At 30.1% G+C, this 267,916-nt stretch overlaps 3 protein-coding genes and 1 long non-coding RNA gene across 9 annotated transcripts; all 4 read left to right on the forward strand.

Moving 5' to 3' along the window:
• The first annotated feature begins 38,311 nt into the window (after positions 1-38,311).
• On the forward strand, positions 38,312-116,209 carry LOC147803291 (protein crooked neck-like). Of its 3 annotated transcripts, XM_087150760.1 has the most exons (13): positions 38,312-38,558; positions 43,228-43,317; positions 47,797-47,859; positions 50,305-50,396; positions 52,966-53,049; positions 57,427-57,668; positions 63,872-64,050; positions 70,387-70,548; positions 76,973-77,101; positions 82,437-82,652; positions 88,346-88,492; positions 110,416-110,508; positions 115,956-116,209. In XM_087150760.1, exons 1-13 carry the CDS (start codon positions 38,508-38,510, stop codon positions 116,094-116,096), a joined length of 1,689 nt encoding a protein of 562 aa, XP_087006886.1. In that variant the 5' UTR covers positions 38,312-38,507; the 3' UTR covers positions 116,097-116,209. The 3 variants fall into 3 exon arrangements, with proteins under 3 accessions (XP_087006886.1, XP_087006888.1, XP_087006887.1); XM_087150762.1 differs by lacking the exon at positions 70,387-70,548 and having other exon boundaries at positions 38,360-38,558; XM_087150761.1 differs by lacking the exons at positions 110,416-110,508; positions 115,956-116,209 and adding an exon at positions 98,697-99,413 and having other exon boundaries at positions 38,360-38,558.
• A 3,189-nt stretch (positions 116,210-119,398) lies between these two features.
• On the forward strand, positions 119,399-145,388 carry LOC107442365 (diphthine--ammonia ligase). Of its 4 annotated transcripts, none has more exons than XM_087150763.1 (9): positions 119,399-119,649; positions 124,760-124,848; positions 126,042-126,226; positions 130,003-130,076; positions 131,644-131,762; positions 135,229-135,293; positions 135,375-135,466; positions 139,707-139,801; positions 145,257-145,388. In XM_087150763.1, exons 1-8 carry the CDS (start codon positions 119,627-119,629, stop codon positions 139,798-139,800), a joined length of 741 nt encoding a protein of 246 aa, XP_087006889.1. In that variant the 5' UTR covers positions 119,399-119,626; the 3' UTR covers position 139,801; positions 145,257-145,388. The 4 variants fall into 4 exon arrangements, with proteins under 4 accessions (XP_087006889.1, XP_042906925.3, XP_087006890.1 ...); XM_087150764.1 differs by having other exon boundaries at positions 119,559-119,782; XM_087150765.1 differs by having other exon boundaries at positions 119,559-119,674.
• Positions 145,389-148,394: 3,006 nt separating this feature from the next.
• LOC139426678 (uncharacterized) lies at positions 148,395-149,452 on the forward strand. The gene is made up of 2 exons (XR_011637903.2): positions 148,395-148,534; positions 149,298-149,452. It is a non-coding gene; the product is annotated as an uncharacterized LOC139426678 (long non-coding RNA).
• A 2,897-nt stretch (positions 149,453-152,349) lies between these two features.
• Positions 152,350-153,012, forward strand: LOC139426909 (histone-lysine N-methyltransferase SETMAR-like). Its single transcript, XM_071187046.2, has one exon. The coding sequence runs from the start codon at positions 152,350-152,352 to the stop codon at positions 153,010-153,012; it is 663 nt and encodes a 220-aa protein (XP_071043147.2).
• The last annotated feature ends 114,904 nt before the right edge of the window (positions 153,013-267,916 follow it).

Consider the following 267,916-nt stretch of genomic DNA (forward strand, 5'->3'; position numbering starts at 1 on the left):
AAATTTCGTCTTGTCCTGCCGTGGATTGATCGTAACGACACGTTTCCCAGTAGAACACCGAAGCCAAGCATCACTCACTGCGGTCAGTAAGCGGGTTGGCGATCACTTTGATCAGCCTGTGTAGTGACTGAGGGTTCGCGGTTGGCCTCGTTAGGCTGTTCTACTTACTTCGCTTATTATTTATTATCTACTTACTTTATAAACTATTTATTAAAGTTCCAGACTTTGTGCGCAGATCGTCTGGCTACCAAAGCAAGGGAGCCATCTCCTCAGCAGAGGATCAAAACTTCAGATCATCCTCAGGCAGGGCCGGATTAACCTATAGGCACACTAGGCACGTGCCTAGGGCCTACGAAATTCAGGGGCCTACGAAACACTTGGGAGAAAAAAATTTCTTGACAAAAATAATTTAGCTTTAAAAACAACAAGTGTATTTTGCACAAAATTATGAAGATACAAATAAAAATATAATATTTTTCGATAATAAATTATTTTGCAGAATCTTATGATCTAATATATTACTTTTTTTGCGATTTTTGGATTCAACGAAATCTTGTATTATGCTGTCGAATTCCAAACTACGCAAAATGTCGTATTCAATAGACATAAGTGCGTGCGATGCCAAACGATCTTGATTCATTGTTGAACGCAAATAATTTTTATCAATTTTAACCTGGAGAAAGATCTTTCTCCTTCTGCTTTTGATCCAAGAATCGACAAATATATTCTTAATGCAATACGAACGTTAGGAAAAGTATTCACTAGTTTATCTTTAACATAGTTATCGATCGAACTAATCATAATGGTATTATCGATATCGACTGCAATATCGGCAGTATGTCGGTATTGCAGATAAAGTTCGATAAACAAATTTGTAAATTAAAATCCATATTAATAAAAATGTAAAAAAAAAATATGCAAGAAAATTTTAGCATATATTTTGAAAAGAGGGGAGGAGTGGGGGAAGGAGGGGAGGGCCCAAAAACGGCTATGCCTAGGGCCTACGAAAGGTATAATCCGGCTCTGTCCTCAGGGGACGTTTCCCAGACTGTCTGGCCCATTGTGCAGCTCTAGTGTGACGTCAATAAAGTAACTTAAATTATGTTGAATAGAATTTAGTTAAGCTGGTGGTGGATATTGTTGATTTCGCTCCACTAACCGATTCATCAAGAGAGCAATGTTCCCCAACTTTTTTATCACCGCGGACCTATCAACATTTGATAATTCTACCTCGGGGGCGTTGATTGTTTATATTTTAGATTATTTTGATTTATTAATTTTAATTTAATTGTATTTAATCACGCCTTTTTGATCATTACTTGAATCCACTATCTTTTATTAGACGGTGGAAGCAGCTTCGAAAGGATGTCGTGTGGTGTACAGTCAGCAAAAAAAAAAAGATATCACCCTGAATAACTTTTGTTATAATGATCGGATTTTCACGATCTAAGTGTCAATCTTAATGTTTCCCGGGGGTGACCTCAAATATGCTAATTAATTAGTGCTAACTATTAATTAAGTTACGAAATCTGACACAAAAACGTACTTTCTCTGAATAAACATGTATTTTTTTTTACATATTTGGATTCCTAACCTTCAAAATATAGGGGGTAGCTGCAATCTGGGAAATGTGGTCCCCATAGTTTGGTCAGGAGAGCGATCCAAAGTTCGTACCCCTTAATGTTAATTTCGCTTTTTGCGTTTTCAGTCATATTTTCAAAACTAATGAAGCAATTCAAAAAAAATTGCACCCACTCATAAAACTCATTTACCCAAAGATAATTTCATGAAAAAAATAACTTTTAATAATTATTAATTATTTTTTATTATTTAATTAAATTGAGGATGAAAAAATTTTGAATTATAAGGTATGAATTTTTTTATACCATAATAATCTACATATTTTTCAATAGAAAAATCTAAAGTTTCAACTGTTTTTATTTATTAGAAGCTGAAAAAAATTAAAATTAATTATTTTTAAAAAAATAATTTGGCGACAATAAAAAAATGATTAAATGGGGCGATTAATATTAAAATGTGATAAACTTGCGAGGAACTTGACTTGCGCGCGTAGTGTAAAATTTCATTCATATTTTTTTCGCTAATAATCGTTTGCTAATCTTTTTATTTTTATTTCCTTCAAACTATAAAATACGATGTTTCTTTTTAGTCATTTAATAATGTATTTGTAATTTAGTAAAGAAATTATGAATAAAACATTTTGAATAAAAAACACTTTATTCAACGAATGTCTAGTTTTATAAAGGCGTGCTTCTGATAGAATATGATTATGCACCAGATTGTGCTTACTTAATGTGATTATTTTTTAATTTTTGATTTTCTTTTTCAATAACTGATACAATTTCAATAATATACACACGTATGCATAGATTTGGAATAATATATTTATCAATTTCTTGAATATATATTTTATAATTATTAATACGAATGCGTAGTCAACATTTTTAATCATCTTAAAACTTCCTCCGGTGGCTGAGCGGTAGCGCTTCGCCCTGTCGTTCCTCGGGCCGGGCAAGGCTGACTCAGCCTTTCATCCCTTCAGTGGGTCGATAAATAAGTACCAAGCATGATTGGGAACTAAACACTGGGGGTTCCGCGTTCGGCTGACCACCTGACCGGAACATCTGCTCCTGCACCCCAGAGCCCTAGATCCAGAAAACTGAGATGGGCATAGTAGGCCTTGGCCCTCCATGGGCTGTCGTGCAGCTGAGTTTAGAGTAGAGTTTTTTAAAACTTCTTTACATCTTATATATCGCCTTATTCTTAAAATAAATTTGTAAATTACCTGTCTATGCGTGTTTCGCAGAATTATTTTTCTAACTTTTTTATTGAATTTTAATGCAATTTTTTTTAAAATTCTATTATGTATATTTTTTTCCAATAATATACTAATCAATTGTTCAAGTACTTTAATTTATGTTTTTCTTTAAAATAAAATTACTTTTTAAATTATTGTTAAGTTCTTATTGAAAGAAAACTTAAAATTATTACCAGCTATCTGAGAATTAAATCTTGTTAAGAAATTAAAAATATTCTACTGATCACACTCAATATCATTCGAAGCAGAACAGCTGACTATTTACTAAAAATACTATTGTTTACGAAAAATGAAGATAAATTATTAATTTTATTTTTTTTATTACTTCTTATTTATTCGAGTAATGAAAAGTAAATGCGTATGTGCGCACAGGGGAAAAATTTAACAGATTGTTTTGTTTTTTAAATGAACAAAAAACTATGGGCATGCAATTTTAATTCAACATTCAAAGTTAATCTTGTGCGCTAACCCTTTTAAGTTACCCTTTTGTCTTAAAAAGTTGAAAATATTTTCTTTAAAAGTTGTTTGTATAATTTCTCAACTTTTGCACAGTTCAAAAAAATATTGCTATATCAGGAAAATGTTCGATATGCCTTGTTTTGTTAAACAACTACTAAAATAAAAAATTGCAAAAAGATTTGAAAAATGTGCTATTTTTAGAATCATCATCTCAAAAATTGTTCTTTTACTCCATTTGACTTTTTTCTTCTTAAATAACTTATAATCATAGTTTTAACACACGTTTTGAAGAAATTATGTATACAAATTTCTCCTAATTTTTCGTAATAAAAAAACAAGAATATTAATGATTTATTTATACAGTGAAACCTGCCAAGTTGACCACACTTGTAAGTTTTACACCTGAATAAGTTGACCTCAATTATCAAGAACGGAAATTTTCCTACATAATAAAGAAGCAAAACCTTTGTAACTTGACCACCTGTCTATCTTGTATGTTGACCACTGAAATAAGTTAATTTTGTCTAGGAGTATTATGAAATTCTATTCTAAAACCCTCATAAATTGACCAGAAAACAAAAATTCAGAAAATTTTCTGTCATTTCGCAATGTATGTTAATATTTCACTTGTTTGGTGAAATAGTGTAAAAAGCTAATCTAAACCTTTTTGTGAGTTGACCATCTGGGGAAACTGTAGGGAGTCAGCTTTTGACCATTTCTTTCATTCATTCATTGAAAACAGGTGTGTTAGTTGAAAAGTTGCTCTTCCAGTTGCAATAGTGAGCAAATAGGCTTGTATGCGTAGTAATAACAGAATAAATTTTAAAGTGTTAAAATAATTTTGTTTTGTTAAAGTTTTCAATGTTTTCGTGTTCTCATATTTTAAGAAATTATTTTTATTAAACACTTCACATGCATAACTAACAAAATAATTTTTTTTTAAAAGTTAGTTAAATATTAAAATTATTTCTGTGTAACAAATTGAAGTTCGTTTAGGTTTAAACACATTTCTTGAGATATTAATTTGGCCATTTGCTAAATCAAATTTTTAAGTCAAGTAAAAAAAAAATTTTAATGTATAGCAACATGTAGGAAACGAAAAAGTAAACAATGTCCCACCCCTTCTATAAGTTGACCACTTGTCTACGTTGGCCACTAAAACAATGCACATGAAGTGGTCAACTTACCCAAGTTTTACTGTAATTGTTTCATTGAACCAGAGTAGTTAATTGTTTTCGTAATAATCGGCCTTACAACTATTTAACTTAGATTCTTTGGACTAGGCGTCACTTCATGCATGTCTTTCGAGATTGAAATTTCAAAGATAAAATGTAAAAATTACAAGAATGCGTAAGCTGGTTTCAACTAACAAAAAAAGGGACAAAATCGTTGGCAAAAGAAGTTATCTCATGAAAAGAGTGTCAGAGTTGAAAAATTATTGTAAAAACTGTAACAATTGTTACTCTTGTTTAAATAAGGGTATTATAAACCTAATTTACGTTTAATCATGTTTTTTTAAAGAACTAACGAAAGGAGTGTGTAAATAACATCAACTCTTTTTACTGCAAACTAAGTTTACTTAATATCATTTGCAAATATTTAGAAGTACAAATTCTTGGCTTGCTCCTTAAAATAAAGTTTTATTTTAATCGTAGTTGAAGAAGTACGGATATAGTTAAGGGAGGTATGCGACATTCGGAAAAAAAAAAGTCGTGTGATAGAGATAGTTTTAAACAGAACGAATTAGTTCTTTTAATTGAAATGCTGACAATATCATTACAGCATTTTGGTTAACAAGTGCCATGAAAAAAGGTTCTGAACTTATGATATGGATTTTAATATATTTTCCTATTTACATACCTCCTTGATCTCCGCACCGTTTTAATATTCTGTAAAGCATAAAATGAAATAATGTTGAATAAAAAAATAGATTTCAAATGAAATATTTTATTTTCCTTAATACAGGGTATCTGTTACATTTTAGATTTTCAAATTCATAACTTTTCATGTCTAATTCCAAGAATTTTCATGATTTAACGAAGTTACTATTTTCTCCGATAAAAACAGAATAATAAATTCAAAAAGCATTATAATCACATTATATAAAATAGGTATAACCAAAACACTGCAGTAAGAACGCACTTTAATACAAAACCCCTCTATTTAAGCTTTTAGCTCAATTTCCGCTTTTGGTTTCATATTTTGTAATGTGGCAATCTTTTTCGAAAATATTTTAAATAATTCTTTAAAAATTTCACGTTCATGTAATAAGTTCATTTGAATTTGCAGCTCGCTTTATAGATTTCGTTTCATGTTTTATTCTGTTTCTTCTTTATACTTAATTTTCTGATTTCGCTTGATATTTTTACTTATTGTGTTCCATTATGTTTGTAATTTTTTTGTAAAATTTTTTTGAGTGCTTCTCAAACTATTGCATTGATATATTTTTCTTTGGCTATATTGATACAATAATAGAAAGTACTATTTTTTTGCTGATATAATCGTGTAAGCTGATGAAAAGATTATATCTTTTATTTTCCGGATATTTTTAGAATTTTTTTTCCGGTTTCCTGCTGTTTTATTTTTTATTATTATTTTTCTTCCCCCCTTTTTTATTGTTCCGTAATTTTTCCCAAGTTTTTTCTACATTTTGAACTTATTTACTTATTTTATGAGTTCTATTTACTTGCAGCTTATGCGCAATAAATAAAACTTATTATTTTTCGTAATTTTCTTCGTGTTTTTTTTTGTTTTTATTTATTATGATATATATATATATATATATATATATATATATATATATATATCATATGGGCTGAAGAAAAGATTATATCTTTTTTTTCCGGCTTTTTTTCCGGTTTTTTAATTAACATTTCACTTTTTTTTTTTTTTTAAATAAAATATTGTTTGTTGTTTTTTTTTTTTTTTTTTTTTTTACTTATTATTTCCCACCCCCTTTTTTTCATATGTCTATAATTTTTCTTTGTTTTATTCTTCATTTTGAACTTATATATATATATATATATATATATATATATATATATATATATATATATATATATATATATATATATATATATATATATATATATATATATATATATATATCAAAATGCTTTTAAAATGCCTTATAACATTTATTAAGTTTTACAATTTTATCGAAAGTAAATACCGTGATTTCTATAAAATTTTGCGATTATGCATCAGAATAGCTATCTTTTTTCAGCTCCACCTTTGCTTGATCACTTTTTTTTCCTTTCCTAAGAAACTCGAAGTGCGGGGCAAAAGCATTTAACCCTACAACTCTTCATAAATTTATGATAACTTATGAAAATTTGGTTTTAATTCAAAACTGTCATACAAATTACATTAAAACAGCTTTACAAAAATAAATAATGTCAGATAAAAATTCAAGGATTCTATAATCTTGGAGAATCAAAAATAATTTATTAATTTATTTAAATTTCCTTTTTAAAAGAGATTAAAAAAAAAAAAAAAAGCCCAGAAAGCAACGTGAAAAATTCTTTTGGTTGCTTAGCAACGAGAAGCACTATCTTTTCCCATCTTGTCATTCATTCAGTTTCTTTATGGTTGTTATAAATTATTTCCCCTTCTATGGCGAGGTAATTTGGCATATTTTTAAACCATCGCCAGATATATAAATCCCTATTGCGACCTAATTTACAACCCATTTTTTTCGAAATTTTGTCTATTTCAAGGGTCAGGATTCCAAATATGTAAAAAAAAAATACATGTTTATTCAGAGAAAGTACGTTTTTGTGTCTGATTTCGTAACTTAATTAATAGTTAGCACTAATTAATTAGCATATTTGAGGTCACCCCCGGGAACCATTAAGATTGACACTTAGATCGTGAAAATCCGATTATTAGAACAAAAGTTATTCAGGGTGATATCTTTTTTTTTTTGCGGACTGTACATAAGAATAAACATTATTAAAAAAATAATAATAATAAATTAGAAAATGACATTTTTAAACACCATAATTAAATGGAGATTTATGCCGATCACTGGTCTAGTGGTTACCGTACTGGATTGTTGGGTCAGTGGTTGTGGGTTTGAATCCCACCGTCGGCATGAATGCAACTTTCTCCGTGTATCCCAGAAAGCATGTAACCTTACGACAACCTTGAGTTTTAACTTTACTTTCATTGTTAATAAAAGGTTTGCGGTAAAAACCTTTTTTCAATGACGTAAAAATATTGCAATTTCCAACCTTTCCTCCTTAAAGGAAAACTAAATGATTTTTAAATCTTTTCTTAAAAATATTGTTACTTAGGTTAAAAAACAAGCAAATTGTAAACCATATTTTTTGCATTTTTGTTTGCTGTCATGATTATATTAGCAGAAATATTAAGCGAAAAACTTTTTCAAAGGAAACGAAATAAAGCAAATATAAACCTTTACAGCGAAAATATTAATAAATAATAAGAAAATATTTTGCAAAGGGCCTCATTTAAAGGAAAGCAAATAAACGAGCATAAGACCATGATTTTGGATTGTTTTTTTTAAAGTCTGCAAACAATACGAAAACTTTCTTTGAAAAGTTTCTCGACACAAGTATAAGTAATAGTTTTTTTTTTAGAAACTTTTCATTCGAACAATCTCATTAAAATAATAAATAAAATTTGAATCTGGAGTTTAAAATTGACTCTTCAATATTTTTTTACATATTTTTTTTCCTTCTCGAATTCGGCTTTAGGGGTCCTATGCGTTGCGGTTCCTTTAAAATGTGGGGCCTTCTCTCGTTCATTTTACCTTATTGCAAACCTAATTATGGTATAGCAATAAAATATTCCCGCGAAGAGAATTTTATTTAAAATATTTATGTGCAGAAAAAATTCGCCCAACAGTCTATTGTGAGCTAGAGGGTCATCGATATAAGACTCCACGATTAATGACTAACGAGGAGTGATGGTGAAAATAAAATCAGCATTGTGCACCTACCGCCTTTATTTCCCTGACAAGCTGCTACCCTCTCTACAGCTGGGGGGATTCAAAACCTAGACCCACAGTTTTTTTCTCCATATCTTTGGAGTGAATTTAAGAACATTTTGTTCACAGAACTCGATGTATAGTGTACAAAATAAAAGACAGACCACCCTGAATAGATTTTGATCTAATGATTGAAATTTCAAGTTTTATAAATCAATCTTAATATACCAAACAATCGTACCAAAGGGAATTTTTATACACTACATAGGGGTCACATAAAGAGCCAAAATAGATTTTGTTAATTAACCGGAAGGAAGTTTTTTAAGCTATATATTCGTGGAAGCAACGTGTGAGTCGAGGTGTGGTTGTTAGCGCCATGGGTAAAGAAGTTTGTAGACTCGGTGGTCAGAGGCTCGGTCCTGGTCACGGATTAATTTTTAAATTTTTTTTCTATTTACTTTATTTTATTTTTTAAAATTTATTTTTCGATATTTCAACGTGAATGAAGTGTTATATATATAAAAATAATTATTTTTCGTTGGGAAAGAGGGAATAATAGCTGAAAAACGGATAAATTTCGATTCCGGAGCTACGCACACGACTCACTCCGTAACTCCCTTTAATATTATTTTATAATTTTCAAACTCTGCCAGAAATTAGAGTTTTATATACCAAACAATCGTACCAAAGGAAACTTTTATACACTAATTAGGGGGCACATAATGGGCCAAAATAGATTTTGATAATTAACCGGAAGGAAGTTTTTTAAGCTATATATTCGTAGAAGCAACGTGTGAGTCGTGGTGTTGTTGTTAGCGCCCTGGGTAAAGAAGTTTGTAGACTCGGTGGTCAGGGGTTCGATCCTGGTCACGGATGAATTTTAAATTTTTTTTTCTATTTACTTTATTTTATCTTTTAAAATTTATTTTTCGATATTTCAACGTGAATAAGTGTTACATATATAAAAATAATTATTTTTCGTTGGGAAAGAGGGAATAATAGCTGAAAAACGGATAAATTTCGACTCCGGAGCTACGCACACGACTCACTCCGTAACTCCCTTTAATATTATTTTATAATTTTCAAACTCTGCCAGAAATTAGAGTTTTATATACCAAACAATCGTACCAAAGGAAACTTTTATACACTAATTAGGGGGCACATAATGGGCCAAAATAGATTTTGTTAATTAACCGGAAGGAAGTTCTTTAAACTATATATTCGTGGAAGCAACGTCTGAGTCGTGGTGTGGTTGTTAGCGCCCTGGGTAAAGAAGTTTGTAGACTCGGTGGTCAGGGGTTCGATCCTGGTCACGGGTAAATTTTTAATTTTTTTTTCTATTTACTTTATTTTATTTTTAAAATTAATTTTTCGATATTTCAACGTGAATAAAGTGTTATATATATAAAAATAATTATTTTTCGTTAGGAAAGTGGGAATAATAGCTGAAAAACGGATAAATTTCGACTCCGGAGCTACGCACACGACTCACTCCGTAACTCCCTTTAATATTATTTTATAATTTTCAAACTCTGCCAGAAATTAGAGTTTTATATACCAAACAATCGTACCAAAGGAAATTTTTATACACTAATTAGGGGGCGCATAATGGGCCAAAATAGATTTTGTTAATTAACCGGAAGGAAGTTTTTTAAGCTATATATTCGTGGAAGCAACGTGTGAGTCGTGGTGTTGTTGTTAGCGCCCTGTGTAAAGAAGTTTGTAGACTCGTTGGTCATGGGTTCAGTCCTGGTCGCGGATAAATTTTAAATTTTTTTTTCTATTTACTTTATTTTATATTTAAAATTAATTTTTCGATATTTCAACGTGAATAAAGTGTTATATATATAAAAATAATTATTTTTCGTTGGGAAGGTGGGGATAATAGCTGAAAATCGGATAAATTTCGACTCCGGAGCAACGCACACGACACACTCCGTAACTCCCTTTAATATTATTTTATAATTTTCAAACTCTGCCAGAAATTAGAGTTTTATATACAAAACAATCGTACCAAAGGAAACTTTTATACACTAATTAGGGGGCACATAATGGGCCAAAATAGATTTTGTTAATTAACCGGAAGGAAGTTTTCTAAGCTATATATTCGTGGAAGCAACGTGTGAGTCGTGGTGTTGTTGTTAGCGCCCTGTGTAAAGAAGTTTGTAGACTCGTTGGTCATGGGTTCAGTCCTGGTCGCGGATAAATTTTAAATTTTTCTTTCTATTTACTTTATTTTATCTTTTAAAATTTATTTTTCGATATTTCAACGTGAATAAGTGTTACAAATAAAAAATAATTATTTTTCGTTGGAAAAGAGGGAATAATAGCTGAAAAACGGATAAATTTCGATTCCGGAGCTACGCACACGACTCACTCCGTAACTCCCTTTAATATTATTTTATAATTTTCAAACTCTGCCAGAAATTAGAGTTTTATATACCAAACAATCGTACCAAAGGAAACTTTTATACACTAATTAGGGGGCACATAATGGGCCAAAATAGATTTTGTTAATTAACCGGAAGGAAGTTCTTTAAACTATATATTCGTGGAAGCAACGTCTGAGTTGTGGTGTGGTTGTTAGCGCCCTGGGTAAAGAAGTTTGTAGACTCGGTGGTCAGGGGTTCGATCCTGGTCACGGGTAAATTTTTAATTTTTTTTTCTATTTACTTTATTTTATTTTTAAAATTAATTTTTCGATATTTCAACGTGAATAAAGTGTTATATATATAAAAATAATTATTTTTCGTTGGGAAAGTGGGGATAATGGCAGAAAATCGGATAAATTTCGACTCCGGAGCAACGCACACGACACACTCCGTAACTCCCTTTAATATTATTTTATAATTTTCAAACTCTGCCAGAAATTAGAGTTTTATATACCAAACAATCGTACCAAAGGAAACTTTTATACACTAATTAGGGGGCGCATAATGGGCCAAAATAGATTTTGTTAATTCACCGGAAGGAAGTTTTTTAAGCTATATATTCGTGTAAGCAACGTTGATTCGTGGTGTTGTTGTTAGCGCCCTGGGTAAAGAAGTTTGTAGACTCTTTGGTCATGGGTTCAGTCCTGGTCGCGGATAATTTTTAAATTTTTTTTTTCTATTTACTTTATTTTATCTTCTAAAATTTATTTTTCGATATTTCAACGTGAATAAGTGTTACATATATAAAAATTATTATTTTTCGTTGGGAAAGGGGGAATAATAGCTGAAAAACGGATAAATTTCGACTCCGGAGCTACGCACACGACTCACTCCGTAACTCCCTTTAATATTATTTTATAATTTTCAAACTCTGCCAGAAATTAGAGTTTTATATACCAAACAATCGTACCAAAGGAAACTTTTATACACTAATTAGGGGGCGCATAATGGGCCAAAATAGATTTTGTTAATTAACCGGAAGGAATTTTTATAAGCTATGTATTCGTGGAAGCAACGTGTGAGTCCTGGTGTTGTTGTTAGCGCCCTGGGTAAAGAAGTTTGTAGACTCGTTGGTCATGGGCTCAGTCCTGGTCCCGGATAAATTTAAAATTTTTTTTTCTATTTACTTTATTTTATCTTTTAAAATTTATTTTTCGATATTTCAACGTGAATAAGTGTTACATATATAAAAATAATTATTTTTCGTTAAGAAAGAGGGAATAATAGCTGAAAAACGGATAAATTTCGACTCCGGAGCTACGCACACGACTCACTCCGTAACTCCCTTTAATATTATTTTATAATTTTCAAACTCTGCCAGAAATTAGAGTTTTATATACCAAACAATCATACCAAAGGAAACTTTTATACACTAATTAGGGGGCACATAATGGGCCAAAAGAGATTTTGTTAATTATCCGGAAGGAAGTACTTTAAGGTATATATTCGCGGAAGCAACGTGTGAGTCGTGGTGTTGTTGTTAGCGCCCTGGGTAAAGAAGTTTGTAGACTTGGTGGTCAGGGGTTCGATCCTGGTCACGGATAAATTTTAAATTTTTTTTTCTATTTACTTTATTTTATCTTTTAAAATTTATTTTTCGATATTTCAACGTGAATAAGTGTTACATATATAAAAATAATTATTTTTCGTTGGGAAAGTGGGAATAATAGCTGAAAAACGGATAAATTTCGACTCCGGAGCTACGCACACGACTCACTTCGTAACTCCCTTTAATATTATTTTATAAATTTCAAACTCTGCCAGAAATTAGAGTTTTATATACCAAACAATCGTACCAAAGGAAACTTTTATACACTAATTAGGGGGCACATAATGGGCCAAAAGAGATTTTGTTAATTATCCGGAAGGAAGTACTTTAAGCTATATATTCGTGGAAGCAACGTCTGAGTCGTGGTGTGGTTGTTAGCGCCCTGGGTAAAGAAGTTTGTAGACACGGTGGTCAGGGGTTCGATCCTGGTTACGGATAAATTTAAAAATTTTTTTTCTATTTACTTTATTTTATCTTTTAAAATTTATTTTTCGATATTTCAACGTGAATAAGTGTTACATATATAAAAATAATTATTTTTCGTTGGGAAAGAGGGAATAATAGCTGAAAAACGGATAAATTTCGACCCTGGAGCTACGCACACGACTCACTCCGTAACTCCCTTTAATATTATTTTATAATTTTCAAACTCTGCCAGAAATTAGAGTTTTATATACCAAACAATCATACCAAAGGAAACTTTTGTACACTAATTAGGGGGCACATAATGGACTAAAATAGATTTTGTTAATTAAACGGTAGGAAGTTCTTTAAGCTATATATTCGTGGAAGCAACGTCTGAGTCGTGGTGTGGTTGTTAGCGCCCTGGGTAAAGAAGTTTGTAGACTCGGTGGTCAGGGGTTAGATCCTGGTCACGGATAAATTTTTAATTTTTTTTTCTATTTACTTTATTTTATCTTTTAAAATTTATTTTTCGATATTTCAACGTGAATAAGTGTTACAAATAAAAAATAATTATTTTTCGTTGGAAAAGAGGGAATAATAGCTGAAAAACGGATAAATTTCGATTCCGGAGCTACGCACACGACTCACTCCGTAACTCCCTTTAATATTATTTTATAATTTTCAAACTCTTCCAGAAATTAGAGTTTTATATACCAAACAATCGTACCAAAGGAAACTTTTATACACTAATTAGGGGGCACATAATGGGCCAAAATAGATTTTGTTAATTAACCGGAAGGAAGTTCTTTAAGCTATATATTCGTGGAAGCAACGTCTGAGTCGTGGTGTGGTTGTTAGCGCCCTGGGTAAAGAAGTTTGTAGACTCGGTGGTCAGGGGTTCGATCCTGGTCACGGATAAATTTTTAATTTCTTTTTCTATTTACTCTATTTTATATTTAAAATTAATTTTTCGATATTTCAACGTGAATAAAGTGTTATATATATAAAAATAATTATTTTTCGTTGGGAAAGTGGGAATAATAGCTGAAAATCGGATAAATTTCGATTCCGGAGCAACGCACACGACGCACTCCGTAACTCCCTTTAATATTATTTTATAATTTTCAAACTCTGCCAGAAATTAGAGTTTTATATAACAAACAATCGTACCAAAGGAAACTTTTATACACTAATTAGGGGGCACATAATGGGCCAAAATAGATTTTGTTAATTAACCGGAAGGAAGTTTTTTGAGCTATATATTCGTGGAAGCAACGTGTGAGTCGTGGTGTTGTTGTTAGCGCCGTGGGTAAAGAAGTTTGTAGACTCGTTGGTCAAGGGTTCAGTCCTGGTCGCGGATAAATTTAAAATTTTTTTTTCTATTTACTTTATTTTATCTTTTAAAATTTATTTTTCGATATTTCAACGTGAATAAGTGTTACATATATAAAAATAATTATTTTTCGTTGGGAAAGAGGGAAAAATAGCTGAAAAACGGATAAATTTCGACTCCGGAGCTACGCACACGACTCACTCCATAACTCCCTGTAATATTATTCTATAATTTTCAAACTCTGCCAGAAATTAGAGTTTTATATACCAAACAATCGTACCAAAGGAAACTTTTATACACTAATTAGGGGGCACATAATGGGCCAAAATAGATTTTGTTAATTAACCGGAAGGAAGTTCTTTAAGCTATATATTCGTGTAAGCAACGTGTGAGTCGTGGTGTGGTTGTTAGAGCCATGGGTAAAGAAGTTTGTAGACTTGGTGGTCAGGGGCTCGGTCCTGGTCACGGATAAATTTTTAATTTTTTTTACTATTTACTTTATTTTATTTTTAAAATTTATTTTTCGATATTTCAACGTGAATAAGTGTTACATATATAAAAATAATTATTTTTCGTTGGGAAAGAGGGAATAATAGCTGAAAAAGGGATAAATTTCGACTCCGGAGCTACGCACACGACTCACTCCGTAACTCCATTTAATATTATTTTATAATTTTCAAACTCTGCCAGAAATTAGAGTTTTATATACAAAACAATCGTACCAAAGGAAACTTTTATACACTTATTAGGGGGCACATAATGGGCCAAAATAGATTTTGTTAATTCACCGGAAGGAAGTTTTTTAAGCTATATATTCGTGTAAGCAACGTGTGAGTCGTGGTGTTGTTGTTAGCGCCCTGGGTAAAGAAGTTTGTAGACTCTTTGGTCATGGGTTCAGTCCTGGTCGCGGATAAATTTTAAATTTTTTTTTTCTATTTACTTTATTTTATCTTCTAAAATTTATTTTTCGATATTTCAACGTGAATAAGTGTTACATATATAAAAATTATTATTTTTCGTTGGGAAAGAGGGAATAATAGCTGAAAAACGGATAAATTTCGACTCCGGAGCTACGCACACGACTCACTCCGTAACTCCCTTTAATATTATTTTATAATTTTCAAACTCTGCCAGAAATTAGAGTTTTATATACCAAACAATCGTACCAAAGGAAACTTTTATACACTAATTAGGGGGCGCATAATGGGCCAAAATAGATTTTGTTAATTAACCGGAAGGAATTTTTATAAGCTATGTATTCGTGGAAGCAACGTGTGAGTCCTGGTGTTGTTGTTAGCGCCCTGGGTAAAGAAGTTTGTAGACTCGTTGGTCATGGGCTCAGTCCTGGTCCCGGATAAATTTTAAATTTTTTTTTCTATTTACTTTATTTTATCTTTTAAAATTTATTTTTCGATATTTCAACGTGAATAAGTGTTACATATATAAAAATAATTATTTTTCGTTAAGAAAGAGGGAATAATAGCTGAAAAACGGATAAATTTCGACTCCGGAGCTACGCACACGACTCACTCCGTAACTCCCTTTAATATTATTTTATAAATTTCAAACTCTGCCAGAAATTAGAGTTTTATATACCAAACAATCGTACCAAAGGAAACTTTTATACACTAATTAGGGGGCACATAATGGGCCAAAAGAGATTTTGTTAATTATCCGGAAGGAAGTACTTTAAGGTATATATTCGTGGAAGCAACGTGTGAGTCGTGGTGTTGTTGTTAGCGCCCTGGGTAAAGAAGTTTGTAGACTTGGTGGTCAGGGGTTCGATCCTGGTCACGGATAAATTTTAAATTTTTTTTTCTATTTACTTTATTTTATCTTTTAAAATTTATTTTTCGATATTTCAACGTGAATAAGTGTTACATATATAAAAATAATTATTTTTCGTTGGGAAAGTGGGAATAATAGCTGAAAAAGGGATAAATTTCGACTCCGGAGCTACGCACACGATTCACTCCGTAACTCCTTTTAAAATTATTTTATAATTTTCAAACTCTGCCAGAAATTAGAGTTTTATATACCAAACAATCGTACCAAAGGAAACTTTTATACACTAATTAGGGGGCACATAATGGGCCAAAATAGATTTTGTTAATTAACCGGAAGGAAGTTCTTTAAGCTATATATTCGTGGAAGCAACGTGTGAGTCGTGGTGTTGTTGTTAGCGCCCTGGGTAAAGAAGTTTGTAGACTCGGTGGTCAGGGGTTCGATCCTGGTCACGGGTAAATTTTTAATTTTTTTTTTCTATTTACTTTATTTTATTTTTAAAATTAATTTTTTGATATTTCAACGTGAATAAAGTGTTATATATATAAAAATAATTATTTTTCGTTGGGAAAGTGGGAATAATAGCTGAAAAACGGATAAATTTCGACTCCGGAGCTACGCACACGACTCACTTCGTAACTCCCTTTAATATTATTTTATAAATTTCAAACTCTGCCAGAAATTAGAGTTTTATATACCAAACAATCGTACCAAAGGAAACTTTTATACACTAATTAGGGGGCACATAATGGGCCAAAATAGATTTTGTTAATTAACCGGAAGGAAGTTCTTTAAGCTATATATTCGTGGAAGCAACGTCTGAGTCGTGGTGTGGTTGTTAGCGCCCTGGGTAAAGAAGTTTGTAGACTCGGTGGTCAGGGGTTCGATCCTGGTCACGGGTAAATTTTTAATTTTTTCTTCTATTTACTTTATTTTATATTTAAAATTAATTTTTCGATATTTCAACGTGAATAAAGTGTTATATATATAAAAATAATTATTTTTCGTTGGGAAAGTGGGAATAATAGCTGAAAAACGGATAAATTTCGACTCCGGAGCTACGCACACGACTCACTCCGTAACTCCCTTTAATATTATTTTATAAATTTCAAACTCTGCCAGAAATTAGAGTTTTATATACCAAACAATCGTACCAAAGGAAACTTTTATACACTAATTAGGGGGCACATAATGGGCCAAAAGAGATTTTGTTAATTATCCGGAAGGAAGTACTTTAAGGTATATATTCGTGGAAGCAACGTGTGAGTCCTGGTGTTGTTGTTAGCGCCCTGGGTAAAGAAGTTTGTAGACTCGTTGGTCATGGGCTCAGTCCTGGTCCCGGATAAATTTTAAATTTTTTTTTCTATTTACTTTTTTTTATCTTTTAAAATTTATTTTTCGATATTTCAACGTGAATAAGTGTTACATATATAAAAATAATTATTTTTCGTTAAGAAAGAGGGAATAATAGCTGAAAAACGGATAAATTTCGACTCCGGAGCTACGCACACGACTCACTCCGTAACTCCCTTTAATATTATTTTATAAATTTCAAACTCTGCCAGAAATTAGAGTTTTATATACCAAACAATCGTACCAAAGGAAACTTTTATACACTAATTAGGGGGCACATAATGGGCCAAAAGAGATTTTGTTAATTATCCGGAAGGAAGTACTTTAAGGTATATATTCGTGGAAGCAACGTGTGAGTCCTGGTGTTGTTGTTAGCGCCCTGGGTAAAGAAGTTTGTAGACTCGTTGGTCATGGGCTCAGTCCTGGTCCCGGATAAATTTTAAATTTTTTTTTCTATTTACTTTTTTTTATCTTTTAAAATTTATTTTTCGATATTTCAACGTGAATAAGTGTTACATATATAAAAATAATTATTTTTCGTTAAGAAAGAGGGAATAATAGCTGAAAAACGGATAAATTTCGACTCCGGAGCTACGCACACGACTCACTCCGTAACTCCCTTTAATATTATTTTATAAATTTCAAACTCTGCCAGAAATTAGAGTTTTATATACCAAACAATCGTACCAAAGGAAACTTTTATACACTAATTAGGGGGCACATAATGGGCCAAAAGAGATTTTGTTAATTATCCGGAAGGAAGTACTTTAAGGTATATATTCGTGGAAGCAACGTGTGAGTCGTGGTGTTGTTGTTAGCGCCCTGGGTAAAGAAGTTTGTAGACTTGGTGGTCAGGGGTTCGATCCTGGTCACGGATAAATTTTAAATTTTTTTTTCTATTTACTTTATTTTATCTTTTAAAATTTATTTTTCGATATTTCAACGTGAATAAGTGTTACATATATAAAAATAATTATTTTTCGTTGGGAAAGTGGGAATAATAGCTGAAAAAGGGATAAATTTCGACTCCGGAGCTACGCACACGATTCACTCCGTAACTCCTTTTAAAATTATTTTATAATTTTCAAACTCTGCCAGAAATTAGAGTTTTATATACCAAACAATCGTACCAAAGGAAACTTTTATACACTAATTAGGGGGCACATAATGGGCCAAAATAGATTTTGTTAATTAACCGGAAGGAAGTTCTTTAAGCTATATATTCGTGGAAGCAACGTGTGAGTCGTGGTGTTGTTGTTAGCGCCCTGGGTAAAGAAGTTTGTAGACTCGGTGGTCAGGGGTTCGATCCTGGTCACGGGTAAATTTTTAATTTTTTTTTTCTATTTACTTTATTTTATTTTTAAAATTAATTTTTTGATATTTCAACGTGAATAAAGTGTTATATATATAAAAATAATTATTTTTCGTTGGGAAAGTGGGAATAATAGCTGAAAAACGGATAAATTTCGACTCCGGAGCTACGCACAGGACTCACTTCGTAACTCCCTTTAATATTATTTTATAAATTTCAAACTCTGCCAGAAATTAGAGTTTTATATACCAAACAATCGTACCAAAGGAAACTTTTATACACTAATTAGGGGGCACATAATGGGCCAAAAGAGATTTTGTTAATTATCCGGAAGGAAGTACTTTAAGCTATATATTCGTGGAAGCAACGTCTGAGTCGTGGTGTGGTTGTTAGCGCCCTGGGTAAAGAAGTTTGTAGACACGGTGGTCAGGGGTTCGATCCTGGTTACGGATAAATTTAAAAATTTTTTTTCTATTTACTTTATTTTATCTTTTAAAATTTATTTTTCGATATTTCAACGTGAATAAGTGTTACATATATAAAAATAATTATTTTTCGTTGGGAAAGAGGGAATAATAGCTGAAAAACGGATAAATTTCGACCCTGGAGCTACGCACACGACTCACTCCGTAACTCCCTTTAATATTATTTTATAATTTTCAAACTCTGCCAGAAATTAGAGTTTTATATACCAAACAATCGTACCAAAGGAAACTTTTATACACTAATTAGGGGGCGCATAATGGGCCAAAATAGATTTTGTTAATTAACCGGAAGGAATTTTTATAAGCTATGTATTCGTGGAAGCAACGTGTGAGTCCTGGTGTTGTTGTTAGCGCCCTGGGTAAAGAAGTTTGTAGACTCGTTGGTCATGGGCTCAGTCCTGGTCCCGGATAAATTTTAAATTTTTTTTTCTATTTACTTTATTTTATCTTTTAAAATTTATTTTTCGATATTTCAACGTGAATAAGTGTTACATATATAAAAATAATTATTTTTCGTTAAGAAAGAGGGAATAATAGCTGAAAAACGGATAAATTTCGACTCCGGAGCTACGCACACGACTCACTCCGTAACTCCCTTTAATATTATTTTATAAATTTCAAACTCTGCCAGAAATTAGAGTTTTATATACCAAACAATCGTACCAAAGGAAACTTTTATACACTAATTAGGGGGCACATAATGGGCCAAAAGAGATTTTGTTAATTATCCGGAAGGAAGTACTTTAAGGTATATATTCGTGGAAGCAACGTGTGAGTCGTGGTGTTGTTGTTAGCGCCCTGGGTAAAGAAGTTTGTAGACTTGGTGGTCAGGGGTTCGATCCTGGTCACGGATAAATTTTAAATTTTTTTTTCTATTTACTTTATTTTATCTTTTAAAATTTATTTTTCGATATTTCAACGTGAATAAGTGTTACATATATAAAAATAATTATTTTTCGTTGGGAAAGTGGGAATAATAGCTGAAAAAGGGATAAATTTCGACTCCGGAGCTACGCACACGATTCACTCCGTAACTCCTTTTAAAATTATTTTATAATTTTCAAACTCTGCCAGAAATTAGAGTTTTATATACCAAACAATCGTACCAAAGGAAACTTTTATACACTAATTAGGGGGCACATAATGGGCCAAAATAGATTTTGTTAATTAACCGGAAGGAAGTTCTTTAAGCTATATATTCGTGGAAGCAACGTGTGAGTCGTGGTGTTGTTGTTAGCGCCCTGGGTAAAGAAGTTTGTAGACTCGGTGGTCAGGGGTTCGATCCTGGTCACGGGTAAATTTTTAATTTTTTTTTTCTATTTACTTTATTTTATTTTTAAAATTAATTTTTTGATATTTCAACGTGAATAAAGTGTTATATATATAAAAATAATTATTTTTCGTTGGGAAAGTGGGAATAATAGCTGAAAAACGGATAAATTTCGACTCCGGAGCTACGCACACGACTCACTTCGTAACTCCCTTTAATATTATTTTATAAATTTCAAACTCTGCCAGAAATTAGAGTTTTATATACCAAACAATCGTACCAAAGGAAACTTTTATACACTAATTAGGGGGCACATAATGGGCCAAAATAGATTTTGTTAATTAACCGGAAGGAAGTTCTTTAAGCTATATATTCGTGGAAGCAACGTCTGAGTCGTGGTGTGGTTGTTAGCGCCCTGGGTAAAGAAGTTTGTAGACTCGGTGGTCAGGGGTTCGATCCTGGTCACGGGTAAATTTTTAATTTTTTCTTCTATTTACTTTATTTTATATTTAAAATTAATTTTTCGATATTTCAACGTGAATAAAGTGTTATATATATAAAAATAATTATTTTTCGTTGGGAAAGTGGGAATAATAGCTGAAAAACGGATAAATTTCGACTCCGGAGCTACGCACACGACTCACTCCGTAACTCCCTTTAATATTATTTTATAAATTTCAAACTCTGCCAGAAATTAGAGTTTTATATACCAAACAATCGTACCAAAGGAAACTTTTATACACTAATTAGGGGGCACATAATGGGCCAAAAGAGATTTTGTTAATTATCCGGAAGGAAGTACTTTAAGGTATATATTCGTGGAAGCAACGTGTGAGTCCTGGTGTTGTTGTTAGCGCCCTGGGTAAAGAAGTTTGTAGACTCGTTGGTCATGGGCTCAGTCCTGGTCCCGGATAAATTTTAAATTTTTTTTTCTATTTACTTTTTTTTATCTTTTAAAATTTATTTTTCGATATTTCAACGTGAATAAGTGTTACATATATAAAAATAATTATTTTTCGTTAAGAAAGAGGGAATAATAGCTGAAAAACGGATAAATTTCGACTCCGGAGCTACGCACACGACTCACTCCGTAACTCCCTTTAATATTATTTTATAAATTTCAAACTCTGCCAGAAATTAGAGTTTTATATACCAAACAATCGTACCAAAGGAAACTTTTATACACTAATTAGGGGGCACATAATGGGCCAAAAGAGATTTTGTTAATTATCCGGAAGGAAGTACTTTAAGGTATATATTCGTGGAAGCAACGTGTGAGTCCTGGTGTTGTTGTTAGCGCCCTGGGTAAAGAAGTTTGTAGACTCGTTGGTCATGGGCTCAGTCCTGGTCCCGGATAAATTTTAAATTTTTTTTTCTATTTACTTTTTTTTATCTTTTAAAATTTATTTTTCGATATTTCAACGTGAATAAGTGTTACATATATAAAAATAATTATTTTTCGTTAAGAAAGAGGGAATAATAGCTGAAAAACGGATAAATTTCGACTCCGGAGCTACGCACACGACTCACTCCGTAACTCCCTTTAATATTATTTTATAAATTTCAAACTCTGCCAGAAATTAGAGTTTTATATACCAAACAATCGTACCAAAGGAAACTTTTATACACTAATTAGGGGGCACATAATGGGCCAAAAGAGATTTTGTTAATTATCCGGAAGGAAGTACTTTAAGGTATATATTCGTGGAAGCAACGTGTGAGTCGTGGTGTTGTTGTTAGCGCCCTGGGTAAAGAAGTTTGTAGACTTGGTGGTCAGGGGTTCGATCATGGTCACGGATAAATTTTAAATTTTTTTTTCTATTTACTTTATTTTATCTTTTAAAATTTATTTTTCGATATTTCAACGTGAATAAGTGTTACATATATAAAAATAATTATTTTTCGTTGGGAAAGTGGGAATAATAGCTGAAAAAGGGATAAATTTCGACTCCGGAGCTACGCACACGATTCACTCCGTAACTCCTTTTAAAATTATTTTATAATTTTCAAACTCTGCCAGAAATTAGAGTTTTATATACCAAACAATCGTACCAAAGGAAACTTTTATACACTAATTAGGGGGCACATAATGGGCCAAAATAGATTTTGTTAATTAACCGGAAGGAAGTTCTTTAAGCTATATATTCGTGGAAGCAACGTGTGAGTCGTGGTGTTGTTGTTAGCGCCCTGGGTAAAGAAGTTTGTAGACTCGGTGGTCAGGGGTTCGATCCTGGTCACGGGTAAATTTTTAATTTTTTTTTTCTATTTACTTTATTTTATTTTTAAAATTAATTTTTTGATATTTCAACGTGAATAAAGTGTTATATATATAAAAATAATTATTTTTCGTTGGGAAAGTGGGAATAATAGCTGAAAAACGGATAAATTTCGACTCCGGAGCTACGCACAGGACTCACTTCGTAACTCCCTTTAATATTATTTTATAAATTTCAAACTCTGCCAGAAATTAGAGTTTTATATACCAAACAATCGTACCAAAGGAAACTTTTATACACTAATTAGGGGGCACATAATGGGCCAAAAGAGATTTTGTTAATTATCCGGAAGGAAGTACTTTAAGCTATATATTCGTGGAAGCAACGTCTGAGTCGTGGTGTGGTTGTTAGCGCCCTGGGTAAAGAAGTTTGTAGGCACGGTGGTCAGGGGTTCGATCCTGGTTACGGATAAATTTAAAAATTTTTTTTCTATTTACTTTATTTTATCTTTTAAAATTTATTTTTCGATATTTCAACGTGAATAAGTGTTACATATATAAAAATAATTATTTTTCGTTGGGAAAGAGGGAATAATAGCTGAAAAACGGATAAATTTCGACCCTGGAGCTACGCACACGACTCACTCCGTAACTCCCTTTAATATTATTTTATAATTTTCAAACTCTTCCAGAAATTAGAGTTTTATATACCAAACAATCGTACCAAAGGAAACTTTTATACACTAATTAGGGGGCACATAATGGACTAAAATAGATTTTGTTAATTAAACGGTAGGAAGTTCTTTAAGCTATATATTCGTGGAAGCAACGTCTGAGTCGTGGTGTGGTTGTTAGCGCCCTGGGTAAAGAAGTTTGTAGACTCGGTGGTCAGGGGTTAGATCCTGGTCACGGATAAATTTTTAATTTTTTTTTCTATTTACTTTATTTTATCTTTTAAAATTTATTTTTCGATATTTCAACGTGAATAAGTGTTACAAATAAAAAATAATTATTTTTCGTTGGAAAAGAGGGAATAATAGCTGAAAAACGGATAAATTTCGATTCCGGAGCTACGCACACGACTCACTCCGTAACTCCCTTTAATATTATTTTATAATTTTCAAACTCTTCCAGAAATTAGAGTTTTATATACCAAACAATCGTACCAAAGGAAACTTTTATACACTAATTAGGGGGCACATAATGGGCCAAAATAGATTTTGTTAATTAACCGGAAGGAAGTTCTTTAAGCTATATATTCGTGGAAGCAACGTCTGAGTCGTGGTGTGGTTGTTAGCGCCCTGGGTAAAGAAGTTTGTAGACTCGGTGGTCAGGGGTTCGATCCTGGTCACGGATAAATTTTTAATTTCTTTTTCTATTTACTCTATTTTATATTTAAAATTAATTTTTCGATATTTCAACGTGATTAAAGTGTTATATATATAAAAATAATTATTTTTCGTTGGGAAAGTGGGAATAATAGCTGAAAATCGGATAAATTTCGATTCCGGAGCAACGCACACGACGCACTCCGTAACTCCCTTTAATATTATTTTATAATTTTCAAACTCTGCCAGAAATTAGAGTTTTATATAACAAACAATCGTACCAAAGGAAACTTTTATACACTAATTAGGGGGCACATAATGGGCCAAAATAGATTTTGTTAATTAACCGGAAGGAAGTTTTTTGAGCTATATATTCGTGGAAGCAACGTGTGAGTCGTGGTGTTGTTGTTAGCGCCCTGGGTAAAGAAGTTTGTAGACTCGTTGGTCAAGGGTTCAGTCCTGGTCGCGGATAAATTTAAAATTTTATTTTCTATTTACTTTATTTTATCTTTTAAAATTTATTTTTCGATATTTCAACGTGAATAAGTGTTACATATATAAAAATAATTATTTTTCGTTGGGAAAGAGGGAAAAATAGCTGAAAAACGGATAAATTTCGACTCCGGAGCTACGCACACGACTCACTCCATAACTCCCTGTAATATTAATCTATAATTTTCAAACTCTGCCAGAAATTAGAGTTTTATATACCAAACAATCGTACCAAAGGAAACTTTTATACACTTATTAGATGGCACATAATGGGCCAAAATAGATTTTGTTAATTAACCGGAAGGAAGTTCTTTAAGCTATATATTCGTGGAAGCAACGTCTGAGTCGTGGTGTGGTTGTTAGCGCCCTGGGTAAAGAAGTTTGTAGACTCGGTGGTCAGGGGTTCGATCCTGGTCACGGATAAATTTTAAATTTTTTTTTCTATTTACTTTATTTTATATTTAAAATTAATTTTTCGATATTTCAACGTGAATAAAGTGTTACATATATAAAAATAATTATTTTTCGTTTTGAAAGTGGGAATAATAGCTGAAAAACGGATAAAATCGACTCCGGAGCTACGCACACGACTCACTCCATAACTCCCTGTAATATTAATCTATAACTTTCAAACTCTGCCTGAAATTAGAGTTTTATATACCAAACAATCGTACCCAAGGAAATTTTTATACACTAATTAGGGGGTACATAATGGGCCGAAATAGGTTTTGTTAATTAACCGGAAGGAAGTTCTTTAAGCTAAATATTCGTGAAAGCAACGTGTGAGTCGTGGTGTGGTTGTTAGCACCTTGGGTAAAAACGATTGTAGACTCGGTGGACAGGGGTTCGGTCCTGGTCACGGATTAATTTTTAATATTTTTTTTCTATTTACTTCATGTTATTTTTTTAAATTTATTTTTTTAAATTTATTTTTCGATATTTCAACGTGAATAAAGTGTTATATATATAAAAATAATTTTTTTTTCGTGCGGAAAGACGGAATAATAGCTGAAAAACGGATAAGTTTCGACTCCAGAGCTACGCACACGACTCACTCCGTAACTCTCCTTAATATTAACTTATAATTTTCAAACTCTGCCAGAAATTAGAGTTTTATATTCCAAACAATCGTACCAAAGGAAGTTTTTATACACTAATTAGGGGGCACATAATAGGCCAAAATAGATTTAGTTAATTAACCGGAAGGAAGTTCTTTAAGCTATATATTCGTGGAACCAACGTGTGAGTCGTGGTGTGGTTGTTAGCGCCATGGGTAAAGAAGTTTGTGGACTCGGTGGTCATGGGTTCAGTCCTGGTCGCGGATTAATTTTTAATTTCTTTTTCTATTTACTTTACTTTATTTTTTAAAATTTATTTTTCGATATTTCAACGTGAATAAGTGTTATTACTTACTTACTTACTTATCCTCTACGTGCCTTGGGCACTTAAGGCCTCCAGCATATCCCTCCAACGCCTCCTGTCTTTAGCAATAGATCTTGCTTCCTCCCAGCCAGATATTCCACATTCTTTTAATTCGTCCAAAAACATGCGCTGGGTGGTAAGTCTGGGTCTTCCTCTTGTTCTCTTACCATCAGGGGCCCATGTAAGCGCAACAGATGAAATTTTTTCTTTGGGCATTCTAAGGATATGTCCGAGCCAGCTCCATCTTCGTTTTTTAATTTCATCTTCGATTGTTTTTATTTTAGCTTTCTTTAATAGATTTTGATTTGATACTTTGTAAGGCCAGAAAATTTTAAAAATAAATCTTAAACATTTGTTTTGAAAGGTTTCTAATTTTTGTATTTCGATCTTAGTCTGTTTCCAGGTTTCTGCGCCATATAATAGTACTGCTCTAACAATAGCGAATAAGTGTTATATATATATAAAAATAATTATTTTTCTTTGGAAAAGAGGGAATAATAGCTGAAAAACGGATAAATTTCGACTCCGGAGCTGCGCACGCGACTCACTCCGTAACTCCCTTTAATATTAACTTATAATTTTCAATCTCTGCCAGAAATTAGAGTTTTATATACCAAAGAATCGTAACAAGGAAAATTTTTATACACTAATTAGGGGGCACATAATGGTCCAAAATAGATTTTGTTAATTAACGGGAAGGAAGTTCTTTAAGCTATAGATTCGTGAAAGACACGTGTGAGTCGTGGTGTGGTTGTTAGCGCCATGGGTAAAAACGATTGTAGACTCGGTGGACAGGGGTTCGGTCGTGGTCACGGATTAATTTTTAATTTTTTTTTCTTTTTACTTTATTTTATTTTTTTAAATTTATTTTTCGATATTTCAACGTGAATAAAGTGTTATATATATAAAAATAATTATTTTTCGTTGGGAAAGAGGGAATAATAGCATAAAAACGGATAAATTTCGACTCCGGAGCAACGCACACGACACACTCCGTAACTCCCTTTAATATTATTTCATAATTTTCAAACTCTGCCAGAAATTTGGCTTTTATATACCAAACAATCATACCAAAGCAAAAATTTTATACACTTATTAGGGGGCACATAATGGGCCAAAATAGATTTTGTTAATTAACCGGAAGAAAGTTCTTTAAGCTAAATATTCGTGGAAGCAACGTGTGAGTCATGGTGTGGTTGTTAGGGCCATGGGTGAAGGAGTTTGTAGATTCAGGGGTTCGGTCCTGGACGCGGATTAATTTTTAAATTTTTTTTCTATTTACTTTATTTTATTTTTAAGCAATATAAAATTAATTACAAGATTTTTGTTACTGGCTATCGAAATGGGCTACAGGTAGGGTAAAGCAGAACTCTCTACCTATGGGAACACTTCTCCTGCTTTCACCATTAGTGTGTGGAGAATGGTAGGAGAACCAAGTAAGTTAGTTTCTGTCTTGATTTTAAAGCAGATTAAAAAATTTTAAGTTGAGAAATTATATGGAACTGAAAACTACATTGAAAATTGGAAATCGAAATAGGCTAAAGGTAGCGTAGAGCAGAACGATTTACCTATGGCAACACTTCACTTGCCTTCACCATTATCATGGGGAGAGTCATAGGAGACGGAAGTTCGCCAATTTCTCTCCTGATTTTCAAATAGATTAAAAACTTTCAAGTTAGGAAACTATTCAGAACTGAAAACTACATAGAACATAGCTCTAAAAGAGAGCGTTTTAAAAATTTCAAAAAATATTTGGGACAATTAGGTACGTTGTTGTTCATTTACGTCGCACTAAAGCTGCACAATGGGCTATTGGCGACGGTCTGGGAAACATCCCTGAGGATGATCCGAAGACATGCCATGACAATTTCGATCCTCTGCAGAGGGGATGGCACCCCCGCTTCGGTAGCCCGACCACCTGCACGCGAAGTCGAGCACTTTACGGTAGAACAGTTTAACGAGGACCAATATCGCCAGGGCTCGAAAAACCACCCGTCCTCAGTGGTCAAAAATTCCCAGCGGACAACAAATCTCTCGAATCCGACGTCTGCGCGGACGGCCATTTTCCCGTTGATGTTCGTTATACATTTTCAATTTTTGTTATCTTACAATCTTTTTTGAAGGAGTAGATAATTTTTTTTTACTCAAAAATGGGTGTCATTAAAATTTAAGATACGTAACATCATTAAACACCAGAAAACTTCAGCCCTCCGAGACCAAGCTATTTATAAAGACCTAATGCATCAAAATGACACACAATACAACAACATATTGCGCATGGTGGATTTGATAAACAAGAAATGTTAAACGCAATTATGAAAATCTTCCTAAATGGAAAACCCCTTTCAGATTTCTGTGCAGAAACCTCTGTAAATCATTGGCACTGTGGAACTGGCAAACGTCATATTTGATTCATTTAAAAAAAGCAGTACCCTCGGATAAATTGATATTCCAGATAACTTGGCCTTTGTAATTTAAATTATTTCATAAAAGAAATAAATTATTTCATAAAAGAAATAAATTATTTCATAAAAGAAATACTAGGTTACTATTAGTAACCTAGTATTTCTTTTATTACAGTATAATGTAATCCTAGTAACTACTAATTCATTGTGCAATTTATATAAATGCTTGTAATAAATAAGAGAAAATCATATTTTTATTTATTTAAAAGCTACGGGTTAGTTTCAAAGGAGGACGGGTACATTGTTGGACAATCCGTCCTCGGGGACGGGTAAAAATTTTTGAGTTTTATCGAGCCCTGAATACCGCACACCCTCGGTCCCTACGCAGACTGATCCAAGTGGTCACCCACCCGCAGCCAGTGATGCTTGACTTCGGTGATCTGCTGGGAACCGTGTCTTAACGATCAGTTAACCCTTACTTAGAATAGGATTTTGTGTAAAACAGAATAATTTATAAATTGTGTTAGAACACATTGCTAGAGATATCAGTAAGTAGTAAAAATCAAGACAGAAAAACTTCATGTGTTTCTAAATTTGAATGCTTACAACTTCCCACTGGAAAGATATGTTGGAATCTTTTTTCTGTTCATATGCCACTCTTGTCAATATAAACTCATGTTTGTGAAAATTGCAACACCATGAAGGACTTACGCGAGTGAACTGAAATTTTCAGGAAATGCAAAGTAGAGCATGATATGCAAATGATTAGAATTTCAGAACCGTGGCACATGCGTATGCTGAGCACCGCCCTCTGAATAGCGGATGGATCCGAATAAATAAACGGCTGTAGCGAGGCGTGTATGGTTATCTGCTAGTGGTAAACGTTAGCTCAGTCATTGCTTATGCCTCTTCGGCGAAAGAGAGCGAGATTTTAACAACTTACGGAGTTTGAACGGGGGAGAATCATCGGCCTTCGTGAAGCTGGATTGTCTTATCGTGCAGTAGTCACTTGCGTGCAGCGTAACAGCAGCACAGTGATGCGTATTTGGAAGCAGTGGACGGACAACTCGGAAATTCAGGAGTGAATCCCGAAATGTCACGTCAGCTCGCGATGATAGACACCTGGTCCGCCTGGCATTGACGGACCGTACGGCTCCCTCTTGACAACTGGCAACACAGTGGTCGATAGCTACAGGTGTTTCATTGTGTGCTTCATCAATTCGTAGACGTCTGCTGCAGCGTGGACTGGAATGCTGGAAATGATATTTATCTCTAACTAACTGATTCATCTAAATTGATTGGTCATAATTTGAATAGTCATAAGCTGAATCAAGTAAAATGATATGATTGAGGAAGGGGTTGGAGAGAATCCATTTTCAAGAGATAAAATATATATACAAAAAATAAATATAACACAAGATAATTTACATAGCACGTGAAAATCAATAAAAGTATAAGCAGTATAAAAATCAAAGGTTAATCTATATACAAATTTACTTACAGTATAGTACAAGGGATAGTCTAGGTTACGAATTATATTGTGATCCTCTGTTATTACAGTGACCCGGCCGTCCCGGCAAAACACCGCTCGTGCCGGGTTGCTCACTATTCTAAAAGTTTACAGTTCTCTGGCTCCCCTGGATCGGACCCTGCAAGCAAGCTGCAGCGTGGACTCCTTTATACAGGATCCCCCTCACGCTAAACCATCGCCGCCTGCGGCTACAATGGGCCAATCAACATAGGGACTGGCGTGCTGATTGGCAGCGTGCCGTGTTTTCTGACTAATAGGCTTTAATTTGTGGTACCATGATAGCCGCATTCGTGTCAAACGCTATGCCAGTGAACACCACCTTCCGGAGTGCATTATTGAACGCCGCAGTGGACAAACACCCGGAGTTATGGTCTGGGGTGCCATAGCATATCATGGACGATCTTAATTGCTACGAATTGTGGGTAATCTGAGCAGCAACCGGCACACAAGTGAAGTTCTACAGCCCCAAGCTGTTCCCTTCCTTCAAGCATCGCCAGGCGCTGTATTTCAACAGGACAATGCCCCCCATATTGCTAGGACTGTTCAATCTTTCCTTGCATCGCGGGAGGTATATGCCATATAGCTTCTTCTTTGGCCTGCGCATTCCCCGGATATGTCGCCGATTGAACATGTGTGAGATAACGTTGGTCGGAGTCTCGCTCGTGATCCTCGCCCTGTTGCTTCTACAGACGAACTTTGGGTACGCATACAGACAATATGGAATGCTCTTCCTCAGACAGACATTCAAAATTGACTCCATGCCACGTCGTGTAGCTGCACTTATGGGTGCTGCGGCGCGTAGTGGCTACACAAAATACTGATTTCAATCTCTTGTTATCGTTTGTTTGCTTTGAAAGTTTAATCATTTATTTGTACCACTACTACTCAACTGTGTATTAAATTTCATTCAATCATGACGATTCCTTCATGGTGTTGCAATTTTCACAAACATGAGTTTGTTTTGTTTATCTCTTGGCCAGTGCTTTTCACACTTTCTGCCAAGGAATCCACAGTTTAGTTGCCTTAACGCTTGAGGGAAAGTTAAACTATAGTTCGTTCACCAGGAGCTGGCACTTGGCTCCACCTCCTCGGACGCAGAGTTCATTTAAGCGCGGGAGTAAGAATCTCCGCGCTTGAAATTGATACAACCCTAAATGCGCGCCAAACACAAACAGTGACTTTTTTTTAAGTCACTTACTTCGCTTTATCATCTGCTATTATACCTTTCATTACTCTAGCTAATTATATATATTTTAAATCTAAAAACTACTGTTACCCCAGCAAAATGCCTCAAAAAGGACAAACTATTCACTAAAAAGAGAAATATCACAAAAAACTGGTGCGAAATATAATCAAATTTATGAAATATTCAATGTTAAAAAAAATAAGATAAAGTTTGCAAAATAAATATTTTTGCCATACGATCGTCAAATAGCAACCTTGTACAGGATTGCTCACAACCTTTTCCCAAGTAGATCACCCAAGTCAAGCATCATTAGCCAAGGTCAGTGTGCGGGTGGGTGACCACTTGGATCAGTCTGCGTATGGTCCGAGGGTGTGCAGTATCGGTCCTCCTTAAACTGTTCAACCGTAAAGTGCTCGACTTAGCGTGCAGGTTGTCGGGCTACCGAAGCGAGGGTACCATCTCCTTCGCATTCGATCAAAATTGTGATGGTATGTCTTCGGATCATCCTCAGGCATGTTTCCCAGACCGTCGCCAATAGCCCATTGTGCAGCTCCAGTGCGACGTAAATGACAAAGCCTTTTATTAATTGTCCAAGATTATCATTAATTTTTGGAATGCTTTTAAAATAAACACAATAAAAAAACACTGGTACAAAAAAAGTTTCTTTTCTGCTTGCACAAAATATATTTTTTTCCTTCGACTAGCACTGAACTTTCGTTCTCCACCTTGGAAGATGCCGGAAGTGTTGCTCATTTAACGTAACCGGGTGGGCACCTGTGAACTTAAATCACAGAGGTGAGCAAAATTACCCACGCCACACAGTTTATAGGGTAGGCCAAATTCACACAACAGAGAACAACACACAGAGAGAAACATCGTTGCCCTAAGCGAGATTCGAACTTGCAACCATTAGCTTCAAATTCAGGTACGCTGACCACTCAGTCACCTTGCTGACGTGAAACAAAATATAAAAATGGGGTTTCATGTAGAAGAAGCTCATCAGTTAACAAAATAGCAACAAAAAAAAAAATACCTATATAGAAAATTTTCTCGAAAAATTAGAGCAATTTTTACTTGGGGATCTGTGAAACACAGTTAAAACAACCGTGATGGCTCAGGGCATAGAGCGTTCGCCTTCCAATGAGGTAAACCGGGTTCGAATCTATACGAATTCCGCATCCGGCTTGCACTGACCACAGTGCTGAAGTGAAATATCCTCAGTGGTAGACAGATCATGGGTTAGAGTCTCGCAGTCAGGCTAACCGTGGAAGGTTCTCGTGGTATCCCTCTCCATGTAACGTAAATACGGGTAAGTTCCATCAAAACGTTATCCACAAAGGCAAATTATTCCTACTACTTGATTCAAGAGTTCCCTTGTCTTCCGGATTGGGTTCAAAATGACAAGGCTACGGTGTTGAACATTAGTAGTCGTAAACACGAAAATTGGGTCGGTTGTTCAACAACGGTTACATATATATAAACACATTTAAAAAAAAGAAGGAAAGAAAAACTGCTTTTATTTCAATTATTCTTAAATCTTATTTTTAAATGGTTTCAAGTTTTCATGTCTCCACTAAGTAGTACAGGGTGTGTGGCCAAATCTTTCAACAAAAAATAAGCACCTTTTAAGTACTTTTTAAGCACTCAAAAAAATTTTTATAAAGCACTATATACATCAATAAAATGCAAAATAATTTTCAAGGACTTTACATGATCATGATAAAATAACTAGTATCTGCAAGAGCTAGTATCTGTAACAAAGAACTCTTCTGGATTATATTAGTCATAACAAAATGATCAAGAGATTTTTCGGTTCGATATCAGTTGGTGGAAAAAGAAGCCTGAAATTAGGAATATCTTGCAAAATGCAGAGAGTGCAAGAATCTCAAAGAACCCAGCTCAGTAGACGCACACATGGACTCGCAAGTATTTCATCAAACATGTAAAATTGGCACTTTTATACGCTGTGGACTGACAGTACTTTGAAATAGATTGTGCTTGAATGAATTGTAAAAACGTTGAATAGAACAATGTGAAAATCACGCTTTTGCATAATACTTGGCGAAAATCAACATGGTAAAGAAAAAATATTATTTTCGAAAAGGAAAAATGAAGCACTTTTTAAAAACACTCAATGAAAAAAACACCTTTAAGGGCTTTTAAAAAACGAAAATCGAAAATAAGCACTTTTTAAAAAATGCTACGGCACCATGGATAATGAAAATTGTTGAAATTTCAATGAAAAAAAAAAGAGGATTAACTTCATAAAAAAGCAACATAGAATTTTGAAGAAAATATAAAGACTTCAGTATTTAAAATCAAATCAACTTTCCCCATAATTTACAGGCTTTCCTCCCTCCCAAACATTCATAATAACACTGACCTGCACAGTCACCCTGTAAAATAGGTTATAATTTAAATAGATTATAGATATTTGCAATGATGATACATGTTTGTAATAATGATAGATATTTTGTAATGATGACTTTTATGTTGAAAATAATATTGTTCTTAAAATGTATTACATATTTTATTTACAACGTATCATTATAATTTTCAGTAAAAATATGCTTGTAAAAATAGACATGTACAGATAGTGACATGTAAAAATAGTATACATCATGAAGTAGTGTACATAAATGTACATGTAAAAATAGACATGTTTCCTGTACATATTATACACAGTACATTAAAAGGAGAAAAAAACACAATCACTGTACTCTTGCATGAGCTGTATTGGGTTAAGTATACGAGTTACAATTGATGAAAAAAAACTTAGAGAAAAAAGGAACAGCTGATCAAACTTATAACAAATAATGAACTAGTTTATTATAGCTGAAATATCATCCGTACATATCTATTACATAAATAATTATTAGATATAGAGGGTTGCTGTAGAAAAAAAATGGACGAAGATATTATACCCATAGGAAAAATTTGCTTGATCACATCTCTGTTCTTACGTTCTAATTGAACAGTGATGTGACCGTCTAAAAAATTGCGCATTTTAGTATTTAAAACAGAAACACCTATAGGTGTGACATCATTAAAAACAACAAAACGTCTACTGGTATCCAAGCCAAGCTGTGTCATGTTTTAAATTAATATTTGGACTACACCCCTTAAACAGATCTTTAAACGTCGCGGCAATAGTTGACTTATCCAGCATCATAATCCCCGCGACCCACCTTTGTTTAATTTTACCAAATTGAAAGCTGTGAAATATATGTATGAATAAAATTAACCCATACATAATGTGCATTAATTTACATAGAGCATAAATTTCATAGTGATGATCCTCGGGTATTCTTAATATTCGGGGTGACCTGGGGAAATTCACGATCACTCTGTTTCTGGGGTAAATAATGATCACCTAAGTTTTATTTTAAAAGAATTATTATTTTTTAAATTTGAGACATGGACAAGAACGCTTGTACCCTTTACTAAAGTATAACTACATTTACTTAATAATAGTTTTTGTTTAATCTAACAAAATAAGTATTCTTTAAACTGCTTTCTGTATTTTCCATATCAAAGATGGGTTTCAAATAATGCACATTTCTGCAAAGATCCCTCTCCTTCTCTTAATAATAAATATTTTGAGTTACTTTATTTTTCTTTGATAAAAAAAATAGTGTAAGCTTTTGTTTAATTGTTTCACATCTACTGTAAACATTATTATTGATTGTAGGAAAATATATCAAATGTTGCCCCCTACAGATGGGGTAATTATTGATCACTGGGGTAATTCCTGATCATTGTCATTTCTTCTTATAAACAGTATGAAAAAATAGCTAATTGTCTTTTCCTAAGTAGCAATTCATATTTATTAAGTGGAACAACTATAAAACATATTTTAACTGTAATCACAAAATTTGTTTTTAACTCTATACAAGACAAATGTGTTCTGATTTGCACCATTTCTGGTTTGTCTTACCTTCCTTAATTTTACGTGTGTACATTGTTAGAATAATTGTTAAGTTTATAAATTAACCTAATATAAATATGGTGAGAAATTATAAGCCTGAAAAGGATACTAAGCTTCTAGAAAGGAAAATCAGTGAATTTCTTTTAATGATTGAAAATGAAAATTTCAGTGTGAGAGCTGTTGACATACCTTACTTAACTTTACACTCTCACTAAATGAAGTTAAAAAGTCCAGCAAAAGTAACCCATGTGGGAACTCTCTCTTATATTCCAGTAGAACTTGAGAATGAGTTGGCTGCTTGCCTAAAATGTATGGCACAATGCAAAGATTTTTTGAAAATTTAAAGTGTTAATCTTTATTCTTGCTTTTAAATAAATCGTTTCATTAGCTGCTTAAACATGTATTTTTGGTTTATTTGTTTGATCTTGATGTCTTATTTGTAAATTACCAATGTATAATTATTTTTAAACAGCCCCTTTACTATAAAAACTGGTGATCAGTAATTACCCCAGAAGTGAGGAATTACCTCAGAAATGATCAAGAGAAGGGGTAATTCCTGATCACTAAAAATTTAAAATCTTTAAATTCTAATTAGATTTTCAAACAAAAGAAGGTAACATAGGACTCATCTCATAAACCCTCAAACTTCCAGTAAATATCAAAATTCTATCTAGAATATTTTTTTCACAAAATACATGTTTGGATTTTTTGATCAGGAATTACCCCAGATCACCCTACTAAAAAAAAATTCTGCACAAAAAAAAAAAAAACATTTTTCGAAAAATTATGCAGAAAGGAAAACCAAAAATTTTTCCCTCCAAAGCAAAAATCTTTCTACAAAAATTCTGTAACGTTCTGCGACAATGTCGCAGTAATTCTACCTAAGAAGCAAAAATACCATTAATATGTTTTCCACTTTTAACTTGATGACCAGATTTTACTTTATAAAAAAATCAAGGTGAACAAGATTTTGGAATATATAACATTTGGAAGTTTGGTGGAAATGAACTACACATGAATTAATTATGTTCAATCATTTTAATTCGGACATTGAATAAAACTGTAAATTCAAGCTACAAAGGGCTTCCGCAGATGATCAAACTACAACAAGCAATAGTAATAGCACGAGTAAACAATATTTTCAATAAGTATTACATTTAAAAATGATTAAGTAAAAAACTGAGTATGAAGTATTAATAAGATAATATCTTTTTAATCTGAGGCACAGGAAAAAAACAGATAAAAAAATAAGCACTGGATATGCATGTTTGAGAAATAGATAATAACTAGAATATGAATTATAATAAAAACCACAATCTTTTGAATAAAATCATACAGGAATCGTTGGAGTTTACTATTTTTATAACATCATCAGCGAAAATAAGATCTTTTCACGTCTTCATAACTGATCCGGAGTAATAGATCAGGGACTAATATAGGGGATAAGGACATTTAACTTTCCCGGGGAGGTTTTAGAAAAGCAACACGCTTTTGACAGACCGGTTTTACGCACAAAAAGTGGCGTTCGCGTCGTCGTAGTGATTATTTTCTGAAATCCCCGCCGTACCTTTGCATTGCGCGTAATCAGTGTTGATCATTAAAAAGCAATTTAATTTAAATTCTAAAACTTTTTCATTTCCATAAACCAGTATATTATTTTGTATATTGCTTAAAGATGTCTATTCATTACTCATAATTTATTTGTTTGTTTATTGAAGCTTTAAAAGCAGAGATCATTCAGATTACGTTGTTGTTGTTGTTAATTTACGTCGCACTAGAGCTGCACAATGGGCTATTGGCGACGGTCTGGGAAACATCCCGGAGGATGATCCGAAGACATGCCATCACAATTTTGATCCTCTGCGGAGGGGATGGCACCCCCGCTTCGGTAGCCCGACGACCTGCTCGCGAAGTCGAGCACTTTAAGGTAGCACAGTTTAACGAGAACCAATACCGCACACCCTCGATCCCTACGCAGACTGATCCAAGTGGTCACCCACCCGCACACTAACCGCAGCCAGTGATGCTTGACTTCGGTGATCTGCTGGGAACCGTGTCTTAACAATCAGTCCACTGCGGGACCATTCAGATTACGAGCAATTATATACTATAGTTTCGGTTCTGTTTAGTTTTGGTTTTCAGAACTTAGATTAATTAAAACCGAAGGAAGGATATTTACTTATCCAACCATAGTTATTAGTTTGAAGCGTCTGGTTCTATTACAACTGAAGTATAGATGCTTATATTAGCATTTTTTTTATATTTAAAAATATGATTTAACAGAAGGAGTTCGAAACTAAAATCCTTTGAATTTTATAAGTTTACTATTATTGTTTTAAAATCGTAATAATTAAAAATGCACATCAATGACACATTTTTTTAAAGCCATGCAACCGTAAATTTGTTAAATTTTCCGATGAGAATTAAAAATAAAAATCTTTTTCATGAAAATAATTATTCGTAGTATTTATTATGAACTCGATTGTATTATCTATTAATTTCCGATCTTTATTAATGCCTTTGCACAAATAATTATTCAAATTATTATAATATATATATATATATATATATATATATATATATATCAGTATCAAAATCTCCCAATTCATTACTTAATGTCCGCGTAAGACTATGTACCTAGCTAATTAATTGCCCACAATCAAATGCTCTTCATTTTATTTTGATTTACAAGGAATATAGATAAAATAATTCATAATTTATGTAAATATTTAAACATTGCTGCCTTTATGAATGTTTTTCTTAAGAAAACAATCATATTTTGCGTTACACGTAAAGGGAAACCACGAAAATATCTTTCAGATTGCTTGACGCTTAAGGAGTTCCAGCGAAATGCTCAGTAATCGTAATGAATTTTTTTTATATAATAAATAATTTTTTTAGCGTCTTTGACAGACAGTCAATTATTTCGGTGAATATAGCGAGATGCTCTTCATATTTTTTTGTAATTTTTAACTCATTCCAAAAACGTGCAATTTAAATAACGTGCAATTTAAATATCGGCGTAAAACAATGTTTATAAAAGTTATAAAAATAATTTATTTTAACCAAGATTAAGTTGAAATTAAAATAATAAAGTTTTGCGTTACACGCAAAGGAAAACATAGAAAATGTTTTTCAGATTGCTTGGCGGTAATAGGATTTCAACTAAATGTTCATCTTTATCTCAATGAAATTATTTCTTTATAAGCAGCCATCTTTTATTATTTATCAGGCCTAGCCGTTGTGGTTCAGAAGATCAGGAGTCTCCTTGAAGTCAGGCTAACCGTGGGATGTTTTCCTCAAAATGTAACGTAAATGCGGGCTAGTTCCATCAAGAAGTCCAATATGGAGGCAAATTTCTCTCAATACTTTATAAAGGACTCTCCCTGTCTTTTGGATATGATTTAAAATTGAATTTACGGAGTTAAACATGAGTAGGCGTAAGCACATAATTAGGTCGGCTGTTCGACGACGGTTATAAAATTATGAAACAGATAAGGTATCAACTTGCTGAATATAAATGAAAAGCTCTTCTTTTTAACTCAACCAGTAAAACAAAATAAGCCACAATTTAAGCATCGTCACTAACAATCCAATTTGATTGCCAACAAAGCAAGAAGCTTATTCTGATAGTTTCTTTGGTAGGGGTTAGTAAGTGAGGTCTAAATTTCAAAACGGGTAGAAATAGTCAAGCAAAAGTATTTTGAAAATGAGCATAGATGGTCTTTAGTCTAAATTCACTTTATTAGTTCTGCCAATATAAGTTAAAGTTATATACAAATTCGTTTTTGTTTATTAATTTCGATCAATTTTAAAGAGCAAACATGGCAAGCACATCAACGTCAAAGCCTCAGAAAATACCTAAAGTTGCAAAGGTAAGATGGCTAGTTGATTATGCATGTGTTAAAAAACAATGGAAAATAAAGTCCATTATTTGAAAAATGTTTTATTATTGTATCGGGAATATTTTTGTATCAAGGTCTACGTCTAATTGTCTGCCATAGTCATTTATGTTGCTTCAGCTGCGTCGAAAATATATGTGAAAATATTTTAAGCAAGACAAAAGTAGTAACAAAATAAAAGAAAAAACCCCATCTTAGAATGTTAGATAGAGGGGATATTTCCGAATCGTAATCTGCCACTCCAACTACATTCGCCAAGGTGCCAAATTGATTTCAAACGGGAAATTTTTTTAAAGAAAAACTTGTAGAGTAGCTATGAGTTATACCCTTTCAAGCTGTTATCTTTATATGATGCTTTATTCAGTTTCTCACAGGCCCTTGTCAAGACGGGACGATTATTCTGCCTCACATCACGATATGGAAATAATCTTTACAGAGCAACCGCGCACCTGGAAAGTCATGAATTTTGGTATTGAACAAAATTTGTCATGAAATGTCATGATTTTAACTATTTTGTTTAAAAATGTCATGGATTTAGGTCACCGAAAAATTTTATTTTTAAAATGGAATCCCCCCCCCCATTTCATGGTGTTCCAAATAGCTGAATTTGTAACAATATCTCCACTCAGAATCATATTTATTAAAATATAAAATGTTTTTACCATCATTTCTAGAGCAAAGTGTCTTTTAAACTTCTGTGATTTCTGAATAATTATTATTATTTTTTTTTTTATCAATTTAAAATTCTAGCTGAAGCAAACCAGTCATTGGCAAATTTTTTTAAATTCCGAAATAAGAACAGAAAAATCAGGAGTATTTCTTTCCTTTCTGATGAACAAGAAAAGCATCTTTAGAATATTATTCTGTAGAAAAAAATTATTTGCTCAGCTGTATTTTTTTCAGCTATTTTACTCTGTTTTTTAAGTTTAAAATCAATAAATATGAAGTTGCAGAGTGTAACAGTTTTGGTTATACCTATCACTTCAATTAATGTTATTATAATGCTTTTTTTAATTTATTATTCTGTTTTTGTTAGAGAAAATAGTAACTTCGTTAAGTCATGAAAAGTTGTTGGAATTAGTCCTGGAAAGTCATGAATATCTAAAGTATAGCAGATACCCTTCCTTTAGATAGGTACATTATTTACCTTGTACTGGAGCTGCACAGCGAGCTATTGGCAACGCTTGAGAAGCATTCCTGAGGATGAGCTGCAGACTTACCATCACAGTTTTGATTCTTGGTTTTGGTAGTCCGACAATCTACACAATGTTGAGCGCTTTACGGTAGAACAGTTTTACATGGACTCGCATTAAAAAATTATTAACGTTAGAAATTCGCGCATTCTATAAACCAATTTTAAAATTCGGGAATCTCTTGCATTTTGAAAAAAATTTCTCATTGCACCAATTAGAATGAAATCCGTTTCACTTTTCTTCCTGGATCTTTCATTATTTTCAACATCTGCCCCATTATCTAGCTTCCCTATTTACCAGTATTGTTCAGAACCCTTAAGAACAACAGAACACCATCCCTCGGAACCACGGAGCCTCTTTCAGAACGCATTTCTCTGCAACCACGTGTTTACCGTAGGTAAGGTTTCTCCATGTAAGAAGTTCAAATTTTTTGCACATTAATGTAAGATGGACAGATACCTTGTAAAGGCAATACCTTCTACTCCGAAACGGACAAATGAAAATGAAACAAATGTGGGTAGAAACGATCAAAACGAAACAAACGCACATTTGAGCAACATAATGAGAATAGCTGATGAAAAAGCAGATGTAGAACATTTTCCATATGATGATGCAAAAAAAAATATTCAATGCTTTAAAAATTAGAAGATACTAAAAATGTATTATAATTAAAGAAATTATTTTTTTTCAAGTCTGTGTGTTTTTTTTTTTTTTTTTTTTTTTAATTTTAATTTTTAGATATCTCACTTAACTTTTTGAAATCTCACCCTGTTTTTGAGAAAGGGTGAGAAATTCTCACCCATTTTTTCTCTGCGATGAAAACACTGAATATTCATAATTTTTTTTAATGTGTAAAATTCCAACATAACAAAATAATTCCGGTTAATTTTGAAATTCATATTATTGGTATAACCAAGGGTTTGTCTAGGTTTTTTTTGAGAGGTACCCTATTTTGTGAAAATTTGGACTTAATTTGTGAAAATTAAAAATTATTTTAAAAAATCATAAAAATATTGTTAAGTACTAAAATATTTTAAAAAATTGACACTTCAAATAAAATCTATTATGATGAAGTTTAAAAGTTACTATTTCTTCCTAAAAAAGGGCATTGTTCACAAATATTTGCCAGGGGTCTATCTAGGTATTTTTTAGAGGTACATGTTTTGTGAAAATTTAGACATAATTTGTGAAAATTTAAAATTTTGTTGAAAAATCACAAAAATATGATTAAGAAAGAAAATATATTTTTAAAAATTGGCACTTCAAATAAAAATCATTTATGATAGGTAAATTTCAGTAAATTTTTCCCCATATAAAGAAAGATAATTTCACTATTGTAAAATTGTGGGCTTAAAATTGCATACAATTTTAAAATTCCATAAAAATCATTGTCCATAGTTAAATTTCAACTTGAATTTAATAAAAACATTCATTTAGCAATACTAGCACTAAAAGATATTTTCATTATGACAACATTTTTGACTAGCTCATAACAGAAAAAAAGTTTCACAGAGACAAAAAAAGATTCATAAAAAATAAAGCACTGTTAGAATAAATTTACAATAGTGTTTAAGATAATATTTGAAAGTTTAAAATAATGTTTGAATTTTGATTTTCTATGAAGTTTACAAAGGGAGACCCTTGCTGTTTCATTTTAAAAAATCAGCTAAAAAAAAAGCTCAACTTTGATATGGCGTTAGTGAGCGGTTAGGTTCACCATATTGCTGTATCTGACCAAACATGTGCTACCTTTTCGTAAAAGACATCTGGCAAAACAGCTCCTCTTTTCCCTAGATTGCATGAGGACTTGCTTTATTAAAAGTATTTTGTGAAACTACCATTTTTCTACGCAGTTGAATTTGTGAACATACCGCTAAACGGTAGTAAATATACCCTGGACAGACCCCTGATATTAAAATAGGAAATATCGTGAGACTGGTACACACTGACCACGAGAAGAATTCGAGGTTCCATCTGGTGAAGGCCGGTGATAACTTTATATAAATTAGAGCTTCACAGTTGCATATGATGATCAGGGATCTGTTTAGAAGAAATTTGGGTCCACTAATGGACCCCCTTCGTAAAATATCTTTTCATCGAAATGGATCCTTCACAAAATATTTTAACTTAAAAACTGACCCTTCGCAAAATAATTTATCTTTTAATCGGACCCTTCACAAATTTGTTTATCTTCATTATTGGTTTGTTAAAACTTCTGTCGATTTTTTTGAAACAAATATTATAAATTTAAGAATTGTTTAGGTGTACTTAATGCGTTTCACATTAAAAGTGATACATTACTAAGTTGTGTTATTTAAAATGTTTCAATTGAAATTATTAAAAATGTGAGTGATTTTGTTTCCATTATTCATCCGAAATGAGTATTCTGCGTTCAGCAGTATAGGATAAATACCAAATATTTGTTTGTTGCATCTCTAATTTAGTTGCAGCATTTGCTGTTTATTTTTCAAAATTTAATTTTTTTTAAATTATAATTTTACAGTATTGAGCATAATCTTATATCCATTTACAATTTAAAAACTCCTTGTAAAGGATTTTTGCAATAACCGTACCTTATTTGCACAAATTCTCAAAAACAGGACCCTGGTTGAAAGAATCTGACTTAACGCTTATTTTATATTCAGAAATTACGAGTAATTTTTTCGCAATTTTACAAAGACCAGACCTTTCACAAAATGTCTGGACAGACCCCTGATGATGATTTACACATATTTAACATTGAAAAAATCGTTTGATATCATTGATCGACAAAAAGCTAAGCTGCTTAATGATGTATATAATTTTTGTTTTTTATCTTAGAAACCAAACCATTCCCTTCGTTTGGTTTTCATTTTTGAAATATCTTTGCAGTTACGTAGAAGAATTTAATTTACTTAGTATTTAGTTACTTTGTAAAAAAAAAAAAATTGCATTTAAATTTCATCTATTTTAAAAAGCTAAAACTAAGAGTATTTTTCCTTTTTATTTAGTTTAAGGCAGTTAAAATAGAATTGATAAAACCAACTATTTTTTATTTCAGTTTTTTATTGATATTAAATAATAAAAATAAATATTTTTTTTTATATATTATTTTAAACTCTACAGGGGTCTGTCTCGGTTTTTCTGAAAGCTACCTATTTTGTGAAAATTAAAAATTATCACGAAAATATGGTATAAATATGGATTTATCATTTCGTATGGGATACAAAAATAAAATTTAAGGAAAAGGTATTTTGTGAAATTACCATTTTTCCTAAAGTTTGAATTTATGAAAGTACCGCTAAATGGTATTAAATTTGGCCTTTACAGACCCCTGCTCTAGCATGATTGATCTAATATGATTTACAACAATAGTAATTTTAATTACTGTTGTTGTAAATCATATTACTTATTGTATTTATAAGGGTCTTTGAAGGTTTTGCTTATTAATTTTTTTGGTTTTGTTATAGGTTAAAAACAAGACACCTGCAGAAATACAAATAACTGCCGAACAACTATTGAGGGAAGCAAAAGAGAGAGACTTGGAAATTTTGCCACCAGTACGTTTATTTTTGCTAAAAAATTTAGCATTGTGTATATTTTAAGTTTTTTTTTTCTTCATACAAATGATTATATTTTATAACATCTGGTTTTTTTTACGCAATGTGTTTTTTGATTGTCTCAATTGTTTAAAACTAATTCTAGCAGATTTTTTAGATCATGGTGCTTAGCATTTTTAAAAAATGCTTAAAGGTGCTTATTTTCCATTTTCATTATTTAAAAGTCCTTAAAGGTGCTTTTTTTCATTGGATGTTTTTAAAAAGTGCCTAATTTTTGCTTTTCAAAAATGAAAATTTTCTTCTTGTAGATTTTCGCCGCTGATTATGCAAAAGCGTGCTTTTTACATTGTTCTATTCAACGTTTTCACAATTCATTTAACCACAATCCATTTCGACGATAATATGGATTTGGCGTACCATGAATCCATAGCATATGAAAGTTAAAGCGCCAATCATTTTAGAAAAAGTTGCGAGTTTGTATATACGTCTACTGAGCTGGGTTCGGTGAGATTATTGCCTTCTCATGTGCAACTTTGCTGCATTTTGCAAGATATTCTCAATTTCAGACTTCATTTTCCACCCTCTGATATCAAACCGAAAAATCTCTCGATCGTTTTATAACAGCTAATATAATCAGGAAAAGAGATCTTTGTCAGAAATTAGTTACTTTCAGTCTTTGAAAATTGATTAACATTTTGTTAATGTATATAGTGCTTAAAAATATTTTTGAGTGCTTAAAAAGTACTTAAGAGGTGCTATTTTTATGTCGAAAGATTTGACTATGCACCTTGTAGATGAGGGTAGTATAGCCATTAAAAACTTGAGTTTTGTTCAATAGATATTTATGTAGGATAAAAACATCAGCAAGTTAATGTAAGATGAAGGAAATACATGTAGACGTAATGGATAATGATGAATCCCTAATTCTCTTTTCCAAGTATGTAAGAACTTAATCTTGTACTTTGTAAGATTGATGATAACTGTTTTCAGGAGATGATGTGAAGTATTCGGTTGCATAAAATGAAGCATTAGGGGAATAATTGTTAATGAATTAAATTCTATGTTTGTTGTTAAGTAGCGGTTATTTGGAGTTATTCTATTGTTATTTTGTTGAAGTTTTAAGTTTTGTGGAATTTGGATTTTTACATTTATGTTTTCCTTGCCTCTGACTATTAAACTCTCAAGCATCAAAGTTTTAAATGGCACAAAAATCTGCACACCTGGAAAGCCATGAGGAATCATGGAAAGTCATGAATTTCAGTATTGAGCAAAATTTTTCTTGATTTTAATTATTTTTTTTAAAAAAAATCATGGAAAGTCATGGATTTTGGTTGCCGAAAAATCTAATTTTTAAAATGGAATTTACCCCCCCCATTTTCATGGTGTTCCGAATATCTGAGTTTGAAACAAAATTAAAACTCACAGTCATATTTTATTAAAGTAAAAAATATTTTTATCATGTTCATTAAAAATTATTTTGTTCTTTCAAAAATTGAAAGAAAAAACATTTCTAGAGCGAATTATCTTTTAAACTTTTGTGATTTTAGAATTTTTGTTATTTAATATTTTCAGCTATTTTATTGCTTCAACTCTTTTTTTACTCTGTTTTTTAAATTTAAAATAAATATGAAGAGTCAGAGTTTCAGTTTTGGTTTTACCTGTCATTATAATTAATGCTATTGTAATGCTTTTTAAAATTTATTGTTGTGTTTTTGTCGGAAAAAATAGTAATTTTGTTAAGTCATGGAAAATTTTGGAATTAGTCATGAATTTGAAAATCTAAAATGTAGCAGATACATTGAATATATATAAAACTTGTACAAATAAGATAAGGAGAAAAAAAAAGAAAGGGACATTTCTAAAATAACAAAAGAATAAATAATTTTAACTGTCAGAACAAAATGTTATATTAATCTGATACTGTATATTAGGAATATTATTTCTGATTAGAAATTAAAGTTAATTTTGAATTAATTAATTTTTAGGATTTTTCTCTCTTTTACATAATGCCTATCACAATTAATTTATTTGTAAGCATGTATCATTTGCATTTGTAAGCATGTATCTACATTTGTTTAAATATTTTTTTTTCTTCAATTATTTATTTTCACATTCATGATGTATGCCTGATCAGTGAAATTAGTCATACAACATTTCTTGATTTATGTAATTTAATTTATGTTACTTATAAGTAAGAAATGTTGCATCTTTCATTTTTATGATTCAAGCATTATGTTCAATCCCAACTTGCTGTTATTATTATCACTATTACAGTCAACTTCACAGAACTGGAACTTCACTATATCCGTACTGCAAACAATTTTAACTAATGGTTTCAAACTCCCCCTTTTCATTACAGATTATTTAAATAAATGACCAATAAAATGAATTATTAAAATGACTGAAATATAATACGTAGCAACAAAAATGTGTTAACTTTTATTTTTTATTTCTATTCGTCAAACGTACAAAAAAAAAAAGCAAAGAAAAAGATGTAATCTTTAGCTGATGCGTAATACTCCACATCAGATATGGAAACACTTCCCGACTCTCCGATAATTTTTCCTGAATTTATATTATTCCGCTTTTTAAACCTGTCTACCCAGGCATTCGAGCACATGAAAGTAGTGAAATCAAATAGCTCAAAAAATTCATCTGCTTTGACTTGAATCATTTGTCCAGATACTAGAAGATTGCGGCTTCTTTGAAAGCTGAACCAATTCAATAATAAAGCAAACAGGAAAAAAATGCTTGTTGCTACATTCCATGCTATAGATGGTTTTAAAAATCGGTATATGTATTTATTTTGAAGTAGAATTTTTAAATTATTAGAAAAAAATGAAGAAAATAAATCAGTCAAAGACAGAAAAAAGTTCTTCATATCCAACTACCTCTCTTTTTTTTTTGTTTCACTATATCCACAAAAAATAACACTATACATGTATAGCAAGGCGAACATTTCGTTCACTATATCCGGGAGTTCACTACAGGGTTGTAAAAAACCCGGGTTTTTGTAGAAAAACCCAACCCGGGTGGGTTTTATTGGGCTTTTCTGGGTTTTTCATGTTTTTATGAGAGGGTTTTCAGGGGTCTGTTTAGAAGAAATTTGGGTCCGTTAACGGACCCTTCACAAAATATCTTTTCATAAAAACGGACCCTTCACAAAATATTTTAACTTAAAAACGGACCCTTCACAAAATGATTTTTCTTTTAATCGGACCCTTCACAAATTTGTTTATCTTCATTATTGTTTTGTTAATCGAATAAACCCTTCCCAGGGCAGAAAACAAGAAAGAGGGATGTAAACGAATTAAGTATTGTCTTCGGCAGACGATTCTTCCATTATTCGTCCGAAATGAATATTCTGCGTTCAGCAGTATAGGCTAAATACCAAATATTTGTATGTTACATCTCTAATTTAGAAGCAGCAATTGTTGTTTATTTTTTAAAATTTAATTTTTTTAATTATAATTTTACAGTGTTGAGCATAATCTTGTATATCTTTACAATTTAAAAACTTCTTGAAAAAGTCTTTTTTTGCAATAACGGACCCTATTTGCACAAATTCACAAAAGCGGACCCTGGTTGAAAGAATGTGAGTAATTTTTTCTCAATTTCACGAAAAACGGACCTTTCACAAAATGTCTGGACAGACCCCTGGTTTTCAAAAGAGAGGGCAGGGATAAGTACCTTATTTTAAAAAAAAATTATTTTAATATTAATAATTAAGTTTAATTTATAAATTGATTTCATATAGATAATTAATACAAATAAATTGATGTGAAAGTCTGAAAAAAGTTTCTTCATATATCATGATACAAAATGTTATATGTACTCACATACGTCACACATTTGAAACTTATTTTAACACAGGATTACTTTTTATTTATATTTTAATCTTAAAAAATGTTAGGGGAAATTTTTTTATTTGCATAGAAAGCGAATCAATGGCCATACAGTCAAATCTAGCCAGCAAGGTGACTCTCCAGTCTCCAACACAATTAGTTTCTTCACTGTAGGTTAATTTTTTTTACGCTAGATTACATATATATTTCAATAGAATAGCTCTTTCATATAACAGGGGATGAAAAAAGAAATCAATCTTACAAAAACCCAGTAAAACCCACTTGGGTGAGTTTTACCGGGTTTTTCAGAGTGGGTTATACCCAGTAAAACCCGGGCGGGTTTTATTGGGCAGGCGGGTTTTTTGCAACCCTGGATAAACCGTGTTCACTTTATTGGGGTTTGACTGTATTATATTTTTGGCCTATTATTGAAAAAGAGGCCGTGTATCTCTAAGATGAAATTTTATTTTTCATTAACTTTGAAAAATTTGTTTTTTTGGATAATGTTATAGCTATTTTAAAATCTTTATTTTCATGGAATCCTAAATTTTATAGTTTTATATTGTCTTTTGTTTATTAAAACACACAATTTTTTTAAATTGATTTATTTATTAAATAATTTTGATTTCTATAGCCTCCTAAGCAAAAGATATCTGATCCTGAAGAGCTTGCTGAATATCAACTTAGAAAACGAAAGGTAAAATATGATATATCCTTCTTTAAAAAATATCACATTGTTATGTTATATTTGTAGTGGATTATTAACTTGTTGGAACAGTACTTGTTGGAGAAGGTTGTCATTGCATGTTTTCGACCTCGGGAGCTATTTGTATATAATGTGTCTTATATACAAGTAGCTCCCGACTGGTAGCTTTAAGCCTGTGGGTAGAGTATATATCTACAATGTCAACCTTCATCTATGAAAAGGTACCCCGACATAGAATCAAGTTAACATGTCTTATATACTAGTGAACTGGAATTATAATTTTGTAGTGGTAGACACACTACAAGCTCACCTAGCTCCAGCTCAATCGGTACCAGCTTGTCTAGAGGGCCTGTGCATAATTCAAACCACATTACTACAATCATGATTGCAAAATTGATTACAAAATTGATTACCATTGATTACAAAATTGTGGAGCCTCATCCTTCTGGCCCACAACAGCCTGTTGTGAGAATTAATCTGTTCAACTCCATGATAATGATTAACACCAGTTTTATCCATGGAATGCCATGTGTATCACACTTTAACAGCAGTTTTGTAGGGTTGCAGAATATATCTGATGGTGTAAACGAGGTTCAGAGAAAATTGAGCAGCCCCGGAAATTTTTTTTGTCCAATTAAAAAAAAAGAAAAGAATGCTTTTAAAAAAAAATTTTCTTAAAAAAAATTTCTACAAAATTTTAGATTAAAAGCACATACTTTTATTGATATATTTTTGTACAAAGTTTATTTTAACTCCTTAGACACATCAGTTTACTGTCTAAAAAGAATATTTACTTTTTTGTTCAATATAACACAAATAATTTTATAGCTTAATTTGTTAGATTACTTGTTTTAATTCCTTAAATTTATGAGTAGGACTTTAAATTAACTAAAATTTGTTAAAAACCAATTCCTATCTGTTTAAAGCCAAACATAAAACTAATAAAGAAAAATTTTAATAGAAATAATTTTCCTGTATATTTAGACATAAGCTTTTAATACGAATAAATATATATTAGTAAATTTTTAAATTATTAAAATTTTGCTAGTTTTCGACAGTTTGTAAAACACAGGGGTTTCGTCTAAACAGTAGCCTCCCTCAAATAAGAATATGTTTGGTAATTTATTTATATTGATTAGTTTTGTACCAATTATTGTTTTTAATTTGACAGTTTTATTAACTTAGTAACACACATTCTTAAAATCAGCTAAATGTTACTACTGGACTGAGCAGGCAGACAGTAGTAATATTATATAGTAGTTTGAAATATTTTATTGAAATTGCTATTATAATTTTAATATAGTAAAAAAAATGATTTTTAAAATTTTTTTCCCGACCCTCTGAATCGAACTTGGCACTTTTGTATCTGTTATGAAAACAAAACATCGAAATCCAACCAGTGACCATCGTACTTCAAACCAACAACAGGTTTTAACAGTTATACTGAACAGTATTACTGTAGAATGTGATAAATATTTTTACTGTTACAGAATATTTATAAATAAAATAAGCAAGGTTGGCAAGATTTTGCCGCAGGTGGAAAAAACCATGGTAAATACCGGTAAACACTGTCCTGGCAAAAACAGGTTTTTGCCAAGCAAATTGGCAAAAAGTGGCAAAAACCTATATTTTCCAAAATGAGAGGACAAAAACACATTTTTGGTACAAAATTATTCCTAAAATTTAAATATATACTATAAATATGAATAATTACAAAAAAATTAACAAAATTATTATTCCATAATTAAATCATAATGTAATAATATATCATTTTAGTAGTTTAAAACATTATTGATTGGAAAATTTGCAATTATTCTCTTTTTTCCAGTGAAATGAACTTATTTTAAATTAATATAACTATAATTTAAAGCACAAAATCTATCAAGATGTGTAGTTAATTATTGTACAAATAATAATTTTTTATAATATAATAATAATATTATACAAATAATAATATTTATTTATTTGTAAAAAAACATTTAAGGATTCTAAAATGAAAAGAGGTCAAAAACTTTAATGTTTTAAAAATTATTGCCTTTATATTAATTATTAATATGTTAAAAATAATTTTTTCATGTAATGTATCAAAATTATTATTCCTTATGATTGATTTAAATTTATTTAAAGTGTTTTGTAATAATATTTACTAATCAACAATTTAGATAATTTGGTTTTTGCCGGTTTTTACCAGTTTTTGCCGGTTTTACCAGGTTTTTGCCACTGTCCTGGCAAAAACCCCTTTTTGGCGGAAAAAACTCCAACCCTGAAAATAAGTATAATATAGTTGTGCCATGTACTGATTTCTGATTGGACAAGCTTTATATTTTTTTTTAGCTTTACATTTACATTTTGAATTTTTCCCTTTATCTTTGAATTGCACTTACATAAAATTTAAATAACTTTTAAAATTCTTATTTTAAGTTTTTTCTTTTGTAGGCATTTGAAGATAATATAAGAAAGAATCGTTCAAATATCAGCAATTGGATAAAGTATGCCAACTGGGAAGAAAGTCAAAAAGAGATCAACAGGTATCTTTGATTTTTTATTCTTTCTAAACAGTTCTTTTGATTTAACAGTTCATTCGTTATGAAATTTACCAATGAATCAATAAAATAAAAAGAAATTAAGTCACTATTCGTTTCCAGTCTACAGATCGAGTAAACCAATCTAATTTGTTGATATTCTGATTTTTGAACAAAACTTTTAAAAGATTAAGTTGCTTAGACTGTCACATTAAAGATAGTTTTCATATTGAGGTATTTCAAATTAAATGATATACGTAAAAAAAAAGGAAATCTAGGTCAATTGTCATATTGCTGTCTTCTATGTTGAAATGAAAATAAGTATATCATATTGAAGATAAATAGATACAATATATTAAGAAAAATAAAGAAACAAGCTCCCCTTTTATTGAATCTGGGTACTAATTAAATCTAGTTGAGCGAGTAATCGAGTAAACCAATCTAATTTATTGATATTCTGATTTTCGAACAAAACTTTTAAAAGATTAAGTTGCTTAGACTGTCACATTAAAGATAGTTTTCATATTGAGGCATTTCAAATTAAATGGTATACATAAAAAAAAGGAAATCTAGGTCAATTGTCATATTATTGCTGTCTTCTATGCTAAAATGAAAATAATTATGTCAATGATCATATTGAAGATAAATATATGTAGAAAAATAAAGAAAGCAGTTCCCTGTTTATTGAATCTGGGTAGTAATTAAATCTAGTTGAGCTCTAGTTGAAACAGAATGATGAAATTGGGGAATATGATTTTATTTTAGTGTTTGTGCAATTGCGAGTATAGTTTTCATATTGAGGCATTTCAAATTAAGTGGTATAGGTAAAAAAAGGAAATATAGGCCAGTTTTCATATTATTTCAGATTATATCTTGAATAATCAAAATGGATAATAATTACAAGAATTAGGCATGCAATTAAATATAAAGAGTATACCATATAATAAATGGTAAGAACAGTGCACGAAATAAAAAAGATATCTTCCGGAATAGCTTCCGTTCTAATGATTGCAGTGTTTTCATCATAGAAAAAAAATGGGTGAGAATTTCTCACCCTTTCTCAAAAACAGGGTGACATTTCAAAAAGTTAAGTGAGATTTCTAAAAACTTAAAAAACACAAAAACTCTTGAAAAAAAAATTTCTTTAATTATAATACATTTTTAACGTCTTCTATTTTTTTAAAGCATTGAATATTTTTGGTGCATCATCACAGAAGATTTTGCCTTTACAAGGTATTTCTCCATCTTACATAAGTGCATAAAAAATTTGAATGTCTTACATGAAGAAACCTTACCTGCGGTAAACACGTGGTTACAGAGAAATGTGTTTTGAAAGGCGTTCCTTGGTTCAGAGGGGTTGTGTTCTGTTGTTCGAAAAGGTTTTAAACAATACTGGTAAATAGTGAAGCTAGATAATGGGGCAGATGTTGAAAATAATGAAAGATTCAGGAAGAAAAGCGAAACGGATTTTATTCTAAATGGCGTAATTCGAAGCTTCTTCCAAAATGTGAGAAGTTCGCGAATTTTCGAATTGATTTATAAAATGCGCAAATTTCTCGCGGTAATCATTTTTTAATGCGAGAAAAGAAAAAAATATGCGAGATTTTCGCGTTGTAGTGAAAACACTGGATTGGGTTTTCACAAACTGTGGTGTCACCAAGGGTGCCACTCTTCAGTCCTGGGGACTGAAATCAGTCTTGAAAGAAAATCAGTAGATGAAGTTTCATAAATTAATATCTCTTTTCAATTTGTTTTTAATATTAAAATTTATGTATTTCCTTAAAAATGTAACAAATTTTTGCTGTTAATTAAAAATAAAAATTGCGTTTTAATGTAAACATTGGTAATCTTTATAATTACTGTGAAATGATCAAGTAATGATGTAGCTCATTAATGAAAAAATGAGATTGAACTTCAACGGTTGCTTGCTTAAACAAAATTTGTACCATTATTGTATCTAAATTTTTTTGTATTTATTTTTCCCAAGCATTTTTTATTGCTGACCCAAGTTAAATTGAGATTATTATTTTTTAACAAAAGTAGAAATTATAGAGATTGGACAAAAATTAAATAATGATGAAGTGAAAAAATAAATAGAGATATGTATAGCTTAGAAAAAATTAGTTGTTTATTATTCAGTAGTTGATGTAAAAAGCTGTACGAGGTTAGCTGTTATTTTTATCTAGTTTGCTTTGAAAAATAAATTAATGAAATGGAAGGAAAAAAACTTGATAATTATAATATATAAGTTCTTATTATAGAAAGATGCATTCTTTAGTCGCTGAACTGTAAATGTCTGAAAATTCTGGTAAATAATTCCAGATTGTGTTCATTTATCAAAAAAATAAGTTCCGTCTTGAAATATATTTAGAGTGGCGCCCATGGGTGTCACCAATGTGGGGCTAGTAATCATCCACAATGTCAACTTTCATCTATGAAAAGATATTCCACTATAGAATCGAGTTAACATGTTTTATATACTAGGGAATCGGAATTGTATTTTTGTAGCGGTAGATACACTTCAATTCTATTATATTTTTAGCTCTATGCCTTAATTTTATAATTTTTTTTTCAGGGCTCGTTCTGTTTACGAAAGAGCTTTGGCAGTTGAACACAGAAATGTTACCTTATGGCTGAAATATGCTGAAATGGAAATGAAGTAAGTTATAATTTTAAAATAAAAAAATTTTATCATATATTTTATCCTAAAAAGTTTGGAAAAAAGACATTTTAGAGTATTTTTTAAGAAAATGGAAAGAAGCTTTTAAAAAATATAGGGTGGCCACCCACCTGGAAAACCTGAAATTATCAGGGAATTTTTTTATACTGGAAAAATCAGGGAAATTTTGACAGAATCCTGGAAAAATCAGGGATTTTTTAAAGAAAAGCTGGAATTTTTTCTTTGATTTGTCTTAATTTTACGAATTTAAATTATTTACTAATTTTCTTAATTAAAATTATTTTACCAACCGTTATACCCACTTTTAGAGGAAAATTTATTGCCAAAACAGTTGAAAAACCATCAACTTATCAATATTTTGCTTGCATCAAAATTTGATTCATTGATGGTCTCCCATGGTTTTTTAAAGAATAGAGAACCTTTCCAAGTCACCTCATTCCCGTAAGGTGACCTGAGACCACTCTATCCTGTGAGCAGGGCTGATTGTGCTCCGGAAAAATCCGGATTTCCGGAATTTTCGCTAACAGTGTTCCGGAAGTTTCCGAAGATCGAAGGTCCAGACGTTTCGAAAAATCATTGATCACAGAAGTTTCTGGAAATCAAATTTTCAAAGGTGGAACTTAAAAACACAATTTATTTTATTTGTTTGTAAGGAAGGGGATACTTCATAAGCTTATATTCGTGATTAATATTAATTTTTTATAATCATAAACTCATGAAAGAAAGACATATTTCTAAATTTTAATTACTTCTCCAGGTCATCATAGGTATGTGTAAATGGTATAGGTATGCGTAAAATTTTAATTATATTTTAAGCAAACTGAGAAATAATGAGAAAAAGGAAAAAAACCTTGTTTAAATTTTTCATTTTTTTTATTTTTTATTTCTTTATTTTTTTTTTAACTTAAGAAATTTTCCAGAATTTTGACTGGGGCTCACAATCACCTGTGATTGTGATCACAATTGCTGTGAATCAAAGATGATAAAATAACATTAAAAAAATAATATTTTAAATAAAATACTTTATAATATTGACACTTTTCTTGTACCCATCCTAAACTTTATGAGGGGAAAAAAGCACATTGACCTGGAAAGTTTAGGATTTTTACCTTGAAAACCTGGAAAAATCAGGGAAATTTGAGCGGCCACCCTGAAATAGAAAGTAGATATTATTACCACTTCACCTCGTTTATATTTTTGTTTTATTCACAAAAATAGTTTTTGTCTTTTTTTCTTCCTTTTCACAATTTTTGTTTTGTTTTGAAATGTTGAAAATTATCAAAGGGAACAATTTTCTATCATGCATTTTTCCATACCTATATAAAAAACTAGAGAAAATAAACATTCAATGACTTTATTCATCATTCTAAACTTTTTTTTAAACGTATTCTAATGTTACTAATAAAAACAATGTACAACCTTTATTTGCGTAAAGTGCCACTTTCACATCAGTTAGACTAAAGAAGGGCAGCATTCATACTTAGACATGCTGACTCAAATGTGGTCATAATCGAACATTTTTAAATAAATAAAAAATATATTCTTCGCACTAAATTTCTTTTATCAGTAAACTTAGTAATACATTTTTAGAAAAGTAATACTTATTTTAAAAAATCATTCAAAAATGAAAAAAAAGATTTTTTTTAAATATCTTTTTATTAAAAAAAATTTAAAAAATATGTATATCTAGTACAGAACCCGTTATCCGGAAATCAGAAAACCGGAACAAAATTCGATACATTTTCCCGCCATTTTTTTAAAAAAAATGTTTTTTTCTTCATAAGATTTTAGGATTTTTCTTTCTTTTTTGAAAGATGCTTACCTTACCATCATTTTGGAAATAATCATTAGTGTATTACTTCATCGTTTTTTCTTCTTTTTAAGATTATTTCCAAATAGTTTTTTTTTTTTTTTAGTTGGGTTTAACAATAAAAAAACGGCTTTTTGTAGCGATTCAGAAAACCGGAAAAATCAGTTATCCGGAATAGAGATGGTCCCGATCGTTCCGGATAATCGGTTCCCTACTGTATAAGCATTATAGGAATTTTTTTTCTTTATCATACTAAAGTTCATTTATAAACAAACAAAACATCGAACGGAAGGAAAAAAACTAAATTGCTTATAGAATGAAAGAATAAAAATAAAATTAAATACATATTTTAGTGAGTAATATAAATTTAAATTAAATATTTTAATTAGTGGAAATTTATAGGGTTTAAACAAGAACTAAAATTAAAATGAAACGGTTATAGTACAAAATGAGTACCAAGCATGCTTGTGAACTAAACACTTTGGATTTCGCGTTCAGGTGACCACCTAACCGGAGCACCTGCTTCTACACCCCAGATCCCAAGATCAAGAAAACTGAGATGAGCATAGTAGGCCATGGCCCTCTATGGGCTGTTGTGCCACTGAGTTTAGTTTTTATACATAAAGACTAGCATTAAATCCTTTGATTGTTAAATGCTGTTTATTTAGGGATTCATTCATTTCCACTAGTTATATTTAAGTTTTGTCCATTATGTATAATCTTACTAATGGTCACTTTCATATGTTAAGTAATATTTATGTTTTTGTGCATTGTAATTCAATCTTATGTAGTTAAAATCTTATATTGCTAACCTTTTGTTAAGCAATAAAAAAAAAATTTTATTATTAAATGTCAGATATTGTGCATGATATATCAATGCTCTTGTTAAAAGTTTGAGAAACTGGTTATAAGTCTTTATTATATAATATTAAATTTCAGACTTTTAAATATAAATATGGAAATATGAATATGGTGTTAAAATTTGTGGGCGGTAAATTAGTAACACATAGCTGCCAACTCTACTGGATCTTGCAAGTTTCTCCTGGTCTACTGGTTTAATTAAAATTCTCCTGGTTTTTGTACATTTTAGAAAATTCCCTAAAATTGAGTCAGTTTCTTTAAAAAAATCACTATTGAAATAAAATTTTTGTACAGATTATTGTTTACTTGCTAGAATATTTAAATAAGTATTACTAATACATAAAGAAGCAATCCATGTTAATAGTAATCAGTTCAAAACTTTTTTTATTCTAAAATGTTCAGTTTATTTTTATTTAGATTAAATTGATTAAAAAATCTTTTAACCATCTTCTATGAATTAAATGCCTATTAATATTCGAAATTATGAGTAAACATAATACATAACATTTCTGTCATGTTTTGTTTAATGTCCATCATAAGTGGAAAATATTGCAGTTTTTCTATTTTGATGACTACAGGGTGCGTTCTGAAAGTAATGTGCATTTTCTGGGAAAAATAGATTTATTGATCCTATTTGTACAAATGGTTAAAATTCTTCAAAATAGTTCCCCTGTGCATCAATACACTTGCGGAGACGATTCTGCCACTCTGGAACTCCTCGACAGGAATGCCTCTCAGGAACATTGTAACATGAGCTTGGATGTTCTTAACCGACTCCCAGTGCGTTCCTTCAGCTCTCGTTTCAGTCGGGGGAGCAAGAAAAAGTCACACGGTGCCTAGTCAGGGCTATAGGGAGGCTGGGGCACCAACTCATCAATTCCAGCAATTCTTCACTGCGCAAAACTCGAACTTCTTTTTGCTCCTCCGTCAACACCTTCGGCACAAGCTTTGCACAGACCCTTCGCATTTGCAAATCCTCCGTCACAATCCCATTTACCACACATTTTGACAAGTTTAGGATGCAAGCGATTACCTGAATGTTTAACCGACTGTCTGATTTCATAACTTCACGCTCATGCTGGACATTTTCATCGGGTTGGGCTGTTGTTGGGCGTCCAGAACAAGGCTCGTCGATGACCTTCTCCCGACCCTTCTTGGAGGCCTTGTGCCACCTTCCACACTGAGATCTCGGAATGCATTCCTCCTTAAAGTCGTCTTGAAGTATGTGATGATTTTCCGTCGCATTATTTCCAAGTTGCACACAAAACTTTATCGTGTACCACGGTTCCAGCAAACGAACACTCTATCACGCCGTGACTCAATCGAAAAAAGACTTTGCGTGAAGACACGTCCTACCTCTCCCATTGCTCGGAACAATTTGAGACTAGGCTTGTTTGGAAGGACAAAACCCCCACCACATTTTTTGCCCAATCTGGGTGCGCTGCTATCAATAGTCACAATAAAATCATGTGCATTACTTTCAGAACGCACCCTGTATAAATTTCCCTGTGTTTTCCTCGTGCAATTTATATTATTCCATGAAATCTACTTGAGTTTTTCTTATCCGTGTTGGCAGCTATGGTAACACTAAATATTAATGATAAAAATTGCAAAAATTTTTGTTTGCTCTTCCTTTTTTGTAATCTTGCTTTTCCTGCTTTGTAATTGTTAGTTACCGTTTCTAGGCATCGCCAAGTAAATCATGCTCGCAATATTTTTGACCGTGCGGTCACTATTCTTCCCCGAGTGAGCCAGTTCTGGTACAAATACATCTACATGGAACAAATGCTGGACAAAGTTGCAAGTGCCAGGCAAGTGTTTGAGAGATGGATGGTGTTGCAGCCAGACGAGCAAGCCTGGCTCATCTACATCAAGTTTGAATTGAGGTTCAAAGAAATTGAACGTGCTCGAGAGATTTACAAACGCTATATCCTTTTATTTTATTTAATCAGACATCTACAAAGAATTTTTTTGTTTTTAATTTTGAACCTTTTTTTTCCCAGCAAAACAATGAAATTCTTTTAATTGCTCAACATGCTAACTATAAAAATTAAGTTTTTTTAAAAAAAGAAGAAATTTTTTTTTTTAGTTGGTAGGGGTACTTATTGACCAGCATCACCCGGACCTTCTTCATTATTCTGTGTTTGGATACTGAAGAGTGTCCAAACAATTTTACATCTGTTTATTTTACTTTTCGCGTTGTTTAGCTTTATTTATTAAATTGTTGATTTCAATATTTTTGAAGTGAGCTGGATAGTTTAATTTGTCGTATTTCTTAACTGATTTTTCGGACACTTCATATGATACATCAATATTTTAAATATGGCACTCAAGCTGTTTTGAGCATTGATGTTCAAAACTAATCACTATTAATCTAAGAGCCATAAGTAAAAAGCGAAATTTCAAGAAAATAATTATAATTAATTTCTAATTTGATTCTCAGTAATTTGAAACTGTACAAATAGGCATGACTTGACAAATAACAATATATAAAATAATCTTTATTGTTTATAACCTAGATTTTTAATAAGAAAAAATAAATTTAACTTATGTTCTGAGAAGATTTCTTTTATTATTTCTTTTATATTTATATTTCTGTTCTGTTATATTTCTGTTCTGTATATTTCTGTTCTGTTATTTCTGTTTAATAATGATTGAAAAGTTAAGTGATATTATAATAAATTTGATAGCTCTAAAACACTGTGAATGAAGGGCTTGAGACCAGAATGACAGGGAAATGGTTAAGGGGAAAAATTAGACTTATAAGTGAAATGTAGTTTTAGATGGAAAATGCCACAATTTCTTTGGGGGCAATAAGATGTACTGTTATAACTTGCACACTTGTATTGAAACTTTAAAACCTATGTGGAAACAAAACTAAAGGTTAGTTCACTTTTAAAAAAGGGTTGCCACTCTTCAGGGAAAACCTGGAAAATACAATTAATTTTGTTTCTTATTTTCATCTTTTAAAAAATTGTGACCACTCAAAGTGTAACCTGTAGGATATTTAAGGATGATATTTCCATACCCTCCAACTGCTACGGAATTTCCGTAGTTTCAGAAATCTTCTTTTCAGACGGTAGCAAAATTAATGTCTTAATATTTAAAAAAAAAATAATTTTAGCATAACTTGTTCACTATTACTTATAAAAGTGCAGGCCATATGGCTAGATTCTTAAGTTCTGATAAAAGTTTTATGAGAGATCCATTTGCTTTAAAAATTTTTACTTTGGTTCGCTACCACTAGAAAGAATTATTTTCAAAATCCTCATAAGTTGGAGGGTATGTATTTCAGTTATACTCAGGGGTCTGACTAGGTTTTTTTTAAGAGCTGCCTATTTTGTGAAAATTTAGACATAATTTGTGAAAATTGAAAATTATATTAAAAAAACAACACAAAAATATTGTAAAGTAAGAAAATATTTTCAAATATTGTCACTACAAATAAAAACCATTTATAACTGCTAAAATTTTATATATTTTCCCCCATATATTATGAAACTCTATAATATTATATATAAAACTATATAATATTATATATGAAACTATTTTGCTGTTGTAAAATTTTGAGCTTAAAAATTTTATCCAAATTTAAAAATCATTGTCTATAGTTAAATTTCAATTTGAATAAAATATAATCATGCGTTTAACAGTACTAGCACTTAAAGTTATTTTCATTATGAGAAAATTTTTGACTAGGTTATACAGAAAAAAGTTTCAAAGAGGAAAAAAAAAACATTTCATAGAAAAGGTCTTTTAGAATTAATTTAGAATAATGTTTGAGATAATATTTCGAATTTCGACTTCCTGTGAAGTTCGCAGAGGGAGAGCATCGTCGTTTCATTTTTGAAAAATCATGGGGAAAGAAAAGTGTTGTTACAAACAGGGTGGGAAGTGAATTCTTCTATTACGTCATAATAGCAATCCGCCAGAAGGCAGGCCTGAAAGCGAGACGGGAAAGAGAAAATACTGGTAGAACTATTTCAATATTAGATAATATTCAAGAGAATTTTATCTAGTCTTAACAATAAACAATCACTGTAATTAATTTTTTCTGGGCGAAGAAGCAATTCAATATAAAAATTGTATCCGTTAAAAACCATTGGTAGTTATAGATTTTTATGATTCCCGAAAAAAAATTAAAAAATTACATTTATCTGTTACTAGTTTTTACTCTTTTCCGTCTTGGTATATATGGGCTTTCAGCCGTGCCAGAGGGTTCCATTGCCAGTCGAGGTGCAAAATTAACCCAGGATTTATCGTTTTTTTAGAGGGACACAAAAACAATATTTTAAGAGGCACACAGGAGAATCTTAAAACTTGCTTTTTTAAAAGTATCTTGTGAAATTACCATTGCATTTGTGAAAGTACTGCGAAACAGTAGTAAATATGCCCTAGACAGATCCCTGATGTATGTATATTCAGCTGTACCCTTTTTCCTCTAAGTTTTTCCCTCCATTAAAATTACTATAGTTATCCCCAATTATAGCTGATGCAAGAACACAGTAACAGGATTGCCACAGGCGACTGAAATGTAACTATTTACAACTATTTTCAGCATGAGGCGACTATGACAACATTTTTTGCCTGAAAAGGCTAAAAAAAAAAGCAATTATTTTCAGGAAAAGGAGACTTTCCTGTACTCCTAGCGATGTTTTTTTAGCATAAATTGGAATGTTTTTTTAGAATAAATTGGGTTGAAAACTTGCAGCTCGCGAAATCTTCTGAACACACTGAATTTCCTTTCTTAAAAGATAAAAAATGTAAAGTAAAATTAAATTTAAAAATATTAAATAAATAATTAAAACATTAAAGAATGAAAAATTTTAGATTGCAAATTTGAGTCATCACTTTTTAATGCATTCAATTTGCACAAATTTTGTCGTAAGTTTATTTTGTTTCTCAATCGCCTTTTCAACGGTTATTGCTACAAAATTCTGCGCAATTTTAAGAAGCCCAATTTTTAATATGATATTACGATGCATGATTTTTGAATTTGAGTAATCACTTTTCACACTATATATACAGTGAAACCTCCAGTTATGGACACTCCTGCAAAACGGACACCTCTCAATACGGACATATTTTTAATTCCCCGGGAATCTTCTATGAATAAACCATTACGTACATTCTCCCCAAAGCGGACACTCCCGTAACCGGACGCGGACAGTCATTTTGAACCTGAAACCTTGTTTTTTATCTCTACAAACCGGACACTACTTTTTCTAAATAAATTGCAAGCTAAAAAAATTCAACTTTTCACCATTTTTAAAGCATGTAAATAAAACTTTTTGCCTTATCCATAACTAAAAATATTGTTAAGCTATTTCACCACCGAAAAATCAATCTTTCTCCTGTCACCTTGCCTTATCTTTGTAAAGGAAGGAGAGAAAATGGTACTGCACTCCTGAAATAATTCTGACATCGGCATCTTTTGATCTTTTCATCTGGACCACACAGGTTATGAGACCTCTCAAGTTGAAATGACTTCTCTCAATGCTTCTTCCCCATTGAAAATTTCTTTAATTTTCTTATCAATTTGAAGACTGTATTTAACACAACTGGGGTAAAAAAAGAGAACAGAAGTATAATCTTTGAGGTGTTTATATAAATGAAACATTTATTCAGACACTTGATAGCAGACCAATTGTGAATAATCATCTCCATAGGTCCTCACGACTTACAGGTATGCATTACCTTTTTTTTCTGTGAATCGTGGGGGGTTTATTTTCCAAGAAGGTATTAACCATGTTCCCTATCAAATGATAAGTAGGTGTAAGGGGATGTGAACCTAATAATTGAAACGGACTGAGGACAGTACGCTCCTATTTGGTATCATATGTCTAACTTGAGTATCTATGCTAATAGGAAAATTATATTTATTTATCTGTAGCTACATCCAGAATTATGTATTTATATCAAACTTCTTTATATATTCTTTTTTATCATTCTTATTGTTTAAATAAATATTCTTGTAGATATTTACAGTATCCTTGTAGATATTATTTAATTATTTCTATATCTTTGAGAATATTCTAAAAACAATTTACGGTGTTAAATTTCGTTATTAGGGTACCCTTCCCGTAAACGGACAACTCTCATAAACGGACAAAGTTTTTGGTCCCATGAATGTCCGCTTAACGGAGGTTTCACTGTATATGCTAAATCAATTATTGATAAAAGAGAAAGTTTCTTAAAATTAGTGTGTTTTGTTTTAATGAAAAAGTATTTTTGAATAAATTCTAGTAATTAAAAGTATTTAATTTTCTGCAAATATAATTTTTTTTTATGTAAAAATTTATTGCTAGAATACTACCATTTCTATAAAAATTATCATATTTGCCACCAGCTTGACTAAATGGATCATGGTATATGAAAATTAAGTCATTTAATAAAATTTTTCTCTTATTTTTGCTGAATTTTTGTTCTTATTTAGGCAACTATTTTGTTCATTTTTTTTCTGTGACTACCCTGCAGTAATAGCTGTTTCTTCATAATATATTGTGTATAACATGTACGGAGAAAACACAGGAAATTTTATTTTCTTCCTGATTTGAGTGGCAACTCTGAAAAATGACATATTTTTACAAAAAGTTTGACTTATCACCTCAAGTCTTTCATATGTTCATGTAATCAATTCTTTGATAACTGTGCAAAATTTATGCCGTTTAAATAATTTTAACTTTAAAATTAATGATTTGGTGAAGAAAAAAAAACATTGTAATAAATTTAAAAAGCAGTATAGTTTATTAATATCTTCTGGATCAGCCTTCAAAATATTAAAAATTGTCGGCTAAATTTTGCATTTGTCCACTGGGCCTATCCTTTTTTATTCTTATTTTTTTAAAAAAAGAGTAAGACTATAATACAAGTGTTATTGTAAGAATTTATTTTAAAAACAGGATTGTTCTGTTTATTAGTCTGTCAGTAGTTGCCACTAATTGCTACAAACTACTTTTTCTTTATATCACATTACTCGCTATTCTACTTTTTTTAACAGGGTGCGTAGTGTTTTTAAAAAGTGCTTAAAGGTGCTTATTTTTGATTTTCGTTTTTTAAAAGTCCTTAAAGGTGCTTTTTTTCATTGGGAGTTTTTGAAAAGTGCTTAATTCTCCCTCTTTCAGAATAATATTTTTCGTTTACTATGTTGATTTTCACTTCGAATTATGCGAAAAGACACAGTTTCCGTTGTTCTATTCAGCATTTTCACAATTAATTCAACCTTAATTTATTTCGGTGTATTGCCAGTCCGTAGCGTAAGAAAACGCCATTCGTTTTACATGATTTGAAATTTCATAATTTTTGACAATTGTCAAAAACAATGCCAAAAGGTTCTTTGACATGACAGTTAAAACAAGATAAAACAGTCAATTGTCAAAAACTTTTCCACTCTGCGGAATTATATTTTTTTAAAGTGCTTAAAAATATTTTTTGAGTGCTTATTTTTTGTTGAATAATTTGGCTACGCACCCTGTTTAAAAAGTACTACACCAGGGGTGGCGAACCTTTATGCACCAACGTGCCATTTTTTCTAAAAAAAAAATTTTAATGTGGTCATAGACGTGCCGGCAAATAATTTTGACTTCTCGATTATTGAAAAAATAATAATACAAAATAGTATCAACTCAAAACTATTTATAATCAAGAAAAAAAAAACACATTTTGCAATGTCTCAGTTATACGCGTTGTTCAACTTAAAGTAACAACTTAGAGTGTGACTTCTGTTGTTGCAGATTAGATGACAAATAACTTACATTTGGATGTAAAATGTTAGTTTAAGCAGGACTGTTATTTTATTATTATTATTTTTTTGCTAGTTATTTATTCTTAGCTTGTTTTTTATTATTATTTTTCTTTTGGCATTAATTGTTAATTTTTTTGTTAATAATTGTTTTTTTCTTGTTTGTTTTTTGCGAATTCTAATTTAATTGTCAATATGCATCATAGTAAACTTTATGATCAGTGGCGTGCTCAAAATATTGTGTCTCGTGCCATTGGTTCGCCATCCCTGTACTACACAAATCTACTAACCACGAAAAAAAGTTGCAGGCTAGCTCCGACCACTGGTTTTCAGAATATCTCTTTCTAAAATATTTGATGCTATATGTCAGTCCTTAACTTTATTTTCACTTGTAATTTGTCATCCTGATGTGAAGAATTGGATAAGGTTTGCCAAATTTGAAGAGACGAACGGATTTATCCTCAGAGCGAGAACTGTTTATGAACGATCTGTGGACTTTTATGGAGAAGAATTCATGGATGAGAAACTCTTTGTTGCTTTTGCTAAATTTGAAGAAAACCAAAGGGAGGTAAAGGCATGACTTTTTATTTAAGATATTTAAAAAAATTATTTGCATTTTAAGAGGCAAAGGTTATTGTGCTCTCAGGTTATCTGCACACCTGGAAAGTCATGAATTTAGGTATTGAACAAAATTTGTCATGAAATGTCATGATTTTAACTATTTTTTAAAAAAATAATGAAAAGTCATGAATTTAGGTCTCCGAAAAATCTAATTTTTAAAATGGAATCCCCTCCCCTTCCCCAATTTCATGATGTTCCGAATATCTGAATGTGTAACAAAATCCCCACTCACAGTCATATTTGATTAAAATATAAAATGTTTTTATCGTGTTCTTTAAAAAATTATGGTGTTCTTTCAAAAAATGAAAGAAAAAAAACATAATTTCTAGAGCGAATTATCTTTTAAATGTCTGTGATTTCTGAATTTTTGTAATTATTTTTTATTTTATCAATTTAAAATTTTAGCTGAAGGCAAGCCAGTCATTGGCAAGTTTTTCTATTCCGAAATGAGAGCAGAAAAATCTGGAGTATTATTTTCCTTTCCGATGAACAAGAAAAGTATCTTTAGAATGTAATTCTGCAGAAAAAAAAGGAGAAAAAAATTATTCGCTTTTGTATTTTTTTCAGCTATTTTATTGCTTCAATTCTTTCTTTGCTCTGTTTTTTTTGTATTTAAAATCTGTAAATATGAAGATGCAGAGTATAAGTTTTGATTATACCTATCATTTCAATGAATTATTTTGTAAAGCTTTTTTAAATTTATTGTTGTGTTTTTGTTGGAGAAAATAGTAACTTCATTAAGTCATGAAAAATTCTTGGAATGAGTCATGAAATGTCATGAATTTGAAAATCTAAAATGTAGCAGATACCCTGGCTTTGAAAAAATTCGGCATTTTACCCTAACCGCGTTCCGGAAATCCTAGGTCCAGAAATTTCAAGAAATCATCAATCACATTTATGTATAAAAATTCTTGTATATTTTATTTAAAAATATTAGAACTGGAATTTATACTTCACATCTTTCATTTGTAAATATTTTTTTCTATTAGAATAATAAATGTGATTAGAGATAAAAGTAAACTTATACATAATTATTCATTTAAATTATGCTGCATATAATTTATTTAGAATTTCATGTTTTAAAAGTAGCAATGCTCTAAATTTATAAAGACAATAATTTTTTTTTAAATGCGTCATTAATGATTTTACTCAAGAAATTTTTAGGATTTTTGAGTTGGATTCACAATCACCCCTAAAGCAGTTAAATAGATACTATGTGATTTTTCAAAATGTTTACTTGCTTCAGTAATTTTAGATGAAAGTAGTTAAAAAAAAAAAAGATTAGTAATAAAAAAAAATGGTTGTTGTGAAACAAAAGTGATAAAGAAGAAAGATTTTAGTTTAAAAAAAAGTGAACTTATGTTCAAACTTATTAATATTTTAAAATATGCTGACAGATCTGCATCGTCATGACTTGCCTGGTTAAAGTACATTAAAAACTCTGTAGAATGTGGCCAGTTCTATATTATCTCAATGTTTGAACATCTTCCTGATATAATCATAGCAGGTCACAAATGTAAAGAAACACATTTATAGTTTGTCTGGAGTAAGAACTCCCCATGCCATTTTATTTTATAACCGACATTGAACAGCCGACTCAATTTTTGGGCTTACGACCACTCATGTTCAACGCTGTAGCCTTGTAATTTTGAACCCAATCCGGAAGACAAGGGAACTCCTGGATCAAGTATTGGGAGAAATTTGCCTTCGTGGAGGACTTTTTGATTGAACTAACCCTCATTTGCGTTACATGGAGAGGAAGACCACGAGAACCTCCCACGATTAGCCTGACGGCAAAGGGACTCTAACCCGTGATCCGTCTACCACTGAGGATATTTCATGTCAGCACTGTGGTCGTGGTCGGTGCAAGCCGGATGAGGGATTAGTATCGAGTGGGATTTGAACCCGGTTCACTGCGTTGGACGGCAATCGCTCTATCCCCTCAGCCATCACGGCGCTCCCCATGCCATTTGTCTGGATCCGTGGCCGTAAGGTGGTGTAACTACTTCAAGTGGGTGTGTGGGGTCACTGTTTAGGAGAGGTTTTGGCTTGGGTCGGCAAGAGAAAGGGAATATTTTTCTTCAGGTCTACTATGTTAGTTCTTGAGGGAAAAGTAGCTACCTTCCCTGAAATGCGCTTTTCTTGTTTCCATAGCAGCAGACGGCCTCAGACTTAGTGGAAGGGGGAGTTCTTACCGTAGACAAACTATAATAAGGAAAATATATAAAGGAGAAACTTCTTCTCCCTTGGATTTCAGTTAGTCATCTGGCACAGATTCAACACATACATGCAGTCAAACTCCGCTATAGTGAACACGGTTTATAGTGAACTCCCGGATATAGTGAACGAAATGTTAGGTCCTGTGCATTGCTATACACGTATAATGTTATTTTTTGTGGATATAGTGAACCAAAAAAGTGAGGAAGTTGGATATAATGAACTTTTATCTGTCTTCAACTGATTTTTTTCTTCATTTTTTTGTAAAAAGTTTGAAATTTTTACTTTAAAATAAATACATATACCGATTTTTAAAACCATCTATAGAGTGGAATTTAGCGATAAGCTTCTTTTATCTCACTTTCCCATCTCTAAACAAACCAAGCAGATATTTCCAACCCTGGAAGATAGTGCACCTGTAAGGTGTCAGTGGAATCAATATGGATTTTCTGTCAGGATTGCTCATCAGCTAAAGATTACTAATTTTTATTTTTTTTGTAAGTAAGACGAAGAGTAATAAAAAATAACACATTTTTCATTACTAAATAATATTTTTCAGTCATTTATTTAAATAATGTGTAAAGGGAGGAGTTTGGGAGCCATTAGTTAAATTGCCTGCGGAACGGATATAGTGAACCAAAATTTCGGTCCCTTGAAGATTCACTATAGCGGGGTTTGACTGTATTTACGTTTCAATTATACACATTGAGTTCTGTGTAAAAGGGAAACTACTCTTGACAAACTTAGTTATAACATGTTTTCAAAAATGTGCCTTATTAAACGTGTTATTTTTTAATATTCCAATTTGATTATAAAGTTTTACTTTATAGTTACTTCAATGATGATGATGATGAAAGTAAAGATTATCATTATGATTTAAGCATCAATATTTTGTTTATACATTATTGGTATTTCTTTTCAATACTAACTATTTAGTTGCTTATGAATGTGATATGAATAAATTCTAATGAGATTATGATTTATTACAAACTTAATGGTCTTCCTATATCATTTAAAAGTGTAAAAACTCTTATATGAGTTATTTTTTAAAAATTTATTTTAGTCTTGATTCTCATTATTCTAATTACGACTATTAATTTTAAGTTTTCACACAAGTAAAAGTGAAGTTAAAAACTTATCTTGCTACTCCATCGGGGTTCATCTGGGATGAACAGGGGTGATTGTACTCCGGAAAAAATCCTGATTTTTCGCTAACCGCGATCCGAAAGTTTCAGGGAATCCAAAGTCCAGAAGTTTCAAGAAATCATCGATCACATTTATATATAAAATTCTGGTATATTTTATTTAAAAATATTCGAACTAGCATTTATACTTGGCATCTCTTTCATTTGTAAATATTTTTTCTGGTAGAATAATAAATGTGATTAGAGATAAATGTTAACTTACGCATAATTATTCATTTTTAATTATAATTCATTGGTAATGTCATGTTTTGAAAATTTCAATGTTTTAAATTTATAAGGATATTAATTTTTTGAATGATTTTACTAAAGAAATGTTCAAGATTTTTAAGTTGGGCCCACAATCACCCCTGAATGAACGACTTTCTAGAAAACAAATTATATTAAAACATCCAAAAATCGAATGATTAAAAATTGAAAACTATTTTAATTCAACATTAATGGACAAATCTATGACTACACATTAAAGAAATAAGGGCAATAACTGCAAAAACAAGAGACAGGACTATAGAGCCATAGATCATACTAAAAGAGAAAACGTGAATATTAATATACCTAAAGCATGATAAAGTTTCAAATGTTCATTTGTTTTTGACAACTGAAATAATGCAAATGAATAATTAAAATAAATAAAAATTAAGAAATTTTTTATAGTTGAATTCATATAGAATCATAGCTGCCAACTCTACTGGATTTTCCAGTAGACTACTGGTTTTTGCCAGTTTCTCCTGGTCTACTGGTTTAATTAAAATTCTCCTGGTCTACTGGTTTAATTAAAATTCTCCTAGTTTTTGTAGATTTTAGAAAATTCCCTAAAATTTGGTAAATTGCCTAAGAAAATCCCTATTGAAATAGAATTTTTGTACTGATTATTGCTTGAATATTTTAATAAGCTTAACTAATACATAATGAAGCGAACCTCAATTGTAGAAATCAGTTCAAAACTTTTTTTTATTCAGAACTCTCTTTTTAAATTAATTTTAAAAAAATCTTCTAGCTTTGATGAATTACATGCCTGTTAATATTCGAACTTATGATTAAACACAATACATAACATTTCAAGTATGTTTAATGTCAATCATAACTGGAAAATATTGAAGTTTTTCTATTTCGATAACAATAAAAATCACTAAAATACCCTATGTGTAAAGTATTTAGTACATTATGCAGCAATTATCATGAAATTTATATTGTTTCATAAAATCTACTGGATGTTTTTCTGGCAGCTATGTAGAATTATAAATAAGAAAATTGTATAAAATAATTAAATGGTAATGAGGAACTTTTATGAAGCAAAAAAAAAAACTTATGGACATTTTCTTGTTAGACATGAAAAATTTGAATGTTTTTTAATCACTTATATAGAATTATACTACACTCATGTCCATAAATTAAGGATAATGAAGTTCAGGCACAGAAAGCGACAGAAGCCAAACAAATTTGACTTATTTGTAAAGTCTATTTGTAAACTGTAAAGAGCAAAAAAGATGCTATATGTTTGACATAATTAATAAAAATTGCAATTTTTACTCCCTGGAGCAAATTTACGAAAAACAGTATAACATGGTTAGTATGATGGTTAATGCGGAGTATGTCTCCCGGACGATGCAATACAGGCTGTACAACGCCTAGGCATGCTGAGTATCAAATTATCAATCTGATCTTGGGGAATATTACACCACTCATCAAGCAATGCCCTCCAAAGGTCCGGTAGACAGGCGGGAGGGTGTTGACGGGTAATTCATCGGCCAAGCATATCCCACACATGCTCTATTGGATTCAAGTCGTGTGAGTATGCTGGCCAATCCATACGGATGATATCCTCCGATTGAAGGCATTCATCTACAATGTTTGCACGGTGAGGACGAGCGTTGTCGTCCATAAACAGAAATTCAGCACCTATGCCGCCCCGAAACAACTGTACATGTTGTTCCAGAATGACATCGCTATAGATGTAGCCCGTCATCGTTGCACTCTGAACATGCAGGTCAATTCTGGAACCAAGACTAATTCTTCCCCAAATGACCCATCCTGCACCACCGTAACGGTGTTTCCTTGGTGGTAACGGGTACCTGGCTCCCTCCATATGAAAGTCCGGTGAGAATCAGACTGCAAACTAAACCTGCCCTCGTTCGAAAACATCACACAAGACCACTGTTGCGGTGTCCACAATGCATGCTCTCTACAGCAGGCGACAGTGAGTTGCGGTAAGTGGAACACATCTGACAGGCCTATGAGTATATACACCAATGTGCCCTAAGCGTCTGTACACGGTCTGCCTTGAAACTGTCGTACTGGTAGCTGAAGAGAGCTGACGAGACAGGTCTTATGCTGTGCTCAGTCTGTTTCTTTTGGCAGTAACTGCCAAATACCGGTCTTCATTCGGTGTTGTAACTCGGGGGCGACCTGTGCTGTAACGTCTACTCACATTACCATCATCTTGGAATCGTTGCCAAAGCCTGGAGATGACCCTCTGGGTGATTCCAAGTTCTTCGGATACTTCCAGCTGGGTACATCCACATTCCAGTCGTCCGATGATTCTGCCACATAAAAAATCACCCAAATGCTTCCTTTGTGCCATAACTATACGGTTATTGCACTGAAAGGCTTTTAAAGCGCTTGTGAACAATTTTACTTCTTTGCCACCATTCCTTATATACCCCTCTCTTACACTCTCGTCATTGTGCCATACTACCAGCGTCATCTAGTGGTTTCCTGTAATTTGCATATTCTTCTTCAGGATGTGTGTGATAATTCTACAAGTGAAATTTTAATTTTAGAGTTTGATTTCTGTGTGATTCTGAATTATCCTTAATTTATGGACATGAGTGTAGTTTATAATTTATTTCTTTTATTTTGTACAGCATGATCGTGTTAGGGTTATTTACAAGTATGCCCTTGATAACATACCAAAGGAGAAAGCCCAAGAACTGTTTAAGAACTACACCATCCATGAGAAGAAATATGGTGACCGGGCTGGCATTGAAAATGTCATTGTCAGTAGAAGGAAATATCAATATGAGGAGGTAATTAATTTGTTTTGCAGGATGCTTAGCGTTTTTAAAAGGTGCTTATTTTCAATATTCGTTTTCTAAAAGCCATTAATAGAGATAGAAAATTTTATTTTTCTTGTTAATTTCGTCGTTGGTGACGTATTGTCACTGCAAGCAAATAAAACCATCAATTGTCACAAACTTGCCACCCCTATCTAATTATGATATTTTTTTAAAGTGCTTAAAAATATTTTTTGAGTGCTTGAAAAGTGCTTATTTTTTGTTTGAAAATTTCGCTCATACTCTGTTTTAAATATTTACGTTATAATAAAGGTAATAAAATGCCAATTTTATTCATAATAGCAATTAATTTGATTTTTTCCTCATATATTGACTGAAAAGGAATTTTTTTTTAATAAGCAGAAATCTATGTGTATAATATATATATATATATATATATATATATATATATATATATACACACACAGTCAAACCTCGATATCTCGAACTTGAAGGGAGAGGAGAAAAATTCGAGGTATCGACATTGCATGTTATCGATGGAAGAATAAAGAAAAATGCTCTTTACATACCTTATTTACTATTCCATATTTATTCTAAAAACACTTTTTACACTTTCATTTAAAAAAAGATCCAATTATTGTTTGCTTTAGAGATGTGTCAGAAAGTTAGTCTATAACACTTTCTAAGCGGACTATAGCTTTAAATGTTTCCTCTGACATATTCAGCTGCCTCTCAATAAATCTCCTTACGGTGTCCACTGCAGAAAGTGCTTGTTTCAGAAAATCTTCGATATCCTCATCCTCTTCTGATAGTTCACAAGAAGCTTTCGTTTGAGAGATAATATCATTGTCATCCCACTGACCACACATTGTTACTGCATCATCTACGTTTACAAAGTCATGAAATTCCATGTCATCAAGCTTCATGAGTCCGGTCAATCTGTCCCAATCATTTTCGTTGTAGTTTTCAGTAGAATTAATGATATTGATTGTTTGACTACTTTTGTGATCTTTAATGAATCCAGACTTCTTGAAGCCATTCATTATTGTAGAGGAAGACACATCATTCCATGCCTTGTCAGCCATTCTTAAATTATTATTTTTTAAATATTTTTTTAATTTTAGAAAAAAAATCTGCACTTTCTATGGGAGGGGAAAAAATTCAAGTTATCGAGGGATTAGAAAAAAAAATTCTTGAAATCAAGTTTTTTTTAACATTGAGTGTATAGAAATTTGAAGGGAATTTTTATTTCAAAACAAAAATTCAAGTTATCGAGGGATTAGAAAAAAAATTTCGTGAAATCAAGTTTTTGTTTAACATTGAGTGTATAGGAAATTTGAAGGGAATTTTTTTTTCCTTCGAGATATCGAAAAATTCGTGAAATCGAGGTTCGACTATATATATATATACAGTGAAACCTCCGTTAAACGGACGTTCATGGGACCAAAAAATTTGTCCGTTTATGAGAGTTGTCCGTTTACGGGAAGGGCACCGTAAATTGTTTTTAGAATATTCTCAAAGATGTAGAAATAATTAAATAATATCTACAAGGATACTGTAAATATCTACAAGAATATTTATTTAAACAATAAGAAAGATAAAAAAGAATATATAAAGAAGTTTGATATAAATTCATAATTCTGGATGTAGCTACAGATTAATAAATATAATTTTCCTATTAGCACAGATGCTCAAGTTAGACATATGATACCAAATAGGAGCGTACTGTCCTCTGTCAGTTTCAATTATTAGGTTCACATCCCCTTACACCTACTTATCATTTGATAGGGAACATGGTTAATACCTTCTTGGAAAATAAACCTCCCATGATTCACAGAAAAAAAAGTAATGCATACCTGTAAGTCATGGGGACCTATGGAGATGATTATTCACAATTGATCAGCTATCAAGTGTCTGAATAAATGTTACATTTATATAAACACCCCAAAGATTATACTTCTGTTCTCTTTTTTTCACCCCAGTTGTGTTAAATACAGTCTTCAAATTGATAAGAAAATTAAAGAAATTTTCTATGACGAAGAAGCATTGAGAGAAGTCATTTCAACTTGAGGGGTCTCATAACCTGTGTGGTCCAGATGAAAAGATGCCGATGTCAGAATTATTTCAGGAGTGCAGTACCATTTTCTCTCCTTTCTTTACAAAGATAAGGCAAGGTGACAGGAGAAAGATTGATTTCTTGGTGGTGAAATAGCTTAACAATATTTTTAGTTATGGATAAGACAAAAAGTTTTATTTACATGCTTTAAAAATGGCGAAAAGTTGCATTTTTTTAGCTTGCAATTTATTTAGAAAAAGTAGTAGTAGTAGTATAGTTTGGAGAGATAAAAAACAACGTTTCAGGATCGAAATGACTGTCCGCGTCCGGTTACGGGAGTGTCCGCTTTGCGGAGAATGTACGTAATGGTTTATTCATAGAAGATTTCCGGGGAATTAAAAATATGTCCGTATTGAGAGGCGTCCGTTTTGCAGGAGTGTCCATAACAGGAGGTTTCACTGTATATATATATATATATATATATATATATATATATATATATATATATATATATATATATATATATATATATATATATATATATATATATATATATAAAACATGTTAAATAATAGCTAAGTAGAATTAAAGGGATCTTAAAACGAAACCTAAAAAGACTTATATTTTAAATGTAGAATAGCCCTTTTAACAGATGAGAACATTGAATAATCTCTTACACACGATAAACTAAGCACTTCGCTTATATATTATCGTTAATTAGTTAGAAATGTAATCTCTTATTTATAAAATGAATCCATACTGTACAGTGAAATGTATGTATGAAGACGAAACCTTATTCAAATGAATAAATTTTTCGATATATCGTCATTCGGTCTTATGATTACTTTTTGCGGTGTCAATCCTAACAAAGGAGTCTGCATATTATGGATCACATCACATGACATGGCAACTACGCTGTGTGTGGAAAAAGTGTGCGCTTGTTTTTTTAAAATACATCTTCTTACAATTGTAAGTAGTAAGACTTGTCTTTTTTCATAATAAATGCCCAATAAAAATTGTTACTCAATCATCATTACAGAAAGTGCATTGAAATTAACTGCAAATAAAAATCTGATGGATTGAAATAGAAATTGAATAATTTCCGATATTATGATTCTTAACAATAAACTTGCCACAAAAGTGTACCATACATATAGGTAGCGTTTTTAAAACGTGCTTAAAGGTATTATTTTGATTAACGTTTTTTTTTAAGCCTTTAAAGGTGCTTTTTTTAAATTAAAAAATGTATGCTTTTTTGTAATTTTCTCTGCAATATTTATCAGAAACTAGTTATTCTATCGTGATTATGTCATAGCTGCCAACTGTACAGATTTTATCGGAACTGTTCCGATTTTTATGCCTTGTTCCGATAATACGATTTTGGGTCAAAATGTTCCGATTTTTCATCATAGCATAATTTTTTCTTTTACTCTCTAAAGCGATCCATGTCCGATTGGCGAAATCCAATCACGTCGCATTATCACTTAGCTCCGCCTCTAGCTCCATTCGTATATTTGATGACGTATATACGGGTCGCTTCACAGACACCAAGAGGAAATTTTAGCTTCCTGACTCCTTGTCTTTTACTTGCAACCGTACCATTATTGAATGTTTACTCGGAATGCATCTCTTCGATTTGAGTTAAGCTTTGACTGTTTTTCCACGTGGTAATCTGAAAAAATGTCACAAATTCGGCGAAGTCAGTGTTTTCGCGACAATTATAGTGAAGAATTTTATTTCATCAAAAAATCAAGAAAGGGGACATCGTACGCATTATGTATTGCTTGCAATACAGGCATTAGTATAGCACATGGTGGAAAGTATGATATAATTTCACACGGGAAAACAATCAAGCATGCTACCGCTTATACAAATATGAAAAAGTTGGCAAAAATTTCCGATTTTGTGTCGTCGACTATTGATCTACAATAAATTAGAACCGAACTATTGTTCACAGGATTTCTCCTTGAACACAATATGCCGTTAGCTGCTCGGACCATGCATCAAAGTTGTTTTGGGCGATGTTTCCAATTTCTCCGGAGGTAAAAAAATACTCGTGTGGGAGAACGAAAACTAGTTGTTTGGTTCAAGAAATCGCAAATAACACTTCTGAGCAAATTATAAAGAAGCTGAAGACTAATGTGTTTAACATAGCGACAGATGGAAGCAATGACTCGTCGGACAATCAAATGTATCCAATTGTGGTCACATTTTTCGATGATGTGTTGGAGTTATTGAGCTGCACTCTTATATCTTTGCCAGTTTTAAATGATTCGAGTACAGGTCATAATATTGCCAATCTAATTTGTGCCTTTTTTTCTGAACACAGCATACCATGGGAAAATTTTTTTATCGTTTTCTTGTGATAATGCAAAGAATATGATGGGGAAAAACAAAGGAGTTGGTGCATATCTCAAGGAAAATCCTTCTAATCTGTTAGTTTTTGGCTGCCTTTGTCATTTGATCAACCTGGCGGCTGAAAAAGGAGCAAAGATTTTGCCCATTTCATTTGATGACCTACTTATAGATATTTAATATTATTTTCATAGAAGTGGGAAACGAAAATTAGAATTTAAAAAATTTAAAATGTTTGACAAAGAAGGTGGTAAAAAAATTCTAAAACATTGTGCGACAAGATGGTTATCCCTTGGTAAATGTATCACTCGCTTACTTGAACAATGGAGAAGTCTTCTCTTGTATTTCAAAGAAGTGTGTTCTGAGAGCAAAGTAACTACAGATTTCTCACCAAAAATCTCGGCGTATGTAGTACCAAAATTACAGAAGCAACAAACAAATGAAGATGTCCAAACAGAAGGTGAGGGGTCTAAAATAAAAAATACTAAGCGCAAGGTTTCCGATACTGCCCCAGTCTGTTCAAAAAAGATGAAATCTAAACAGAAAATGAAGTCAAATGATGGGTTTAAGCAAGGTTTTAAAACAAATTTCTCAAGAGAACTTAAAGAAATTTTTAGGTAGAGATGAAAGAATTTTTCTCGTCCTTAGTTCTAATTTGCATCATTCTTTAGGTTTCTTTCTAAAAAATGTCATTATCGTTTTCTCTAACAAAGAGAGAACCGAGTTTTTTTCTCATGTGAGAAAATACTTCTGTGCATCTTGTGATTATATAATTGCTGATTTCCCTCATAATTCGCCATTATTAGTACATGCTGGAGTTGCTGATATGTCTAAAATAACTGAGAAGACATTTTTATCTGTGAAATATTTTATTGACTTATATCCCTCTATGCTACTTAAAGAAAATCATGAATCGTATTTTGATGCAGTTGATACTCTCGAGTCAGAATTTTTGTCTTATCAGCTTGAAAAATTTCCTGAATCTATTATAAATAATGAAAGAGCTGATAAGCAGTGGGCAAAACTCTCTAAAGAGAAAGGTCTTCTAGGAAAACCAAAATATGCGAGATTATCATGGGTAATGTTAGGAATTTTAACATTTCCTCACAGTAATGCAGCCTGTGAAAGACTTTTTAGTCTAGTGCGAAAAAATAAGACTGAGTTTAGGGGTTGCATGAATGTGTCTACTTTGCAGGCAATTTTAATTGCCAAGTCCTAAATGATTCAGCCTTGTTATAGACAAGTGTTTGATGAAAAGTTTTTAAAATCAGCCAAATCTGCTACCACTGTAGCACTTAACAAGAATAATTGATTATTTTTTTATATGTGTTTATTGTCACATATGTTTGAGTAATAATAAAATATTTTGTTTTTAAATATGTTTTAAATTACTAAAATCAGCTATCATTTCTGTTTAATTAGTTTGTTGAATAAGAATAATAATCAGAAATCTTGTCAGTTGATATGTATTATAATCAATAATAATTGTTACATTAAATCTTATACAGTTACAATTATACAAACATTTAGTGTAAAGAAGTAAACTTTAATGTCGCGACCGTGTGACATGTTCCTATTTTTTTCCGTGGCAGGTATGTTATGTAAAATTTTTGAATTTTATTGATTTTATGTTTATTAAATTAAGAACTTAAAACGATAGAAAAGAATAGTTTTTATTACTGTACAGATCCTAATTATGATTTATTGTTTTTGGAAAGTGATTCGAATTACTTTTTGAGTGCTTAAAAAGATCTTAAAAGGTGTTTATTTTTTGTTGAAAAATCTGGCTAAGCACCCTGACATATATATATATATATATATATATACGTATGTATACATATATATGTATGTATACATATGTTAATGTGTAAAAATTAACACTTGAAAGTTCTTAGGCGTTAAAATAGGTTACTAAGCTCTCACATGGTTTAACATAGCAAAAATAAATAAACACTGATTTTTTTCCCCTCCTCTACAGCTTTGTGTGTTATTTTTGTTCTTTATGTGAGATTTTTTCTGTTCTAGGAAGTGAAAGCCAATTCTTTAAATTATGATAGCTGGTTTGATTATCTGCGCCTGATGGAGAGTGAAGGAAATATTGAAGCAACAAGAGAGCTTTATGAACGAGCCATTGCTAATGTACCCCTAAAAAAGGTCTCTTTATTTTGCATAAAAATTATTCAGTTTTCATGTCTAACATGTTGTTTCATTTCTATTCAAAAGAGAGTTTACCTCATTTTAGGTCTTTTGTGTGTATTGTTGTTACTTATTCAGGGTGCGTACAGACTCCTTATACTCCTTAGAAACTCCTTGGAAATAAAAAAATCTCCAAGGAGTGCTTGGAACTACTTAGATTTCTAAAATAGTCTTTAGAAACTCCATAGATTATTGCGTTTCATAAATGAACTTACTAAGTACGCTGATGAATTTGTGGTCCCAGCAGGGAAATTAAATTATATGACTTAGCTGTCAAAATCTAATAGTTTAAAAAAACTTTTAAGAAAAAATAAAACTGAATTGCGAGAGTTAGAAGAAAAAAAATAACAGCAGATAATTTTAATTTGACATGTTACAAGCAAACTTAATTAATAATTTACTGGGATTTTTTTATATTTTTTATATGAAATGCCTTAGATTTTCTTATGTATTCAAATTTAAAAAAATAGGATTGGTAGGTTTTTATGTTAATCTTTAACATCTGTACTATAACAAGATTTATTGAAATATTTGAAACTGGAAAATGTATTTATGTGTAAAAGTGATAACTTTATTTATTTTCCTTGGTGAAGTTTGACAAAATCAAAATTTATTTCAAAAAGGCTAGAAAAAAATATGCAAATTATACATTTTTGCGAGTTTCTTATAATAACTGCTTTTTAAGTAAAAAGAAACTGTCTAGTTATCTTCTACACAAAGTTTTTCAATTTTTGATAAGTCCTTAAAATTTTGTACTCCTTGGATACTCCTTTGATTTCTTCTTCTGATCCTGTGACTTATTCCACTTGGCCCATAACAAGGCTAGACCAAGTCCAGAAGACCGTTCACCGACAGAAAATCATATACCATCTCCGGACCCTCCAAGATAAGATTCTTCTCTAGCCCCATACAGGACAGCAAATGATCAGGTGTAGCCTGGTGCACATTACATTTTAGGCATACAAGGAATGACCCTCAACAAATGTTAGTCAGCTAATTAGTCTTGTGATAGCTGTCTGCAGTTTCCTATCACCTTTTAGCTCCAGGGCAGCCCCAGGACTATTTTGTTGATACCAATCATGACTTGCTGGAATCCTCCAAGTCCTGTTATTGTCGGCCTTTACTTTTGTATAGATTTCATTATACAGGCTAATAAAATCAGACGCTTTATAAAATCAAATCGGCTAGAACCGAATTGTTACAATATTAATGCATGTTAAAAACATTCTTTAATAAAATCAAAGTCGCCGCTTTTTAAAATCAAAATTTTGACTACATAATAAATCAAAAGTGCAATATTTAAGCTTTTTTTGTTCTTATTTATAAATTTTTATTTTTTCGAAGTTTAAAGTTTTTTTAGAAGAAGCAACAGTTACTCACAAACCTGTGAAACAGGTGTGGTTACCACTTTCCTGCGATATACATAGTGTAAGAGTTAAGAAAAAATGTGGGTGGTAGGCGGCGAGTTCATAGAAATCAATTTATCAATGTTAATTCCTTGACTTGAAGGAAGTTTGGAGAAACCTATCTTACTCAACAGGGGGTCTTATCTTACTTTTTATTGAATGAACCATGGAAGGGAGAGAAGTTTCTTTTGTTATCTATCTTAACAGAGAACATGAATAGATTTCCAAAAACTGTCTGTGCGCATGTTCCATATTATTTAAGCCATTTGAGTAAATTATAGTTAGAGCACATATCATTTTTAAGTTCATTTGGTGTTAAATTTTATCAGCATGCCGAAAAGGAAGGATTTGAGTCTTAAAGATAAATTCGAAGTGTTGCAAAACTATTATAAGCTTCTTAAATGTAGTCAACATGAAGCTTCAATTGAGATGGGGCTGATAACTGTTTCGAAGAAATGCTCAGCAATGAAGAAAATGAAATGGGCGAGAATTTTTCACGTTACCTAGCTATTGATGATAACCTGCAAACATCAGGAGAAAAATCTGATTCTGAAATTGTTACAGACATCAAAAATTGCAAAGTTATTTCCAATCAAGAAATGGAGGAATCAGACTCAGAAGATGAAATAAACTCATCAGTGCCATCTTCAATGGAAGTCAGAAAAGGATTTCCATTGAATTGCGGCAAGCTTTAGAACAAAGGGGAGGAATATCGAAAACTATAAAAACTTCTATAAACTCTCAAATGATGTTGAAAAGTTAATTTTAAATACTGCAACTCAAGCAGCCATTGATCAGTTTTTTGCAAAAATTTTGTAAATTTAATCTTATGTAGGGTTTTACTTTATTAAAATAATTAAATTGGTTAAAATAAAGCATTAATGTTGTCATTATTTCAGCTTTTAAAGTGTGTGCATTTAGAATACATCGTAAAAATTAGATTTTCTTTTCAAATGTTGAATCGCCTCTTAATAAAATCAGTCGCTTAGTAAAATCAAAAGAGCATAAAATGAAAGTGATTTTAATAAACGGTGGGCACTGTATGTTAAAAGGCCACTACTATCTATAGGATCATTAGCGCCCTCCTTGGCCAGATCATTAAAGTAAAGGTTTACGTGGGAGGGGATCCACTGTAGATGCATGTCATTGTGAGAAGAGTAAGTCTTCAAATTGTTAATGATATTCAGGCCAATTATGTCACTGATGTTTCGCCAATTGCTCAGATGTTGTATTGACCTCTTACTATCCGTGAAAACCCAGATATTCTCTGTTCTCTCAAAGGAAATTTTTTGTTTGTTTTTTATACCCTCTCAAAATCCCTCCTCAAAAAAAAAAAAAAAAAGCAGGTAGGCATAGTTGCCAAGCCTACTGGATTTTCCAATAGACTACTGGGTTTTTCCAGTTTCTCCTGGTCTACGGGTTTAGTTAAAATTCTCCTGGTTTTTGTGCATTTTAGAAAATTCCCTAAAGAAAAAACATATAAATACAATTTTTATACAGATTGTTGCTTGCTTACTTAAATGAGCATTACTAATACATAATAAACAGAGCCTCGTTTATCGAAATAAGTTAAAAACTTTTTTGTTATAAAATGTTCAGTTTATTTTTATTCAGAACTCTATTTTTTAATTAATTTACAGAAATCTTTTAACAATTTTAGCTGAATTAAGTGCTTATTAATGTTCGAAATTATGATTAAACACAATACATAACATTTTAATGTCAATCATAACTGGAAGAAATTGCAGTCTTTCCATTTTGATTACTATAAAAATCACTAAAATTCCCTGTGTGTAAAGTATTTAGTACGTTATGCAACAATTATCATGAAATTTATATTGTTTCGTAAAATCTACTGGATTTTTTCCTATCCATGTTGGCAGCTATGGGTAGGCCTTTTTATTTAATTTTTTTTTGTATAAATTTACCTTAAAAAATATATATTAGATGTTTTGATAATTTCACATTGAGTATTTAATAACATAGTGCATAGCGTTTTTAAAAAGTGCTTAAAGGTGCTTATTTTCAATTTTCTTTCTTTAAAGGCCCTTAAAGATGCTTTTTTTCAGTGGGTTTTTTTTAAAAAGTGCTTGATAATCCCTTTTCGACAATTAGAATTTTTTTCTTTATCCTGTTTAGTTTCACCACGTATTATGCAAAGCAAACTTTTTATTCAACATTTTCCCAATTCATTCAACCAAAATCTACTTCGGCGTATTGTTGGTCCGTATCATATGAAAGCGTCAATCGTTTTACATGTTTGATGAAATTTTTGCGGGTTCGCATGCGTGTCTACTGAGCTGGGTTCAGTGAGATTCTTGCACTCTCATTTGCAACTCTGCTGTATTTTGCAAGATATTCTCAATTTCAGACTTCATTTTTACCTTTGAAATCTAACCGAAAATCTCTCGATCTTTTTAGGGTAGCCAATGTAATTAAGAAAAAGAGCTTGTTGTCAGAAACTAGTTATTTTACCATAATCATGTAAAGTCTTTGAAATTTATTTTCCATTTTCTTAAGGTATATAATGCTTAAGTACTTAAATGGTGCTCATTTTTTGTCGAAAGATTTGGCTACGCACCCTGAATAACCATTTTGAAAATAGGAGTAATAACTATCAAAAAAGTAATCCAAACGCGTATGGGAAATAACTTCCAATTCAGAAATCCTAAATTTATAATTTGATTACATCTGTAGAACACCTGTTTTGTTATAAATATCGAGATTTTAAAATTAGTGTAGAAATAGATAATTGTAATTACTGCTGAAAAGAAATTATAAAATGACATTGATTTATAATGGGATAGTAGCAATTATAATTTAAAATGATTATTCAAAATCTAAAATTCTTGTGTAGTGTTATCTTATTAATAATATTGTTATTTGAAAAACCGTTTATAAAAGACCGTAAAAACGAAAAATAACAGAGTCAAAATAAATCTGGCTAAAAAGGGATAAGTACAATAGTAATTTGCGTTTCCCAATAAACTCGTAATTAAAACTCTAATAACTCGGAAATTTGAAATCTCCATAGAAATATCCCATAAAAGCGATAAAAAACTACTGATAAAATTATTGTAAAACACCCAAAATTAGGATGGAATCGTGAAACAAATGCTTCATAAACTCCCTAAAGTTATCACAATCGATAACTCTTATTAAAAAATTGCATGTTTCATTATCGTTATATCAAAAATGCCGGAGATTGTTAAACCTAAATCTGTATATTAAATTGAGAAAATTTATTCTGCTAATAATATTTTTCTTAAGATTAAACTCATTTTCCTAATAAAAACAAATCAACCTTGAATATTATGAATGTATTAAGAGCAATGCCCTTTCTCATTTGTTGGAGCTATAGGACAAAACTGTCACCATTGACACAAGGCGACAAAACGTAAAAAATAGCATTTAGAAAATTGTTTGTCAGTCACCACTTTTTTCACGATTACAGACATAATCAAAATTATGGATGTTTGTAATCATGATTACAAGTAATTGAGTATTGTAATAATGATTACAGTTGGAATCAAAATGTATAATCAAGATTACAAGTAATTGATTCCATAGCAGTAATTATCTGTAATCAATTACAGTTGTAATCGATTACTGTAGTCGACTGCCAACTCGGCCATGTGCATTTTATTGGTAATATATTTTTAAATGAATATGAAGTTATTAAGAATATTTTATGATAATCTAAAAATTATTTTATTTCAGGCTTGTTTCTTTACTTTTTTTTTTTTTCATTTTTGAAATGAACCTTGTAATGTTTATCATATTTGAAAAAAGTCCTAAAAAATGCATAGCATTATTAATATGAAGTTGTTTTTTTTTTTCCAATTGTTTAAGATTTAAAAGAAACAAAAAATTCTTGAATATTTCAGGAGAAGAGATTCTGGAGACGTTACATTTATTTGTGGATCAACTATGCTCTTTATGAGGAATTGGAAGTGAATGAAGAAGAAAGCAGAACGAGAGAAGTGTATCAGGCTTGCCTCAAACTCATCCCCCACAAAACATTCACATTTGCTAAAATATGGCTGTTAGCTGCACACTATGAGATAAGACAGAAGAATCTAATGGCTGCAAGGAAACTTTTGGTAAAAAATTTATTTATTTATTTTGTACAAAAATACAGTATGACCTCGCTACAACACTATTTTGGGGACAAAGTAAATATATTGTAGAGGGATATATTATTGTATCGAGGGCCCGCACACTTTGGGGACGCAATAATATTTTTTTAAAAAATTTTAATGTTATATTTGTATTAACTGTAAATCTATTTATATTGCAGTGTAACGTCCCATATCCGGACATCCCTTTCCTGGAAGGGTCGATTTCCCGGATGCTTTTTAACAATCAAAATAAACAAACATTTCTTCATCACCCCCTCTGTTTTAAAAATAAAAAAAAAAACAACAACAAAGAAACAGAAGTCTTTTGACACGTTTTTTCCTTTTCTAGCTTCTAATGATTTTTGCATTGAACCCATAAATGGAGAAAGGGGAGAAAAGATCTATCAAGACTATGGAGTGACTGTTATTGACGCTCCTCCTATGGAATGCAGGAAAGGAGGGAGATTTGTTTTCAAAAGAGCACAACTGAGTCCCCTCCCCCTTTCTTTCCTATGCAGGTGGCTACCTAGCAAAAGAGGCATTTCCTGGAACCTTTTTATTATAGTAATGGGGAAAGAAGAAATACTGTGAAAAAGGGTAAATGCAGCAAATGTTTACATGGAGGGAGAGTCACTTTCAGTCAAACAAAAAAATGAGAACTCAATCAGCATGCCATGCCTTTTTGCTAGATTGATAGCCAATGATAAGGGAGAAAACTAGAATTTATCACTTTCCTGCCTTCAACTGGAATGACAAATAAGGAGGAAATGAATTTTTCTCCTCCACCTAACCACCTAAATAAACCTTGCTTGAATTGTTCTAGTTCAAAATTGCGGAGAAAGCAATTAATGTTTTCATAACTGTCAGAATTTTTTTCGTTTTCTATATTTTAAGTAATAATTATTTTTTTTCTAAAAGTTTGTTTTTGATTGATTAGATATCATTCTAATAGTAAAACATTATTGCCCAAAAAATAATGTTTATTTATTTTTTGCTTTTTAGATTAAGCTTTAAGCTTTGTTTACCTTGGGGGTCTATTGTACGGAAAAATCTAATAACCGGACTTGAGGAAGTCCCACTGATTCCGGGTACGCGACTTTCCACTGTATATAAAAATTTTATTTGCAGAGGGATTATTATGGTTAAATATGAAATCAGATACGAATTCTTAAGAGCAAGAATCTGAGAAACTGTCACACTTGACATTATGGGATGATTCATGCAGGGTGGCCACCCACCTGGAAAACCTGGAGTTATCAGGGAATTTCTTTTATACTGGAAAAAACCTGGAAAAATCAGGGAAATTTGGATAAAAACCTGGAAATTTTAAAGAAAAGCTGGAAATTTTTTCTTATATATTTTTTTTAATTTCACTAATTTAAATTATTTGCTAATTTTCTTAATTTAAATTGTTTCATCCATTATACCCACATTTTTTAGACGGAAATGTATCTCCAAACAGTTAAAATATCATCAACTTACTTTGCTTTCATCAAAATTTGCTCCATTATAACCGTGTTAAACTAGAATACAACATAAAATTCTCCCATGGTTGCTAAGCAAATGTCTTTGATCTCTATGCGGACTATGGGACTGTGCAATTTAGGAAAGGCAAAGATTATGGTGGATGTGGAAGATGGGGTTAGGATTCGGTTTTTAAATTCTGTCCGTGTTCACACAATGATGTATATTATCAATATTCAAGTTTGTTCACAATTATGAGTGGTAATTTTTTTCTATTTTGACAAAATGTTTTTGTATTTTTAACTTTATTAAATTCTCTGAAAATTAGTTGGTTATAATTTAATAATAATAGATTTTATATTGCACTCTTTTTCTGAAAGCTTTTGAACTCCCATTCAAAGAAATCTGTAAATTATTTTTTCTCTGCAAACCAACCAATCACGCATTTCCTCCCATCACTAACAGCAATGTTTGTGGATATATTGTTACAATTCTTGCATTAATGCTAATTTTTTCTATTTCATTTTAACCTTTTATAGTATATTTTTATTTTGAAAAAAGTTTTTTTTTAGAACTAACTATATATTAATATTAAATTTTAATTTTGTTGGTAAATATTAGTTTTTTGATTCAAAATTCGAATTGTATAGTTATCACAATATCGAAAGTTCGTAAATGTTGCTTGCATTCCAGATATGATATTTCAAAACTATTCCTCTTTTTACCTAAAAAAGCTGACAATGACTAAGGAATATATAGGAAACATATTAAATGATGTATATACATAAAATATAATTTTTTTTATTCATATGTGTTTAGTCAGGAGAAGGAAAATGAAACTTAGTGTTTTACTTCTGCACTGAACAAGATTCCAGTTGTTCAAACAAAAACAATTAACCATGCTAAACTAAAAAACTGTGTGTTTAGATTGGAATTCTTTAAATGTTTTAATTTCAAAAAAGAAAAAAAGTATAAATTTTAAGGAATTTTATCTATTTTTTTTCTTCTTTTATAGAGTATAGAACTAAAAATGAGACAATTTTACATTTCTGACATTTATTTTTTTATACTGAATCTCTTAAAATAAAAATGCTATTTCAAAATACCATTATTTAAAAATTTGACTTGAGATATTGGTTTAAGGAAAATATGATCTGTGAATTTTATAAAAAGCACTGGTAAGATGAAATACAGTATAATGCAGTATACAGTACAGCTTTATATTGAAATGTAATTACAGTGATTCACAAAAGTGTTGATACACTTATGACTTTCAATGAAATATGACTATCCATTAATTAAAATGAATGTTTCAGAATGTTTATTTAATGATAAAAAATGTGTTCTAATCTTCACAAAACTGAAATATTTTAAATGACAATATGAAATATTTTAAAAACAAAGGAAAAGTTTATTTTTAAGGAATCAATCATCAAAAAGTGACAAAAATTTTATCCCACAAAAGTCATCATACACTTTTAAAGAAAAAACTCAGTCTATTGGTGAATCTAATTTTTCGTTAAATTAACATTTAGTGGAGTTTTGTTTAGCATCTACAATAGCTTTTAAAGGTTGAAAGTACATGTAACTAGTTTTTTTTTTTTTTTTTGTCAGGTGAAATTCGTGCAGAATATTTTTTTAACATTTTTACAGAAACTTTTACAACACTCAATTGCAAATTTATGATTTTTTCCTCAAAATTTATAATTTTAATCTCTGATATGAAGTCCTTCTTTTAAGCATTTTATCACATATTGCACAGTTCAATTGAATACAGTAAACTAATTTAACATATTCATTACTGATTTACCTCTTATGAAGACAAATAATCAAATTTGGTCTATTTTATTACGACCACAAGTCATTTTTAAATGATAAAATAAAATATTAAGGAGTTAGCTAGCAAAAATTAAAATATAATTTTGCTATTATAGGTTTGATACTAAATTGCTAATAAAGAAATAAAAAATTAAATGAGAAATAATTAAATAAAAAAAGCAATTGACGATAATTTTAATTTTGAGATCCAAAACATTTAAATGTACGATGACTTTTGTGGGGTAACATTTTTGTTACTATTTGATTAAAAAATTAACTTTTGCTTTGTTTTTAAAATATTCCATGCAGTTTTGCTAAGAATAGACTATACATCTTATTATCAAATACCCATTGTGAAATATTCATTTTAATTATTGAATTTTTATTTCCTATTTCAATATAAGTTATAAGTGAGTGAGCACTTTTGGGAGCCACTGTAATTATTAAAAATTATTGATATATAATCACCTGAAATGGTTTTCTTTTCCTTAATGAAAATATATTAAACAATACTTATCCAAGGTTTTATTGGTTATTCTGATTTTGTCATTTTGTAGGTATACTTTGAGCAAATACTACTTAAAACAACACATTAAATTCAATAAAAACAATTAAAATTATTCAATAAAAACAATATATTCTGCAAGCTAAACATATTATTTTCTCCACGTCTTAATTTTTTAAAAATTAAGGTTGTACCAGAACATTAAAAAATAATAAAAAAATATCTTGTAAAAAAAAAAAATTTTTTCTTTCAAGATATGTTTTAAAAAATGACATTTTGAATAAGATATTTTATAATACAGACACTTTTCTTCTACACATCCTAAACTTTATAAGAGAAAAGGAAAAAAACACAAACCTGGAAATTTTAAGATTTTTACCTGAAAAATCAGGGAAATTTGAAATCTGTTTTGAGTGGACACCCTGTTCATACCGTCTCAGAATTTCTTCAAAAAATTACTAAATGTTACTCATCTTGTCAAAAAAGAAAATCTAAAATTTTTTGCCCCAAAGTTCAGTTGTTCATTATTTATAAACCCCAAAGTTCAGAGAGTTGCAGGAAAATTTCAGCATTTTTGCACTACATGGAAATTACAGTGAACCACAGCTCTTAGCGCAAACAAAGTGCCTCCAAGTAATTTAAATATCTGAAAAGTAAGGATGTTAAACTTTGTAAAATGGGTGAAAAGTTTATGGCAAGTTGTTGCCCCATTGTCACTGAAGATCGTAAAAAGACGCATTTTTGCCGGTTTTTGCAATTTTTAATGATTGACTATAACTTGCGCCTTCTAGTTGCCTCGATAAATGATGTGTCATTTAAAAGATATACAAAAAAACTTTAAAAAATTATTTATATAATTGAGGCATATTTAATACGCTCTTAATTATCTGAAGTTGAAACTTGAAAATTTTCAAATTATAGAGGGAGGGATAAGATAAGGGGGGCAATTTTAAGAACAGAAGGTCTTGGGGTGGTTTATGTACATCAAGGATGGGGTATTAAAATCTGAATACAAAAGCCATTCACTGTGTGTAAAGAAATAAGTACATAATCAGCAGTGAGACTTTTCTTGTCAGAAAAGACCAAAATAATAAATGACAAAATATGATAAAATAAGACTTTTTACATTATTTGAAAACCAATAATAAATGGAGAAAATGGGGTTGAAATTTGGAGAAAAAAATCGTTTTACAGGGGTTTATTGCTTCAGAGAATATCGCAATATTGAGAGATAGATAACATTAATTCATATGCAAGTTCGTCGGGACCACAAAACATTATTGTAATAGAGGAAGTTATTGTTGTATTGGATATCGTTGTAGCGAGAGTTCGCTGTGTTATTCGGGAAACTTTAAGAATCTAACTAATGAAACTAACTATTCAGAAATTCTCAATTTGTTTGTGTTGCAACTGTTTTTCCATTTGGATACATAAAACTCATCTGGAAGAATCTAAATGTAACCTTTTTAATAATATTTAAAAAGAAAAGAAAACAACATGTGTTTTTTTTTCTTAAGTAATAACTTGATTTGTGAGTTTTTTAGCTTGCAATGATCAAAATGTGTATGAAAGAATGTAAAGAAAAAGTTATTAAAAATGGATATTAATAATTTTTTTAACTAATAGATATTTAAAAAAAATGTTTAAAGCAATAACCTGATTAATTGCTTTTTGAGAGAAAAAAATTAAATAAACTTCATGCAATATTAAAAATATGTTCATTAAATTTCTCGAATGTTTTTTTACTTGCAGATTACAGTCATATTTAGGTTTCCTAAAAATTTTTTATAGATACCCTGTTTTTTTTTTCTTGAAAAATTGAGGGGTTGAATGACACAAAAAAACATGACTTTTGTTTAAATAATCTATATATTTTCTATTTTGTTAGGGTGCAGCTATTGGTATGTGTCCAAAAGATAAACTTTTTCGGGGTTATATTGATTTAGAAATTCAATTGAGAGAATTCGATAGATGTCGCATCCTCTACCAAAAGTTTTTGGAGTTTGAACCTGAGAATTGCACTACATGGATGAAAGTATGCTATATTACAATATAATATTATCTACTCATGCATTTTTTTTTTAAAAGCTTTATTTTTCTTATTTTGTGTATAGAAATTTTGAAAATGGTAAACAAAAAATGAACTTTTGTTTATTGATGTGTCTATAAATTTTGTTTATATGCATTTTTAAATTATTTAAATTATTTTTTTTCAATTTAAAATAGAATTTTTATATTTAACAAATTGTGTTGATCTTGTACATGTCACTCTTCAGTCCTGGGAACTGAAATCAGTCTTAAGAAAAATCTGGACTAATAAATTCTATCAATTTGATTAAATTTTCTTTCTTTTTTCATTAGGAATTTAAAAAAAATTTTGATCAGAATAAAAAGTATTATATCTTAATGAAAACATATGATATGGTAATGATGTCAGGACTTACATTTATCTTATTTTTGTGAGCTTCACTAAATCTTATTATTAAAGTCGTGACAAATAGGATTGATTGAACTTCATCTACTTGCGTAATTAAATTTGTACTATTACTGAATCTAAATCTGCTCAAGTTTGCTTCCCCTACCCTAACAGATTGTCATGTTGGCCAAAGTTAAATAGAGATTATTTTTTTAAAAAAGAAAGAAATTATAGTGCTAGAACAAAATATAAGTAACAATGAAGTGAAAAATGGAGATATGAATGGTTTCAGGTTGTTCAGTAATAGCTATAAAAAAACTATACAAGGTTAGCTGTTATTTTCATTTTGTTTGCTAATATAACATAAAATAAAGAAAAACCTTTTTTAGAAAAAATAATCAAATGATTGATTTAATATGTAGGCTATTATCAAAGAAAGATAAATTTTGGTATCAGTGAGCTATAAATTTCTAAAAGTTTGGTAAACAATGCTAGACAGTATTATTTGGTCAAAAGTCTTGAAATTGTTTTAGAGTGGCACCCCTGATCATGTACAGTCCGCAAAAAAAAAAACGAATCACCCTGAATAACTTTCGTTCTAATGATCGGATTTTCACGAACTAAGTGTCAATCTTAATGGTTCTTGGGGGTGACCTCAAATATGCTAATTAATTAGTGCTAACTATTAATTAAGTTACGAAAACAGACACAAAAACGTACTTTCTCTGAATAAACATGCATTTTTTTTTACTTATTTGGATTTCTTATCTTCAAAATATAGGGGGTAGCCGCAATCTGGGAAATGTGGTCCCCATAGTTTGGTCAGGAGAGCGATTCAAAGTTCGTACCCCTTAATGTTAATTTCGCTTTTTGCGTTTTCAGTCATATTTTCAAAACTAATGAAGCAATTCAAAAAAAATTGCACCCACTCATGAAACTCATTTACCCAAAGATAATTTCATGCAAAAAATAATTTTTAATAATTATTTATTACTTTTTATTATTTAATTAAAGTGAGGATGATAAAATATTGAATTATAAGGTATGAATTTTTTTATACCATATTAATCTACATATTTTTCAATTGAAAAATCTAAAGTTTCAACTGTTTTTATTTATTTGAAGCTGAGAAAAATTAAAATTAATTATTTTTAAAAAAATAATTTGGCGACAATAAAGAAGTAACTAATTGGGGCGATTAATATTAAAATGTGATAAACTTGGGAGGAACTTGACTTCACGCGCGTAGCGTAAAATTTCATACATATTTTTTTCGCTAATAATCGTTTGCTAATCTTTTTATTTTTATTTCTGTCACACTATAAAATACGATGTTTCTTTTTTAGTCATTTAATAATTTATTTGCAATTTAGTAAAGAATTTTGAATAAAAAAACACTTTATTCAACAAATGTCTAGTTTTAAAAAAGCGTGCTTCTGATAGAATACACCAGATTGTGCTTATTTAATGTTATTATTTTTTATTTCTTTTATTTTGTTTTTCAATAACTGATACAATTTCAATAATATACATACGTATGCATAGATTTGGAATAATATATTTATCAATTTCTTGAATATATATTTTATAAATATTAATAAAAATACGTAGTCAACATTTTTAAACATCTCTCACAACATCGCAAATTTCTGAACATCTTATAGGGTAAACTAAACAATGAAGGAACACTTAAGCTTAGCTTGCCTTTAAAAAAAATTCATGAAATTTTCAAAATTTGTAATTTTAGCTAAATGATGGTGTCGACATATTTGTTATTAAATGCAAATTATGTAAAAAAAAGTTAGATAACTTATATAATATTGTTTTAAGCTTTTGGTGGTTTAAATAATAAGTAGTAAGATGACCAAGTGAAGGAACAGTTCTTACCAGTGAATAAACACTAAATTTTCCAGAGAATGAACACTTAATTTTGAGAATGTTTGATGCTCGTTAGGAATCCATAGGCCACACAAATGTCTAAAAACAAGATTTTTCTTGGAATTACGACATATAACCATAGTTAATGTGGAAAAGTTTACTTTTTTTTCAGTCATGGAATGGAAAGTAAAATATGTTTGAATACATAATTTTAAAAAAATGTTTTTCATTTTTTTCTCACAGTTTAATAGTCCGTTCTAAATTATGAATGTTTATCATTGTGTAATCCGATGATGTTTTTATTATTATTATAATTCGATCATTTTTTTGTTTACTCTTGTCCCCATATTTTTTAAGCTTTTTTTAAAATCTTTTTAAGTATTTTTTTTCTCTTCGTCATGAGTAATTTTTTTCTTTTGATTTAACCTTCCTCTTTTTTCCAAATTTTTGGCCAATGTAAATGTATTTTCGAAATTTCTTTTGATTTTCCAGTTCCATTTCCAGAATTCCTCACTGGATAATAAATGAGAAAAAGGAGTTTCGAAGTTTGAGTAAAACCCATCTCTCATTGACTTATATCTAGTAATTACTTATGAAACCAATTGTTTTTGCAACTAACAATGCCTCAAGAGGACTTATCTCAAAATCTGTTTTCAAGATACTTTCATTATTAATGTTAGTTGTCTCAGCTTCAGAGACAAAATTTGATTATACAATTGTTCTTTTTGAAATAAATTCTTCAATATTGAGAAAAGCACAGGCTTTGGATATTTGGGAGATTAAACTTTTCTGTCAATGTTCCTTTAAAAATTTGCAACATAACTTGTGAGATTTCCTTCTCAAGCTTCTGAAGAAATAGCGCATCGTTACTCTCAAAGCATGTGTTTTGTTGATAAGTTGTCTTGCTCATTAACTCTTGGTGTCTGTTTTGCATGCATTTGTTACAGTCAACGTTTTCTACATCGAATGGAAAAATATCGCATTTCATAAAAGCATTTTAACTTCATCAGTTGATGCCTCAAATCTTATTTAAAAATGGATGTAAAATTTTCTAGACATATTGTTTTACAATTCTTTTGTTTTCATGATCTAACGAGAGATTTCCATGAATTAGGTAGAAAACTAAACCAGAAAATTTGTTTTGAGGAACAAAACTTGCTCAGTATCAAATTGATATGAGATTTATACCTATCCAGAAGAAGCAAAATATGGAATTTGATTGCATTTTTAATTAGCCATGGGTAGAAACATTTGCAATACATTTGTAAAATGTTGCTGCGGTCATCGTTTCATTTCATGAATAGCTTTTTCCAATGAAATATGTAGCAGGGACTGATTCTGTAATATCTCAACGAATTCTTCTGTAAGGAAAAACTACCAATGGAGGTACTTTTTCTTTCCTAGGAACTTTAAAATATAAATCCTTATAATTTTTAAGGCAGAAGATTTTTCCCGTTTAAGGGCAGTATTCAACTCTTGTTTCATTCGCATTGTAAATGCAATCACTTTATAAAAGGATGCCAGGACTACTTCCCTCCTAAAGATTCTTCTGAAGTTCTTAAAACCAGTATTTCGAATATTATTCTCTAAGGGAAGTTTTGCCTTTTGAAATTATCTTCGCATTGCACTGAGTTATTGGTGGATGTCGCCTTAAAAAAAACTTCATCCATTTTTCACCTAGATAATTGTCTTTAAATGGATTTTTCCTACCAGTTCCCGTTAGGACATTAAAGACGACAATAATATAATAATTTAGCTAATTATTGGCACAAAATCCTGCCAGGAAATTTTCCATTCAAGCTTCTATTATTATATTTAGTTAATAAACATAGTTTATTAAGGTGTCTAAGGTATGATGTAATAAATAATCACTACATTTATAAAGATAAATAATAAATTAATTATTATTATAATTCTTTAAATAAATTGAGCAATTAAATTTGCATATTTAAATGAAATTGTTAAAGGAACTATTCATACAACATTTAACTGAATTTTAGGAGTCCTCTATGCCGCTGAACTACTAATTATCCATGTAAAATCATATTTCACGCATACTATTCATTCACTGGGAAATCTATTCTCAGTGAAGGAACATGCCTGTTCCTTCACTGGTTAGAAGTTGTTTCTTTTTTTTTTTAAACATAATTTTGATTTATAATATGACAAAAGGTACAAGAAAATTAAAATTTTTCTTTTATTTTCATTAACTTGAAAAAATCCCAGTAAAGGAACACTTGTTTATTCATTGGTTTTTCATCGTTCGGTAATCCAGTTAATAAACATCCCCTAATCTCAGTACTTGCTTATGTTATGATGCTTAAAATAAATAAAACGTAACTTCAATGACCATATTTTGAATTCTTTTTTTCACAATGAGAAGAAAAAGCATTATTATATGCAATTAATTGTAGTTTAAACGGATAACAACAAACACTGACCTTATAATTTTGTCAAAGAAACAAGGCGTTGAACAGATACTGACTAATTCAAAACTTTTTCTAGAGAAGACTCAAAGACCAGGTAACTAAATGCATTGTTAGATGACTTCCTATTGTTAGGTAGTAAGCTACTGTTACCAATCAATCTAACTTGAAACGTATAAAATCTTATTTCTAAGAAATATCTATGAAATGCTCTTTCATTTGTTGGTTTACCCTATATCATCCTAATCTTAAAAGAAATTTCCGGAAGTGTGTCGCAGAACTATTTTACCAACTATTTAATTAAATTTTAACATTTTGAAATTCTTATTCTTTACCATTTTACGTTTATTATTTCTTCATTAATATACTTATAATTTTTTTAGAACTTTAATTTAGATTTTCTTTAATTTAGGTTTCCTTTTCAAATTATAGTCAAGTTTTTTTTAAAGAATTATTGTCTGCTAGCTAAGAATAAAACCTTGTTAAGAAATTAAAAACATTCAGCTGTTTAAAATTATTTAATGCAAAACAGCTGATTATTTACTTAGCATACTATTTTTTTTGAAAAAAGAATATAAATTATTGATTGTCTTTTTTTTTTTTGTTTTTTTTTGTTTCTTGTGACTTCAACTTAGATTATCTAAAATAGTGTTGATGTTTTATAAGTCACTACAAAGAGGATAAAGATACCGAACATAAAAAGCTGTGGAATACGTAGCCAATTTTTTTAGTGTCTTAAAATATCTCAGTATCTTAAATTTCGTTCTACTATCTTAGTTGTGAAATTCAAGTTTTAATTATCTGACCACGTGTGATTCACTAATTATTTCATTATATCTTTTACTCTTTATGATACCAAGTAGATTTTTTTTCTGATAATATACTAAACTATTTAGTTTAATTTTTTACTTTAGCATGATTTCCAACATATTATTGTAGTATAATTTGTTATCAGGAAAATGCCTTATTTTGTTAAGCAGGAAATACTAAAAATTAAAATTTGTAAGGATTCCGAAGCTGTGCCAATTTTAGAGTCATCTGATTTTTAAAAAAAATGCTATAAAAAATACACAATTTCCGAACTTATTTTAATAAAAAAAAATTTAAAAGAAAACCTGGCAAGTAGGCTAACATACTTTTTACAGAAACTGTGAAAACTAATTTTTCCTATATTTCGTCAAAAGAGGATAAGAATGATATTGCTCCAAGGGACCTACTCAATAATTTCGCTATTTCCAGAATGAAATCTGTTTGATCGAAACATATTATTCCTTGAAAATTAAAACGAGGGAAAAATTGACTTTTATTATTTATCTAAGCTTATTCCATTTATTTAATGATAGCGGTATTAAGGTTAAGGATATGTGTCGGAAGCTCCGTTTATTATTATACTACAAATGTATTAAATCATGTAGCTTGAATAATTTATTTTAAGTAAATTATTTAATAATTTTAAGCAAATAAGGGTGTAAAAATAAACTCAATTGAAATACTCCGAAAGTATACCCTGAAATATATGTAGAATGAACTTTGGAATCAATATATAAAAAATACCTTTCCAAACAATTTCGAGTAGGACAGAAACGCTAACTTGTTTAAAAAAGTTGTCCTTGTAACTATTTAATTTCGATTCCTGGAACTAGGGGACATTCCATTTTCACATTCGACTTTTGAAATTTCAATTGTAAACGGAATTTTTTATGACCTTAAATTAAAATGTTAAGGCTTGCAGCAAAAAAAAAAAATTTTTTTTACTGCATTAATTTTTGTACAAAGTAGCGAATTATTATTTTTTCAATCTAAGAACCTGTGCCTATAACATATGTAAAACTTATTTTAATATCGAGTGAAATAATTTAATATGTTGTGTAACTAAATGGATAATCCCAAGAAACTGAGTCGAAAGTATGAAAACTTCATAGATTTAAAAAAGTAATAGATGATAATAAAAATAGACATGTTTTGAGCGTCCAATAATAAAAGTCACAAGTTATCCAAGCCTGACAAGTCTTGAGAATGGGCGATTATATTTGAAATCTCGAAACATGTCGACTTTTACTTCCCTCTTCATATGTTTTGAAGCCAGTTGAGTTTTTATCGTCAATTATACTGTTTTACATTTGGGTCTTGATCATTATTTTGATAAGGATTTTACACTCGTTAAAGTAAACATATGCATTTTAATATTTTATCAGGATTCATATGGTCTTTAAAAACGTAAGAACATCAATATTATAAAAGTTATATTTAACTTAAAAATTAACATTTTGACACCAGATATTTTGAGTTAATGAATTCAAATATTTTATCACTTAAGTTTTTGTGCCCCCATTTCAGTATCTTAAGGATCTTACGAGCTCTGTTTAAAAAGAGATCATCAGATATATATAAGAAAACAAAAATAACCATAGTAGCAGTATTTGGTGGTAAATGTAGCTTATCGTAATTGAAGAATATGCTGTGCAACATTTTATGGTGAATTTGCGAACGTATAAGTTTCAGAATGTATCGAAACATGAGGATGCTATTTGCTAATCATCTTTATCCAAAGAAAACGATGTAACCTAAATATCTAGTAGAATGAAGCGATTTTTTAAACAATGAATCCTACAATATGCAGCATATTATTTCAATATCTTATTCTTAAACATGACATATTTCAATCTTTTTAAAATGCCACTAAACATTCAGCAATTCCTTGAGTTATAGAAAAAAGAAATATCGTAAATTATAGAAAACCTTGTGAATGTGCATTAGAATTATTATACAATCTACATTTTATTTTTCAAACACTTTTTTTTTCTTCAAACTTTCTTGCCTAGAAGACTCGATTAAAGCTGTAAAAATGATTATCCCTAAAATTTTGTATATAGCTATAATAAGTTATGCTCATTTGATTTTAGCATAAAATCCTCGAATAAATATAGTAAAAACAGTGTAATCTAAATAATATCAGATAAAAAGTTCATGTATTTAAATTCTAAAAACTATCATAAATAATTTATAAATCGATTCAAATTTACTTTTCAAAGGAGATTAAAATAATATTTTCTTTGCTTTTTGGACAGAAATCCCCTAAAAAAATTGTTTATGGCCTGGAAACTTCGAGATATTTTCTATTAACAATAAATTAAACCCCTCCGAGCAATCACTGAACATTATTTCATTTTTTTTACTATCAGAACTTGGTTGCGTAGCAACCTAGTAAAATTAAGCACTCCTCTTTTGAATTAGTCAATGGGTTATCTTAAAATATTTATTTGCGCAGGCGACTTTTTTTGGCGGTTTTCTGGACTATCGCCAAATATATAAACCTTTATTGCGGCCCAATTTACCACCCAATTTTTTTCAAGGGTCTAGATTCCAAATATGTAAAAAAAATTATATGTTTATTCAGAGATATGTTTTTTTGTGTCTGATTTCGTAACTTAATTAATAGTTAGCACTAATTAATTAACATATTTGAGGTCACCCCCAGGAACCATTAAGATTGACACTTAGTTCGTGAAAATCCGATCATTAGATCGAAAGTTATTCAGGGTGATTCGTTTTTTTTTTTTGCGGACTGTACTAACCAAATATTATATGGTGAGTTCCATTGGCACTTCAAATCATTAAAGCAGTAACGTATGCTCGTTTGTACAAACTTTTACTTGTTGTGGAATATATTTTCTGGTTTCTTATCAACTGAATTATTATTATTTTTTTTTTTGTAGCTTTTCCATTTAGATAAAAATTTGTATAGAATATGCATTGGAAATAAAGAATTCGATTGATGTAATTTAAACCAAACTGTCAGAATGTTTCCTATTTTTTCAACAAAAAAAATATCTGGTGTCAAATACAGTCGGATCTCTATTTAACGAAGTCGCTAAATCCCGATAATAAGTTCGTTATATGGAAAATTCGTTAAATAGAAAATCACCTTTTAAAATACTTAAGCGACACAAAGCAGGTTTTAAATTCATAAACACCGGGCATAATTTAAATAACAGTTCATGCACTTTTATCTTGTAAACTAGTATCTACTATTTATTTTATAAATCTTAACCATAAGAAGAATTTGCATGGAAAGCAAGAATAGAGCTAAACATTATCCAGTGTTACACCATTATGCTACATACATTTTTTACTTTAAAAAAAGCTAAACTTATGTGTAAAATTATAGCTGTATTTATTACAAAAGTAATTTTAAACGTTCCACCTGTGTTCTTAAGTTTAATTGCAACTGATAAAATCCGTTAACTTGGACTGACTTTTTTGTTTGAAATGCAAAGAAAAAGGGAAAAGGATTTTACTGCTTTCTATAAAATAGCTTTTAGAGAAAGCAGTAAATCATTGCATAAAGCAGTGGCTTTGAAAATCAATTCAAGGTCATTTCTCCCCATAAAATGCATTAACAAGTTTGAAGTATTTTGAGGAATAGGGAAAGTGGATCTCAATGAAAAGTTCGTTAATTATAATATTCACTCGCTATTTGGAATTTATTTTACGAAGAAATTTCTCAAATGTTCTTGGCTCCTCGAAAAAAATCGAAAATTAGAGAAATTCGCAAAATGGAAGTTCGTTAAATATGAGTCCGACTGTATCATTATTTACTCTGGGAATCATGTTTTTTTTTTCTCAATCTTTCATGCCATAACCTTTTTTCCCACATAGAATTACTTAAAATATCGATAGAAATTAATATTGTTATTAATTATTACTATTGGGAAAACTATGAACTGAATTGTTAGAAAAATAGATAGTTCTTTACATTTTAAAAGCTGTTTGAAGCGTCATTTGTTGTCTCCGTATCTCCCATCAATCAACCAACATTTGAAACCCCATATCAGAGTTACCAGTAGATTTTTCTGTGCCCTGGAGATGATTTTTTTTCAGCATAAATTGGGCTGCTTCTGAACACACTGAATTTTTTTTACCTTGAAAATAAAAAAATTTTGGAAATTTTGAATTGCAAATTTTAGTCAGGACTTATTAATTCATTTAATTCCATTGTAATTCTATTTTGTTCTTCAATCGCCCTTTCAATGGTTATTGCTATGAAATTCCTCAGGAATTTTTAATACGATATGATGTGTGAATTTCGAATTTGAGTGAACTTTTTCACTATATATATTTGCTAAATCAATTATTGATAAAAGGGAAAATTTTGTAGAAATTTTTATTTTTATGAAAAAGTTTTATTTTTGACTGAATTCTGGTAATTAAAAGTATTTAATTTTCTGCAAATACAAAAAAAAAATTTTACATGAAAATTTAGTGCTAGAACACTAACATTTATTTAAAAAAAATTATTGTACTTGCCACCAACTTGGCTAAATGGAGCATGGTTATATGATAATTAAGTCATTTAATAAATTTGTGGTCATATTTTTGATGAATTTTTGTTCTTACTTAGGCAACTGTATTCGTAGTTTTCGTTAAATATTTTCATGCTTTAGGCTACTAAAAGCAACTATTTTTTTTTCTGTGGCAACTTTGCATATTAATGATATAAATCTGTTCTTTAATTGAAGTTTGCTGAACTGGAGACAATACTGGGAGATTATGAGAGGGCGAGAGCAATATTTGAGATAGCCATCAATCAACCAAGGCTAGATATGCCAGAGGTCATCTGGAAAGCTTATATTGATTTCGAGATAGAGCAAGAGCAGTTCCAACTGGCAAGGCAGCTCTATGAGAGGCTGTTGGAAAGAACACAACACGTTAAGGTAAATCCTTTTTACATTCTTGATAAGTGAGTCTCATTTCTTTTTTTTACATAATTCAGTAGAGTTTACTATTAGCAAGGGTGATTGTATACTCCTGGGGTATCCCAAAATTCCTTGTTTTTCGTATTGCAGGGTTGCCACAGACGACTAAAATGTGACTATTTTCGACCTGAGGCAATTTCGGCAACTTTTTTTGCCTGAAAAGTCTAAAAAAGCAACTATTTTCGAGAAAAGTAGACTTTTCTGTGCTTCTATCGATGTTTTTTTAAGAATAAATTAGGTTGACAACCTATGGCCCCAGGTAGCTTCTAAACATAATGCAATTTTTTTTTTCTTAAAAAATAAAAAAAAATTTGAATTGCAAATTTGAGTCATCATGAGCTCAATTTGCACAGACTCTATTGTGGATCTATTTTGTTTCTCAATAGCGTTTTCAACAGTTATTGCTATGAAATTCTGCATGATTTTAAAGAACCCTATGTTTAATACGATATTATGATGCATGAATTTTGAATATTAGTAATAACTTTTCAGTATATATATATTTGCTAAATCAATTATTGATAAAAGGGAAAAATTTTTAGAAAGAGTATGTTGTTTTTAAAACGAAATTTTTTTTTTCTGAATTAATTTTAGTATTTAAAAGTATTCAATTTTCTGCAAATATACTAATGTTTTTATGTAAAAATTTAGTGCTAGAACATTAACCTTTATTTAAAAAATATCATATTGACCATCAACTTGACTAAATGGATCATGGTATATTACAATGAAGCCATTTAATAACATTTCAGTAATATTATTGAAAATTTTTTGTTCTTATTTAGGTAACTATTTTCATGCTCTAGGTTAACTGGAGCAACTATTTTGTTCATTTTTTTCCGTGGCAACCTGGTACTGTTCTTCCGTGTTCACAAACTAGAAGCAGTGCATGCTAGTTTTGCGAGAATATGAAAATTCGCCATATCTCAAGGCCATTGGTTCGTGGACTTCGCGATTCAAAAACTTATAGTCCGACAGAATTTTGAAGATCTTGCTAAATCTTGTTAACGAGACGTTCATATGCCACCAATTACGTAAAGAATTGCGTACTTGGTAATTGTTTTGGTTTTGATGGTTTTTGCAATTTTGATTATTTGGAACTGTGCCGGAATCTATGCTAATGTCACAAATCTTATTCCCGCGATATTGATATCAAACATTAATTTCGTATTTACCTGATTTAAAAAAATTACAAATTGTGATTTCTATTCACGTGATTTGGAAATCAAATATCGTGACTTGAATAGGCTCGTGGCTCACTTTTTTTAAAACCCAGTATTGCGATTCATACTCATGCAAAATTAAAAAATAATGCTGCGACTCATATTCAAACATTTGTAAAATGAAACATCTATTTTTGAATTTTTATACGTGATTTAAAAACTATGCATTGCGATTCATATTCGCATGATCTAAAAATTAAGCACATTTGACTCTTATTTCAAAATATCAAAATTTGTTGAAGTGCACTATTGCAATTCTTGTAAAAAGTAAATTTTCACTTGAATTAGTTACTCTAAAGTTATTAGTAAAAGAATACACAATATTAAATTCTAAATTGATAAAACTATCTTTGAAAGAAACGCGCTTAAAAGCAGCAGAATTTTCAAAAGAAAGAATAATTGAAGCAATGAAGAAATCAATGGAAATAAAAATATGACCACCGAAGCAGTCGGGGGTACCGGCCTTGGTAGCCATGAAACAAAACCTTTTCTATTGAGCGAAGACAAATGCCAAAATTAACTCTCTCAGTACCCCGAAGGTTTTGTAGAAGTCCAAGAAAAAACACTTGAAATGCATAAAACCAAATCAGGAAAGAAATTTCAACAAAATCTTGAGAAAATAAACACTCACATTAAACCGGTCAAACAGCGATTTCACAAACAAACTAAATGCAAAGGAAACTCTAAAGCAAAAGAAAACAATGCCCTCTATTAAAATGCGTAGAATGAAAAAAAGGAATAGTAAAAGCCGTTGCGTAACAAATTAGTATAATGCTTAACTGGTTGTTAAGATTTGATTTTCGCCCTGTTAAAAGAAATAATAAACTAGTGTTCTTCAATCATTCACCCCCTGAAGACGTCGACTTCGGTGGTCATATTTTTATTTTTATTTCCATTAATTTCTTTATTGCTTCAATTACTTTAAAGGTGTGATATATTTTGCATAAATAGGTAATTTAATTATAAATGCAAAAAGTTATGGTAAATATGAAGTCTATGAATTGATTTTTCCACATAAAAGTTTCAGTGTTTTTCACTTAGTGCCACAATCACCCCTGTATTAGAAAATTCAAAGAAAAACTTTGCAAAAAACAGTGCACAAGAAACATTAATAGCATTACTGTTGCTCCATATTTGCTATACTTTAGTAAAAAGTTCTAAACTTCATTCACTTCCTCTGTTTCTTTAACCAAAGTTTCCAATTTCAGAGTTTTTAGTCACTTAAAATCGTTTTACCTTCTTTGAATTTTTATTCTTGATTTACTAGGAGTTAAAGTTATTAAACCTAAGCTGCTTTTTCTGTTGTTTTTTTATTTACTAATCGTCATCTAAAACTTATAATTTGAATGCAGTCAAGTATGTGTAAATTCCACATATGTGAACAAAATCCACATCTTTATTAGTTAAGGCGTGTGATTAGGACTTCCACAAATGAAGATTTTAAAATCGAACAAAAGTTTTCTTGGAGTCCCGCTAATTAAAATTTTATTATTTACACAAAATCTCGTTATCATTCCACCCTTACCGGCACCTTCTCTTTTCCTTCTTAAGTTCTCAATCAGGCACATTAATGACTCTTTTTTACGTAGATTTGCTAGAAAAAACGCCACTCCGGATGAACATCTGGAACTCGAGCTTAAACAAATAAATTTCCATAATAACTTTAGCTTGAAATAATCAGCTACTAAGGCAAACACGCAATGCCTTTGCATGTGAATGATTATGAATTTGAAGCTGTTGATGAATTTAAATATCTTGGAACTACTGTGACCTGCAAAAATGACATAAATACTGAAATCGATAGCTGTTTAGCAATGGCAAACAAGTGCTACTTTGGTTTAAAAAGCCAACTAAAAAGTAAATTTCTTAAGCGAAAGACAAAAATTAACTAATACAAAACACTCCTACAGCCTGTGATCCTATATGGTAGTGAGAGCTGGACTCTTAATAAAATAGAGAACAAATTACTAAGTTTTGAGAGAGGGATGCTTAGAAGAATTTTTGGTGCAGTCTATGAGAATAACATATGACGCACCCTTTGCAATCATGAGTTAAAATAGTATAAACAACCAGACATGGTTCATTTTATTAAAGTTAATCCCACTGATGGCTGGGACACCTTTATAAATCTGAAGACCAAAACCCCTCAAAAAAGTAACTTTTTTTAAACCAGAAGGTACAAGAAAAAAGGATCTTCCAACCGACTAGGTGGCTGGAAGCAGTTGAGAGGGACCTAAAAATAATAAGAATAACTAACTGGAAGACCATGGCACAGAATAAGATCAAGATGGCAAAAACTTAATTGGGACGGCCTTGGCCTGTCAGAGACTGTGGTGCTCAAGAAGAAGAAGGCAAACACAAATGTATTCTAAGGCGAACATAAAAGTAAAAAACTATGTATGAATATTGGCACTACTCTGCGGAATAAGTTAGATATTCATAAGTTGATGCAGAATTTTGATCCTAAGGAAGATGAAATCAGTCTTTATTTAGTAATTTTTGAGCGTCAAGCAAAACGAGCAGAAATACCAAAAGAAGAGTGGGTTACTCATTTATTATCTTTTCTTTCACCTGACATAACAAAATTAATAGCAAGAGAATCTGAAGAACAAACGTACAACTATGATCATGTTAAGGAAATTTTAATGAAGAGGTTTAAGCTAAGTCCAGAAAAATTTAGGATCAAATTTATTCAGCACCAAAAGAAGTTCGATAATAGTTGGAAAGATTTCGTTTTTGAATTAAGGAACTATTTAAACGAATGGGTTCAAGGATTGGAAGTAAAAGATTTTGAAACCTTGCTGGATCTAATGGTTACTGATCAAACTAAACGAAGAGTTCCCAATGAAGTGCGTGATCATTTTATAGACACTTGGTCAAAAATAACTTCATCTACAAAGCTGGCAGAAATACTTGACGAGTACGAGAATGTACGTGGAAGTCGCAAACGATTGACTTGCAGGTAAATTCTGAAAATCGGAGATTCAATTGGCGAGAAGAAAATGCCACACGGAAAAATTCACAGGGAGCTACTTCAAAGAATAGTCGAAATGAAGAAAATAAAAGAAAATATGAGTACAAGCAAGCAAATTATGATCAATTTGATAGACGTACGCCTTTAAAATGTTACGAATGTGGATCTACTAATCACTTACGACCTCAGTGCCCGAAGCTTAAGTGCCAAAAGCCACCCGCTCAAGTTAATCAAATCGGAGCAGGACACGAAGAAGACAAATTACTAACTCCGTACACTCTTATGGCGAAAGTAAATGGAATTAGGATGCCAGTTCTTCGAGATTCAGGTGCAACTATTGATATCATATGCAGAAAATATGTGACTCCAGATATGTTTACTGGCGAAACTGTGTGGGTACAACAACCATTAGATGAAGGCCCAACTTGTTTACCATTAGCAAAAGTTTCGTTATCTGGTCAGTTTGGCAACATTGTAACCAAAGCGGCTGTGGTTAGAAGTGAGTTGGATAAAGGTCGATATCTCCTTGGGAATAGAACAGCGGCTAGATTGCCAAATCTGCAAATGACGGCAATGCAAATTTCAGAGTTAAACGCAGTTAGTACCAGATCGCAAGCTCGTTTAAAAGCAGAAAATGAAGAATATGAGCAACAAAATTCGAACGATACCGAAAACTCTTCCGAACAAGATAATAAAAATCAAGAAATTATTTTAGATGAAAAAGATGACGAGCCAGTTTTAGAAACGGATGCCGTCAGTTCAGAAATGGAAGAGATATTACCAACACTAAATGCCAACTTTGATGAACTTTCTTTAATACAGGTAGATCACGATGAATTCGTTAAAGCTCAACAGGAAAGTGCCGAGTTAAAATCAGTTTTTAAAACTGTGGAAGAAGTTATTCAGAATCAAAACAGTAAGCATCGCTATCTGGTTGAAAGAAAACTTCTTTTTAAATGCCAAGAAGGACGATTAGGAGAAGAAAAAAAACTTTTAGTTATACCTGAGAAATTTAGAAGCCGAATTTTAAAGTTATGTCATGAAAGTACTTCCGGACACCTTGGTGTAACCAAATCCAAAGATAGATTGGCGCGATATTATTTTTGGCCAAAATGCTATAAAGAGATGGAAGAATTCGTACGAACCTGCGATAGTTGTCAAAAAGCGGGGAAACCAAATGATAAAAAAAAGGCTCCTTTAAAAATTGTATCGGTCATACAGGAAATATTCTCAAAACTAAACGTTGATGCAGTTGGTCCTCTTCCCACCACGCCAAGTGGAAAAAGATACTTGATTACAGCCATTTGTATGTCGTCAAAATATCCAGAAGCAATCCCAGTGAATGATATAGGATCTGTGTCGGTGACTGATGCCCTACTTAATATTTTTTGTAGAACTGGTTTCCCACGAGAAGTCCAATGTGATCAAGGAACTTCTTTTATGAGCATGCTAACAACTGAGTTTTTTGATCAATTTGGCATAAAGGTTCGGCATAGTTCCGTTCATCACCCACAGTCGAATCCCGTAGAAAGATTTCATAGAACTATCAAGCGGATTTTACGGGTACTTTGTTTGGAGTCTAGTTCTGACTGGGAGAAGTTTTTACCATTTGCCCTTTTGGCTTTGAGAACTATAACACATGAAAGTACAGGATTTTCGCCAGCAGAGTTAGTACACGGAAAAAAATTGCGTACTCCTGAAACTTTGTTGTATGAACAGTGGACCAAAAGAGAAATAGACGAATCTCCTGCGACGGAATACGTTTTTCACCTAATAAACCGTTTAAAAAGATGCCAAGAAATTGCAGTTAACAAGATGGAAGATGCAGCGTTAAAAAGGAAATCGTATTACGATAAAAATAGTATTAGGAGAGAGTTTAGTGCCGGAGATTTGGTTCTTGTTTTGGCTACATCTAGAGCTAATAAATTGTCTGCTCAATGGATTGGGCCGGGGAAGATAGAAAGCAAAATGTCTGAAACTAATTATTTAGTGAATATTCCAGGAAAAAGAGAGAGTTCACAGATTTATCACGTAAATATGCTTAAACCATATTATAAACGGCCTGCAATAATTAATTTTCTATCATGTGCAGAAAACGATTCTTCATCTTTAGAACAAGATATTGACTTTCCACAAGTGTATATTTCACCAGATGAATTTGATGTATCTGAAATGATTAAAGACAGTCACCTAGATAATCGCCTTAACGGACATGAAATCAACCAATTGAGGAATATTTTAAGAAGATATTCGAAAAGTTTTTCAAATAACCCAGGAAAAACTAACTTAATTGAGCATGACATTCAACTTAGTACAAATAAGCCAATTATTTCCAAGCCTTACCGAACTTCACCCAGACAAACAGAAATTTTAAAAACTGAAGTACAGAAAATGTTGGACTTAAAAATTATTGATTTAGGTGAGAGTGATTATACTTCTCCTATGATCCTAGTAGAAGCACCAAATAAAGATCCAAGGGCCTTGGATCAATGGACGGTAATCAATGCAGGGCGCATTGATTACCGTCGTCTCAACGAAATAACGGTAACACAATATTTCCCACTTCCGAACATAGAAGACCGAGTTGAAGAGGTAGCCAAGGCAAAATTTATCAGTATTTTAGATTTCGCCGAGGGATATTGGCAAATTAAACTTAGTCCAAACGCTCAAAGATTAGCTACTTTTGTTACCAGTTTCGGAACTTATAGGCCATTACGACTTCCATTTGGGTTGAAGAATGCCCCCTATTTTTTTAGCAAATTAATGGCACGACTACTAAAGGGTTTAGAAGAATTTGCAGTGCCATACCTTGATGATATAGCAATTTTCTCAGATACCTGGGATCTTCATTTAGAACATCTTAATTGTGTATTGCAGCGTATCAAAGAAGCAGAACTTACAATGAAACCTTCAAAATGCCGTTTTGTGCAAGATCATGTTCTTTATCTAGGACATATTGTCGGACAAGGCTATAGAAAACCCTCTGATATAAAAACACGAGCAGTTGCCGAATTTCCTGTACCTAAGACCAAAACTGAGATCAGAGCATTTTTAGGACTAGCGGGCTATTACAGTCGATATATACCAATGTTCTCTGTTCTGGTTGCACCATTAACAGACTCTTTAAAAGGCAAAACAAAAAAGGGAGAAATTACCTGGACGATCGAATGCGAAGAAGCCTTTAAGAAACTAAAACAAAAATTAACGAGCCAACCTATACTCTTCTCTCCCAACTATGAAAAGGAATTTATCTTGCAAACAGATGCTTCGGAAATTGGTATGGGTGTGGTATTAACACAACTAGATAATGAAGGCCATGAACACCCCATAATATATCTGAGTAAAAAGTTTAATGAGTCCGAAAAAAAATATTGTACTACGGAAAAAGAATGCGCCAGTATAATTTTTGCCATCAAAAAATTACGACACTATTTAGATGGGCAAAAGTTTACTATTCAGACTGATCATCACCCGCTAACCTGGCTTAAAACAAATGCTAGTTCAAATGCCAAACTTATGCGTTGGGCTTTAGCATCATTACAACCGTTTAATTTTAAAATTGTGCATAGAGCTGGTACTAAGAACAAGAATGCAGATTGTCTCAGTAGAGTATCTTTAAGTTCTTGATTTGAATTAGACAAAAGTTAATTGAGGGGGAGGAATATGTAAATAATGTTTGTTTTTCTTATTGATATATTAGTCTTAAACAGATTGATATATTAGTCTAATACAGATTAGTCTTATTTCCTTATTCATATGTATGATTTATTTATTTTAAAAAACTAACTCGTAAAGAAAGTAGTTGCTATTAAAGTTTGAATTAAAGCTCTAATTAAGGTGAAAATATAAAATAAAAATGCATTGATGTTTTTGAAATTGAACCAGTTAAATTTAATTTAAGAAAGTGTTTAAAAATGATTATATTGAAAATGAAACATAGGTGTTAAGCGAATTTGTTTGTAGAGAAAAGTGCTAGTGTTCTTAAATATGTTATTTTTTTATGCATATAAATATTAACAAGATTGAGTAGAATCTAATTATGTGAAGCTTAAAAATCTTAAGTATATTGTTTGGATTAAAAAAAATAAATAGTTATACCAAGATAAAAAAAAAATAAGCACTTTGAAAAAAAATCTGGTTAGCTTCAGTTTTTAGATATTGTTGTATATATGTAAATAGTTATGTTAATTTGTATTTATTTTGTGTGAAGTTAAATTATAATATTTATTTACATTCTAATTTTATTTCGAATATTTTACTTTGATATCAAAATTGAGTTACAAGTAAATTGTCTATTAATGTTTACTGCAAGAGTCTAAAAATGATTTAGAAATTTTAAGTTTTAAAGTTAATTATTGTACATCACTTCTAATGTAAAAATTGTATCTTGCATTTAATTTGACAATTAGAAAATTTAAATTTAAAAGTGAAATGTTTTGATTATAACATATTGCATTGGTTTCAACCTAAAGTTTTAGAGGACACAAAAAAGTTCATAATAAACTTTTCCCCTGTTTTCTATGGAAAAGTTCTTCCAAGGGGAGAGGAGTTGTAAAGTTTAAAAATATTAAAGAATTTATAAAAGCAGACGATTGTAAAGTCTAAAAATATTAAAGAAATAATGGGTTTGCAAAATCATAATTAAAATAAAGTAAACGCATAAAGAGATAAACTTAAAATAAAAGCAGACGATTAAATTAGAAGTCAATATTTAGAACGACAGAGTTGTTGATTCTTTTTTTAGATTAGTTTTATTGTGGAATTTGAGTTTCCTTATATCCCGTTACGGGTTTTCCAGTTGTTTATGATGTTTTCACTATCCCGTTACGGGTATTGCATATTTCTTATTGTTTGTGTTTGTTAATAAAAGTTTTTATTTAAAAGAAAAACTGAATAGTTCTTGATATAGCTTATGATACGTTACAGCCCCATGTGAAACAGAAACTTTAGTGGCCGAGGTAACATTGTCTTCTTATCTGGTCAAAAGAAATGTTCTTGATGCTGAAATTCTCTGGAGTCTGAAGTGCATCACTAGTAATTATTCATGTAACTCCAGTGAAGGGATTAATAAATTGTTCTCCAAAATGTTTGCTAATAGCTGTATAGCGAGACAATTTTTTGTAGTGCCACAAAGTGAGCCTATTTGGGCTCCTTTGGATTGGCACTATACTTCAAAGGGATTCTTATAAATGAGCTGAAGAATGTTGATTGCTACACTGTACTCTTTGATGAGACGTTAAATCAGTCTCTACAATCTAAGCAGATGGACATTATGGTAAGGAATTGATAATAAAGTTTGCACTAAGTATCTTACCTCCCAATTTATGGGTCATGGAACTGCAGAAAATATTTTGTCCTCTTTTTACAAATGCATAGATGATGGTTAAAAGCTCTCTAAAATACTTCAATTATCCATGGATGGACCCTATGTCAGTTGGAAATTCTATTAGAAGCTTCAGTGGGAATTAAAAGAGAAATATTCCCACCAGGTCATATTCATTGGCAGTTGTGGATTACACATAACGAATAATGCTTTTAAACATGGTGAAAATGGGATATGTTCCTTCTAATTTTTATTTTCAGAAAGAATTGTTGCTGCATAACATTTAGAGAAGGTTGTGTAAATTAGGGATGAATAATTTCAGAAATGATGTTTAATAGAGGAGAGGAGGGGGGTTATGGAATAGTCATGGAATATGAAATATCTAAGATTTAGCTCTGTCTTTCATGCAGCCTTCACATGGAAATATACAGGATTAAAGGATTTCATCATTAACACCTCATTACCATTTGTTATAGATTGTGCTGAAAATGATTTTGTGAATTAATATGTAAAACCAGTAGGGTTGTTTTTAAAAAAATATAAATTTAAGTCCATAATACATATACTCTCTTCTCTCTATTTAGGCAAACCATTTAGGTATTATATTTGAAATTAATTATTGCCACAACAGGCAGTGTTGCTTCTAGTAAAATAGAAGAGAATAGTTTTTAAAATTGGTCTTAAATTAAGGTCCTTGGAAATTTTGTTGAGGTCCTTGAAAAGTCCTGGAAAGTCCTTGAATTTCAATCTCATTATAGAGTGGGAACCCTGTACAATGATTTTAATTAAAATTATCATTGTTGTATTTAAACTTATAGTCAACTATCGTGACATACATATTTATTAGTAGTTATTCATATGTTTCATGACTCTTAATTTTTAGAGTCATATTTTAGAATATATTCAGGGTATCCACGCACCTGGAAAGTCATGAAAAATCATGATTTTCGTTATTGAACAAAATTTGTCATGAAATGTCATGATTTTAACTATTTTTTTAAAAAAATTCATGAAAAGTTATGAATTTAGAAATCAAAAAATCTAATTTTTAAAATGAAATTTACCCTCCCCTGTAATTTCATGGTGTTTTGAATATCTGAATTTGTAACAAAATCCCCACTCACAGTCATAAATTATGAACAAAATTTGTCATGAAATGTCATGATTTTAACTATTTTTTTAAAAAAATTCATGAAAAGTTATGAATTTAGAAATCAAAAAATCTAATTTTTAAAATGAAATTTACCCTCCCCTGTAATTTCATGGTGTTTTGAATATCTGAATTTGTAACAAAATCCCCACTCACAGTCATATTTTATTAAAATATAAAATATTTTTATCATTTTCTTTAAACTTTAAAAATTATGGTGTTCTTTAAAAAAAAATGAAAGAAAAGGCATTATTTTTAGAGCGAATTATCTTTTAAACTTCTGTAATTTCAGAATTTTTGTTATTATTAATTTTTTTATTTTACCAATTTAAAATTCTAGCTGAAGCAAGCCAGTCATTGGCAAATTATTTTATAATCCGAAATGAGAACAGAAAAATCAGGAGTATTTCTTTCCTTTCCGATGAACAAGAAAAGTATCTTTGGGATGTAATTCTTCTGAAGAAAAGAAAAGAAAAATATTTGCTTATGCATTTTATTCGGCTATTTTATTGCTTCAGCTCTTTACCCTGTTTTTTTTTTAAATTTAAAATCAATAAATATGAAGATGCCGAGTGTAACAGTTTTGGTTATACCTATCATTCCAATGAATGTTATGATGATTTTTTAAATTTATTGTTGTGTTTTTTGTCAGAGAAAATAGTAACTTCGTTAAGTCATTAAAAATTCTGGAAATTAGTCATGAAAATTCATGAATTTGAAAATCTAAAATGTAGCTGGTACCCTGTATATTTTTCTAATTTTTAGAATTAATTTGATTGAATTAATTTATTATTTATTTTTAAATCATGAAGGAGGAATATGGAGACGAGAGGTCCAAACAAACTGTAGAAAAGCAAATGCCGAAAAGAGTCAAGAAGCGAAGAAAAGTTCAAACAGATGATGGGGTATGATGCTTCATTTTTTTTTTTTTTTTTTTTTACGCAATTACTTAAAAACATTCTGTGATTATTTTCTAAAAATGATTAAAAATTAGTGGAAGTACTCTCTTCTTGAAACAGGAAATAAACTAGAAAATGTTTGGAGAATTTTTAAAAAGAATGCTGGAGTTATCGCAGGGTTGCCACAGGCAACTAAAATGCAACTATTTTCGGCCTGAGGCGACTTTGGCAACTTTTCTTGCATGGAAAGGCTAAAAAAGCAACTACTTTCTAGAAAAGGAGACTTTTTTGCACTCATAGCAATGTTTTTTATTATTATTGGGGTTGAGAAACTGCAGCCCGCAAGAGCTTCTGAGCACATTGAATTTTTTCTTGAAAAATAAGAAATTTTAAATCATTGAACTGATGAATTTCAAGTTTGAGTCATAACTTTTTAATTCGCTCAATTTGAAACAGTTATTACTGCGAAGCTCTGCTTGATTTAAAAAAATTAAAAAATAAATACATTTTATACGATATTACGATACATGAATTTCGAAATTGAATAATCACTTTTCACATTATATATATATATATTTGCTAAATCATTGATAAAATGGAAAATTTTTTAGAAAAAGTATTTTTTGAATGAATTCTAGTAATTAAAAGTATTTAATTTTCTGCAAATAAATAATTTTTTATCTAAAAATTCAGTGCTAGAACACTAACGTTTATATAAAACTTATCATATTTGCCTCCAACTTTACTAAATTGATCATCGTATATGATTATTAAGTAATTTATAAAATTTTAGTCTTATTAATGAAAATGTTTTGTTCTTATTTAGGCAACTATTTTCATGCTTTAGGCTACTAAAAGCTATTATTTTGTTAATTTTTTCTGTGGCAACCCTGTATCAGGGTAACTCACAATTAACATGTTGTTGATTGGCGACTCGTCTTTTCATGCCCAAATGTTAATCACTGATGAGTGAACTGGTTATTCTAACGGCACTTGCGGTGTAGAGTTTTCAACATTGATCAACGACGTTTGGCATGAAATCAATAATTAGAATGTTTTACTTTACTTCGATATTCTTACAAAATAGAATCGGGTCATGTGACATAAAATTGGAGTGTTAACTCCAATTTTATTTACCATATGCATAGCTGCCAACTGTACTGGATTTTCCAGTAGACTACTGGATATTTCCAGTTTCTCCTGGTCTACTGGTTTAAATAAAATTCTCCTAGTTTTTGTACATTTTAAAAAAACTCCCTAAAATTGAGTAAGTTTCCTAAAAAAAAAAATTCTTATTGAAATAGAATTTTTGTACAGATTATTACTTGCTTGCTTAAATATTTAAATAAGTATTACTAATACATAAGCAAAATATCATTGATGGAAATCAGTTCATAACTTTTTTGTTATCAAATGTGCAGTTTATTTTTTATTCGAAACTCCCTTTTTAAATTAATTTTAAAAAAATCTTTTAACAGGGTGCATAGCGTTTTTTTAAAAGCCCTTAAAGGTGCTTTTTTCATTAGGTGTTTTTAAAAAGTGCTTAATTTTCCATTTTGCAAAATGAGATTTTTCTTTACCGTGTTGATTTTTGCTACGAATTATGTAAAAAGACACAGTTCACATTGTTCTATTCAACGTTTTCACAATTCATTCAACCCCAATCTGTTTCGGCATATTGTCGTAGCGTATGAAAACGCCATTCATTTTGCATGATTCAAAATTTCATGATTTTTGACAATTGTCATAAACAATGCGAAAAGTTTTTTTTTTTTTTTTTTTTTTTTTTTTTTTTTTTTTTTTACATGACGGTTAAAACAAGATTAAACTGTCAATTGTCACAAACTTTCCAATCCTGCCTAATTATATTTTTTTAAAGTGCTTAAAATTATTTTATGAGTGCTTGAAAAGTGCTTAAAAGCTGCTTATTCTTTGTTGTATAATTTGGCTATGCACCCTGTTTAACTATCTGTGATGAATTGAATGCCTTCTAATTTTTGAAATTATGAATATACATATAATGCCTAACATTTCAAGTATGTTTAATGTCAATCATAACTGGAAAATATTGCAATTTTTCTATTTTGATGACTTTATAAATCCCTAAAAATCCCTATGTGTTAAATATTTAGTGCATTATGCAATAATTATCATGAAATTTATATTATTTTGTAAATTCTACTGGATTCTTTCATATCCATGTTGGCAGCTGTGCATATAGCTAAAACTGAGCAATGTGTATAGCCTTTTCATCTTTTATGTATACTTAGGTAGTGGCATTTCTCATGAGGACTGTTTTAATGATAAATTTTTGATACTAAATTTTACAACATTTTTTTTTATTTGCATAAAATTTATCAAAACATTTAATAAAAACTTTAATTTTTTAAAGAATTAATTCGTATTATTAAGATCAGAACTTCATTAATTTATTTAAATTTACGTCACCTGTTGTTTATTGTAAAATTGTTTTTACAATTAATATAAATGTGTTGTACACCTTAATAAAACTCATAGAATAACTTTGAAATTTAGTAAAAATTTCTTCAAAATCTTGACTTCAAAATCTGTCCACAGATTTATCATGTCTGTAGACACATTCACTGCCTGAAAAATATTAATAACATTGAATTATCTTTCAATAATGCATTTGCTAGGAAATGTATTGAAAAAACTTGACTGATAAAAGAAAATTATATTTATTAAATGCCTAAACCCATCATGTTTGGCAATGAATTATTCCAAATTTCATTTTTTACAGTTCTCTTATGAAGGAGCCATTTTGTTAACTAAGATGTTTTGTGTTTCACTCAGCAAAAATCGTGATTTTTGATTTAAATCAGATTTCTTTTATAACATATACCAACAAAAGCAACTGATAAAATGTATTCGTAATACTGATTATTTTTTTTAAAAATTTTATTGCTAAAATAATTCATATTTCTTACTTGAATAGTCGAATTATTATTTATAAATCAATCACTGTAATTTAAATCAAAACTAATTATTTTTGTTGGGACAATTTTTCAATTCCGAAAAAGAATAAATTAGCATATCACTGCTGGAAAAAAAAAACTATTATTTTATGTTACGTTAGGTAGAACAAGTCTTTCTCCATTCTTGAAACACTAACTGTATTTAATAAATTTTTAAATCGTTTTTATTTAAATGAATTTAAATTTAAATGGGTATAATTGAGATTTGTTCATTACAAAGATACTACCACAAATGCAACTTTCAAATTATAGTGAACAATTATTATTTAAAACCTTTTAACTGTAAAGTTACTTTAATGATTTGTGTACATAAATTGTCAGTTTTTTTATTGCAAAAATCAAATATTAAGTACAAAATAAAGTATAGTTGTTAGTTAAAATTGATATTTTGAATTACGTGCGTAAAAATTTTAAGGTTTTGTAGCTGCTGCATATTCGCTAAAGGCAGTTGCCACTCAGCATGGCAGTAGTAAATTTCGTTTCTAGTGGAGCATTATTTTCTAAAAATTAAAAAAAAAATTATTTAGTTATCTTCTAAAAAACTAAATCGTCTATGTAACGTTTCAAAGAACTGGATGCCATTTTGCATATTGTTCTAAATTGCATTTAAATTAACTTATTCCGAGATAGATTTGGGTCTGACATAGAGATGAAGCTGCAATAAGTTTCTCCTGATATATATTCTGCTATAATAATATATACAATGCACTAAAATAAAAATAATTCCCAGAGTAATACAGAGCGTGACATTTTGGATCACCAGTGCTGCGCCCGAAATTATTTCGGACATGACAGTTGAAAGTTGCCTCTCTTAGTTTCTGTAGTGTATCTACCACTACAAAAATACAATTCCAATTTTCTAGTATATAAGAAGTATTAATTTGATTCTATGTTGGGGTTTCATAACACGAATGAAGTTTGACATTGTCGATATCTACTCTCCCCACACTAGTGACCTTCGGTCGTGATGTGAACACGCCTAGTTTGACAGAAACTTCCACTACAAAATCAACACGCCTATCTTAACATTAGCGTCCACTTCAATCTGAACAGGCTTACTTCAATTCTACAATGAGCAATTGACTCGTGACTGCAACATTATCCTCCTCACGCTGTTGCTTCTCAACCTCTATCACACACAACGTATACACTCGACTACTAAAGGCAACACGGGAGCGACCATGACCGTGAATTTAATACAGCTCTCCTGGTTTCTCACAAAACAGCAATGAATCAACTAGTGGTCTCCCATTCATCGAATTCTATCACAGATAAAATTCAGGTGGGGGGTACTGTAGTGTATCTACCACTACAAAAATACAATTCCAATTCACTAGTATATTGTTGTTGTTTCTAATGCTACTTGCCACACGTGCAAGCCTGCTTCGTGAAACTGAGCAAATTTAATGCAAAGTGTGCGTTTCTTGTTTTTCAGTGACGCCATCTATGGCCAAGAATTTGATGATCACACACAGCGTATATAAAACATGTTATCTCGATTCTATGTCGGGGGTACCTTTTCATAGATGAATGTTGACATTGTCAATATCTACTCTCCCCACCGTTTTTCTCCTCTTTTTTTTAGTCTTTTGTTGAAATATAATAATTTACATACATTCCTCTTTAATTATTTCTTCTTATAAAACCTTCATTATTGATAAAATCAAGACTTAAAGAAAAATCTAAAAATATATTTATTATCTTTTATAAAAAGTATTTGAGACTTAAATTAATAATTATTTAAAGAAAATTTAGTTGGTTTTAATTAACAATTTGTAAAAAAAAAAAAAAAATTGCAGTTTATTTAAATCAATAAATGTAATCATGCCAACTCTAGTTTAAATACTTTGAAACTTTTGGTATTTATTTGTTATATGTTGAGACATGCTAGTTGACTTTATAAAATTCAAGTTTCATTCATTTACACAAAAAAAAAAAATTATGAGGAATATTAGTTTGTTTTATAAATGTGTGTTTATCAAGAAAATTTAGTTGGTTTTTGTAGGGTTCTTTTTAATTTAATCTGAAGAAATGATGGCGAATATAAAACAAAATGAATTTTATTAAGAATGAAACAACATAAAATACATACACTAAAAACTAAAGCATCGTATTTATACCAGAGCATTTATTTTCGTCCGCTCTCATCTGTATCTAACGTTCAACTAACTGAGGATGGGGCAATGCACAGGCGCGGAGAGGAGGGGGGGGTGCTATGGTTACCTGGCAGTTTTAATTAACAATTTTTGTTGAAAGAAAATTGCAGTTGATTTAAATCAATAAATTTAATCATGCCAACTCTAGTTTAAATACTCTGATACTTTTGGCATTTATTTGTTACATGTTAAGACATGCTAGTTGACTTTATAAAATTCATTCATTTACAAATTATGAGGAATGTTAGTTTGTTTTATAAATTATGCAATGATTGATTTCATTTTATTTATTTATTTATAGTCTGAAAGTTATGAAGAATATTATGACTATATATTTCCATCTGATGAAGTTGCTCAGCCTCATCTTAAACTTCTTGAAATAGCCAAAAAATGGAAAAAAACTCAAGCAACTGAAGACACATCAGAAGAGATGATTCTATGATCTAAAGAGACAGATGAATGATTGTGCCTAATTTTCCATTGTAAATATCACTTGTTGTATAAATCATATTCATATATAGAATAATGTTTTGTTAATAAAGCATTTGTTTCTAATTTTTCTGCAAATATTTCAAAAAGGAAACCACATTTTACAACACACAGCCGCAGTTTTTAACACTGAACATACCAAAGCTTAATATATACCTATTTCTACCATAACTGGTCAAATGACCGGACTTTATCCCAAAGAGCAAAATAAGGTTTATTTTCACTCAACAAAAACCTTTTAATGTAAACCTAAAAAGGTTTGTAACACAGTTTACGTGTAAACCTTAAAACGAGATCTGTGACAATCTGCCCTATTCTACGCACATTACCCTTATCCAAAACCTTGGAAAATAACCCTCTATATAAAAACCTTAATTCGAGGTTGACTTATGGTTTTCAAGCGTGAAAAATCCGCTAGTCTCAAGATGAAAATTTTCGTAAAAGTCTTTTATGCTCCGCTAAAATCCACCTTGTCACGAAATTTTAAAATGGACAATGCAATTTGATCCTATCGCTAGCGTGACGTCAGCTAAAATGTCATAATGGACCAAAGTGACAATACTTTTTAATCCTTTTAGGATGAAAGGTTTTAAGCTGCAATATTTTTGCTTCACTGAAAAAAGGTTTTTAGTACAAACATTTTCGTGACAATAAAAAAAGGTTGCTGCAAGATTACATGCTTTCTGGGTATGTTTCTTGATTGAATGTATGAGATATGGATGTTTGGAAGGAAATAAATGGAAAAAAAACTTTATTATAATTAAACAGAACTGTATACTGCCAATTTTTATTTATTACAAACACAAAAAATTACAATTTTTAATTCATTGATCAAAGCATTTTGTACATATACAGGGTGTTTCCATTCTACATTTTCCGCAAACATATTTCTTCAAATTACTTATTATTTCTATAATTCTTATAATTATAAGAGTTATAATTGTCACTTTTTCTTACACAAAAATGTCAATCTAAAATTTTAGGTACTTTCTTGAAATTTGAATTCAAAGTTATTCTAATTGAACTAACTACACAACAGTATTTGCAGGAATGTGCAACTCATCGAATGCAATACGTTGAACATCCTAATTTCTGATCCGATAACCTTATAAAGTAATAAATTGTTCTCCCGTTCAAATGACCAATTATGGTAGAAATAGGTATATGACAAGTATTATTTGAGACAAAATACAAAAAAAATAGAATATAAACTGTATGTAATTGTTAGGAAAAGTCAAAGGTGCAAAAATGATAAGCGCATTTTCGATGCAAAAGTTCTTAAACGGTCATTTGAGTGTTAATGACAGAACTGGAGAACATGTCTTTATACATAACATTGCCAGGTTTATCTAGGTTTCATCATTCAATGTGTCCAAAAATGGCATTAAAAAAATTATTCTGTCCAAAACTATTCTGATAAATTAAGTCTGAAATGAACATGTCATATGGTGAACATATTTTGAAATTAGTATATTTTTTGCACTGAAAATTTTTTTTGAAACTGGCTATATATGAAACAATAAGCAATGATATTTTCCAAAAATAATCAGAATCTATAAATATATTTATAAAACATTTTTAAAGATATTTCTTATTTTTCAAAGCACCCTATATTAACTTTCAGTGAAGAATATCACAATTTTATGCTCAGCTGGATTTTTTTCTTCAAATTTACATGTAAATGCTTAAAAAGAATTTTTGAAAATTTTTTAAAACATTTATAGTTCTAAACTCATTATATTAAGGATTTTTAGGTCAGTTTCAGAGAATGTTGTAATTTTCTTCGAATATCATTTTTCGTTGGTCATTCGCCAGGATGTCCTAGTGCAGTGCTTTCCAAACTTATGACTGTTGTGTACCCTTTCTAAATTTTTCGAAACGCTGTGTACCACTAATTAAAAAATGAATGTATTTTTTACTGTAAAAAAATTTTACAAAAGTTAAAAATCATAACTGGCTGTTGACGCCACTAATTATTAACTGTTAACTCTGGAAAAAATAACCAATTGAAAAATATGTAATCGTAAATTTTCATGGCTAGCTTTGTTTTTAAATAAAAAAAAAGTGAAATTATCGTTTGCTGTAGGATATTTTGCATACGAACGCGTACCCCCCACTAAACTGCTCCCGTAACCCTGGAGGTGCGCGTATCATACTTTGGGAAACACTGTCCTAGTGTGAAAGCAATTTCCATTATACTTCACTTTAAATTGAGATTTCAAATTTTGTCTTGTCCCTCCGTTTATTGATCGTAACGACACGTTTCGCAAAAGAGCACCGAAGCCAAGCATCACTCGCTGCGGTCAGTAAGCGGGTGGGCAATCACTTTGATCAGCCTGTGTAGGGATCGAAGGGGCGCGGTTGACCTCGTTAGGCTGTTCTACTTATTTCACTTATTATTTATTATCTACTTATTTTATAAAATTATTCATTAAAATGCTCGACTTTGTGCGCAGATCATCTCCTCTGCAGAGGATCAAAACTTCGGATCATCCTCAGGGGATGTTTCCCAGACTGCCGGGCCTATTGTGTAGCTCTAGTGTGACGTCAATAAAGTAACTTAAGTTATGTTGAATAGAATTTAGTTAAGCTGGTGGTGGGAATTGTTGATTTCGCTCCACTGATCGATTCATCTAGAGAGCAATTAAGTTAGAAAAAAATTCAGAACTGAAAACTACATAGAACATAACTCTAAAAGAAAGCATTTTGAAAATTTTAAAAAATATTTGGGACAATTAAGTATGAAAAATACTAAGAAAGGGGAAAATATCCTGTCCCGCAGTGGACTGATCGTTAAGACACGGTTCCCAGCAGATCACCGAAGTCAAGCATCACTGGCTATGGTCAGTGTGCGGGTGGGTGACCACTTGGATCAGTCTGCGTAGGGACCGAGGGTGTGCGGTATTGGTCCTCGTTAAACTGTGCTACCGTAAATTGCTCGACTTCGCGTGCCGATCGTCGGGCTACCGAAGCGGGGGTGCCATCCCCTTCACAGAGGATGAAAATTGTGATGGCATGTCTTCGGATCATCCTCCGGGATGTTTCCCAGACTGTCGCTAATAGCCCATTGTGCAGCTCTAGTGCGACGTAAATTAACAACAACATAGAACATTCCTACACAACTAAAAACAGGAGGAGAGGGAAAGGGCTGGGGCCAAAAGCATGGAACCGGTCTTGGAAAGAAAGCGGCATGGAAATTTTAAAAAAATATTTGGGACAATTGAATAAGAAAAATATTAAGAAGGGGGAAATATCGTAGTACATTCCTATACAACTGAGAAGAGGAGGAGAGAGAAGGTAGAAGAATCAACTCAAATGGCGTATTGGAGCGCATGCGCAATTAACGCAACCGGTGTTTGTGAAGACAAAAGTTAAAATGTAAGCTACAAGTTAGTAAACATTTAAAGCATTAACCAATGTAAATAAGACCTTCTGCCAATATTGCTAGCTCCTGTTTTTAAAGAATATTTTCAGAATATAGACATGAAAGTCGTAGCTCTTATCAGGTAATGGTTGTATCATTTCAGTAGTGTAAGCTTAGAAGTTTCCTGACAAACAATTTTTATTAATCAGCAATGTCGATATGGTAAGTTGAGGGGTATGTTTTAATCGACCATGCCAACCTTCATCCATCAAAAGGTACCTCTGATCGAATCAAGTTAACGTGTCTTATATACTAGTGAATTGGTATTTAATATTTATAGTGGTAGTTATGTCACATTACTCCTCTTCCAGAATTTTATCTGTGATAGAATTCGATGAGTGTTGATTCATGATGTTTATTTATTTATATCAATTTTTGCTCATTATATTTTTTTCTTCATTTTTTTGTTTATAGCATTTCGCTCATTTTTTTTCTTCTTTATAGCATTTCGCTCATTAACCTTCATTTACTTCACCGTTTTTTTTAAAAAATCTTTGCGCAGTATATTTTAAAGCAAATCAACTGTTTAATGTGGACCATACATCGATATTGGCAAGTTCATATCACGTCCTCAGATCACCATTGTGGGGATTTATAAATCGACCATGACAACCTCTATCAAAAAGTACCTCTGATTGAATCAAGTTAACATGTCTTATATACTAGTGAATTGGTATTTAATATTTATAGTGGTAATTACGTGACAAATCCCCCCAACAATTTTATTTGTTTACTCTAATATAACAAAAATTCTTCTATTTAAAACGTAAATATCTAATTTAGAATGCAAGGGATAATTTGGGGTAGGTACCCATACTAAAAAATTCGCCAGATCTGGCAGTGGCTCTTACTGTAAAATAACAAGGTGAATCAACTGGAAAGGTATAGCTTGTATGCATTCTATGGTAATTATTTTTTTATTAAAAAATTTGCAAATTAATAGAACCTATAGAGTCTGTTGGTGTAAACAAGTGTCAGTTATCCCGATTGACTTGTTAAAGACAGAACTTTTAATCTATCAAATTTGATTTTCATAGACATGTTTTAATGGGCTGCAGAATTTTCCACGTAAACAGTCAACATTGATTTCTCTTTAATTGCTAATAATTAATTTATTGAGTGTTAAAATTTTTAAATCCATTGCATGGTCTAAGTGTGTGGTCTAAGTCTCTTTTGCTGAAATGATTTTTTTTAGTGATGTAACATTCTATTCTTATGATACAGCATACAATATGAAAAACAAATTTATATAAGTTAAAATTAATGTTTTCTTTTAATTATATTGTGTTACTTTCTTAAGATTAAGGATCTCTTGTCATTATCCGTGCCTTTCACGGATGTTAAGCTGCATGTTCAGAAATTTATAACATCTTTATGGCAGCAAAGGTGGGATCTCCAAACTCTCAATAAGCTACATTATGTTAAAACCAATTTGGACCATTTGCCTGTGCTGCACCTGCGTAGTGCAGACGTTAAACTTACTGATCTGCGAATCTGTCGCACCCGGTCAGCACATCTTCATTTACTGTTCGGAGAACCTCACCCTGAATGTCGTATTTGTAATTTGGGTCCGATGATGGACCCTTCACAAAATATCTTTTCATGAAAACGGACCCTTCACAAAATATTTTAACTTAAAAACGAACCCTTCACAAAATAATGTATCTTTTAATCGGACCCTTCACAAATTTCTTTATCTTCATTATTGTTTCGTTAATCGAATAAACCCTTCCCAGGAAGGGGGATGAATATTCTGTGTTCAGCAGTATAGGCTAAATACTAAATATTTATATGTTGCATTGCTAATTTAGTAGCTGCAATTGCTGTTTTTTTTTTAAAATTTAATTTTTGTAAATATAATTTTATAGTGTTGAGCATAATCTTGTATGTCTTTACAATTTAAGAACTCCTTAAAAAAGTTTTTTTTTTGCAATAACGGACCCTATTTGCACAAATTCACGAAAGTGGACCCTGTATGAAAGAATGTGACTTAACGTTTATTTTATGTTCACAAATTACGAGTAATTTTTTCACAATTTTACAAAAACGGACCTTTCACAAAATGTCTGGACCAACTCCTGGTAATGTTTCTCTCACAATTCATCATATTTCAATAACGTGTCCAAGTTTTAATCAACATTGTTTAAAGTTTTTTAGGAGTTCTCTTTTATGCATACAAGATTTGTTGGATGACGTTCACCATCCTAACATTTTCACATTTTTCCTGTCATTGGTATTTTTAACTGCAGATAAAAGTTTTAACACATCTATTGTTTTATACACTTTTGTGAATATCTTACCACCTTCGTACATTTTACTCACTTTGTGCGTTTTATACTGCACTCATACTTTTTATCTGATTTTATTCATACCTTTTATCTGACTTTATTTAGATTATTTACCTTGTCTTATTCACTTACTAGTTCTATTTTATCAATTACAATTGTGTTACAATTAAATTTTGTTTGCACTTAGGCTTTTAAACGATTTTACCGTTTTGTTTGGCGCAGCATGTCCTCATCTGGACCTTGCGCCACTAAACCCTACATTTAGGGTAACCTGGTGTAATTCCTGATCAAACCATGCAAACATCTATTTTGTGAAAAAACTATTCAAGATAGAATTTTAATATTTACTGAAAGTTTGAGGCTATATGAGATGAGTCCTATGCTACCTTCTTTTGTTTGAAAATCTAATTAGAATTTAAAAGATTTTAAATTTTTAGTGATCAGGAATTACCCCTTATCTTGATCATTTCTGTGGTAATCCCTGATCACTTCTGGGGTAATTACTGATCACCAGTTTTTATAGTAAAGGGGCAGTTTAGAAATATTTATACAATGGTAATTAACAAATAAGACATCAAGATCAAATAAATAAACCAAAAAAGACATGTTTTAAGTAACTAATGAAACAATTTATTTAAAAACAAGAATAAGGAGAGAGAATTACAGATTAACGCTTTAAATTTTCCAAAAATCTTTGCAAAATTTCTTGTAACATTTATGCGCACTGTTTACTGCTGTATCATCAATAGTAAATAGGTCTGTTCCAGTTAAGGATATGGGACCATAAAAAATATATTTGTCATTAACTTTTTCAATTTTGTCATGTTTGGGCCATCTGAAGTTGCCAGCTCCTCTTTCCTAAAATTTAAACATAAAAAACAATCTAATAATTATTTAAAAAATATCTGTTAGATTATCAGGATTATATTTGAGTTAAAATATATAGCCCCCCAAAAAAATAGTTTCGAATTTTTTTTTTTCTCTTTCAAACTCAAATTTTTATCAATAATTGGTTTTGTAAATGAAAGAAATTAGAATGATAAATAACTGTTTATCTTAGACATAAATATGTGCACATTTGAGAAGTTGTTTAAAAGTTAGCTGTGTTTGGAAAATTTTACCTTTAACGCAAGAAAAAAAAGTCATTGCTGTTTCGTGCTGTATGTCATAACCATAAATTATAATATTTAAATAGAAATTTTTAACTTATTTTGACCTAAATTAATACAAAATAACAAAAAAGTATGAAAAATGTGTTTTATAGATGTAGGCAAAAGTTAATGTTGTGGAAAAATCACTTATTATTATAGTATATTTAGATTTTTTTTGTCATTTATTTTATTGAACTTAATTTAATTTGTCCTAATCCACAGTGTTTTTATCAACTTTTAATGTATTCAAGAAATATTTAAACATTTTAATATCCTTTTTTGTCATTGGTATTTCATGCTGTATTTTATAACCATAAATTATAAGATTTAAATCGAATTTTTTTAACTTATTTTAACCTAAATTAATACAAAATAATGGAAAAAGTATGAAAAATATGTTTTTTAAAAATGTTCTACTTTGGCGAAAGTTAATATTCTAGAGAAATCACCCATATAGGGGAGTGTCAGGTACCCCCGCCCACTGTCAATTTCATATGAATAGAATATTTTTTCAAGTCAATGGGCCATCAGACATTAATTGTTATATTTAGAAAAGATTATTTTCAAAGTTTCAAGTACAGTACAGAACCCGTTATCCGGAAATCGGAAAACCAAAAAACCGGAGCGAAATTTAATAAATTTTCCCGCTATTTTTTTAATAAAAAAAAATTTTTTTTCCTCATAAGATTTTAGGATTTTTCTTTCTTTTTTGAAAGATGTTTATCCTAGCATCATTTTGGAAATAATCATTAGTGTATTACTTCGTTTTTTCAAGATTATTTCCAAATATTTTTTTTATAGTTGGGTTTAACAATAAAAAAAACGACTTTTTGTAGCGATTCAGAAAACCGGAAAAATCAGTTATCCGGAATAGCGATGGTTCCGATCGTTCCGGATAATCGGTTTCCTACTGTATTTATGCAGCTGGTAACATGGTAAATAAATATATAGATGATAGAATTCACTAAAAGTATATAAATATGTAATAAATAAAATAATTTTGTGATAAAAATGATAAATGAGGTTTATCTATTGTCAATACATTGGTCATTTACATTTACACCTGAAAAAACAGTCAAAAAACATAATTTTTGTAACTGGGCGGGGCTACCCGACACATTTTGAAAAGAGTTGAAAGACGTGTTTTTTTAAATTTCTATTTTTTTAAGTTAAACTATTCTTTTTTTGGTTTATTCTTTTTGTATTATTTAATTAGATGATAAAAAAATAGAAATATACAAAAATATTGATTATTACTCAATATTATACAGAAATATAAGCAATACTCCTTAAGTGGGTGGGGCTACTCGACTCTCCCCTATATAATTATTATTGTATATTTAGATTTTAATGCTGTTGTTCATTTTATTGAACTTAATTTAATTTGTCTTAGTTCACAGTGTTTTTATCAACTTTTAATGTATTCAAGAAATTTTTAAACATTTTAAAATCATAATTTTAAGCATCTGAACATAAGAAATTTTGTTAAGTAATTTAAATAATAATAATAAAAAAAATCATTTAGGGAGCCGGATAGATAATTACCATGTTGACAAAATTTAATACATCTAGTGCTGGTATGGAGTTCATGACTGTAATGTTTAAGTATTTTCTTTACTTTAAATTATGTTGTCAAAAAATTTTTTTTTAAGGAAAAGAAAATTTTTAAACTATTACTTTTTTTTTTCGGTCGGTCTTCTTAAAATGTTTATAACAAATAAGATTAAGATTCTATCATTAATTTTCTTTTCAGTGGGGGAAAAGATAGTTGCTATAATATGATGCAGTGTGTTGCACATGGACATGAAATTGTTGCTTTAGCTCACATGATGCCGAAAAAAGGTACAGTTAATTGTTATTTATGGTTCATTCTCAAGTCTTTTTAAGATTATGTAGCCTAGGGGTGCACAACTTTTTTGAGTGAAGGGCCACTTACACAGCAGGTAAATTAATGAAGGGCCGCATACTTATTTAGTCATGTTAGCGGCAAATATGATAATTTTTTTATCTAAACATTAGTGTTCTAAGCACCAAATATTTTTATCAGTAAACTTAACATATTTGCAAAAAAATTAAATACTTTTAATTATTTGAATTTATTTAATTTAAACTGTTATATATATATATATATATATATATATATATATATATATATATATATATATATATATATATATATATATATAATATAAATATTGGGAGAAGGATATAAATTCTAACCATAAAGAAGCTTGCAGAATAAAAGTGCAAAAAAAAAAAGCATTTTATAGAGTAATATAAATTTTAATTTAATATTTTAATAAATAAAAATTTATAATGTTTAAACAAAAACAAAAGTAAATTTTTTTTTTATTGCTTTCAGAAGTTCCTGCGAGCCGCACATCAACATTCGGTGGGCCGCGTGTGGCCCGCAGGCCATAGGTGCACTATATAATAAACTGTTGTTTTCATTAGATGAGATGGACAGCTAATTAAATTTCTAGTAAAGAAACTAATAAAGTTTCAAATCACAAGTAATACATAATTGTTTTCCTTAGATGAGATGGACAGCTAATTAAATTTCTAGTAAGGAAACTAATAAAGTTTCAAATCACAAGTAATACATAATTGTTTTCCTTAGATGAGATGGACAGCTAATTAAATTTCTAGTAAGGAAACTAATAAAGTGTCAAATCACAAGTAATACATAATTGTTTTCCTTAGATGAGATGGACAGCTAATTAAATTTCTAGTAAAGAAACTAATAAAGTTTCAAATCACAAGTAATACATAATTGTTTTCCTTAGATGAGATGGACAGCTAATTAAATTTCTAGTAAAAAAACTAATTAAGTTTCAAATCACAAGTAATACATAATTGTTTTCCTTAGATGAGATGGACAGCTAATTAAATTTCTAGTAAAGAAACTAATAAAGTTTCAAATCACAAGTAATACTTAATTGTTTTCCTTAGATGAGATGGACAGCTAATTAAATTTCTAGTAAAGAAACTAATAAAGTTTCAAATCACAAGTAATACTTAATTGTTTTCCTTAGATGAGATGGACAGCTACATGTATCAAAGTGTTGGCCATGAGGCATTGAATTTGTATGCTGAAGCTATGGGCCTACCTTTGTACCAACAAGAAATTGAAGGAGCCCCTTTAAAACAAACGCTTGACTACCAACAAACTTCTGGAGATGAAGTTGAAGATCTCTTTAATTTGCTATCTAAAGTAAAAGTAAGTTTATTTCGAAATATTTACTTCTGTATTGAGTATCATATTTCATGTAATCCAGTGTTTCCCAAACTTATGACTTTTGTGTACCCTTTCTAAATTTTTCATTATGCTGTGTACCACTAATAAAAAAATGAATGCATTTTTTACTATAAAAAAAATTGCACAAAAGTTAAAAATCACAACTGGGTGCTGATACCACTAACTATTAACTGTTATCTCTTCAAAAAATAGCCAATAGAAAAATATGTAATGGTAAATTTTCATAATTTAGCTAAATTTTCGCAATGACGATGATATGCCAATTAGAAGCCTGAATTTTTGTAAAATATCGCATTTTGCGATGTGTAAAAGTACAGGCTTTTGTTTGACTGAATTTGTCCATCGTAATTGCAAAAATTCAGCTGAATTCCAGACTAGAAAGCTATGGCTTTTGAAATACAGATTTATTGTATTCATACCATAGATTAATGAAGAAGCTGCCATAAAACAGACCGATTTTATACTGTACTGAAATTTTGTTTAAGAAAGTTCATCAACGAAGGAGACCTAAAATAAATTTTTAGTTCGATTTGGGGCCCCTTTTGATGGGGGCCCCTGGGGCGTGTGCCCTGTATGCAGGGTTTGAAAAACCCTGGGTATTTTAGAAAAAACCCAACCCGCCTGGGTTTTATTGAAAAAACCTGGGCAAAATTGGGTTTTATTTTAAAAAAACCCAGGGGAAATTGGATTTTATTTGAAAACCCTCCGGGGGAAATTGGATTTTATTTGAAAAAACCCGGGGGAAATTGGGTTTAATTTGAAAAACCCCGGAGTAAATTGTTTTTTTTCCTTAAGTGCTCATTAACTTTAAGTTTTGCAGTGTAAATATATTTATTTATTAAAAAATGTTGTGTAAGCTTAAAAATAGAAATAAATTCAAAAAGTTATTTACATTTTGTTATATGTATTTTATATTAAGTTTAAATAACACATTATCACTAATACATATTTGAATCTTCTTTATTGTTAAGTACATAACGTTTCAAAATTTTTAACTCAAGCATTATAAAATATACATGCCATAATATAAAAGGAACAAGTTAATTAATCTTTTTGCTTTCACACACATTTATTTACTATATTTATTAAATATATATATATATATTACCTATTATAAAATTATAATCTGTAAATATTTATAATCAATAAAAACTAAAATTTCATCTGACTTTTCACTTTAATAAAAAACTAAAATAAATATTTAATGGTCTTCCATAATTTTATAGTAAGATTAATAGAAAGCGAAAATAAAATTACGTATAATTATGAAGAGTATCAGTTACTTTTCTTTTTTTTTCTTCAAATAATTAACCCTAGGAAAATGATTTTAAAAAAATTTCGTATAAAAAGTTTTAGCTTATTTTTTTTAAAGCCAGAAAATAAAATTGTTTAAATTTAACGTATCACTTAGTAAGAAAAAATTTTTCTTTTAAATTTTTTTAAACATATTAATTAATAATAATAACCTGTTTATTAATATATAAAGCATGGAACTATATTTGAAAAATTGATCTTTTCGAATTATATTATTTAAATTTCTATTTGATTTAATAACATTAAAATACCTATTATTTTTTGAAAAAACCCACTTAGATTTTTCAATAGTACTATAAAATTATAAGATTCGAATTTCTTTTACTTTACATATACTAAAAACTTAATCATAAATATATAAAAGTAAATGAGCAACACTAAGTTTTAATAAAAATAATTTTTTCTGAAAAAAACCCACTTATGGTTTCAAGTGGGTTTTTTCAAGGTGGGCCCACCCAATAAAACCTGGGCGGCTTTTTTACAAGTGGGCCTACTTGGCTAACCATACCCGTATGCCCTTGCCTTTGTCAGGCTCTGGATACACTACACTGATTTATGCTTTGGAACTTATTATCTGATTGTAAGTTTCAAAACTATGATTTCCAATGACAAAAGTTTAAATTTGTAATAATTTTGTAGTAAAAGCATTAAAAAATATGGCACAAATCTCTTTAAGCTTAGTTTAAATTTGTGTTGTTCCTGGAATGCCAACTGTTCCTCTTTCTTTTTTAAAAAAAAGTTTATGTCAAGACTTAACTACTTCTTATAAATTTTTAATGAATTCAATTAATACCTTAAAACATTGAACTAATTGATAAAAATCAGCATTTTCTATAAACTTTTGAGTTATTTATATGTTGTAGGAGAGAACCGATTATCCAGAACGATCTGGACCATCGCTATTCCGGATAACTGATTTTTTTCGGTTTTCTGAATAGCTACAAAAAGCCGTTTTTTCTATTGTCAAACTCAACTAAAAAATATGTATATATAATTAGAATAATTTAAAAAAACTTACTTCTTTTGACAAAGTAGGGAACTAATGATTATTTCTAAAATGATGGTAAACATCTTTTTAAAAGGAAGGAAGAATTCTGAAATCTTTTTAGAAATACTTTTTTTTTTAAAATGGCGGGAAAGTGTATAGAATTTCGTTCTGGTTTTCCGGTATTCTGATTTCCGGATAAGAGGTTCTGTACTGTAATAGGTTAAAAAAATTTAATTGAATTTACTGAACAACAATTAGAATATAAATTTTGCTACCTCTTGAAAAATTTTGCCCATAAAGTGGGGCAAGTTGGCATCTCTGCAGTAGCACATTGGATATTTTATTAATTTAAATTTAAGAAATTGTGAAAAAAACTGATTCTGAAAATTTTAGCATAAAAATTCAGGGAAATTTGATCCACAACTTTGTTGGTTTGTGTATTCAAATGTATGTTCTTAGTGTAAAAATTATTAAAAGAGATAACTATTTGTTAATAGCCTTAGGCAAAATTCAGTGTGCTGAGAAAATCACTAATTTAGTTTCTACATGTTAAAATTTTCATGGAAATTTTTGTCTTCGATATAATGACGTTATTCATGTTTTGTACTATGAGCTTTGTCAAGGTTCTACTCTGATTTACTTTTTGTACACAGAGGCAAAACTGCAATACCATTTTTTTTCTATTCTTAGTGTTTAATATCTTTGTTTAGCTCTTTTGTGAGAGATTGAAAAAAGTCTGGTATTTTTTAAAGAGGCCAGATTGACTGATTTTTACAAAAGAAGCTGGCCTTTATTGTTTTTTTTTTTCTAACTTTAATTTTATTTCAAACCTTACTATTAGAAAATTAAGATTAGAAAATTGCAGAATATAATAAACAGTAAGGTGTGATAAACAATGATATTGAAATAGTGTTATTAGGAAAGTAAGTTTATTAGTAATGTCAATCACAAAGTGTAGTATCATGCCTGCCAACTTTTACGCATTTGGCATTAAATTTTATTTCTATATTTAAAGTGGTAGTAAAATGTATGCTTTCTATATATTCCTTCCATTTATAAACTTAATTTAAAATCTTTTTGATCACCACTATTTTTAAAAAATTAAAGCATATATATTGATATAAAATACTGTTGTGTTTGTCCACATAAGCTTTATTCAAAAACAGCATATGTTTCTGCCTAGAATTGTAATTTAAATTCGAATTTACTACCATTGAGGAAAACCATCCTCGAAAGGATTTAAAGTTGGCAGGTACGTAGTATAGAGACACAAATGTAGTAAAAAATAGCATTTATAAATCAAAACTTGTTAACTGTTATTTTCTATAAACTCATATAAATAATATAGTAATTTTTTTCCACTTATCTAGTGTGTTGAAAAATATTTATTCTATTAGAAAAAATAAAAAAATTAATTTTTCTCCTACAATGTTAGAATTCTGTAGATATAGAAGCTGTTTCTGTTGGTGCAATATTTTCTGACTACCAGAGACTACGAGTTGAAAATGTGTAAGGTACCATTTTATTTGCTTTTATTAAATACATTTTTTTAATGTTTCGTCATTGTTTCTTAATAAGTCTCTCAATAAATTTGTTCTTTTTTTATAAATAATTGTTGGTATGTGTGAAAATTTTATATTAGTTCATGACCTGAATCAAACCAGGACCTTTGGGTCTATGTCTAGATAATCTAACAATTAAAGAATCATTATCAGCATTGGCACGGCAGCCCTTTGTGAGCCTGGGCCTTTCTCAGAGGCTTTTCCCATTCTGCCCTTCTCCCAGCAATTGATTCCCAGTTCTTTACTTTTAGGATGGAAAAATCCTCATCCACACAGTCTTTCCATCTCTTTTTGGGCCTTCCTCTTGGCCTTTTATTGGAGGGGGTTGCATTAAAGACTCTTAATGCTGTTCATTCTGGGCTCATTCTCACTACATGCCCGGCCCATCTCATTCTACTTTGTTCAATAGATTTAATGATATCATCACTAATAAAGATCTTTCATATTTCAAAATTATATCTTTTTCTCCAGTTGTTGTTATCGAGGATACCGCTAAAGATGGTTTGTAGGATCTTCCTTTCGAAGGTTGCTAATAACTTCTCTTCCCTTTTTGTTAGAGTCCGTCTCTGAAGCATAAGTCAAAACTGACTTGATTAATACCTTATAAAGTAAAATCTTCTTTCTTTTTATTAAGTGAGATTTCAATAATGATTTTAAACCATAGAAGCAGCGATTGGATGCGATTATAGAATAGTGGACACAATAAAAAGTTTAACACCCAATAAATTTTGATCTAATGTCAGATTTTTACTTACCAGGACTGAATAGTAATGCTTTGAGGATCTGACCTCTATTAAACTAAATAGTTTGTGCAGATGATATATTAAGTTATTAAATCAGGCACAAAAAGATGCAAAATTTTAGTAGCAAAAAGATTTCAGTACATTCGTTGAATAATCGAGAAATCAAATTATCTATAACTTTTTCAAAATTTGATAACTCGAAAGCTGTTTGACTGATTTTTTGTCTTGTGAAATTACATTTTTTAAAATCTTGTTAAAAATTGTATACTTTACAATTTAAGATTATTAGGTTAAATCTGGATAAATGAATATCATAATTGTTTTAAAAAGCTCTTGAGAGACATGCAAGGGATCGAAACCTGATTAAATTATTGAGACCTTATTTTTCAAATACTCCAATATTTTTAGGTTCCTTTTATCAGCCAAATAATGGTATGCAGAATAATTATGTTTTCATGTCTGATTTCATAACCTAAAATGCTATATAATTAATTAGAAAATTGGTGGGCAAGCCCTGGAAGATTGAGTTCTAGTATGCGATAAGTTCAATAATTTTATTTTATAACTGTCGTTGAACAGACTCCCCAAGTATATTTAAGATAAATATATTTAAAATTTATTGTTCGGTTTAAACACACTTTTTAATTGTGTTCTCAGCTTAAATAAATTTATTTATATTTTTTTCTCTTTCAAGATTTATAATAATTACTAGTTGTCTCAAAATATTGCATTTTACAACTACTTTTAAATAAGGATTCTTTTATTTTATAGATGCAAGCGTTTGAATCTTGAAGTTTTTAGTTATTTGTGGCATAAAAATCAAGAGAAGTTATTGCAAGAAATAATTACTAGTGGCGTTCATGCTATTATCATCAAGGTTGCTGCTCTTGGTAGGCATGATTTATTGTTGTTGCTAATCTCTATGATGATGTATAGTTTGTCTAAAGTAAGAACTCCTCTAGCCACTCGTCTGGACCTGTGATGGTGACTCTGGTAATGAGGTATAACTTTTTCACGGAGGGGTGTAGGGTCATTGTTTAAGATAGGTCATACAAGGGAGACTAGGGAAGTGTAACTCGCCAATTTTGAAATAAACTAGTGGGATGTATGCCTTATGAGAAAATTTTTTAGGGGGCAGCATTCGTTTCGGCCCATAGAAGATCCTATGAGAGATAAAAAATTATTCAATATATAGAAAATTGGTATTTTATTACTTCAATGCAGACTATTAGTTATTGTAATTATCTCAATACTCCAATTAATTTTGAGGTACTTTCAAGTACTATATAATGCATATTTATTGTCAAAATTTATCTCAAAAGCCGGATATACCTATTTTGAAAAATTGATTGATTTCTGGAAAATACACTCTTCTTTAAGACTTTGATTTTTTCAAAAATGTTTTCTTATATTTCGACTCTCATGTAAATGAAATTTATAACTGTTCACTTGTTTTTATATTGTAAAATTTTTTGAAAAAAAACATTTGATGGCAATTTTTTTTGAAAATAAACCTAACAGGTTTTTTTGAAAAACTACAGATATATAAAATTTTCGAAATTAATTTTGACAATAAATATGTATTATATAGTACTTGAAAGTACCACAAAATTAATTTGAGTATGGGATAATTACAATAACTAATAGTCTGCATTGAAGTAATAAAATACCGATTTGACAATAAATATGTATTATATAGTACTTGAAAGTACCACAAAATTAATTTGAGTATGAGATAATTACAATAACTAATAGTCTGCATTGAAGTAATAAAATACCGATTTTTCTATATATTGAATTATTTTTTATCTCTCATAGGACTTCTATGGGGCGAAACAAATGTCCCCCCCCCCCCGAAATTATTCCTCAAAAGGCATACATCCCACTAGTTTATTTCAAAATTGGCGAGTCACACTTCTCTAGTCTCCCTTGTTAGCCCTAGAGTGCAGAGAAAGCTACCCTCCCTGGAATGCTCTATTTTTGTTCCCATCGCAGCAGACTTTGTGGCAGGGGGGAGTTCTTACCGTAGACAAACTATGCACTTTCAGTTGGTGCTCATGAACGTAATTTTTTAATAGCATTTCAGAGACAATTTTACCTTTTGAGTAAAATGACAGCCTCCAATTTCATTCCATCCCTACTTAATTACTCTTGTTAAATACACTAAAATCCATTAATCTCAACAAATTTAAATAATTAAATATCATGTTCCAATTTTCAGTTAATGTTATGTATTAAGTAATGAAGTCAATTTCATACCCGTCGTTGAACAGCCGACTCACTTTTTTGGGTTTACAACTTTTAATGTTCAACTCCGTAACCTGGTAATTTTAAACCCAATCCAGAAGACAAGGGAACTCCTTGGGTATAGTATAGGGACCTGCCTCTGTGGAGGACTTTTTGATGGAACTAGCAGGCATTTGCGTTGCATGGAGAGGAAAACCTCCCACGGTTAGTCTGACAGCAAGGGGATTCTAACCCATGATTCGTCTTCCACTGAGTATATTTCACATCAGCACTGTGAAAGTTGGAAGCCGGACGCATAATTTGTCCCTTTTCGAAAACGAGATTTTTTCTTTTCTTTACCATGTCGATTTTCGTCATATATTATGCAAAACCATGGTTTTCACATTGTTCTATTCAATGTTTTTTACAATTTATTCAAGCACAATTCATTTCGGTGTATCGTTGCTCTGTGAAAGCGCCAATCATTTTACATGTTTGATGAAATACTTGTGAGTGACTACTGAACTGTGTTCGGTGAGATTATTCCACTCTCATGTGCAACTGTGCTGTATTTTGCAAGATATTCTCCATTTCAGGCTTCATTTTCCACCCTCTGAAATCGAACAGAAAAATCTCTCGATTTTTTATGGTGGTTAATGTAATCAAGAAAAAGAGTTCTATGTCAGAAACTTGTTATTTTCTGGTGATCATATAAAATCTTTGAAAATTATTTTGCATTTTATTAATGTATATAGTACTTGGAAATGTTTTTTGAGTGCTTAAAAAGTACTTTAAAGGTGCTTATTTTTTGTTGAGAAATTTGGCTACACACCCTTCGTAAGGGATATCTTATAACTCTAGTTTATGTATTTTTTTTACTGTTATAAACTATCAGTTGGTTTTAGTTTTTATAATTTTTGTAAAAATACAGGTTCCCTTGCCCTCCACTACCATTACCCATTAGATATATTCTTGCGTCCAGATATTTCACTCATATTCTTGTCTTAAAAATATCATAATTGGATATTAATGCAAAGTTATTTTGAAATGTTTCTTGTTATCAAGTTAAAATTTATCTATTTATTATTTTTAATTTTGCCCACACTCGAAATATTTGCAATCCTTTTGGCAGAATCACGGCGACACTCTCGCAGAATGTTATATAGTTCTTACAGAAAGTTTTTTCCTTTGAAAAGTGAAAAAGAATTTTTTTTACAGAAATATTCACGCAATATTTGAATCGTGCATTTAGATAATGATTTTGTGAGGCTATTTGTATATTTATGCTGATAGTATCATAAATCGATTTAATGTTTCGATTGTATTTTTGGCAGTTATTGATATTCATTTTCCTAAGCATTTTAAATATTCCGATATATTTCAAACAATATGGAAAATTCGAATCTTGCATTTGAATAATAACTTTTTTATGTCTATAATTCTATCGATTTTTTTAATGTTATGACTTTTGATGTCCCCATTGTTTTTAAATTTTATATTTATTACGGCAACCTAATCTCAAAACACGCATTCGAGGAGTCCGATTCCCGTGATTTCGTTGTCCATCTATTTTCGGCAATTACTACTACGGATTTCCTGATTTTAAATTTTTTTTATTGTGATAATTACTTACAAAATGCTAAGAAGGTAATAATTTGTGCGTTCCCCCTCCACAAAATTCGAGAATATCACTCATAATAATAGAATGCAAAATTATTGCACTTTTTTAAATGAGTATCATGTATGTTTGTCCTTATTAAAAGTATCTTGCAGAAAGATGTTAAACAGTTTTGTCACTGATAGCTTGAAAAAATTCTGCCACAGGGTTTTCAATATTGATGTTGCAATTTATTAATATTGCAATTTATGATTTTGCAATTTATTAATGTTGCTCATTTATTAATATTGCAATATTAATAAATGAGTATCATGTATTTTTTGTCCTTAATAAAAGTATCTTGCAGAAAGATGCTAGAGAGTTTTGTCACTGATAGCTTAAAAAAATTCTGCCTCAGGGTTTGCAGTACAATATTCTGGCAAATGATTGGTTTTTATCTGAAACCTTTTAAAGAAGATATAAAAAACCTTCTTATTCTAATAATTGTTTGAGATGGATCTCTTATTATTCAGGTTTGGAGCCTGAAGTGCACTTGGGTATGAGTCTTGAAGAAATCTATCCACACATGATTGCTATGGTAAGTGTTTTCATAAGATGATATTTCAAATTTCGATGACTTGTTTCAACAATTTACTTCAACAGCACTTTTTTCACGCAGAATAAACAGTACGGCTTGAACATTTGTGGGGAAGGTGGAGAATTTGAGTCTTTCACTCTAGATTGTCCTTTATTTAAAAAAAGATTGGAAATGTAAGTAGCCTTCTCTTATTATTTATATAGCTGCCAACTCTACTGGATTTTGCCAGTTTCCCCTGGTCTATTGGTTTCTGGTAATTCTCCCAATTTTTGTACATTTTAGAAAATCCCCTAAAAATGAGTAAGTTTCCTAAAAAAAATCCCGATTGAAATAAAATTTCAGTACTGATTAGTGCTTGCGTGCTGGAATATTTAAATAAGTACTATTAATACATAATGAAGCAAACCTGATTTATAGAGATCAGTTTCGAAGCTTTTTTTATTCTAAAATGTTCAGTTTATTTTTTATTCCAAAGTCTCTTTTTTTAAATTAATTAAAAAAAAATCTTTTAACTGTCTTTAATGGATTAAATGCTTATAATTATTCGTAACTATCAGTAAACATAATACATAAGATTTCAAGTATGTTTAATGTCAATCATAACTAGAAAATATTGCAGTTTTTCTATTTCGATGACTATAAAAATCCCTAAAATTCCCCATGTATAAAATATTTGGTACATTATTCAACAATTATCATGAAATGTACGTTATTTCGTAAAATCTACTGGATTTTTTCCTATCCATGTTGGCAGTTATGTATTTATTTAATAAGTAGCCGCACTTATGAAATACTTTATAATAATTTCTTTCTACCCATTGTTAATGCTTAAACATTCAAAATTGGAGTAACACTTAATGATTACTCTTCTGTGTTTATTCTGCCCGCCATTTGCCAGCTTGGCGGGCTATCTCAAGTTCCATACCAATTTGTGAACACTCTTCACTGATTTACTCTTTACAGGGTTGCCACAGGCAACTAAAATGCAACTATTTTTGGCATGAGGCGACTATGGTAACTTTTTTGTTGTTGCCTGAAAAGGCTAAAAAAAACAAATATTTTCAGGAAAAGAAGACTATTGGGAGACTTTTCTGTACTCCTAGCGATGTTTTTTTCTTCTTTTAAGCATAAATTGGGGGGAAAATCTGCACCCCACAAGATAGTTTCTGAACACACTTAACTTTTTTTTTCCTTAAAATTTTGAATTGCAAATTTGAGTCTTTACTTTTTAATTCGTTCAATCTGCACAAATTCCATTGTAAGTCTATTTCGTTTCTAGATCACCTTTTCAATGATTATTGCTACGAAATTCCGCATGATTTTTTATTAAAAAAAAAAAAAAAAAAAAAAAAATTACGATGCGTGAATTTTGAATTTGAGTAATCACTTTTCATATATATATATATAACAATTGTATTCATTTAAAATAAATTTAAACAAAAATTCAATTTTTTTATTATTAGAAATGTGGGACCCTGTAATAATTTACTTCTGGTAAAAATATTTAGCTTCAATATTCAATGTATTTATGTTTCAAAATTATTGAAATTTTTTTTAATTATTTCATTAAAAAAAATACTGAAGCAGGTTACAAATTTTAATAAAAATTTAAAAGGGGCTATTCACTCATTTAATTTACATTTGTAATGAAAATTTATTAAGGTTTTCTTACTTAGCTTAATTCTTTACATATCTTTATATATTCAGTGTAATCAATAATATTAGCCATGCTAACTTTTGAATATATTATACTTTTATAAAAAAAACTTTAATCTTTTTTTTTAACTAAAAAAATACACTTTAATTTTTTTAAATTATAGTTTAAATAAGTATAATTTTTTTACATAATTAAATAAAGTAATTATTTATTTTATGAATAGAATGCTTGATTGAGTATGAAATGTATTGTGCTAATATAATCAAGAAAGAGCCTCCTTTGATAATCAAGAAAGAGCCAAGATCCTTTGTCAGAAGCTAATTATTTTATCATGATGATATAAAGACTTTGCAAACGTTTTTAAATTTTTTTTCTATGAAAAAATTAGGGGGGGGGGAAACTATTACTACCCACATCTAAATTTTGATTATGCTTTTTTTTAAAATTGTGCTTAAAAATATTCTTGAGTGCTTGAAAGGTGCTTATTTTTTGTTGAAAAATTTAGATGCACACCCTGTCTATACATTTGAAATTTTCAAAGGAACAATTTTGCCCGCTCCTGTTTTTCTTATACTAACCAGAAACAAAAAAGAAAATGAATAAATAATGTCCAGATCTGAAAGAGGGAATAAAATAGTTTCAAAAAATAAAAAAAATTATTTAAATGTTTTGATAGTTTGTCCTTTTAAGATTGTTGAATCAATATATTGAATTGATTTTTTTTAAAAATCTGATCTGTTACCACATAATACAAGGCTGCCACTCCCAAACCTGGAAAATGCAGGGAATTTAAAAATCACCTAAAATAACAGGGAAAATGCAGGGAATTTTGAAATTTTCCCTACAAACTGGGAAAAAGCAATGAATTTTATTTCTTATTTTTGTCTTTTAAAAAATGCAGGCTTCTCAAAGGGCAATCCATAGGACATTTAAAGATGATAACTCAGCTATATTATATTATTTCATTTACAATAGCATTATTTGTTTTATGCTGAGCTGTTTCTTTATTGCAGTTATTATTGCTGTCTTTATTGTTGTTTTATGCTGAGCTTTATGCTGAGAAGTTCCAAAAAAATTAAAAACTAAATAGAATTGAGAGGATTTTTTTCTTTATCTTATACGTACACTAAGTTAAGGATAATTTTAAAGTTTTTATTGTGCTGCATAATATTGTATTATATAAGAGCTATTATTATTTTATGTAAGTGCAAATTTTTTATTAATAGCATGATAAAATAAATATTAAATCTGTACAATAAGATAAAAAAAATGTTAAGTTAATTAAAATCCATTAATAATTATTTTTTTACCGGCTTCTACGGTATTGTTTTCCCTCAATGATCTAAAAATCCGTAAAAAAAGGGGGGATCCTCCCAAATCCATCCATAAATGTCCGGGACATTTTTAGAAAACGTGTTTTATATTAGCTACTTTATAAAAATAGAATTATAAATTCTAATTTATATTTATAAATATAGTAAAAAAAGTAAGGTAATGATTAGAATAAGTATGTAATTTATAATTAAAAAATTTAAATCACTAGCAAAAGGCGATATCTTAAAATGAAAAATTATCTTTCAAAATTTATTAAAAAATGAAAAATCAATATCTGAAAAGTAGAAATCACAAAGCCTCTTAATGTAAAAATGATCCTAGCTCTGATAGTGACTGCAGCTGTAAGATAATTTTTCTACTGTTGTATAACTTGTTTGCGCTTTTAACCCATTTCCATCCAAAGGTGTGTAAACGTACCATTTCAATAAAAAAAAATTTTTAATACTGTGATTTATATCTTCAATAATTTTATTTTTCTTCTATTGGGTTCTGAAGACATCTATAAAATACTAGCAATTAAAAACGCTTTCTGTTGAAAAATTTTCAAAATGCTCTGTTTATTTTTTTTTCACTTGAAACAATTATTGAATAATTAGACTTTTTGAAGATCTATGATAATGCCACTTGAGATTAATCATATGCTTTTGTGATCTATTAAAGTTGCATATAATTATTCCGCTTGAGATTAATCATGTGCTTTTGTGATGGATTAAAATTGCATCTAATTATTCTGCTTGAGATTAATCATATGCTTTTGAAGTGGATTGAAGTAACATATAATTATTTAGCTTGAAATTAATCATATGTTTTTACAATATATTTTTTTTGTGGATTAATATTGCATATAAATATTTCACTTGATATTAATAATATTTTTTTGATAAATTAAAGTTGCATGTAAAGACGGATTAAAATTGTGAATAAAATTAAAATAAAACAAATGTTATTAAAAAACAAAGTGTTCAATTAAATAGTTTATTTACTGATTTGTGCACCATTTTATTTTGCTAAATAAAATATTTTTCATGCGCAAAACCTTTTTGTGTCTTAAAAATGGTAATTTAAACATATTTCAATGAAAATGCCATGTTTTATAAAATTTTTAACTTAACCCATTTTAAGTTAAAAATTTTATAAAACGTGGCATTTTAAAGTTACTTAGAACTGGTTTCATTTTCTGACGTCGTTTAATCCCTTCAGAAATGTGATGTCACAGCTGAAGGTATCATATAAAAAAATATACGCCTTTATGGCTCCAAGATGTGATCTTAATATGTTACTCTCAAATTAGTACATTTAGTCTGTATAAATGTAGAGCATTTCTTTCTACCTGTCCAGAAGAGATTAATAGTGTTATTTGTGTTTTACAATCTGATTGTGTTTATAAAAATAGCGCTCATTAAAACTGACCTATTTTTCAGAAAAGAAAAAGAAACCATTATCCATGCTGATAATGCCTTTGCTCCTGTTGGTTACTTGAAATTTAAAAAAGTTGAACTTTGTGAAAAAAAATAAGGTAAAATATTAAATTTATTGTGAAATCTGTATTTTATTTAAGTTTGTGTCAATCTATGTTTAATGGAATAATATTGTTATGTCAAGGGTCTGTTTAAAAGAAATTTAGGTCCGTTAACGGACCCTTCACAAAATATATTTTCTTAAAAACGGACCCTTCACAAAATATTTTTATTTAAAATCGGGTCCTTCACAAAATGATTTTTCTTTTAATCGGACCCTCCCCAAATTTGTTTAGCTTCATTATTGTTTTGTTAATTGAATAAACCCTTCCCAGGGGCATAAAACAAGGAAGATGGATGTAAACGAATTAAGTTTTGTCTTCGGCAGGCGATTCTTCCATTATTTGTTGGAATGAATATTCTGCGTTCAGCGGTATGGGCTAAATACCAAATATGTGTATGTTGCATCTTTAATTTTGAAGCAGCAATTGCTGTTTATTTTTGAAATTTTTTTTTTAAATTATAATTTTACAGTGCTGAGCGTAATCTTGTATCTATTTACAACTTAAAAGCTCCTTAAAAAAGTTTTTGCAGTAACCGGACCCTATTTGCACAAATTCATAAAAGCAGGACCCTGGTTGAAGGAATGTGAGTAATTTTTTCACAATTTCACAAAAACTGGACCTTTCACAAAATGTCTTTACAGACCCCTGTATGTATTTTGCCTTCTCTGTACAAACTAATGTAGTGTTTTTCTATTGATAAGATTTAAAATCCATTGCAGTGCACATTTTATCCTATTTAAGTTCAGAAATTTCCAGGTTAATATAGTTTGTAGACACTTTTCTGTATGAAGAATTATACAGTTCAACTCTCTTGTCTTTATGATGGATGTGATTATAAATTTGATTTCAATGTGTTATCAATGTCTGTCCGTGCTATTTTTGGCTGTCCTAAAAAATGCTGATACATAGTCTGTATGTGCTGTCCATGTTGATTTAGCGTCTCAATATGATTCCGAAAATAAAAGTAAAGTATAAAATTAAATAAATAAAAAAAGTTTAATTTAACTGTTTGGCAGTTAGGGAAATGAGCAGTTTTCGTTTACTACTCAATTCGCACAGTATTACGAGTAAACAGTAATCAAAAGCGGCAGCAGTTTTCCCCCGCCGTTCTTTCGAAAATGTCACCCTTCTCGATGCCGTAGATAGCTCACCTGACATGTTTTAAAAATTTCTTAAAGTATTTTTATTACATAAATAACAGTTTTTACATACTTTAAAATAATTATTAAATAGTAAATTATAGATGATTATAATCAGTTATATAAATAATAATAGTTAATTATAAAGTTAGACAAATATTAAATTGAAAGGACTAAATAAATACAACTAATGTAAAACTTTTGTGAAGCATTTAAATACAGTAATTACCTAAAAATCTTTAAAAATCATAATCATCATCATAATTATCTAACTTTCGCTTTTGAGCCATTTTACTTTACAAACACCCTAAAAACGCTCCAAAATACGCATAGAAGGAACAAGTTAAAAAAAAATATTTCCCCTTCATTTTGAAATTATTCATGGAACCCGTACTGCCATCTGTAGGCAGTAAAACTAACAAAATTTCGTGAATAGGATTCGTCTGTAACGTAATCAATGCAGATTAATGATGGCGAATTAGCTCAGCTCGTCAGCTCGCATTGGGGAAAAATTTCACTTCGCAAGTAGTGCTCGTTTCTAACACCTTCGGTTGAAATCTTGCTCCCGAGCAATGTAGCATGATTCGATTGCTAGCCGAACTCGTTCATAACCAACAAAGTGATTAATAATTCACTGAAAGAACATCACTAGTAAATAAAAATTAAAAACCAAATAAACATTAAAATTTAAATCTATGTAAAAGTTCAATTCTTTCAAAGTGTTATTCTTTTCAGCATGAATTAAATTAATCTTAAGTATTTTACTCTAAATTTAAAACATTTGTTATTTCTCTTAATGTTAATAATATTGTCCAAAATATTATTCTGTAATGTAAGGGAACATATAATGAAACCAGAAAATGTTTTTAATTTATTGTTGTTTTCATGAGGACAAACTACATAATAATTCATTAAGTAAACATCTCTTTCAAAGTTAAAAACAGAATATTTTGAGGTTTCACTCACCAATCATTTTCTTACCCCTTTCTTGTTTGTCAAGCTTTTTTTAATCTTAAATATGTTAAAAATTTTTTTTATCTACCACAGACAAGTCAAAATACTTCTCAATTAAAAAAAAAAAAAAGGATATCAATTAAAATAAAATTCAGGGGTGATTGTGCTCCGGAAAAAATCCGGATTTCCGATCAGAAAGTTTCCGGAAATCCAAAGTCCAGAAGCTTTGAGAAATCATCGATCACATTTATATATAAAAATACTTGTATATTTTGTTTAAAAATATTAGAACTGTAATTTATACTTGGCATCTCTTTCATTTGTAAAAATTTTTTCTGGAAGAATAATAAATGTGATAAGAGATAAAAGTAAACTTACACATAATTATTCATTTAAATTTTGCTACATGTAATTCATTTAGAATATCATGTTTTAAAAATTTCAATGAATTTAATTTATGAAGATATTAATTTTTTGAATGATTTTACTCAAGAAATTTTCAGGATTTTTGAGTTGGGCCCACAATCACCCCTGAAAATTTGTAATCCTATTTGTAAATACTGATGATCTGAATTTAATGGGGAACGCAACGAACTCGAATAGCCGAAAAACTCGGTTAAAGGGAAGTGTATAGAAAAGGAACAAAGTAGGTATAAATGTAATATATTTAACAAATAGAAAATTGTTACGAGTACACCACATACAATTCATATTATAATTAAAAAGCTTACTTAAAAACTCTACATAAGGTATAAGTATACATTATGAGAATGAAAGAGTTTTTACTTAAAAAAAGTCCTTAATCCTTTTTTGTTTAACATTATTTTGGCGGTTTTCTACAGCAATGTTTCGCCATTTAGGTATAACTGGAAGGGTGGTGTTGCCTCTTGTTGTTCTGTATCCGCACACCTGGAAAGTCTTGAAAAGTCATGAATTTTGGTATTGAACAAAATTTGTCATGAAATGTCATGATTTTAATGATTTTTTTAAGAAAATCATGGAAAGTTATGGATTTAGGTTGCTGAAAAATCTGATTTTTAAAATGAAATTTAAAATTTCATGGTGTTCCGAATATCTGAATTTGTAATAAAATCCCCACTCACAGTCATATTTTTTTAAAATATGAAATTTTTTTATCATGTTCTTTAAAAATTATGGTGTTTAAAAAATGAAAGAAAAAACATCATTTCTTGAACGAATTATCCTTTAAACTTCTGTGATTTCAGAATTTTTGTTATTATTATTATTTATTTTTTTTATCAATTTAAATTTCTAGCTGAAGCAAGCCAGTCATTGGTGATTTTTTTTAATTCCGAAATGAAAATCAGGAGTATTTCTTTCCTTTTAGGTGAACGAGAAAAGTTTCTTTAGAATATAATTCTGCAGAAAAAAATTATTTACTTTTGTATTTTTTTCAGCTATTTTATTGCTGCAACTCTTTCTTTACTCTGTTTTTTTAAATTTAAAATCTTTAAATATAACGATGCAAAGTATAACAGTTTTGGTTATACCTATCATTTCAATTTATGTTATTATAATGCTTTTTTAAATTTCTTGTGTTTTTGTCAGAGAAAATAGTAACTTCGTTAAGTCATGACAAATTCTAGGAATTAGTCATGGAAAGTCATGAATTTGAAAGCTTAAAATGTGACAGATACCTTGTCGGTATATTCAATAGCTTTTAGTTCATCTGTATGACAGATTTTTATATATTGATTTTCATCGTCACTGTCTACATCATCTTGGCTAAATTCGTTTTCATTATTAACAATCATTTCATCTGTAATCTCGTGATGTAGGTCAACTTGTTTTCTTTAGTGTTTGGAAAATAAAATAAAAAATAGTTTTAAAAATAAAAACAGGGTATCCGCACACCTGGAGAGTCATGAATTTCAGTATTGAACAAAATTTGCCATGATTTTAACTATTTTTGTTAAAAAAAATCATGAATAGTCATGTATTTTGGTCGCTGAAGAATCTAATTTTTAAAATGGAATTTACCCTTCCCCCCATTTCAGGGTGTTCCAAATATCTGAATTTGTAACAAAATCCCGACTCACAGACCACAGTCATATTTTATTAAAATAAAAAATGTTTTTTTATCATGTTCTTTAAAAATTCTGGTTCTCTTTCAAAGGAATGAAAGAAAAAACGTCATTTCCAACGTCAATTATCTTTTAAATTTCTGAAATTTTAGAATTTTTATTATTATTTATTTATTTTGTTTTATCAATTTAAAATTCTAGCTGATGCAAGCTAGTCATTGGCAATTTTTTTTAAATTCCGAAATGAGAACGGAAAAATCTGGAGTATTTCTTTCGTTTTTGATGAACAAGAAAAGTATCTTTAGAATATAATTCTGCTGAAAAAAAGAAAAAAAAAAATTTGCTTTTGTATTTTTTTCAACTATTTTATTGCTTCAACTCTTTCTTTACTCTGTTTTTTAAATTTGAAATCTATAAATTTGAGGATGCAGAGTATAACAGTTTTGGTTATACTAATCATTTCACTTAATGTTATTATAATACTTTTTTAAATTTATTGTTGTGTTTTTGTCGGAAAAAATAGTAACTTCGTAAAGTCGCCAAAAATTCTTGGAATTAGTCATGGAAAGTCATGAATTTGAAAATCTGAAATGTAGCAGATACCCTGAAAAAAATGAACTAGAACAAAAAAAATTCTTGAAATATTTGATAGCTCGGTTAAAGCGGAAACTCAGGTTATTGAGACTCTACTGTATTTTTTTTTATTTTCTTTGTAAATTAACTTTTTTTTATGTTCCTTTGATATACATATTGGTGCTTACTCTTTTGTACTGATCTTTTTTTGAAATCTTAAGATTTATTAAATTTATTTTTGTCTATAAGGCCATTCAAATATTTTGTAAGCACTCAGTGGTTTGCTTATTTTTGCTGACAAGGGGAGAGGAAAATTATAAGCAATGCTGAAGTAAAACATTTAAATCTATCTTTTCCCAAATTTTCTTTAAATGTAAAATAAAAATTTTAACTAAATGTAACACATGGAAATTTCAAGCTCAAAAAGAAAAATACGAAAGATTTCTGTATAATGTTCTACTCAAAATTTTATAAGAGGAATTGAAATGTAAATTTTGCTTTACGTAAAGTTGCATTGTTTATTTGAATTTTATCCTAAAATTAGGTTACCATAATAAAAGTTTAAAACAAAGTAAAAACCATCGTTGCAACTTTTTATGTAAGCAGTTTGTTATATGCTTGTTTTTGCTGTTTCCAAAATTGCCTGATATATGTTTACATAATATTTGAAAAGCCTCTTAAGTATAGCTGTATGTGTAATTATGTGAATCTTAATGTAATTATTATTTTTTGTTTCAGTGAAAGAAAGTTTATTTGTTATGTAAACAAGATTGGAAAAAGGGACCTATTATGTTTTTATGTCTGTCATCTTATGTTTTTATGCATTTATAATCTGGAATTGTCACATTAAAATGTTATTTTTTAAAATTATGTCTCATTGTTGTATTTATTTTCTGTTTGTTGTGTCAAATTTTTATCATAAATGTCTTTCATACTTTTCACAGTTTTATTCCAAGAAATATTTTGAAGATTAGTAGTTTTAAAGATTGTTTACAATTATTGTATTCCTTTTATTCTTTAGCAAAAACTAGACCAATCAGTTTCTCTTTTGCACGCAAGGAGTGTATTTCATGTAATTTCCCAATATCATTAGGTATTAAAGAAGAGTTAGTCAGTGTGGAATTGTCTGTTGAAGTAGTTTCTAAGTGAAACTAGTAACCTTAGTGGTTAAGATTCTGAGTGAATATGTTTTTTGTTAGTTGAAGTTCTGTGTGAAACTGGAACCTGTGTGGTTCGATTTAAGAGTCTGTGTGACTCATATTATTATTAAAGAATAAGCATAATCATTAAATGTGTTGATTGACTTTATTAATGGTAACCAAGGAATTTACATATATATATATATAGCGAAATGAAAAAATACGAAGAAAATTAAAAAAACCAATAAGTTTCATTTATTGCGCATAAGCTACAAGTAAATATGTTCAAAATAAAGATAAAACAAAGGAAAATTACAGACATATGAAAAAAGGGGGAACAAGGAAAATAATAATAATAAAAATTAAAAAAAACTGAAAAAAAAAAGAAATTTTTTTTTTTTAAAAAAATTCCGGAAAATGAAAGATGTAATCTTTTCATCAGCCCACACGATTATATCCGCAAAAAAGAGTGCTTTCAAATATTGCATCAATATAGCCAAAGCAAAATATATCAATACAATAATGTGAGGAGCACTCAAAAAAGTTTTACAAAAATTACAACATATAAAATAGAACCCAATAAGTAAAAATAACATGTAAAAACAGAAAATAAAATATTAAAAAAAAAAAAAAAAAAAACAGAATAAAACATAATCTATTAAGCGAGCAGCGAATTATAATGAACTTACATGAATGGGAAATTTTTCAAGAATGATTTAAAATATTTTCGTAACAAGATTGCCAGATTGCAAAATCTGAAAACTAAAGCTCAAATTGAGCGTAACTAGAGGAGTTTTGTTTTAAAGTGCGTTTGATTTGCTGGTTATCAAGAATAGACTCGAAAATGGATGTGCGCAAGGTAATATTATGCTGGATAATTTAAAGAAGTTGATTATAAATAAGTATTTATTTAAGAAAAAAAATATAAAATAGAAAAGAGAAGGAAACATGAATTGTCTGTTTTGCACATAATTTTAGCCACGGATTTGCCCGAAATGGATTTGCACATGGAAAAATTATATAAATTAACAAAGAAATCCGCAGAGGACTGATTGTTAAGATATGGTTCCCACCGAAGTCAAGCATCACTAGATGCGGTTAGTGTGCGGGTGGGTGACAGCTTGGATCAGTCTGCGTAGAGAACGAGGGTGTGCGGTATGGGTCCTCGTTAAACTGTTCTAACGTAAAGTGCTCGACTTCGCGTGCAGGTCGTCGGCCTACCGAAGCGAGGATGCTATGTCCTCTGCAGAGGATCAAAACTGGGATGGCATATCTTTGGATCATTCTCAGGGATGTTTCCCAGACCGTCGCCAATAGCCCACTGTACAGCTCTAGTGCGACGTAAAGAAACTACAACAACTCAACATTCACCGGAAGTCAACAACCACCGATTTCTGTCATTCATAGTAACACACACATCCAACAGTTTGCAAGAAATCCTGAGTATTGAAATGTGTTATTTTCTTACGTTCTTATAATCTATAAAACCAATAGACTGAATTTTATTGAAAAATAATATTCTATTTCATTTGCTAGTTTTAAAACTTCTAATCCTTTCAGGGGTGCGAGAGTGCACCACTTGTGCACTCTTTTTTTTTTTTTTTTTTTTTTTTTTGAGAATTAAAACTTCTGGTATATTGCGTTTCATAATATGTATTTATTGATGGGGTTAAAGAAATATTCAATGATTTTTTAAGATAAAATATTTAGTGCTTTAAAAGGCATATAAAACTGACTTGTAGTTGATCTACATATTTTCTCCATTATTAAATGTTTATTAACATTTTTAACTGATAATTGTGGTTGAAACATTTAATTAGTATTTACATATTTGAATTTTTACAACAAAAATTGTATGCTAAATTTTAGTATTGTCTTTTTCTAGATTCTCCAAGAGCTTGTTCTTTTACGAGTACTGATTTACGATAAGCTATTTTCAGAATGAAATTTTGTTTTATTTAAAATAAATTTTTAATAGTGGTATCATTTACGTGTCAATTTTCTTTTTTAAAATATTGTTATTTGTATAATTTCTTATTCGTTTCAAATACTTATATAATTTTTTTTTCATTTTATTTCCGTACTTAACTTTTGTATATTGTAGTTATTTAATTCATAAATTAAAATAATTAGATGACTTTGTTTGAAAAGTTGTTATAGAATGCTTTTAAATATAATCTTTTATAATATTCTTCAATATTAATTTTTTTAAATCAGATCATGATATCAAGCTTAATTTGAATTAAGACGTGAGCAACATACTTTCTTCATCTTGAATTTATTAGTAACCATCAATGCAATTTTTTTCAGCTGCACCCTCAACGATGCAATCTTGGGATTCCTGTAAAATGTGTCAGCGAATTAATTCTTTGCTATATTATTTGGAAATAATTCTGAAAACCTTTATATGATCATTTTCTCTAGAGCTTAAAGTTATAGAAAATTTTCTCCTCCATGATAAAAATTCAAGCGGAGAGTTTTTACAAAACTTCCTTTAACAAATTTATAACTTAATAATATATAACCAGCAAATTTGCTTTTATGTATTTTTAATATAATGAAATATATAACTTTTTGTTTAAATTATTCTTTTGCAGTGGTGGTAAAAATCCATTTGTTTCTAAGTAAATAATACTTGAGATAAATTATTTTCTGAACTTAAGGCATAAGGTGATAAATTTTTTAATTTTAATAATTTTTTTCTTTTTTCTCATAGTTTGCTAGATTGCAAAGTCTTGATGGAACTGATTTTAAAGAGCACACAAGACAAGCACTTCGTCACATCGTGCCTGATGATGTTGCTGAACTCTATAGCTGGGTGGGCAATAATGAAAAAAAAAAGATTTTTGAATTACAGAGTGTCAGATGCAATTATTGGTAATATCTAATCTCTGTTTATATATATATATATATATATATATATATATATATATATATATTATTCCACTTGTAGTTTGACAGTATATAGTTAAAATTTGTATTGCTAAGGTTGCCTTTCTAGAAAACAATCTTATTTTTAAAGTATTTATATTCATTAAAATGGTATTATTATTAAATTTAGTTTTCAAATAAACATCTATAACCAGCTTTTTTTTTAACTTCGTAATATACTATAATTTTAGAATTCCATGAATTTTTAATGAGTTTATAAATTTCTAACATTCTCTGTGTTAGGAATAATTTATAAGTGTGCAATTGTTTGCAATAATCTTTTTATTAGTATCGCCATCTTCGTTTCCAGTCACAGTAGAACGATAATCATACGATACTTCAGTTATCCAATGACTCGCATTTTAAAACATTCTGATCATTGTTACATGTACTAACAGCTTTATCATTATTACAGTTGATGTTGCCAGATTAATCTTGTGCCAATGAATCAAATCATTTTATTTTTTTGTGAACTGTTATGTATGATGGGCAATAAAAAAAGTCATTTTTTTATTTAGAGAAATAAAGAGTGATTTTAGTCCTAATTAAAAAAGGGTCACCCCATGATGTTTTCCCTGAGAGTAACAGAAATCTGGGCTTCTACTAATTTAGTTTTAGATACCTTTTAAATAGGTTCTGAAATAATTTTTATGTTTGTTCATAGAAATACCTACTGGTTTGTTTATATTTTCTTTTTGTTTTGTTTTAGAGGCTGTTTGCAGTGTTTTCACAAACACTAAAGTAAATGAAGTTGAAAGCATTATTAAAGGCTGGTTGTACCATGCTAAAGAAAGAAGAGTTTATTCTGAAAAAAAAAATAAAGATATAATTGTGAAAATAAAAGTTTTACTTATGTGACTCTAATATTGTTTATTTTCGATTCTCATCTTTATTTGCATTTGTTAAATTTATGCTGCAAAAAATAGATAAATCCTTAAAACAGGTTATTTTTAATATCTTCAAGATACTGATTTAATTATGCCTTCAGCTAACAATTCTTCAGCAAAACATGGCAACAGCTGTTTTAATTTGTATATAAAAACAGATAATTTTCGAGTTTTATTTGTTTTTTAAATTGCATCATTGACACTATATCAAAACAATAAAGTATGTGATCCATAAACATATATTTTGAGTTTTTGATAAAATAGTCGCAACTTCATTTAAACTATTTATAATATAAAATATATTTTAGTAAATTTTGCAGGAGAATGTAATGAGAAATATTTTGCCAATTAAATAGTTTCAATTGATAATACTAGAAATTTAAATATTAATGCGAAGTTTTCAGTATTAGAGCATCATTAAAAGGAAAATTATTCATTATTTTTCTTTATAAGATCTTTAATATATCTACTACATTAAACAATATGAGCAATAAAGAAGCAATCGTAAATTACAATGTGCATAAAAGATTCAACAAGGCTCATAATTTAATTTAATTAGAAATATTCTTTGAAGAAAACTAACGCTAATTAGGAGACTTATAACCTTCCTTGGTGTTCAAAGGGTACATTCAAGTAGACTTTTTAATAATGGCCAAGTTTTTATTCCTTAACAATAGAAATGTGAAATCCAATTAACTTGCAAATTTTTGGATTAAAATGATACATTATTCTTTTCTTTAGATACGTTTGTTTTTTAACTGTTTTACTCCCTTTTGCTTTACTAATTTTCCCTAAAAAAAATAGTTGAGGAATAGCCATTTTTCTGGAAAATTAGTAATGCCAATCAAGATAAGTGATATACAATTTAAAAACTATCAGACTTTTTTTCATTTAGAAAACATTTTTCTGACCTCTAATTCAGTAAATTTAAAATAAAAACCTTATTTAAGTTGCCAATATTAATAAAAATTTCAGAGATGAAATATATTTCCAAAATAAGACACCCTCCTATAACTATCATACCATTTCCAACATGCATCCCACAAGTTACCTAAATCCTTACTAAACAGGTCTTTTTTTGTCCTAATGCCATCCTAAAGCGTTCTAAAGGTATCCTGAAACTGTCCTAGTTATGACATCATTAAGATATCTGCAGGTGGGACATACTAACACGCAGATGACATCCGTAGGACATTTAGCGGAAAATATAGGACTTCCTCTGGAAGTCACAGAATCCTAAAGAAGAAAACTTTAGGATGTCATAACGAAGTCAATGTGCTGTATGGGATATATCCGTTAAGGTGTACCAACGGTCAGTGAAAAGGTTATAGCTTTCGAGGGCTTTTTTTAGCGGTTTTTCTTAACAGTTTATTTTTGTGAAGATTTTTAAACCTGTAATTGTATTTGGATTCCAACAGCAATCTGTTAATGTTTCGGTAAACCAACGCGAAATTATTGAAAGTAAAATACCACTATGAAAGAAATGGGATTTTTTTTTCAACAACTGAAATTGTATTGAATAAATTATTAAAATGGCATTACACATTAAACATTTAAAATAAAAATTACTATAGTATTTGCCATCAAACTTTTTTCACCTCAAGAACGTCTTGTACTCGGATGTGCTAGTTATAAAACATGGCCTGGTTGGCAGGGCGCTGGACTCACGTTCGTGAGAACGAAACTTCGAATCCAGCCGGTGGAAGACTCCCCTAGTTGTAAATGGTGACCGGTGCACCTTAAATCTGTCGGATCACAAAGTCGTCCGTGTTCCCAGAACAAATTATACCTCTGGGGGTACTGAATTAGAGATTGATCGTTCCCCAGTTCAGGTCAAAATTACTATCTGTGGATGAATGGGTCCATCCTAGAAATAGGTAAGAAGTATGGGTGTGGCAGAAGTTGAAATTTTGGCCATAGATGGTTCCGTTCGAAAACAAGAAAAATTGCTCCTTTTCTGCCTTCATGACCGCCACCACCAACAACAGTTATGAGACCAAATATATTTAATAAAAGGTGCCATCACAATCTTTTTTTCTCTACCATGGTCAATGAGATTTGATGCAAATATTTGTAATTTTTTCTTTATATTTAGGTACATTTTATATTTCTTACAAAAGTAGGAGTTCCTGCTAAGATATGTACATATACACCCATAATCACAATTCTTTATAATCTAACCAAACACAAATTTGTTTTCATTCAATAAAATAATAGAAATAACTAAAAATAAGTTTTATTTATACCGAAGACAAAATGCAAAAACTATTACAAATTTAGATCTTTATTTGAAAAAAAATATCTCAAACAATAGTTTACTTTAATACAAACATTGAGAACATTTGCCACTAAATTTAATCAAAAACTAAAAATAATTTTACTTCCACTATTTTTACACAGCTGAAGATTTGTAAATGAGTCATCATATGTTTAAACAAACCTTAATGTTGATTCAACTTATCTAAAGTTAATGTAATGAAATTTTGAAAGATATCTAACACGTGATTGCAAATTTTGTTTTTAAATAATGCAACTTAATTTTTTTAAATGAAAGTTACTTTTCTATTTAAATTTTCATTCAACTAAATTAATTTTAGAGTTTAGCAAAAGTTAATTTTATTTTACAGTTATGTGGGGATTTTAGTAATAGACTATGTCAACCTTCATCTATCAAAATGTACCTCATGTTAGAATCAAGTTAACATGTCTTATACGAGGGTTACTCTGAAATTTTTGAGATACGCGCAGACGAGAATTTCCAAAATAAAAATAACTGTTTAATTTTAAAATACAAAGTATTTTAACACAGCAGATGATTTTTACTGACTTACTTCAACTTGTTTCGCGTAGAATAAATTTTGAACAGAAGAGAAAATGGAGTTGACGCGAGAACATTTTCACGCTTTGATTTTCTACGATTTTATAGCAGGATTAAATCAAGAAGAATGCGTTCAACTGTTGCAATTAGCATTTGGTGATGAATCTCCAGCTCGTGCTACTGTATTCAGATGGTTTAAAGAATTTAGCAGAGATGGTAATTTTCTTCAGGATGAAGAAAACACAGGAAGGCCGCCGTCGGCAGTAATCCCGGATAATGTGTCTGTAATACGAAAAATGTTAAAGGATGATAATCGCTGTACCTATCAAATTATACAGAAGGAACTTAACATTGGATCCGCAGCCATACACAAAATTATTCATAAGGAATTACGTATGAAAAAAGTAGTTTGCCATTGGGTTCCCCATAATCTAACTGAGCACCAAAAAGAGGAGCGTGTCAGAATCAGTAAAGAAACTCTTAAATTGCTAAATAATGGTGGCCACCGCATTATTTCTAAAATTGTAAAGGTTGATGAAACGAACATACCGTTTTTTGACGTTCCAACGCGTCAAAAAAGCAAAGTATGGGTCTTTGAAGATGATCTCATGCCAACAGTGGTGAAAAGACAATGCGCACTGAAAGAAGTGATGTATGCCGCTTGTTCAGAAGAATGGGATTGGTCAAAGCCATCAAATTGGAAGGACAGAAGACAGTAACAGCAAACTGGCATACCACTAAATGTCTTCCAGAAATTCTACAAGAAGTAAATGCTAGGGGACTAGTGCTTCACCATGATAATGCATCTTCACAAACAGACGGATTAACAGTTGAGTTTCTTAAACAAAAACAAATTAAAGTGTCAGAACATCCGCCGTATTCACCTGATATAGCATTGTGTGACTTTTGGTTATTCTTTAATCTAAAAAAGAACTTACATGGACGTCGTTTTCATTCACAGGAAGAGATTGGTGCGGCTATAAATGCATTTTTTTCATCTATTCCAAGAAGTGAATGGCTTGAGGTATTTAATGTGCGGAAAATTCGACTACAAAAGTGCATTGATGCTGGAGGAGTCTACTTTGAACACACCTAAAATTTTGTAAGTGTAACTTTAAAAATTCTAGTTGTATCTCAACAATTTCAGAGGGATCCTCGTATACTAGTGAATTAGGATTCAATATTTATAGTGGTAGTTACGCCACAGTTAGAATAGTTGAAATAACCTCATTTATATGAAAGTCAAATTCGAACCTAGGATCCCTCCCTCCAGCAACGAACTTGCTTCTCTGGTGGCCTACCTTCCAGTCCACGGTGGTACGTGAAGCCTACCACATTTTCACTTCAAAAGCTCTCTCCTCTCATCTTCACAATATTCCTTATAGGGGCCCACTGTGATCCCCCTAAATGGCCTATAAAAATTCTCTTCGGAAGTCTTGTTTGGTCCATAGACCCCTTCTAAGGGTCCGAGTTTGAAAATTATACCTTGATATTAAAGGGAGCTAAGGGGTCTTGCAATTTAAACCTTTCCTGAGCCATTTTATTTTTTTATTCTTTCTTTTCATTATTCCATTACGCTTTCTTTGCTGGATTTCACAAACAGAAAACACCCCATGCATGCTAGAATATCCGAAATGTTACAAAAGAAGTCGAAAAAGAGCAAATAAACTGATTTTCCTGGATTTTTACAGATTTTCAAATTTTCCCAATAAAAAAATATTATTTCCCACAGGCAGAACCCTCCAGAATATCGAAAAACACATAAAAACATAATACAATTAAAAATAAAAAAAAATAAAAGGAATAAATTTTTTTTTCCGCAACTGGGATTCGAACCCAGGACCCCTCCTTACAGCAGCGAACTTCCTTGTCTGCTGGCCTACCTTCCAGTCCACGGTGGTACGTGAAGCCTACCACATTTTCACTTCAAAAGCTCTCTCCTCTCATCTTCACAATATTCCTTATAGGGGCCCACTGTGATCCCCCTAAATGGCCTATAAAAATTCTCTTCGGAAGTCTTGTTTGGTCCATAGACCCCTTCTAAGGGTCCGAGTTTGAAAATTATACCTTGATATTAAAGGGAGCTAAGGGGTCTTGCAATTTAAACCTTTCCTGAGCCATTTTATTTTTTTATTCTTTCTTTTCATTATTCCATTACGCTTTCTTTGCTGGATTTCACAAACAGAAAACACCCCATGCATGCTAGAATATCCGAAATGTTACAAAAGAAGTCGAAAAAGAGCAAATAAACTGATTTTCCTGGATTTTTACAGATTTTCAAATTTTCCCAATAAAAAAATATTATTTCCCACAGGCAGAACCCTCCAGAATATCGAAAAACACATAAAAACATAATACAATTAAAAATAAAAAAAAAATAAAAGGAATAAATTTTTTTTTCCGCAACTGGGATTCGAACCCAGGACCCCTCCTTACAGCAGCGAACTTCCTTGTCTGCTGGCCTACCTTCCAGTCCACGGTGGTACGTGAAGCCTACCACATTTTCACTTCAAAAGCTCTCTACTCTCATCTTCACAATATTCCTTATAGGGGCCCACTGTGATCCCCCTAAATGGCCTATAAAAATTCTCTTCGGAAGTCTTGTTTGGTCCATAGACCCCTTCTAAGGGTCCGAGTTTGAAAATTATACCTTGATATTAAAGGGAGCTAAGGGGTCTTGCAATTTAAACCTTTCCTGAGCCATTTTATTTTTTTATTCTTTCTTTTCATTATTCCATTACGCTTTCTTTGCTGGATTTCACAAACAGAAAACACCCCATGCATGCTAGAATATCCGAAATGTTACAAAAGAAGTCGAAAAAGAGCAAATAAACTGATTTTCCTGGATTTTTACAGATTTTCAAATTTTCCCAATAAAAAAATATTATTTCCCACAGGCAGAACCCTCCAGAATATCGAAAAACACATAAAAACATAATACAATTAAAAATAAAAAAAAATAAAAGGAATAAATTTTTTTTTCCGCAACTGGGATTCGAACCCAGGACCCCTCCTTACAGCAGCGAACTTCCTTGTCTGCTGGCCTACCTTCCAGTCCACGGTGGTACGTGAAGCCTACCACATTTTCACTTCAAAAGCTCTCTCCTCTCATCTTCACAATATTCCTTATAGGGGCCCACTGTGATCCCCCTAAATGGCCTATAAAAATTCTCTTCGGAAGTCTTGTTTGGTCCATAGACCCCTTCTAAGGGTCCGAGTTTGAAAATTATACCTTGATATTAAAGGGAGCTAAGGGGTCTTGCAATTTAAACCTTTCCTGAGCCATTTTATTTTTTTATTCTTTCTTTTCATTATTCCATTACGCTTTCTTTGCTGGATTTCACAAACAGAAAACACCCCATGCATGCTAGAATATCCGAAATGTTACAAAAGAAGTCGAAAAAGAGCAAATAAACTGATTTTCCTGGATTTTTACAGATTTTCAAATTTTCCCAATAAAAAAATATTATTTCCCACAGGCAGAACCCTCCAGAATATCGAAAAACACATAAAAACATAATACAATTAAAAATAAAAAAAAATAAAAGGAATAAATTTTTTTTTCCGCAACTGGGATTCGAACCCAGGACCCCTCCTTACAGCAGCGAACTTCCTTGTCTGCTGGCCTACCTTCCAGTCCACGGTGGTACGTGAAGCCTACCACATTTTCACTTCAAAAGCTCTCTCCTCTCATCTTCACAATATTCCTTATAGGGGCCCACTGTGATCCCCCTAAATGGCCTATAAAAATTCTCTTCGGAAGTCTTGTTTGGTCCATAGACCCCTTCTAAGGGTCCGAGTTTGAAAATTATACCTTGATATTAAAGGGAGCTAAGGGGTCTTGCAATTTAAACCTTTCCTGAGCCATTTTATTTTTTTATTCTTTCTTTTCATTATTCCATTACGCTTTCTTTGCTGGATTTCACAAACAGAAAACACCCCATGCATGCTAGAATATCCGAAATGTTACAAAAGAAGTCGAAAAAGAGCAAATAAACTGATTTTCCTGGATTTTTACAGATTTTCAAATTTTCCCAATAAAAAAATATTATTTCCCACAGGCAGAACCCTCCAGAATATCGAAAAACACATAAAAACATAATACAATTAAAAATAAAAAAAATAAAAGGAATAAATTTTTTTTTTCCGCAACTGGGATTCGAACACAGGACCCCTCCTTACAGCAGCGAACTTCCTTGTCTGCTGGCCTACCTTCCAGTCCACGGTGGTACGTGAAGCCTACCACATTTTCACTTCAAAAGCTCTCTCCTCTCATCTTCACAATATTCCTTATAGGGGCCCACTGTGATCCCCCTAAATGGCCTATAAAAATTCTCTTCGGAAGTCTTGTTTGGTCCATAGACCCCTTCTAAGGGTCCGAGTTTGAAAATTATACCTTGATATTAAAGGGAGCTAAGGGGTCTTGCAATTTAAACCTTTCCTGAGCCATTTTATTTTTTTATTCTTTCTTTTCATTATTCCATTACGCTTTCTTTGCTGGATTTCACAAACAGAAAACACCCCATGCATGCTAGAATATCCGAAATGTTACAAAAGAAGTCGAAAAAGAGCAAATAAACTGATTTTCCTGGATTTTTACAGATTTTCAAATTTTCCCAATAAAAAAATATTATTTCCCACAGGCAGAACCCTCCAGAATATCGAAAAACACATAAAAACATAATACAATTAAAAATAAAAAAAAATAAAAGGAATAAATTTTTTTTTTCCGCAACTGGGATTCGAACCCAGGACCCCTCCTTACAGCAGCGAACTTCCTTGTCTGCTGGCCTACCTTCCAGTCCACGGTGGTACGTGAAGCCTACCACATTTTCACTTCAAAAGCTCTCTCCTCTCATCTTCACAATATTCCTTATAGGGGCCCACTGTGATCCCCCTAAATGGCCTATAAAAATTCTCTTCGGAAGTCTTGTTTGGTCCATAGACCCCTTCTAAGGGTCCGAGTTTGAAAATTATACCTTGATATTAAAGGGAGCTAAGGGGTCTTGCAATTTAAACCTTTCCTGAGCCATTTTATTTTTTTATTCTTTCTTTTCATTATTCCATTACGCTTTCTTTGCTGGATTTCACAAACAGAAAACACCCCATGCATGCTAGAATATCCGAAATGTTACAAAAGAAGTCGAAAAAGAGCAAATAAACTGATTTTCCTGGATTTTTACAGATTTTCAAATTTTCCCAATAAAAAAATATTATTTCCCACAGGCAGAACCCTCCAGAATATCGAAAAACACATAAAAACATAATACAATTAAAAATAAAAAAAAATAAAAGGAATAAATTTTTTTTTCCGCAACTGGGATTCGAACCCAGGACCCCTCCTTACAGCAGCGAACTTCCTTGTCTGCTGGCCTACCTTCCAGTCCACGGTGGTACGTGAAGCCTACCACATTTTCACTTCAAAAGCTCTCTCCTCTCATCTTCACAATATTCCTTATAGGGGCCCACTGTGATCCCCCTAAATGGCCTATAAAAATTCTCTTCGGAAGTCTTGTTTGGTCCATAGACCCCTTCTAAGGGTCCGAGTTTGAAAATTATACCTTGATATTAAAGGGAGCTAAGGGGTCTTGCAATTTAAACCTTTCCTGAGCCATTTTATTTTTTTATTCTTTCTTTTCATTATTCCATTACGCTTTCTTTGCTGGATTTCACAAACAGAAAACACCCCATGCATGCTAGAATATCCGAAATGTTACAAAAGAAGTCGAAAAAGAGCAAATAAACTGATTTTCCTGGATTTTTACAGATTTTCAAATTTTCCCAATAAAAAAATATTATTTCCCACAGGCAGAACCCTCCAGAATATCGAAAAACACATAAAAACATAATACAATTAAAAATAAAAAAAAATAAAAGGAATAAATTTTTTTTTCCGCAACTGGGATTCGAACCCAGGACCCCTCCTTACAGCAGCGAACTTCCTTGTCTGCTGGCCTACCTTCCAGTCCACGGTGGTACGTGAAGCCTACCACATTTTCACTTCAAAAGCTCTCTCCTCTCATCTTCACAATATTCCTTATAGGGGCCCACTGTGATCCCCCTAAATGGCCTATAAAAATTCTCTTCGGAAGTCTTGTTTGGTCCATAGACCCCTTCTAAGGGTCCGAGTTTGAAAATTATACCTTGATATTAAAGGGAGCTAAGGGGTCTTGCAATTTAAACCTTTCCTGAGCCATTTTATTTTTTTATTCTTTCTTTTCATTATTCCATTACGCTTTCTTTGCTGGATTTCACAAACAGAAAACACCCCATGCATGCTAGAATATCCGAAATGTTACAAAAGAAGTCGAAAAAGAGCAAATAAACTGATTTTCCTGGATTTTTACAGATTTTCAAATTTTCCCAATAAAAAAATATTATTTCCCACAGGCAGAACCCTCCAGAATATCGAAAAACACATAAAAACATAATACAATTAAAAATAAAAAAAAAATAAAAGGAATAAATTTTTTTTTTCCGCAACTGGGATTCGAACCCAGGACCCCTCCTTACAGCAGCGAACTTCCTTGTCTGCTGGCCTACCTTCCAGTCCACGGTGGTACGTGAAGCCTACCACATTTTCACTTCAAAAGCTCTCTCCTCTCATCTTCACAATATTCCTTATAGGGGCCCACTGTGATCCCCCTAAATGGCCTATAAAAATTCTCTTCGGAAGTCTTGTTTGGTCCATAGACCCCTTCTAAGGGTCCGAGTTTGAAAATTATACCTTGATATTAAAGGGAGCTAAGGGGTCTTGCAATTTAAACCTTTCCTGAGCCATTTTATTTTTTTATTCTTTCTTTTCATTATTCCATTACGCTTTCTTTGCTGGATTTCACAAACAGAAAACACCCCATGCATGCTAGAATATCCGAAATGTTACAAAAGAAGTCGAAAAAGAGCAAATAAACTGATTTTCCTGGATTTTTACAGATTTTCAAATTTTCCCAATAAAAAAATATTATTTCCCACAGGCAGAACCCTCCAGAATATCGAAAAACACATAAAAACATAATACAATTAAAAATAAAAAAAAATAAAAGGAATAATTTTTTTTTTCCGCAACTGGGATTCGAACCCAGGACCCCTCCTTACAGCAGCGAACTTCCTTGTCTGCTGGCCTACCTTCCAGTCCACGGTGGTACGTGAAGCCTACCACATTTTCACTTCAAAAGCTCTCTCCTCTCATCTTCGCAATATTCCTTATAGGGGCCCACTGTGATCCCCCTAAATGGCCTATAAAAATTCTCTTCGGAAGTCTTGTTTGGTCCATAGACCCCTTCTAAGGGTCCGAGTTTGAAAATTATACCTTGATATTAAAGGGAGCTAGGGGGTCTTGCAATTTAAACCTTTCCTGAGCCATTTTATTTTTTTAATCCTCTTTTTTTTATTATTCCAATACGCTTTCTTTGCTGGATTTCACACACAGAAAACACCCCATGCATGCTAGAATATCCAAAATGTTACAATAGAAGTCGAAAAAGAGCAAATAAACTGATTTTCCTGGATTATTCCAGTTTTTTCCCATTTTCCCTATAAATTTTTTTTTTCCTGCATGCAGGAACCTCCAGAATATCGAAAAACTCATAAAAAAAAAGATAATTTAAAATAAACAAAACAAAAAAAAACCAAAATTATTTGAAAATTTGACCATCCCTGGGATTCGAACCCAGGACCCCTCCCTCCTGCAGCGAACTTGCTTGTCTGGTGGCCTACCTTCCAGTCCACGGTGATACGTGAAGCCTACCACAGTTTCGCTTCAAAAGCTCTCTCCTTTCATCTTCGCACTATACTTTTAGGGGCCCACTGTGACCCCCCTACTTGGCCTATAAATATTTTCTTCAGCAGCCTTGTTTGGACGATAGACTTCTACCTAGGGTCCGAGTTTGAAAATTATACCTTGATATTAAAGGGAGCTAGGGGTCTTGAAATTTGAAGTTTTCTCGAGCCATTTTATTTTTTTATTCCTTTTTTTTATTATTCCAATACGCTTTCTTTGCTGAACTTCACACGCAGAAAAAACCCCATGCATGCTAGAATATCCAAAATGTTACAATAGAAGTCGAAAAAGAGCAAATAAACTGATTTTCCTGGATTTTTAAAGTTTTTTCCCATTTTCCCCCCCAAATTTTTTTTTCATACACGCAGTAAGATCCAGAATATCGAAAAACACATAAAAAAATAATATAATTTAAAAAAAAAAAAAGAAAGAAAATTTTTTTAAAATTTGACAATCCCTGGGATTCGAACCCAGGACCCTCCCTCCTGCAGCGAACTTGCTTGTCTGGTGACCTAAATTCCAGTCCACGGTGATACGTGAAGCCTACCACAGTTTCGCTTCAAAAGCTCTCTCCCCTCATATTCGCAATATACCTTTAAGAGCTCAATGTGACCCCCCCAATTGGCCTATAAAAATTCTCTTTAGCAGACTTGTTTGGACCAAAGACCCCAACCTAGGGTCCAAGTTTGAAAACTATACCTTGATATTAAAGGGAGCTAGGGGGTCATGCAATTTAAACCTTTCCTGAGCCATTTTATTTTTTTATTCTTTCTTTTCATTGTTCCAATACGCTTTCTTTGCTGAACTTCACACGCAGAAAAAACCCCATGCAAGCTAGAATATCCGAAATGTTACAAAAGAAGTCGAAAAAGAGCAAATAAACTGATTTTCCTGGATTTTTACAGATTTTCAAATTTTCCCAATAAAAAAATATTATTTCCCACAGGCAGAACCCTCCAGAATATCGAAAAACACATAAAAAAATAATACAATTAAAAATAAAAAAAATATAAAAAAAATAAAAAAAATTTTCCGCCCCTGGGATTCGAACCCAGGACTCCTCCCTACAGCAGCGAACTTCCTTGTCTGCTGGCCTACCTTCCAGTCCACGGTGATACGTGAAGCCTACCACATTTTCACTTCAAAAGCTTTCTCCTCTCCTCTCATCTTCGCAATATTCCTTATAGGGGCCCACTGTGATCCCCCTAAATGGCCTATAAAAATTCTCTTCAGTAGCCGTGTTTAAACCATAGACACCCTACTTAGGGTCAGAGTTTGAAAATTATACCTTGATATTAAAGGGATCTAGGGGTTTTGAAATTTGAACCTTTCTCGAGCCATTTTATTTTTTTAATCCTTTTTTTTTATTATTCCATTACGCTTTCTTTGCTGGACTTCACACACAGAAAACACCCCATGCATGCTAGAATATCTCAAATGTTACAATAGAAGTCGAAAAAGAGCAAATAAACGATTTTCTTGGATTTTTCCAGTTTTTTCCCATTTTCCCTATAAAAATTTTTTTTCTTCCTACATGCAGGAAGCTCCAGAATATCGAAAAACACATAAAAAAAAATATAATTTAATATAAAAAAATAAATTTTTTTTTTGAAAATTTAAGCGTCCCTGGGAATCGAACCCAGGATCCCTCGCTCCTGCAGCGAACTTGCTTGTCTGGTGACCTAAATTCCAGTCCACGGTGATACGTGAAGCCTACCACAGTTTCGCTTCAAAAGCTCTCTCTTCTCATCTTCGCAATATACCTTTAGCCACCAATATACCACTGTGACCCCCTAATTTGCCTATAAAAATTATCTTCAGCAGCCTTGTTTGGACCATAGACCCATACTTAGGGTCCGAGTTTGAAAATTATACCTTGATATTAAAGGGAGCTAGGGGGTCTTGAAATTTGAACCTTTCTCGAGACATTTTATTTTTTTATTCTTTTTTTTAATTATTCCAAAACGCTTTCTTTGCTGGATTTCACACACAGAAAACACCCCATGCATGCTACAATATCCAAAATGTTACAATAGAAGTCGAAAAAGAGCAAATAAACTGATTTTCCTGGATTTTTCCCATTTTCCCAATTTTTTTTTTTCCTGCATGCAGGAACCTCCAGAATATCGGAAAACTCATAAAAAAATAAGATAATTTAAAATAAACAAAACAAAAAAAAAAACCCAAAATTTTTTGAAAATTTGACCATCTCTGGGATTCGAACCCAGGATCCCTCCCTCCTGCTGCGAACTTGCTTGTCTGGTGGCCTACCTTCCAGTCCACGGTAATACGTGAAGCCCATCGCTTGATGCGTGAGTCTGTAGCAAGCGGTCTTATCCGTTGAACCATGTTTATACGGGGATCGGGTTACTACATAGATTCAAGTACCCTCTCCCGGCTAGCTAAACAAAAGACATAAGGGGCGTTTGCAGACCCCTAATAGGTCTATAAAAATTTTTCTTCGTAGGGTGGAGCGGCACATGGAGAACAACTTTCCGTCCGAATTTGAAAATTATAACTTCATATTAAAGGGAGTTAGACGAACTTGAAATTTGAAACTTCTTACCGGCATTTTATTTTATTTTATTATTTATTCCTTTATGCGTTCTTTCACCAAGAAAGACGCTTGATTTTAAACATAGAACACATTTCGGATGCTAAACTTTCGTGAAAATATTGTAAAACGAGTAAAAGAAAATATTATAATATAAATAAACTAATTTTCCGGAATTTTTCCAGTTTTTAAGCATTATTTGAAATTTCACGAATAAAAAAAATATTTTTTACATGAAGGATCCTTTAATATATCGAAAAACACATTATATAAATAATGTAATGTAAAAAAAAGACAAAAAAATATATATAAGAAATCTTAAAAATTGTCCTCTGCCGGGGTTCGAACCTGCACCCCCTCGCTTAAGGCGTAAGCCACTAGCACGCGGACTAATCCGTTGAACCACGTTTATACGGAAATCGGGTTACTACATAGATTCAAGTACCCTCTCCCGGTTAGCTAAACAAAAGACATAAGGGGCGTTTGCAGCCCCCCTAATAGGTCTATAAAAATATTTCTTCGTAGGGTGGTGCGGCTCATAGAGGACAAATTTCCGTCCGAAATTGAAAATTATTACTTCATATTAAAGGGAGTTAGACGAACTTGAAATTTGAAACTTCTTACCGGCATTTTATTTTATTTTATTATTTATTCCTTTATGCGTTCTTTCACCAAGAAAGACGCTTGATTTTAAACATAGAACACATTTCGGATGCTAAACTTTCGTGAAAATATTGTAAAACGAGTAAAAGAAAATATTATAATATAAATAAACTAATTTTCCGGAATTTTTCCAGTTTTTAAGCATTATTTGAAATTTCACGAATAAAAAAAATATTTTTTACATGAAGGATCCTTTAATATATCGAAAAACACATTATATAAATAATGTAATGTAAAAAAAAGACAAAAAAATATATATAAGAAATCTTAAAAATTGTCCTCTGCCGGGGTTCGAACCTGCACCCCCTCGCTTAAGGCGTAAGCCACTAGCACGCGGACTAATCCGTTGAACCACGTTTATACGGAAATCGGGTTACTACATAGATTCAAGTACCCTCTCCCGGTTAGCTAAACAAAAGACATAAGGGGCGTTTGCAGCCCCCCTAATAGGTCTATAAAAATATTTCTTCGTAGGGTGGTGCGGCTCATAGAGGACAAATTTCCGTCCGAAATTGAAAATTATTACTTCATATTAAAGGGAGTTAGACGAACTTGAAATTTGAAACTTTTTCCCGCCATTTTATTTTATTTTATTACTTATTCCTTTATGCGTACTTTCACCAAGAAAGACGCTTGATTTTAAACATAGAACACATTTCGGATGCTAAACTTTCGTGAAAATATTATAAAACGAGTAAAAAAAAAAATTATAATATAAAAAAACTAATTTTCCGGGATTTTTCCAGTTTTTAAGCATTATTTGAAATTTATCGAATAAATTTTTTTTTCTTACATGCAGGATCCTTTTATATATCGAAAAACACATTGAATAATTAATGGAATGTAAAAAAAAGAAAGAAAAAAATATGAAAAATTGACCTTTGCTGGGGATTGAACCTGCGCCCCATCGCTTGAGGCGTGAGTCTGTAGCACGCCGTCTTATCCGTTGAACCACGTTTATACGGGGATCGGGTTACTACATAGATTCAAGTACCCTCTCCCGGTTAGCTAAACAAAAGACATAAGGGGCGTTTGCAGCCCCCCTAATAGGTCTATAATAATTTTTCTTCGAAGGGTGGTGTGGCACATGGAGGACAACTTTCCGTCCCAATTTGAAAATTATAACTTCATATTAAAGGGAGTTAGACGAACTTGAAATTTGAAACTTTTCCCCGCCATTTTATTTTATTTTATTATTTATTCCTTTATGCGTTCTTTCACCAAGAAAGACGCTTGATTTTAAACATAGAACACATTTCGGAAGCTAAACTTTCGTGAAAATATTGTAAAACGAGTAAAAAAAAATATTATAATATAAATAAACTAATTTTCCGGGATTTTTCCAGTTTTTAAGCATTATTTGAAATTTCTCAAATGAAAAAATTTTTTTTTTACATGCAGGATCGTTTTATATATCGAAAAACACATTGAATAATTGATAGAATGTAAAAAAAAAAAAAAAAAAAAAAAAAAAATATAAAAAATTTGCAAAAGTGAGCTTTGCTGGGGATTGAACCTGCGCCCCATCGCTTGAGGCTTGAGCCTGTAGCACGCGGTCTTATCCGTTGAACCACGTTTATACGGGGATCGGGTTACTACATAGATTCAAATACCCTCTCCCTGTTAGCTAAACAAAAGACATAAGGGGCGTTTGCAGCCCCCCTAATGGGTCTAAAAAAAATTTTCTTCGTAGGGTGGTGTGGCACATGGAGGACAACTTTCCGTCCGAGTTTGAAAATTATAATTTCATACTAAAGGGAGTTAGAAGAACTTGAAATTTGAAACTTTTTCCCGCCATTTTATTTTATTTTATTATTTATTCCTTTATGCGTTCTTTCACCAAGAAAGACGCTTGATTTTAAACATAGAACACATTTCGGATGCTAAACTTTCGTAAAAATATTGTAAAACGAGTAAAAAAAATATTATAATATAAATAAACTAATTTTCCGGGATTTTTCAAGTTTTTAAGCGATGTTTGAAATTTCTCGAATAAAAAATTTTTTTTTTTACATGTAGGATCCTTTTATATATCGAAAAACACGTTGAATAATTAATAGAATGTAAAAAAAAACAAAAGAAAAAATTATAAAAAATTTGAAAAAATGACCTTAGCTGGGGATTGAACCCGCACCCCATCGCTTGAGGCGTGAGCCTGTAGCACGCGGTCATATCCGTTGAACCACGTTTATACGGGCATCAGGTTACTACATACATTCAAGTACCCTCTCCCGGTTAGCTAAGCAAAAGACATAAAGGGCGTTTGCAGCCCCCCTAATAGATCTATAAAAATTTTTCTTCGTAGGGTGGTGCGGCTTATAGAGGACAACTTTCCGTCCGAATTTGAAAATTATAACTTCATATTAAAGAGAGTTAGACGAACTTGAAATTTGAAACTTTTTCCCGCCATTTTTTTATATTTTATTATTTATTCCTTTATGCGTTCTTTCACCAAGAAAGAGGCTTAATTTTAAACATAGAGCACATTTCGGATGCTAAACTTTCGTGAAAATATTTTAAAACGAGTAAAAAAAAATATTATAATTTAAATAAACTAATTTTCCGGGATTTTTAAAGTTTTTAAGCATTATTTGAAATTTCTGGAATAAAAAAAATTTTTTTTTACATGTAGGATCCTTTTATATATCGAAAGACACATTGAATAATTAATAGAATGTAAAAAAAAAAAAAAAAAAAGAAAAAAAATAATAAAAAATTTGAAAAAATGACCTTAGCTGGGGATTGAACCCGCACCCCATCGCTTGAGGCGTGAGCCTGTAGCTCGCGGTCTTATCCGTTGAACCACGTTTATACGGGCATCAGGTTACTACATACATTCAAGTACCCTCTCCCGGTTAGCTAAACAAAAGACATAAGGGGCGTTTTCAGCCCCCCTAAGATGTCTATAAAAATTTTTCTTCGTAGGGTGGTGTGGCACATGGAGGACAACTTTCCGTCCGAATTTGAAAATTATAACTTCATATTAAAAGGAGTTAGACGAACTTGAAATTTGAAACTTTTTCCCGCCATTTTATTTTGTTTTATTATTTATTCCTTTATGCGTTCTTTCACCAAGAAAGAGGCCTGATTTTAAACATAGAGCACATTTCGGAAGCTAAACTTTCGTGAAAATATTGTAAAACGAGAAAAAAAAATATTATAATATAAATAAACTAATTTTCCGGGATTTTTCCAGTTTCTAAGCATTATTTGAAATTTCTTGAATAAAAATAATTTTTTTACATGTGGGATCCTTTTATAAATCGAAAAACACATTGAAAAATTAATATAATGTAAAAAAGAAAAACAAAAGAAAAAAATATAAAAAAATTTAAAAATTGACCTATGCTGGGGATTGAACCTGCGCCCCATCGCTTGGGGTCTAAGTCGCTAGCACGCGGTTTTAGCCGTTGAACCACGTTTATATTAGGATCGTGTTACTACATAGATTCAAGTACCTTCTCCCGATTAGCTAAACAAAAGACTTGAGGGGTCTTTGTGGCCCCTCTAATTGGTATATAAATATTTTCCACGGTAGGGTGGTTCGACTCTCAGAGGCCAACTTTCCGTCCGAGTTTGAAAATTATAGCTTAATATTGAAGGGAGTTAGACGGACTTGAAATTTGAGCCTTTTTCCCGCCATTTTATTTTATTTTATTTCTTATTCCATTATGCGTTCTTTCACCAAGAAAGACGCTTGATTTTAAACATAGAACACATTTCGGATGCTAAACTTTCGTGAAAATATTGTAAAACGAGTAAAAAAAAAATTATAATATAAATAAACTAATTTTCCGGGATTTTTCCAGTTTTTAAGCATTATTTGAAATTTCTCGATTAAAAAAATTTTTTTTTTACATGCAGGATCCTTTTATATATCGAAAAACACATTAATAGAATGTAAAAAAAAAAAAAAAAAAAGATAAAAATATAAAAAATTTGAAAAATTGACCTTTGCTGGGGATTGAACCTGCGCCCCATCGCTTGAGGCGTGAGTCTGAAGCACGCGGTCTTATCCGTTGAACCACGTTTATACGGGGATAGGGTTACTACATAGATTCAAGTACCCTCTCCCGGTTAGCTAAACAAAAGACATAAGGTGCGTTTGCAGCCTACCTAATAGGTCTATAAAAATTTTTCTTCTTAGGGTGGTGCGTAGGACTGGGCTATAAATCGATATATCGCGACATATCGATTTAACGCCTATATCGGCAAACCGATACAGCAACTTTCATTCCAAGCGATGCATCAGAAATCTGATTTAAGCCGCTGAGTGAAGAAGACGATATAACGATATAGCGATATAGCGATACACGCAAGGACTTTCTCTTACGTTCCGATGCCAACTCGCGCTGTGGAAGACGATATTGTTTCGTTATGTTGAGACGGCCTTGACTGATGAGCGGTAGAATCAGAATCACTTTTGAGACTTTATATCGTTATATCACATGTTCGTTTTCGCACCTTCGCGATTGGAAATCGTTTCTTGTAGATTATTTTCAATGGGATTAACTTCGTGATCGCAGTCGTAACCTTGTTCTGAACGCAATCTATTATTGAAAAGAATTTATAAAGAAAAGTTTCTTCATTAATTAGATAAGTTTTTTATTTATTTTCTGACAAAACTTTTTTTATATTTTTAAATGTGAAAATTATCGGAAATCTAATTTAAGGCACCCATAAGGAATTAAATTACAAAGTAAATAAATTTGTTAGGTTATTTTTTTACTTTCTTTTAATTTATTAAAAACCTTTCGGATAAAACTTCTAATAATTTAATGGGCTTCTATTACTGATTTTAAATTTATAAATCTTGAGTTGTTTTTATTTTTAAAAATAAAGTTAAAACAAAACTTATTTTTTGGACATAAGTCAATAAACTTTATTTGTTCAAAAGAATTTGAAAAGTTTGCGAATTTTATTCATTTCTTTTTTTTTTTAATCAATTACTACTTCGTTTTATTAGAGAGTAAAATCATTATTTTTTTTTAATTTTCGTTTTATATTATTAGTTAATTAGCTAAATATATTACCGAATATCACAATTCTTTTGTTTTCATTTTTAAGAATTTAATTAAGAAACTTTGCCTTACTTTGTTTTTCGTTCGTTCATTATTTAATTTAATTTAATTATTTATATGAAATAATAATAAAAATAGAGTTTAAGAAGCATTTTTTTTCTAAAATTTATTTAGCTCTTTGTTTTAAGCATACAAATAATTTTTTAACGAACTTATTTTTTAAATTTTGTTCCTATGCTGTTAGGTAAATATATTGATAAATTTCACTTTTATTTATTTTTTTATTTTTAAACTAAGAAATCTTTTGTTATTTGCGTGATCATTTTTAGAAAATATAACAAAACTTGTGTTTACTTCTTCATTAAGAATTTGAACATTACGATCGAACTTAATAATTCTGTAATTATTTACGCATAATAGTACAAGCAAATATTGATTTGTTAAAAAAAGTTTCTTTTTTTTAAAAAAAATATATATATTTTTAACACTTTGTTTTAAGTGTATAATGAATTTCTTAACAAGCTTTTTTTTCAATTTTTTAAATTTTCTTTCAATAATTTCAGCTAGATATCTTTATAAAATTCCCTTTTTATTTTTAAACTGAGAAATCTTTCAGAGAATGAAAATTTTAAGAAATTATTACAATTCTTATGTTTACTTTTTAGTTTAAAATTCGAACATTTTTAATTTTAAACTTCGGGTTTTAGTCAATCTAACTTTTATTTTAATTAAAATATATTTTGAAATTTTAAAATCAGCTTTTGTTCAATAACAATATTTTTTTTCATTAAGGGTGTTTTAGGGGTTAACTTAAATTAAGACTGCTTATACCTTATAAACGATAAAGAAGTGCAAATATTTCATTCTGTATCTACACACATTTTTACAATAAATATTTTAAGTAAGATTTGTACATCTTAGTCAATTTATTTAATATCTTTCTTTAGCAAAACATATATATTTTCAAATTTATAAATTGATTTAAATCAATATGCGTATGAAGTCTTGATAGAAATCTGACTTTCTGTGCCTTAAAGTAAATGAAATTCAAAAATACTATATCGCGATACATCGCTATATCGCGATGCAAAACTGACGATATATCACGATATATAATTTCTAATATCGCCCAGTCCTAGTGGTGCGGCTCATAGAGGACAACTTTCCGTCCGAATTTAAAATTTATAACTTCATATTAAAGGGAGTTAGACGAGCTTGAAATTTGAAACTTTTTCCCGCTATTTTATTTTATTTTATTATTTATTCCTTTATGCGTTCTTTCACCAAGAAAGACGCTTGATTTTAAACATAGAGCACATTTCGGATGCTAAACTTTCGTGAAAATATTTTAAAACGAGTAAAAAAAAATATTATAATATAAATAAACTAATTTTCCGGGATTTTACCAGTTTCTAAGCATTATTTGAAATTTCTTGAATAAAAATAATTTTTTTTACATGTGGGATCCTTTTATAAATCGAAAAACACATTGAAAAATTAATATAATGTAAAAAAAAAAAAAAAAGAAAAAAATATAAAAAATTTAAAAAATTGACCTTAGCTGGGGTTTGAACCTGCACCCCATCGCTTGAGGTGTGAGTCTGTAGCACGCGGTCTTATCCGTTGAACCACGTTTATACGGGGATCGGGTTACTACATAGATTCAAGTACCCTCTCCCGGTTAGCTAAACAAAAGACATAAAGGCCGTTTGCAGCCCCCCTAATAGGTCTATAAAAAATTTTCTTCGTAGGGTGGTGCGGCTCATAGAGGACAACTTTCCGTCCGAATTTGAAAATTATAACTTCATATTAAAGGGAGTTAGACGAACTTGAAATTTGAAACTTTTTCCCGCCATTTTATTTTATTTTATTATTTATTCCTTTATGCGTTCTTTCACCAAGAAAGAGGCCTGATTTTAAACATAGAGCACATTTCGGATGCTAAACTTTCGTGAAAATATTTTAAAACGAGTAAAAAAAAATATTATAATATAAATAAACTAATTTTCCGGGATTTTTCCAGTTTTTAAGCATTATTTGAAATTTCTCGATTAAAAAAATTTTTTTTTTACATGCAGGATCCTTTTATATATCGAAAAACACATTAATAGAATGTAAAAAAAAAAAAAAAAAAAGATAAAAATATAAAAAATTTGAAAAATTGACCTTTGCTGGGGATTGAACCTGCGCCCCATCGCTTGAGGCGTGAGTCTGAAGCACGCGGTCTTATCCGTTGAACCACGTTTATACGGGGATAGGGTTACTACATAGATTCAAGTACCCTCTCCCGGTTAGCTAAACAAAAGACATAAGGTGCGTTTGCAGCCTACCTAATAGGTCTATAAAAATTTTTCTTCTTAGGGTGGTGCGGCTCATAGAGGACAACTTTCCGTCCGAATTTAAAATTTATAACTTCATATTAAAGGGAGTTAGACGAGCTTGAAATTTGAAACTTTTTCCCGCTATTTTATTTTATTTTATTATTTATTCCTTTATGCGTTCTTTCACCAAGAAAGACGCTTGATTTTAAACATAGAGCACATTTCGGATGCTAAACTTTCGTGAAAATATTTTAAAACGAGTAAAAAAAAATATTATAATATAAATAAACTAATTTTCCGGGATTTTACCAGTTTCTAAGCATTATTTGAAATTTCTTGAATAAAAATAATTTTTTTTACATGTGGGATCCTTTTATAAATCGAAAAACACATTGAAAAATTAATATAATGTAAAAAAAAAAAAAAAAGAAAAAAATATAAAAAATTTAAAAAATTGACCTTAGCTGGGGTTTGAACCTGCACCCCATCGCTTGAGGTGTGAGTCTGTAGCACGCGGTCTTATCCGTTGAACCACGTTTATACGGGGATCGGGTTACTACATAGATTCAAGTACCCTCTCCCGGTTAGCTAAACAAAAGACATAAAGGCCGTTTGCAGCCCCCCTAATAGGTCTATAAAAAATTTTCTTCGTAGGGTGGTGCGGCTCATAGAGGACAACTTTCCGTCCGAATTTGAAAATTATAACTTCATATTAAAGGGAGTTAGACGAACTTGAAATTTGAAACTTTTTCCCGCCATTTTATTTTATTTTATTATTTATTCCTTTATGCGTTCTTTCACCAAGAAAGAGGCCTGATTTTAAACATAGAGCACATTTCGGATGCTAAACTTTCGTGAAAATATTTTAAAACGAGTAAAAAAAAATATTATAATATAAATAAACTAATTTTCCGGGATTTTTCAAGTTTTTAAGCATTATTTGAAATTTCTGGAATAAAAAAAAATTTTTTTTGCATGTAGGATCCTTTTATATATCAAGAAACACATTGAATAATTAATAGAATGTAAAAAAAAAACAAAAGAAAAAAAAATAAAAAATTTGAAAAAATGACCTTAGCTGGGGATTGAACCCGCTCCCCATCGCTTGAGGCGTGAGCCTGTAGCACGCGGTCTTATCCGTTGAACCACGTTTATACGGGGATCGGGTTACTACATAGATTCAAGTACCCTCTCCCGGTTAGCTAAACAAAAGACATAAAGGGCGTTTGCAGCCCCCCTAATAGGTCTATAAAAATTTTTCTTCGTAGGGTGGTGCGGCTCATAGAGGACAACTTTCCGTCCGAATTTGAAAATTATAACTTCATATTGAAGAGAGTTAGACGAACTTGAAATTTGAAACTTTTCCCCGCCATTTTATTTTATTTTATTATTTATTCCTTTATGCGTTCTTTCTCCAAGAAAGACGCTTGATTTTAAACATAGAACACATTTAGGATGCTAAACTTTTGTGAAAATATTGTAAAATGAGTAAAAAAAAATATTATAATATAAATAAATTAATTTTCCGTGATTTTTCCAGTTTTTAAGCATTTTTTGAAATTTTTCGAATAAAAAAAATATTTGTTACATGTAGGATCGTTTAATATATCGAAAAACACATTAAATAAATAATGTAATGTAAATAAAAAGACAAAAACGAAATGTATGAAAAATTTTAAAAATTGACCTCTGCCGGGGTTCGAACGTGCACCCCCTCGCTTGAGGCGTAAGTCACTAGCACGTTGTCTAATCCATTGAACCACGTTTATACGGAAATCGGGTTACTACATAGATTCAAGTACCCTCTCCCATTCAGCTAAACAAAGGACTTAAGGGGCGTTTGCAGCCCCCTAATAGGTCTATAAAAATTTTTCTTTGTAGGGTGGTTCGGCTCATAGAGGACAACTTCCCGTCCAAGTTTGAAAATTATAACTTATTATTAAAGGGAGTTAGGGTTTTCCTCTTCATGTAACGCAAACGCGAGTTTTTTCCATCTAAAAATCTTCCACGAAGGAAGGAGTTCCCTTGTGTTCTGGATTGGGTTTAAAATAACAAGTCTTCGGGGATAAATATTAGTAGTCCCAAAACATTGGGTCGGCTGTTCAACGATGGTTGTAAAATAAAATAAAATGTCTATTTGTATATTAATACCGGCAATGAACAGCTGACCCAATTCTGAGTTAACAGCAGTCAATGTTCGATTCCGTAGCCTTGTAACTTTGATCCCAATTCAGAAGACAAGGAAAGTCCTGGATCATGCATTAGGAGGATATAACTTTCGTGGAGGACTTTTTGATGGAACTAACCTACGTCTGCGTTATATGAAGAGGAAATCCTGATATGGTTAGCATGTCGCCGAGGGGATTATAACCCATGTTCCTTACAGGCACTGAGGATATTTTACGTCTGAAATATGATGTTTCCTATCGGAAAAGGAATCAACGAGCCACCGCAGGGATATGAACCTGGGTCACTTCATTGGGGGCTGAACTCTCTGTATGTTGAGCCACTGCGGTACGTTATTAATGTATTTTACTCGTATAATGAAAAATACCATTTTGATTTCAAACATTCAGTTACACTTTATTGATGCATTTTATTGTCGTTGAACAGTATGCAGAAATGTTTTGAGACTACCCATGTTCAACTCCATAACTTTGTAATTTTGAACTCCTGGATGGACGTATCCCGCAGTTGCGTTACATGCAGAGAAAATCCTCCCGTGGTTAGCTTGATGGCTAAAAGATTCTAACCAGTCTACTACTGAGAATATTGCATGTTAGCACTGTGTTCAGTGCGAGCCGGCTGTGGAACTTGTATCAAAATGATTTAAATGGTTTTTCTCTTGTTCATACTCAAGTTTAGGCAATCTTTAGATAACACTCTCTAACGTTGAAATATCAAAATGCTTAAGAAAAAATCTCCACTAAGAGTTTTTTGTGATTCTGATGAAACAGGAATTAAATTAAGAAGTTAGAACTAAAGGAAAAACTTAGAAAAGAAATTTAATCATGTTATTCAATAACAAAAAATTGGGAAAAACGCTAAATTTCGAAAATCGTGACCAACATAAAATCATCTATTTTAATAAAATGCTTTACGTTTTCAACTACACGATTTAAATGCGTAATGAAATATTTCGTTCTCGTACTGATTTATGTTTTTTTTAAATGGTAAAGCATTTCGCAATTTATTTTAATACTCTTCAAGAAAATCAAGATGTTGTGACATTTTAGTTCACACTTTTTTAATTGGCGAATTTTGAGTTGGCGACTTTTGTTCGGCAAATTAGAAAAAAGCAGACAGAAACAATATAAGATTATAACAACCCTAGAAAACCAAAGCAGTATTCTTTCTCGTCTAGTGTTTGTTGCAAGAGTGGGCATTTCATTTTCCATAGGACATGCAATCTATAATGTAAGTTTCCATTATTGTTTATGCATTTATTAGAGAAGTTTATATATATATATATGTATATATTATTCTGTTCGTTTATTTTTCCATTTTTTTAATATGAATGTTTTTTTATCAATAACTTTGTTTCTAGCTCTTTTCAATTGCAATGAATTTCGATTTTTTTTATTTATATTCAATCATTCGAAGTTATTATGTATTTAAATGCATGAATATGTATTTAAATGGTTTACAAATATTGAATGTTTCAAAGTTATTTTAGGAAGGTTGGATGTTTAAACATACAGATGTTTAACATCCAACATACATGAAACATACATGTAACATGAAACATACATGATACATACATGCTTAAACATATATGATTTAGGAAGGTTAGATGTTAAAATATGTATAATTATATAACTATCTACTATTAACTGAGAGAACTAGAATGATTCACGGTTTTATAATTTTTCTGTAACACTCCAGTTTAAAATTGCTAATTGCAATTAAACAGTTACATAAGTAATTTTTATCGGATTTATAATTAGTTAAGAAGAAATTTATCTAAAAATTTGTAACATATACACATAGCGTATTCGAGAGATATCAAAATCAAATATTGAGATTTGTATTTACAATGTTTAAAATCCACAAATCTGATTTGTATTCACGTGCTTTAATAATAACATTGTGATTTGCATCACAGGATTTAATTACACACTATGGTTCGTATTCACGCGTTTTAAAACAGCGCATGACGATTTATATTCATGCGATTTTAAAATCAGGTTTCAATTCACACCTGTGCTTCTTTTGAATCAAACATTACGATTTGTAATCAAGCGTTTTTAACATTGAACAATTTGTTTTTTATTCCCACTATTTAATTTTCACATATCGCTCTACATATTCACGCAATTTAGTTTTGATAATTGAATTTTCACGGATAAAAAAATTAACTTTTGCATGTTGCCTACTTATATTTCAAAATGTATTTATAACATTTAAGTTCAATATTCACAGATTATTAAAAACTAATAGTTCTGAAAATTTTAAAATCATTTTTCTTAAATATTTTTTATAATTTTACTCAAGGATTGTCCGGATCTGTGTTAAGAATTAAAACATCACATATTTCACGAATTTCCTAATATTGTAATAAAATTTTAATATTATGAAATTCACAATTACAGTAATATTGTTATTTTTATTTTAATTACTTAAAATAGTACGGCTCATAATTTTAGTGACTTTAATTCATTTATATTTTTATTATTCAAATTCCACAAAATGAGATTTAAAATACATCAATTTCAAATTTATAAAAATTATAATTAGAATTTTCTATTGGCAGGAATTTTACTACAATGATTATGTATGTCACCTGATTAAACTCTTTTCGCCATTAAAATTTCAGGTGTTTTTTTACGAAGCTCCAATTACCCCTGTTAAATATTAATGATCATTTTCATATTCAGATCTTCCATTTTTTTAAAAATAGTTAGTGTTAAAAAGCATCAAATATCAGTTTGAATGACATTCATTTATTAAAAAGTGGCAAAGATAATTTTTGTTTAATAAGTAGGTACTTTTCTGACATTTAATGTAGAACTTTGATATCAATCACTGACACTAGATTTAATTATTTTGAACTTTTAAAATTCTATTAGTTTATTGTACATTGTAATTCTTTATTAGTTTATTGTACGTTGTAGTTTATCATACATTGCTTCTATTTTGCTGTATCATCCCTGCGTTATGCATACTTTAATATCTTTACTTTGACAAGTATTTCAGAAATACACGTTAAGGGTGGTCTTTATGGACCACGCCTATACGAAAACTTTTTCTCTAAACATTTTATTTTCCTAAATTTATTACCGTCGTTGAACAGCCGACCCACTTTTTGAGTTTACGACTACTAATGTTCAACTTTTTAACCTTGAAATTTTGAACCCAATCCAGAAGGTAAGGGAAATTTTGGAGAAATTTGTCATCGTAGAGGACTTATTGACGGAACTAACCCGCATTTGCGTTACACGGAGTGGCAAACCACTAAAACTTCCCACGTTCCACATGAGGGCAAGGGGACTTTAACCCGTAATCTGTCTAACACTGAGGATATTTTCCGTCATCACCGTGATCGGCGCTAACCGGGTGCGGAATTTGTATGGACCAGCCATTGCTGTAATTCGAACCTCATTGGAAGGCAAACTCTATCTTCTGAGCCACCACAGTTCTTTCTCAAAAGATTGAATCAATCGAGTTCTAATAAATATTTTTCGATGTAATTCAATCGAAATTGTGTTGTAAGGTGGAAAATAATATGTAATTGTCTGTCTTTAATAAACTGGCTATAATAGAGTTTGTAGACGTAAACAAAATTTCCATAAATGAAGCTAAAATTTCAAAAATGTTGGCAAGACTCTCCTGTCGTGCAATGAAAAAACAACTAAGTGCTTTATGATAGATTTCTAGGAAAGAGGCTTGACAACCATTTTCTTTCCATTGCTGATCCTATCAAAGCTTAAGTAGAATTTTTTAAAAATCCGATAGTAAAAAAAAATTGATTTTTTTTGATTGAAGAAAAATATATTTTTCACTATTGAAGTTTATCGTGTCAAAAGGAAATAAATGAATAGAAATCTCAATTTTGAAATATTTGTCCATTACGTTGATCTTTCTATTGCATAATAATATATATTTCCTCTAACAGCCTATTTTTTGTAAGCTTATGGGTTATAAAATGATTTCTAAATTAAATAACTAAAATGAAATTTTTTGAAATAATGACAGAATGTAGCATGAAGCACATTTGATTCCTCAGTTTTAGCCGGGAATTTTTGATCCATGGCGAACTCAAGCAAGTCATCCTATTTGTTTTACGTTTTTTTTAATAGAATCTAAATTTTTATTATTAAGCTTAAAAATTTCCATTTTACTCATAAAACAAGAAAAAAGTTGAAGCTTAGAATTAACTCAAAACTGGAATTATCAAACAAAAACAAATGCTACGCCATATTCGCTGAAGACCTATTTTCTAATATATTCGACGACATTTGGCACAAACGTAACACCTTTTCGACGTAATATAACGTGATATTGATATTCTGTGTAGAGAAGGGCTGGCTCATTCCGTACTCAAAGCTGAAGTTATAATTCTCCACCATATGACGTCACGCCGCACACAGGTCTCGAAAATCACAACTAAAGGATATAAAAACTGGGCAGTTTATATTTTCTGTAAGAAAAGAGTTGAATGTTTGACACTTTTCTGATAACAGTTATCAAACTTTAGACTGCGAAAAAATTATTTCTGTTCAAAACTTTCTGTTCAAACTTTTTTTTTATTTGTTGAAAAAAGATGCGCGTAGAATTGTTAGGCTCCTTTATAAAAGTAGCGTAAGGGATAAGAAATGTTTCGAAATAAAATTGCAATTAATTTATTAAAACATTATTGGTCTAAAAAATATTACTATCTGTGCACTTAAAACACTTGTTTATTTATAAAGGTTGTAATTTATTTCCTTGAAGAGAAAAAAACCCAATAAGTTTGCAGTTAATGAATTATTAAACTCTATTATTAAAAAAAATAAAAAAAAAACAATAAAAATTAAGCAAAATACTGCCGTACAATTGAAAAGCGATAAAAAAGCGAAATTGGAATTTTTATAAATTTAGCATCTCATTATGAATATTTCAAAAACTTTATTTTGCAAAAATCAGTTTTTTTTAGCAGTTCTCTGAAATTTCGTTTCAACGTAACTCCGACTAAATCTTTAATACGTAAACAGAAAATGTAACTCCAAATTATCGTGAATTAAATATTTTCATACAGCTAAAGAATTTTGCGAAGACCTCAAAGGTTACTGATTATCGTACCAGAGTATCAAGATGAGCTGATGTGACTGAGGTAGAAATAATTTTGACATTGTCGAAATTGAATTCTTGCCGAAGATTGTAACAATGTGCAGCAATTGATTTTCCGAGTTCTTGATTACGTAGGTATCTATCATGTTCCTTTAAGCCAGTGTTTCCCAAAGTGGGGTACGCGTACCCCCAGGGGTGCGGGAAGTGTTTAACTGGGGTATGCGTTCTTATACGAAATATCTTGCAACAAACGAAAATTTCAAAATTTTTTATTTACAAGCAAAGCTAGCCTTGAAAATTTACGATTTCGTATTTTTCTATTGACTATTTTTCGCAGAGTTCACAGTTAATAATTAGTGGTGTCAACAACAACAGCCAGTTGTGATTTTTAACTTTTGTGCAATTTTTTTATAGTAAAAAATACATTCTTTTTTTAATTAGTGGTACACAGCGTTACGAAGAATTTAGAAAAGGTACACAAAAGTCATAAGTTTGGGAAACACTGCCTTAAGCCTAAATCTTAAACCGCATCTTGTTTGCCCGATGTATAGCCAAAGTCGCACTGACAAGGAATGCTGTAAGTGTCCCAGCGATTATAAAAACTAATAGTATCTTTAAGAGACTTAGTTCCGTTAGCGTGACTAAAAATTACTCAAAAACCAAAAGGGGTGAAAATATTAGCAATTTAAAAAAAAAAAAACTTGAAGCGCTTTAAAATTTAGACATAAGGAACGCTGTAGATATGTCCGTTATCAAGAATTCAATAAATAATTAATTGCTGCGCATTGGTAAAACCTTGGGGATAAATTCAATTTCGACAGTGACGAAATATTTCATCCCCAGTCACATCAGCTCATCTTGATACCCTGGAATCTTGTTTTATCCATGAGGAATGCCAATTCCCTTGTTAACGACATTAGTTCTTCACGACCTCTCCCTAGCTTGTGGAAATGAATTTTGCCCATTTCTGCAATAGTGGTTTTTCTTGTCTTTTTTTCTCTCTCAGCTACTCTAGTTTTTCTAGTTCTGTTTCTCGTCTTTATTTTTCCATTTTTCGTATGCATATTTTCCAGTTTATATTTTAAATTACTCTTGTTACTTCTTACTTACGTCTGGCAAGTTTTGAAAATAAGTACCTGCTTTTGTGCGCTCGAAGCATACCGACTGTTATTTCCAACTTGTATATTTTTGATGCGAACGAGATTTATAATCAAGCAATATGGATCATGGGATTATTTATATGTGGCTTATTTTTTGTGGCTTATTTTATATAATTTATTAAATTAATTTATTAAATTAAATTATTAATTTAAAATTGTGTATTATTTAAATGTGGCTTATTTTACTAATTTACAATTTAAGTACACACACAAAAACAAATTACTAAACTAGATATAGTTCAGTGGCTGCGAAATTAACTTACGGACAAAACTAAATTTTAGATAAAACGGTGAAAAAAATTTCATTTCTCTTATGAAATTTTATCAAAATTATTTTCTATTTTATTAGTTATGAAGTCTGATTTTTATAGCAGAAAGAATTGGTATGTTTAATATCACGTATCTTTGTTTTGTCTTTTCCTTCCTGGAGAACTTCTTTCGACATTTTTGCTTCAACTCTTGAAGCATAGTTCAAAGTAGAAATTAATTTTACGCAGAATTTTACAATTTCTATTTATAAATTTTTAAGTGTTTCAAACCTTTTTTTTTGCTTGCCTAGTTTAGGGAGGCAGACATATTAACGTAGACATATAAACTAGTTCAGACATATTAACGGCAAATGTGGTAATATTTATTTAAACATTTTTATCTATGAACTTTGTAATATATTTATAGAAAATTAAAGGAGTTCAATTACTAGAATTCATTAGAAAAATAAAAAATAAAACTAATACTTTAAAAAAAAAATTCTATCATATCAAAAATAGATTTATCATAAAATAAATAAACATTGGAGAGAAGAAAGGTTTTTTTTTATCATCACGAAATTCAAAAATTCATTTTAAAAATAAATTCTAATAAAAAAAAATGCAATGCTCACAGAATGAAAGCAGGAAAAAATTTATTACATAAGTAATATAAATTCAAGTTAAATTGTTTAATTGAAAAAAATGTTTTAAACAAAAGACTTAAATAAAAACACAACTGATATAGTTCGAAATTAAATACACATATGTAGTCAATCGGAATATGTAGTCGCTCTAGTCAATCGGAAAGTTGATGCAGAATCTTGCAGCAAACGAAAATTTCAAAAATTTTTGTTTAAAGATAAAGCTAGCCATGAAAGTTTACGATTACGTAATTTTCTATTGGCCATTTTTTGCAGAGTTAACAGTTAATAATTAGTGGTGTCAACAGCCAGTTGTGATTTTTAACCTTTGTGAAAATTTTTATAGTAAAAAATTCATTAATTTTTTATTAGTGGTACACAGCGTTACGAAAAATTTAGAAAGGGTACACAAAAATCATAAGTTTGGGAAACACTGGTCTAATCAGTTGAAAATGAGACGAACTTTGATAGTAAGACACGTCTTCATAGGCACGAAAGCAAGTTAATTAATTCGTAAAGATAAAATCATGGTGTGAAAAAAAAAACTTCGAAAGAAATTTGTATATTTTTTGTTTTCTTCAAAGACAAGGGTTTAAAAATTGAAATAAATAAATTGATTTGAAAATCATAACCTATATAAAATCATCTGTTTTAATAAAATGCATCATTATGTTTTTGACTAAACGATTTAAAAGCACACTAAATTATTTCGTTCTCGTATCTAGTTCTGATTTATGTCAGTATTTTTAAAACAGTAAAGCACTTCGCAACTTGTTTAAATATACTTAAAGAAAATCTGGAGGTTAAAATTCCATGTAACATTTACTTCAAACTTTTTTAATCAGCGAATTTTAAATTGGCGACTTAAGCTCGGAGCATTCCAAATAACAAATAAGGGGGAAACAGTTCAAGATTATAACAACCCTAGAAAACCAAAGTTGGTATTCTCTCTCTTCTAGTTGAGTGTTCTTAATTCTAATTAAATGCATTCTAGTTCTGATATTTTATTTGTGCTTTTATTTGTGCTTATGTGCTTTTATTTGTGATATTTGTGCTTTTATTATCTATCTGAAGGGGAGTCAGATATTAGATTTTTAAAAGTTCGAGAAGATTTAAGGTAATGTTTTGGATTTACTTCGTTTCTGCATTTATTATATTTGCTTTTCTATTTTTTTTCTTTTTATTTATTTTGTAACTATGTTTAGAATTGGGATTTAATTGATTTAGGTGACTGCTCTGTTGCGTCACTAACTCTGATTTTTCTTTTTTGATGTTCAATATTCTGAAAAGCATTTTCTATTTCAGTTCTCGTGTTGTCTGTCTTTTGTTAAGAATAACTGTAAAGCGTGGATTGCGTGTTTAATGTTTCATTTGAAAGTAAGTAATTTTTTATTTTCTGTATTAACTTATTTAACTTATGTATTATTTTATTACTTATATTATATCATATTATATTATAACGTATGTTATTTTAACTATTTAACTAATGCTATTTTTACGATAAGTTGATCAATGTATTTTTTTTATAATTGTGTTAACTTTAGCTTGATTTCAAGTTACTTTACTATTGAAGGTTTTAAAGCATTGAAGGTATTTTTTTCTTTGTAAAGAAGTACGCTTTGAGTTTTGCATCTTTAAATGCATTGATTTATGTGACATTTTAAATGTTTAGATAACAAGTACTTATTTTCTGGGTTAAAAAAAAACTTCAACTCTCCTAGTAACTCTAGTAATATTTTTGTTATTAAATTCGTTCCTTGTTTTTAAATTTTTTTTCACCAGAATTAGTTTGTCAAGGTTAACAAATATTTTTGCATTTTAGAAAAATTAATGCGGTTTTGCTATCTGAAGTACACACTATCGTTGGGGTTCCGCGCAGTATTGCTAATTCAAGCTTTTATGTTATTTAAAAGCTTAAAATTTAATCAAATTCAACGAAGAATTTAAAAATTTACCATCTTTAATAATATTTTTTGCCATTTTTCGCTTATATATCTCTAAATAATATTTCCTCAAATAGAAAATAATTTGAACTTATTAAATTCGTTTTCACAGATTTCAAAGTTTGTAATTTATCATTATTAATCTTGTTAAAAACACTGTTATAAATTCTATTTTTTAAACAGTTTTTCTTACATTTACTTATTTTGCGTTCTATGTAATCTGATAACTTTTTCTATTTTACTTATTGGTTCTTTTAAAAAAAGATCGGGGGTGATGATTAATCAGCGATTTCATTTTTGCACTATAATTGCACCAAAAGTAATAGACGGATCGAAAAAAAGGAAAAATCTATAAAAATTGCGATAGAAAATGACGTCTCCTTCCATGCTAAAAATTTTTTTGCTGAAAAAAAAAGGCGTCTCGATTAGCACTTACAAAGGTGCCACAGAAAACGAATTTGCTTGAAACTAATTCCGCACCAGACTCGCATCGACCACAGTGCTGACGTTAAATATCCTCAATGGTAGACGGATCATGGCTTAGAGTCCCTTTGCCGTCAGGTTAACCGTGGGAGATTTTCGTGGTTTTTCTCCCCATGTTACGCAAATGCGATTAGTTCCATCAAAAAGCTTTGTCTTTAAAAAATAAACTAATCTATTTCTAATATATATTTTATGATGCATTTGACTCTACATTGAGAGCGAATTAGGGTATAAAACAAGATATATTTTATTACCCGCATCTAAATAAATGTCGCATTTAATAGAAATAGTAAAATCAGATAAATTTCCAAAATCTAGGCCTGCAATTTTAAAAATTATTCAAGTCTATCCTGGCGTGCAATGTAACGCAAGTGCTTCAAAATAGATTTTGATGAAAGAGTCTTTATAACTATATTTGCTATCCATTGCTAATTTTTACGAAACTAAAACAAAATTTTAGAAGCCTGATAAAAAAAAATTTTGATGAAAAAATATTTTACATTTTATATATTAATTTTTCCTATCATATAAAAATCTAAAATTAATTAGAATCTCATTTTTGAATTTCTTGTTCCTGACGTTGATTTTTCATTTGCACATTCTATTCATTTCTATTCTCTTTCATTTCTATTTTCTCTAAAAGTTTACTCAGTTTTTTCTTATTTTTTTCCAGTTAGAGATTGTTAAAAAAAATTATAAAAATGAATTACTAAATGAAATTTCTCGAAATATTAGCAGAATATAGCAAGTAGCGCATTCGAATTTTCAATTTTAACCGGGAAATTTATTCTATCCTTATTACACTGTGATCTCAAACTAGTCATCCTATTTATAACTTTTCGTTTTTTATTTTTTTGCTGGTAAAACAACAGCTATTCAGTGCGAACCGCTCGTTTTCGCGTTATACATACAATGTATCTGCATACGCATGTACAGTCCGCAAAAAAAAAAAACGAATCACCCTGAATAACTTTCGTTCTACTGATCGGATTTTCACGAACTAAGTGTCAATCTTAATGGTTCCTGGGGGTGACCTCAAATATGCTACTTAATTAGTGCTAACTATTAATTAAGTTACGAAATCAGACACAAAAACGTACTTTCTCTGAATAAACATGCATTTTTTTTTTACATATTTGGATTTCTTATCTTCAAAATATAGGGGGTAGCCGCAATCTGGGAAATGTGGTCCCCATAGTTTGGTCAGGAGAGCGATTCAAAGTTCGTACCCCTTAATGTTAATTTCGCTTTTTGCGTTTTCAGTCATATTTTCAAAACTAATGAAGCAATTCAAAAAAAATTGCACCCACTCATAAAACTCATTTACCCAAAGATAATTTCATGCAAAAAATAATTTTTAATAATTATTTATTATTTTTTATTATTTAATTAAAGTGAGGATGAAAAAATATTGAATTATAAGGTATGAATTTTTTTATACCATATTAATCTACATATTTTTTAATTGAAAAATCTAAAGTTTCAACTGTTTTTATTTATTAAAAGCTGAGAAAAATTAAAATTAATTAATTTTAAAAAAATAATTTGGCGACAATAAAGAAATAACTAATTGGGGCGATTAATATTAAAATGTGATAAACTTGGGAGGAACTTGACTTCGCGCGCGTAGCGTAAAATTTCATTCATATTTTTTTCGCTAATAATCGTTTGCTAATCTTTTTATTTTTATTTCTTTCACACTATAAAATACGATGTTTATTTTTCAGTCATTTAATAATTTATTTGCAATTTAGTAAAGAATTTTGAATAAAAAACACTTTATTCAACAAATGTCTAGTTTTAAAAAAGCGTGCTTCTGATAGAATACACCAGATTGTGCTTATTTAATGTGATTATTTTTTATTTTTTTTTATTTTGTTTTTTAATAACTGATACAATTTTAATAATATACATGCGTATGCATAGATTTGGAATAATATATTTATCAATTTCTTGAATATATATTTTATAAATATTAATAAAAATACGTAGTCAACATTTTTAAACATCTCTCACAACATCGCAAATTTCTCAACATCTTATAGGGTAAACTAAACAATGAAGGAACACTTAAGCTTAGCTTGCCTTTAAAAAAAATTCATAAAAATTTCAAAATTTGTAATTTTAGCTAAATGATGGTGTCGACATATTTGTTATTAAATGCAAATTATGTAAAAAAAGTTAGATAACTTACATAATATTGCTTTAAGCTTTAGGTGGTTTAAATAATAAGTAAGATGACCAAGTGAAGGAACAGTTCTTACCAGTGAATAAACACTAAATTTTCCAGAGAATGAACACTTAATTTTGATAATGTTTGATGCTCGTTAGGAATCCATAGGCCACACAAATGTCTAAAAACAATATTTTTCTTGGAATTACGACCTATAACCATAGTTAATGTGGAAAATGTTACTTTTTTTTCAGTCATGGAATGGAAAGTAAAATATGTTTGAATACATAATTTTAAAAAAATGTTTTTCATTTTTTTCTCACAGTTTAATAGTCCGTTCTAAATTATGAATGTTTATCATTGTGTAATCTGATGATGTTTTTATTATTATTATAATTCGATCATTTTTTTGTTTAATCTTTTCCTCATATTTTTTAAGCTTTTTTTTAAATCTTTTTAAGTATTTTTTTTCTCTTCGTCATGAGTAATTTATTTCTTTTTCTTTTGATTTAACCTTCCTCTTTTTTCCAAATTTTTGGCCAATGTAAATGTATCTTCGAAATTTCTTTTGATTTTCCAGTTCCATTTCCAGAATTCCTCACTGGATAATAAATGAGAAAAAGGAGTTTCGAAGTTTGAGTAAAACCCATATCTCATTGACTTATATCTAGTAGTTACTTATGAAACCAATCGTTTTTGCAACTAACAATGCCTCAAGAGGACTTATCTCAAAATCAGTTTTCAAGATACTTTCATTATTAATGTTAGTTGTCTCAACTTCAGAGCCAAAATTTGATTATACAATTGTTCTTTTTGAAATAAATTCTTCAATATTGAGAAAAGCACAGACTATTGGATATTTGGGAGATTAAACTTTTCTGCCAATGTTCCTTTAAAAATTTGCAACATAACTTGTGAGATTTCCTTCTCAAGCTTCTGAAGAAATAGCGCATCGTTACTCTCGAAGCATGTGTTTTGTTGATAAGTTGTCTTGCTCATTAACTCTTGGTGTCTGTTTTGCATGCATTTGTTACAGTCAACGTTTTCTACATCGAATGAAAAAATATCGCATTTCATAAAAGCATTTTAACTTCATCAGTTGATGCCTCAAATCTTATTTAAAAATGGATGTAAAATTTTCTAGACATATTGTTTTACAATTCTTTTGTTTTCAAGATCTAACGAGATTTCCAAGAATTACGTAGAAAACTAAATCAGAAAATTTGTTTTGAGGAACAAAACTTGCTCAGTTTCAAATTGATATGAGATTTATACCTATCCAGAAGAAGCAAAATATGGAATTTGATTGCATTTTTAATTAGCCATGGGTAGAAACAATTGCAATATATTTGTAAAATGTTGCTGCGGTCATCGTTTCATTTCATGAATAGCTTTTTCCAATGAAATATGTAGCAGGGACTGATTCTGTAATATCTCAACGAATTCTTCTGTAAGGAAAAACTACCAATGGAGGTACTTTTTCTTTCCTAGGTACTTTAGAATATAAATCCTTATAATTTTTAAGGCCGCAGATTTTTCCCATTTAAGGGCAGTATTCAACTCTTGTTTCATTCGCATTGTAAATGCAATCACTTTATAAAAGGATGCCAGGGCTACTTCCCTCCTAAAGATTCTCTGAAGTTCTTAAAACCAGTATTTCGAATATTATTCTCTAAGGGAAGTTTTGCCTTTTGAAATTATCTTCGCATTGCACTGAGTTATCGGTGGATGTCACCTTAAAAAAACTTCACCCATTTTTCACCTAGATAATTGTCTTTAAATGGATTTTTTCTACCAGTTCCCGTTAGGACAAAAAGAGACGGCAATAGGATAATAATTTAGCTAATTATTGGCACAAAATCCTGCAAAGATTCCATTCAAGCTTTTATTATTATATTTAGTTGTTATATTTGGTTAATAAACATAGTTTATTAAGGTGTCTAAGGTATGATGTAATAACTAATCACTACATTTATAAAGATAAATAATGAATTAATTATTATTATAATTCTTTAAATAAATTTAGCAATTAAATTTGCATATTTAAATGAAATTGTTATAGGAACTATTCATACTACATTTAACTGAATTTTAGGAGTCCTCTATGTCGCTGAACTACTAATTATCCATGTAAAATCATATTTCACACATACTATTCATTCACTGGGAAATCTATTCTCAGTGAAGGAACATGCCTGTTCCTTCACTGGTTAGAAGTTTTTTTTTTATTTTTAACATAATTTTGATCTATAATATGACAAAAGGTACGAGAAAATTAAAATTTTTCTTTTATTTTCATTAACTTGAAAAAAATCCCAGTAAAGGAACACTTGTTTATACATTGGTTTTTCATCGTTCGGTAATCCAGTTAATAAACACCCCCTAAACTCAGTACTTGCTTCTGTTATGATGCTTAAAATAAATAAAACGTAACTTCAATGACCATATTTTGAATTCTTTTTTTCACAATGAAAAGAAAAAGCATTATTATATGCAATTAATTGTAGTTTAAACGGATAACAACAAACACTGACCTTATAATTTTGTCAAAGAAACAAGGCGTTGAACAGATACTAACAAATTCAAAACTTTTTCCAGAGAAGACTCAAAGACCAGATAACTAAATGCATTGTTAGAGGACTTCCTATTGTTAGGTAGTAAGCTACTCTTACCAATCAATCTAAATTGAAACGTTTAAAATCTTATTTCTAAGAAATATCTATGAAATGCTCCTTCATTTATTGGTTTACCCTATATCATCCTAATCTTTAAAGAAATTTCCGGAAGTATATCACAGAACTATTTTACCAACTATTTAATAAAATTTTAACATTTTAAAATTCTTATTCTTTTCCATTTTACGTTTATTATTTCTTCATTAATATACTAATAATTTTTTTAGAACTTTAATTTAGATTTTCTTTAATTTAGGTTTCCTTTTCAAATTATAGTCAAGTTTTTTTTAAAGAATTATTGTCTGCTAGCTAAGAATAAAACCTTGTTAAGAAATTAAAAACATTCAGCTGTTTAAAATTATTTAATGCAAAACAGCTGATTATTTACTTAGCATACTATTTTTTTTGAAAAAAGAATATAAATTATTGATTGTCTTTTTTGTTTTGTTTCTTGTGACTTCAACTTAGATTATCTAAAATAGTGTTGATGTTTTATAAGTCACTACAAAGAGGATAAAGATACCGAACATAAAAAGCTGTGGAATACGTAGCCAATTTTTTTAGTGTCTTAAAATATCTCAGTATCTTAAATGTCGTCCTACTATCTTAGTTGTGAAATTAAATTTTTAATTATCTGACCACGTGTGATTCACTAATTATTTCATTATATCTTTTACTCTTTATGATACCAAGTAGATTTTTTTCTGATAATATACTAAACTATTTTGCTTAATTTTTTACTTTAGCATGATTTCCAAGATATTATTGTAGTATAATTTGTTATCAGGAAAATGCCTTATTTTGTTAATCAGGAAATACTAAAAATTGAAATTTGTAAGGATTCCGAAGCTGTGCCAATTTTAGAGTCATCTGATTTTTAAAAAAAATGCTGTAAAAAATACACAATTTCCGACCTTATTTTAATAAAAATTTTTTTTAAAAAAAACGTGGCAAGTAGGCTAACATACTTTTTACAGAAACTGTGAAAACTAATTTTTCCTATATTTCGTCAAAAGAGGATCAGAATGATATTGCTCCAAGGGACCTACTCAATAATTTCGCTATTTCCAGAATGAAATCTGTTTGATCGAAACATATTATTCCTTGAAAATCAAAACGAGGGAAAAATTAACTTTTATTACTTATCTAAGCTTATTCCATTTATTTAATGATAGCGGTATTAAGGTTAAGGATATGCGTCGGAAGCTCCGTTTATTATTATACTATAAATGCATAAAATCATGTAGCTTGAATAATTTATTTTAAGTAAATTATTTAATAATTTTAAGCAAATAAGGGTGTAAAAATAAACTCGATCGAAATACTCCGAAAGTATACCCTGAAATATATGTCGAATAAACTTTGGAATCGATATATAAAAAATACCTTTTCAAACAACTTCGAGTAGGACGGAAACGCTAACTTGTTTAAAAAAGTTGTCCTTGTTACTATTTAATTTCGATTCCTGGTACTAGGGGACATTCCATTTTCACATTCCACTTTTGAAATTTCAATTGTAAACGGAATTTTTTTATGACCTTAAACTAAAATGTTATAGCTTGCAGCAAAAAAAAAAAAAAAATTTTTTTTACTGCATTAATTTTTTTACAAAGTAGTGAATTATTTTTTTTTTCAATCTAAGAACCTGTGCCTATAACATATGTAAAACTTATTTTAATATCGAGTGAAATAATTTAATATGTTGTGTAACTAAATGGATAATCCCAAGAAACTGAATCGAAAATATAAAAACTTCATTGATTTAAAAAAATAATAGATGATAATAAAAATAGACATGTTTTGAGCGTCCAATAATAAAAGTCTCAAGTTATCCAAGCCTGACAAGTCTTGAGAATGGGCGATTATATTTGAAAACTCGAAACATGTCGACTTTTACTTCCCTCTTCATATGTTTTGAAGCCAGTTGAGTTTTTATCGTCAATTATACTGTTTTACATTTGGGTCTTGATTATTATTTTGATAAGGATTTTACACTAGTTAAAGTAAACATATGCATTTTAATATTTTATCAGGATTCATATGATCTTTAAAAATGTAATAACATCAATATTGCAAAAGTTATATTTAACTTAAAAATTAACATTTTGACACCAGATATTTTGAGTTAATGAAATTAAATATTTTATCTCTTAAGTTTTTGTGCCCCCATTTTAGTATCTTAAGAATCTTACGAGCTCTGTTTAAAAAGAGATCATCAGATATATATAAGAAAGCAAAAATAACCATAGTAGCAGTATTTGGTGGTAAATGTAGCTTATCGTAATTGAAGAATATGCTGTGCGACATTTTATGGTGAATTTGCGAACGTATAAGTTTCAGAATGTATCGAAACATGAGGATGCTATTTGCTAATCATCTTTATCCGAAGGAAACGATGTAACCTAAATATCTAGTAGAATGAAGCGATTTTTTAAACAATGAATCCTACAATTTGCAACATATTATTTCAATATCTTATTCTTAAACATAACATATTTCAATCTTTTTAAAATGCCACTAAACATTCAGCAATTCCTTGAGTTATAGAAAAAAGAAATATCGTAAATTATAGAAAGCCTTGTGAATGTGCATAAGAATTATTATATAATCTACATTTTATTTTTCAAGCACTTTTTTTTCTTCAAACTTTCTTGCCTAGAAGACTCGATTAAAGCTGTAAAAATGATTATCCCTAAAATTTTGTATATAGCTATAATAAGTTATGCTCATTTTATTTTAGTATAAAATCCTCGAATAAATATAGTAAAAACAGTGTAATCTAAATAATATCAGATAAAAAGTTCATGTATTTAAATTCTAAAAACTATCATAAATAATTTATAAATCGATTCAAATTTACTTTTCAAAGGAGATTAAAATAATATTTTTTTTTGCTTTTTGGACAGAAATCGCCCTAAAAAAATTGTTTATGGCCTGGAAACTTCGAGATATTTTCTATTAACAATAAATTAAGCCCCTCCGAGCAATCACTGAACATTATTTCAATTTTTTTACTATCAGAGATTGGTTGCGTAGCAACCTAGTAAAATTAAGCACTCCTCTTTTGAATTAGTCAATGGGTTATCTTAAAATATTTATTTGCGCAGGCGACTTTTTTTGGCGGTTTTCTGGACTATCGCCAAATATATAAACCTTTATTGCGGCCCAATTTACCACCCAATTTTTTTAAAATTTTGTCTACCCCCACTAATTCAAGGGTCTAGATTCCAAATATGTAAAAAAAAATATATGTTTATTCAGAGAAAGTACGTTTTTGTGTCTGATTTCGTAACTTAATTAATAGTTAGCACTAATTAATTAACATATTTGAGGTCACCCCCAGGAACCATTAAGATTGACACTTAGTTCGTGAAAATCCGATCATTAGAACGAAAGTTATTCAGGGTGATTCGTTTTTTTTTTTGCGGACTGTACAACGTCCTTTAATGTGGGCATATTAATGTACAATCAATATATATGCACGCATTGCATAAATAATGCGGGAAAAAAATCGCCCCCACCTTTAATAACTTTTGATCTAATGATCGGATTTTTACGTTCTAGGTATCTTTACGTGTCTTAATGGTTAGAGGGGGTAACCTCAAATATGCTAATTTATAAGTTTCAGACGATATTTTAAGTTACGAAATTACTGTCCAAAACGTATTTTCTGGGAATAAACAGACATTTTTAATGGCTTCGGATTTCTAACCCACAAAGTATTAGGGATAGCCACAATCTGGAAAATATGGTCACAGTAGTTGGTCAGGAGAGCGATCCAAAAGTTTGATTGTCGATCCAATATTTTTGAACTCCTTAATGTTATTCCCCATATCTCGAAAACTTTTGAAGAGAATTATACTTTTTTTGCACAATGCGTTTAGCTAACGATAATTTCATGCAAAATATAAATGCTAGTAAATATATATTTTTTATTTAATAATAGTTAAGAAAAATAGTTTTTTTATACAACTTTTACATCATTTTAAAGAATTTAATCTTACATGGCACAATCTTAGCAATATCAGTCGAGAAGTTCCTTAGAAATCAAATTTTTAAAAAGTCATATTTTTAAAATTTGATTTCCCAGGAACTATTCAATAGCTTTCATTCAATTATTTTAATTTTATCCATTGCATAAAGTACATTTTTATTTAGAAAAAGTTATCGTGACTGGTTTCGTAACAAGACTATCGTCAGCATTTTCTCTGTCTGCCTATCTCTGCCTGTTTCTGTCTGTCTGTCTGTCTTTCAGAGACAGCTAGCGGATGGAATATCCCTGATCTTGTTACAATATCTAAAATTAAAAACTTTTCGTTCAAAACAAACTAAACTTAGCATAAACTATGTAACGTAAAGAAAGAAACAATTTAAACTTTTATTTAAAGTAAATAAACAATTTACTTTAAATGTGTAACTATATTTGTCAAAAAAATTAGAATATATATTTTGAAAAAAAAGGTGTGCTTAGAATTGTTAAGTTCTTTAAAAAATGTAGCGTGTGTGGTACGAAAGGTTTCTTAATAAAGTTTATTAAAACATTGCCCTCGAGAAATATTACTTTTTATGCACATAAAACACTCGTCTATTTCTATAAGTCGTAATTTATTTCAGAGAAGAAAAAACAAATAAGTCAAGCATTTAATAAATAATTAAACTCTTTTTATTATTTGAAAAAAAAAAGAATTTTAGCCAAACATATGTCGAGTAAAAAGTTCTCAACAACATTTTGTAAATTTTGCAAAATTTGAAATGTAATTTTAAAAGAATTTTTTGTCTTAAGGTTGTAAGATTTCATCCGTTTAAAATTGGGTTTCGCGAGATTTATAAAAGTTCTAATTTCAAAATGAACATTTTAATTATCTTCCTAGCAACAACGATTGTAAACGCAGAGAGAGCAGGGGGGAGGGGAGGTGGTCAGATTTTCTTATTAGCGACTGTTTTATTGCGTCACTAATTTTTAGCGAATCGAAAACGAGTTAAGATTTTAATTTGCATCTTCCTTCTTTCGTATATCTCTTGTTTTTTATTCGGAAAAAAAAATCTTTTTCTATCTGAATTTCTGTTTGAGTGATCTGTTGGAATAAATAAACCTAGTACATGAAATCTTCCATTTGCATGTAAGTAATCTTTAATTTTTTATTTTCTGTTTTGTAACGTTTTCATCATTTTTCGGCGCTTGGATGAATTTAAATATTTTAATAATTTTGCAATTAAACATTTATTATTATTTTGTATTTGAATTACGTAAGTAATTATGTATACCTGCGACTTTTTTAAATGAGGATATGTAATTTTCATGGAAAACTTATTTTTACCGACTAGTATGTTTCCTATAAATACTCTTCTTAAATTTTAATGTATTAAATCTTTTAAACTCTACTTTTCAAATCGGGTTTAATTCTGTTACAAATTATCTTGGAAATATCTGTGAGAGGGTGTATATTCATTATGCGTAGTCAAAACGTGAATAGCCTTTACTTATTCTTGTCTATTGTAATAAAATTCCTTGTAAATTTTTTTTAAAGATCCTAGAATTATTATTTTTATCTAAATAAAGCTTCTTTTATAATGTTTTATTCTTCTATTATGTTTTATAATTCTTCTATTATGTTTTATAACACTCTCACATTTCTGTTTGATAACATTCTAACTTATGTATTTCGTGAATAAAACATAAATTTTTATACATATTTCATTAACATCCTTTTTTATTAATTAACTGTACATTATTTATTACTCATTAAATTGAAATTTTAATCAATGAACTGAAGAACAAGTTTTTTGTTGCATTTATAAAAAATACTTAATCTTGCCTAATTCAGGTGTTGGGGATTTCGATTCAAATTAGTTGTACACTTAACGATACAGATTTTTTTTAAAAATAAGTTTTCAGTTAATTTTTGTCGAAATGTACAAGTTAAGAAACGCTATATATAACGTTTTTTAACTTGCACATTTACTACATTACATTTTAAAACCGTCGTTGAACAGCCGACCAATTTTTGGGTTTACAATTTCAAATGTTCAACCCCGTAGACTTGTAATTTTGAACCCAATCCAGAAGACAAGGGAACTCCTGTATCTAGTATGGGGAGAAATTTTGCCTGCGTGGAGGACTTTCTTGATGTAACCAACCCGAATTTGTGTTACATGGAGAGGAAGACCACTAGAACCTTCCAAGGTTAGGCAGACAGTAAAGAGACTCTAATCCGTGATCCGTCTACTACTGTGGTCGGTGCAAGCCGGATGCGGAATTCGTATCGACCAGTCATTGGTGGGATTCGAACCCGGTTCACCTCACTGGACGGCGAACGTTCTATCCCCTGAGCCACCACGGCTCATTAAATTGTACATTTATATAACAGGGGGTTGCGTTGATGGGCAATAAACTTTAGGTCACATCATCGGGATTAAAACTGCACAGGAACGTTTGCCGAAAATAACGTTAAACACAACTAAGAGCTCTTTAAACCTGTTTAGAAGCACACTCAAAGAAATAGTTCAGAATACGTGCCTTTATCGGCGTATGACGACCGTTCTAGGCATGGGTTTCTATGCAGTTTTAACCCTGATGATGTGACCTATTTTTTCTTAATGTTATTCGCAACATTTATGCGAACTCTTCGTTGTATATAATTTTTTTAACTTGAGGCTTTCAACAAAAAATAGATTCAAAAGATAATTCGAAAAAAAAACTAGCTTGGAGATAGAAACCAATTGCTGATTTGAAATCATGTATAGGAAAGTATATCAGATCTGTTAAAAAAAATCTAATGCAGCATAAAAAAAATATTGTTTTATTCAGAAGCTACAATAAAAAATCAGACATAGAAACTATAGAATTAAAATAAATATTTTTAACATTTCCTATTCAACATAAGCAGACAATCGCTGTAAAATTTGGATTTGGCGACACTTAAAAAAGATCACTTCTAACATTTCCTTTCGTTTCCTGTTATAGCAAATAAGTCAATTTGAATTCGAATTTGCGAGATCATTTTTATTGGTTTGTTAAGTTCGAGTGTAAGTAATTTTTCACTTTTTGTTTTTATTCGGATTAGTTTTATTTCTTTCATTTTCTACCTTTTAAGTATTGTGTTCGTTTAAATGGTAAAATATATTATTTTATGTAATTGCGACAAATGTTTTGAGTACATGATAGCATGGAATGAGGTATTTCGTATCTTCCAGTTGATAATTTCAAAAATTTTTTTTCAACGTTTTCAAATAATTTAAAGAATAAATGCATTTCATGGCTAAGATTAATACAGAAAATTTATTAAGGCATTTTTCAAAAACTAATTATATTTCCGAAATATGGTTTATAAGTAAATTCTCAGTTTCATCTGATGTAGCTTTGTTTAGCATTTGGATATTTTTCCCTCGTCGTAATTTTAAATGCTTATGAAATTTATTTAACTAAAAATATTTAATTCCTCATTTTGGAATTTAGTGTTTTTTTCCTTCTGCTGGAAGAAATTGAAGTATAACTCATAAAAATTACAATTTTGTTCCATATAAATTTTCAATATCTTAACATATCTACTAAACAAAAAAAAATAATAACCATCTGAAATTTTACTCAAAGAATTTTACAATTTTTGTGTTTTTTTCCATGTTTAATCTATGTTTTTTTGCATGTTTCCATCTTTAAATATATATTGTAATTATTTATGAAAGTTTTGATTTTTGTGTTAATATTTAAGGGATGTTAACTTGCTCTGCTTTATGGGCAGACTTTTACCAGTGGTAACAAAACTATTTTCATTCATAATTTTTGCTTTGCTAAATTGATTTAAAGTTATTTCGACGTTAACTTAGTCTCTATAAATGTTTTTTATTGCAAGATACTTTGGGAGTTTTTTTTATCTTCTGCTAGTTGACAGGAAAGCAGAAAAATGATGTATATTTGTGTGTTTACACGTCTTATTTGGTACGTCAGCCTAAGGTGGGCCATAGCCTTTAGTTGCAGATTCCGCTAGGACAATTAATTTTTGATCTGGAGAACAAGTCTTTTACACCCATCTCTCTAAAATCTGATTCCGCATAATTGGGCGATCATTGTTGTGGTCATTTTCTTATGTCTTTACATGTAATTTTAATTGAAAAAAACTCTTCCCCTCAAATAAGTTTTTTTCCTCATATCTTTTGAGTTTGACTTAATCACACATTGAATAATCACCGATATCTTCGGTTTCAATAGTAAATAAGTATTGTTTTTTTTAGGAATTAACAGTCCTTGCTGGAACTCGTTCTGTGGTTTGCCGTAACTGTCTAATTCGTAAGATGGACATTGCCATTGGCGAGTGATGGAATTTGTAAAGTTGCATTTTCGAAGTGCCCTATAATAGGAGCTCATTTTCATAACTCGCCAGGAGTGAATTTTTTTCCCTAATGAAGTACTATATTTTTCCACTAGGAGTTATTCAAATAAAGGCATCTAGGAGTTATTCAAACAACAAACTACTGTAAGTTATAGTTTTAAATTCTTTATTAGTATAAAATATATTTTGGAACAGTTTACATCCGTAATGCTGTATTTTTCAAATGTTTTGAAGTATTTAAAAAAGTATTTTATGAGCAATTAATTGAGAGCGATAAATATAAATGAGATAAGTTGAATTTAGACCGTCTTTTGCACCTCGGGTAATTTAACTTTATGAAAAGTATAGACCAGAGGTGGCAAACCTGCGGCTCGCGAGCCACATGCGGCTTTTTTAAGGATTAATTGTGGCCCTCGATAAATGCACCCGAGTTCCCTTTAAATTTTTGTGCCATTATATTTTGAAAAATTATTATCGTTCCGTATGTGTTTCAAAATGTCTTTTGAATTACTGACAACAAATATGAAAGACTAAGTACAGCGTTGTTCAATTCAAGGTGAGTTTTCCATTTCCAATATAATTATGACAGAAAATTCAAATCGAAATTTCAAATACTTCGATTGGGATCGATATTGTCATAGACAATAATAAAAAGTAAGTAATATAATTGAGAAAGTATCTAATATTTTTAAAGATGATTAAAAGGAGAAACTAATTCCATTTGTAATACTGTTTATACAGTCTTTCAGAATATTTAGCATTGCATTTACCGTTTTAATTAAGACAAAGATAGAATTTTTTCTTCTATCGCTCTACTTCGACTTAAAAAACGTAATTTTTAAAATTTTAAATTTCTTCACGTTAAATTCTCTTTTTATGTGCCCAAGTATAGTATATTTGATGAAAATTTTAAAGCTCAAATTTGTGGAAAATAAATTTCTTCTCTCTCCTATCTGCTTAATCGATGTTACTTCTTGTCTGACGAGTGGAAAATAATCTTTTGATAATGCATTACTTTGAGAAATTCAAAGAGTACAAATAAATCACGAATTTTTTTAAATTTAAGCGATATAAAGGTTTCATGATGAAAAAAGAATTGGGCGATGGAGTTCAATTTGGCGATTAAGTAACTATATACGACGGTGTTTTTATTTTATTGAGTGGTAACCCGTTCAAATGCAAGTTTGTTAGCGTAATATTGTCGGTCATTTGTAGTCTTGTCTTAGAATTTTCTTTTATCTATTTTAAACTATTGTTAATCCTGGGTAGCGCCTTACATTAATTTCGGGAAGCTTAAATTTCTTTTTGACGAGATCTGTCTTCTTTTGTGAAAAAATGGCTGACTTGATCAAATAATTTAACTCTGAGGACTTCGTCTGAAAAAATTTTGGTTGAGAATAGTTTTTCTGTCAGTTTGTCAAAGTGTCTGAACAGTTTCGTAAGTTTTACTCTTATTTTTCTTATCTCTCAAATTTCAGATTTGTTTAATTGTCTTTGTTTAGAAAAGCGGTTTCAATATCTTTGCATCATACAGTTCATGGCTAAATTATTATTAGACCCACTATAAGATTCTATGTAAAATCTTACTTATCAAGTGATACTCTGCAGCTTTATTATATATATATATATATATATATATATATATATATATATATATATATATATATATATATATATATATATATATATATATATATATATATATATATATATATATATATATATATACATATACATATACATATATATATATATATATATATATATATATATATATATATATATATATATATATATATATTGTAAACACAGCGCTTTAGTTATTCTAAATTAGTAACATATAAAATGTTTGTTATTATAAAATAAGTTAATAATAATATGTTATGTATGTTTGTAATAATATGTTTGTTATGAGGCCGGGATAGCTTGGTCGGTAGGGTGCTGCCCCATGTCAAAGAGTTCGTAGGTTCGATCCCCGCCGGCCGAAGACTCCCCGTGTAATAAATAGTGACTGATGCACGTTAAATCTGTCGAGTCGCAAAGTTCTCCATGTTCCCATAACAAATCAATACCTCTGGAGGTACTGATCCAGGAGTTTCCTTGTCTTCTGAATGGGTTCAAAATTACAAGGCAACGGAGTTGAACATTAGTAAAACCAAAAATTGGGTCGGCTGTTCATCAACGACGGACGGTTATAAAATAAATTAAAATAAGTTTGTTAGTATTAAAAGTATCTTATAGAAAGATATTAGTGCTAGACAGCTTTGTTGCAGAATGCTCGAAAAAATTCTTCCACAGGGTTTAAATGCTATTTAAAATTTTAATAAATCAAATGAAAGATTAATTGTTACGTTTAGCAAATGTCTCTGTCGTAGCAAAGATTTAGGTTGATTATCCAGTCATCTTAATATTTTTAGTAACTTTTTTTAAAAATTAAATTTTTAAAATTTTATTTTTTTTATATATAGGTGCACATAAAATTCGGTAGACAATCTGCGATTTGTATATTTTATTACCGTCGTTGAACAGCCGACCCAATTTTGGGTTTACCACTGCCATTGTTCAACTGTAATTTTGAACCTAATCCAGAAGACAAGAGAATTCCTGGATCAAGATGAGAAATTTGCTTTCATGGAGAACTTTTTTGAAGGAACTAACCCGCATTTACGTTACATGGAGAGGAAAACCACGAAAACCTCCCACGGTTAGCATGCTGGCAATGAAACTCTTAACAATGATCTGTCTCCGTCTACCACTGACGATGTTTTACGTCAGCACTGTGGTCGGTGTGAACCGGGTGTAAAATTCAAATCGACCAGCCATCGCTAGTATGTGAACCCGAGTGACCTCATTGGAAGATGTGCGCTCTGAGCTTCCATAACCCACAATTCTTATATAGTTCTACATAAATGCTTTAATGCGAAGCTGGGTATCCTGAATCGACGGGTAATAAATCCAAATTTTATGAGGTACCTGAAAATCGGCGAGTTAACAAATAAAATTTTTGCTGGGTACCCGGAACCGGTTCGGCAGATTTGAATTTCCCCTGAACCCTGACCCAGCAAAAATTTTTGAACCCGGTGCATCTCTAAAAAAAATTTATAACCGTTAATATCGATGCAAGTTTGTCATTTTAAACTTGAACATTTTGTAGGTAAGTTCATTACTTGGAATGATTTTCAAGTGAAAAATCTAAAACATGGTGGGACTACTTTTCTGATCATGTGTGTCCATATCCTCCAAATTTTATTAAAATTAAAGGGGTCAGACCAAAAGTTATCTGATGTGAAATTATTATTTTGAATTTTTTATTCAAACTATCAGTTAAAAATAGCTTCGAAAGTCTTTCTTGAAATACTTCTCAATGGTTTAGTTATTTAAATTCATGACATAAAATATTGCTTAATCCTTAGTTTTAAATAAACCAAATGAAAATCCTATTTAAACCATAATAAAATAGTTTGTCTTTTTATTGCGTTAATTGATTTTTTGTTATATTTTGTGTTTTGTCTTGCAGACAAGAATGTGTAGAATTGGCTGCACGCCGCCGTGGATTAACACTTACTAGAGCTGCACAATGGGAAATTCCCGCCTGTGATTGAGCCGGAAATCGATGAGTACATTTTTGCATCATTATTTTCGAATTGTTATAATTGGTGTGTGGTGAGGGTTCTTGGGGTGAAATATCAGGAGTTTCGGTAGTTAGGCTATTTTTTTTTATCTCTCAAATATTTCGGGTATTTTAATGTAACTTTTTTTAAATTTTCAATTAAAAGTCTAGCGAAATACCAAATTATATACAGGTATTTTCCAACAATACTAATTTTATATAATGTATAAGTATTTCTCATGAAAATTTACTATTTAAAACAGATAACTGTTGCTCTGATACTGTGTTTTCAAAGTTTGTAACAATTCTTTTTCAAAAAGACATAATTCAGCTAATTTTGTTCAATTTTAATTAATGCGTACACAAGAAACAAATTCAGAACAGGAATCTGCTCCGGACCTTTTTGGTTAAGCCCAACCTTTTATAAATTTTGGACTCAAATTTTCGTCCCGTTTCTTGACTAAACTATGAAGACCATATTTCTGGAACATGCACTATTTGCTAACGAAAATTTTTTGTTAACTCTCGTTGCGGATAAATAATTCGGATTATAAACTAGAAATAACCATTCATTGCGGGTAAGTATTTGTTATTTTAATATTTTATTGTTAAATTGTGGCTAAAAAAGATATCACTCTTTGATTTTTCGGTGGATAACTTTTCATATCTCTATCGAAAAAAAAATTTAAAAAAAATTTATCTGCGTGAAAAAAATTATAGTAATGAGCAAACCTTTAGATATATTTAATAATAATTTTCAAATTTTGTTATTTCTGATAAAAAAAAGCCCGAAACGAAGTGTTAATGGGAGCTCTTTATATAAGTGATTTTTTTTAAAATTATGGTACGAACTTTAACAAAAATCAATTGAGAGTTATTGTTTGTGATTACAGCTTACTTTCTCAACTGTTCAACCGTGTTTAGGTCAACCATTCGGAAATTTTTCAAGAGGCATTTTTCCGCACCTGATACTGGCTCAAAAAAAAAAAATCCATATCCATCCTCTCTCACCCATATAAATTCTCTATCATTATGGATAGAAACTGTTGCGTACTAGTTGCCAGAACTTGTGTGCCTCTGTTGCTTTAAATATATTTCGGATTTCGCGAGATAGATATGGAATTCTAAATTCATTTATATGAATCATAAGAGAGCTTATTAAGTTCAAGAAGGCCACTATGGAAGAACACTAATGAAGAAATCACGGATCCATCTCTCGAAAACAGGAAAATCGCTTAGTTTGGGTTAGATGAAGAAAGAATTTTAAATTGTAAGGGTTTTGATTTAATAAATAATTAAACGGGTGAGTAATATTAAACAATAAATTTAATTAAACAATAAATAACAAAGTAACATATCGGACATGACATTTTCATGCCAACACCACCTTTTTGCACACCTAATACTACTACAGTAAGAATAAAACAGTTCTGTACGTTTTCCCTCTTAGGGGAAAAGTTTAATCATTCTCCCTTTTTGCGTTTTCTGAATCTCATTCCTCCGTCCTTTGGAGAAGCATCTGGGTTCAGAAGAAGACGATGCGTCTAACTGAAATCCCACTAAGAAGCAAACAAACAAGAAAGCGAAAAACATACAGAAATATACGTTGAAAAAATCGTAATTATTTTACATATAAAAATGTAAGAGCCCAGTGAAATATAACTCCAAAAATACTAAAAAAAAAAAAAAATTTAAATTTTCAACACAGATTTACATAATTAAGGATAACATTAGAAACAATTTATTAACTAAACATTAGACAAACTATATGCATTCTATTTATATTCATTCATGTGATATGCAATCTTGACCAGGCGTCTGCATTTCCATGTGCACTACCTCTCCTCCCATAAGTAATTTTGATATTATACCTTTGGAGAGCTAGTGCCCACCTTGTCAGCTTCGCACTATGTTGGGTACTACGTGTTAAATAGGTGAGTGGGTCATGATCAGAGATGACATCGATTTGCGAATTAAAAATCCAAGTGTCGAAGCGTTTTAGTGCTTCTAACACTGAAAACGCCTCTCGTTCTATAGTGGACCATTTCTTTTCGCTTTCCGATAATTTTTTGCTGAAGAATGCAATTGGCATTTCTTTCCCATGTTCATCTTGTTGCTGTCGAAGCTTCTCGATTTCAAATTGTTGACGTTTATCTTCGAGCTCTTGCTGTTCACGGAGATTTCTGTCTTCAGTAATAACCAACAACAGATTTTTAGTGAACTCTTTATCGTATCCTTCACCTGTCCTTATCGATTTACACAAATCGGTAATTTTCATGTCATCCGAAATATCATGACCCAACTCAATGGCTAAAGCCTTAAGATCATCTTTTCGTGCACGCTCCAAATAAGCCATATTCAAAAATTAAAAAAAAAAAAAATATTTCCCCCAAATTTCGTTAAATAAAATAATAATACGAGAGTATACCAAATAACAAGTGATGATTAATTAAATTCCCATTTATGCTATTAAAATTTGCAAATCAAACTAAATAATAATAGGCAAATTAATATGATAAAACTTCAATAAGAATAAGCTTTATCGAAACTAATAACAACTTTCTATTATTCAAAAATCAATCAACGGATATCAATATCAAAGTTTCATAAAAAAAGCTTTTTTTTTAGCATAAATTGCAAACGTTTCTAAAACAAACAAAATTTATTCTTATATGTATATAAAAAAAATTCTTATATCAGTAAAAGATAAATTGACACAATTCTACCATTTAGAATTACTGGGAATATTTCTTTTACTAGAGAAAAATCTCATCTAAAATAAATTGGCATCAGAATATAATTCATCTGATAATAAATTTACGAATACGTAATCAAATATCATTCCGAATAATCCTACAAGCAGAATAATCTTTTAGAATACACAACAAATTATAAATGTCTTCAGCGAAGAAAATGACATGAATCACTGTTAAACTCAAGGTTGTTTCGATTTCTAAACAATCAATAAATTCTTTCACTTGAAACAAAACACTCATAATTAATCTATATATTCTTAAAACTTCAATTGTTATAGGTTATTATTATTAACAACAATTTCACAATAAATAAAAGCATTTGGAACACTAACAGAATAACATGTTTATAAACAACGTTAGATGCAAACAAAACTACTGATGTAGTTGTATATTCCACAATGAAAAAAAAACTTTATTTCACTTAACGTACTAATGTGCATAAATATATTACTGGATAAGCCTTCAACTTAATACACTGATGTGCATAAATTATCTTATTTTAGGAAACACTTCTCACTTTACTACATTGGCATGTATGAAATCAAAAGTACTGGCGTACTTTAATACTTTGTTAAAGCTAATTGAATGTACTGACGTACAAACACATATTAAAATTTAACTGCACTGATGTGCTAACACCATAACCCTCACTCTTTTCGATTTCGCATTGATATGCTTCTTATTTAAAACACAGAAACGTGCTAACTATTTCAAGTTACTACTTCTACATAAAACAACACATAACTTAAAATTTTTCCTGATGGAACAAAGAAAATAGAAAAAAATCTTTATGTTCTTTTATACACCATTGAACATATATATTCTAGCAAATACTATATAGAATAACAATGACATATTCTACGATCTGTTCTGGTCGGAACAAATAATTCTGACAACATATAAAACAATTTTTTAGTTATCAGTTAAATAGTATGAATTTTTTGTAAAAGAACTTTCGCATGAATTGAAAATTAAACAAATTAGTAGTCATATAGCACAAAATTACGCGATTAAGTTGGCATACAATGGCATACAACTTGCAAAGAATCACCAATGGCAATAATACACTGATTCCAGAGCAAAGGATGATTTCAATGTAAATATCTCGTAGGTTTCTGCTGGATCCAGTAACCTGTACTTCCTTGTCACAGATAAAAATTTGACCTTTAAGATTATATTTTAAGAGGCCAGAGACATAAAAGCAACGTAAGGAAAGATCGAGTCTGCAAAAGGAATGTTTCAGGACCTCTCATCGAAATTTTACAAGCATTTAGAGTTTTCTTGGCTGTGTGAGGCATAGCTATGTTTGAGCAAGCACTATCTCATTCGACTTACTTGTGCTGTTCCACGTGAGCTTTTGCTCTACCAATTTTTTTCCCCATTCGTTTGGGTGCGATTTTTCTCAATATTTTAAATGCAGATGTTTGAATTCATATGAAAAAGCTATCCTGGAAATATCAAAAAGTGATTTGTTTTTTCCGTTTCATTATATACATTACCTCTCAATTTCAATACATCTCCATTTATTTTTCTGATCGTGAGCAAGCAAAATGCGTTACTTGCAATATTTTATTACGTTTTGTAGCTGTCTGTACAGTCCGCTTCCTTTAACTTTTATGTTGTCCAGTGCACAAAATGAATGACATCACAAGGAATAACTTTTGTTCTAATTAACTGGATTTTCACAAGCTAAACACCAATCATATTGGTTTAAAAGTGCTAGCTCAAATATTTAACTTGAGTTAAATATTAAGTTACAGATTCAGACACAAAATGCACTTTATCTGAATAAACATATGGGACAAAGAAAAATATCGTTTAGTTCGAGTTATTAAAATGGTGCTTTTTGAAATATTAAATTAATTTGTTTTATTTGTAGTCTTACAAGATTCACTAAATTAAATTAATCAAAATCAATTACTAGTATATGTTTAATTAGGCACGTGATTAAATTAAAAAGTAAGGCATCATTTTATTGGTAAGTACTATTTCGGATTGCTTGGCATAATCCTGCCGATCCGTCGTCAATAGATGGAATGCGACTGTGGGAAAATAAGTTAATTACGACTCCATTATAAATTATAAAAATTATTGAATTATAAAAGATAAAACAATTATAGATATATATTTCAACTCGACTAACTAATAAGCACGAGCAATTAAATATTTCCAAAGGTTCCTGGCGTCTGGAGAATCTGAATTATAGCAAATAAAAAAATAAAAAAAATTTATCTCACCCCAAAATTTATTTAAATTTACTTAGGTAACAGCGATGCATTTTTTGGGTAAAATCTGAATCAACAAAAATTGCCGTTTAAAATTTATTTCAAATATATCCATATTGCGAAATAAGTAGGAATTAAAAACTTACAACTTGGAATATACCGTACCACATGTAACGTATTTTATAATTGCGCGCAAAACTTTTTTGATTCGCTTAAGGATATTCTAAATAAGGCTCTAAGTGCACTGAAAATGGACAAGTGAAATAAGAGATTCAAACTTTGAACCACTTTCCCTAATTTAACTACTGGGTCGATATTTTCTGAATAGCTTCTACCCCCATATTTTGAGAGTTAAAAGTTTAAATCCATCAAGAAAAAAATATGCTTTATAAGCTCTTTTTATCAGAAAGTAAGTGTTTTGTTCGGTCCTGTAACTTAATTGTTGTGGCTAACTTAAAATCAGCACTTTAAACCATTATGGTTGTAACTGTGATTAATAGAACTAAAATTATTCCTAGTTATATCTTTTTTATTTTGCGTATTGAGCACTGGTCGTAAAATTAGGCAAACCAATTTTGAACGTTAGCACAAAACGAAAATTGTAGAGAAAAGTGTGTTTGATAATTATATCATATTCAGGAGTTCTGCAGCTGCGTGATGTTCGAAGAATATGCGTATGTTTTTTAGGTTTAAAGCCGAACTAGAAAATAGTAGTAATTGCGTCGCATTAGAGCTAAAACAGTGAGTTATTGTCGCTAAACAGGAAAATGTTTATAAAAGAGAGAGATCCAAAAGATCATCCTTCAAATTCATGCTCAAGTTATGGAAGCGTAAGAAACCTTGATATCTACAATCGAACTTCATCACTGTCTTATAGGTCAACAAGAAAATAACTTCTAGAACAGATAAATAAAAGGGACACACAAGGATTGATCCGTTAAAAGAAGATATATTGACGAGATTTAATAATATCTGGTTCTCGTCTGCTTTAAATGAGCCCATTTTATCGACTTATCAATCAAAAATTGAGCTGTTATAATTCTGGGATCGACAATATATAATCTACAGTCAAGCATTGAGCTGTTAGAATTCCGGGAAGTTTATTTTTGGGTGATCTTATTCTAGAAGTAGACGGGATCGTAGAGTGCAGATCTGTATTCGTCTGAGATTCAATCTACTACAACTAAAAGATTGCATTCTACGATTGCAAACATGTGAAGAAAGTTAGAAATTTGAAGAAAAACCATGATTCAAAGAACTCATTAAAAAAAAGGAAAACTAGCCTCGAAATATCGTTTGGCTTCCCTCTAAGTTCAGACGTCTTCAAACAACCTGTTGGTTGACTTAAGAGGACGCCATACAACGGGAGAAACGTTTCCTCACAAATTCTTTCCTTCTCTATAATTAAAAATTTAAAGTGCAGAAAAAATGAATTCAAACAAATCTAGAGTAAGTCATAAAGTTTCAATCGCTGAAATTTTTTCTTCTTCTAAATATCGAAAGAAAACAGATTATCGGAAGAGAACTTCTTCATTGCGTATTCCAAAATTACCTTCTCTTATTTTTATTTTGTTATTTTGAAGAATTCTCACCAGTATTTGAAACCTTATGGCTTACTCTAGGTTTTGTCTGAACTCACTTTTTCTGCACTTTAAATTTCAAATTAGTTATTGAGGTGAAAAAGAATTTGCGACCAAAAGTTTCTCCCGAGGTATGGTGTCCCCTTAAGAAAAATTTGGATTGTTGCATCAAAGATACAGAATTTCGAGCTGAATTTGTGTGGCTGTCGATTTAATACAATCGGAATAAAGGTGTATTTGCGAAAAGCTAATAGAATACGGAAGTGATCACAATTTGCAAAAATGGCTACTTTGGTGAAAGGAAGATTCAAGAAAAAATTCCATTGAGCTTACATTTTTTTTGATAAACACCCGGCATTCGGGTATCAGAAGGGCAGATCTGTTGGCCACTCGCTAAGGGGTATAGCTTGTTCAGTAGGAGTTGGCACTTGGCTCCGCCTTCATCACGTGGTATGCGACGATACTATTTCGCTATTTTTGGGAGATGGTTGTGAGCAATCCTGAACAAGGTTGCTATTTGGAAATCGTTTGGCAAAAATATTTATTTCGCAAACGTTATGGTCATTTTTTAACGTTAAATATATTAGAAATTTGATGATATTTTGCGCCATTTTTATGATAGTCCTCTCTTTTGAGTGCATAGTTTGTCCTTTTTGAGACATTTTGCTTGGAAAACAGCAGTTCTTAAATTTAAAATCTATTTACTTAGCTAGAGAAACTTTTTTTCTCTCTATGGCTCATCTGTGTTAACATCCGTCAATTCAGGCTTTTACAGGGCGATTTTGTTAGCCTCTCTTTCGGGGGCACCATATTAAGTGGGCCAACGTCGCTCCCACAGTGGGGACAGATAGTACAGAGAAGGAAGGAACATCCATGCCTTGCCCGGGATTCGAACCCAGAACCTTTCTGATGCAAGGACAGTTCCCTGCCCCCTACACAGACTGGTCGGCTTAAGGTATAATAGCAGATGACAAAGCGAAGTAAGTGGCTGGAAAAGAATTCTCTGTGTTTGACGCGCATTAAGGGTTGTTTCAATTTCAAGCTCTGAGATGTTTCTCTTCTTACTCCCGCCCTGAAATGAATTCTGCGTCCGAGGAGGTGAAGCCAAGTGGCAACGCCTGGTGAACGAACTATAGCATATTAGGTGGGCCAACGTTGCTCTCACAGTGGGATGGACAGATAATATAGAGAAGAGAAGGGAAGAACCGGTATACGAACCAAGACTTTCTGATGTGAGGTCAGCTACTTGACCACCATACCGACCGGTTGGCATGGAGCATATTTTATTATGTAATAGTTTCTTTCTTGAATAAAATATTGTATTCGTTCAATAGTTTAAGTGTGTATTTCTTAGAAAGAAAAATATGGGATGTATTGATGAAAATGAGGGGTAATGATGTATTTGTGTGACATTTTTTAAAAAGAAAGTAAAAAGTAGACGCTAAGAAGTTTTGCATTTTTAAAAAATACAGTTGATTCTTTAAAATTAAAGATTAATGACTTTTTAATCGAGTAAGCGTTTTTAATTTCAAGCACTGTATTTTATTCTAATGCCTCTAACGATTTTTTAACTTTATATATTCTTGAATTTTATTTACTTTAACCATGACCTTAATTAAATAATAAATTAAAATTGCATTTACTCTCGTGGTTAGGGTAATTCACATGGTATTTAATGTCTAAATATTTATTTTGATTGTAATTGATTAGACCAAGTAACTCCATCTCATCATTTAAAGGAAAATGGATTTTTTCAGGGAGTGTGGAGGGAAAAGGTGCGTAACCCCTGTACTTAAAACTAAATTCAATGGCGAAATAAAGCGATGCGTATTGTACCGGCACAAAAATAAAATTACGTACAGAATGTTTCGTCTGTGAGCAACAAGCATTTTACTTACAAACTTTTCAGAGATTTTGTACTGCTGGGTAAATTCTATTCTTTAATAAGATAAAAGGTTACATATTTCGTAAAAGGAAAAAAAAAGAACAAAATTACGGTGACCCGTAATAAAGTTTTATGAAAATATGATTGGGAACATAAACAATACTGTTTCATTTTTGGAAAAAGTGGTTTTGAATTCCATTCAGCCTTGATGGCTGAGGTGATAGATCATTCTCTTTCTATTGAGGTGAGCCGGGTTCGAATCTCAGCAATGGCTGGTCAATACGAATTCCGTATTCAGCTTGCCGAGATCACAGTGCTAATGTAAAATATCCTCAGTGGTAGACGGATTATGGGTTAGAGCCAGTGTAGAGTTATACCGTCAGGCTAACCGTGGAAGGTTTTCCTGTCCATGTAACTCAAATGGGGGTTAGTTCTATCAAATAGTCCACCACGAAAGCAAATATCTTCCAATACGTGATCCAGGAGTTTTCTTGTCTTCTGGATTGGGCTCAAAATTACAAGACTACGTATTTAAATATTAGACGTCGTAAACCCGAAAATTGGGTCAGCTGTTCAATGACGGTTGTAAAATAAGTATAAAAAATTCTGTGATAACCACTCATGGCGACAGGAAAAGTAATTAAAATCAATAATTTCAGAGGTACTTCATTATTATTGATACATTCAGTTAGAAAAAAATATTAATAAGTAAGCTCTATATACCGAATTTCTAATCTAAAATCTAGTCTTTGATCAATTGGGAAATATCAAATTTAAATCTTGAATGAAAAAAGGATCGAATGCTGAACAAAATATTGCTAAAGACAGAAAAAAAAATAAAGTAAATTGGACGAATAGAAACTGAGAAATGTTCGTCACTGACTTATAAACATGTTTTGAAAGTAGCGACTTTTGATATTGTACTATCTTAAGTAAAAACTGTTAACATTTTTTAATCAGAACCACGTATTTATTCTATGCAGCATTGGTTAAAACTATTTTTTGACGAATGGATTACCTAAAATTTAATGATAAATATTCAGAAATTAAATTTTGGCAAAAATTCTCTTTTAAGAATATTTTTTTTAAAGATTTTAATCAATCACATGCGGCGTCGTTTATTAGTGATATGTATTTAACATATAATTAGCTAGCATATCTATTCTTCCTTAATTCACATTGACATCCTCCAAAATTCTAAATTTTAATACTTTTCGGCGAATTGCAAAGCGTTATAATGTTATGCAATTTTCGGCTTTTTCAAACAAACCCAAGTTTTCCGCTCAGATTTATTTTAAACTAAGTTTCCAATCGATTTCATAACATTTAATATACAAAATATTATTGGGAAATTTCAACTGAATCAGGAATGAACTATGATGGACCTAATTGAATACGCATCGCTTTATATGTACAATTATATGCATACTCATAAAAAATACACATTTTTATACCATTTTGCGAAACATATATAGTATAACGAAAGATGTAATTGAGTAAATCTGATGTAAATAATGATATGGCGCTACGGTACTTAAACATTTGCAACTGAATCTTATTATTTAAGCTTTACATTTATTTTGTAACTTCTGTTGCTGTTAACTAAACCTTTAATAATGTTAAGAATTTCAAATATCCATTCACTACTTGGTAGGGTTTTAGCACTAAGTAGTACATTAGTACTATGAAACTAGAGTACTGCAGGGATATGTTCTGTAATATATGACGCTGAAATTGATTTGGCTGTTGGGAAGAGTTAAGAGGAAAAAGGGGTTACGAAACACGTGTTAGAAACCCTAAGTGTTATGGAACTTATTGTGAAACAAGCTAAAAGAAAAAGAATTCTATTTTAACCCTTAATAGACCGCCATTTTAGCGTCATGGCAACTTATTGATCCACGCACATGATGGCTGAAATTTTAGTGTTTTTATCACACTTAGTGTAACCATATTTGCAAATTACTTAATTGAAATTAATTATTTAACCATTATTAATATTATAAATTAGTCTAATTACACTTGGAGGGAAGTAAACTTTATATATTTCCGGACCGCGTTAAACACTGAAAAAAAAAACTTATATAGTGTTGACACTTTTTGTGATTTACCTAAGTATTTTAATCCTTAGCCTTTTGAGTTATGTAGGGATCGAACTAAGCCTGTGCAAAATTTTCTTCTGGAAAAATTTTTAAAAAAGTATTTTGTTATATTAGTACTACTGAAATTAATTTTTCAACTGAATAAAATTTATTTGCTCGTGACAAAATTTCACGATAAGCTCCTGCAATGACAGCGCTCAACTTGTTGAACGATTCTGCCACAGCTGAAAATTCGCATTTTTCTTTTAGTGTTAAACAAGCAAATGAAGGTTTTGAGGTTAGAAATTTATTTGAAGGCTTTTATCATTTATCACTCAAAACCTTTTGTGGTGCAAAAGTTATGAGGCTATGGTTCCACTGGGAGTGCGATGCTTTATTTTTTCTTTCTTCATTCGAAACAAGCTTCGTATAAACTCAAAGCGGGGAGATGGGGTAACTTATAGTTTGTATAAAGAACTCCTATAGCCTTTCGTTTGGACCCGTGGCGGTGACTATGGTAATGAGGTATAACTATTTCAAGTAGGGGTGTGGGGTCATTGTTTAGGACACGTTTTGACTCGTGTCTGCGAGAGAAAGGGAAGAGAAGATACTCCCCCTGAAATGCACTATTCTTGTTTCCATAACAGCAGACGGCCTCAGACTTTGTAGCTGGGGGAGTTCTGACCGCAGACAAACTGTAGTTCTTTGTTTTATATCGAAGGAGTGTATTTGTATTAAAGCAGAGGTGCCAGCTATTATGATATTTCCGTTATTATTATGCTTTTACTGTCACGGTAAAGTAACTGAAATAAGATTTTTGTAAATTTTCGCAATCTGTTTATTTTACCCCTAACTTCTGAAAGCTTTGAAATTTTGCTAGCAACTAATCAAATTTTTACTGCCCATTAAATAATTTTTAAAACAATAAATGGAATACAATATTCTAATATGAGCAAAAAATAAAAAAAGAGGGAAATCTCATCTTTATCCCATCCATCGAGCTATTCTAAAACTTAATCATCTCTCCTTATGGAAAAGTATAAGAACTCTAATTTGAAATACTGTTAGCCAAAATTTTTAATGACTCAAGTGCACGTTGATAAAAAAAGCTAGTTCTTCTTTAACTAAAAGCTCAAAAATTGATTCTAATTAATTTAATTGAACCTATTATTAATAAAGTATAAAGTTTCTCGATGTAGATTTTTTTAATTTATTACTTTAAAAACGTTACTTTTTATTTGATAGTAAATCCATGCATGATTTTATTAATATTATGAATATAGAATAAAGTTGTATCGTCACCTTAAAGTTGTTGCAATTAGAGTTCCATGAACACTAACGGTATATATTGTGTTCCTCTGATTTTTTAAAGCCAGTTTGGAAAGTTGGCACCTCTGCTAAAGTCAGCACTCTAAAATATTAAACCATTTCAATTAGAATCATAGAACGGCTGGGAAGGAATGTCGAAATCTCAGAGGTGGGATTAAAAAGTTTACATTTTAATAAACAGATTTAAGTCAATAAAAAGCTAATAGATGTAGTTGTTGTATTTTTGATAATAGATGAAGCAATTTGGTGAGAAAACACTAACCCTAACTCATATCATAACATTCACAAAAATTCTACTTATTTAACAACAAAAAAAAGCTTAGAAAAGTTTTATGTATGTTCAACCTGAAAGTGAGAGCTGAGATTTTTCCCCAGGAAGAGGAGTGTGTTATTTTTCATTTACAAATTCAATTAATTATTCCCTTTAAGAAGGTACATTTTCCCCTACGAATCAAACTTCAAGATTGAAAGCTCCCTTACTAGTTCAATAAAATTTTGGTTAAAAAGCTATTTGATTTTGTTAGCTCTTGGGGTACGTAATGCCATTGGAGTTTGGCCATGTGATGAAGCCATATGAGTAATATACAGGGTACGTAGCATTTTTAAAAAGTGCTTTAAAGGTGCTTATTTTTGATTTACGTTTTTTTAAAAGCCCTTAAAGGTGCTTTTTTTATTTGGTGCTTGTAAAAGGTGCTTAATTTTTCATCTTTTAAAAAGAGATTTTTTCTTTGCCGTATCGATTGTTGTCCTAAATTACAAAAAACTCATGATTTTTATTATTTTTTCTGCAATATTTGTCAAAAACTAGTTATTTGATCATGGTTATGTTATGTTAAATTTTTTATAATGTTTTTGAATTTTATTAATTTTATTTTTATAAAGTAGGAACTTTAAACGATAGAAAAAAAAATTTTGTTACTGCACTGATCCTAGTTAGAATTTTGTTTTTGGAAAGTGATTAAAAATATTTTTGAATGCTTAAAAAGTGCTTATTTTTTTAAAAAAAATCTGGCTACCTATTCTAATGTAGTATACGAGCACAGATGAGTAATGCCATATGAGTGGTGTAAAATTTCCTCAAAAGCCTTTTGAGGAAATTTTGAAAAGATTCATTTTAAAGCTTTCAAACTCTCTTATGAGTGCTTGTGATGCTACGACAATAGAAAATGGTGTAGTGACTTCCAACACCATGAAAATGAGTTATCTGCAGAATCCGTAATTAAATATTTTTTTTGTCTGCAAGGGAAGATAAATAAATACCTTGCTGCATTAATTCTGCTACAAAGTATGACGTTATTATTTGTTAATTAAGTTTCAAACGAGATAGTGCTTTAAAACTTCTTTATAATTAATCTTTTGTTATTTATTTTTTGTAAGTTGCATACCTAAATCACATAAGATGTTTATTAATACTGAAATTGAATTATTTCACCGGTTAATTTTATAATAACATATTTTTTAAAAAAATATTAGAATTTAGTCGTAGTATCTGTAGTCAAAAAGTTCTAACTCTAGTTATAAAGTAGTGTAGTAGTTCTAAACTCTTTATATGCTTAAGACACACATAATTGTTTACGATTTATGAAACATTTAATAATATTTTTAAAGCTAAAACAAAATTGATAATCAGATTGATAATTGATAATTGATAATAAATTAATAATCTAAATATTACAAAACACGATTCAATACAAAATGAAGAAAATTGTAATCGCGTTACCTATTAGCAAAATGGTTGCTGTCTAATTTTTTTTGGAAAATAAACTTTATTGCGTTTTCATCTTGGACATCTTTAACTGTTAATCCTGGCTTCAGGGACGGTTTTTATGCTTGCGTTTGCGAACGGATTCCTTTCGTATTTCGTTTGTGTGTAACGCTTAAGGTATTCCAGTCTACGTTCTTTGGCTTTTTCAGCCTCGGTAAGACCTTGACATCGTTTTTTTCTTGCTTCCAATCAGTTAAGACTTCTTTATTTGAGAGATTCACCTGAATTAGTATTGAAAACTATCCAGTTTGAAGTGTAGGTCGGAATTTCTGATTCTTAATTAAAGCAATAAAAATAAAAAAACATTGTTCAAATGATGAAATTCTCTTTTATTTACGACTCAAGAAGTATTTATGGAATCTCTCTAGTCCAATATCTCAAAAATAAACTCACCAACTTAATACATAACAAAATTAAAAGTGACTAAAGAATTCTAAAAAAAAAAAATATCAAACAGCAGCGGTCGCCATAGCAACGCATGCACACTGTTTGCTATTACTCTTGATTATTGTAGTTGAAAAGTGAGGACGCCATGAAAGCCAAAACAAGACCCCTTTTGCCAATGGGTAAAAATAAACAGCGCCCCCCGAACAAGTATCATGGATGCGTGCCTGGTACGTTTTCTGGGAAAATATTGATCGTTTTTGTAAAACTTCTCTTCATAATGTATTCAAATAAAATAAATAAAATACAATTTTTATTTCTTCAAAGAAGGGTTCCAAAATATAAAACTTCTGTAATAAAGATTTGATATTCCTAAATGATCTTTAATAAAGATAAAAAAATAGTTCATAATTAATAACAGTTATGTTTCTCATTATGAATAACTTTTCCCCTAAACAGAAGTTGCTGATTTTTGCAGCTTTTTAACAATATTTTTGACTGTTAAATGTTGTCATAACGTAATTAATAACTAATCAGCATTTTCTGCATTCTATAAAACTGAAACTGAATGAGGAATTACTGTAAACTTGCGAAAATTAGAACTTCGTTTATTGCATTAATTATTTATGATAGCACATTTATGCTTGAAACTGAATTTTGTTTCCATAATGTACTTTACAAACAGACAAATAGGATCCGAAATGAGCAACCATTCTATATATGTTTTACTTTTTTAGGTCTTTTTTTCCCGAAATCCTTTAAATTGTTTTTTTTTAGCGCAACTAGGTATATTTTTAATATGGGATTTAATTTTCGAATTGTATTTGACGCACATTATTTTCAGAAAAATTAAAGTTTTAATTTTATACTTCAGATTACTATTGTAGATTATTATACTTACTTAAATATTTTGCATTCTTAATTCGTAAAGTTCAAATTCTCAATTGCTTGAATTTGTTTCCCTGGACGTATAAAACGTTTCTTAAAAAAATGGAGTGTTTTTTTTAAAATTTTACTTCTAATCGTAATCATGAACAATAGAAATTTTAGGATTTAAATTTACATAATAATTCTAAAATAGTTTTCTTAAGACCAATGTCAAAAACCTTGTTATTAATATTATCTTAAGATAGAAAAGATGATAGCCTTCTCTTTCTCTAAAAGACACTCTTTTTTGTTCCATATACTTTTGTAAGTTTTCAGCAACCACAGCTTATACATACTGATCTTACAATATTGAACGAATATCCATTTACGTCGATAGGCTTTGGAGGTATCTAAATTTTAAAATGATATTTTACTAAATTTTTTTTCTCTTCGTAGGGTATTTTTCCCTTTTATTTCCCCACATAAATTCATTCCATAAAAATTAATTATGACAAATGTGTAAACTTAATGCATGTATCGTATAAGTTTAAGTAAATCATTTTCTTCTCAAAAATACTCTTACTATTTTATTATTCATTCAGTTCGAATTGGAATCATAAATCTTGAGGAAATATTTCATCATAAAACTCACTATCTTAACTTCATTAATAGTTGAAATAAAGTTTATTATTTTCTATTGCAAAATTTCATTTACAGGGGTCTGTCCAGGCATTTTGTGAAAGGTCCTGTTTTTGTAAAATTGGGAAAAGTACTCATAATTTGTGAATATAAAATAAGCGTTAAGTCACATTCTTTCTACCACGGTGCTGCTATTTTGCATTTGTGCAAATAGGGTCCTGTTATTGCAAAAATTGCTAAAAACCTTTTCAAAAAGTTTTTAAATTGTAAATAGATACAAGATTATGCTCAACAATTGCTGCTAGAAAATTAGAGATGCAAGATAGAATTATTTGGTATTTAGCCTATACTGATGAACGCAGAATATTCATTTCGGGCGAATAATGGAAACAAAATCACTCACATTTTTAATAATTTCAATTGACATATTTTAAATAACGCAACCCCTGTGACAGAACGTTTTTGGGCTTTCTGTGACAAACTTCTCTAGCACTAATATCTTTCTGCGAGATACTTTTAATAATAACTAATATACATGTTATGAATTAAATTTAAAGTAACAGAAATGTTTTATATGCAAAGAAAAGCCTATTTGGTTATAATAAAATTAATTTTTTTTTGTTTTGTTTTTTAAATGATTATGTAATATTTTTAATTTTAATATCATGGGCGATATTCTCACATTTTGTGAGAGGAAAACACACTAATTATTTCCTTTTTCGCCTTTCGTAAATCATTATCACATTAAAAAATAATTAAGAATCGTAAAATCAGTGAAAGAAAAGAAAACCAATTTTTTATAAATTTTTCACAAAAGGGAATAAATAAAAAAAATCAATTGCAGAGGAAAAAAAATATTTCAAACATTTCTGCAGAAACGAAATTTTTCGCTTCAATATTCTTTACTGTTCATTCTTCTCAAATAAGAATCGAAAAATTAAGAACATTACTTTCCCCTCTGATGCTCGAAAAAAGCATCTTTTAAGCATAATTTTAGAGGAAGAAAATTTCACAAATTTTTGCAGAAAAGAAAATCAAAATTTTTTACTTTTTAAAGGAAACTCTTTCTGCAAGAACTCTTGAACGTTTTGCGACAATGTCGCCGTGTCGCCGCGATTCTGCCAAGGGGAACGCAACTTAGTTATGTATCACTTTTAATATGTTAAGCATTAAGAAAACTTAAACAATTCTTGAATTTATAATATTTTTAAAATTGCCAGAAATAAATTTTTATTTGCATAATATTCTATTAATTAACTTTATGAATAAATATAAATTGATCAATTATTTATTTACGAAAACAAATTATCATTTAATATCAATAATAATATGAACAAGATTTTTGTAAAAGTAGAAATATTTTCTTAAATACTTCATTTGGAATTTAAACTTAGGGAAACAAGGAAAACTTAGTTCGTTTCGAATCGTCTTTCTTTTTTTTTTCTCCCGGAAAGGGTTTATTCGGTTAGAAAAACAATAATGAAGATAAACAAATTTGTGAAGGGTCCGATTCAATGATAAATTCTTTTGTGGAAAGATATTTTGTGTTAACGGACCAAAATTTCTCCTGAACAAACCCCTGATACAGTATAATAAGCTCCATTTCTAAGAATTGAGATGCAAGAGAACAATAACCTTTCACTCTTTTATTTTAGACCAATACTTAGTTTTTAAAACCGTTTGATTTTGTTGCATTGACTACTGAATAAAAATTGTGATTTACTCAGGAACTGCTTCCAGATTTCGTACTATACATTCAACGCACCAACTTATTCATGTGCTAGCACCATAACTTTTAAAATCTTTAACACAGCTCAGGCACAAATAGATACTCCACTTAATGGTTTTTTTTCAAACCTCTTCCCCTGATTATCCCCGAATTAACTCGGGTATATTGCAAATATTTATTATATCCCTAATTACCTCGGGCATAGCAGAATTCGTCAATACGTTTTGTTATATCACGTTTTTATTCGGCCAGAAGCAAAAACAATAATCTGTTATGATAGGAAGCTTGCCAATTTTCGTTCAGGGAGCTTTGCTATTTGTGAGACTGTAGACGTGTTTTGTACAATTGTACTACATACGATGGTTGGTGAATTTACATAGAAAAAAAGAGTAAAAAAAATGGCGTTCGAGAACGAAAGTGAAAGTAATGCAGATGATATTTCAGATTATGAAGATGTGAACATATACAAAGACTAATATTTAACTTTTTTCATTTACCCGAGATAATTTGAGATAGAAAACTGATGTTAAATTAAATATTTTTTACACGCAAAAAAATTTAAATTTGAACTTAGAACGTGTGTATTATGTTTTGTTTAAGTTCCTTGTATTTATTAATGAAATTAAAAAAAAACATTTTGATTTTTTGTATTTTTTCCCCAAAAAATTGGTAAAGGAAGCGGTTAATAACTAATCCGCACTTGACTAAGCGGACCGGAAAACTAAAAACCCTCTATTGGTTAGCCCGATGATACTTGACAACTACACTGTAGTAAATTTCTTAACCATCGCTTCTGTTAATTCTGTAGATTTTTTATTGAAAGTGAGAAGTAAATGGACTTTTTAAGTTTGCTAGAAAATAGTATGTGTAATGTTTTCTTTCTTTCTATTTGTTATTGTTTATACCTAGTAGTTTTTACTAGAACAAGTATTCATGATTTTTAATTTAGCAGGAAAAAAATACCGAATAATGAAAGTTACAATTTTGACCAAGACTTAATTAGAAAAAAAAAACATTAACCACCTTATCTAACTATCTCAAATTTTACTTCCACATCGAGATAAAAGTGTAATAAAAAATGCACGAGTCTTGGTTTTCATTTTAACCGGAGAACCCGCCTGAAAAACGATCCATTTGAACTTTAAATACTTTATGATAATATTTTCTTTTCATTAATATTATATTTATATTACGCTGATATTACATTTATATTTACGTTAATTCATTTAACTCATAATCAATCATTCGGAAAAACGGAAATGAAATACTTTAAAAAGTTATTTCGAAAAATATCCTGTCGAATATTTTTTTTACTGTGACTGCTAAGTCTAAAAGTCAGTTAGAGAATCTAGAAAATTATTTTTTTTTGTGAAATAGTTATATAGTAATTTAGTTATTTTAACATTTTTTTACAATGTTGAAAATTTATGGATTTAAATGTTTTTTTATTGGCAATTTCTACTGGTATATCCTTTATTGCGAGAAAAGGTCTTCCTATAAAATGTAGCAATAACTTTCCCAAAAAGCTTATTGTTAAATGAAAGACGTAGTTTTATTATCATGAAAGTTTTTAGTTTGGCAAACGCATTGTTGTGAAGGCTCGTATATTTTATATTGTCGTTGAACAAGTTCTCGATTGCATGTTATTTTATAGTCCCATTTAAGATATTTGTTACATAAATTTTCCATATTTATGCTTGTTTGCATTGATTTAAATTAAAGCAATTTTATTAACTTAGTTACTGAGATTAAAGCCTTCAGTATTTTAAAACCTATTGTACTTTTTTTTAAATTTTAGCGTTATAAAAGTACACAGGTTTTATGTGATTGTTCAAACTTTAGATGTTGCTATTGTTATTACACTAGAAAGGCAAACACTTCATAAAAATTGTAATTTTTTTCAAACGTTCATCAAATCCACAGTTTCTTCAAGTAAGCATTAGTACCACAATAATTAGTCCAACTGGTGTCCCCCCCCCAAAAAAAAAAGAAATTAATTTTTTATAAGCTAGCACGGGCTCCTCAACCACGAAATTCACTAGTTTGATTCTGTTTTGCTTTATTTACTTCTCCCTTTATTTTTGCGCCAAACATAGTTTACTGCACCCTTCGTTAACTTGTGTTCGCACTGTTATGCAAACTTACCACAGTATAACCGATATTAGATACGTTTCATTAAACCATAATATCCATAAATCTCGAGATTTTAATTTTTTTTTTAAATTAGGTTAAAACCCATATTGACCTAGTTTGACATATACGTCACAAGAATTACGAGAATTCTTATCTGAAAGAGGACTAATTTCACATTAAGCAAATGTTTTTTGTTCTTTTCAAAAATCAAATAGTAGCTAACAGAAGGAAATATTTTTTTAGTTAAAATAATCACTTTTTTCACAGGAGCTTTTATAGCGTCACGGCATGTAAAAATTCAGGCGTTAATGGGTTTTAATCTTTGTTAGATGTATATCGATATTCCTAGCTAATGCTTAATGAATACTAATTTTTTTTTTTATCAAGATATGAGAATTTTCTGGAAAACAAAGCAGAAAATTTAGAGTAACCACTAAACAATTTCTTTATTCAGAAAACATTCTGATGTAGGAAATATGAATATTTTTGATTAATTTTTTTGACATATTGGTTTCTTTTTGGAGTGCTAAAACTAATTGCTTGATTTTTGTTTTTAAGTATAGGTTACTGATAAAAGTAAGATTTTTGTTCACATTTTAAAAACTTGAGATGTAAACGCATAGTTATTAATTTTCTAAGTCGACTTTTAAAATTTTAAAAATATATATATGCATGCACGAAACTCCGCCATTACAGTTTTTGTTAATATTTACAAATGAAAAAAAAAGTTTTGCGGTGTGTATTATATATTATAAAGAGTAGAAGCATGTTTGCAATCTAAAATGACTAGTTTTTTTAATGTAAAAAGAAACTTATTGAATAAAATTAACAGTTTTCAAAATTGTATTTTGAAAAATTAGCTCTTATAAATTAGATTATATGATTATAAAATTAGTTTATATGATTATAAAATTAGATTATATGATTATAAATTTAGATTATTTGACTATAAAATGGTTCTCTAGTTCATTACTGTGAATATGAAAGCCATGATCTTACAACATAATTGCATTGTGTACCTTTGTTATTTTGCCCCTTTCTCAAAATTATCCTAATATTAATACTTTTTCCTTATCTAGAAAACTATTTATCAACATTTAACTGTTTAGTTAGCATATAATACAATAAGTAACTCGATACAACTGCGAAATATAGCTATAAACTAAAGACACAAACTACATAGTTATTTAACATTAATTTTGTGTTTAATAGATACCTTCAATAGTTAATATTGATTTTAAAAGCTATAAAAAAATGCATAGCTAATAAGATTAAGATTCCGATTACATTATATTGTGTTTGTGAGAAAAGTTTGGTTTCTGACTGGTCATAGCCAATTGCAGATGGTTTACCCGTTTAGACTTAACTCTCTGAGTTATATCATGAAGTTTTCAGTGATTTTGAATTGTATTATGAAAGTACCAATTAATTTAAACCATCAGTACATGATTAGTCGTCTCAGAACAATAAGAAACAATGATTACGTAAAGGGAAAACAAACCGGGAGATGATTCTAAGAAATCGCGTTTAAAATTAAAACCCAATCTTTAATTTTCAATTTTTTTAATTAAAACATTTTTTGAAGAAACTGTAACTTAATTTATTTTAATAAATTATTTCGAGGAAGTTTTTAGATATTTTCTTTTTTTTTAAAAAAAAGAGTAAGAAATAGAATAATGAGTTCATGTTCTGTGAAACCTAATTTGATGACCTATTAATTATTAAAAATTTAATGTTTTAAGAAGCAATTTAAGCTAGTATCTTAGATGAGCAGTTATGTTTCAAAATGACGTTACGTAATTTATGCATAAAATTTTACATTTTTCATAGCTATTCCTGCTCATCGCACACTAAGGTTTTTACAGGGCATGAATTTCCTTATCTAAAAATCAAATTAAACTTGTTAAGAAAATCTTTTAAAAAATTCAATTTTTTTTCTTCACATATTAGTTTCGATATCTTATTTCGTGAACTATAGAATTTAGATGTTTAAACTATTTTATAAAGCTTACTAAAAATGAAGTAAGAGTATTTTAAATTTTATGAATAATTGTAGTAAAAAGTGATTGACATGATAAGTTTAAAATGTCATTTCCAGAAGATTTTTTAATTGAGTAATATGACTTTTTAAAAAGAAAGAATTAGCGCTGTTTTTTATTAAATAATTATTTTTAATGCTCAGAACAACAATTATTTTTAATCATTTTTATTTGACATGGAAAACAGTAAGTAAGCACTATCGCACAAAATATAAAATTTTGGATTTACTGTACAAGGTTTAACGAAAGAAGGAAAAACATTTTTTGCAACAAGGAAATTTCTTTAGCTTCGAATGCACATCAACAAGCTGTTTGATATCTACCGTAGATAACCTGTTCTCAGTTGCATATAAAATCTTGTATGATCAAGCTTTTGTCGAATAACATTTTCTATTTTAAGATATTTGCTTGGTGTGTTTTAAACTTAAAAATCATATTGTTAGTAGTTATATAAACAAGTAATAAACATTTTAAAATGGCAAAACCTTTGTATTGAACTTGTTAACAACCTTTTCAACCAAATAAATCTTTTTATAAATAGAGCATCTAAGATAATATTAGCTCTTTTTTTTTTGCTGCGCACAATACCAATAGTGCTAAACAGCTAAATGATAGATAACGATAGCTAATTTAAGCCTCCTTTCTTACCACAAAACGTTCTATGATTAATAAGGTACCGAACGCTAGTCATTCATGTGTTAAAGAAATTTTTCGATTAATCGTGATAAGGATTGTCATATCTAACCATATTCATGAGTTCGTGTTTTTATGCATCGCCTTACGATATCTTTACAGTTATGTATTTTTCTTCCGAATTATTTTTATTTTAAATTATCCTTTTTTTAAGGAACAGATTGAATTTTAACGGTTCCGGTTGCTTTTTAAAATTGCGATCATGTCTTAGCATATTTTTTTAAAAGAAAAACGAAGCATCAATTTGTAATAAGTTAAGTTTTCGTTATTCATAATTCTTTGTTGGCTTCCTTTTTTGGGAACGTGTGTATCGATCGAGGTATAGGAAAACTTCAACAAAATGGGATTATTTTTGCAAGACTTTGGAAGTTTTGAAAGTTTTGTGAACCTGCTTTTTACATTAAAAAGTAAAACTCTTTTTAAGAATCGTTTCCTAATTTTAGTTCTGTTGCTTTTATGAATCTTCGCCCCGAGTAATTCTTTCTTTCCGAGTTCTTCTAGTTTTATCTGTATCTGCGTAACGTTCTCTTAATATAATAATTTCACTGTTGATAAATCTGTTAAATTTTTTTTTAAAATTTTGAAATGTTTAAACTATTAATGCAATTTGCTTAAAAGTGTTAATTTGTTTCAAAAATAATTCGGTAAAATTATTGGCGCATTCACTTACATTGGTAAAGTAACCCGAAGTAGTTTCATTATTTATGATAGTGCAAACTGAATTCAAAAATTGCTTTGTCATTTCATCTTTTAAACCAATGTTTCGCTCGACAAATGCCAGAAAAGAATATATACTTGTTACAGGATTCGTTTATGTTATAATTTATGTAAAAATTTAGAATATTTGGCTTCTCGTTAGGAAAACTAGTGTTCCTACTCAATAATCGTACTAATTATTTAAAAGTTAGATTTTGGTTGAAATACATAAGAAAACATTAAATGAAATATAAGCACGCATGTGAAGATTTATTAAGCAAAAAAATCTGAATATTGATCCAAAAATAAAGAATTTTTAAAAAATTTCTAAGAGCAATTTTTAAAAAAAATACTAACTAATTATTTGGAAAATTGCCCATTTCTGATGCTTTTTTTAAAAAAACAAAATAAGTTAGTTTAAATGTTACCTTTCTTTTACTTTTTCTTTAAAGACACTTTTTGAATCAAAAATAAATGTTTATCATTTCTTTTAAGTAGTTTTATAAGATTACACATTATTTTAATAAATCAGTACATGACTAGTCGACCAAAACTTGAAGAAACCGAAGGAAAAAAAATGTTGAAAATTTGATTTCGAATCTAAATCTTGAGACGAAACTAAGAAATCCCGGTAACCATTCTATTTATTAGATTTTTCAATAAATAATTTCATAAAAAACTTATAATTTTCTTAAAAAACGTAAATCATCTAAATCTCGAAAAAAAAAATATATGCTACAACTATTAACTACTAGAAAAGTAATAACGATTCCACGTTCTCTGCAACCTAATTTGTTGATGCAATTTATAATTATAAAGGCACTGTTTTAAGAAGAAAAAAAATTAGTTTGTATCTAAGATTGTTGTTGACAAAATGACTTTTCTTAATTTGATGCAGAAAATTCAGCAAGCTTCTTAGCCATTCATGTATGTCACACACAATTTAACGTTTTCAAGTTGCCCTTGCTTGTTTTATAAATGCTGGAAATTCATCTTAGTGTTTCTGATTTGTAGGAAAGACAAAAAAAAGAGTTTTGAAGATTTTGCTTTACTTGTAAGATTGCTTAATGTACCTGAGAAAAAAATTCGTTGGTGGTTTCAAACTTTAATTTTGTTTGATATATGGGATTTAATGATTATTAAGGAAAATTTAATGTTTTTAGAAATTTTGTTGTTGCTGGTATATAACAGATATGTATATCAAATATTATTAAAAAATTCTTTAAGGCTTTATTAATTGAATTCAAAAATTATTTAATAACTAGGCATTAAAAACTGAGAAAAATGTATTTTGCAGGACTTGAATTTTGTAATGTGAAGATTCTTACAATGCACTCTTTTTACAAATATTAGATTAGATTCCTTATATCCCGTAAGGTTAAGAATTTAGCTGCTTCAAATATTTTTAAGACCTTACTGAAGACTGAAGCATTTTGAATATTATTAATGCTTCTGGGAAAAAATGATTAATTTCCAATTGAAGAATGTTGAAAAAATATTAATTATTCTAAAAAGAAAATTAGCACAATATTCGATTTTTTTTAAAATTCAAAGCTATATCCCCAACCTTCATAATCCTTATGAGCAGTTAATATTGGTCTTGTTTGAGACTATGAAAAAAAAAAACTACTCAACATCGTAGACGTCATTAAATGGTTTTGAAAATACTGTCAGGTCGCGCATGCATGTCGAGTGTCAAATTAAGAAAATGAAACTTTTGAAAACCTTTTCAGAAAGAAAACTTGAATAAAGCGCCGTCATAAAAAATTTCTTTTGACGTTTTACTGTGTAAGGTTTAACAAAAAGCGAAAGCATTTTCTGCCACAAGGAGAGTTTCTAATTGAGGTAGGCTGCTCTTTTCTCAGTTACATAAATAATCATCTATAATTTCATTCTTTGTCGGGAAGCATTTTATTTATAAGATTATGCATGATAAGTAAAAGTTTTCTTTCATTGGATATGTGTTTTATACTTAGTAGCATATTAATTATAAGAGCAAGTTCTGGAATGGTAATTAGGCAATTTAAAATGGCAAATCTTTAGTGAGTTTGATAGCTTTGTTTCGTAGTTTAAAAATATTTTATTCCTCTAAAACATATCAGATAATAAATATTACCCCTTTTTTTTAAAGCACACAATACTCATAGTACCAAATGGTTGCCTCAATATTTAAATGAACGAAAAAACCTTTCCTACCATATAATGATCCATGATTCGAAATGTGTTGAACAAGTTTTCTGATTACTCGTGATAAGGTCTGGTATATTTAACGATATTCTTTTTATGCATGAATTCATTGCCGCCTTTTTCTTAAGAAAGATACTATCTTAAAATATTTTTAAAAGCAAAACGAAGCATCAATTTGTAGTGAGTTAAGTTTTCGATATTATAATTTTTTGTTGGCTTCCTCTTTGTGAACGTATGTGTATCGATCGAGGTATAGGAAAATTTTTACAAAATATAATTATTTTTACAAGACTTTGAAAGTCTTGTAAACCTGCTTTTTACATTAAAAAGCAAACTCTTTTAAGAATCATCATTCCGTTGCTTTATATGAATCTTCGCCCCGAGTAATTCCTTTTAGATAAAAAATTATTAGAAAAAAATTATTTTTTGCAAGGGTTAGATTAGGCTTCTACTGTATCTTCATAACGTCCTCTTAATACAATGATACTTTTCGATCATAGCAATATCTTCAAAGCATGTCAGCCTTGCCGACATGTATGTCAAATCTCTCTGTCAAAATGAAACTTGTTGAAAATTTGTATTATCACTCATAATCTGATGCAAAGATTTATGTAAAAGTGTTACCTAAATAGCTTTTTTTTTAATTTTTTTTTGTTTCTAATTTTAAACATATTGCATTTTTTTAAAAATCATGAAGATGTGTTTATAGATTGATGAAAAATAAACTATTAATAATAATATTTTGGTAGTTTTAAGCCTTTCTAACTTCAATGTTTCTCTCAAATAAGTTTTAAAAAGACGTTACTTTGTGTTTCAAACTGTATTTGATTATACTGGTTAATAATTTTCTAATCTCTGAAATTTTTTTCTCTAAGATATTATTTTTAAAAGCTAATTTTTTATGTCTGTATATTTGAATATGGCTACTTAAGGAAACATTTATGGAACATTTTTAGAAAAATGGAACTTTTCTATGAATTTTACAATCACTGAATTGGGTCAATAAGAAAAAGCTGCTTTTACTGTTTTTTTTTAAATTTTCTTCAAACTACTATGTGATTATAAACACGAATGCACCAAAATTAAACTGTTGGTTATAATTGAACTTCCAAGAATTGTGGGAACTCTGTTCGTAAACTCACTGAACGATGTGAATTCGAAATTGAGTAGCTTCTTGAACAGTGAATTCAAAAATAATCAGAATCAACTGGAAATAATGAATCTCAGAGAACATAACAAGAGTAAAAATAAAAACATAACAAGAAAATCCAAACTTTTGTGAAAATAAACATGTAAAAAGTAACTTAAACATGTTTTAGAGGGAAAATTTAAAAGCTTCAAGGATAACATTCACAATTTTAAATATCAGTTGGGGATTTTTAATTTGAAAAAGAAAAATTAAGAACTGTAAGCATGGTAAATGGATTGAAATTATTTGCCTACTTATAAGTGTAAAAGGATACTTTAAGCGATATCAATTTTCAACACGCAGACTTATTTAAAAAAAAAAAAAAGGAAAAAAAAAAAAACGAAATTGAGAGCAAAAAAATGCAAAGCTCTATGGTAAAGATGATATGCGTGTTTAGTGAATGGAGTATTTCTTCAATTAAAGTTGATGCATGCATCAAATGAAATTCAATGCAATTCTGCATATATTTCCTCTTACCAACTATCATATGGACAGTTGCTGAACTATTCGGCAAAGAATAGCAGTACCAAGATGTGATTCCTCATCTGATATATATTTAACACTGAATCAACTTGGTGTGAAAACTGCGAAGTATACGACAAAAAGTGGACAGATAAATTGTTAGTTCCTAATTGAGTTCAACGAAGTGAAGCAATTTATGATCTGAAGGTTAAAAAGCTGGTATGGTAAAAGGATACTTTAAGCGATATCAATTTTCAACACGCAGACTTATTTAAAAAAAAAAAAAAGAAAAAAAAAAAAAAAGGAAAAAAAAAAAAAAAAAAACGAAATTGAGAGCAAAAAAATGCAAAGCTCTATGATAAAGATGATATGCGTGTTTAGTGAATGGAGTATTTCTTCAATTAAAGTTGATGCATGCATCTTGTGAAATTTGCATGCAATTCTGCAAATATTTCCTCATAGCAACTATCTTATGGACAGTTACTTAACGATTCTGCAAAGAATAGCAGTACCAAAATGTGATACCTCATCTGATATATATTTAACACTGAATCAAGTTGGTGTGAAAACTGCGAAGTATACGACAAAAAGTGGACAGATAAATTGTTAGTTCCTAATTGAGTTCAACGAAGTGAAGCAATTTATGATCTGAAGGTTAAAAAGCTGGTATGGTAAAAGGATACTTTAAGCGATATCAATCTTCAACACGCAGACTTATTTAAAAAAAAAAAAAAAGAAAAAAAAAAAAAAAAGGAAAAAAAAAAAAAAAAAAACGAAATTGAGAGCAAAAAAATGCAAAGCTCTATGATAAAGATGATATGCGTGTTTAGTGAATGGAGTATTTCTTCAATTAAAGTTGATGCATGCATCTTGTGAAATTTGCATGCAATTCTGCAAATATTTCCTCATAGCAACTATCTTATGGACAGTTACTTAACGATTCTGCAAAGAATAGCAGTACCAAAATGTGATACCTCATCTGATATATATTTAACACTGAATCAAGTTGGTGTGAAAACTGCGAAGTATACGACAAAAAGTGGACAGATAAATTGTTAGTTCCTAATTGAATTCAACGAAGTAAAGCAATTGATGATCTGAAGGTTAAAAAGCTGGTATGGTAAAAGGATACTTTAAGCGATATCAATTTTCAACACGCAGACTTATTTAAAAAAAAAAAAGAAAAAAAAAGGAAAAAAAAAAAAAAAACGAAATTGAGAGCAAAAAAATGCAAAGCTCTATGATAAAGATGATATGCGTGTTTAGTGAATTGAGTATTTCTGCAATTAAAGTTGATGCATGCATTTTGTGAAATTCCATGCAATTCTGCATATATTTCCTCTTACCAACTATCATATGGACAGTTGCTGAACTATTCGGCAAAGAATAGCAGTACCAAGATGTGATTCCTCATCTGATATATATTTAACACTGAATCAACTTGGTGTGAAAACTGCGAAGTATACGACAAAAAGTGGACAGATAAATTGTTAGTTCCTAATTGAATTCAACGAAGTGAAGCAATTGATGATCTGAAGGTTAAAAAGCTGGTATGGTAAAAGGATACTTTAAGCGATATCAATTTTCAACACGCAGACTTATTAAAAAAAAAAAAAAAAATGCAAAGCTCTATGATAAATATGATATGCGTGTATAGTGAATGGAGTATATCTTCAATTAAAGTTGATGCATGCATCTTGTGAAATTTGCATGCAATTCTGCAAATATTTCCTCATAGCAACTATCTTATGGACAGTTACTTAACAATTCTGCAAAGAATAGCAGTACCAAGATGTGATTCCTCATCTGATATATATTTAACACTGAATCAAGTTGGTGTGAAAACTGCGAAGTATACGACAAAAAGTGGACAGATAAATTGTTAGTTCCTAATTGAATTCAACGAAGTAAAGCAATTGATGATCTGAAGGTTAAAAAGCTGGTATGGTAAAAGGATACTTTAAGCGATATCAATTTTCAACACGCAGACTTATTTAAAAAAAAAAAAAAAAAAAAGGAAAAAAAAAATAACGAAATTGAGAGCAAAAAAATGCAAAGCTCTATGATAAAGATGATATGCGTGTTTAGTGAATGGAGTATTTCTGCAATTAAAGTTGATGCATGCATCTTGTGAAATTCCATGCAATTCTGCATATATTTCCTCTTACCAACTATCATATGGACAGTTGCTGAACTATTCGGCAAAGAATAGCAGTACCAAGATGTGATTTCTCATCTGATATATATTTAACACTGAATCAACTTGGTGTGAAAACTGCGAAGTATACGACAAAAAGTGGACAAATGAGAATAAAGGTGATATGCGTGTTTAGTGAATGGAGTATTTCTTCAATTAAATGTGATGCATGCATCTTGTGAAATTCCATGCAATTCTGCATATATTTCCTCTTACCAACTATCATATGTACAGTTGCTGAACTATTCGGCAAAGAATAGCAGTACCAAGATGTGATTTCTCATCTGATATATATTTAACACTGAATCAACTTGGTGTGAAAACTGCGAAGTATACGACAAAAAGTGGACAAATGAGAATAAAGGTGATATGCGTGTTTAGTGAATGGAGTATTTCTTCAATTAAATGTGATGCATGTATCTTGTGAAATTCCATGCAATTATGCATATATTTCCTGTTACCAACTATCATATGGACAGTTGCTGAACTATTCGGCAAAGAATAGCAGTACCAAGATGTGATTTCTCATCTGATATATATTTAACACTGAATCAACTTGGTGTGAAAACTGCGAAGTATACGACAAAAAGTGGACAAATGAGAATAAAGGTGATATGCGTGTTTAGTGAATGGAGTATTTCTTCAATTAAATGTGATGCATGTATCTTGTGAAATTCCATGCAATTATGCATATATTTCCTGTTACCAACTATCATATGGACAGTTGCTGAACTATTCGGCAAAGAATAGCAGTACCAAGATTTGACTCTTCTTTTGACAAAATTCAACACTGAATCAACTTGGTGTGAAAACTGCGAAGTATACGACAAAAAGTGGACAAATGAGAATAAAGGTGATATGCGTGTTTAGTGAATGGAGTATTTCTTCAATTAAATGTGATGCATGTATCTTGTGAAATTCCATGCAATTATGCATATATTTCCTGTTACCAACTATCATATGGACAGTTGCTGAACTATTCGGCAAAGAATAGCAGTACCAAGATTTGACTCTTCCTTTGACAAAATTCAACACTGAATCAACTTGGTGTGAAATTTGCGAAATACACGAAAAAAGTGGACTACTGAGAATAAAGCTCAATTGCCTGTTTACTGACTAGAGTATTTCTTCATTTATGCATCTTGTGAAAAGCCACGCAATTCTACTTACATCACACCATACCAACACGTATAAGGACAGTCGCTTAAAAATTCTGCGAAGAAAAGCAGTACCAATTATTCATCCTTCCTTTGTAAGAATAATAAAGACTAAACAGATACTTCATTGGACTATTACATCATTCCTCTATGATACAAGCATCTTGAAGATATAAAGCGACTGGAAAAGAAAAATCAGTATAAATAATTCATTCTTTCTTTGCTTAATAATATTGATTGAAACTGATACTTCATGAAAATGCTGCAAAGGAATCGAAATAAAGTGAACTATTTATTATACATGAACATCTCGTGGCTGTTATTATAATTTGCAAGGCGCCGTTTTGATTCGTAATCAAACAATTTAGCATAGCATTGCAGCATTCTACTATAATGTGCACAAAATGTGGGACAAACTTCTCGATTGTCTGATATAAGCAGCTTTGACCCGACTCCCATAGAACTTCAATTTTACTTCTAAATTTAAACTAAATCACAGTGTAGAACGTCGATTAACTGAAGCAAGGAAATAAATAAAATGGGGGTGATTAAAAAGTTGACTAACTAACTGAAGAAATATGTTTTAGTTTATTTCTTAGGCTCCTTTTTGTTTTAAAAGCTTGTAATTTTTGCTTATTTTTCTGTGTGGAGTGTTTGTAAAATTTGCAGGTTTTTTTTTATGGTGGCTTGTTCTAAAAGTGTTTGCTCATTGTTGTTAGATTACATGCGTACTTTTCCTGTATCGTACTTATTTTGATATAAAATATATTTTACCCAGTTATTGGGAAATTAACATTATTCTTTTGGCTGCAAAATAGCATTATTTTTTTTAAATGATTCAAATTGTTATATAAATATTTTTTAAAGAATGTAATGTTCAATCTTCACTTAGCGTAAAATCTGAAAATATTTTCTTTATAATATATCTTAAATATATCATAGTTTTAATTACTTTATATGAAAGAAAATCCATTTCCCCCATCGAAACCAAAAAAAAAAAAAAAAAAAGATGGGGTATGTAGATTTTTATTCTAAATTATTTTTACTTTTTTTTTCTTTCCTTAAATGTGATTTTTTTAAAATTATTTTCGGACTAAATGGACTTTCTTTAATATTTTGAAAGTTTTAATACTTAATGCATTTATTAACCAATTGCTCCAAAAATTCAATTATTATATATGTAACCAATATAACCGACCAATTAAGCCTCCATGAAAAACTTTGCAATTCCATTTTGGTTTTGATGTTTATTAGATTGTAATCTAATGTACCTATTTGTATTATATGTAAATAACCTAACAGTTTGCTTAAAAAAAAAATAGAAAAGAAAAAAAAATAAAAATATGAAAAAAAAATATTTAAAAAAAAAAACTATACAAGAAAAAAATTTAAAGAACAAAAGAAAAAAATAGAAAAAAAAAATATAAATATGAAAAAAAGAAATATATAAAGGAAAAAATATATAAAAGAAAAAAAAAACTATGCAAGAAAAAAATTTAAAGAACAAAAGAAAAAAATATAAAAAAGAAAAGTAAAAAAAAATGTGAAAAATTAAAAAAAAAAAGCAAACTATGGTAATAGTATTTTGTATAATATTTTTATATATACCTTTCAATTTGCATGCAAAAATGTTTTATTGTTTTCAACTAAAAAGGATAACAAATTAATATTATGTATGCATTTTTGTTTTTAGTGTTCTGTTTATTGAAAAATTGTTTTAATCATTTTATTTATCTATAAAAATTTGCCTTTTTTCTCGAATTACAATAATTTCATACATTACTTCAAGAGTTCAAGAGTTCAACAACTCATTTCTATTTCTTGATAGCTTTAAATTTTATTTAATTATAGACTATTTGTTAAATATAATATTTTTTTTAAGCTCTAACTGAATCTTTTTGCTTAATTGAAGAAAAAAATTAAATCTTTGCATCAGTGTTTCATACTTTTTCTGTAATACTTTATTACGAATTGATAAATATTGTGATATATATTTTGTTTTAATTTCGGAAAAGTCGAAAACCTTCAGTAATTGGCTATATTTTTACGAATAAAATTTTAAACGAAGTGTTAAGTTCGTAAGAACGAATTTAAGTGACTCAAACCAAAATTTCTTTTGCAATTTTTAGAATATCTTTAAACTAATAGATTCGAATCAATTAATAGAATCCTCAAAAACATTGAATCAAATGGATGATTCGCGAAATGTTTCTATTAAGATCATCGACTCAAAATTTTACTATAATCGTCAGTATCATAAGATGATATTGAAAGGACGTTTTTACTAAGTTGATCCTCTTATTTTCTTGTTTTTAATATTTACTATGAAATCAATGAAATTCTTTGAAAAACAGGGCGGAGCAATACCTCTCGTATCACCTATGGTTCAAATTACTGGAAGCCTGTCAAACAATTATATGTGCTGATATTATTAACTGGAATTTTCAAATCCATTCAAGTGTAAATTCTATTAAAATAATTTCCTAACTTCAATAGAATTTCAATTTAATTAACCAAGGGTGTTTTCTTTTCAGAGGGGGGGGGTGCATAATTCTCGCTTAAATGAATAAACGTTAATGAATGCCAGCCTTTATCATGAAATTCTCTTATACGAATATCAGATCTTTTCAAAGTAAAGAAATAATTATTTTTTCCAGTTCAATTAACTATCTTTAATTATTTCCATTGAAATATTTCAACTAAAGCAACAATTTTAGAATTTTTGTTTCGATTTTTATGTGTGCAAAGTTTTCATAATAAATATTTTAGAAAAGCACGAAATTAGTAAAATTATCTAAACTACATTTTAAATTTTTCTGCCTGTAAAATTAAAATGTAAAAATAAACTGTTAAAAACGAAAACAATACTAAGAATAAACGACACATTAGTTGCTTTTTTGTTTAAGCGCCATTTGGAAATAAAAGTCTCTAAAGTTTTGAATCTTTTTTTATAAAAATTTTTGTATTTACTTGTAGTGAGCTTTAATCAAATTATAAGTCTACAACTTAATGCTTCATTAAAAGCCGCACCTTTAAGTCAGCTAATGAATATTTAAAATTTCTGTCTTCGCAAAGAAATATGTTTTTCACCTATGCAAAGCAATTTTGTGAAGGGAATGGCAGAAAATGTTTCGTCACTTTCTGTTTATCTGTCGCAACTGTTGTTAAAAGAAAAATCTACAATCCAATGAGGTGAACCGGGTTCGTATCCCAGCGATGACATGGCTGGTAGATACGAACCCGCATCCGGCTGGGACCGACCACAGGGTAATACTGTAAATCTTGCACCACGATGGTTCAGGGGATAGAGCGTTCGCCTTCCAATGAGGTGAGCCGGGTTCGTATCCCAGCGATGACATGGCTGGTAGATACGAACCTGCATCCGGCTCGGACTGACCACAGGGAAATACTGTAAATCTTGCGCCGCGATGGCTCAGGGGAAAGAGCGTTCGCCTTTCATTGAGGTGAGCCGGGTTCGTATCCCAGCGATGACATGGCTGGCAGATACGAATCCGCATCCGGCTTGGACCGACTGCAGAAAATTACTGTAAATCTTGCGCTGCGATGGCTCAGGGGATAGAGCGTTCGCCTCCCAATGAGGTGAGCCGGGTTCGTATTCCAGCGATGACATGGCTGGTAGATACGAATCCGCATCCGGCTTGGACCGACCACAGAGAATTACTGCAAATCTTGCGCCGCGATGGCTCAGGGGATAGAGCGTTCGCCTCCCAATGAGGTGAGCCGGGTTCGTATTCCAGCGATGACATGGCTGGTAGATACGAATCCGCATCCGGCTTGGACCGACCGCAGAAAATTACTGTAAATCTTGCGCCGCGATGGCTCAGGGGATAGAGCGTTCGCCTCCCAATGAGGTGAGCCGGGTTCGTATTCCAGCGATGACATGGCTGGTAGATACGAATCCGCATCCGGCTTGGACCGACCACAGGGAATTACTGCAAATCTTGCGCCGCGATGGCTCAGGGGATAGAGCGTTCGCCTCCCAATGAGGTGAGCCTGGTTCGTATTCCAGCGATGACATGGCTGGTAGATACGAATCCGCATCCGGCTTGGATCTACCACAGGAAATTACTGAAAATCTTGCGCCGCGATGGCTCAGGGGATAGAGCGTTCGCCTCCCAATGAGGTGAGCCGGGTTCGTATTCCAGCGATGACATGGCTGGTAGATACGAATCCGCATCCGGCTTGGACCGACCACAGGGAATTACTGCAAATCTTGCGCCGCGATGGCTCAGGGGATAGAGCGTTCGCCTCCCAATGAGGTGAGCCGGGTTCGTATTCCAGCGATGACATAGCTGGTAGATACGAATCCGCATCCGGCTTGGACCGACCACAGGGAATTACTGTAAAGCTTGCGCCGCGATGGCTCAGGGGATAGAGCGTTCGCCTCCCAATGAGGTGAGCCGGGTTCGTATTCCAGCGATGACATGGCTGATAGATACGAATCCGCATCCGGCTTGGACCGACCACAGGGAATTACTGCAAATCTTGCGCCGCGATGGCTCAGGGGATAGAGCGTTCGCCTCCCAATGAGGTGAGCCGGGTTCGTATTCCAGCGATGACATGGCTGGTAGATACGAATCCGCATCCGGCTTGGACCGACCACAGGGAATTACTGCAAATCTTGCGCCGCGATGGCTCAGGGGATAGAGCGTTCGCCTCCCAATGAGGTGAGCCGGGTTCGTATTCCAGCGATGACATGGCTGGTAGATACGAATCCGCATCCGGCTTGGACCGACCACAGGGAATTACTGTAAAGCTTGCGCCGCGATGGCTCAGGGGATAGAGCGTTCGCCTCCCAATGAGGTGAGCCGGGTTCGTATTCCAGCGATGACATGGCTGATAGATACGAATCCGCATCCGGCTTGGACCGACCACAGGGAATTACTGCAAATCTTGCGCCGCGATGGCTCAGGGGATAGAGCGTTCGCCTCCCAATGAGGTGAGCCGGGTTCGTATTCCAGCGATGACATGGCTGGTAGATACGAATCCGCATCCGGCTTGGACCGACCACAGGGAATTACTGTAAAGCTTGCGCCGCGATGGCTCAGGGGATAGAGCGTTCGCCTCCCAATGAGGTGAGCCGGGTTCGTATTCCAGCGATGACATGGCTGGTAGATACGAATCCGCATCCGGCTTGGACCGACCACAGAGAATTACTGCAAATCTTGCGCCGCGATGGCTCAGGGGATAGAGCGTTCGCCTCCCAATGAGGTGAGCCGGGTTCGTATTCCAGCGATGACATGGCTGGTAGATACGAATCCGCATCCGGCTTGGATCTACCACAGGAAATTACTGAAAATCTTGCGCCGCGATGGCTCAGGGGATAGAGCGTTCGCCTCCCAATGAGGTGAGCCGGGTTCGTATTCCAGCGATGACATGGCTGATAGATACGAATCCGCATCCGGCTTGGACCGACCACAGGGAATTACTGCAAATCTTGCGCCGCGATGGCTCAGGGGATAGAGCGTTCGCCTCCCAATGAGGTGAGCCGGGTTCGTATTCCAGCGATGACATGGCTGATAGATACGAATCCGCATCCGGCTTGGACCGACCACTGGGAATTACTGTAAATCTTGCGCCACGATGGCTCAGGGGATAGAGCGTTCGCCTCCCAATGAGGTGAGCCGGGTTCGTATTCCAGCGATGACATGGCTGGTAGATACGAACCTGCATCCGGCTTGGATCTACCACAGGAAATTACTGAAAATCTTGCGCCGCGATGGCTCAGGGGATAGAGCGTTCGCCTCCCAATGAGGTGAGCCGGGTTCGTATTCCAGCGATGACATGGCTGATAGATACGAATCCGCATCCGGCTTGGACCGACCACAGAGAATTACTGCAAATCTTGCGCCGCGATGGCTCAGGGGATAGAGCGTTCGCCTCCCAATGAGGTGAGCCGGGTTCGTATTCCAGCGATGACATGGCTGATAGATACGAATCCGCATCCGGCTTGGACCGACCACTGGGAATTACTGTAAATCTTGCGCCACGATGGCTCAGGGGATAGAGCGTTCGCCTCCCAATGAGGTGAGCCGGGTTCGTATTCCAGCGATGACATGGCTGATAGATACGAATCCGCATCCGGCTTGGACCGACCACTGGGAATTACTGTAAATCTTGCGCCGCGATGGCTCAGGGGATAGAGCGTTCGCCTCCCAATGAGGTGAGCCGGGTTCGTATTCCAGCGATGACATGGCTGGTAGATACGAATCCGCATCCGGCTTGGATCTACCACAGGAAATTACTGAAAATCTTGCGCCGCGATGGCTCAGGGGATAGAGCGTTCGCCTCCCAATGAGGTGAGCCGGGTTCGTATTCCAGCGATGACATGGCTGATAGATACGAATCCGCATCCGGCTTGGACCGACCACAGAGAATTACTGCAAATCTTGCGCCGCGATGGCTCAGGGGATAGAGCGTTCGCCTCCCAATGAGGTGAGCCGGGTTCGTATTCCAGCGATGACATGGCTGATAGATACGAATCCGCATCCGGCTTGGACCGACCACTGGGAATTACTGTAAATCTTGCGCCACGATGGCTCAGGGGATAGAGCGTTCGCCTCCCAATGAGGTGAGCCGAGTTCGTATTCCAGCGATGACATGGCTGGTAGATACGAACCTGCATCCGGCTCGGAATCTTTTTTTATAAAAATTTTTGTATTTACTTGTAGTGAGCTTTAATCAAATTAAAAGTCCAGTCTACAACTGTCTCTAAAGTTTAATTAAAAAGCCGCATCACAATGTCTTCTAATGAATATTCAAAATTTCGGTCTTCTCAGAGAAATATATTTTTTTACATTTTCACATAAATTTTGTACAAGGCATGGCAGAAAATGTTTTCTCGCTTTTTGTATATCAGTCGCAATTGTGATTAAAAAAATATACATAATGAAGTTCGGTGAAATTCTATAAATATGAAGCTTCATATTCTATACTAGATATTATGTACCATTGCAATTAATATTTATTGAAATAATTTTCGATGATGTATAATAAACATCCGAGTAAAAATCCAATAGACACGTTGATCCCATTTGACTTATATTTTAATTTAATTTTTAATTCTGCAAAACGGACGAGGGCATTTAAGAGGTTAAATAAACTAGCTGTATATACAAGTGCCTTCGATGGTGACGTTTTAAAAAAAACTTTTTTAAAAAAGCGTTTTAAAATTGCTTCAGTGTACCTATTGATAAATGTACGTTAATGAATAAAAAGTTTGCTTGCTAAAAGTAATATTTTTGCTTTAGTTTTATTTACTAACGTATTTCAAATTTTGATGCATACCTTTTTTATTATTTTAATGACTAAAAATATATTAAATATAAGAAAAACCTAACAATGCTTAAAAAATACGCTAAAAAAATACGACTCTCATAAAACCGTTAAGGCTTTTTATTATAATTCCTAAAGCTTTTCAGTCAGAAAACAAATTATTTTTCAGATTTTCTATTTGCAAACTAGTCATGTACTGTTATATTTGTCATGTTTGCTGTTATTTTTTGAATTTCATTAGTAAATGATTGTAAATAAATATTTACGTTAATTTCAGTAATTAATGTTATACAAAATTTGATTTTTTTTAAAAATTAGATATTTTTTCTTAAATTCAAACTTAAAAACAATATTTTTTTGATTTTTTATTCCAAAAATATGTTTTTGTTCAATGTCTGGTTTAAAAGCATGTCTTTATGCTTGAAATATAAGAAAAAATTAATTTGCTCACTTTGGTTATTTTCTCATTACTAAAAATGCTTTCTGTCAACTATTATTTTAAAAAGCTATTTATGTGTGGATATGTTTCTGAAAGGAAAATAATGCATGAAAGTTTATTATTGTATTTAAATTTTTATAGTTAAAATAGTCTTACTGACTTGTTTTTACTTGTTTTTATAAACAAAACAATACTTCTTTAAAATTTTTTTGAAAAACAAAATTGTTTGAACTGCGCAATCCCTTTGCAACTATGTATGTTTTAAAATTATTAGCAGTTGAGTCAGGTCAAAAATATATATACCTACTATCCATATGAAGAGGTCCTTTCTAAGATCCAGAGATGAGTGATAATCGAAAATTTAAAGTGTTTTAATAGTGTGACTTCAAAAATTTGAGAAATGAAAACAAAATTGAGTAACTCTTTAAAAAAGTGTGATCTCAAGGACAAACATGTTCTGAAATGAAAACAAAACAAAAGAAGCTTGAAATTGTTTTTTAATTGTCTGGAAACATTAATTTGAAGGAACCTTATTTAAACAAGGTTTAACAAAATTATTTGATAGATTTAAAGATATCATCCATATCTTTGAAACGAAAGTGCTAGTCATTTTATTTGTCAAAAGAAAAAAAGTTGAATCACTGAGGAATAATGCATAGAATTTTAATTAGCTATTGTCTGATGTCTTCTGTGCAATTTGAGTTGAATATGAACGGCTAATGATAAGTTCAATGTGTATGTCTAGATACAAAAAATAGTTAATTCAAATGATCCAAGTTCTAAACACTTCAAAGAAATTAATAAATAACTCTAAAATACCAGGAAAATTCGCTAAAATTTCCTTTGTTATTGTTTTTAATATATAAATACTATCAAATTCTAATGCGATGACGCCGTTTGCAAATTACCTGAAAACTGACGAATTTTGAAGAATTTAACTGATCTGTTTAAAAGACATGTTTCTGTGAACTTTATCGACAATTTTGCTGCAAGTAAAAAAAGTTCCTGGCATTTTTGCACATAGAATAAAAAAAAGTTCGGATAATCTTCAATAAAACCATTATTTCCAATCATAAATGATAATTTCCAAAAGGTAGATGAATCTTACAAAAATTGACTAAAAATTCTTGAAGACCAACTTATTTAATTACAAAGTTTATACAGAATATGGTCGAAATATCCAATGGCCTAATTCAATTTATAAGCCAGAAAATAACATTTCCGAAAAACAGTTTTTACAAGTCTGATAATATTTCCAGTTTCAATTTGAATGACAGATGTGATGATTTGAAGATGGAAAATATTTTATGGTAAAGACTTTCTATAATCAGCACAACTACCCGATTTTTACGACCGACTACTTGGAAAATATTTTTAGTTATGCACGCAAAAGTAAAAGAATTTGATTCCTCAAAAAGAGAAGATTTTAACCAAATTATTTTTGCCGATTGGATTTGTACGTAAACAGCTTGAAACAGTACACCACCCTTTTGTGTGCTATGAAAACTTGCTGCCAACGTTTGGAGTTTTATTAACTTTTGAACTCGAACTTAAAGATCCTGTCCTTACAAATAATGCAAATAAGAGTCAGCTAAGAAAAAAAAATGCGATTTTAATAATTGGGGAGATAAAAATGCTCAAAATAGATAAGAATAGATAAGAAGAATCCACAAAACTAGTCATACTGCCTGAGAGCGAACAAAGAAATATACAACACATTTTTAGAGGAAAAAAAAATTATATCAAGAATTCTTTCCTCTTTTGTTTAATAATTAAGACTGAATCAGATATATCACGCGAAAGTTGAGAAGAATACAAAATTAAGTGGATTGTTAGACATAAACATTTCACGCCTGTTTGGACAATTAAATCATTCGTATTTGATATATGCATCTTATCAAAGTGCTATGCAGTTCAACACATATTAAGCCATACCAACAGGTATACTGACAGTTAATTGCTCTAGAAGGAAAATCCATGCCAACAATTCACTCTTCAGGCGATCAGTAATAAAGAATAAAAAGATACATCTTCTGAAAGACGCAATGTGAAATGAAACTACGCGAAAATTGCATTTCGGTTCCATGATTGAGCTTTTCATCATTCATATTTGATTTTCACAAGTTATGAAATTACGCTTAATTTTACAGTTATATTGCCAACAACTATATAGACTATTATTTAAAGTTCCGGTAAAAAAAATCTCATTTTTGCTAAAAGTAATTTCTATTTTGTGAAATACTTTCCACCTTACATCTCTGATGATAAAGAATCTCATCGATAACCTGTCAGAAACAGAAGATGACAATTATTAGAACTGAGTCCGATTATTCAGTTATCATCTCACTTCAGAAGGATTCGAACGGTGACTTTCTAAGCCGTGATCTAACTGACTGCTCTTGCGCAGAAGCTCTGTTCTAGACTTACTTGCACCAGGTTATCGATATTACTGTTCCATATTGCAACAATCAATATTACTTGAGCTCTATCAAGTGGTGGTGCTGACATTCGCTATGCAAGATGAACATTTTAGTGAAAATTGCATTTTTGCAACTGACTAGCGTTTTCTGGTTGGCTCTACTGCTTGAAAAAAAAAAATCAGTTTTGACCCGACTCCCCCACAACTTTGCCACACCGCTTTTCCATTTATGCTAAATAACAGCGCTGAACTATTTATTCAAAAACGTGTAAAGTCCAATAACATTTATGCCTATAAACAGAGACAACAAAACGACATAAAATGGGGTTGACTGAAAAAATAAGTTTATTGATAATCTTTATATGCAATTATAAATGTCTTAGTTAAGTTGTATGTTCACTTTTGATTAAAATGCATGTAAATTGCCCTTTTCTTCTTGATATTGTTTTGTAAATATAATCAATATCTTGTAAAATTTGGCTTCTTCATGGAGGTATATCGTTAGAGGATTTTACAGTTCATTGTTGATTATTTACAAAAAACATTATTTGACATATTTTAATTTTAATATTTTAATTTTACTTAGTTGCTGAAAAGTAAAAGCATAATTATTCTTTCTTAACAAATTAACGCGTCAATTTTATCGCCGAAATGGATTTTTTCGAAATATATTTATACTAATTCATATCATTACCTTGCCTGTCATATGCAGTAAAAATTAAATAAATAACAGTATTTGCTATTTTATAACGCATTAATTTCATTCCCCCTTACAAGAGTAAATATGCGGTAAGCCTATTCCAGATATATTTACTTTTTTTATATTTCATTCAATACGTTTTTTTTTATAAAAAATTTATAATATATTGGTGAGCATATTAAATATTCTTACATATCTTTAATATTTTTATATATAAATTTCTTGAAAATATGTCATACACGTATAATAAGTGTTTTAATTAAATTAAATGTAATACAAAATGGTTGGACATGAAATTGTTTTGATTGAGTGGATTATTCAAGAATTTTGCATCAGTAATAAATAATAAATTCGCAGTTATTTATATTTTATAAGCAAATATATTTGTCATTCCTTTCTAATGTATTTAATTACGTCAATTCAAATTTATCATTGTTCTCAAGTACATTTCATCAAAGATATGGTTTCTAACTACAAATCATTTTTACTTATTATGAAATATGAATTTTTTTTATTAAAAAAGATTGATGAAATTGATTTTTAACTTTATTTTATCGTTAGAGAAAGACAATTGTTTTCAAATCATAATTACCGTTCTTATTGCATTTTTTTATGAATCATTACGAACATCCTATTTTTCTTTTTGTGTTTAAAAATTTTCTTTAGTTAAAACATACACATTGTTCTGATGATTTATTGAACAATCCTTTATAAATTTAGTTTATAATATTAAGTACAGCTTTATATTTTTATCCTATTTATTCAACCTCCATTGAAAATGCGCAAATTCATTTCTATTCAAATGTGTACCAGATTGTAATTTATTGTACCTAAGTATAATATGAAAAATTTCCCTGTTTGCTTAAAAAAAAGAAGAAAAAAAGGAAAAAAAAAAGGACGAAAAAAAAAGAAAAATTTATAAAAAAGAAAAAATACAAGAAAATATAAAAGATAATATAAAAAATATCGAAAAAAAGAAAATATAAAAAAAAATATCAAAAAAAAATTTATAAAAAAGAAAAAATATTTAAAAAATATAAAAGAAAATATAAAAAATATAAAAAAAGAAGATGCAAAAGAAAACAAAATCAAAAAAAAAAAATATGTATATATATATATATAAAATAAAGAAAAAGAAAAAAAATTTAAAAAAAAAATTTAAAAAAAAAAAGAAAAAAAAAGCAAGCAGTGGTGATAATATTTAATGCATTTTTGTATTTATCTTTTAATATGTATGCCAAGAGCAATTTTTGTATTATTCAACTGAAAAAGTGAGCAAATTAATATTTTGAATGCATTTTTCATTTGTAATTTTCTGTATATTAAAATGTTTTTAACATTTTATTTATAAACATTGACTATTTTCCCATTACAGTAATTTCATATCTTCAAGAATTTAACATTCATTACATTGAAATTTTAAATTTTTTGAAAAATTTTCAATTCTTTTTTTATCTAATAATTGGCTAATGGTAAAATAAATTAATTACTTTCAACTAAGAAAAATTAAATGCATTAAAAAATCTTTGCAACAGTGTTTCATATTTTTTTCCAATACTTATTTTAAACTGAGTAAGATACATTGTTTTAACTTCGAAAATGGTGAAAACCTTCTGTACAAGCTTATTTTTTTACGAATAAAATTTTAAAAACGAAGAACGACTCTAAGATCGACTATTCGAACCTAATAAATTTTTTTTTAAATTTTTGAATATCTTTAAAATAATAGGTGCAAATCGATTAATAGAATCCTCAAAAACATTTAATAAGATGAAATGACTCGTGAAGTGTTTCTATTCAGACTTTAATTAACTATAGTCAGCAGTCTACGATAAAATGATATTAACGGGACGTTTTTCAAAAGTTGAATCCGTTATTTTAAATATTTGTTATGAAAGTAATAAAATTCTTAGAAAAGCAGGACGAAGCAATATTTCTCGTTTCATTTATCGTTCCAATTACTGGAAGCCAGAAACTATGAAATCAGAGTATTTTTAAAAGCAGAGCAAAGAATAAAAACTTTGTGTTGTGCTCCGACTTATTACCTGTATCCCTCAATTTTATTTAACTTGTATCCTTTAATTATAATTCCAAATTGCTTACTTCTTTTTAAAACTTTTGTTTAGCCGAAACCTAATCTGTTTTTTGTTTCTGTGACGATATTCATATTCATGCATAAATGAATTTACTTAAGTGAATGACAAAGCTTTATCTCGATATCCTCTTACGTTAATGCCAGATGCTCTCAGAGTAAATGAATACTTAATTAAATACTCTTTATAGTTCAATTAACTATATTGTATTATTTCCATTGTAACTTTTCATTTAAAACACCAATTTACTCAAAATGTCCTGGTTATTTTTTCTAAAATTGTTTATGCGAAGTTTTCATGATGTTTGACAAAAATCTGAAATTTGTTTGTAAAAATATTTTAATTAAAATTATGGTTTTTCTGTCATAGAAGTTAAAATATAATAGAAATCAACAGTTAAAAGCGAAAACAAGTTGATTAAAGAATACATTAATTCCTCTTATGTTTAGAAACGCAAGCTTAACGGTTTTTTTTTTTAATTTAGCAAAATTTTGGTATTGTGCTTGTCGCGACCTTTAATCATATTAGTATAGTTTACTTTTGTAAACGTTTTTTATTGTTTTTAGCTTTTTATTTTTTTCTGTCTTGGCAAATAATTTCTTTTCTGCGACATAATTCGTACTAGACATTGGCAGAAAATGTTTTATCTATGTGTTTATCAGCCTCCGTGATTAAAAGAATATTGTTTTTGTAACTAAAGTGCAGTGAATTATTATTAAAAAATTAATTTCATCAATATGTGCAAAAAAACGCAATGTAAGTTACTATTTATAATTAATTATTATATGCCGTATACTTTTTATTTCTTGAAATAGTTTTCCTCCATAACTGATGTTAACAAATTTCAATAAAGAGGCAATAGACTTGTTGATCTACAACATTAAGACATTTATCTTATTTTTTAATTTCTTTTAAGGATTTGTGGGCATTTACGAGTTAAAAAGCTAGCTGTATTTACGTCTACCTTTAACGTAGATTCTTTTAGAAAAACATTTCCCTGATGGTCACGAACTTTCAAAATAATGTTTAATCAACTACTGGGGTAATTTAATACCTGCCCTGTATTCCGTGTGAGTCAGGATAAGGAATCTAGTCGAATTTATTATGGAACCAGGATTTGCATTTAGGTTCTATTAACAGATTGAGATATTTGGAGTATTCTTTTATCAATACCAAAATATTAATTAAAAGGATATAATTTTGATTGATGTACTTAAATTATACTAAAATTTATTATTTAATTTTAACTTGAAAAGCTTTTTTTATTTTGTGATGAGCAGGAAGTATTAGAACATTAAGCATTAATAGTTTTCCAAATGTGCTTTCATATTGTTTCAGTTATTGGTGTGACTGTGGATACAAAAATGAGTGCAACGTTCTAAAACTTAACTAAAACTTTATTTGTAAAGTATTAATTCTGTTGTATTGTTGAAACTTACTTTTTTATGATTTTAATGTGGAAAAATATATTTAATCTAAATAAAAAAGGATGCTCGCTAAGCATAAAAAGTATTTTAAATATAAAATTGTCACTATTACAACGCTTTAAAAAATTTTAAGCTTTTTAGTCATTCATGCGATTTCTGAGACAAAATAGTTTTTAGTAAATTAACTAATCATGTACTGTTATTTTTGAATTTTCACTACGGAGGTTTAGTTTATCTGCAGCAATTAATGATAATTATTCATAATTAGATTTCTTTTTCACTTATTTGAAAAACCTGTATCGTTTTATTTAAAAGTACTTTTTTAAAACTTGGAAATAACTTCCATGCAAAAGATACTTTTACGTGTTTTATTTTTAGTTCAAACTTTGAAACTCAGTTTCTCAGATATTTATTTCGAAAATGTTTCTGTTAATGAAATATATTTACTTAAAATCATCGGATTGAAATATCAATACTATTGACTACGCATGGAAAGTATTCACTTCAAAGGAATATTTTAGTGCGAACTGTAAAAAATCAAATTAAAAAAGTAGTTTGGCAATAGGCAACTATATAATATTATGGGTTATAATTAATGGGTTAACTTAGAATTTTTAACTATTTTTAAATATGCGACTTTTTAAATTGAAGAGTCACATTTCTTAAAGATAATTAGTACTCTAAAAATAAAATTTTTCTTGTTTAAACGTGCTTCCCCTCTTTGGTCTAATATTTTACTAATGATTAAAACTGAATAGTTGACTCATTCAAAATTGCCTGGTTGTTCCCATTATTAATTTTTTACTATTTCCAAGTTAGAAAGAAATACCAGAAACGAAATAAGTATTTTGAATTTTTAATGTTAATGTGTCTAATGCTTGTTTTTAAATATTTATTATAACAGTGACTGACTGCCTGTACGAAACATAGACATTAATAACCATTAAAAAATAATAAAAAATATTTAGAGTGTAATATTTTTAATTTAAATACGTATCATCTCTAATTAAATATCTTTATTAATTTATCCTAATTAATTCTTAATCATCCCTAATTCTTTATTAATTAAATATCATCCATCTTTTAATTTAAATATGGCTTAGTATTTGACCAGTATATAAAACTACAGCAACGAGCAGTTATTTTTTTCCTTAATCACTGCAAATTTGGTAGAGTTTTAAGTCATTGGTTGGTTAATCATATTACCAAAAAGAAACCAGTATATTATAAAAAGATTATTTTTGAAATTTATTGTGTAAAATCCTTTTTATTCCCTTAGTAGTCAAATCAGTATTTTTGGAACAATAAAAGCTTAAATGCATTGATTTTAAAATCATTTTTATTTCAACAAGAAACTGTCAATTCTTTCTTAAATTTAGCCTTATAAGTCAATCATTAATCATTTTTTCAAAGGAGTGCTACTGTTTTGCAAATGCCTGATTTTCTTACAAAAAATTTCCAAAACGCTTTACTTTGTTGATGTCCAATAGTTAAAATTTAAGTGGTTAGCGCTCAATTTAAGTTTTCTTAGGCATTCATAAACTCTCAATTTTTAGTATTTTTAGCTGTTTGTTAATCTACCAATACACATATATAAACGAAACCAATAACCTTAGTATTTTTTATGGTTTACTGTGTTTACGGCCTCATTTCACTAAGGATTGAAATAAAATTAGATAAATAAAAGTTTGTTAAGAAAATACATTTTTTTATGCTACAAAATACGTTAAAAGATACTAAATATAGATGCATAAATCAAATTAATGAAAGACTGTTCAAAATATATTTACTCTCGTGAATATATTATAAATTAATTGATGAGTTTAACAACACAGATTTCCCATAGAACGGATCAAACATAAGCACAAACGACTTAAGACTTATCTCTATTTTTTTTCTATTTTCTTTTATTTCAAATAATTTTAATACACTTAATACAAAACGAATTTGTAAAATGTTGTTTCGTTTGAATGACATTTTACTTGCAAACTGTCATTTCTACAGAAAAAATGACAAATTTTGCATATTAAAAAAGTTTTAAGAAATCCTTTTTGCTGTTTTTTTAACCAAATTCTTTGAAATTTAGGGAAATAATCCACCCGTATGGTTTTTTTTTTTTAAATATTTTTCCTCCCATTATAAATTCTTTTTTTTTTCAGTGTAAGAAATCTGAAAATTAAAGAAGTAATTTCAAAATGATGCATTATTTATTGGTAAATGCATAAAGCATTTTAAATATTACTGCCTGTGTAGTTGCAAATATCAGTGAAAAGCCCATTCTAGTAAACGTAATTTGCTTTTTTGGAGCGCTGAAAAAAATGCAAAATCCTTGGAACAACTGACAATGAGGTGTTATTTTCTGAATTTGTAACTATTAAACTTAATAAAACTGATTTCGTGATAAATCTATACAAATTCTCGATACTTTGCCGATATACAAAATTGTGTTAAATTGTATTCTGTTTAAGCCTTTTATAAAATAATAAAAATACAGAATCCAAGAAGTTGCCAATGCGTTTTTTATTAAAGTTTTTAACCTTTCAGATTAATAAAGAAAGGAATATTTAAGAAGCATTCTTAATTTTTTTTCTTATTAAAATTTACAAAACTAACGAGAAAGTTGTGTTTTTCAAATTTAATAAGTTTTCAGAGTTTACTTGGAGGGTGATTTCAATTTCAGGGTGATTCGAATGATTTCACTTCTCTGACTGACTTTTGAAGTTGCGAATTCAATGATTTGTTTGAGGACTTAAAGATTTAAAGAAATGAAATTTGCCAAATTAAATTTTAAAAGATAAATGCTAATAAGAGAGGAAATGTTTGAGGAAGAAAATACTAGAGAAATAATTTATTAATATTATTAATTTATATTTGAACTGCTAAAACAATGTAGTCTATAAGATTGGGCATTTTCAAATTATCCACTCTGGTATGAAATCTAATTTGGTGCGTATTCTAATGTCCAATCTGAGAAAAAAATTACATAAAAGAATTTAAAATTTGAATGCGTACATAAATAAAAGTAATGATTAAGTCTTTCTTTAAAAGAATTAATAGTATAACAAATTGATCAACGAAGTTTTCAGAAATATATCAACTAATAAGAACCTCATAATCGTTTTAGGAAACTACTTTAAATGTCTCAAAATATGATTAATGGATTAATGAAAATATGATTGTGTAAATTATATTTGAACTTTTAAAAAAGAAGCTCAGCCATACTTTTATAATTTAAATTATATTTCCCACTAATGATTAATTAAATTAATTTATCAGTACTTATTTTCGTTGTTGTTGAATGTAGTGCTTAATAGCACAATTGCTGCAGGCCCTCTTACTGCCTCAAGCCCTAACGTGTTCAATGTAATAAAATCAAACGGTGATATAAAACTAGCTTGAGAAAATAGAAGGGGCAAAATAATTTGTAATTTCTCACGCTTATTTTAAGTGAAAATTTAAATTTGATTGGATTATTTATTTCAAAGCATAGTTTATTTCGTTTTTTTCTACACAAAATAAAAGTTCATTCTTTTTAATAAAATAATCTCGATTCTGCATTCGTTACTTTTTTTTAAAATTCACAGCTGTTGTCTTGGTCAATGTTTTAATGTATTTCTCACTTTAATAGCTTATAAATAGCATGAAACTGAATGATTTCTGGTTTCTTTTACACTCACTGATAGTTTTATTTTTTTAAATTTAGAAAATTTTTTTTAGAGCTTTAAAAGAAGAATGATGTCATGCCTTAGATAATACTTAATGGCAAGTGTCCTATTTAGCAATTATAAACAAATGTATGGATTATACTTTTTTTTAAAAAAAACTAAGCATTAAAAATCTGTTTATTGTTATTAATATGAAACATATATGAAGTAAAAATATGTTTTCAAAATTAATTTTAAAAAAAAAGTTCACCAAATATTGCCATTAAAAAAATATTTGACGTTCGATAGTTTCCCATTAGATAATTGCCTTTTCCTAAAAATACTTATTCAGATTTAGGGTTTATAAAGCTTACTATTTCCTTCATATATTTTTTTCTAAAATATTGTTTAAAACATAATATTTTTTTTTTAGAAAAAGAATATAATTTAACAAATTAGTATTTTTCATAAAATTTCTGTTACAAACTCAAATTAGGAATGACAATATTTTGTAAAAATTTCAAAGTAATCGGAAATTATTTTTTCAATTTAAAATTCGCATTGTCCAGTCCCTTATCATTCACTCATTTTCCTTTATAAGTGTGATTCCCTTATGAATTTGATTGCTGCCTCCCACAATAGGTGAGAAATTTTCTCACTGCAATCCACTGCAAAAGGGAAAAAAGTGAGAAACTGGGAATATGCAGATCATTAACTGCAGCTTTCACCAGAACGGAAAATATTTTAAAAGTCACAGAAACTAAACACTTTAAGCCTTTTTATGTGTTTTTATATTTTATTATTAAAAAAAGAAAAAAAATCTACTGACACGCTTTATATTGGGGCAACTAATTGGTAAAAAAAAGTTTAATTTGAGATTCATTTTTTTAAAGATTAAGAATTTTAAAAACAAATTCTTCTTCTCATAGGCACGGCAGCCCAGGATGGGCCTTGGCCTTCTCAACAAGCCTATGCCGAGACATTCTTCCCTTAGCCAAGGTTCTCCAGTTTAAAATCTTTATAATTTGTAGGTCCTTTTCAATGCAGTCTAAAAATCTTAGGTTTGGTCGTCCTCTTTTCCTTGTACCTGTTGGCCTGGCACATAAAACTTTTTTGGTTGTCCTGCTGTCCTCCATTCTTATAATGTGGCCTGTCCATTTAATCCTTTGAATTTTGATAAATTTAATGACATCAGGTTCTTTATATGCTTTGTAAAGTTCCGTGTTTGATCTTCTAAACCAGGTACCGTTTTTAATTATTCCACCAAAAATGCTTCGCAGTATTTTTCTCTCAAATTTAGCTATCATATTTTCATATCCATGTGTCATTGTCCAGGTCTCATATATTAAAACAAATATGTTCCGAATTTTTTGATTAATAGAAAAAGATTTTTAGACTGATTATATTTATATCTCTGGTGCAAAACATACTTACAGTTGTTTTTAAAAGACAACATATCTAAGTGAAGAAAATTGTCAAATTTTTCAAATTCAATTTTTCAAATTTCATTAAAATTTTTTAAGTGTTTTTAAAATTTTTTTTTAACCAATCCGTTTTTAAAAAGGTTTTCATACTACAGTAGATTGTCAAGTGAATAAAACAACTATAGCTGAACAGCAGATTTTGCTGACCGTTTCAATATTTTAAAAATAAAAAGTGCTGCAATTTTTAAAAAATTTTTTTCTTTTCTCAAAAAAGGAAAACATTACTATAATTTTTTTTATTCTTAGCTTATTATTATTGAAATAAAAAATCGGAAAATTTAAATCTTTGAATGGTTGCTCATCTGTTTTTCTAAAATCGATGCTTTGTGATTTACGAAAAAAAAAATTCATTTTTATATTTGTCAAACGATAATTTATTTTTATATTTGTCAACGAATTACCCCAAATAAAATTTTATTGTATAATCAAGTATGATTTTTGCTATAAACATATAAAATATTATTTTAATATTTATCTTCAAAGTCATATTGAACATTATCAATTTAAAAGGATGCAAAATCAGTGATTACATCACATAAAATAACTAGATTAGCGTTTAAAATGTCGAATTTAGTTTCAGACTTAAATGGAACAATTTCCTCTAATTTTATAGTAGAGGCTCATCCTCATAAATAATGATTGGTATGAAAATAATGCGTTATTCTTCCAGTTAAATAAACTAATTATTTCTATTGATAGGTTATTAATTCATTTATAAATAGAACTTTATCTAATATTTGTAGTCTGCCTTTTCTTTGAATACATTTTACTGAAGAGAGAGTTAAATATTTGATAAAAATAAATTGCAGTTGTATTTGTTGTGATAACTTTTATTAAAAAAAATATAAAAGTTAACATAAAATCTTATAATTTTTTTTTTAAAAAAAAGTTTAAAGAATCGAAAGTCAAATAGTTTTAATAAACAATATTGGTTTTGGAAAAAAAATAATTTTACTAATCAGCTCTTCTGAAATTTTCTACATTTATTGATTTTGATTTTGAGATCCTTTAACAGCACTAAACACTACTTACGTATATTTGTTGACAAAATCAGTTGCCGTACTATCGGTGAAATGGGGAGATTTCCGTATCGGTAATTGCACTAAAATAATCGCAAAATTTTTGGCGACAATGACCTACAAGCAACTTAAAAATAAGAAACTAGTAGAAGAGAATCAATTCGTATTACTCTAGAAAAAACGAGAAGAATTGGACTTCTGTCATGTCTTCAACACCAAATTCTTTGGTTTTTATTACTTCAGTTGTTTGATTTTTTCTGGCTTACCTTAGTTTGAAATGAGGCCCTTGTTAATTGGTCTGCAAATAATCTAGTTTGGATAAGCCATAAATATTTAATAGCCACGTAAGACAAGTTTTAATTTCTTTGCACAGTTCATGATTACATTATAGATAAAACTAGGCGTTAAGTCTCGGTCTCGAAAAAAAAATTAACAACTGGATTTCTTAGAAGCCTGTTTCAAATTAATCAAAATAAATGTGGAAATATACGTTAAAAGAAAATCAGCGATAACATATAAAAAATGGTTCAAAACCTTTTTTTTCTTCTTTTTTTTGTAAACATGGTAGCAGAAATCCTGCAGCATGGTCTCGATCGTTGCAGATATTTTTTTTACTTCTTCGGTGAAATGGAAAAATTTTTCTTTTGAAGATGAAACATTTCAGCATAAAACTGTCAAGTTAAACATCTTTTTATATACATATTTATGTTTTAATGCTAATTTTTTTCTTGAGCTTAGCGTAAGCATCTACTACAGTTGTTTATAGTAATTTAAAAAGATACGCTAGAGATGTTTACACCTTCTTGAAAATGAAAGCTATTCAAAGCCATAGCAAAAAGATTTCAGATTATTTTGCATATCTTGCAATTTATGATAACTTCAATTTTATATGTTGGTAATGAAAAGAAAAAAGAAAATTTTGGAAAAGAGGAAACGATTAAGTAGAGTAGCGGGAGAGAGGATTACTCACTTCGTAGATGCAAAAATTTCTGATCCATCTGAAATTTGGAACTAATCTACAGATATATAAACTAAATAATATTTTTTTTACAACAGTCCTTTGGTTTTGTTTTTTATCTAAAAATTAAAAAAAAAAAGAAAATTAAGAAAAAATTCTTTTTTTTCTCTTAGAAATATCAAAAATTAAGTGTTTAATTTTTTATTTATTTTACTAAGGAAACATTTTAATAAATATAAAAGTATAAATACTTTTCTTAGAATTTTAGATTTTGAAATTCTTGGACAATTTTAGATATTTAGCATTTTATCTACACAATATCACTAAAAGGCTGTTATGAAAATGGATTTCTTATACTTATTCATTTTTCAGTAAATCCTTTTAACATCTATGGTTTGCATCCGCTTACATTCTCAAACCTCGCTCTTATTGCTGAGTGTGTTAAATTGAATATAGTAAACACCATTTTCATTTTTCGCCAGTTCAAACGAGTTAATGATAGAAATCAATAAAATAAAAAACAAATTGTCATTAAACAGGACATTTTTACCACGGATATTGCATTGAATATTCACCTTCTCTTGCAAGGTAATATAAAAAAAACACTACTAACATTCATGTTAAAATGCTTACATTACCTAAGAGAAAGAGAAATTTTAAAGCTCGATATTATCCAGACTTAATGTTCAATATGTAATCGATCGTTGTTTAAATTTATAAGAATTTTTTGCCAAAAGTTTAAAAATATTTTTTGTGTTTTAGAATTCAGTGAGATTTCTAGATTTAAAAGAATGTCGCAAGGGAGCTTTCTCTAGAAGTCTTTAACCTTTTCTCGCCAAATTGTTTTTAAGACTCCTGCAAAATAGAGCGAAAAAAGAAACCGGGAAAATTTAGGAAAATTCTATAAATTTGAGGTGAAAATTTAGGGGAAAATATTTTCACCTTCATTATTCATAATCGCATTTCCCAGCTTATTTATCCCTTTCTCTATCATACGTGTTCGGTAGTTTCCGACTATCTATTACGTATCATACATGGATAGGTAGTTGCTGACAACGAACTATTTGAACTTGTTGACTGTGCTCAAATGGTGTGTACTATACACGAAAGATAGACTGAAGTATGCTTAATGATTTCTTGGGGTTATGGTCTGTGACCTTGAGCCCGTGTGAAAATCACATTGTGAGTACAAGGAAAATATTTTGTAGATTTGAGATGCATTTAGTATTTAGAAGTAATATCAAGTTAAATTTCACCAAAGAAGGAACATTTTAGATTGCTTAAAATTTATTGTAAGAATAACTAGATTTATTGATATAATTATGATATTGATATAATTATGATCAATATATTCTTAACACTTGTTAAGTAGATGAAATGTCACGCTATTAACACTAGAAAGACGGAAAATTAGTATATACCTATATTACCTAAAAGAAGTACAAATGACAGGATTGTGAATGCGTAAATAAATTTGTTTAAAATTGATTTTTAACATTTTTTATATTATTTACAGCTATTTAACAAGTTAATAGTAAATATTAACAATAAAAAAATTATATGTTGTACAAAAAGTCACAAAATTCTAAGAAATTCTGTCATTATATACATCATTGTTTTTCTAATTGAAATTAAAAGCAGTCAAAATGACTTCCTTAGGCAATCTAGTGTTAAATAAGCAAGACTTGGCTTACGCCAACAATCCATTTTTAAAAGACAATTCCTACCTTCCTTCATTTGCTTATCGGGGAAAAGCTTAGGAAAGAGTGGTTAGCATAAAAACAGCGGGTCAATGATAGAGAGAAAATGAAAGATGCAACAACGGTGGATGATAAAAATGACAGAATTTGATAAAAAGGGAGATGATGTGAGGGAGAATCAAATTGAGAATGTTCGATTGCTTGTTTCGAATGCTAGAAAAAATAAGAAGGGTTTCTAACACGAATATTAAGAATATGCCCCTGAAAAATTCTACTTTTCCGATCATGAATGGAGTTGTGGAGTACCTTGGTCTTTTCAATGAACTCAAAAAAAATATTTAGACATTGAATGCAATGTAAATTCCCCTTTTTATTTTAAATTAAATTTAAACTAAATTAAAAAATCATGGTTATTGTTTGCAAAAGGAAGTAAACAAAAGGTAAATACAATTTTGTATTTTCGCATAAGTAGTCTGGGTATATCTGATGTGATGCTCTCAGTTGTATATGCTCAGAGTAACGTATGGCCTATCCATCATTGCCTCTTTCAATGAAGTGTCGGGGAGGCAAATGTATGGACGCACTTCTCCATGAGGGCATCATTAAGGAACACTACAATTTATAGGGTGTAACACTCTACCACAGTTTCCTCCATGGTGCTTTCATAAAGTAGTGCTTTCATATGTATGATCCGTGACAATCCGTTGATGAGGGGCTGTGATTGATAGACCAACCACACTCATACAGTAGATACGTGAGGACATTACATTAGGGCTGAACTCAGCATTTTTTTGTTCTTTCCTTTTTTTAAAAAAATACTAATTTTAACTTGAGTTACTTTCAAATTAATGCATAATTTCAAAACGGGAGGGGGGCCATATTTTAAAGATATACTTTACAATTTTCTTGCAAATTTACTTCCTTTTGCATGTTTTCTTCCCTTTGTCTTTCTCCTTCCTGCATGTTTTTTTTAAATTTTTTTATATCTTTTGATTTTTTTTCTGGTTGTTTTTTTTCTCTTGATATTCTAATTTATTTTATTAAATATTTTTAATGCCAATTTTTTTTAAAAATTATCATTTCTTTTTTTCGCTTAATAATCATAATTGCTTTTTACCTTTCTCTTCATAGATTTTTCTTATCTCTAATAAGTAGATTTTAAGTGCGCGTTATATACCTATCTTACATTTTAATCATATTTTTTACATGCTATTTTACAGTTTGTTTCTACTGTGTTATTAATGCAGTGCTTGAAATTTTCTTGAAAATGCATAGTCAATTGATTTTACCTATTTTAAAATTTGATATCAAAAATAATTTTGGTAAATTAGTTATCTGATTGAAAATTATCTTTTCACTTTAATGAACTCATTTTTTATTTTAATAAATTCCATATATCTAAATATTTTTTTCGTTTAAAGCTTGCGTCTCACTAAATAGTGCCACAGTTAAAATTTGAGGTTTGCGCTATATGTTTAATAACAAGTTTGAACATGTGACAAATTCCACATGCAGCGAATAGCGCTCACTGTATTTTGAAAAAAAAAGATGCTGAATCTAGCATATTAAATTTTATAGATTTTTATGTATTGTCTGTAAATCCTCGTAAGTTTGAACGGAACTCAGAAGGCAAAAAGTAACTGTATACCAAAGAAGAAATATGAAAAAAATAACGAAAAATGTCCATTTTGTATAAGACTTTAATGATCTGTTTGCTTATTAAAGATATTTTTGAAAACATACTCGGGACTATTAAACATGAAAGAAACTCAGCTTCCAAAGCTGGAATCCGAGCTTCAAAATTGAAGTTCATAATTGATCTTTTTTTTCTCACTAAAGGTTGTTTAACTTGGCTAATTGCTTTTTTTCCTATTAAATTAAATTGAAACTTTCCCCCAGGGCGTTTGCTTAACTCTACAATGCGATTTTTTTTTTTTACTTTATTCTAAATTCATACAACTCATATTTTGAATAGCTTTTGTTTATGTGTACTCGTCTTGAAACAAAATTTTCATTTAAGAGTGAAAACAATGTTTTGAACTTAAAAAATAAAGATTATGTTATGTTTTTGTGAATTTTTCTTTTAGTTTCAAGATTTCTAAATTTTAAATTTTAGAAGTTAAATATTTTACAATAACAGAAAAAAACTATGGAAAAGGAAATCGAAGATCAATGGAGAGAAACGGTTTATGTCCATTTTTTTACAAAAAGTATGATTGGATCCTCATCTTGTACCTTTTAAGGGTTACTAATTTTTGACAAGTCCTTAACGTAGAATATCTTCACGAGAGTTATTACTCAGTGAAGATAGACCGTGCTTGGAAAAAGTGGCTCCGGTCCAAGCATGGACAAGAAGAACTAAGAAAAGTGCGATGAACAAAACGAGATTTCGTGAGGAAATATTTGTATGAGAAAAAAGTTTGATGTTATAATTTTATTTTTTTAAACAAAAATTTTGTTTTGAAATTCCTAAGGAGCTTGTGATGTTCGAGTTTTTTTTTTATTTCGGTAATATGCTTGGTAATGAAAATTCTCAAACCTCTACATTCGTTTTTCTCAAAATCAACTTTCGTGTACACAAAATCGTCCCTCCCTTGGATCTTCAATATTTATTTCATCAATTAAAATTGTAGTGTTAAGCAAATACGGGCTTCACGTACCCGGGTGCCCCAGTGACGTCCATCTTTGTTTACTGTCGGAATTTTTGGCATAAACCATGTTTGATGCATTTTTTTAATATTTACTTCTATTGACTAGAATTTTGATTTCGATTATTTTTAAGAGAAAAGTTGAAAAATATGTAACCACAAAACCTTTTTTTAAGAATCAATTGCTAATATTATGCTTTTAAAATGGTTTAAAAATGTTTTTGGAATAAATTCCCACTTGTCTAATATCTCTAGAATAAATTCACATTTCTCCCACAAAAATGAAGATGGACGGTTTTTTATCGTGACAGAGTATTTTCGTAATAAATAATTTTTCAACTCTGTTCTCGGCGTTTTTTTAGATTTATCTCGGCGTTTAGATCTCGGCGTTTTTTTAAAATTTTATTGAATTACAAAAAATGACCTCCAAAAATGTATTACACCGTTAAATTAAAGTATTACCCCGTTTGTGAAATATCACTTGTTCACAAAAAATATCTGATTTTTTTTATAGGAAATAAAAATATTCGTTTTGGATAAGTGGAAAATATCAGGAATTGGAAAAATTTTTTCCATTATTCATTTTTGCTTATAAAGAAAAACGTATTCAATTTGTATTGTTTAAAATACTTATTTGAGAAAATAAAGTTAATTTCTTTTCTCAAGCAGTGTGATTTGAAAGAGGAATTATGCAATAATATTTTCATGGGTTTTTAAATTCTAGAGCTTTCTATTTATATAGTTAGATTAGTTATAGTTAGATTTTTGATATTTTTAATATATGGAAAAACAAATGCTCTCAGACGGAAATATTTTCCAAAAAAGTTTCATTAATAATAAGAGTTACTTTAATGGATTTTTATGAGAATTAATTTTTAAATACTGATATTTAAAACCTAGAAAAATTGATCTTGAAAAATTGTATCGCTATTTATTTCTTTCTATTATCATAGTTATTTGATTACAGAGTGAAAATGGAATATTCTCCAAACTTAAATTCCAACGCATTTGTTTTTCCAAATTGAAAGTTTCTGGTCTGAATTAAAGAAGTTTTGCAACTATTTTAAATCACATCGGAGAAACCTATTCAAAAAATTGTATTTTGATTTAAAACTATGCATAAAAAATGTGTGTGGCTAAAAAAGTTATAATCCTCAAATTTATTTTGCAAATTATACTTAAATCAGTATTAATGAATGTATTTTCTTTTAAAAAAAAAGGTAAGGAAACTGTCTTTCAAAAAAGTAATTTTATTTTAAACAGATGCAATAAAAATAGCTTTTTTAAGTGCAGAAACTTTCTTATAATAATTTTTTGTACATGTATTTATGTTCTAGCTGTGAGAAAAATGCAGTTTTGGACCATTCTTTTTTGTACTGTTGCTATTTTTAAGAAGAAAAAAAATGACTTAAACAAAAAAAATTTCTTTAAAAATTTAACTGCAATCTTGTTTTTAAAAATGAAAAAAAAATCTAGATTATCTATTTTGATTTATTTCCGTATTAAAATACGCTACGCATTATTTTCCTATTTGGGGGAAAAACAATTTTCCTCTTATGTTTTTTAATACATGAGTATAGAATATTTTCATTTTATGAATATTAATTATGATAGTTGACACTTGATTGCTTCGGAATTGCTTAATTCAGATAACTATTTCGAAATAACTTTTTGAAAAGAATGATTAGTTCACGAAATTTGTTTTACATTACAATAGAAAGATTTAAATTATATTTTAAAGATAATTTTAAATTAAAAAAGTATATATATAAAAGCTGCTGCTTCCTTCGATTTAAAAATTATAACCAAGAAATTTAATCATCAAAAGGTGAAAATTTTTATTGTTACATTTTTGTATTTACATTGTTGCGATAAATGAGTGAGAGAAAAACAATTATATTTTATCTCATAAATTGTTCTTGTTTTACCAATTTAATATCTTTAAGTTGGAAACTTTTAGTAATTGATTCAATCGAATGTTTATTTCCTCCCTGGATTTAAAAGAGCCAAACATTGTTTACTTTAACTTTGAATCCTTTTTATAATTCTGAAATTAACAATATTGTGCAATGTAAATACAAAAATTTTTGCACATTGTGCATTATGTGTGTTTGATTGGAGAACAATATTTTGTCCAAATTGTTTCAAAATGTTATTTTTAAATAGAAAGTTTCATAATCAATCCCGTGCAGTATAAACAAAAATTTTCGAAAAGAGTAAAATAAGTTTGTTAAATGTATTGGCTTGTTTATATAAATGAATGCTTTATTGCTATTAATTATTTTAATTAAAAAATTATTAGTGATATTTTTCAGTTCTGAATACAAGTTTTTAAGATGTCAATTTATTACTGGGATTTTTATAGAGTTTAGCGAAATGCTATGCTCATATTTTTAAGCATTTTTAGCATTTACGAATAAGAACTTGAATGCGTACATGAAAGGCTGAGGAGGCTCACGTGTACATATTTTTCAATTTTATTTTAACTAGACGGGAATAAAACGTGTGGAAAACTTTCTAAGAGCTAAAAATGCTTTTAGAACAATAAAAAATACATCTTCGATTCAATAATGAAGTAAACTAGCTCTATATTTTGAAACTTTCTATTTATTTATTCTATTTAAAGAGGTGTCAACAATTGCGATTTATTTATAATTTTTTTTTTTTTAATTCTAAATAAGATTATCATATTTGAGTAATAGAAATTATGGTTTTTTTTTTGAGAATTTTCACAATCTGCTTAAAATAAGTCTTTTTTTTTGTTTGTTTGCAGCGAATATTAAAAAAAGGTATCACTTAAGTATTTTTAAGGCTAAATTTACACATATCATTCATATTAACTACTTAATTCTATATGTACTTATATAGAATTAAGTAGTTAATTTGAAATTTCTTTAGGTTATACATATTATTGCTTGTGTTACGTATGTTTAGGTTAAGTACATCATTGTTTATTGTATATATTGTATATTACTCATATGTAATTTGGAAAGTTGGCACTTCTGTATTTATCTATTTTACTATATTTTTCTATTTTAAGTTTTTCCATGATTTTAAAAACCTTAATTTTTTTTCTGCTTTTTTATATTTTAGTTCTAATACAAAAAAATTGTAATGATATAAATTCGGATTTGTGGTTTTAATAACTGTGGCTCTTGTTCTCTAAAAAGCTTTTAAAATGTTCTTCTGAGACCACAGTTATGCAAAATTAGGAACTTATAAAGTATAAATCTGTTACTATTATTATGTGCAATGCTTATAGTTCATATTTATAGTTTATATTAGTCCGCTTTATTTCTGTCAATTTTTACAGATTATATTAGGCTTCTTTATTTTTTTCAATGTTAATAGTTTATATTAGTCCTCTCATATGTTTTATAAGTTATGTTTTCGTAAATAGAAAGCTTGTATAAAAGTGATTGTTAGCTTAACATTCAAATATAGAGTTTAAAATTACCCATAGACAAATAAAATCGGATTAGACTGTTACCCCAATCGTAAACCAACTCTTCCTCTTGAAACAAACTTTCCCTGAAAATGTACCTTTCCCTTTATCGCATTAAATTAATCAAAACAGACTCCTAAAGAATTAAATTTCTAGCAAGATTTATTTGGTTTTCAGTTTGGCTAAAATATTTATTTAGAGAACATATTTTTTGGTAGATTACATTAAAATATTTTGTTGTACGTTAAAAGAAATGAAAAGGATGAAGCTGAGAAAAAGTGAAAAACATGGGTAACAAGTAATTATTTGGCAAGTTTCGTCTATTTTAAAATGCTAAAATTTTCTTGAGGGAAAGATGGAAGAAAGTAAAATTCCATAAAAAGTAGTAAAATTAAAACAAGTAAAATTAAAACAAGTGAAATTTAAACAAGTAAAATTGAAATAAGTAAAATTAAGCTAAGTAAAATTAAGTTAAATAAAATTAAGCTAAGTAAAAATTAAGCTAAGTAAAATTACGCTAAGTAAAATTAAGCTAAGTAAAATTAAACGAAGTAAAATTAAACGAAGTAAAATTAAACGAAGTAAAATTAAACAAAGTAAAATTAAACAAAGTAAATTAAACAAAGTAAAATTAAACAAAGTAAAATTAAACAAAGTAAAATTAAACAAAGTAAAATTAAACAAAGTAAAATTAAACAAAGTAAAATTAAACAAAGGTAAAATTAAACAAAGTAAAATTAAACAAAGTAAAATTAAACAAAGTAAAATTAAACAAAGTAAAATTAAACAAAGTAAAATTAAACTAATTAAAATTAAACTTAAGTAAAATTAAACTAAGTAAAATTAAACTGTGTAAAATTAAACTAAGTAAAATTGAAATAAAATAAAATAAGTAAAATTTAATTATGCAGAGCAAAATATAATGTAAGCAATTTTAAAAGAATTTGTAACTTCGAAAAGTTTGGGCAAAGTCCAATTATATTTTCTAATAAATAATTCATAATTTAATTTCAGTCAGATTGTGTACAATCTAATTTCGAATTTACCAGAAAAATATTTTTGTTATGAAATCGCTATTTTTTGATACAGTTACATTTTAAAAAATAAAAAAAGGAAATATAAATCAAAATTCGATGCTGGGGGACTATTGAACGTTTAAAATTTCTCTTATTTATTATTAAATGTTTAATTTTAAAAGCCCTAAACTAAATCAAACAAATCAAATTATAATATGAATTTGGATAGCTTTGGTTATGTATTAAATTTTAATCGAAATTGAGATAAAATATTGAACTAAAAATTACAAGTTTTCAAAACAATTTTCGAACCAATTTTTAGAATTTTTTTTCAGTAATGATTTTTAAGAATGCAGCTTTGAAATGTTCAGATCATTCTTAAAAATAATTATCGGCAGAATTATTTTGAACTCAATTATATTGAAGTGAACAGAAAAAAATTTTAAAAATAAATTTACAGCAATAATCTTTTGTTTTATAAACGTGTTATTAAATACTAGTCATATTTTACTATCATAAATAAGTTTGTGAAATATCATAAAATCTCATTTTGATTTGTTTAGTGATTAACTCTGACAAAATTTATATAATTTTTTGTAAGAAAATATTCATAACTTTTCTTTATCTTACTGTCGCATTGAATACTATTCGCAATAACATATGCGTAATGGATGTAAAAAATAGACTGTCGCTCGAATTTTACCTTGCTTAAACATTGAAGAAAATACTTATCGCCTATAAAAAAATTTTTTTATGGAAATTAGCAAGAAATAGTACAGAGTAAAAAAAATCGTGTGAAAGATTAAAAGTATTTTTTTCGGAACTATTTTTAAAGAAATCAAAGATGAATTTTCCGTCCTTTTTTATTTGGAGCTCCCCTGCGTTTGCCTATGTTCACCAAAGTCTGACCCAACCCAAACACAGCTAGGTTTGGTGATTAGGTCATAATATACTTCCTAGTTGCCAATTGACAATCATAGATGAGCAGTCTACCTATATTATTAGTCTATGAGAAAACTCTACTGTATGTGTAGCTAATTTGTTTTATTCTGTTTTGTGCCCTACATAAAACAGAAAATAATATTTTAGGTAAATGTGGATAATGGAATGTTTTAAATGCCTTCTGAGTTCGAAGTTTCAAAAGAAATTATGTATATATTATGCACAGGAAATATGTAAATAAGCTTATCAAAGGGTTATAAAAGAAAAAAAATTTTTACATACGTCTAACAAAATCGAGTTAAAGAATTGCGATTTGTTTACAAAACTTTAATTTTATTTTACAAATAAGTGACATAAACGTGCAGTGTTATCAACCATAAAAGCTTCTGTTGCGTTGAAAGCATTTTTTAATCACCAAATTTAAGAGAGAATAATTGTTGTTGACTGACTATCAAATTTACGGCGTCGATAGTCATACGTCTACTTTTTACTCTTTAAAAAACTGTTGTGCAATGTTTACTTTTTAAGTGTTTAATTTTTGACTTTAATATTATATTTCTTTTTCAGGTGAAACTAATGAATATTTTATAGTTTTTTAGCTTATCGAAGTCGTTTAGTGTTCTCTGATCTTATTTCTATGGATGAATGGCTTTTTGTATGCATAGATGAAGAAATCAGGAAATATTTAAAAGGAAATCAGCAAACTCTTCTTTTTGTATCTTAGGTAAGTTTAACAATTGTTTGATGGTGAATTCGTAATGATTTTAGACCAATTTCCATAAAAGTTGATAATAACTAAATTAATTAAAAGGATATTTTTTCTACTACTGAGTGAAATCCGCAGGAATTCACGAAAATGCAGTATTTTCGAAATGGAACAATACGTAAAAAGAAAAAAATGAACTCATTTTACGTAGTATGACTCAATATTAATGGTTCAAGGGCCAAATTTTAATCATGCTAATTAGTGCAGGACGATATTTTCAGCTTCTGATACAAAACAACACTTTCTCTGAGTAAACATGCTTTTTCCCCTTACTGATTTGGATTCCTGACCCTTAAAATATGGGGGTGGGGGATAGCCGAAATCAGGAAAATAATGCCTCAATAGTTTGATCAGGAAAGCTGACCAAAATTCGATCCCTGTACCGAATTTTTACTTTTTCTGTATTTCATCATATCTCGAGAACTTTTTAACCGAAATGAAAAATCTTTGTACTCAATTATAAAATTCATTTATCCAAAGATAATTCAATGCAAAAAGTATTTTAAATAATTATTTATAACATGATTTAATATTGTTAGAAAAAAAAGCATTTGAATCATAAGTTTTGCATAATTTTAAAGAAAGTAATTTTAAATGACGATGTACAAAATTTCAACGAAATAGGAGAATTGTTATACTTGATTTTAAATATACGAATTTTTTTTACAAGCTTACTGATTCACGTTTTCACAATATTGACTCTGATTCTTCAAATAAAACATTACGAGGTCGGGATAGCCTGTTTGGTAGGGCACTGGGCCCATGTTTTAAGAGTTCGTGGGTTCGATCCGAGACGCCCGAAAACTCCCCGTGTACTGCATGACTGACGCACGATAAATCTATGAAGTCACAAAGTCCTCCATGTTCCCATAACAAATCATACCTCTAGGGTTACTGATCCAGGAGTTTCCTTGTCTTCTGGATTGGTTCAGAACTACAAGGCTATGAAATTTAACTTTGGCAGTCGTAAACCCGAAATTGGGCATGCTGTTTAACGACGGATATAAAATAAAATAAAAAAATAGTAAATTTTTCCTTGAAGCCGCTATCCAAATTTTAGAACCCTACTACGAACCATTCTGGGGTTATAAGAAGAACACACGGACACAAAAACTCTTCCCTTTATTAATAAAGATAATGTTCAAGCTCATTCACATTAATTATTAGAATACTTACAATTTAAAAAAATTAATGCCATTTATTTATTTTTAGAATTATGCCAATAAATGTAACCAACAAATTAGTTGATAGAATGAAAGAAACAAACTTTTGAACTCTAACGACATGAATCTGTTTATGTGTGCTCATTACCTCGGAAAAGTGAGGAAAACACTTGATTCTGCACTTTAACGCAACAATTCAGTTAATCTATAAATTATCATCATAGAGATTCTTGATTCCGACATCTTAGTTTTCCTAATGTTATGAAAATTAAGAATGGGGAGACAAAAATTCCATTAAAATACAATAATTATGTAGCTTTTACGACATTGAGATGTAATGATAGCAATAATATCTTGAATTTTCCCTCAGGATATCAGGAAAAATGCACAAGAAGCCTTGTAAAGACCTGTATAACAGTCGTTAATGGTAAGGTAAGGTAAACTATAGGTAAGTTTTACTAGTTTAAGAAATGAGAGGTACCATTTATTTCAAGAAATGGTGTGATACTGTTCTTTGTAAAGGTAAGCTTACTAATTATACTTAATTTTAAGGCAAGTTATTTATTTATAATGAATTACTGTTTAATACAATTTTCAAAGTAATCGTAAAAAGGTCAAGTAGCTAATCTAATATTGAGTTTTTTCTTCAGGGGGAAAAAAGGCAAAATTTTGTCCGGTTTTTTTTTCCGGGTTTGCACATTTTCGTTCGAGGGATCCCGTCACACTTCCCCACTTGTTAAGTCGCAAAATTCATCCTTCCTACGTCAACGTTAGATGCGACGAAATTCCATCGTTTCTTCATCTCATTCTGTTTTTCGTTTTCATATTTTTGTTACTTTTTTAGTCTTTTCCATTTCTTTTTCATTTTTTATTGTATTATGAGACTTTTTAATTTTTTTTTCTTTTTTCTTTCCTTTGTCCATGCTTATCTCCACTTTCCTTGAGTTTTTTTCCCGTTGTGCTTTTTCCACGTTTTTTTTCTATTATTTCTTTTCCATTTTTTTTTTTACTATTTATCTTTTAAATTTTCTTCCATTGATGCATTTTAAGACTTTTTTTTGCATTGTTTCTTTTCCAATTTTCTCGCATTGTTTCTTTTCCAATTTTCTCCATATGTTTTTTCTTTATTTTTTTAATGCTTTCTAATTTTTAAAATTTTTTTAAATTGAGCTCTTTTCATTCTTCTAGTGTGTTTTTCCACTGTATTTTTCCTACTTTTTTTTTAGTTTTTTTTAAATTTTTCTATTGCGCTTTTTCGATTTTTTGCAGTGTGTTTCTTTCTATTGAGTTTTTTATTTTTCCATTGTGCTTTCTTTTTCATTGTGTATTTCCGATTTTTTCCTTGTTTTTATTTTATTTATACCAGTGTTTTTCCCGTTTTGTTCTTTGGAATTTTTCCAGTGGTTTTATTCATTTCTCAATTGCGTTTTTTCCCCATTTTTCTATTTTTCGCATTGTTTTTTTCCATTTTTTCCCACTCTGCTTTTTTCCATTTTTTCCCATTTTGTTTTTCCTGCTTCTTCCATTGTGTTTCTCAGATTCCTTTTCCAAAGTTTCCTTTGCTTTTGTTTGATTCTGTTTTTCATCTTTTTCTAAGGTTTTCCAATTTTATACATCATTTTCTCATTTTTTTAAGCAAACTTAGTGTTTTATTTTAAATAAACTGTAGAGAAACCTTTACAGTGTTTTATTTGTTTCGTCTGAGGTTTCGATTTGTTTGTTTTTTTCCTCAGTGTGGTTTATCTGTTTTCTTTTTAATAGGTTCATCATTTTTTTTCAGGGTTTTTTCCAGTGTTGATCATCAGGTTTTTTTTTTCAATGTAGTTTCTATCAGTGTAATTTCCATTGGTATATTAACGGTGTGTTTTTTAATAGTTTTTTTATGTGTGTTCTTTTTTTTTTGGTGTGTTTACCATTGATTTTTTTTCAGTGTTTTCCATTGATTTTATAATGTGTTTTGCTTTTTTTTTTCATTTTTGCTTTGTGTTTTCCATACCATTTCGGTGTGTTTTCAATTCATATTTTAAGGTATAGATCATTGGTTTTCTTTCAGTGTTAAATTTTTTTTTCATTTTTTGCTTTGTGTTTTCCTTACTATTTCGGTGTGATTTCAATTCATATTTTAATGTATTTATCATAGGTTTTCTTTCAGTGTTTTACTTTTCTTTCATTTTTTGCTTTGTGTTTTCCACACTATTTCGGTGTATTTTCAATTCATATTTTTAGGTATTTATCATTGGTTTTCTTTCAGTCTTTCATTTTTTTTTCATTTTTTGCTTTGTGTTTTCCATTCCTATGTGATTTCAATTCATATTTTTAGGTATTTATCATTGGTTTTCTTTCAATGTTTTACTTTTTTTTTCATTTTTTGCTTTGTGTTTTCCTGTTTTCCATACTATTTCGGTGTGATTTCAATTCATATTTTTAGGCATTTATCATTGGCTTTCTTTCAGCCTTTCACCTTTTTTTTTCCATTTTATTACTTTGTGTTTTCCATTCCGGTGTGATTTCAATTCATATTTTTTGGTATTTATCATTGGTTTTCTTTCAGTGTTTTACTTTACTTTCATTTTTTGCTTTGTGTTTTCCACACTACTTCGGTCTATTTTCAATTCATATTTTTAGGTATTTATCATTGGTTTTCTTTCAGTCTTTCATTTTTTTTTTCATTTTTTGCTGTATGTTTTCCATTCCGGTGTGATTTCAATTCATATTTTTAGGTATTTATCATTGGTTTTCTTTCAGTCTTTCAAATTTTTTTTCATTTTTTGCTTTGTGTTTTCCATACTATTTCGGTGTGATTTCAATTCGTATTTTTAGGTATTTATCATTGGTTTTCTTTCAGCCTTTCACCTTTTTTTCTTCATTTTATTACTTTGTGTTTTCCATTCCGGTGTGATTTCAATTCATATTTTTAGGTATTTATCATTGGTTTTCTTTCAGTGTTTTACTTTTTTTTTCATTTTTTGCTTTATGTTTTCCATACTATTTCGGTGTGATTTCAATTCGTATTTTTAGGTATTTATCATTGGTTTTCTTTCAGCCTTTCACCTTTTTTTCTTCATTTTATTACTTTGTGTTTTCCATTCCGGTGTGATTTCAATTCATATTTTTAGGTATTTATCATTGGTTTTCTTTCAGTGTTTTACTTTTTTTTTCATTTTTTGCTTTATGTTTTCCATACTATTTCGGTGTGATTTCAATTCATATTTTTAGGTATTTATCATTGGGTTTCTTTCAGTCTTTCACCTTTTTTTTTCTTCATTTTTTGCTTTGTGTTTTCCATTTTGGTGTGATTTCAATTCATATTTTTAGGTTTTTATCATTGGTTTTCTTACAGTGTTTTACTCTTTTTTTCATTTTTTGCTTCGTGTTTTCCATTTCGGTGTGTTTTCAATTCATATTTTTAGGTATTTTTCATTGGTTTTCTTTCAGTGTTTTACTTTCTTATTCATTTTTTGCTTTGTGTTCTCCATACTATTTCGGTGTGATTTCAATTCATATTTTTAGGTATTTATCATTGGTTTTCTTTCAGTGTTTTACTTTCTTATTAATTTTTTTCTTTGTGTTTTCTATACTATTTCGGTGTGTTTTCAATTCTTATTTTTAGGTATTTATCATTAGTTTTCTTTATGTCTTTTACTTTTTTTTCATTTTTTGCTTTGTGTTTTCAATTCATATTTTTAGATATTTATCATTGGTTTTCTTTCAGTGTTTCTTCATTCTCCTTTTCAGTGTATTACATTTCTTTGTATGCTTTTCATCAGTTTTTCTCCCATGTTTTTCGCAATTCTTTGTTTTACAGTTTTTTCTCAGTTTTGTTTAAATTTAAGCTTTCTATTTTTTTTTTACTACATCTGATAAATTCCATCCGTGATTTCTGTCCTCGTATTTTTCAATATTTTTCATTTCTGACTTTTTTCATCTTGTTTTGTCAGTGTTTTACTCTTTTTTTCATTTTTTGCTTTGTGTTTTCCATTTCGGTGTGTTTTCAATTCATATTTCTTGGTATTTATCATTGGTTTTCTTTCAGTGTTTTACTTTTCTTTCATTTTTTGCTTTGTGTTTTCCACACTACTTCGGTGTATTTTCAATTCATATTTTCAGGTATTTATCATTGGGTTTCTTTCAGTCTTTCACTTTTTTTTCTTCATTTTTTGCTTTGTGTTTTCCATTCCGGCGTGATTTGAATTCATATTTTTTTTAGGTATTTATCATTGGTTTTCTTTCAGTGTTTTACTTTTTTTTTCATTTTTTGCTTTGTGTTTTCCATACTATTTCGGTGTGATTTCAATTCGTATTTTTAGGTATTTATCATTGGTTTTCTTTCAGTGTTTTACTTTTTTTTTCATTTTTTGCTTTGTGTTTTCCATTCCGGTGTGATTTCAATTCATATTTTTTGGTATTTATCATTGGTTTTCTTTCAGTCTTTCAATTTTTTTTTCATTTTTTGCTTTGTGTTTTCCATACTATTTCGGTGTGATTTCGATTCATATTTACAGGTATTTATCATTGGGTTTCTTTCAGTCTTTCACTTTTTTTCTTCATTTTTTGCTTTGTGTTTTCCATTCCTATGTGATTTCAATTCATATTTTTAGGTATTTATCATTGGTTTTCTTTCATCGTTTTACTTTTTTTTTCATTTTTTGCTTTGTGTTTTCCATACTATTTCGGTGTGATTTCAATTCATATTTTTAGGCATTTATCATTGGTTTTCTTTCAGCCTTTCACCTTTTTTTTTTTCATTTTATTACTTTGTGTTTTCCATTCCGGTGTGATTTCAATTCATATTTTTTGGTATTTATCATTGGTTTTCTTTCAGTGTTTTACTTTTCTTTCATTTTTTGCTTTGTGTTTTCCACACTACTTCGGTCTATTTTCAATTCATATTTTTAGGTATTTATCATTGGTTTTCTTTCAGTCTTTCATTTTTTTTTTCATTTTTTGCTTTATGTTTTCCATTCCGGTGTGATTTCAATTCATATTTTTAGGTATTTATCATTGGTTTTCTTTCAGTCTTTCAATTTTTTTTTCATTTTTTGCTTTGTGTTTTCCATACTATTTCGGTGTGATTTCAATTCTTATTTTTAGGTATTTATCATTGGTTTTCTTTCAGCCTTTCACCTTTTTTTCTTCATTTTATTACTTTGTGTTTTCCATTCCGGTGTGATTTCAATTCATATTTTTAGGTATTTATCATTGGTTTTCTTTCAGTGTTTTACTTTTTTTTTCATTTTTTGCTTTGTGTTTTCCATACTATTTCGGTGTGATTTCAATTCGTATTTTTAGGTATTTATCATTGGTTTTCTTTCAGTGTTTTACTTTTTTTTTCATTTTTTGCTTTGTGTTTTCCATACTATTTCGGTGTGATTTCAATTCGTATTTTTAGGTATTTATCATTGGTTTTCTTTCAGCCTTTCACCTTTTTTTCTTCATTTTATTACTTTGTGTTTTCCATTCCGGTGTGATTTCGATTCTTATTTTTAGGTATTTATCATTGGGTTTCTTTCAGTCTTTCACCTTTTTTTCTCTTCATTTTTTGCTTTGTGTTTTCCATTTTGGTGTGATTTCAATTCATATTTTTAGGTATTTATCATTGGTTTTCT

This window comes from Parasteatoda tepidariorum, chromosome 9, assembly GCF_982258835.1.
Source record: "Parasteatoda tepidariorum strain Cologne lab strain chromosome 9, Ptep-v5.0, whole genome shotgun sequence".
NCBI classification, from domain to species: Eukaryota; Metazoa; Arthropoda; class Arachnida; order Araneae; family Theridiidae; genus Parasteatoda; species Parasteatoda tepidariorum.

Bases quoted from the DNA above. Each gene is read 5' to 3' on its own strand.
- LOC147803291 (XM_087150760.1), top strand. From the start codon at position 38,508: ATGGCAAGCACATCAACGTCAAAGCCTCAGAAAATACCTAAAGTTGCA. The intron at 43,318-47,796 runs GTACGTTTATTT...TGATTTCTATAG, and splicing joins ACTTGGAAATTTTGCCACCA to CCTCCTAAGCAAAAGATATC. The intron at 57,669-63,871 runs ATATCCTTTTAT...CTTTATTTTCAC, and splicing joins TCGAGAGATTTACAAACGCT to TTGTAATTTGTCATCCTGAT.
- LOC107442365 (XM_087150763.1), top strand. From the start codon at position 119,627: ATGAAAGTCGTAGCTCTTATCAG. The intron at 124,849-126,041 runs GTACAGTTAATT...TGTTTTCCTTAG, and splicing joins TCACATGATGCCGAAAAAAG to ATGAGATGGACAGCTACATG. The intron at 135,294-135,374 runs GTAAGTGTTTTC...TTTTTCACGCAG, and splicing joins ATCCACACATGATTGCTATG to AATAAACAGTACGGCTTGAA.
- LOC139426909 (XM_071187046.2), top strand. From the start codon at position 152,350: ATGGAGTTGACGCGAGAACATTTTCACGCTTTGATTTTCTACGATTTT.